This window comes from Choloepus didactylus, chromosome 1, assembly GCF_015220235.1.
Source record: "Choloepus didactylus isolate mChoDid1 chromosome 1, mChoDid1.pri, whole genome shotgun sequence".
NCBI classification, from domain to species: Eukaryota; Metazoa; Chordata; class Mammalia; order Pilosa; family Megalonychidae; genus Choloepus; species Choloepus didactylus.
Genome location: NC_051307.1, coordinates 170,185,433 through 170,473,790, shown reverse-complemented (window position 1 = coordinate 170,473,790; position 288,358 = coordinate 170,185,433). Strand labels below are relative to the sequence as shown.

General features: G+C 37.5%; 1 protein-coding gene and 2 long non-coding RNA genes across 7 annotated transcripts; 1 reads left to right on the top strand and 2 right to left on the bottom strand.

Moving 5' to 3' along the window:
• Positions 1-12,326: 12,326 nt before the first annotated feature.
• Positions 12,327-17,821, bottom strand: LOC119529451. The gene is made up of 3 exons (XR_005215869.1): positions 17,749-17,821; positions 13,733-13,799; positions 12,327-12,336 (listed from the first exon to the last, which is right to left on the bottom strand). It is a non-coding gene; the product is annotated as an uncharacterized LOC119529451 (long non-coding RNA).
• Positions 17,822-146,209: 128,388 nt separating this feature from the next.
• Positions 146,210-173,332, bottom strand: LOC119541550. Of its 2 annotated transcripts, XR_005218304.1 has the most exons (5): positions 172,864-173,332; positions 165,066-165,140; positions 155,983-156,042; positions 150,126-150,177; positions 146,210-148,276 (listed from the first exon to the last, which is right to left on the bottom strand). It is a non-coding gene; the product is annotated as an uncharacterized LOC119541550 (long non-coding RNA). The 2 variants fall into 2 exon arrangements; XR_005218303.1 differs by lacking the exon at positions 150,126-150,177.
• Positions 172,779-269,950, top strand: SATB1 (SATB homeobox 1). Of its 4 annotated transcripts, none has more exons than XM_037845639.1 (11): positions 172,779-172,798; positions 197,198-197,432; positions 201,098-201,274; positions 202,040-202,166; positions 202,907-203,030; positions 220,925-221,036; positions 223,379-223,833; positions 231,229-231,441; positions 239,782-239,937; positions 265,687-265,890; positions 268,230-269,950. In XM_037845639.1, exons 2-11 carry the CDS (start codon positions 197,222-197,224, stop codon positions 268,722-268,724), a joined length of 2,274 nt encoding a protein of 757 aa, XP_037701567.1. In that variant the 5' UTR covers positions 172,779-172,798; positions 197,198-197,221; the 3' UTR covers positions 268,725-269,950. The 4 variants fall into 4 exon arrangements, with proteins under 4 accessions (XP_037701567.1, XP_037701563.1, XP_037701573.1 ...); XM_037845635.1 differs by lacking the exon at positions 172,779-172,798 and adding an exon at positions 173,434-173,675; XM_037845645.1 differs by lacking the exon at positions 172,779-172,798 and adding an exon at positions 194,089-194,579 and having other exon boundaries at positions 268,233-269,950.
• The last annotated feature ends 18,408 nt before the right edge of the window (positions 269,951-288,358 follow it).

Sequence of the window (288,358 nt, the reverse complement as noted above, 5' to 3'; positions counted from 1 at the left end):
CTCAATTTTAGACTGTTTGGAATCCCATCTGCAGGCTTCCCTCCTATCCCTGGATCTTTGGAATATGGGGCATGCAGATTCACATACACAGGATAAAATATTCTTTATGGAGCATCTGCTATGGGCAAACTACTCTCCACCAGATTATGTCACCAGCTTTCATAAAAATAATACCCCATGCTTCCCTAATCTGATTGGGTCCACAAAGTATTACCTGATCATTGTACATGTATGCATGTGTCCTACAGAATTTATGAGTTGGAGAAGAACAATTCTAAGATCTATCTTTCATAAATATCCATTTTCATTGTAAGCTGTTAAGAACAAAAGAGTTACTATGCAGTACTTATAAATGGTATAGAAGGAGAAGTCCCATTTCTCTTGAGGAGGGCTGGATCTGACACATCAGGAAATGAGAGGTTGGCCACTTGGGGAGAATCTGTGGGCTCTTTTGGGATCGGATAATTACACGAACTTGACAATAGCATCTGAATCATAAAGGTGAGATAAAGAAGAAGAGTCTTTGACCAGTATGAAAACCTAAGTCCCTCATTGTGTGTCTTAGAGCAAGTTCCCCAGAAGCAAACTCTGAGAAGAAGATCCTTTTGCAAGCATTCATTAAGGAAATGCTACCAGGGAGTGGAGGAAGCATGAGAGGTAAGGAGAAGAAGACTAACAGTGTGATTTCAAGAGAAGTTCCAGCCTTAGTCTGAAGTCATCGGGGAGTGCTGAAATTTAGCTTACCCAACTCAAGGCAAGGGAGCTGGGCTCTCATAAACCTGTACTAGCCAGTCATTGGCTGAAAGCCTCTGTAGGGTGGAAGAGATGCGGGGAATGGGGGGCCGGTGCAGGACTTAAATCCTAGGCACAGCCAGAAGTCTGTTCATGTGGGCACAGTGGCTTCAGCAACCTGCAGGCAAACTCCGAAAGAGAGTCACAATGCAGTCCATTAGAAGCAAAAGTACATAGAAGGTGGGGGAGGAGCTCCCAGAATCCAGAAAAAGGTCCAAGGAGGTCCAAGAGAAGCGCCTTTGGTGTCCACAATGTCAGCTTTAAGGGGCAAGTACAAGCCTAATGGCAGGGGCCAAAGCCAGAGATGAGGACCCAGGTAAATTCAGAAAGACAATGGTGCCAGAGACTCCATCTTTCAGCCATCTTGTTTACCAGTCGATCCCATTGAGCATGATTGAGTTTGTCTAGGTTATAGGCACAGAATGAGAACAGACTAATTTGGATGACTTCATCTGATTGATTTTATTATATAAATTCCCTAACTTGCCCGGGGATATAAAGCTAGAAAGTAACAGAGCAAGCATACTAACCCAGCTCCTCAGATCCCACTCCAGGTACTCTTAATCCAAGTGGTTCCCTGGATCATATAAACAGTCAAATCACTCACAGCAGTGTAGACACAATTGCTGTATTTTCCTTCCTGCCTCAAAAAGGCTTCTTGGGCTGGTGGAAGAGAAGGTCAAATGAATTTAATGATTTTACTAGCAATTGTGAGAGCAGTGTTACTTTTTATATTAAAACAATTATAAAAACAGAGCAAAAATGAAAAACTCAATTTTTGTGTAGAGAGCACAAAACTAAAAGACTATTCTTCCCCTTTTTTTAAGCACCTTTCCCAAGGTGTAAAAAGACTCAATGATAGGTGTATAATTTTACTGATCCTTTAGAAGCAGCTGAAATGTGGAAAAACCAGAGAGCTGATTTAGAACAGATCCCCTGCCTTAGCTTCAGCTGCCTAAATGTGGTCATTTCAAGACAGCTTCCCAAACTTAATTATGTTTTCCTGTAAAAATGTAGCATTAATTGTAAGTGTAGAGTATTAAAATGGAATGTATAATACACTACTCAGATGGTTTGTTGTATTTTTCCCCAAAATGAGCATACCGCACATGATGTGCCTGTAATGGTATTAATTATTTATCACTCTATATGGAGAAAATATCAATTATAATAAAGTGTAAAAGGGTTATTAGCTTTTCTGAACAATAAATAAAGTGGAAGTTGTGAGATCAATATGATGAATATATTAAGTTAAAATTCCCTTTTGTCCTAACAGTTGATAGGATTTTATGAACCAATCTCAAGAAAGTGCTATAGACATTTAAAAAAGAAATATATTAAATAAAAATAAAATCTATTAAAGATGGTAATTTTAAATATTTAATGATATAATTAAGTCTTATTAATGTAACATTCTTTATTTTTCAGATTAAAAATTCACCGGATTGTCATCCCTTTAATCTTAATCAGACAGCGTGTTTGTTGTAATTATTTGGTATGTATTTTCATTAACATCTGATGAATATTAACTGTTTGAAACAAAACTGCATTTTTTCCTTAGCTCTGAAGACCAACGGGGGCTACTTCACAGCTAGCAGACGGACAGCCAGAAAAGAAATGGAGAGATGTTACCTTAATTCTCTGATGCCACAGCAGGGAGCAATTCAAGAGCTTAGCCTCCTTTTTCCAGCTGTGAAGGATCTACTGGCTTTGCCACACCTGAGAAAGCCCATCATCTGAAAAGCACGAGATTTGGGGTGACGTAGAAATGAATTCAACCAGCATCTAGTAATTCTCTTTTAATTATGAGCAAGTTTCTAAACATCCCTATATTTCCTTATCTGTAAAATGAGAATAACACCTTCCTTGGAGGGTAGCTGTGAGGAATAGAAATAATAAATGTGTAAAGGTTAACTCAGAGGGGATGCTCAATAAAGAAAAAATAATAATTTGATGCACCCCCTTGAGTACTTGAAATGATGGGAAAGAAGGCAGTAGAATGGTTTCCAATTTACTGTAGCTGGAGAAATAAGGAAGTAATATTTATATACAATGGCACAGTTCCTCTCAAAGAGCATGCATCAAAAATTAGTGAGAACTATCAAGCTTAAAAGACGTCCTAGGAAAATTAAAAGACAATCCACAGACTGGAAGAAAATATTTGCAAATCCCATCTCTAAGGATTTGTATTCAGAATATATAAAGAACTCTTACAACTCAATAATAAGATGACAAAAAAAGTCATCAAAAAAATAGGCAAAATGTTTGAGTAGACACTTTGACTACGAAGATATACGAATGGCCAATGAGCACATGAAAACATGCTCAACATCATTAGTCATTAGGAAAATGATGATTAAAAGCACAATGAGTTCTTTACACCCCACTACACACCCGCTAGCATGGCTATAATCAAAAAGAAAGACAATAGCAAGTGTTGGTGAGGATATGGAGAAACTGGATTCCTTATATATTACTGGTGGGGATGTAAAATGATCCGGCCACTTTGAAAGCCAGTTTGGCATTTTCTTAAAAAGTTAAACACAAACCTACCATATGACCCAGCAATTCTACTGCTTAGGAATCTACCCAAGAGAAATAAAAACCTATGTCCATACAGAGACCTGTATATGAATGTTCATAGCAGCATTATTAATATCCAAAACCTAGAAACAATGCAAAGATCTATTAACTAGTAAATGGATAAACAAAATGTGGTATATACATAAAATGGAATGTTGTTCAACAATCAAGAGGAAAGAGCTACCAATATACACTACAATATCAATGAACCTGAAGAATACCATGCTAGGTGAATGAACCCAGAGGCAAAAGATCACATGCTGTATGATTGAGTCCAATTGTATGAAATATCTAGACAAGGCCAATTTCTAGAGACAGAAAGCAGATTAGTGGTTGCCCAGGGCAGCTGTGAAGGCAGAGGGAAAGGGCCTGAGGGAACTTTTTGAGAATGATCAAAATGTTCTTAAACTGGATTGTGGTGATAGTTATACAACTCTGCAGATTTACTGGAAGCATTGTACTGGGCACTTAAAATGGGCGAATTTTATGATATATAAGTTATATTTCAATAAAGCTGTTTAGAAAAAGTCAGTGGGGGGAGAGGCAGGTTTCAGAGTCCACTGGAGAGAATTCAGTTAAATTCCATTCACCTGTCAAGTCATAGCTTTTACCCCCAGAATTGGAGACACACTCTCTCCAGCAGTCCACCTCCAATTCCAGCACTGGTCATTCTACCTTTATCGTTTTACATATATTCACTTCTAAGTTCCTAGAGCCCCAGAGAAAGAGGTTAGAGGAAAATGGGTGGAGGTTTAGTTAATCACAAATAAGAAGACTTCAATAAAGAGATAAGACTCATAGTTTCACACATCAGCTACCTTATTTCCATTTTATTCTCCCTTGATATATCAAATCTATTTGAGGATTAAATTATAGCATTTTCTCCCTTTTTATCCAGTGGAAACAATGTCCCAACCCAAAGAAAGAAAATGGAAACTTCCTTGATAGTATTTAATCAACATTTATGGAACACCATGCTTCTACATAGAGCTAAATAAGCTAGTAAGTCTTCCTTCAAAGAGCTACCAGTCTAAAGGTATGAAAACTCACCATCTATCTAACTGCATGCTTAATCTTTGGACAAAAATCCACGTTTAAGCGATAGTGATCTCAATTCTTTAGACTCTCATAAATGCCCATCGTATATAATTCCTTACCAACAAAAATGGTATAAATAAAGTTATTTAATTACCTGGAGCTTTAGTTTACTCATTAAGGAAAACAAAAAGCACATGCCAGCAACTTTAATGTTCAGCCTTGGCTCTTTGGGGTTTGCCACTGGAAATGTCAATTTTCTTTTATGGGGTTTGGGAGGTTATAGACTTAACACCCTTGCACCACATTTATCACAGCTTTCCAAGAAATTTCACACTGAATCAAATTTTCAACAGAGCCCCCCAAACAAAAGTTTAATTCAGGGGACTTATGAGAGAGTGAGGGACTGAGTGAGGAGCTGATGCTTTCTGATACCAGTAAAGATGGGGTACCCAGGGAGTACAGAAGGTGATAAATGCTAGCTAGATAAAAAAAAGAAATGTTAAGTTTGCCTGCTTCATCTTCGGAATGCTGCAGCCATGTAATCCTCTATGTGTGAGCACAATTCTACCAATAGTTACGTATCACAAGGTATTTCTACACCCTCCACCCAGAGAAGCTGTCAAAGACCTCATGGGAAGAAAGCGTAAAGATGGGGTGAGGGAGAGGCAGAACACAAACAGACCCTGAAGCAGGCAAACAGATCTCCACCCCACCAATATTGTTTACACAAAACACAGTGGCATTGGATCATTTTTTAAAGACTCGGTTTTGTATCCCTTTTAATTATGAAGGATAAAATAAAATTGAGTGACTGAGAGGAATAAATAGATAACGAAGTATCAAGGGTTTTTTATATAGAAGCTCCTTATTAAAATGACTGTCTCCTTCAACAGTTTAATCTAATTTCTGCGAGGCAGCTTTTCACTTGTTCTGCTTATATAAATGCACAGGTATTAGAGGTATTATTAAAACACAATGTAGTTCACACCCAGAGCTTGAAGAACTATGTTAACCTTTTAAATGCTGAGTGAATCTCTGCTAATGGCCTCTCCTTTCCTCCCCTTTCCATTTCCTCCCCTCCATGGAAATTTACGACATCTGTCCAACTACTGGAATGTGTTTTAACATTGTATTTTAGGCCCATTTGTCATCTTTTCTATAAAGTATATGATACCAACAAAGCAGATCTGTATTTAGCACCTTCTCTAACTAAGGTATGGGGCTAGGTGTCGTGGAATACAAGAAAGTTGATTCATAATTTCTGTCTTTAGGAAGCTTTGAGCCATAGGTCTATGATGAGAAAATTCATCCCACCCAGGTCCTCTATAGGTCAAATGACCATACAATTTATTGCCCAAACAGGACATTTTTGAGAATGAAAGAAGGCACTTTCAACAATTACCCAAAGGCAGCATGCATAAATGTGGAGTGTCCTGGGCAAACCTATTTATAGACATACAGACCATAAAAGCTATACAAGTGTAGAGGATGGAGATTTTCCCATTATCTGGATGGAAGCCTCATTTCCAATCTTGAGGTCTTTATTACATATGACTGCTGATGCATAAAGTGTCAATACAGTGTCCCCAGTTCAAAAAACACAGATCACAAGTGGGGTTAAATATTTTGTAGGGGACCATCACGAGAGAACAGGTACACAGGTCAAGTATGGAGCTCAAACAAACCGCTTTCACCTTCGCTCTCAGCTGTGGATCTGTCCTAGTTTTCTGGGCTCATCTGCCATGATTCTCCTCTCATCTTACTCTGCTCTAGGCATGCTGGACTGATCACTGTTTTCCATGAGTGCTTTGTTCTCCCTCACCTCCTGTTGTCCCTCTTGTAGGTATGTCTCTCCCTGACATTTTCTTCAAGGTCCAAAGCAGATGCTCCCTCCCACACAAAACATTCACTGTTTGCTGCTATAACCACCCTCCCTCATCCAGTGCTGAATAGCTGAATATGTATCTCTATTTGATAGTCTTCTCCCTTAGCGTCTTTGGGCACAGTTATTTTTTAATTGACATATCACTCCTTCTAAATTTCAGGTCCCATGATATGGTAGCCAGCCTCCAAGATGGCCCCAAAGGTCCTCGCCTCCTGGTAGTCACATGCCTGTCTAGTTTTCCCACCCCCACCAGACATGCAACAAATAGGGCCAACTTGTGTATCCAGTAAGATGTTGCAGAAATGAACAAGAGTGATGCTAAGGTTAGGTCACAAATGCATTGCGGGTTCTACCATGCTCTCTCTTGGATCACCCACCCTGGGAGAAGCCAGCCACCACGTCACGAGGACAATCAGGCATCTCTAGGAAAGGCTCGAGTGAGATGGAACTGAGGTCTCCTGCCAACAATCACCACTAATTGCCAAGGGAAGTAGTGAGCACCCTAGGAAGTGGGGCTTCCAACCTCATTAGCCTTTGGGTGACTGAAGTCCTGGCAGTCAGTCTGACTGCAAACTCATGAGAGATTTCCAGCAATAAGCACCCAATGAAGCTGCACCTGAATTCCTGACCCACAAAAACTATGAGATAAGAAATGTTTATTTAAGCCACTGGGTGAGGGGTAATATTTTATGAGGCAATAGACGACTAATACAATATTTAGATATTTGCCCATCATGTAGCATGGTCTCCAACATAGATGGGCACTCTGTAAATACTTGCTGAATTGAATTGAGTTGAATTATGTACAGTGCTGGGCACTGAGTTTACACATAACAATGCCTCTTAGGAGCCCCGGTGCACTCCTGACCTTCCAGGCCATGGGTAAACTTTCAGGAGCAACCCACTCACGTAGGGGCAAGTAACAATAATTAACAACAGCTATGATTTTTTAAACATTTGCTAAATGCAAAGCATTGTGCTTTACATATATTGATCTCACTTCATCTGCATAAAGCTCTATGCAGCAGATATTATTGCCCCTGTTTTAAAGACAAGGAAACAGATACAGTAAGTTTGGCATCTGCCCTACAATCATCTATCCTAGTAAATAGTGGCACTGGGAGTTCACCTTGGGCAACTTGATTCCAGAAATCACACTCTTAACCACTACCTCATCTTGACTATCAGGAAAAAATAAATCAGACCTTCGGAGTGTTCCAGGAGCCCGAAGATACCAACAGGCTCCTAGACTGTTCCAATTTCAGAAGGATGTTTCTTTACTTTTGGGGAGGTATTGCCAAACCAAACCTCCAGACCAGTTGTTCCCAAACTGTGGACCCCAGAGCAGCAGCAGCAGCCTCTGCAGCCCACCCCAGACACACTGAATCACAAACTCTGGGGTGGGACCCAGAATTCTGTGTCAACAAGCCCTCCGTGTGATTCTGATACACACTCAAGTTTGAGAACCACTCTAGACAACCGGCATTTCAAGGACTGCTTCATCAGTAACAGAAAAGAGATAGCCAGCTGCTGAGCCTGCCCTTTTCATTCTGACTCTCCTGCTTCTCCAACTAGATATCAGCTACCTGAGTCAATCATTTAACTCATAACAAGCTGAGTAACTGTATGCTCAAGACGTGTGCAACTCAGGCAGGTTGACAGGATGCCACTGAGAAAGATATGCAAATAGGGGGTTTGTGTGGGCTTTGATGACGGTCTCAGTATTCCTTGTTGAATTAGCAGGGCCTTTGAGTGCATAAGGGACAGTCCCCAACCCTGAGAATTCCCCATAAGAGATTTCTGCCTTGGATAACCCAAGTCTGAGTGAAGCTAGTGGAGTTCCTGAAGAGTTTATTCACAAGGTTTGGTAGAAAGGAGACATTTACAAACACAGACACATGGCTAAAGACCAACCCAACCAGGATAGAAATTCTAACTAACCTTTGACTTCACAGTGATATTGTTCTTTTTCTTTAAATAATGACAATGATTTATATTATATTATATTATGTTATATTATATTATATTATTATTAACAGGCATACCTAGTTTAATGGACTGTCACCTGAAACTCTTGGTTTAACTTATGTGTGTTACATGGAAAACAATTATGTTGAATACTTTAAAAAGTCCTGATTAAAATTAGGTAAGCTTTGTTTGTATCTCTTTCCACATTTCACATAGCTGTGGTTTTCTGCTTTCCTTCTCCAGTTATTATGAATAACACACTCTCCTGACTCTTTCTCTTTATAAATGAGAAAGAAAAAAAAAAAAGGAAAAGAAAGTTAAATGAAAAACACTTCCATATGCAATTTAAAGGTTGGAAACCTAACAACACAAATTCTAGGAAATTCAAGTTTTCGCCTACACTGCACACCCACGTGTTATTCTTTTGTTACTATTTAAATCCTTAAACGTAAAATAGAAGCCTAAAATAGCTCAGACATGACAATGTTTCAGTAATAAACACCTCATCAGGACGCCACTGAGAAACTTCACCAAAAGGCCCATGTCAGTTGCTTTGCTTTGATTTGTACTAAGCAAAATCAAAGAGGGCAAACTCAGGTCAGTATGTAAATTCGGTGGATATTCATCGAGAAATATCCCACCTAGGAAGGAGAGTGAGGCTACCACTTGAGGTGCTGGAGTATTAGGTGCGAAAGAGCACCTAGGAATGTTCCCTAACCCAGTGCTTCTATCACTTTAAAATGCACAGGAATTGCCTGGGGGTCTGGTGAAAATGAGATCCTGATTCATCAGATCTTGCGTTGGACCTGAGACTTTGCATCTCTAACCAGCTCCTGGTGATGCCGATGCTCTCGTCCCTGGACCACACTTTTAGTAGGAAGACGCTGCTCCTGCTCTCCAATTGCAGTCTCTTCCCCAGGACAAACCTGATCAGCAGAAGGACCACTGCTGAAGTTACTTTGTAACTAATTCTTAAAAGCCATTGTTATAAAAGAGTTGCTATGCTGTCTTCCTTCCCTGAGTGAAGAGCCCCAGAGGTGCACTCGGGCTTATTTTCTGTATAATCTTGGATAAGATCCTTATCTCGTAGCACTTCATCCTTTTGACTCCTACCAGGTGCCAGGTGCAGTGCTATGTTCTGGAGGCAAAAATGATGGACACAAAATCTGGAGAGGCACACGAAGAGGGGCAGGTGATTTCAGAGCTTATAATGAAGGCTATAATAAGAGGCTCAAGATGTCATGGGATCCCCAAAAGGGACCCCTTATCTAGACTAGGGTTAATTCCAAAGAAGGAGGTGGCATACAAACTGAGACCCAGAAGCCAAACACGAATTAGCCAAGTGAGGAGTGAGACCATTCCAGATGTGGCTATGATTATAGTAGCAGCCCCCAAGAAATCATGAGTCTCTGTGCCCCTTGCAAGGTGATGCTGTCACTCTTCTTATCAACAATGATATCATTTTTCTTTTGGGCTGCCCTTGTGACTTGTTCTGACCAATAAAAAGTAGAGGATACATCATTGTGGAAATTCTGGCACTTAGACCTTAAAAGGCCTTGCAGCCTCCATTCCCACCTTCTTGGAATGTGGCCACCATATACAAAGGCTTCGGTTAGACAACTGAACAATGAAGGACGGGTGGAAAGGGAGGACCCAGCCTTTCCAAGGTCTCGGATATGTGGGTGAAACCATCATGAGCCCTCCAGCTCCAGCTGGCCCATCAGATGAAGGCAACCACATGAGTGTGCGCAGACGTGATGGGCAGAAGAGCCCTCCAGCTAACCCAGAATATCGTGAAAGAGAATACATCACTGCTATTTTAAGCACTAAATGTTGGAGTGGTTTGTTACACAGTCATAGATAACTGAAACACCAGCCAAGTAAGAGACTGAGAAAAAAAAAGGGAGAGGGTATGGCATATGGAGAAATTTAAGTCATTCAATATGTTTGGGCATGGTGGTATGAAAGGGCAGTGGTAAGAGTTAGAGCTTGTGAGAAAGGCAAGGATCAAGTCTGCAAAGGGATTTGTAGGGATTTTAAACTTTATTTAGAGTCAATAGGGAGCCATAGGAGGGTTTTAAGTAGGGGGGATGACATCATTAGATTCCTCACTTGGAAAATGGGATGCTAATACTATGACTTACTCCTTCTAGGCCTTTACAGTCTAGTGAGAATTAAATGGGAAATAATTGTGGAAGGTACTATTAAGGGAGGAGCCATGATTTCCAGAGCTGGTAAACCCTTGGCCCTGCTTCTTTTTCTTTCCTGACTCTCCCATGTCCTTTGCTAACTCTGTGACTCCCACCCTCTCAGGGACTTTGCTGAAGGGGGTAATGTCTCTGCCAAGGAATGTAAAAGTGCCAAAGCAGTGGACCTCAAAGATCTTACCTGGATGCTTGCCAGTGACACGATGTTTTTGTCTTCTCTTTTCTCGTGATGTGATTTTTCTAGAAGAGCAGCCCACAACATGAAAGATCACATATCTTGATTCTTGGTGACTAATCCCAGGTTTGCAATCAATAAATTTATCTTTAAGGGCAATGACTTGGTCCTGGAGAATTTAAACTACTTCCACAGGGAAGAAATATGTTCTCAGGCTGTTCTCCATTTACTAATGCATAGGAGATGTGGAAAACTCAAGACAGCTCAGATATCAGAACTCTGTGACATTTGGGAGCCTTCAAAAATCCCTAGCGGTGTTGCTGCACCACAAACTCAATAATTAATACCAAGAAGCTTGGTACAAAATATAAACAAAGTCATTTACAGAATGTCTTCAGGATTTGGGGAACGTATGGAGATGAATGGAACTGAAAGTCAGTTTATAACCATTCTTCACTCATTAGTACATAATTCATTCCCTATCCAAAAGATACCATGTAAGACAGTTATACTATTGGTTTCTGATACCCAGGGACACCCCATCACTGCCTTTCAGAAGAGTCTGATTTACTCTAGAGACTATTTTACCACCTCCATGCCACCTGGCCAACCCTCAAGGAAACTTCACCTTTCCCAACTCACCTGGAAGAAGACACCACAGAAAGTGTCCCCAGAGTATGTTCTCTGAATTCTTCTAAGGGCATGTAAAATGCAGGTCATGGATTTAATTAGAATTACCTCAGATAAAAATCTCATTTCTCCTGCCAACAAGAAACATTAAGTGGGGTCAGTGATGTTCAAATGTGAAACTCAGAAGGAGAATCCTCTGCAATCTGGAACATTTTGTGTAGATAGACTTGTTCTTTGGGGAAAATGCTTGGCCTGGAGCTTTTGGGGGGGGGGGTGCTTGACACATCTATAGGCAGAAGACACATGGACAAAATGAAAAAAAGAGATTTGTGAAAGGAAAATGAAGTCATGAAAGGGTTCCACAGATTTGGTGGAGGAAGTCTTTGTTTTAGGGTGATAGAGAAGAGTAACTATATTTTGAAGTGTGAAGCCTTTTATTGGATGGATTTATGAACAAACGCATGAAGCTCCTTCTCCTAGAACTGGAAGAATTATCTCCTTCTTTCCTCAGTAGCTTTCTGTTCAAGCCCAGTGTGCTCAACTCAGAGTGACGACATACTAAAATGTTGCATGACTGTGAGGTATTAATGTTATTTAAAGTATGGAAATGTGAGGTTGGTTGGTCTTTTAAAATACATATATATTAGAGTGGATTCAAGTCAAGGGAATATACTGCTATGCCTGTGCATTACATCAGAAAAAGGTTAGGAAAGTTTTGCCTAGTTCTAATAGATCCAATCTACCTACTTCTGGCTCCCCATCTTTAGGTGCTAATCAGTTGATTCTCTTCCTAGTGTAGGTATACATTCCTTCGAGCCTTCAAAAATCCCTAGAGGTATCGCTGCACCACAAACTCAATAATTAATACCAGTAAGTGCAGAGGGTGAAGCATAGGGAAAAATTAATAATGCCAGTAGCTGCAGTAGATAAACTCCACAAATCTCCAAAGTTGATTTCTCATTCACACAATACTCCAAGGTGGTAGTTCAGTTGGCCTTCCAAACAGTGATTCAGAGATCCAGGTCTCTTCCATCTTGGGACTCCGTTGACTTCATGTCCTACAGAAGGGGAAACAGGAAGTGAAGAAGGCACACCCCTCCTTAACCACATCAGTCCACAAGTGACACGTTATTTCCATTTTTATTCCATTGATGAGAAATTGTCACATGACCACACTGAGATATAAGTTGGGCTCATAAATACAGACCTTGGCCCAGAGGCCATCTGAAACAATTCTACACCATGGATGAGAGACACAAATATTTGGGAACGTCTCCCTAGCTCTGCCATATAAGAAGAGTAGTCACTGAACACTAAAGAAAGTGATAAAGCTCCTTTACCCAGCTCTCCTGTGTGCCATGGGACCATGGTTCAGATTAAGTCAGTCAGAGGGACCCAAGCAGATTTTGAATCTGAAGCTACCAGATCAAGGAAACAGGGACAGGGGAGAATTATTTCTGGCTCCAGTGGCCATGACAGCAACACACAGGGTGCCAATGGCAGCAGCCAGCGTCCATTGCTGACAGTGTCAGAAGCAGGTGCCATGGCACCCCACACTCAGTTGTGATACCAGATGTGCTTTCACAACACTGGGTCATGGGCAGTATTTGGACTGTGTTTCTAACTGTATGATTGCCTTTGGTTTTTGCCAGTTTAAAAAGCCCTGTTCTCCAGTCATCCCAGAGATTCTATGAGATACCTGTTTTTTTACCCAATAAATTCCTTATTACATTTACATTAGTCAGAGTCAGTTTCTGTTGCTTGCAACAAAAAACTCTGACTGATATGATGAACACTGCTCTTCTGGGTGGTTGCAGTATGAGGAGATAGAATATTAAAATAATGTTATTGGTTTTGTTACGCATCTTTTGAGATGGCAGTAAGTAACAATACAATTAAAAGAAGCTCCAAAAATGTTTCAAGAAATTGGCAGCCTTGTTAGGGCAACTACCAAAGTCCTCCAAGGTGACTATATTAAGGGGGAGATGTTGGTTGGATATATATATAAAAGGAGGCACTTGGTGATAATTTTTTAAAAACCGTGTGTAGATTTTACTGACGGAAATCTTAGCCTGCACAAATGAGGCCTATTAGACTAATGGTTTATGAATGCACAGCAAATGTATCCTATATATGTATAGATGGCTTTATAGATGTTCAGGTTTATATTTTATCGCTCTTTCCTATACTGTACATCTTGTCTTTACAGATAACTATTTAAGGTTACATGTTTGTAAAAAAAAAAGTGCATATTACTCCCAGAATGGTATCCAATGTTTTTCATTTTTACCTATGTGCAAGAGGTAAATCATCAGCTGACAATGAGATAAAGGGCCATCTCTTCCATGAAGCTTTCTTTTACTTACAACCTCATTGACGTACTGCTATTTTTTTAAAACATATACTTAATGGTTAGGAGGTTAAAACCTGTATTTGAAATCATCATTACTTTACCTGCTGTTGAACTTGGATGAGTCACTTATCCTTTCTGATTTCAGATTTCCCCTCCAACAAGGACAAGCTGGGGGATGCATTATGGGACAGGCAAATGATTAGATATTTAGGCCATTGTCAAGGTTCAGCTTTTACTTTGTTTTATGCTTATGCAAGTGATGATTACATATTTTAAATAATTAATTAACTAACTGTATAAATAAATAAAATCGGGTCATACATGGACCAGTTGTAAGAATGAAACATGAACTACTAAGGATATGATTTATAAAAATTTTGTGTCCCTGAACCCTCCCCATCCAAAAAAAGAAAACTAACAAGCCAATTCAAAATGCTATGAAGTAACCAAATTGAATCAGTGACCAGTATTCCTAGAAATCCTGAAGAATAATTAGCTTAGAAAATGAATTCACTAGACAGAGTTTCCACTTTTGATATTTATACTGATGTCTATGGAACACATTTTCTACTCTAGACCTAAAGAGATCAACTGAGCACAAAGGTAGTGACTTCAAATTTGCCTGCTCAATTCAGAAATGCAACATCCATTGCAAAGCAAGCATTATCCAGAGGCTTCAATTTACTATTTGAAATGAAAATAGAATGGATGGTGTTAATTGAAGTATCTGAGTTGTCATTTTATGAATATTTTAGTTCCATTATAAATTACTCACTTGTTCAGATATGTCAGCTTTCTCACCCCCTCCCCCTTCCATGCCCTAAAACATCTCTACTCTAGTGAATAATTAAAGGGTATCAGAAAAAGTCAAAAGGAATTTGGCATCAGGGTATCTCATGATGGATTGTGTTAAAGTTAGAGACACAGATAACAGGTGACTCTTAATTAACTACTGCTAGAGGAATTAGCTACCAGGTCCTGTCAGTGAGGACTCAAATCTCAAATACGTCTCCACTCATAATGTCTTGGTGTGGTCAGAGCCACCTAATTATAATTCTCAAGCAACAGACGCGGGCTCTGTCTGAAAGGCCGCTTGCTCAGACGGTGTGGTTCATTGGACTTCCACCCTCACACGCTCTCAAGCCTGACCCCAAAGACAAGGCCAGAAATAATATTAACCCAGCTAATCCAGTTTGCCACTTGGGTCCTGCCCTCTAGGCCATCTGAGCTAAAACAAGCAAACATACCAACAACTAAATAAAGACTATTCCTGATGTCAACAAAGATGGTAAAGGATAGAAAGGGACATCAAGGGGCAGAAATTCAGCCAACGGGAAAAGAATGCTGAGAAAGGAAACAAAGCATGTTTGGGAGAACTCAGTGGGGAGCTATCCTATGCTCCTCACTGTGTCTCACCATTAATAAAAGCAACTGGGTTGGAGAGAATACTTTGTCAACTCCGACATCAGGCTACCAGATGGACTGAATTATTGTGCTAAAAGAGATTTCTTAATAAGATGCCCATTGGTTTGGTTGCTGTGCTATTGAAAAGTAGCATGGCCAATAGTCGTGCATATATCACATCAATATAAGCCCATAGTTTATCAACTCTTTTAATAGCACCACATGTTTAGTGGCAGTGTTAAAAGAGAAGAAATTAAAGCAATAGTGTAGATGAGAACTTCTTATCTATCATTAACCAGTAGAAGAAGACAAACCACATAATGTCTATCGCCCTGCCTCATGGAAAATCCCCTAAGAATACACTGAGCCATAATCAGAACTATTTGTTGAACATATTGCAACTATTCTATGCAACCAACCATGGTTTCAGATTGAGAAGCCGTTTCCCCCTCTATTTCAAACACATAAACTCAGACTTTAGAAAAACATAATCTGTGGGAAAATTGATGTAAGCCAAAATTTAAAGAATTTTATACCCAGACATTATTATTGCAAGGTATAATCGTTTTATTGCAAGCAGAAAAAAGTTGTTATACATTGTTTAGAGTTTATGTTACTACTTCTAATGGCAATTTCAGATTTTTCCTTAATTTTCTTCTTTGAATTTTGTATTTAAATATCTATGTTTAACTTTCTTATGGGATTTCAGTGACATGAATCACAAGGGAAATCTGAGTCAGCAGCAATACCTGAGTGCAAATAGATTAAAAGCACCTATATCTTTATCCAGTGGACTTTTCTGGGTCCTCTACTCTTTGTTCATCATGTCCTAGAAGTCAAGTTTTGTGGGGGCTTTACTCCAGTGCTCTGCAGTCACATTCCCATTCAAAGGCAAACAGCATAGCAAATGGCACAGAGAAAATAGTATTAATGTTCTTTTCCCCTGTGCTTGGTCCAATTAGACAATATTACTCCAAACAATAAATGCTCATAAAAATAAGAAACATATTAGATAGGAAGGTTATTATTGCCCCATAGCCTAGAAATTGGATTGGTTCACATATGTTTCCAATAGAATCTTTAATTAAGATGCCTTTCCTATCCCTGGGCTTCAGCAATTATCTGTATTGATGATGGGCTGTTACTTTCCTGGCAAGGTAATAGAGAACCTCACAGGGATATCTTAACTGGTCACTTCTAGAATACTTTCTGCCTTTTGAAATCTTTTTTCCTGTGGCTAATTTACCTAAATGATCTGGTATATGTATCAACTCCTTTTTCAGTTGAGGTTGAATTAGAGTGTATACTTAAACAATATTCAAGGATAAACTTATTTGGGCTAGAGACTTCTACTCCATAAGAACTCAGTAGACTGATCTATTCATTCATCATTCGGTAAATAGATAACAAGGGTCTAATAAGTATCAATAACTGATGGAATTGATGATGAATAGGATGATTTGTCTGCTCATGTTGGATCTCACAGTTGAGATGGTGAATAAGGGCCTGTTTGCATGGGACCCAGAATGAGACCCCATCCCCCCAAATTTTATTATTTTTAATGGACCAATAAGCAGTGTTGTGTATTTTGTTTGGCATGTCCTGTTTGCCTTTGTTAAGGAGCCACCCTAGGACGATGCACTGAGTAAGATTTGCATTAAGGAAATGCCTTCCACACATCTAACTTTCAAGAATGTCACTTCTCATATCTTGACCTCAATAGGCCCACACCTGACTACCTAAATTATTCTTAGACTCCCTTCCCTCCCAGCTTTGCTTCCTCTTATTGATCTGTGCTAGTCTCTTTCTTCCTTGGTATATAATCCAACCTCTCTCATCTCTGACCTTGCCTTCCCTCCCATTTCCTTTCTTCATTCAGCACATTCCAAGATGGCCCTAAGTAAACCCTAAAATCTCTTCTTCCCATTCACTGCCCTGTGGAACTCCCCTAATCCTATAAATACCTACTGTTGTTGCTCCTCTCCCAATCTAATGATGTGTTTTCCCTTTAATCATTGCTTAAAGCTTTCAGCCCCCTCTTGCTCTCTTCTTTTACCAGTGTGATCTCAGGTAATAATCTGGGTTGAATACAATTTTCAACAGGTATATTTGAAAAATCTCCCTATCTACGATCGGATAGATTGATTAGGAAATTTCCATCTCCCCCCTCTCCACAATTCTCCCACACCTTGTCCACCATTAAAACTCAAGCTTGGAAGTGGAGATAGAGAAAAGTGCAAGGTAGGGAAAGGACTAGATAGAAAAAGGGGAAAATAAAAGTGAATCTTGCTCCTCAAAGACATGGTGATGGGGGTGGGGGGTGAAGGGCAAGTTATGGAGAGAAACAAGAATGCAGAAACAGCATGGAATTTAAAGGACTACTTCCTGGTTGTCTATCCAGGAGGGTGAATGGGTGGGAGTTGGTGCTGGGTCATGGGGAAGGCACTGGATGGGACCCAGACGTAATTACCAGTGTCTGAAGGAACAAGAATGTCAGTTAAGGCTCTGACTGAGTTACGATTGCAGGGAAAAAGGGAAACAGGGACTTACAGCTGAGTACTACAAGGCAGATAGACGTCTTTGCCTAAAGTAAGGCAGTTATGGTTCTCCCTTAGAAGTGTTCACAGCACTAGGGAGTATCTAGATGGTGCCAAACCAAGAAGAGAAGACCACAGCACTCTGAGGAAACCAAGAAAGAAACACTAAAGCCTACCTGGTGTATCCTTCAGCAGAATGCCCAGGTATAAACCAGCAGAATATCCAAGACCAGTCACACCTCCGATCACTATTCCAGAAAGAAGCATACCATTACTAAACAAAGATCTGAGATTCTATTTTCTCATCACCATGAGAAGATAATAAACCCAGATGTTTTGGGGGGTGGGGGGATGGTTTGGAGTCCTTGGGTTGGAGAAGAGATTGAAAAAACACATTATTTCCATGAAACCAAGTTACCTAAAAAGAATGTCCAAATTAGGGATCAGTTAAAGATAACCCAAATGAACTGATATTTATTAGGTGGGAGATCATGGAGATTTACTAAGTAATAGGGAAATGTAAAAAATTGAATTTTCTTTGCATACTCAAGATGAAGATAGGTGTTAGTAATTTTGTGACCCAGCTTCCTTTCCCTTTTTGTCCCCAGCAATTGTAAATTCAAATCCCTATTGGCTTGAGAACTGGTAGAGGAAAGCAGGATACCTGATACCCATTGCCTTTGGGGCAGCCAAATAGGGAGGTCCAGCTCTGCTTAATTGCAAAGCCTCTTCCACAACTTATTTACATTCTTTTTTATTCTTAAAATCAGCATGTACATTTTGAAGGTTGCTGCCTGGTGCAGAACCAACTGAAAGTGTTTTTAAATATTGCCTCTTGCCCCCATTCACACCACCCCCCACCCCTTGGGACTGTAGAATCTTTTTTCTGACATTTGAAAGCATTAAAACAGCTCCAGGGCTGAAGAAAACATTTTCCCTGTAATCTTTGAAAAGTTTAGTTGTCAAGGAGACAGAAGCGTTAGTAACCAGGAAAAAGCCTCTGCAGCGTCTTCACATGGTTAGGCAGTGAAGGAGCAGGAAAGCAGGGGAGGGGTGGAAGGAAGGAATGCTGGGGTTTCCCAGCCTGGGACACCTCCAGTCTCTTTTATTATGTAATAGCAGGGAAACCCAATCTCACCCTTTTCAAAATCGTACTGTTTTTCGAAAAGATTGTATTTGAGACTCCATGGCACTTTGATTTGTTATCACGGGATTGAGATGCACTCTGTAAACACCATCCTCAGAACAGCTACTTTCTAGGGAGGAAATAGTCCAAGGAGCACGTTTTAAGTGATGGCAGGGTAAATGACAGCTACCCAACAGTACACTCTACTTTCAAGGGAGGGCACAAAAATCATCTCTCTGTGGGGTAGTGTTCTAGTTTGCTAATGCTGCCAGAATGCAAAACACCAGAGATGGACTGGCTTTTATAAAAGGGGGTTTATTTGGTTACACAGTTACGGTCTTAAGGCCATAAAGTGTCCAAGGTAACACATCAGCATTCGGGTACCTTCACTGGAGGATGGCCAATGGTGTCCGGGAAACCTCTGTTAGCTGGGAAGGCATGTGGCTGGCATCTGCTGCAAAGTTCTGGTTTCAAAACGGCTTTCTCCCAGGACGTTCCTCTCTAGCTGCAGTTCCTCAAAAATGTCATTTAGTTGCACTTGGGGTATTTGTCCTCTCTTAGCTTTTCCAGAGCAGAAGTCTGCTTTTCAATGGCTGTCTTCAACTGTCTCTCATCTGCAGCTTCTGTGCTTTCTTCAAAGTGTCCCTCTTGGCTGCAGCTCCTCTTCAAAACATCACTCACAGCTGCACTGAGTTCCTTCTGTTATGTCAGCTCATTTATATGGCTCCACTGATCAACTTAGACCCACCCTGAATGGGTGGAGCAACACCTCCATGGAAATTATCCAGTCAGAGTCATCACCCACAGCTGGGTGGGGCGCATTCCAAAGAAACACTCAAAGAATTACAAACTAATCAACACTTGATAACATCTGTCCACACAAGATTACATCAAAGATAATGGCATTTGGGGGACACAATATATTCAAACTGGCACAGGTAGCTAGGAAAGAAGTGAAGAAAGTACAATTGTTGAGAAAGAAAGAGAGGTTAATGAATGGAAGGAATAAAAATATAAAAATGGATCAAGGCTTACTAAGTTTCTCAGTCAAATCTTACTTGTAAATTCTGTAGCTTTTTGCTTGTCTGTGTTGTTTTCAAAATAGGGTCAAAGAGGTGGTCAGAGTCTATGAAAACTCATGAAATCTCCTAGAATGCACCACAAACAGTTTCCTTAGGGGACCGTTTTCTTTGGCATCAGAGGGAGAAAAAGAAGGGATGCGAAAGAGCTGGGAAAGGATGCTCTACTGGACAACATTCTCAATTAGTGTGAAGTTTTGCTTACTATAATATGGGATGAAAACAGAATCTTTTATCTAACACATTCTAACATGTGGTACTGAAATAAATATCATTTTAGGCATTCTAACAGGTTGTTTCCTATGTCAACCATTAACCATGCCCTGCTGCTCTCCTAAAAGACTAATTCAGGACATAGAGTTTTGAGGATAGGAGCAACTCTTCCTCTTTGCTGGCCTGCCTGACATGCTCTATCAAGATAGTGAGTACTTTGAATTCAAGAAAATCAAAATGCCAAACTCATCAGGAAGGAGAATTCTAACCTTTGGCCACAAATCCAGGCTAAAAATGGTTGTCTCTATAAACATGACTTTTTACCCATTTCTTTTCTTTTCACTCCAATTTTCTTAAATGATTAGCAAACAACCATTCTAATAAACTGGATCAGAAGATGTCATGTCCTGCACTTATCAGAAGAGAATGAATTATACGATTTGAACAAGATTTATTGCACATTAGTTTTAGTCTCTTTTTAAGACCAAACTTCTGCCACAATTTGCAGGTTCATCTTTATTATTAAAGAAAACTGCCAAGCAGTAGAACCCATGGTTAATGTAATATATATTTTCTTGTCTGTATTGCCTGCAAGACTCTTTATTTAAGCAGACTTCTGAAGGACATGATTTTTTGGGTTCCAATGCAATAAAGTTTCAGATCTAAGTTGGCTTTCCTGAAAATCTGTGTTCACAAGGGCATTATGAGTCCAGTGGACATGAGGAGACCCCTGCATTTCTCTAGTCATAATGGAAGAAGCAGCAGTAGGAAGTAAGATGCTGAAAATAGTAAACACTAAATAGTCAATTAAATAATGAGTAATTGATAAAGGTGTATGGGGACAGTGCAATTTTTTTCTGACCATATAATTCTTAGAAATGATATACAAGGATGTTTTGGAAACTTTAAAATGTATTTTTTCAAATTACATCTTATATCATCAGCATGGAGATGTATCATCATGCTTTCTACATTGAACAAATAAATACTAATGACATTTTTCAGGAAGATCTAAACTAAGAAGATAGGCCTGTTTACTCCAATTTATGGTTAAAGGGTCAAAAGAAGGAAGTAAAATAGCCCAGAAAAGAATGTAAAATGATTAAAATGGTACCAGTATTTCCTACTTTTTACTAGGAATTAATATGGTAGAAGATTTTTCTGACAGAATAATTCTGGTAGAATGCTATTCAAGCAAAAGTTTTTAGTTAAGTGGGTACCTGGAACAATTTTTAATATTTTGGCTTCTGATCTTCCCACCTATTGGAGGCGTCTATGGTCATTAAAATTTAAACTTTTATTGTCCAAGCTGCTGATCTTATACTAGTCCTCCCATAAGAAGTCAGGATTCCTTTTCACACACCATTCTATTTCCCTCACATAGATCAGAATTTTTCAATTAAACTCCTATTTAATTTTTCTCCTCCCTTTAGAATACTAAAAGGGATATTGTTTTCTGATTCTTCTTAATTGTTCTCCTTTTTCTGATCCAAATCAATTGAAACATCATAACAGCTTCAAAATTAATTACACGATTTCCCCTCTGCTTGGGTAGATATATACACATCTCAGAATGTGAGGGCTGCATTCACATCACTAATTACTTATGGAGCCCTTTGATGGTTGTGTGCCTGCACTGGCCCAAGTCAAAGAGACCACCTTTAATTGCAAGTTTCTTTGTTTAAAAAGCACGATGAAAGGGCACTGAGGATTTTGATTTTTCTGGAACTAAACAGAGACTACTAGGCCTTTTGCCTAACTGGCTCAATTTGTGCTTTTATTTATTTATTTTCATCTAATTTGCATAAAGAGAAGCCAAATATTTGCTGGGAAGGGGGTAATTTTTGTTGGAAGGGAGGACTGAACAGTTCCCATCCAATCAGGGAGTCAGGAAGATAAGAGCTGCCTCTTAATAGCCCTGAAAATCTATGATGATAAGCTAGGGTCACTAAAAATCACTCAAATGAGTGGTAAAGAAAACCTTTCTTTGTTGTTTCACTTTCTCCCCTAATGAAGTGCTTAATTAATGAAAACTGAACTTTAAGGAGAAAATATTTTAGAGTATTTGGACCAATTTGGAATTCTTTGTTGAAGGAATGTGGTTACCATATTAACAGAGGAGGAAAAATATCTTGGGGAGTATTTTGCTACAAAAAAAATTTTTTTTTTCATTGTTCCTAAAGTAAGTATCACAGAGCTGCCTCAGAAGTCTGGGTGGGTTGGACACTACAAAACTCCAGGGGGCCCACTGTGTACAGAGGTCCCCATGCAAAAGACCCCCATGGGGTTGAGTGATATGGTGTCCAGTTATTTGTCCTAATGGGAAGCTTTATTTTTAATCTTTTTCTTACATGAGGAATTCATTATTTGAAGGCAAATCCCAAAAGACTAGGCTTCTCCCCCTCAAAGGGGAAAAAAATTCTTTGTACCCACCACAGTTCCAGGTAAGTTCATAAGTATTTGTTGAAAGAATAAATGAATGAGCAAAAAGCTAGCTCTCCTTAGCCTTTTTCCTGCTTTTGCAACCGTTTTCTAATGTAACACCTGAACCCACAGTATAGTGGGAGAAAATGGCAAAATTAGAAGGCATTTTTGCAAGGTATAATGTAGTATGACCCCTTTTCATGTTGAAAATCTGAATTATCCTTTTCAAGTTTAAGGGTTTTTTTTTGGGGGGGTGCTTAGGGGGAGAAGAGTCTTTGGCAAACTGGAACACATGGTATTGATCAGTTGTTAGCTAATTATAAAGCTAGTTGCATCCCAAAGAACTTCCAAGCCAACCAGAAGGGCTATTTCAGTCTTCAAATAAATCCATGCTTCAAATAAAGCATAGCCTTGTGCTGCAACCAGAATCTCTATAATAGCCTTTTGCTTGAATCTGAATCTCTATAATGTTACTCTGGCACTATTAACTCATTAACATCTAAACTCGCAATATCTGGGACATCATTTTCCAATCCACAATTAAAATAAGGCTTTAAATGTAAATATGCCTGGGAAAAGTAACATTGATTTATATTATGCTTCCAATAGCTGATACTAGATTACTCCCTAAGAATCTTGCATAAAAGATGGGAGTATTATAAGGCAATAGGTACCTGATATAAGAGGATGGATGAAGAGAAGAAAGAAGCATTTCAGAAAAAAAATGAGTTGGGGACATTAAAAATAGCTTTTCCTTGCAGAGTTTAGATTTTTTCCACATTTAGTCTTTGCATCTCAGAAAGAACTCAAATTTGAAATAAGGCTACACACACACATAATAAAATAAACAAATTTCATTAGAATTGAACCATTGGTATTCTACTTCTGCCAACAATTTGGGTGGCTTCCTATAGGACACAGATGTATCATTGCTACAAAATATCTAAGTGTGGAAGAACCCTACCATTATGCTTCCCACAATCGTACACTCCTTTAAAATTCTCCCAAAGATGGGCATATGTATACTTTGGGCATGCTGACCTTCTAGTTCATCATCAGAGCTATAAACACATCCTTCAACCCTCGAAACAAACCTTTTTGCTTACTCTTGAAACTTACTGAGCAAAGTGGAATAATTAATTAAAGCTAGTTCAATAGATGCACATTATTCTTAATTGTCAATTAACAATATGGCTTGTAAGTTTGGGATAGAAAATCTATTTGTAACAACAAATGACTGAGTTATAAAACTTTGCTGTTGTTGTCTTAAACCTATATTTTGGATAAATAATGATTGAGGAAAGTATCAAAACTAGCTCTAATTTAAAGCCCTTACCTTCTCAGAAGGATTCATAAGTTTTGCATACACATTTATTTGAAATAACTATCTTATTGGTCATGCTACAAATAACAGGGGTTTGATACCCATCAGAACCTCTGATTATTTTTCTGGGCCATTCAACCTTAAGAACACATTATTTCTGGGGGAAAATGTGGAGATATTAAACTTCCCCACCTGGGGAATTCCTGATACTCTTGCAAGCATTGGGGACTACCAATTTAATAGGCCAACTCCTCAATCTTGAGGTTTGCCCTTATGAAACTTATTCCTGCAAAGGAGAAGCTAAGCCTACTTATAATTATACCTAAGAGTCACCCTCAGAAAACCTCTTTTGTTGCTAAGATGTGGCCTCTCTCTCTAAGTCATCTCTGCAAGTAAATCCACTGCCCTCCCCACTACAAGGGACATGACTCCAGGGGTGTAAATCTCTATAGCAACAAGGGACATGACTCCCGGGAATGAGGCTGGCCTTGGCATCGTGGGATTGAGAAAGGCTTCTTGGACCAAAAAGGGAAGGAGAAATGAAACAAAATGGAGTTTCAGTAGCTGAGGGATTTCAAATACAGTTGAGAAGTCATTCTAGAGGTTATTCTTATGCATTATATAGATATCCCTTTTTAGTTTTTAGTGTAATAGAACAGCTAGAAGGTAATACCTGAAACTGTTGAACTGTAATCCAGTAGCCTTGATTCTTAAAGACAATTGTATAACTATATAGCTTTTACAGTGTGTCTGTGTAACTGTGAAAATTTTGCAACTGACACTCCCTTTATCAAGTGTATGAACAGATGAGTAAGAAAAAAAAGAGACAAAAAATAAATAAATAATAGGAGGGATAAGGGGTATGGGATGTTTTGGGTGTTTTTTTATTTTTGTTTTTATTATTTTTTACTTTTTATTTTTTGGAGTAATGAAAATGTTCAAAAATTGATTGTGGTGATGAATACACAACTATATAATACAGATTGTGCACTTTGGATGATTATCTGGTATGTGAATATATCTCAATAAAATTGCATTTTTTAAAAAAAAGAACATGTTATTTGAATACATACCCTAATGACACAATGTCCTGGTTCATTCCTACTCAAGTGTGGTCTGAACCAGCAACCTCTGCATCACCTAGAAGCTTGTTAGAAATGCAGACTCCTCGGGCCACACCCCATTGTTAGGCAATCTAGATTTTATTAAGAGGATTGGCAAGAACTAAGGGTTAGAGGCTAAAGTTACGTGCAAGAGGGGAGGAGAGAAACAGCTGTCAGCCACTGGGGATAGGGATATGCAAAAGCCGAGGTTGAAAATTTTCAAATCTCAAATCCATAGGATAAATCTGAAAACCTTCCTCAACGTGGCGAGCTTTATAGAGGCCTACCACAGGAAACTGAAGAAGATGAGAAGATAAGAATTTTTCTGTTGTTGGTTAAGTGCTATGATGCAAATTGAACAGAGTTTTATTAGAATATTCAGGGAACACAGGAGATGCTCAATAAATAGTCTCTAATATTCTACTAGCCCGCAATAATATCATGCTTCCTGAAAGTAAGGGGACTAATACAAATGTTTCCATATTTTTGAGTGCCTACTATGTGCCAAACTTTGTCTTGGTCATTATTAACTATTTTCAAAAGTTCTATTTATTTCTAGGAATTTGCCACATTCAATTTTCTTGCCTGTTTGAGACTCTACTGCATTGCCTGTTGCATTCCTCTGACAATACTGAGGAAGTTAAACTTCTCTGTGGGGTACCTGGCATGCCTGCTCCTCAGCTTTGTCCTGATTAATATAGCTGCTGTATCTTCCAAGTTTATCTAATCTCTTATCCATAACACTTCCCACTTCTAGTGCTAGCCATGTGCATTAAAATAAAATAGCAAATGTGCTGAGTGAAGTGCACACTACAAAATGATAGTTGTAATATCAAGCACTTTGGAAAGTGTATAATATTTCCATCAGGTCATCAAATATATTCCCTGCTGCAAAAGAATGCTTTTGTTCTCTGCTCTCCTCTAGCTCATTTCATCTCTCACAAGTGAAAATATCCTTATCTCTACTAAACCATTCTTACATAATCTTCAACTTGCATCTGTTTCTATTCATGAGGGAAAAAGCATCATTTTATATAAAAAGAAATAAATCCTAAGCAAAATATATTACGAAAGCATTGGCCTCTACAGTGTTCCCTCTTAGCATGTTAGGTACAAGCCTTGAAATTCCTTCATTGTTTGTAAGTCCAAAACTAGGATTTCTTCTAGAATCTGGATGCTCAAAACTGCAAATTAAAAGACATGCTCTAAGTGTAGCTGGATACTTTCCACCATGCTACTTTAAAGAATATATTAAAGAGAGGGTGAAGGCAGGTGGTACAGTTTTAACTGGCAGCTGAACATTTGCTTGGCTGAAAGCCAAATGAAATAACATTATCCTAACTGACTGGTACACTTCCCCCTGGTGCCTTTGAATTCCTCTTTTTCAAATTCTTTATGACATTTAAATATTCTTGGAATTAATCAATATTATAAAACAATGAGTTGGTTATAAATGAAGACAGTTAGTAGCAAAATTCATAATAAAATAGCTTTTACTGAGTACTTAGATACTTTGACTTTATATTGATCATCAATTCCCACAAAAACTCTGTAGGAGATACAGTACCACTCCCATTTCATAGATGAAAAAACTGAGGCTGAAAGAAATGAAGTAACTTGCCTAAAGCTCCAGAGACAACTAGAGGAAAGGCGAGATTCTGTTTTGCTCCTAAGCCCACGTTCTCTTCCAGGTAGTCCCCAATAAACGTGCTGTCTGGATTCCCTCCCCTTGACCCCCTACCTTTATCCCTGAGAGCTTCCTACAGCATCTCCAGGTTTTCTTGCTGGCTCCAAAGAGAAGCCACTAGGAAGTGACTGTTTCCAACTCTTCTGTTCCCAGAATGGCTCCCACGTGGCTGGTGCTCAATCAATGTTAAATAATAACAGTTCAAACCCAGTAATGATAAAGCAGGAAGCGCCTCCCTCTTTATACTTTTAATGACTTCATAGGGTTCTTTTTTGTTAATTGCTTAATCACAAATTTCAGTTATTGCTATTTACATGCTCTTTTTCAACTTTTGAATACAGTCTTATTTCTATTTTGCCAAGCTTTTGGAAACACCAAATTAGAAACAAGCCTATTGTCTTTCACACAATTTCTGCACTGTGAAGAATGAAAAACACCACTAGAGTGCCTGCGTGCCTAAGAGGGAAAAAAGAAAGGAAAAGAATCAATTGTAAGTTGTCTAAGGAATGCCACCTTTAGATCAAGGCCTTTAAAGACAGACAGTCACTCTTTCCACAAAGGAAAATGCCCCCCATGACACCTTAATAACACTAACGGACAAACCAAGCAGGCATAGCTTTATACAGGTGGAAAATACAATGGAATCAAAGAGGCAATTGAATGAATGTAAAACTGATAACCTTTTGTGCTAGGATGAGTGACTAACTTGCTCTTCAAAGGAATAGATTTAGTCACTCGCTTGGTCAGTAAAATTAGAGACTTAAAAAGTTTCACCTTCTCTGGAGAATTAAAAGAAGCATAAGTATACTGTTTGAGCCTGGCAGTGTCACTGTTTAATACAAAGTACCTTTACAAATGATATCACCCTAACCATTAGACTTGTCTCCATGCCCTAAAACATTTTCACTTGATGTTCATCCCCAAAAAGTTGAACTCTTAAACTGTCACCCAAACTGAGAAATTCATTTCCCTGTAACAAAACCTTTCTGAGATTTTGTGAGATGACAGGAATCATTAGCTCTAATAATTACTAATTGTATAGAGTTTGCTACTGTTACACACCAGCTTGAAAACTAACATCAGCATACATACTAGAGGTGTGAAAAGCCTTCAGAGAAGGCTTGGGGAAATCCAACAGAAAGCCTTGAATATATATTGCCAAAAGTGATTACATTTATTTCTGAGGGATGTCTTTGTGCTCCTAAACCTAGCAGCATCTAGGAGGGAGTAAAGGGATCATTGGTTGAGTAAGAAGAGAGGACAAGATATGAATCAGAGGATTCCAGCTGGCCAAGCCCCCAGATAGATTTTTTTTTGGGGGGGTTAGAGCATCTTAACATTTGTTTTTTGTTTTGGGGTTGTTGGGGATTTTTTGTTTGTTTGCTTTTTGTTTGGGCCCACACTTAAAATTTGTAGAATTCTACATAAAACTTGAATTCTTAGGTTTTCTTTAAATCTCAAAAGATCTGGAAAAGGGAGCACCTAATTCTACAGGGTACTAAGCAACTAAGGCTGAGAATGGCTGCCTGTTGCCACTCCCCTTAGAAAGGGCCTGTGCTCAGTTGCCACACCTCACTGCTGCTGACACCCCCCACCTGCCTAATTCATTTCCAGGATCTGCATGGCAACTATGAGGGGCTCCTGTAAGCATCGGTAAGAGTGTTGCAAGCACAGTATATCTGAGGATTCTTCCAACCTAAAGGTTTTAGAAGATTTATTTGTAAATATGAAAACAGTGATATAGGAAACATCTACTATCTTCAGGGTTAAATGGTATGACTTTGATTCCATGTCTACTTTTGATTAGCTGGGAGATTTGAAACAAATTATTGTAACCTATTGCACTTATTTCTGTGCCATGCATCTGGCACAATACCTGGCACTTGCTAAGTATTTCTTCTTTAGTGAAACAAAGGTATCATATTATGTTACCTCTAAGATCCCTTCCAGCTCTAGAAGTCTGTGCCTTTCACGTGGCTAAGCCATTTGATCCAGGTAGTCAAACTGATGTCCCAGAATGAGGAAGACAGTGGGGGGAATGTACTAACGACACCTTGTATCATGATGAAGAAAGGTGATTTTAATCTCTTCTAAATAGTAAAATTCTAAGAGAAGGGAGTAGGGAAGTCCATGGTTCTTCTGTAATACCACAGAAAAATGAGAGCTTTAATTCAATATTATTCAAATGAGAATTTAATGTAAAAAATAATAATTCTGCATGACAGAGATTCACCTCATATCTATTTCTTCCAGCTAACTAGAGACATGCATTATTCCCGGAAAAGGAAAGACCCAGGACAGAATGGAAATAGCATCTTTGTGACCTCTGCACAGACATGATCTCCTTCAATTGCTATATCTATGAACAAGGGTTGGCACATAACTCTTAACTAACACTTCCAAACCTTGAAGCTTCCTACACTAGGTCCTGCATAATTGGCAGGACACAGTGCAAAGTGGAAATGCAAGGCCCTCGTTCGAAAATAGTTAAGAATTTCAAGATGATGGAGGCAGAGCATAAAAGCAAGTGTGGGGCCCTGTGTAACTGCATGGTTTGCATTGCCTGCCCATGAAGCCAACCTTGACAGGATCCCACCAAATGTTTGAGAAAGCACTAATGTCTTCACTCACCTTTCTTTGCTGTGTAATTCTGGAATGTATCTTGTCTCTTTGTAGAGCATTATTGACTTACTCACAGTTGTTCAGCCCAAGTGTTCTAGCCACTTTTTGTCACTCATTTGCTAAGTGTAGTGAATCCATTCAGTGCCTCTGCCATCATGCTGGCTACTGAAAAAGTCATGTAGAACCTGTTCTGAAATTGTGAATAGTGTAGTAGAGGAGATGACACAGGCAGTGACAACTATAACCTAAAAATATGTGATAGGTGAGATAAAGGAGACGTAAACATTGTACTCTAGACATTTGAAGAGGAAGACTTTGCTTCCAAACAGGTTTCTCTTAGAAGAGGTAATATTTGGGTTGATCCTTAAGAGGGTTGATTCCGTTTTATTAGGCATTTATGAAGAATACAATACAGGTAGAAGGAATAGTATATGCAAAAGCATGAAGATGGTAAGCAAGAAGCATTTCTAGACACATGAACACTTTAGTTTGGTGGAAACTTATGGAAATATTTGGGAATAAGCCTGGAAAAAGATAGGGCAGGGGTAGATGGAGAGGCCTTTTCCTGGTGAGGGTGATGGTGCAAGAGAGCTGGCTTAATTATATTGAATAGCCAAAAATAAGCAATAAAAATGAGACTAACTTAACTTCAAATTAATTTGGTAGCTGACAATAGATGGCACCATCCTTGCAGATGTATGTAAATCTATCTTGCTAAACATCTCTGAGCATTAATAACTATTTCATTTTTTTGAGGAAAATCTTTGAAGAAAATCCAGGGTCCATCTGAGCAGAGGAAATCCCACCCACCTTTTAGCCCCCTAACAAACTGGTGCCCACCTTTATAATGAGACATATCTTGTTGGATTGCAACTATTTGTTTTCTAGTCCATCTTTCCCACCAGACTATGAGTTCTTCAAAGACAGGGACTGTGTCTTGCACTTATTTCTAGTCCACGCACCTGGCACAATACCTGGTACTTGCTAAGTATTCAGTAAACATTTTTTAAATGACTAAGTAGAGATTGTACCTATATATGGTTGCGTCCATCTAAATATTTCCTTACTAGCTATTCACAAATGGGAGCTATTAAATAAGAAATTGGAATATCAGAGACTTCCATCCTGTTCTAGTTATCAAGAATAGCTACTAGAGAAACTAAGATATATAATCCAGAGTTTGCCCCCAGGAAAAGCTAAGAGAGAAGATAAGAAGAGCCCAGAGACGTTTTGGAGAAAGCCATGGAAACCAGAAGCCAAACCTGGGAGAGGACCAGAAGAGTCTGGCCATGTGCTTTCCCATGTGGCAGAGGAACCCCAGATGCCATTGGCCTTTCTTCAGAAAAGGACATGAAGTAGACCACAGGAATGAGATATGACAGCTCTGGTTGCTACTACCTGATGGGCCAGCTCATGAGCAATGATTTTGGTAACCAGTTTCCTATCCACCACTAAAGAGGTATTATTGTCATACGGAAGTGTCTCTTCTCAAATGGCTAAGTGCATTAAATTAAACACATGATGTGACTCAACTGCAAATGTCTTATTCAGTGAACATCAAAAAGCAAAATTTAACAACTCAACAATAAAGAGACCAAAAATCCAATTTAAAAATGGGCAAAAGTCCTGAACAGACATTTTTCCAAAGAGGAAATATAAATGGTCAAAAACACATGAAAAGAAGCTCATCTTCACTAGCTATTAGAAAAATGCAAATCAAAACCACAATGAAATATCATTTTATACCTACTACGATGGCTACTATTAAAACAAACAGGACAACTCAACAACAAAAAGACAAACACCCCAATTTTTAAATGAGCAGAAGAAATAAAGAAACACTTTTCCAAAGAGGAAATACAAATGGCTCAAAACCATATGAAAATGCGGGGATGAATCTGGACCTGGCATCATGGGATTGAGAATATCTTCATGACCAAAAGGGGGATGCAAAATGAGATGAAATACTTTCAGTGGCTGAGAGATTTCAAGTGGAGTCAAGAGGTCACTCTGGTGGACATTCTTATGCACTATATAGATAACACCTCTTAGGTTTTAATGTATTGGAATAGCTAGAAGTAAATACCTGAAACTACCAATCTCCAACCTAGTAGTCTGGACTCCTGAAGATGATTGTATAATAATGTAGATTACAAGAGGTAACAGTGTGATTGTGAAGTCCTTGTGGATCACACTCCCTCTGTCTAGTGTGTGGATGGATAGGTAAAAAAGTGGGGACAAAAACTAAATGACAAATAGGGTGGGACGGTTTGGGTGTTTTTTTTACTTTTATTTTTTAGTCTTATTCTGATTCTTTCTAATGTAAGGAAAATGTTCAGAAATAGATTGTGGTGATGAATGCATAACTATATGATCATACTGTGAACAGTTGATTGTATACCACGGATGACTGTATGGTATGTGAATATATTTCAATAAAACTGAATTTAAAAAAAAAAGCATATGAAAAGATGCTGAACTTCACTACCTATTGGGGAAACGCAAATCAAAACCACAATGAGATATCATCTCACACCTACTAGAATGACCATTATCTAAAACACAGAAAACTACAAGAGCTGGAGAGGATGTAGAGAAATAGGTACACTTACTCACTGTTGATGGGAATGTGGAATGGTGCACCTGCTCTGGAAGGCAGTTTGGTGGTTCCTCAGGAAGCCAAATAGAGAATCGCCATATGACCCAGCAATCCCTTTACTAGGTATATACTTGGAAGAACTGAAAGCACAGACACGAACAGACACTTGCACACTGATGTTTATAGCAGCATTATTCACAATTGCCAGTAAATGAAAACAGTAAAAATGTCCAACAACTGAAAAGTGGATAAACGTACTGTGATATATACATACAATGGAATATTATGCAGCTGTCAGATGGAATAAAGTCATGACACATGCAACAATGTGGATGAAACTTGAAGACATTATGTTGAGCGAACCAAGCCCAAAACAAAAGGACAAATACTGTATGGTCTCACTAATACGAAAACTATAATGAGCAAACTCTGAGAGTTAAAGCTGAGAACCCAGGTTATCAGGAGATAGAAAGAGGGTAGAGATTGGGCATTTGATGTTGAAGGAGCATAGAATGTTTAACAAAATTGATTGTAAAGATTCAGAATTGGATAGCACAAGTATAATGAACAAAGCTGAGTGTGAATATGGTTGAAAGAGGAAGGCTGGGGGCATGTATGACAACAGAAGGAAAGATAAAGGATAAAAACTGGGATTGTATAACTAGTGAAACCTAGAGTGGACAATGATGGTGATTAAATGTACAAACATAAGAAGGTTTTTACATGAGGGAGAACAAATGAAATGTCACCATTGCAAGGTGTTGAAAATGGGATGGTATATGGAAAAAATACAGTAAGTCTAAACTAGGTTCTATAGTCAACAGTAACACTGTAATATTCTGTAATATTCTTTCAATAAGTGTAACAAAGGCAGTACATCATAGCTAAATGTCAATAAGAGGGGATATTAGGGATGGGTATGGGATTTTTGTTGTTGTTTCTCCTTTTATTATTATTATTTTTTTCTTTTTCCACTTACTTTTTTGTGGAAGAAATGGAAATGGTCATATAGAGACTGTGGTGATGAATGCATAACTATGTGATTATACCAGGAGCCATTGATTGTACACTTAGGATGGACTGAATGGTGTGTGATTAAAACTGCTTAAAAAATAAATGGAAAGATATAAGTAAAAAAAAAAAAAAAAAAAAAAATAATAGCTACTTACCCCACTTTCAACAACATTCTGTTTCTCAAATCCAAGATGCTTTACCTGCAGGTCTGGTACCATTATCCCTCAATGTCCTTGGCCTTGTAGTACCTGATTGCCAAGTGACATGTCACCTCTGTTTTCTCACACTTGGCTATGGGCTGGCTCTTTTTCCAGCAGGATCATCCTTACAGAAGTGAATACAAGGGATCTCAGGTATGTTTAACTAGATCAACGACAGCAATTGCAGAGAAATGACAGCACTTTCCTGTGCAAAATGGCCCCCTGAACTTCAATTCAAAGGCTTTTTCCGAAAATGGTAGGCTTGAAAGGCAACATGCAGCAGAGGTGATCCGATCCTTAACCCACCACCTCAGGAAACTTCTCTGTCAGTTAACTCTGAAAAGTACTTTCAAGGTTTCCTCATGCCATTCTGTCTTGTTTGTGGTGCCTTTATTTATTTTTCTGAGAAAGCATTTGATGGTGCTTTTACCTCAGAGCTCACTGCAGAGTGGGAAAGTAGGAAGAAAACTCCTCTGCTGGATGGCTTTGTTGTTTGGTGTTTGAAAGGAAGGCCCTGTGAAATAAATAGTATTACCTGTTTATATTTATAAAAAACTGCCTGCCACAGCCAGCTGGTAGGTGGGGAGGTTTCAGATGGAATCATAAGGTGAAATACTAGGCAAACTGCTTACCATGACATCCAGGTACCCAGTGATGTTCCTACAGCTACATCCTAGGCATCATGGCAGTTACAAAGAACGATTTTAAATCACTTTGATTTCAAAGCGATTTAAAATCAGGGTGAGCATCAGCACACAGTTTCATCATTTAAAAATAAATGAATCGTGGTGTAGCCCTTGAGTTTGGGAATAGCTGCAGGAAAATATACGTCTTTGTAAAGTTCCTGAGGCAGACAAAACAGGAGCTGAGAGCATAATCTCAGGCTTGCAGGATCCAGATCCTAGCAAGATGCATTTTTACCGTCCAGGGTTCAGCTCCCCCAGATATAAAATGAAGATAATAAAAATAAAACTACCTCACAGCTTGTTGGCAGATGAAACAGAATAACACTCAATAAATTAGCAGAGTCTATAGAACATAGTGATTACTCAAAATTACTATTATTATTAGCCCAGATTACAGAGCCAGGCATTTAAGTGGTTTGAATCCTATTTTGCTCACTATCTACTAACCACCTGACCTCAGTTATAACCTCACTCTTTGCCTCAGTTTCCACATCAATAAAATTGAATAAAATGTCCTTGAAGGACTAGTGTGAGTATGAGAAGAGAGGCTATGCACATAAAATATTTGGTGGAGATCCTGCCACACGATAAGTACTCAGTAAGTAGCTATTGCCGTTGCTCCTAAAATTATTCAAAGGGCAGAGTTGATGTTCTGGGGCATGGGGGGTGGGGAAGCCCCTTGTAGCTTTCTCAAGACCTAGAAGCAAAGAGCTGAAAATTAAGTGATACCAAAAGTGCAAAACTTCATGAAAATACTTTGTTTCTTTTTTGTTGGCTTTATTTTTTTAATTTTGAAATAAGTTTAGACATTCAGAAGAGTTGCAAGGATGATTTACAGACTGTCTAGATGCCTTCTGTCCATCTTCCACTAATGTTAACATCTTACCATGTACAATGATCAAAAATAAAAAGCAGCATTGGCACAATAGCATTGTCGTATTGTTAAGTTGTAGTATTGAACTGTAATTTTGTACCGTGATATTATTATACCAATACCAATACAGACTGCCTTCAGATTTCACCAATTTTTCCACTAGTGTTGTCATCCAGGATCCAGTTCCAGGCCCCAGATTACATTTAGTCGTCATGTCTCCTTAGTCTCCCCCAATCTGTGACAGTTGCTCAATCTTTCATTATCTTTCATTACCTTGACCTTTTGAAGAAAGAGTACAGGTTCAGTTTGGATTTGTCTGATGTTTCCTCATGATTAGACTGAGTTTGTGAAATTTGAGGGGCATACCACAGAGGTGAGTAGTGAACTGTATCAGGAGTTACCTGTTATCAAATGCCTTATCACCTGTGACGTTAACAATGATGACTTAGTTCTTAGTTAAGGTGGTTTTCTGCCAGGTATCTCCACTATGAAGTTATCATTTTTCCCTTTCTCTACTCAATTTATTGGAAGTGAGTCACTAACGTCCAGCTCTCACTCAAGGGAAGAAGAAAGAAGCTCCATGTCCTTGAGGAAGATGTAGCAAACAACTCATAGAAATATGATTATAACCATGAACAAATAATGGATATTTTGGGAGAGATACATTGTGGCTCTGCTAAAGTTTCTCCTTAAACTTTTGCCTGCTAATCTTAGCATTCATCATTGGATCTTGCCTGCAACAATTGTTACTATGGTGTGCTAATGTTAACTTCCCATTTCCCTCATTCCTCCTATATTAACTGGAATTCCACTGTAAGGAAGAGCCTTATCTCCCTCATTTATTTATTTGATCATTTATTCACATAAATATGGGCTCAGGGATATTTATTCTATTTTTTGGGTTATAACCCAAAACCAAGTTCTGAGTACACTGTTAGTGGAGTGTCACTGCTACTGGGCTCACTCAGGGAATTTATGTATGTTTACTAACCTGTGAATCTATCTGTATCTACCTATCTCATACATATTAAAGTAAACATGAGCACATACTAATATTCACTTCAGTCTAGAACATCAGGGTTCTGTCTAGCCTTTCCTCTTGCTTATTTGTAACTTCTCTTCCTGGCAGTGAGAAATCTGGCACTTGCTATCTACAATGTATTTACTTTATTTGTTCTATCCTAGTATACATGTAAAGTAGTTTCAGAATTTCTAACCCATGCCCCTGTGGGAAACAAATTTACCAACTAGAACAAAGAGTTTGTGTAGAGTCCTCTGTGCACTGGCCTAACATCATCTAGTTGGAACACTGTTTTCCAAAGTTACACGGGTCAGTTCCTTTCCATCTCACCGTTTTTAGTGATTATGTCATACATTGGTAATATATTTAGATTCATTTGCAGCAGTCTATATTCCCTTTTGGTTTCCCCTGACAGCCTGTTTTGCTTTGTTTTGTTTTAATTTGCATAGGTAAAATTTAATCTCTGTGACATCAGCTCGCATCCAATACACCAAAGCAACAGTTTTTGTTTCTCTCCTCTTGGAGGTTGTCCTTTGTTCTTTAAGGATGATTCTGGAAAGAGCTTCTGTAGTGGCTGCTGTTCATATATCCACCACCACAGTTCCATATGGAACATCACCCCTAACAACTCCCTCGTGCTGCCCCTTTGCGGTCAAGCCCCACTCCACTCCCAGCTCTGGCAACTACAGATCTGTTGCCTATTCCTCAAGTTTTGCCTTTTCCAGAACATCATATGAATGGAACCAAACAATATGTAGGTGTCTGTGTCTGGCTTCTTTCACTTAAGAAAGTGCATTTAAAATTCATCCATGTTGTTGCATGTATCAACAGTTTGTTCCTTTTTATTGCTGTGTAATATTCCAGTTTATTGATGCTTATCATTTTCTTGTTGAGGGACATCTGTGTTCTTTCCAGTTTGGGGCTAATCTATAGAAAACTACTATTATTATTTGATGTTTGTTAGCCTGGTGTTGAGCGGCATAGGAGGAAGGACGCTTTCAGATGCTCTGATTAAGCCTCAGCTCTGGGCAGGCATGTGTCCTTGGGCCCGGGCAGGGAGGCCGACTGGGGCACGGGGAGAGCCCACCAGTGCTCCTGCTTCTCTCCTTGGCTGTATGCTGGGCCCAGAGGTAGAGATTATTTTTTCTGTTGCCTTTCCTCAGCTGCAATGGGTTTCTCCAGTGCACCAAACCAACAGTTTTTGTTTCCCTGCCCTTGCAGGTTGTCCTTTGTTCTTTAAGGGTGGTTCTGGAAAGAGCTTCTGTAGTAGCTGCTGTTCTCTCCCAGACCACACCATGAAGGCAGCTTTGAGCAATAAGAGCAAGGAGAACAATGTGAAGGTTTTAAACAGAAGATCAATGGCAAGGTCTGGTTCATAGTTTTTAGAATGTGTGGAGACTGGTTTGAACCATGTGAGAAGACCGGTGACAAAGTTCTTGCTGTCATCTGGTACAGCAGAGTAAAAGAAAAATCTATTAATCTTGAGAGCTGGCAACAGAATTCTGCACAGAGAAGGAACTGTCTTTATTTAGGAAAATCTCTTGATGGATCATTTAAAGTGAAAAGAGAGATCACACGAAGGAGAGAAAAGGACAGGACAGAAGATCAGCTACATTTTTCACTGGAATAAAGTGAAACAAATTTGAACTTGTTTTGCTGAGACTGATGAGAGGGGAAAAGGGGGGCTGAAAAACAGATTAACACTGTTATTAGGGAGGTGTGATAAGTGTGTGCCAGTGAAATATCCTGGAGGAGGTGTGGGAAGGTGTGCTCTGCAAAACGTCCTAGGGGAGGTGGAAATCTAAGGCACTTTTATTTCTAAGGGTGCCTAAAATTCAAATTATAAATTGACTGTGTTTCTGTGATGTAAATCCCGTCTATTGCCCCAGATAGACTCAATAAAGTCAGCCACACACAACAAAGGGGGTGTTTTAAGGATTTGTTATTTGAGTGGAGTATGATCAGGCTTGGAAGCCAGGGCAGAGGCTGAGTTCCACGTCTGGATCAATTAAGTGCAGAAAAACAGTAGCATGAAAGAGAGAGCAGGAGGATCCATTAACATGAACAGACTCGGGAATTAAGAATTCTGAACCTGATGCAAACATAACAATTGCAGCTCCCCTCGGCAGCACTGGACTTCTCACAAGTCAAAGACTCAGGTATTGGGACCTGCATGATCTCAGCTACCCCTTCAGTTCCTAGTCAAGAGGTGATAAAAATGTGGGCTCTGTAGCCACCAATAGGGTGATGCTCAGGGATGGAGCATAGTCTCAGGATATCTGTTGAGCACATTATTTAATTTTTAAAAAATTATACTTTGTTAAAGGCACAGCACACTGTATCAAAATAAGCTGCTTTTTTCTCTAACTTACGTCATCAAAAGAAAGCAATCATATTTAGGTTAACTTATCAAACTACTTGGAATTCCTTTAAAAAGTAATTATATAACTAAAAAATACAAGAAAAAATATTATTGAGGTTAATGTCATTAAAGATTGCTCTGGGAAAAGATAATATGTAACTTATAAATTGTTATGTTCAAAGTGTACTCCAGAAGGAAAATTGGGCATTTTCCTAGTGACCAGGGAGAAATTTGAGATGGGAAATGAAAGGCCTTCCCTCAAGGGGCCTGGAATCATGGAAATGCACTGAACCACAGCTCCAAAACTCTGTCCTACAAAGACACTCAGTCTCAGTGCACCTAGCATATCGTTTGCTAAAGGCAAATTGGGTATAAAATGCCAATTATTTTACACCTGAGACAGAAAAGCAAGACATATTACAAACAAGTGTATTTTGGGAGATTCTTTCAAAACAGTTAATCACTAACTTTGGCTCATAGTCTGTTGTATGAACTTCAGTACCAAACAAGAGGCAGTTGGAATTACTGTCAACAACAGAAGCACTGCAAAAGAAAGTCAAAAATTTTAAGGAAAACCTCCTGTACATTTATATTGTAAGAATACATCTTATAAACAAGGGAGAAAATGTCACTAAAAACTGAAGGGATTATTCTTGGAAATATTCATGTTCATGTTGTATGGTGAGTTTTTTTTTGTTGTTGTTGTTGTTTTGTTTTTGTCTCCAAAATAACTCATGCCCTTTACTTAAACTAACATGGGGAAATTACATTCTTCTTAGTTCCTTTGATTCTGGTCCATAAGAGGGAAATAACCCAGTGTCAATATAGTATATTTGGAAGTTAGAATTATAAAAAAATTAATCCTGGATTAAGTATATAATTATATAGACTTAATACCCTTTAATGGCTGTCTTGGTTTGGTTCCCCCAGAAGCAGACTCTGAGATAAGGTTTTGTGCCCAAGAAGAATATTTGGGGCAGGATCCCAGGAAACTCTGGTAAAGGAATGGAGAAGTGAGATAAATTGGTGATAAAAGCCAATAGAGGATGCACTATGGGTGACTGAGACTCAAGCTCCCTGGGGAGCTGTAGGAGCTAGTGTAGAACCCACCTCAGAGTTATCTCAACTGAGGCACCATGGCGGTCAGGCCCTAGGTGCCTGCTGAGAGCTACTTCTAGGGGCATGTACTCTTCAGCTTTCCCAGTGGCATGGACCACCCATGCTCCAGGGACGCAAAGAAAAGCCCTCTGGAGAAAGCTGAAAGGGCCTGTGTGAGTAGCTTTGGGAGCAAGTCAAGGAGAATGCTGAGGGGCCATGGGCAGAAATGAAAGAGCCAACATAATGCCCAAGAAGTCCTTTCTGTAGGCAGCAGTTCTGATACATTCTACCTGTTACCATCCTCTGGGCTTTTTCAGTAAGCACTGTCAGTTCTTTCTAGAAGGGAAAAAAGCAAGAATTGTAAATGTGTTGTTGGTCCTGGCTGAGCCTAATGTGGAATCTTGTGTTGTATCCTATGAAATGGGGGTGATGATGAGATATATCTATTCCCCAGCCTAGCCCCCTGGACTCATGCCATGCTCTGTGTCCCACAGGAAGAGACTGAAGAGTTCTTGGAGACCACGAAGAGAAGAAGCTCCTTTCGGTGGTATGTGAGGAACCATGACATCATGAGGAGGGGTGTCTTCCTGCTTTTCTATGCAGAGCACATGTGGCCTCAAACCTGGGAGGACCACAGGGAACCAGCACCATCTTGACGGTCTGAGGGAGGGCTGGCAGGTGTGGGAGCACGGGAGGCAGCACCACAGTGTGGGCATCAGTGATCTTAGGGTGGGTACCAGCACCTGTGCGGGTGGCTTCACCAGTGACTGGTATCACTGAAGAGGGAGAAGTTTGAGTTTAAATATGGGTGAAGTATTCATGGGTGCCCTTAGATGCTGTTGAAGATTCTTGGAAATAACTGGAGGAACCTTGGGGAGGGGAGGGGTTAAAGTTGAAGTTTGGTAGAGAAATGGGCAGGACATCAGTGATGGAGTGAGGAATGGGATGTGGGTCAAGTGGTTGAGGAATATGGTGGAACTCTGGGATGGATGAGGGCTGGAGGGCAGTTCATGGGTAAGAAGAGAATCAGCACATGCGTAAGAGACCAAGGCGGGCTCCGGGATGTATAAGGAGCAAGGACTCATTCCTTTAATAATTGTTGACTGAGCAATCGATACACGTCAGGCTTTATTCTAGTCATGGAGTCCAAGTGAAAGAGCAAGATAGAGAAAGTTCCTACTCTTAAGGAGTTTATAGTTTAATGCAATGATAACGTTATGTGTGCATGATAGATCATTTTTTCCACTCTTTAAACCTTGCTTTATTGTCAAATAATTTTCTTTTAAATTGAAAATTATCCTCTTAAGATCAGGAAATGACAATGGTGCATACAAAAATATCTCCAAGATGAAAACTGTTGTGTCAAAATGTAATATGCCCAATATTTCGATTAGTCTAAGCTCTTCTTAATAATTCCATTCCTCTGGTCTTCTGGCAGGTAACTGTCTAAGGCAATGTTATGTGACGCAACCCTGGCCAATGAAACTTAAAGGGAAGTCTGCTAAGGAGCTTCTGAAAAAATATTTTTTTCCTTTGTGATAAAAAAGAGACATTTAACAAGAATTTTTCTCTTTTCTGGCCTTTCCCCCTGGCATGAGAGGACATGGGACTCAAGACCACAGCAGCCACCCTGTGTTCATGAGGAAACAACGGAGGGAAAATGCCAACAAACTGGGTGCGAGAATGGAAAGATGGAAAGGATCTGGGTCATTAGTATCACCTCTGTGCCTCTGAATTAATAAATCCTGGAACTATCCACTTTCCAATGTTCCTGTCTTGTGAGAGCATATGTTCTTCTCATTGTTTAGTCCAGTTTTAACAGAATCATCTGTCACTTGTAGCCAAAAGCATGCTATCTGATGTACCCAGTAAGTTCATCAAATAACCAATCAAGAACCCCATGAAATGTTCAAAATTGCCTGGGTTATATCACTAAGACCAAAAGTATTATTTCTTCGCCTGAAGTAGTTCTTTTTAGACTGGTTTTGCTTGCCTAATTTTCATTCCTGTTGGAACAGGAGTCTTCTATTTTTCTCCATACACATAAAAATATATGTATATAGTACATTCAATAAATGAAATATGCCAACTGATATATTTTCAAAAGCATCAAACAATAAAATAATTCAAGCCCCAATATTATAGTAAACAGTTATCAGAAATGCTTTTGAAGAATTTGCCTTTTGTGGTAATTTGTTCAGCAGCCAGGACCCTTCTTCCTTTATCTCACACTTCCAGGGTGCAGAGAAGAGCCATTACATGGACCTGCCACACTTCTCCTTCAGCACCTCTTCCTCCGACCGACTGCCCTGCTAGCCACTTACACCGTGGAAGAAATTATCTGCTAAAGCCACTTAACGTAGGAAGCATCATGAGACAGTAAGAAAATTCCCAATTATACTGTGACCTTGCTTCCCTTAAAATGTGTTTGTTGTTGCATAAATCAAAACAGGTAAATTATTAATACCACCTTTGAAAATTTATATCAAAAGAGAGAGAGGGGGAAAAAAAAAAAGACGAGTTTTCCCTGTCAGATTTACTGTCACATTGTGAAGACCTTTCAAGACTCTTCCAATATAAACCATGTCAGGAGGAATCTCAAAATATATCATATGATCTGAATTGCGGATGACAAATGGCCTGGGTTTCCCATCATCCCAATGTTGTCAATTTGGCCTTCCTCCTCATTGACTCAGGACAGACAGTGGGACTCCAGACTCAGCCCTGCATTAAGTATCACATCCAGTAAATGAATTTATTTCTTTTACCAATATCATTGCATCAGGGAGACTTGGGGGGAACACTGGCTTGGAAGAACATTCCTGGTAGCTGCAGATAGTTCTATTTCCTTCCTGTAGTCTCAATAAGGAAGACCAATAATAAGAAGAATAAAATAAAGATGGAAGGAATATAATTTCATCTCAGTTTTAGAATTCCCCTCTACGTTTCATACACTTCCACCGCGTGATAAAATCCAACACTTGCTCCAAAGAGTGGGACAGTGTGGAGCCGATGAGTCTTGACCTCCACCTGTACACCCTTCTCAGAACCACAAATTCACAGGAGATATGACTGGATGGGTCTCTGATGCTGGCTGCCAAAGCCCCAGAACTGATTTATTCCCTCTCTGAAAGCTTCCTTCCTTACATGTGGCAATCACACCTCCTCACCTTCCTCCTCCAAGAGCATTGTTAACTTTTCTGATTTGTTTTACCCTGTTAAATAATCCAAAATCTGCTACTGCATAATACCTCATAGAAGAACAGATGCAGTTGGGCACACCTGGGGACAGCTGCGGTCTGGACTCCGAGACCCCGTCAATTATCACCCCTGTTACACTCACCCTTCCCACCAACACGTTACCACCTGTGCTTCATGTGTTCCTGAGATTCCTTGGGAAAAAAAAAAATGCAATGAGTGGCACACAGGAGTCTCTCCGAAAACCGCATCATGTGTTGTCCTCCCTTCCACCTCTTTTTCAATGAGCTAATTGTAAATGCAGATACAAAGAAACACCTCCAGAAAGCACAGACTACAAGCTCAACTGTGACAAAGGTGTAGCAGCTGCAGGAACTCAAAACATGATCTGATTTCAGTCTGAGGCACTGCTTTGAAATTATTGCAGGCTCACAATTCCCTTGTCTTCAAGGGCAGAATTGGGCCCAAGCAGGAGGCAAGCACTGTGAGTCTGAGGGCCACCCAACAGTGTGAGGTTTTTCAAAATATTACAATTATAAAAGCACCTGTGCTAAATAACCTGATCCAGTGTGAAGTGCTCCTGAATCTCTGAAATTACTCATTTCTTAAAAAGGCTGGCTTATTGATAGCATTTTGTTCAGGCACTAGAAATGGGGGGAAAGCCAGGTTGAAAACCTCTCGAAGTACTTTCTCATGTGTGTTGCAAGGCATGATGCATCTGCTTCAAAACTCCTCAGTCTGTTATCCTCTTACAACTGTAGTGAAAACCAACCCAGATTTAAATGGCACAAGTGAGGCAACCATGAGTGGCCTGAAAAAGCCAGCTCAAGGATGGAAAGATGATATTTATTGCGATTAAGAGTGGAGTAGAGGGAGTCTTTCATGCTAACATGAAATGCTCTGATGACAGACAATATAGGAGTGAGCCATGCTGAAATGACGGAAATACAGTTTTAAGGGAATACAATTCCTCCTGACGTACTGAGTTCCCGTGTCATATGCTTCATCTATTTTAAAGCAGCTGGTCACTTAAATAAAAAATCACACAGATGGACAAAAGTTCTCACAGGATCAAAAAAAAATGTCTTTAAAATACCCACGGCCACATGGGCTCTATGGCCACTGGCAAGGCTAGGACTCACAGCTCTTTGCCCGCAAGACCATAGACTCCTTCAAAGCCAATTTCTTCTTGGCCAAGGTTTTCTTTCCTAAACAGCAGGACTAATTCAGGTATGGGCAAGTGATACCGGGCTGATGGAAGGAAGGTTTACCCAGGCTCTTAGGAAATCCAATTCTTATGTAATCTCTGAAATCTAATATGAAAAAGCTTTGAGTTCTCCTCATCCAAAGGTTCTGCTGGGAGGCTGGTAAGGTTCTGAGACCAGCTGGAGCTGTACCCACAGTTGAACTTGTCAAGCTTCTCTAGACTAATGAGCACATCAGACCAAGCGAGACTGAGTCCATAAATACAATTCTTGACTCATCGCCACCAATGTAACCTAGGAAGATGCAACTGGATGTTCTCAATGCTTTTGAAAATACTGTCTGTATTAGTTAGGGTTCTCTAGTGAAACAGAATCAACAAGAGATATCTATAAATATAAGATTTATAAAAGTGTCTCACGCAACTGTGGGTATGCATGAGTCCCAATTCTGTAGGGCAGGCAGCAAACTGTCAACTCCAAGGAATATGTCCGATGAACTCCTCAGGAAATGAATTGGCAACTTCGATGAACTCCTCAGGAAATGCTTCACTGGTTAGCTGAAGAAGAAGTGAAGGTCCTCTATCTGTCTCGCTTATAAGTCTTCAACTGATTGGATTAAATCCAGCTGATTGAATTCTCTCATTGTGGAAGACACACTCTTCATTGATGTAACCAGACACAGCTGCAGCCAATTGACTGATGATTTAATAAACCAGCCTGTTGGTTTATTAACCAGCCACGAATGTCCTCGCAGCAATGGTTAGGCCAGTGCTTGCTTGACCAGACACCTGGATACCATCACCTGGCCAAGGTGACACATGAACCTAACCATCACACTGTCCCTTGCACCCTCTAACATTTCAGGAATGTTTTCTCTGTTCCAGGCACTGTGCTAAAGAATTTTATATAAAATATCTCATTTACTCCTCACAGCGAGCTGTTGTAGTAGGTGCTATTGTTTTCTTCATTTTATTAAAAAAAGAAGCCAAAATATAGGGTGTTCTTTACTAACCAAAGCCACAAAGTTAGTAAATACCAGAATCAGAAGTAGACCCACATATGCTGATTCCAAAGCCTATAGTGCCCAATTCATCAACAAGAAAAATAAATGGTCACTACACAAAAGAAAACTGTTTAACCTCAAGAAAAATATTAGAAATGTGAAAGACAATAACAACAAGATACCCTTTTCTTTGTCAAACTGGTAAATATTTGCAATGACAACATCTGGCCTTGGTAATGGGAGCAGGAATACAGGCTCTCACTGCCACCAGGGGTATAAATTGGTCCAAATTTTCTGGAGGGCAATCTGGCAATTAATATCAAATAGCTAGCGATTTCATCTCCTCTTCCAACAGCAAATTCATTCCCAAGGATTTATCCTAAGGAAATAATCTAGACTGGGATGAAAAGGTAAACACACAACGATTTCAACATAGCATTGTTTACAGTAGTAATGAATGGCTAATAACCGAAATGCCCAGTAACAGGGAATTGGCTAAACAAACTGGTAAATTCATATATTGGAACACTAAGCAGTTAGTCAAAATTGTGATTTAAATGTGTATTAAATGACATGGAAATATGCTATAGACATACTATTAAATAAAAATACACAAAGCCATATGGATAACACAATCCTGTTTTTGCAAAAATTTACATACATTTGGAACTTCAATATAAAAAGCATTTCTCATCACCATTATTTTAATTCTGATTATCTTTGGTGGGTAGAATGGTGTGCAAGTGTTTTAAATGTATTTTCTATTTTCTCTAGATTAACAATGTATTACTTGTGTAATCAGATTTGTTTGTAAAAAGCTTTTGATAATTGTGATAATAAGAATAAATTGATTCCTATAGATCAGCAAGTCTCAGCTACATTGTATAGGCAGAGGTAGAGCTGGGACTCAGTTGTGAGAAGTCAAAATTTTCTTATTACACATAATACTGAACTAAACTTAGCAAATGTTTTGTGAATTCAAAGTTCTCCCTTTAACAATGCCTGTTTTACTCCCTTGGGTTCCAACGTGTTCTCAAAAGTAGAGGTGGGTAGAAGGGGTTGGGATTCCCACTAGCCAGGGAAAGTGCATACTCATCCACAGCCGAAGTTGTGGCAGCTGGGGCAGCCCATTACTCACAGAAGATCACCAGTTGGGTGAAGGCAAATTACTATCGTACATCTCCATCCTACAAATCAATGCTGGAAGGTGGACAAGGATTTGCAATGATAACTTCTGGCCTTGGCGAGGGACCAGACTGGCTAAAGTCTGCATGTGAATGATTATTAGTCACGTGGCCTCTGCAGACACTAAACGTTGAGAGCAAAAACCTCAGACTCCTCAGACTATTTCCAAACTAGAAGGTTTGAAGTCCAACACTGACCAAAACACTTCAGAGCCTCCATGTTGAACTCTACCCCAGTTCTTAACATTTTAAGCTATAGTCACAAACCAGAGGATTCTGACTGATTCCTTCCCACCTTTTGCCTCTTTCTTCAGCCTCCACTGTTACGTGGCTTTCCAGAGATTAACCCACAATGCTCCTGAGGCCAAGGATGCAGGTCCAAGCCCTTGATGTCAACCAGCCTGGCTTGTGTCCAGACTAACTCCTGTCAGTCTTCTCCAAAAATTTGTACAGTTTGGCCAAGGGAGCCCAGATGAAATTGTTTAGCTGAATTTTTTACCAGTCTGGCAAAATCAAAGCATATGCTCTCTAAAAGTAGGTCATTACCTGTTTCTGGACTGCAGAATAAGTATAATGTGGCATTAAATCATCCTGCAACCAGCAGACTTTTGCTGTCGGCTTATTTCTTTATCTGACAAATGTGTTAACCGATAGTCAAAGGCAACCTCTTTGACAAGATCAAATACACTGACAATATGAGAGCTCAAATGAGTAACTGCTTCCACTACTTACAATAAAATTAGGCATTTGTCGGATAAGAAAAGTACTATAGTTCAAATGGAAGCATGGGTTACAACTCAATACAAAATATTTGGAAAATGTGTCCATATCAGAGTAACATATCTGATAAACATCTCAGTCTATTTCCATGCCATGATATCAATTTTATCTCTATGGAAATCACAAGCTTCTGTTTTTAAACTGTGTGCAGATATAAATATTTACGTTTGTTTGGGTATAAATAACTATATGTGTATATGTGTTCTGTGAGTGGATTTGAGTGTATGTAAGGGTATATATCATAATGTGCTATAATTCACACCAAAGTTAAGCCTGAAGTGGTTTTGCATACCAAACCATATTTTATCACTTCAATAAAAACATGTAGTGAACTTTTATCACTTCACTAAAAATATTTAGTGAACACCTAGTATGTGCAAGGATTTGTGCTAAGTGCTAGCAATGGATATAAAGATGAATAATAAATTCAATATTCATGCTCTCAAGGAGCTTACGATTTGTCTGTTAGTTGCAATGACAAGTAAACAAACAACTGTTAGGTAAACTTAGCCAAGTGACAATGATAGAGTTGTAAATAAGTGTTACGGGTATTTCAAAAATTATGTATATATGCAGATGTAAAGATAGATATAGGTCAGGGGTTGGCAAACTTTATATAAAGGGCCAGATAAATAAATCAGGCATTGTGGGTCATACTTGATTCTGCCTTGTTCCCTTTTAAAAACATCCATAGGCAATATGCAAATGAATGGGTATGACTGTGTGCCAATAAGACTTTAGTTATGGGCATTGAAATTTAAATGTCATATAATTTTCACATGTCACAAAATATCATTCTTCTTTTGATTATTTTTCTAACCATTTAAAAATGTAGCAACAATCCTTCACTCATAAGCAGTACAAAAACAGGAGCAGGGCTGGAAAGGGTGGAAAGGGTTATGAAGGGGAAAGCACATTCCAGAGAAAAAGCATAAAAAATGCAGAAAATAATAGGGTATATCTGGGGAGCAGCAAATAGTTCATTTTGAGCAAAAGGAGTCTAAATACATTAGGGAAAGAAGCCTGGAAAAGTAATTTGAGAATACTGGAATGCCAGGTCAAGGAGTTTGGCATTGGCCTTGAGGAAGGCCAGGCAAGGCAAGGTGGGAGGGTTTGGAGAGGAGAGGGACTGGAGCTATTACAATCATCCAGCTGAATTATGATCAGAGCTTGACCTGTCAAAATGGCCACGGGTCTGAGAATGGAAGGAGGTATTCAGGAGACAACGATGAAACCAGCAGGACCTGGTAAAAGAAAGAACATGGAGCATGAGAGAGAGGAAGGAAGCAAAGCTGACTCTGAAGTCAATCTGGGGGGTGTAAAAAAAAGTGATGTCATGAGCAGAGATGAGAGACTGAAGAGATTCTTTTAAGGAGATTTCAGGAGGAATGATGAAAGTTGGGGAGCAGGTCGAGTCAGGAGGTACAAGCACATAAAGGGTTTGATGTTCTGCTGGTTCTGTAAATAGTTTTTCACGTACAGCCATCATTTCTACATTGCAGGCCATTGCTATCATAACATGAATAGTTGCAGTGATGGCCAATCTCTGAACTATATTACCTCTGTGTGCCTGTTCAGATGTTTTATGTCCCAAAAAACTCCATGTTGTTTGATGCAATCTTGTGGGGACAGATGTATTAGTGGATAAGGTAGGAATCTTTTGATTATTTCCATGGAGATGTGACTAGTAACACCTTTGATTAGGGTGTGACCTGTTGATGGGATTGTTTCCATGGAGGTGTGGCCCCACCCATTCAGCTTGGGCCTTGATTAGTTCACTGGAGTCCTGTAAAAAGAGCTCATAAACAGAGGGACCTCAGAATAACTGAGAGTGACATTTTGGAGAAGAGCTGCAGCAGAGGCAGACATTTTGAAGATGGCCATTGAAAGTGGATATTTTGGAGAATGCCATTTTGAAACGCAACCTGGGAGCAAGCAGATGCCGGCCACGTGCCTTCCCAGCTAACAGAGGTTTTCCGGTCGCCAGTGACCATCCTTTAGTGAAGGTACCCTATTGTTGATGCCTTACCTTGGACACTTTATGGCCTTAAGACTGTAACTGTGTAACCGAATAAACCCCCTTTATAAAAGCCAATCCATTTCTGGTATTTTGCATAACGGCAACATTAGCAAACCGGAACACTCTGTCTTAGTTTCCTAGGGCTGCAGGAACAAATTACCACACACTGGGTAGCTTAAAACAATGGCAGTTTATTCTCTCAGTTCAGGGGGCCAGAAGTACCAAAGCAAGGGGTCTGCAGGGCTGGCCTGCTGGGGGCCCTGGGGGAGAGATCACCTCCTGCCCCTCTCCTAGCTTCTGCTATCGCCTGGAATCCTTGGTGCTCTTTGGCTCATAGACGAGTCTCTCTGTTCTCTGCCTCCATCTTCCCATGACCTTTGTCTCCGTGTTTTTTGGTTTGTCCTTTCTGTCTCATATAAGGACTCTCTCCTTGGATTTAGGACCCACCCTAATCCAATATGAATGAAGTCAGCCTGATCCTCACCTTGAGTACATCTGCAAAAATCCTATTTCTAAAAAAGGTCACTTTCTGAGCTTCCAGGTAGGCATGAATTTTGGGGGGACACCATTCAGTCCACTACAGCATCCCTGCAAATTTTAAGGGCTACCGATATCTGGGTTTCAAACCGTTGTTACTCATCTCTTGTTTGCTCTCTTGGCAGAGAACAGGTTATAAGCCACTGCTCCCAGCTACTTCCAAATCAGAGTTTAATGTCTCACATTAGCCAAAACTATTGAATAGCTGAATGCTACACTTTTATTCCCACCTTATTCCTCTAACTGCCTGCTGACTGTAAGCCTGGACCTCAGAAGGGGGGTAAATGCTGCACATTCAATTTGGGGCTCAGCAGTATGTAGAGCAGCACCATCCAATAGAACTTTCTGGGACAATGGAAATGTTCTCTCTCTGTGCTGTCCAATAAGGTAATCCCTCGTCACATGTGGCTAGGGACACTGGAAAGGTGGCCAGTGTGACTAAGGGAGCTGAATTTAATTTTATTTGACTTCAATCCATTTGAATTTAAGTAACTTCATGTGGCTAGTGGCTACACTATTGAGCAGCACAGGTACAGATGATAAAGGCAGTGAGGGAGTGGGGAAATAATCCAGAAAGTAACAGGAAGAGCACATACAGAATCCCCAGGGCAGGTAGCATGAAGGGCAGCCTGAAAGCAGGCAGCTGAAAACAACCTAAAGTATAACTTTATGAAAGCTAAGGAGGGAAAAGGTTTTAGGAAGGAAGAGTGGTCGACAGTTCCAGCAGAGATGTAACGTGAGAAAACACAGACAAGGACATTTCTATGCACTGTGGATATTCGGTGAACACTGGTGACTTTGATACTTCAGGGAGTGTGGTGGGGACAGAATCCCAACTACAATGGATTTAGGAGTGAACTGGTAACAGAAACTAAAATAACAACAGCATTATGCGCTGGAACTACTTCAAAAAAGAAAATAAATTAAAAGCCATCGTTTTCAAAATCATGGGTGGCCTGACTACCTCAAAATTATCAAAAAGGACATTGAAAATTACTGTATTTCCTGGATTCTAAGATGCCTTCAATTATAGGATGCACCGTCAGTTTAGTAACCGCTTTTGGGGGAGGGCAAAGGGATAAACTACCGCTTTCCTTGCACATACCAAATCAAATACCCTTGCTTTCTAGACTCAAGAGAATGCAGAATATACAAAGGTGAAGTGCCTTCCTTTAAAATGTGTGCATCTTGTCTATTGGAGTAGGAAAGTTTAACTAGGTGGATTCTTATGTAATTCTGGCTAAACATTCTTGCATGCAAATGGGGGCTGGAGTAAAAGACTAATGAATGTTGCCAAAAGAGGCAATACTTTTAGAAGGACAAAGAGCAGAACAGAGAGGATAGGTTGACTTGGGTTCCAAGGAGAGTGGAGACATATTTTATGCTGTTGTTACTGGCCTCAATTACAGAGAAGGGACCAGCATAAGGAAGTGAAAACACCTGAATACATGTGCTTGTGAAAGTTCACATATGCTTAGGTTAACTCTGGCTTCAGGTAATGCCGCTTCGGAGTGCCGGTGCCAACATAGTGGGAGCTGGCAAACGGACAGTTAGAGGAGACACGAGCCATTTTCATCTCTCTTCCTCCCTTCCCCCCTTCCCCACTCCTCCTGTATCTTCATCTGTGCGATTACCATCAGCATTGCAACCAGCTCACATCTTCAGTCTTTATATGCACACTGAGAAATGTTTACTTTTATTAAAGAGCACAGAACCACAGGAAGAAAAAAACATCATGAATTACCCCCACTCAGGCGCCTGTCTGAAATACCTCCAAACAGGTATTTGTTTAACCTACCCCAAAAAATGATTATTTCCTTCCTGAAGATCCCTAGGGACAGAGATGTGACATTCTGCCTTGTTTGTTTGCTGCAGCATTTTAACCAGATGTTGCTGATCCTGAACAGAGACCTGTATATTCTTGGCAAGATGCACCAACCCTGATGCCGGAGCCTTTGTTCAAATGTGTACTGTATTTGAATACACATTTCGGGGTCACTAAGTTCTCCCTAACAAATGTGTTAACATTTTCTTGTTTCTTTTTCCCATTTGTTCAATTCATCTCAAAAATAATAATCATTGTTCTTTGCCCTTTTGTCCAGTTTGTGTCTGGTGTTGTTTCTTTTTTTTTTTTTAATTAGAGAAATTTCGTGCAACATGTTATACATCCAATTTTAAATGTCAACAGTATAGTTATCCAAACTCATGATTTCCATGGCAAATGTAAACGCAGTCTCATTGCCGAGTCACAGAGACACAGGCATTAACGTTTTATACTGTATGACAAAATACTGCACTTTTGGAAAAGACCTGAATTAATGTTACTGCAACAACTCCAAATTTCTGACTTTTATGCATGTAAAATTTCAAGGATATGGGTTGCACTATAACACAAGGTTGTTTATAAGATTTCACCTGAACACTAAGATATTTATTACAAGTTCTCACTAAGACCAATAGAAAGCATCACCTCCCCTCCCAACCACACACACATACCAATACACATCAGTAAAATAGATGGTAGTGTATATGTGGTGGCAAAATATTATAAAATCGATTAAAATCTTATTTCTTTTCACAGCTGCTATACTTACAAACACACATACAGTATGCAGCACTGGATATAAATACAAATAAAACATAAAGAGAAAACATATAAAACCTCATAAATATACAGTATCCTGCCTTATCAATATTCATTTATGCATATCTCTGCACTCACACATTAATAAAAGCACATATATTGGATTTGAATGTGTGAGGGACGGGTAGGAAAGCTGTAATCAAGATATTCAAGCTCTCCTCTTCACGGAGAAGTATTACATTATCTCTCCCAGATATTATGTTTTCTGAAATTTCCAAATGTATGTTTTGGCCTCTTCAACTTTAGTCTTTTGCATTTAAGTAATGAGAAAGTTAAGTGCAATAAATGGATCACTCAAGGGCATTACAAAGAATGTTTTGATCTATTTAGAGCCTTTAACTTCAGAGCAAAGGGCTGGTTTAGTGTGACCTGAGTGAATTCAAACTGTTTTGTTTCACTAATAAGTGAAGCATATATTTCTATAGAATTAATGTATGACTGGCTTCTCAAAAAGACTACATTTCAGGGGGTTGGAGGACCTGATCTCTAAACTCTCTCAGATATATATTTTTTAAGAAAACATTGCAGTATATGAGCTATTGATTAAAATTTGAGAAGTATATGGCCTTGCACATCTTATTTTATTTGCGCTATTAACTAGTGGTACAAATAGAGTTTTCTTCAAAAACTCAAAGTGCTGGGACTATTTGCGGAGAAATCTTGACTTTTTCTCAATAGAATCTTCCTGTATTCCCCACGGGATTTAGGAGTATGGGGCCACATGTTCTCTTCTTATTTGGTCACTGTTAATATTGAGGCCCCAACCAAGCTCTGAGCTAACATCATTTACTCTTGTCTGGGTCTTCGTATCCCTTATTTGTCTTCTCTTCCTATTTTTGGGGGGTTTTGTTTTTTTGTTTTTTTGTTGTTGCTCTTCCTTTGGCAGCCATAAATAATGTACTAACATCCTTTCTAAAGACCAGTTGTTTGATGGACCCAGGATGGATAATTAGCAAACTAATTCATTAGAGTTACCCTCCTATTATTGAGCTAATCATCTGTAAAAGCAAGATGTCCTTTGTTTAGTAAAGACATTTATGCCTATGAGTGAATAACTGTGAGTCTTGTTTTTTTCCTTTCCAGAATGAGTTTAGACCGCCATTTCCACGGGCCTTCTCATATCTCCTTAGGAAACAACTGGAATAATGTAGTGGGGGCCAGAGGCAGCTCAAGGCACAAGGAGCTACAGGGTCTAACACAGGACCTACATCAAGCCGCAGAACAGAGCCTCACCAAAAACAAAGTGCTATTTGAAGGGTGGTATTTACCTGTTGTAATCCTCACAGTGACTCCATAAGGGTAAGTAGTGTGGCTGAGGCAATGATGCAACAAAGGGCTAAGTCACTTACCTAAGTTCACACAACTAGGAATTAACGGAACCGGGATTTGAACCCTGGCACCCTGGCTCCAGATCACGCTAGACTGCTTCTGTTGATTTCATTTTGTCAGCCCTCTGAAATAGATTCAGGGTTTTAGGTATAAGTTAGAGGCCTTCTTGAGGCAACCCTGCTATCATCCACCATTCTGAGAATCCATAGGTCTTTCACATGAGTGAAAGCTTCAAAGCAGTTTCACTTACTTCAGGCAACTTTGCCTCCTACACGTCTGATATTCAAAACATATCACTTGTAAATCGAGAGAAAAGATGACCAAACTTAAGCTTTATTATGCTTATGTCTTAAATTTTTCCTTTATAATTTTATAGGCTTGTCCCCTCATTATTATTAAAAGTAGTGATCTCTTAAGTTAAAAATTTGTAAAACACCAAAGCAATCACTCCTAATAGCTATACCAGGGTACCTAGCACTTTAGCCTATTGCTTTCTTGTCTTATTTCTCTATGCACAGTTTCCATATTTTAGATAATACAATTAATAATAGTATTTAATGCCCATGAACAATTAATAATATGTCAAGGACTATTCAAATTATAATATTCATCTTACTTATTTACTTAACATTAAGTCATATATCTTATGCCATTTATATTATTACCAGCTCAGTGACTTTATGATATTTTATCATGTGTAATATCTAATATGCTTACTTTTGAACAATTGTTTTTCCCATTGTTTTACTATTACAGATAATACTGAAAAAGGAACATCTTTATGTGTTTCAGATTATTTTCCTAAGATAGACGTCTAGACATGGAATTACTAGGTCAACAATCTGAACTTCTATAAGTTCTTCTTTGTAGTTATTGCCAAATTGCTTCACAGCATTTGCTATGCAATTCTTGCTGGCTTGGAACATTAAGTGAAGCAACTGTTGCTTGGAGAATTTAAGAGATGTGCCATCCTTGTTATCAATTTAATCACCAGAAAACTCCATGTTTGAAACTCATTTTTACATGAGCGTCTCAGAAATGCCTTCCCAAAGTCACTCATCAAGAGTATGACCCTGGCTTTCATCAAGGACAATTAAAACCAGATCCATGGGAACAAAACCACAGCTGAAAATATTGTTTATAGTGTTAAGCAGTATCCCTTAATTTAAGGCAAACAAATTTTGTCACCTGATTAAGAGGCATATCTCCATCTTTTGCCAACAGAAAAATTATAATTCCATTTTTGCCTTGACAGTCAGGAAATCCAGCACTAAAACTTCATTCAATATCCTGCAATAGCTTGTAAAATGAGATACAAAACTTTTATTGGAAAAATCGCCTGCCCACCCTTTTGTGCCAAACTAACATTCCAATTGCATCTCTTCTTATTGAGGTAAGTAAATGCTCTGTCCTAGCCATTTTTAAGTCCCACTTTTTTGGTAACTCTTCGTTGTCTTCAGCATCCTCATTACATGCACAGTGCCTTGTCTGATCTCCTTATTTGAGTTTTACATGGTTAGCCTTTTTATGTTCAATTTGGTGACTAGGTCATAAATCCCCAGATTGCCTCCCTCATGTTTAAATACGTATAGGAGAGGATCTCTTATGTTGGTTGATATATCCATTGTGTATTCCCCAAGGAAATAGAGTGAGGCAGGAAAAGCCAATTATTACCCCCCTTATAATGTTTGAGGACTTGAAATCCCTTTATATCATATTACTCTCTAAAAAAGACATAGTCACTTAAGATAGCAAGTCATTCTTCTTCTGTCCAATAGACATAAACTGCTAAGCAGTTTCCGCTTTCATTATTAGGACAATAGTTTAATATGAACTCAGTTAGCATTTACTGAGTGGTTAGCAAAAAACAAATGTTGACTTAGTTCTCATTGTATATACCTAACCTCTCTCAGAGAGAAGAGGACATTTCTGAAAATCCCTTTTCAGTTTGGTTCAGGTTTAGAAAGTTTTTCTATGACCCTCCACCAGGAAACACTTCTCAGCATCACTACTTCTACAAGAACAAGCATGTTTTGTAGAAACATCTTTTGGAAAGTGCTTGTGTTCTACGTAAGGCCTTTTTTTGTTGTTGTTCAATGTGGAAGCTCAACAAACAAGCTAGCATGTGCTCTCTTATATTCCCTAATCATTCCCTCTCAAGTTTCCAGAATTACTTGAGGAGAAGTATTCATTTTGTGGACCTCTCTTTTAAAGTAACAGTTTGACCTGCATGCCTCAGTCAAGAGTAGAGTAGTAAAATGTGGCTAAACAAGGCACTTGAGGAAAAAAATATCAGGGTCAGTGTTCAAGTCATCCTGGCAAAGGAATGAATTCACTGAGTGAAGTCATCAGGTAATAAGTAGGACGGAGGCAATTGAATTTTATCTCTGGAGAAGTTTTAAACTCTTGGGAGGGCTGAGGAAAGAAAACAGACTTGTTGATCTAAGAGCTCTTAAAATGTCTCATGTCTTAAGTATGGAAATGTCCAAAACTAGCCATTGAGATAAGACCAGGCAGCTTCAAAGCAGGCAGTGACAGCTTCCTCTAATTCCATCAAAAAGCGGCAACAAAGAAAATGCAGAAACCACCACCCATATTCTGGAAACCAGGAAAGAACTAATGGAGCAATATATTCATCATATTGATTGGTCCATTGATTTTTTTCCCCCTCTTTAAAGGCCGTTTTCTTGGTCTTGTGCCAGAGATGCTTTAAAGAGCCTAAACAAAACTTACACCAAATCTTGCCAATGGCCCCCAGGGAACCTACAAACTAACTTTTCCATTGTCACAAGTACTGCTGCTCGAGTTCTGGATCCAAAAAGCTGCTAAGCCTACCTAGTTAAGAATTCCAACTGGGAAAGGATGTAAGGAAAAACCTAAGTGGTAAGCCTGGATGTTTGGGTCTAAAGGAATGAAGAAAGAGACATTTGCTCAGGTATCTCAGCTAGTAAAAGCCTAGAGATTCTTACATCCACACCAAGAACACTAATGGAATATTTACTTTCCCAGGATCAATCACAGAAATTCTGGCACCATCAATTCCTTAATCCTTTAGTCCTCAAACTCTACTGTGTTTAAAAATAATTTGGGGCATTGTCAAAAATGCAGATTACTGGATTTTCTTCAGAGATTCTAATTCAATAGGGAATGGGGTTTTGGAATCTGCCTTGTAACAAGCAGATTCCTAGATGAAGGTAGTTCAAGTCATACTGTTTCTGGGTTTTCCTTCTACTTCAAATCTTTTCTCCCTAAACACAAGTATGTATTCCATACACTATCCCATAACAGGTGATGCAACATATAGCTTTATACCAAGGAATCAAGGGTCCATAGATTGTCCTTTCTTAAAAGGAAAACAAAAAAAGATGGACAGGATTTGGGCTCAGCACAGGGCCAGCTCAAGGCAAAATTGTCAAATGAATGAAAAGTGTCTTTGATTCCTCTTATCTTCTTTTTCCAAACCTTTTGCACCCCACCTATATCTATATGCTCAATTCCCCATGCTCTCCAATTGGCAGAGTACCTCTTACTCTTACTTATTCCAGGGGAGGAGATGGCCACGATAAATCTAAAGACACCGGTTTGAGTGACAGAACATTATTTCATTTGCCCTGAAGGAATGTCCCTTTCCTGAGGCACTGGGCTTGTGCTTTATTCCTTGTGCTAGGATTCTGGTGACTCTCACATTTGAGCAGCAAAGCAAATCAAAATGGACAGAGTATGATCAGGAGTCCTGATCTCAAAGGCAGATATATATTCTCGGATATGTTTTTTGGCACTTCATGACCTATTTGCCTGTATCAGGAGATTTTTCTGTTTTTAAATATTTAAACGGGGTGAAAAAGTTCATTTCAGCCTCAGCGACGGGCAAATCCCACGGTACCCTTCCACCGCCTGAACAGAATTTTCTTTCTGAACAGATTCATCCTCCAAAGGTTGAGAGTGGGGGCAGGAGGAGAAGGGGCTTTTGATCACAACTTTGCAAACCTTCCCATTCTTTACAAACTCCTTCATCTATTGCTCGAGGGCCCTTTCACCTATCCAGTTGTTCTCAACTGGCAGCTTGTTGTTGTAGAATGTGTGTGTATGTGTGTGTGTGTGCATGTTGTTTTTTTAATCAAGCCACAAACTTCTGTGCTTGAAATTGTGTAATCTCTTTCTGGATTTAATTTGTGAACTTAAAGAATTACTAGTAAGTATCTGATCTCTTGAGGCTAAGCGTGCATATAAAGACTCCCATTGGAAATTTGAGCCCAGCTTCAAATGAATCTCCCTTTTAGTCTAGTGAGTACAATTTGAAGCATTCAGCAGAGGTGTGGCTCTTCATTCTCTAATATGGGGATGAGCTAGTGCCAGTGAAATCTGATAGGACAAGGAAATAGCAATTTGTTCCCTCACCTCTTAAATCCTCTGGGAATTCACTCTCAGAGGGAGGATCATTCTACACCGAGCCACCCTGTGGTGTGTGTGGTGAACAACAGCCAGAAGCAAAAGCCATTTTATTCCTTGGTCAGAGGAACAATATGTTTTGGATTGGGCATCCAGTGGCATCCATACTCTTTGGAGTAGAAGTGGTGATGATTCTGCGAGACTCCTTAAGAGAATGAAGTAATTGGACAGCAGATCTTATTTCTGCTACTCAGCTTGCCCTGTGTAGCTGAACTCTTCGAGTGAATGGTGTTACTGTAGTGATGTGGAGGGAAAGATTTGGAGACAGACATGAGTTCAAATACTGACTCCACCAGTTACTGGCCACATAATCTTGAACAGGTTATTCGGCCTCTCCAGCTGCTCCAGCCTCAGAAAAATGGGGATGATAATAGTACATTTCTCAAACAGTGGTTGTGAGAATTAAAGGAGATAATATGTGAGGAGAGACTGACGAAGAATCTGGCAAAAAGAATGGGCTAAACATTTTTTAAATGGATAATAAATGGAAACATTGCTCTCCGACTTCTTTGGAGGAATCTCACAATTTCTTCTTTGAAATCAGAGCTGTGACTTTCTTGCATGGTCAAAGATCTGATGGTGGAATTGTATTTTCAGAAAAGAGGCAGACTCTTTTAAAAAGTGCTAGTAAGTCAGTGTATTAATTTTATGGTTATTAAATTCCATTAGTGAAGTAGAAGCTATTTTCAGTTTTCCTCCATTTATGAATGAAGAGGATGTCACCTTGTAGTCAAGGTGGATTTTGAAAATTGCCTTTCCTCTTTTGTCTACATTGTGCCATGCTTGTTCAAACTGACAAGCAAACAACTCACAAGCTTCAATTTTGAGCAAATTTTTGTTTTCCCGGGTAATATCTCAACATGAATAGCTAAATAAGAGAATCATTAAGTGTGAAATCTTGCATCATTAGTGGAAGGCACCAGTTCTTAGAGAGATACATCTCACTATTTCATCTTGCCTCAGGAAGATGGATCCAATGCTACTTTCAGCATTCGATAGCCAGGGTCTCAGGTAATGGGGTAAGCTTTTTTTTTCCTTATCCATTTGGAATATAATTTAGATGGAAAGCCAAATCGAGGAAGCAAAAGAATATCCAAGTGCCAGGACATCAATATTTTAAGTCGTAATGACAGAACATATGTTATTTGACCCTCTTCCTTTGTACTACTGAATATAAGGTAATAGGAATTGGGGAACTGTTCATTGGTTTTCGATGTACTTTGTTGATTGCATTTAATTTTGAGGGGGGCTATATGAACGGGAATTATGTTTAAGATCATTGTAGCTTATCATTGCATAGTACTTCACAGTTTAAAAATTCCTTTAAAGTAGTTTGTTTGGTTCGATCTGCACAACAATGAAATGAGTTCCATGGCTCAGTTATGAGAATTTACACATGACAAATGAGGTCCCACAAGATTAAGTGATGTGTTCAAGTACACTGTGCTAGTAAATGTTCATGCTGGGATAAAAAGATGGTATTGTTAGGGGCTTAAATGGGATGCCACAGAAATTTATGGACCTTCCTCCCTTGAGGATCTTTGAGAAACAAAATCTATTCTCTTCTTAGTAAAGTGTTTTGATATGTGGTCCTGACTAAAGGTAAGGAGAGAGATCAGAAAACCACATCAGTATTCTGCTAGCCCAGTTAACTGGGGGCAGTCTCTTTCTCTCTATGGCAGGGCAGCGATGATAACAATTAAGCTTTCGGCTTCCGTACTTCCTTTCATCTGAGTTCATTAGCCAGACAGGAAGAAACCTCCCGCTTTGCATGGAATAGCCCTCACTTTAAACTTCTCCATGTCCATTAACTTTCTAGACTGGGTTCTCTGATAAAGCCAAACATCTTAAGGAAACTTCAGGAATTTGCATTGCCAAACGGGTAGTCAAATTTACTTTTCCTAGAGTAGGTTTATAAAACTTTCTAACAACAAAGTTACAGTTCTTAAACATAATAACTATGAAGTTAAGGAACCATCAGAGCCTCTAGTCAGCAACATCTGCAAGGTTAGTGGAGAGAGTCTGAAGGCAGAGAACAGAAAGAAATGTGAACGCTCCTTCATTCTGTCCCCGCCTCCTTCCAGCCTCCCACCTGCAATAGACTGTATTCATATCTCCCAGAGGAAATATGCTATTACTGATAATATGATCACTGAAACACTGGGAGTGGTTAGATACAGAGCCCTGGCAGTGGGTTAATAAAAGACCTAATGAAGAACAAAAAATCCTGCCAGTCGCTGTAAAAAAATATTGCCCTCGGGAAATTATAAATCAGACACCATGGTGGGAAGTTAAAAATATATATACTGCATTGGCTCACTGATAAATGCAGGAGTGGGCAGACTGGTGACGAAACACATATGTCACTGGATGTCCTTGAAGTTTCAGTCCACCTCAGCATGATGCAGTTAAACGCCCCAGCAGTGCAAAGCCAAAACCACATTTGCTCTGCGACAGCCTTGTCAGATCTCACACTGCACCATGTGGCAGAAACAGGATGCCTGGTCCACAAATTAGTTGCAATTCCCAGAGCCCCACTTGCCTTTTCTCTTTTTATTTTTTATCTTTTTTTATTTGTTTTTTTGCCCAATTCCACAGCGTTGCTCTCAATAGACTCATAAATGCTGCCCCTGGATAGAGACCTGTGTTTAGGGTTTTCTGAATACATCCGCATTGAGCTTGTCTGGAAAGAACCTAGTGGAAATTAGTTTTATGGGCAGCCTCAATGCAATTCCATCTGACCCATATAGGAAATGTAATGAACAAAACAGGCCAAAGGCCCTGCCGGATGGCCTCGCCCTACCTTTTAGCTAAATTGTCTCTAGTCTAGGAAAGAAGGAGCTGAACTTTCTAAGAGTAGAAACATTCGCACAACTTGATGAATGAGCGGGTGGCTGCCCAATAAATATTCATTAAGGAGCTGTAGTTCATCTCCTTAGCTTCACCCGTCACTGAGTCACTGCTTCCCCATGACCTTTCTCCTTTTACCCCTTGACCTCCAACAGGTCAATTCTTCCCCCAGGGGTCGCTTCTGCCAGCTTTTACGGGTTGATTGTATGCCAACTGTTGAGGACACATCTGAGATAGGGCCCCAGGAGCCTTGAAGAAGTGGTGAAGCAGTCAATGGGATCAGTGCCAGGGAGGACCCCCACACCCCCAATGACACCTGCTTCACACACTACCTGCTGAAGCTCCTTGCTTTCAGGGCATCCTGCAAAGAAGTGGGGATAGGCTGGAATGTTTCAGGACTGCTTTTAATTTTTCCAGGAATGGGGATAGGCTGGGTATCTAGGGTACTCCTTTCTATTTCTCAGGGACCCCAAAAAGGCAATTCCAGGAATATGGCGAAGCTCCATTAGGGAATCCTCTACCTCCCTTAGAGAAATTGAATCCCAAACCTCCAATACGCTGGACAACCTGGAATTCTGTTCCTTTGGGATTTACCCATTCCTGGAGGATCTTCAAAACATTATTACAACTACCACCACCTTGGTTTAGAGGGCCTGTTGGCTTTTCTTTTTATACTGAGGTAAGGTGATAATTTGTAAACCAGATTTTACCAAGGATTCAAGAATGGGAAACAATAGGAGAATAAATGGTAAAGGAATATACAATTAACTAATCTGATACACATTACAGATTTATAAAGCTGTTGATGGGGCATTGATTTCCATATGCCAGAGCAAATCTGTGATGGAGTTTCCACTAGTGCACAGAGCAACAAAATGCAAAGAAATAAAATATAGTGAGATTTTCATGTTATACATAATACATCTATTTATATAGTAAATTGTATTGTTTTATTTATTCTGAGATTATGCCTTCATTCTTTTCATGGTCACAAAAGCTCTTTTCTTTTATTGGGTAATCTAATGAAGATGGCACTTGTTTTTTTAGTGTCCTTCTTTGGTAAAATAAAAAGTCATTCTGTCCTACTTACGTTTTTTTTTTTTTTTTAATTTTACCCAAGATCCAAGAATCACTACAACTTCCTGCCTTATTTCCAGCCTGATTCAACATGACAGAGGCCTTCTTTCCCCATCACTATGGAACAAGTCACATTGAACATATCCAGAGTCCTTAAAATATGGGCCCAAGACAACAAGCTTCTCCCAAAATATGGGAGGTCTCTTTTACTCCAAACTCAAAGCACCAAGTTCAAATTTTTTTATTCTGTGGCTCCTCTTCTCTTGGATCTATCTTTAACAGAGAATTAGTTTATAGTGGGTGCTCCTAGATGATAGCTACCACACGGAGACAAAAATGAGGTCAGTGGCTCTCTAGTGTTTGGCACTGCTACTCTCTTAAGCCAAATCAGAGACTTCCTTTCCTTCCATGTACACTTAACAGTGGAATTTTATCTGTTTGGTTGGGTGTATTATCAGAGGGAGCTTTGCAACGCAGCCAAATGTTGTGTGGCCACCAGTCTAATTCAATAAATTCCAGTTATTTAGCCATTTTAGTTCATAAATACCAAGTAACTCAATAGATTATTTACATTAAGTTCTTGATCAAATGTACAAATGAAAGTCTATGAAATGGCTGGAGGTTCACCTCTAAGAACTTATGTTTGGGGATCAGTTTCTGTCCAAAAGAGAACGTTATGGCAAACTGTGCGACCACAGATCATTGTTTTAAGAATCAAAATTTGGAAACCCTGAGCTGCAGAAGAATGGGCCATGCCTTGTAGACCAGAATATTGGGTTGCTTGATTCTTTCTGTGAGTATGCCCTTTTGTTATTCCTGAGCCCCTATTAAGTCTGTTTACATGTTCCTCTTGTGCTGAGAGATCTTAAAGGAGGAACCTCAAGTCCGCATCTGAATTAGGAGTTCTAGAAAAGGAGGAGCAGGAGCCCTGTGCTTGTATGTGGTCACTTGGAGCTTTCCAAGGGAAAATGCATTTTAGGATTAGCGAGACAAGTCTATAGGCACAACTGCCCCTCTCTCATTTGCTAATGTGTATGGGTATCGTTGTAGGTAGGTAGGTAGGTTTGGATCACCAATTTTGGTGATGGAAAAAATGAGGGAGTGCTCATCTTATGGTTTCTATTTTCACAATGACACAAAGTTACCAGCCAAAATGAGGGAGAAAGAGGTGAGATTAGAAGAGAGTGAAACAGGGTGCTTAACTGAAAAGCAAGTAGGATTGTTGGGTAGGGTTGAAAAGCCATTTAAGATCTGATGTATTGATTTTTTCCTTAACTATATTCAGCTTCTTCATGCACAGTTATGGAAAATGCAAGAAAAGTTGAACCAAGTTTGGAATTTTGCAAAGCATGCACAACAGAGGGAGAGAAAGCAAGAGCATCGAGAATATTTGCAAGGGAGGAATTATAATAATGCATCATGAAATCTAGGCAAAAAAAAGGGGAAGTGATGGCAGAAATGGGCTGAAGGATGATACACGCAAGCAATGGGATCCACAGATTGAATATCATGATGTGGGAAGTATGAGAATAATGGAAAGTTGTGATCAGAAAGAGGGATATATATTTGAGATTTGGGAGTGGGCAGAGAGGAAAAATCCCTGCAAATGAGAAGTCAAGGAAGAGATGACAAGAACGTGGAAAGAAATGAAGATACAAAGATCAAAATGTAAAGAAAAAAGGAAGAGGCCAGGAGATCTGTAGTTAATGGTCATGGGAAGAAGAAAATCTATCTAGAAGCCTGCCGCCGCAAAGATGCAGGGGTTTTGGAATAAGAAGGGGAATGCGGGTCTAAAAGCAGTGAGGAGGTCACTTAGGTCTTCTCCCAGCCCTGAGGGGCAGAGTGTGTTAGAGAAAAAAACTCTGCAAAAGAGGGCTGCTGAGTAGTGCCGTCCTCAGGGGATAGCCAGGTTTTGGTCTCAATGGTAAAGTGGACATTTGCCAGAGACTTTGAGGCTCTAGGGGAGTTACCTCCCAAGCAGAGAGGGTCAAGGTTTGAGAATGAGGGAAAGATGGTGGGCTGAGCCGGAGCTGACAATATGCAGAGTTGTGCAGGGTTCAGAGTTCAAAGAATCAGGAGAAGAGGAGAAGCAGAATCGTAAAACTGCTTTTTCCATAAACACAGTCACAATTATGTGTATTATTGAGTATCCATAATGCATGAGGTAGGCATTTTGCCTGCATATCTCATTTAATCTTCACAACAACTTATGAAGCAAGTTGACCCATTGTCCATTTTACAAAAGATGAAACTGGGATTTAGAGAGGACAGGTAGCTTTGCCCCCAAACACACAGCTTTTAAACAACAGAACTTAATCACTATTCTATATTGCCTATCATTTAGTAACAGATGTATTACTGAATGAGTTGACTATAATCTGAATTTTCTTAAATCAAGCCATAGCTGTAATTCACTAGAGGAGTTGAATGTTCCGAGGAATAATATTGTGGATCCTTTGTCAATGCAAAAACAACTTCCCCAAATGGACACCTCAGTAATCTGTTGGGCCAATCCAGTTTTTATTGAAGCATGATTAATTTTTATTGAAAGGTGTTGTTACCTAGCACTCTAGGTTGGAAATTATCAAAGCATGTTACAGACAGTAAGTTGTCTCTGTGATTTAAAAAAAAAAAAATGACCCAATAAGGTCAGTAGCAAAAGCAAGAATTAAACCAAGGTATTATGACACTACTCATTATAAAACATTGCAATTTCTTACTCATTAGAACAGCTTTATTTTCCATGGGATGTATTTCAAATGAGGATATGCTATAAGTAGAAAACAATGCATACGGGTTCATTAGTCTTGCTCTTTTAAAGATAAATGTTGTATGTGGGATAAATGCTGTGAGCAAGGAATTATAAGCAGGTTCCCATATGCTAGATATCTATTTCCACAGCTCCTATCATCATGGTTTCTGGGCACTTTGACAGATAGATGAGGCTAATTCAGGCAATGCAGTACATTCAGAAGAGTAAGTGAAAATTTTTCTCCTTACCTCCCTGTCTTAGAAAACAATGATTCATTGAAAAATAAAAAGGATAAAAGATTTTCTAGGAAGAAAAGGTAAGAGAAAGGTCGGTAGAAGGGGCAAGTTTTAATTTTTTGGTTACAAGTAATAGTGCTAACTGAATTGACCTTTGATCAAGGTGTTTGGGAATCTATCCTAAGTAAAGAATCCTCACTGGGAAAAAAAAGTGGTAAGCTAATTGTCATAGCATTAGATAAAGACAAAAATTCAATAGCAGGCAAGAAAGAAAAGTATTCAAAAGTAAGAGATAGCTTTATGTTAAATAATTTATAGTATATATTTCTCTGAATATTATGCAACTGTTAAATCGTATTTGTAAAAACTTTGAAATTATTCAGGGAAAGACAAAATAGAATGTTAACTGATGAAAATAGGCTACAAATTTATTTGAGGGGTATGAATACAACTGTGACAAAATACAAAGCACAGAAAAAAGTTGGGTTTGGTGTTGAGACAAGGCATGCTTTTTTTTCTTTTTGATTCTTTTTACTTTTCTGCATTTTTCAAATTTCTCGTTAAGGAAAATGTCTTATATTAAAATAAAAATGATAATGTCAGAATCCTATTGATTTAAAAGCTGGATATTCTACCAATAATCACATTTATGTAATCAGTCAGTATGGTTTCCAGTAAATATTTACATCATCATAGGCTAACTTGTGATATTTCTAAATCATCTTTCAACCAAATTGTAATCAAAATTTCCAATTTTCCTGATTTTATATACATTAAAATGAATTAAAATATGAACATTCTGATGAATTTTGATGAAGGTACACTCCCATATAACTGTGCCACAAACAAAATATAGGACATTTCCATCATTCCAAAAAGTTTTCTTTTGTCCTTTCCCAGTCAAATCCTCCCACATCTCTAGTGCCAAGCAACCACTGATCTGTTTTCTGTCACTATAGATTAATTTTTCCTCTTTTAGAATTTCATATAAATGGAATCATACAGTGTATCTGGCTTCTTTTGCTTAACATAATGTTTTGAAGTTAATCCATGTTGTTTCACCTATCAATAATTAGCTCCCTTATTGCTGTGAAGGATTCCATTGTGTATAAACCAAACATTGTTTTTAATTCACTCACCTGTTGGTGGCCATTTGGACTGTTTCCATTTGGGGGATATTATGAATAAAGATGTAACAGACATTTGTGTTCAAATCTTTCTGTAGCTACATATTTTCATTACTCTTGGGAAAGTACCTATAAGCAGAATTTCCAGGTTGTATGGTGTGAGTTTGTTTACCTTTAATGAACCTTCCAAAGAGTTTTCCAATGTAGTTTTAGCTGTAAAACTTCAAAGATAATATACTTGTGACTTTGGAATAGGCAAAATTTTCTTAGAACACAAAAAACACAAACTATTAAAAAAAAAAATGTATACATTACTTCACCAAAATTTAAAACTTCTGTTCTTCTAAAGATAGCACCAAGAAAATAAAAAGGCATGCAACAGACTGGAAGGAAATATTTACAGTGCATGTATGTGAAAAAAGACTTACATCTGAATATATAAATAACTTTTACAACTCAGTGATAAGAACTCAAACACCCGATAAAAACATGGGCAAAAGATTTGAACAGGCTCCAAAGAGGATAAACAGACGGCATAACCAGCACATGAAAAATGCTCAACACCACTAGTCATCAGGGAAATGCAAATTAAAACCATAAAAAGATGCCACTATACTTTTACTAGAATGTCTAAAATTTAAAAGACTGACAATACCAAATGTTGGTGAGGATGTAGAGCAACTGGAATACTCAATTCTCTCTCAAATCCAGGGTCTGAAATTTTATTAATAGTTACACTTGTTGCCTGTCTCATTGTGCCCAGAGATTGTGCAAATTTCCATGACTGTATTATTGCATACAGTATGGCTAAATAGCAAATACTCCCTATATCAGGAAAGAAACAAGTACTATTATAGTATCTCATCTCTTAAACATTACCAGTTCTTACATTCACTCTCTCATTCCTTCTTGGTTCTATTTAGACGTTCATACATAATTTTAGAGACCATACAATATGTCCTTCTTACCATGTAAGTTTTCTAATGCATTTGGCCAAAGAGAACACAATTCAGACCAGAAACAATTAGCAAATTCATGAGTTATCTTTCTGTTTATAAATAAATTGTAAAAGATAAATTTTGCTTTGATTTTATGTAATCAATCAGAATGTGAACTCTGCTAGTTTAGGAGGCTTGAACAGTGAAACTGGGAAAATTCAAATGTATATGTCAAACCCAAGTATAGGTTCATTTATTCTAGACTTTTAATTTCCTCCAATACTCACACAATCTATGATAAGGCAGTTCAGTGATATATCTGAAGTGAGCAGAGTGTCGCTCATAAGTGTTACTGATTGTACTTCCCTACAAGCCTTATTTTCTCTGTTTTTGTGGTATCCTGATTTTCCAAACCCAACATCAGATATTTTAGGTGTAGCTGAGAGAACAACAATCTGAGATGTATTGTTTGGATGCCAGAATAATGAAATTTCCAGGATTTTTTATGATTTACAGAGGTAATGACATAATATTTTTAATCCAATTTATCCTAGATCCTTAGATCATACTGGAGCTATAGCCATAACAAATGTTATCATCATACTATAGCAAAAAAGTGCTTTGATGATGTACCATTGAGACCTCCAAGTTTAGATGTCACATATACTCAATGTTTTTCTAAATTTTCTGTGGATTCTGCCCTACATCAACTTACAGTCCAGTTTTCATGTGCTTTGCTTCACTGTTCACTTCTTACCAAATTTCTTTAAAGTGTAGACACATACAGATTAAATCAGATGGCAGAATTATTCAAGTTATAGTCTATATCTTCTTGGAGAAACATATTTAATTAATTAAGAAAAATAATAGCATTCTGCAAGAAAAGCAAAAAAAGCAAGATCAAAACTCCAGCTAGATTCTTTAACCCATTATGACTGACCTCTAAACCACAAATAATGCTAAAATTCTTGGGAAAACTTTGCTCAATTGGCACTCACGATGCATATTAACTCAGAGGCACTACTCTGCCAAAAATGTAAACTAGTCACTGTTTGTAATCATGAAAAGAAAATTAGCACATTAGCAAAAGGAAAAACACACCTTTGGTGTCAACCTCTCTGTGAACTTCTCGACGGCAATTACATTTGTGTTTGCTGGTTTTTGCAGAGCTGTGATGGACAGAGAGAAAGGGGTGAATGGTGCAGCTGTTTGGAGTTAAAGCCTGCAGCTATGTCAGGTGCAACTGCATTCATTGGTTTGTGATTCCTGATTTACAGACCCTCTTAAAATCATAGCAAAAGGAGCAAGTCTTATAGTGATCCCCAACTGTGGCTGCACATTAAACTCACTAGGGTGTTTCCAAACTCTTGACTGCCTGAGCCCTTCTCCCAGGCCACTAAATAAGAATCTCTGGGGGGCATGGACCTCTGGTGAGTTACTAACCCCTGGTGATTCTGATGCATAGTTAGGTCTGAAAATCTCTGTGTTGAAGCCACCTTTAGCAGTTGTTTCTAATCCATGGTGGTAAGATGATTGTAGATATAGAGGCAGGATTGAAGGTCCCAGAACTATTTCTGCATTAACAAAAGCCGAAGAGAAACCACACACATAGGCTACAACATCTACTGTTTTTTGTGTTTTGTTTATAATTATATTGGCTCTATATTGTTTCAAAAAAGAGGATTAATTCTTTTGATGAACAGAAAATAGAGAAATGAATTATTACATTAAAAAACAATGTTTTAGTAGACAAAATTGCTTCGACCATGGAGTTCATTTGGGAACAACTAAAGAGGATCTCTAATGGATAGATTTTTTTTGGGGGTGGGGCTGCACAGCATCCATTACCCCTTCTTTTAGAAACAAGATTCCAACTTTTATTGGGGAAGGATCCCTCCCCCCAGCACCAATGTGTGTCTAACTGAGCTCACCACTTTTCCAGGGGGACCTATGACCCAGGTCTGGACAATGCACATCCCCTTGGCCACAAAAATTGTTTCAGATCCAGAAGATGATCCCAGCCAGGTCACCAGAGCCATCAAGGATCAGCCCTGGGACTTTTCTAAAGTGGTAGGAAGGAAACCTGAGCCACCAGGACCACCATTAAGAAAAAATATCTATGTGAGCATGAAGGCACTGCAGATAAAAGCAGAGGCTAGCAAAGAAGTCAGCTGGAACTGGTCCAGTTGTCATCATTGGTTCCTTTGGATACCACAGTGCATAAACCAGCAAACTAAAATTGCCAGTTACGTGGTTGAATAAATGCACAATTGTTAAATTCATCCATTCCTTCATTCATTCATTTTGTGAAAGCTGATTTGAATAGGGTTTCTATCACTGGCACCCAAGCAAGTTCTGATGACTGTAAGATCTTTGTGCTGGTGAAATGTAAGAACCGTTAAGAAATTTAGAGATGCTTTCCTCTTATATAAGCTCTGCTTAGTTTGTTTGTTCTCTTAGACAAACCTAAGTTTCAATTTTCTAGAACTGGAACCTTAAGGAAATTTCTAGCTAATCACCCAGTCCATCAAGTATTTAACGAGTTCACCATCTGGGCCCATCACTCTACAAAGCATAGTAGGAGAATGAAAATAAGTACAAGGCCTGGCCCCTGCCCTCAGTAAGCTTACAATCTAGTCAGAGACAAAGCAAACACATAAAAATAACTCTGGCGAGGAAACATGAATAAGACTCAGTGGAAAGAAATATTAGTTAGTGTATGTTAGGTGCTTGCTGTGAGCTGGATATCAATGAATGTTGTAGGATACCAAGAAATAAATGGTACAACCACTGCCCTCAAGGAGCACGTAGTCAAGGACATAAAATGCAGATAGCAGAGATGATTTAAATCAATTACAAATCAACATGCCATTATATAATAAAAAATATATATATACCTCAGTACTAAGGACCTGATTAGAAGCATGGCAATTGCTTTTCTAATTTACTTTAAAAGCTCAGAGGACTCTTTTCCCATGGCCTCCAAGAGCTAACAGCTTTAATATCGGATGTTGGTGTTCACTCCTAAAGATTGAATCTGTGGAGTTGGGGTCTTCTCCCAACTCTACCACAAATCTCATTACTTTCCTGTTGAAATATATTATCCTCTAAAAAGTAAAACAATTAATGCTCTATCTTCCTCCATCCATCCATCTACTTCATTCTCTAACTCTCCAACAACCCTCCCACCCTCCAAACTGTTTGCAGTTCACCAGATTCTTATACTAAAGACCAAGAACGAGGAGATGGAAAGATGGTCACGGGAGAATAGAATTCAGACATATGTTGACACAAATATTCTTTTGTTTTCCTTTTTCTTCCTGTTTTCTTCTTCCTTTTGACCTCTAAATCAAAACAACTTTGAAAATAGACTACTATTGAATTAAGAGTTGTTTTTGCACTCCAAAAGAGGAGCTTGTTAATCCAAATGACTCCCAGCATATGTGTGCCTGGTGTCTACATGTACATGTATATATGTACTTGTATATGTATGTGTGTGTGCGTGTTGAGAGTTGAGGTTTTGGACCTTTGGAAGGGGGTAAGCCAGTAGCGATTAAAAATGAGATTTGTCAAATGGGCATCTTTATTTACTGCAAATACTAGCATCTCAATGACTTAAGGCAAAACCCAAGAATTAAAGGTTCCCTATATTTCATTTGATTTGCTTCCTCTTGGATGCTCTTTTGCTTTTTGTTTGTTTTCTCTGTTCTGCTACCTAAATTTTCCCCTTGAATACTTATTAATATCTCTGTTAATGTGTGGATAGGGAAGCATGAGGCATGGATATGAAAATCACATGATTTGGCTACTTATAACATATATTATTAAATAAAAAGTTGATATTCAGTTGAGCTATGGAAAAATAATGTTAAATATTAGCCTGCATGAACCCCATCCATGCACCCTTAGTGGTATCTTACCAAGTTTTTTTGTTTTTTGTTTTTTGTTTTTCATATTTAACAGTTTTTTTAATGTGATTTTATTGAGATATAGTTACATACCATACAGGTCATCCAAAGTATACAAAGACTGACTCACAGTATCATCACATAGTTGTGCATATATCCTCATGATCCATATTTTTTACTTACTCACTTTTCACTCTGCCAGGCTGTTCCTAATTGCTTCAGAGAAGGGATGTGACAGCAGAAAACAGAAAAAGAAGTAGTGTCTTGGCTTTTACATTCAAAAGCCCAAACATTCAGGCAGAGTAATTAGAAAAGAGTCATAATATAGCAAAAGATTTAGGATAAAATATCCTGATGAAGATCACATCTTTCCCCAGCTTCCCATAGCCAATGTAGGAAACAGTGTTCCTTGCTTGTTGATGGAAGGAGAAGCAAAGGAAATGTGAGACAAGTGCAGACTTCAGTCTATTCCCAAGGGAGTGTAGCTCTACACCCTCCTAGGCCAAGTCAAGAGGGGGCAAAACCCTGAGAATCCTGTGGAATCTTGTGGAAACTGCAGGAGGAGGCAAAACCTAAGAGAAAAAGTGACTACTAAGTGGGATTAGGCAAATGGAGCTTTAGAAAAGCAGAAAAATTTCCACTTTGCACTATGGCAGAGAGAAGGAAGATGACTGACAATGCTCAAGGGTGGCTCGGGGACAGCACAGACAACCACTGGACTGGAAACGATTGTGCAGACTCCATGGTGACCTGAGTCAACTGACAGCTGAGGACCAGAGGAGATAAAGAATGTCACAGTCAATGTGGACAGAGATCAGTGAGGACAATTTAAGGCAATGGGTATCTTCAAAGATGCTCATATGGGCAAATGACTTTGAGGACCAGATTTGTCTACTTCTCACCTCTGCCCATGCATAGTCACCCATAATGCAAGATTTTTAACATTAAATAATTTATAAATGCAGATGAAATATATGTTAAGCTCACTTAAAATGATGTATTTAGTAATCAAAACCCATTATCCAGCTGAATAATCATGTTCAAGTAACTTTCTAACACAAAAACTGCTCTCTTTCACATTGACTATTGCAAATTTCCTTGAGTAATCTCTTACTAAAATGAAGCTGATCAAAATTTTACAGCCAACAAATATAATCAACAGTCATCACATAACCTTAGAGTAATAAAAGCTGAAACAGTCACACTTCACCCTCTTGACAACAGAAACATGACTGAAATATTTGCAAGCCAACAAGTACCAGAACTATGGCTTCAAACAATGCTCAATAATAGTGCTGGTTTTCCTGATCCCAGAGCAATGAGTGGGTGACTTAACACCAGAGCAGAGTAAACATCTAAGCTTTTATGCTGGGGGTAAATTAAAGAATATTTAAAATGTCACTCATTTGATGCCTCCATACTCATGTACCATTTATATCATATTATAGTATGCTGCTTTAAAATGTCTTTTAAATTTCCAGGGTCTATGCTTTGTGCCCTAAACAAAAATTGCTTGAGGACAGGGATTGGGCCAAATGCAAAGTTTGTCTCTTCATTTTATTAGAACTTTCTTCAGTTTTGACATTATTGCCCACTTACTCTTTCTTAAAGCTTTCTATGTAACTATGCTTCTTGACATGAAATATTTGATCATTCAATGAATACTGACCAATTGTCATGACACAGGTCTTTCTAAGGCTCTGGTAATATTCCTCTAAACAAGAAAGACAAAGTTTTTGCTTTCATTGAGTCTACATTACAAGGCAGAAAAACAGGCAATAAAAAAGAAAAGAATTTATCAACCATCTAACTTCAGACTGTGATGATGCTATGAAGAAAATAAAGGGAGTATGTTAATAGAGTGTGCTAGTTTGGAACTGTTATGTACGCCAGAAAACACCATGTTCTTTTAATCCGGTCTTGTGGGTATAGACCTATTGTGGCTGGGAACTTTTGGTTAGGCTGTTTCAATTGGGATTTGACCCACCCAATTCAAGGTCTTAATCCTTTACTGGAGCCCTTCCTGAGGAGATAAAAGGCAGAAACACACAGAGAGAGGGCAGAGGGAGAAATGCCCAGAGAGGCAAGAAGGACCCACAGGAGCTGAGAGAGCGCCACTGAAACCAGAACCCAGGAAAGAAGGATCAGCAGACAATGCCATGCGCCTTCCCATGTGACACAGGAATCCTAGATGCCAGCAGCCTTCCCTCAGAGTGGTATCTTCCTCTTGATGCCTTAATCTGGACATTTTCATTGCCTTAGAACTGTGAATTAATAAGCTTATAAGACCCCACTGAAAAAGCCAACCTATTTCTGGTATATTGCATTGCAGCAGCTTTAGCAAACTGAAACATAGGGTGACACAGAAAGGCTTTTTTATTTAGGGTCATCAGGAAAGGTTTCTCTGAAGAGGAGACTTGGGAGCTGAGACTTGAATGATTGAGATGGATCAGGCTTGCAAAGGTCTGGGAGAAAAGGGACTAGCAAATGCAAAGGATCAGAGGCAGGATCAAATCATGCCTTAAGGCAAGAAGACCAGTGAGCTGAAGCTGAGTGAGCCACAGGCATCTGAAGATGCAGGCAGGGGCCAGCTCTGGCGGGGCCATGTAGGCCATGTCTGGGCTCCCTCCTGACTCTCCGCTTCTCTCTCTGACCATGCCATCTTAACCTCCTTCATGAACTCTTCCTGATCTACCTGTATCTCAAACGTTGATGTTCTCCAGATTTCAATCTTGCCTCTGTTCTTCCCTCTCTAGGCTTTCCCTGTAGAGTCACAATTACCAACCATTTGCTGAAGACTCCATAACAGTTATGTCCAGTTGAATGATGACTCCTAAGCCCCAGAAATGGCCACAGAACCATATCAGTATCAACATATGAGAGTTGTCTAATTTGCTTATGGATATAACCTACAGCCAGGTAAGTGGTGGTAGCAGAGACAACTATATGTGGTGATTATATCTAGGATCAACCTATAAGAATTGTATATAGTGCATCATAGCAAGGCTAGGATAATATCACCTACAGAGGAACCAATCACACAAAAAAGAAATTTCTTAATACGGAGCGGTTATACCTCCATGGCATTTCTCTAATGGCAGAGTGTACACTGTCCTCTTCTCTTCTAACTTGCTTGATGGTCCAACTTCCAGGGACAGGAAAAGCATCCATTTCTCCAGTGGCACCCACCCAGTGGGGTGGTAATGTGTCTTTATATCACTACTCCAAAGGAGTATGAAATTTTAGTTTAAATAGATGGGATAATTTTGTAATGTTTGAAATATTTTTGTAATGTTGAATAAACACATAATAAATATAAGCAATTTGAAAAGGCCTCTGCTGGTCATTTGAACCTATTGAATCAAAGCCAGTGTACTGAAGCACGCTGTAAGTCTTAGACCCACCAACCTTGAACTCTTCCTTGAGCTTTAGATTCATATACCCAATTTTCCTTCTGGATCTTTCATATAGCTAGAAAATGCAAACGCAACAGATCCAAAACTGAACCCATTACTGTCTTCCACAAGCCTATCCATTTCTAAATTTCAATTTATTTTAATGCTATTTTATTTAATGCTGTGATTATGACTTCAGTAACCCACACCAGAACCTAGGAGCCAATTTAGACTCTTCCATGTATCTCACCCCACACATCCAATTGAGTAGTGGATAGTACCAGTTTTATATCTCTTAAGTATTTTCCAAATATATTCCTTTCTCCATATTTTCATGACCTCTATTACAGGTTGGTCCCTGTTGGCTTTCACTGGATCATTATGTTAACCTTCTAACTTCTTTACTTCCAGTTTTTTTGTCCCTGAATATCATCTCCACACTAATGTCAGAGAGACCCACTGAAAACCAGTATCTGCACACACCATTACCTTACTGAAACCATTTCAGTGATGCCTTCTTTCCAACAAAATAGCCTAGTATGCCCTAGGAGAATCGACTATTGCATACTAGGCTTTCAGGGAATGGCCTCTGTCTATTTTACTCTGCTTTACCCTTTCTGTTCTACTAACAACAGGTTTCTTTCATTTTCTTACATGCAATGCTGTTTTTTTATCTCCTTGGAATTATCCTTGACACTTTTATTAATTTTGTACCACCCACATTCAATCCATCAGGAAATCCTGTCAGCTTCATCTTTGCAATTTATCCAGAATCCTACCACTTTGCACCATCTTCACAGAAATTACTGTGTTCCAGAAGTTCATTATCTTTCATATAGACTATTGTGATTGCCTACTAATTGGAGCCCTGCTTCCACCCTTGTTTCCTGTAGTCTATGCTCCCTCAAGAATCCAGAGTAATACCTGTTAAATGTTGGTTATATCATGCCTTCCATCCAATGGTTTCCCATAGTTAAATATAATCCAAATTTTTTATAGTGGTCCATAAGATACTACATGATCCGCTACCCTGACTTCATTACCTTTCAGACCTTAACTGCTCTTGGTTTCCTTTTGCCCCCTCTGCTGTAGCCACACTGGCCTCCCCGCTCTTCCTTGAGCATGCCAGTCATACTCAAGCTCATGACCTTCTCACATGCGTTTTCATCTTTCCTGAGGGCTCTTCTCCTAGATATCCACTTGGCTTCCTCCCTAACTTCCTTCAGAGCCTTTACGAAAGAGTCCCTCTGTGGAAACCCTACATAAAATAGAAAACCACCCTCCCCAATTATTGATACAGTTTTTAAATTATTACTATCTCTATGAGGACAGGAATTATTTTCTGTCTTGTTCAGCTTCTCTGCATCTACAGCAGTGCTTGGCACATTACAGTTATTAAGTAACTATTTCTTGAATGAATTAATAAAGCTCCATGATCTGCATAAGTTATTTTTCTGCCTGGCATATTTCCCTTTTTTCTTCTGTTCACTCAAATTCATCTTTTAAGCCTTAGCAGGGACATCATCCCCTCTAAAAATCCTTTCCAGAAACTTCAGTTTGGGCTGATTATCCCTCTTATCCACACCCAGAGAATGACTGTGTCATCACCCAGCAATTACCTGTATATTAAAATGACATGACTCTGTGCCTACCTTTGCACTAGACTTAAATATCCATCATATGAGGGAATCTGTTCCTTATTCTACACATTCAGTAAATATTTGTCGAGCATCTAGAGCTAGGTACCGAGGATACAACATTGAGAAGACAGGGAAGACCCTCATACTTACACACTTGCCGTAGAATGTCTTACTCTTCAATGTACTCCCCAGGCTTAGCACTTTAATTGGCACATCTGGGATCACTAATGAGTGTCTCTATGTTCTAGTTTGCTAATGCTGCCAGAATGTAAAACACCAGAGATGGATTGGCTTCTATAAAAGGGGGTTTATTTGGTTACACAGTTACAGTCTTAAGGCCATAAAGTGTCCAAGATAAACACATCAGCAATTGGGTACCTTCACTGGAGGATGGCCAATGGTGTCCGGAAAACCTCTGTTAGCTGGGAAGGCATGTGGCTGGTGTCTGCTCCAAAGTTCTGGTTTCGAAATGGCTTTCTCTCAGGACATTCCTCTCTAGGCTGAAATTCCTCAAAAATGTCACTTTTAGTTGCACTTGGGAAATTTTCCTCTCTTAGCTTCTCTGGAGCAAGAGTCTGCTTTCAATGGCCATCTTCAAACTGTCTCTCATCTCCTGTGCTTTCTACAAAGTGTCCCTCTTGGCTGTAGCTCCTCTTCAAAAGGTCACTCACAGCTGCACTGAGTTCCTTCTGTTTGTCAGCTCATTTATATGGCTCTACTGATCAAGGCCCAACCTGAATGGGTTGGGCCATGCCTCCAAGGAAATTATCTCATCAGAGTTATCACCCACAGTTGGGTGGGGCACATTTCCACAGGAACAACCTAATCCAAACGTTCCAATTTACTCCCCACTAATATGTCTGCCCCCACAGGATTGTATCAAAGAACATGGCTTTTTCTGGGGACATAATATATACAAACCAGTACACTCTATTTGGACCTGTTTGCAAAATGGTATCTATTCATAATAAATACTTCTACCTTTCATCAGAATAAAGGAGACATTAACCCAGGTCTTCCCGTGTAGGTTCTTTAATCTTCCTCCGCGTCTCTTAAGTTAAAGGTATTCATGTATTTTTCCCAAGAAAGGGGGATCACAAGAGTCCAAAAAGAATAAAAGAAGTCAGTTGCTATTCTGTTTATTTTTAAATCAACTTGTGTGTTATAGACACATAATTTACATAAAATAAAATTTTTAAGTGTACATTTCAATGAGTTTTGACTATTAACCCATACAACCACCATCATGATGAAGACAGACAACATTTCCATCACCACAGAAAGCTCCCTTGCCCCTCTTCTCAGCCAGCCCTTTCAAAACCCCCAGTCCCAAGCAAATTTGGTCTGCTTTCTGCAGTTTAAATTAGATATATCATTTCTAAGTTTATATAAAGGAATCATTCAATATGTAGTCTTTTAGGTCTGGCTAAATTTTCTTAGCATGAAGATTTTGAGATTCATTCACACTGTTGCTTGAATCAATATTTTATTCCTCTTTATTGCTGAGTAGCATTCCTTAGATGGATGTGTCTTCGTTGGTGGATGGATATGTGGGTTATTTCCAATTTTGGTTGATTTTGAATAAAGTCACCGTGAACATTTGTGTACAATCCTTTGGTGGATAACTGTTTTCACTTCTCTTGGACAAATACCTAGGTGTGGAAATGCTGGGTCATTTGGTAAGTATATGTTTAACTTAATAAGAAACTGCCAAATGGTTTTCCAAAGTTATGAATCATTTTTGCTTCCCTACCAGCAAAGTATGAGAATTCTGGTTGGTTTGCATCCTCACCAGCACTTGCTATTGTCATTCTTCTTTATTTAACTAATTTATTTCTGACAGATTTCAGAGCAGACCAGAGTCTTGATAGCTAGGGCAGAGCCCAAGGAATCCTTGAGCCTTGCAGAATAACATGAACTGATCTGAAAATGAGTTCTCATAGGCAACTCACTGCATCCCTGTACAGTCAAGCCTAGTGCAGAAAGTATTGCTAAGAAAGTGTCACAGAAAGTGAGCCCCAAGAGCTGAAAGTGGGCCACAAACCTGAAAGGACTCTGAGGTTGAGAGGAAAAGGATGCAAATAATAATGATGTAACCAGAGATCACTGATGGTTGGACCTCAAACTTTAGCAGTGAACACTGGCACCTAAATATATGGAGCTAATGATCTGGTTTACGACTCAGAAGAGGTCACGGATGACAGAAGAGAACAGAGAAGCAAAAGTCTCCTCCAGTTTGATACCATGTCCTTGCAGAAGTTAGAATAAGCCTTAGGAGAAGGGGACCCTAAGAAAAAGATATTTTCCTTAAATTGACAGAGCTTAAATCCTAAATCCACAAAGTATGTATCCTGAAGTGACTGGGTTTACTTATGGGTAGCAATATCAAGCTGTTGTCCAATAAGCAGTTTGTAGGTAAAAACAGAAATTAAGGCTGTTTGCTAAAAAGAAACTTCATTTTTGCATACTTGAGTTTTCTGAATGTGAAAATTCATCTAAAAAATAACAGCATGTGTCTACCTATTTATACTGTTTATATTAAGCTGTCCATGTTTGATTTCATATGTATTTTGGTGGTGGTGGTGGTGATAATTTAGAAAATCTTATAATGAGATAATTTATTTCAATTAAGGCTTTAAAAACAACTTGGCTATAGTTTTCTGATTTAAAAACTATCCTTCTTCAATGGAAATGTTTAAAGGTTTATAAAAGTAATAAAACATAAGCCTGAAGTCTGTAGTTTAAAAATATAAAAACATAAAGACTTTTATTTAATGTCAAGTGTGTCCATAAATATATCTAAAATAAGATATCTTAGTAAATACATATATTAATATACATACGTATATAAATATATGTATATAAACATAATAAAAGTGCATAGCAAGCTCCCTAAAAACATCAGTATTGCTGAGAATAACTTTGGAAATAATTAGCTCTCTGTGGATACTCAATATGTATTGAATAATCAGTAATTTTTAATTCAGCATTAGTAGATCAAAGGAATTTAGCCAAAGCCCTGTTTCTTTCCAAAGCTGTTAATAAAATAATTTATAAATAATCATTTAACCCCAGATTAGACTAGATACCTCACATAAGTGGGCATTTACCTTTGTGAAACCATAACTTTACTCAAAATACTAATATCCTGGAATTCAAATATCAGTCGCCTTATTGCAACAGATCCTGAGTGCCAGGCTTAGAAAGCTTGGAGTTGGATCTTTGTGACCATTCCTTAAGGAATCTTGGCATTTAGGTCTAGGTGAGCTTTCATGAAGTCATACTAATTAGCACCCCAATTTTCCCTTTCCCTTTCTAACCCATCCCCAACCCTTTCTAAAAGGAGCCTATATATTACATATTTTAGATAAATTATAGACTCTTATCCCAAGTGAAAATTGGTCTTCCTATAGCCTCAATTATTTTTTTTTTCTTATTGACTCAGGGAAGATGTATAGTAATTGGTTATTCATTCACTTATATTTAAAAGTCATTTAAGAAATGGTGATTGAGTGGCTGTTAGGCCCTAGTTTGCCATCATGCTCTGTGTGGGAGCCATCATCTACTTACATGCTATCCAGCCAGCACTCTGCTAGGTCTGGTGATGTTGATTCACATTTCCCAACCTTTCAGTCATCATCCACGTCTCTGTCCTTTTACCTTCTTTCTTATTCTCCAAGTCTGCTTTTGGTTCAATAGCCCAGAGCCAAAACCATTAAATATCTGACTTACTGAAGGTAAAAACCAAACACCACCAACTGACTTACTGAAGGTAAAAACCAACCACCACCAACAACAAAATGACAAAGGGAGTATAATTTCTTCTAATTATAAAACTGATTGTTTGTATTGCCCCCAAATACTTGAAATAGTTGGAAAGCTACAAGAAAGATAATAACCCTCTTTGCAATTTGTTGTATTTGTCTCTCAGGCATATTGTTTAAATAGTTTATATTGACAATTTATGCACTTCCTTGCATTTTTCCACTACCCTGTTATTTAAACAATTTATAAATATCATAATATGACAATAATTTTTATAAATGACATCATAATTTATTTAATCATTCTCATGCTGATAGACAAAAAGATTCTTTACAATTAAATAACATTTCAAAGGATTAGCTTGCTACTCAAGTGAAACCTTGGTCATTTGTTGCCATGGTTGAATATGGCCTGTTACTTTTGATTGGTATACACACTGTTAAGTTTATTCTTGGGGAATATAATATCCTGTGTTTTTTTGACTTCCACTTGTGCTTACCAAGGTCGCTTCAAATGTATTCCTATCAAAGGTATGAATTTAGCAATGGAACTTTCAGTGAATACATCATAAATAAGCGACACTTGAATAGAAAACATAGATATAGAAGTATTTTCCATGCCATAAACAAAACAACAAAAATATTCTTATACAAATAATGTTAGAATAATGCCAAAAATGAGCAGGGAGCTTACATATGCTAGAGTTCAAATTAGGCACTAAGTATAACAACATACTCTGCCTAGGGCAGTCCATTTCACAATAAAGTATATATTTTACATTATGAATGATAAATAAAAAAATGTTAGAGCTCTCATTTCTCAGGGCCTGTAAAATAGGATCCCCTTTTCCAAATGTTTGTAATTTTAAATCTGACAACTATTTTCACCACTTAATATTTATTAAGCTCCCTACTTACCCCAGGGAATATGGTTGTATACCAATTCACATTGTATTTTCTGAAAATGGCAATTAAAACGTTGAGACTTTTTATTTTAGAGAAAATTATTAACCCACTGCTAATTGGTAAAAGGTGATGTCTTTATATCCCTAAGGTGAAGAAATAGATAGAACCTGAAGTATGATTGTATAAGAGTAGTGTAATTCTCTTGCAAAGTAATTATATGCTTATATGCTAAGAACAGAAGTAAGAAAAAAGCTAAGTGGTAGTTTAGCTATGGGTGGTCTCTGTCTCTCTCCATCTCTGTGTGTCTGTCACTCTCTCTCCCTTAATTGTGGGAATGGGATAAGAAGAAAGTATTTTTAGAAGCATTTTATGACAAAGGGATTATGATACAGGCATAAAAAATAGGCCTCAAGAGAATGGAGACTAAATTGGAGTGTTGAAAAATATGTAAATTTGGGTGATATTACATGGATGTAAATCCATGTAATACCACAGAACATGCACTTAGTAAAAATTAATTCCCTGCCTCCTTGAAGTGAGATTGGCCATGTAACTTGCATGGACAATGAAACAAGAGGAGACGTGCTATATGTTACTTCCGGAAGCAGGTTGAAGACTCACTGTCCAACTCTTTATGACCTCTTTTCCTTCTGCTGTGATCATGGATGCTCATTTTGAGATGGAGTCTGCAACTGCCTGGGTCTCTGAACGGCTGTAATGAACAGAGTCCCCCTGATAATTTGCTTTGGAAATGCAGAGTGCACAAGAAATAAAATGTTATTCTTTTAACCACTGAGATTTGGGAGTTGTTTGTTACTGTAGCATAAACCTAACTTATCTTGACCGATAACACTTGTGAAAAAATCTCCAGCAACAAACTGTATTAGTTTTCCAGGGCTGCTATGACAAACAGCACACAATGAGTTGACTTAAACCGCAGAATACATTGTCTCTCGATCTTGGAGGGTAAAAGTCCAAAATCAAAGTCTTGACAGACCGTGTTTTCTCCCACAGTTTGTAGTATTCTGATTCTGGCTTGTTGCAATCCTTGGGGCTCCTTAGCTTGTAGATGCATCTCTACCTCTATGACATGGTGATCTGTTCATTTTCTGGCTTCTTCTGACTTCCAGATTCTTCTGACCAACTGTGTCCAAATTTCCTTTTCTTTTAAGTACTCCAATGATAGTGATTAAGACCCAGCCTGATTCAATTTGACCTCATCTAAGTAGAATCTTCAAAGATCTATTCAGGAATGAGTCTACACTGTATCTAATAATAGCATTTTCAAAGGATCTCAGTTGAAGACTTGAAAATACCTTTTGTGGGAAACATGATTCAATCCCCCAAATAAACCATTAAATGTTTCTTGCTTTCAGAATAACTTCACCTGCAAGAACCAAGTAAGAACCAACTGTAAGAGGGCTCTTACAGCATTTGCTTCAAAAGACCCAGAGGGCTTGTTGAATGTTCCTTGTTTTATGAGGTAAAATCTTAATTAACTTTTTTTTCCTTTTTCATATTCATTCTTTCCTCAAACACTTTTATATGTTGCCTAATACGAGCAAAGTGATCTGGAGAATTCAAAGATGTCATGAACCTCACACTTGAGGACTTTATCACCTAAGGATAGGTAGTGTATAAAATAAGATATGAATGTCCCACCATAATCACCATACTTTAGAAATAATTACTTAATGAGGTATATAGCTTTCAAGATGTTAAAGCACATAAAAATGGTGTGTATGTTTTTACATAAATGGAAATGCACTCTACATGGCTTTCTAAGACCTCTTTTTTGTTTTCCACTCTTGGGGCGCCTTTCTATATGAATACACATAGATTAATATTATTTTTTAAACAGTTGTTTTACATTACATTTAGAAATACCTCAATTTCTATAAGTAAGCACCCATTAGACATATATTTTTAATATATGACTATAAAGTGGAGTCTTTTTATTTGTAAAATACTTTTTTATTACAAAAGTGATATATATTTATACAAGCTGAATATAATGATATTAAAGGAAAGGAAAAAGAACCCTTCTCATATAGGTCTTAATTCAAAGTTGCTTAAGGAATAAAGGGGGTTTATTTTATTTATTTTAGCTATCGGCCTGTTTGTTCATTACTTTTTGTATTGAACTAAGATTCTTTGTTGCATTGTTTCATCTCTATTTTTAGATGCTGCAGCAGTTCCACCATACATTCTTCCAGATTCATATAAAGAAGAAAAATGTGCTATCTTCCCAAGAGCTTACAAACCAGTCCCAAGATTCACTCTGATTGGAGCAACTTTCAATTCATAACATCTCTGAACCAAACACTGTGGCTGGTGGAATTGGATGGGCTGTTTGACAAGCTTGGGTCTTATGCTCCCCCTCTAAATTCGATCTGATGAAGCAGCCCCCTCAAAGCATGTTATGAAACAAAGGAAGACTGAGTGCTAATGGCCAAAAATTAATGTTTGCTAAAGCTCCTTTCTACCTCCCTGAATCCCTACCTGCCCTCCCTGTAGGTTACCGCTCTGAACAATTTCTCATGTACTCTTCCAGAGATTTTCTATTTATATTCCAGGCACACATCAATAGGATCACACTATAGATATTTTTGCTATTGATTTTTCGTTAGCACTCCACCCCTGACTTTCCATATCAGCCCACAGCCTTCTACCTCATTTTTTTTCAATGGCTGCATAATATTCCATTAAAAGTATTACTATCATTCATTTAACTAATTCCCTATTTATGGACTGCTTTTCTTTTGGGTGGGGTGTATTTCAATGGACATCCTTGTATGTAAATCCTGATGCATTCATTCAAGTTTGTCTTTAATTGAGTTCCTAGACTTAAGTTACTGGATCAAAGAGGATACACATTTATAATCTCAACAGATATGTTCAAAAATGCAAATAAAATTAGAGGTTGAACCTCTTTGTATTCCCATTCACAGTATGTGAGAATGCCTGAGTCTCATTAAAACTTTGCCTCTTTGCTCAAGTGATGGGTGAAAGGCAGTGTGCTGGTTTGAAAATATTATGTCCCCCAGAAAAAGCCATATTCTTTGATGCAATCTTGTGGGGCAGACACGTTAGTGGGAATTAAGTTGGAACGTTTGGATTAGGTTGTTTCCATGGAAATCCGACCCACCCAACTGTAGGCGATAACTTTGATGAGATAATTTCCTTGGAGGTGTGGCCCCACCCATTCAGGTGGGCCTTGTTCAGTGGAGCCATATAAATGAGCTGACAAACAGAAGGAACTCAGTGCAGCTGTGAGTGACATTTTGTAGAGGAGCTACAGCCAAGAGGGACACTTTGAAGAAAGCACAGGAGCTGCAAATGAGAGACAGTTTGAAGATGGCCGTTGAAAGCAGACTCTTGCTCCAGAGAAGCTGAGAGAGGACAAATATCCCAAGTGCAACTAAGAGTGACATTTTTGAGGAACTGCAGCCTAGAGAGGAACATCTTGGGAGAAAGCCATTTTGAAACCAGAACTTTGGAACAGACGCCGGCCACGTGCCTTCCCAGCTAACAGAGGTTTTCCAGACACCATTGGCCATCCTCCAATGAAGGTATCCGATTGCTGATGTGTTACCTTGGACACTTTATGGCCTTAAGACTGTAACTGTGTAACCAAATAAACCCCCTTTTATAAAAGCCAATCCATCTCTGGTGTTTTGCATTCCTGCAGCATTAGCAAACTAGAACAGGCAGTATTTCTTTCTTTCTTTCTTTCTTTTTGTCATGTCATATGTTTAATGGCCAATTGAACGCCACCATCTGTGAATTGCCTATTTCCTTGTTCATTTTTCTTCTGGGTACTAACATTGAGTTCTTAGTATATTAAGAAAATTAAGTTCTACTCTACTATGCTAACAGTGTTTTTTTTAGACCTCCTTTTGGCTTTTACTTTCTGCTGGCATTTTTGTCAAATTTTTAAAAAGTTTATGCATTTGAATTTTCCAATCTCTTTCCTATGCAGTTGCTGGGTTTTGTATAATACTTAGAAAGACATCACTTCAAAATTACATAAAACTCACTCATGTTTTCTTCAGTTCTTTTTGTGGCCCCCTTTCTATTTAAGTGTTTGATCTATTTGAAATTAATATTAGTCTTAGGATGTGGTAGTCATTAGTCACTTCTATTTCTCTCTTCTTCCAGGTACATAGTAGATGACATGCATGACCCTAGGGGTTAGATGGGGCCATATAAACAGATCTGGCTAATCAGTTGTGAGTACAGGTTGCACAGGGCACTTACAGTTCAGACTGTTAATTGCCAACGCAAGACCTCACTTTTCCCTCTGGTCCATCGTCAGACAACGTTTGAGATGATAACCATTCCATTGGCCTGCGTCTTTGAGTAAGTACAATGCACAGAAGTCCCTAGATAACCGTGCATGAAAAATAAACTTTTGTGGTATTAAACAGTAGTACTTGGTCGCTTTTTAACCACAGCACAACCAAACTTATCCCAACTGATTTTACGAGCATTGTTTCCGCTTTTGTTTGTCATAGACACTTGTTCATCCTGAATGTTCCACCTTTTCTCTTGGTCACAGTTCTGTAGCAGATGGTGTCAGTTCCCCTCCCATATTACCTTCCCCTTAGCACTTGTTTGCACTTATCCAAACTTTCAGCTCCCAGCACCAGCAGTTCTTTGTTGAGGGCATCCTCTCGTTACCAGAAATCACTTTGCACCCATTCAACAGGTTAAAAGTTCCTGGAATCAATGACCCTAGCAGTTACCCTCAAACAATATCTGAGAAGTGCTGGCATATAAATACCGTAGCTTCCTTACTTCTTGAGTGGGATAACTCTAAAGTGGAATAATTTACACAGGCATCCAGAGTTTCCCCAGTGGGATTATACTCCAGTTGCTCCCTGCAACTGGAAACGGGTTTGATAACATGCTCTTTGAGGGCTATCACTTCCCCATTCTCCTCCCAGCACCTGTCAAAAACACTACTTGAACTTAAACTCTAATCTCATTTTTCATCACCCCAAAGAGAAACTGTACCCATTGAGAAATCATTCTCCATTCCTACCCACCCACAGCTCTCGGTAATCTGTAATCCACCCTCTGTCTCTATGTATTTGCTTATTCTGGGTATTTCACGTAAATGGAACCATATCATAATTTGTCCTTTTGTATCTGGTGTATTTTACTTAGCATGGTGTTTTCCAAGTTCATCCATGTTGGGATATGTCTCATAACTTCATTCCTTCCAATGGCTGAATAATGTTACATTGTGTCTATGAGCCATGTTTTGTTTGTCCATTCGTCTATTGGCAGACACTTGGGTTGTTTCCACCTTTTGACTACTGTGAATGATGCTGCAATGAAATTGGTGTACAAGTAAAAAAAAATCTTATCTCAGTGTCTGCTTCTGGTGTAACCCAAAGTAAGTCAAATTTCAACAACAAAATTTGGGACAGAGAATGGCAGATGACAGTCAGGCATGAGAATAGGTTTTAAGGTAGAAAAACAGACAAAGCATCAGAGGAATACCAAGTAGTTTGGTTTGTTTGGATTAAACAATATGCAAGAAAAATTATATGAATTGAAGCTGGAAAAAATAGATTGGGCAAGATCACATATGATCTTGAATGATAAAGTGTTTGGGGATATAAACATATGGATATAAACTATTCTGGTGTTGATCCTTCCTTTCATTGCCTCATATCTTCTGCCATATTTTTTTTTATCTCTCCCCTCTCCATCATTTCATAGAATATACAGAGTAAAGAGCAAAGACTGTGTCTCAGATGAATACAGCAAAGCAAAGAGAAGCATTAGGCAATTTTCTTGATAATTCAATCATTTGATAATAACAAACTAAACAAGAATTGTACTATAACAGCTTTGTATTTCTAACCTACAAAACAAGACTGTATCATCATCTCCCTTTTCAGCTGGGCAAGTACAGAAGGCATTGTTCCTTAGAAGCAGCATGAATAGAATTTCATACTCAAAAAAAATCTGATTTAAGACTTGAGAGGCACATGGCTATTACCCATCCATTAGGATAAGCAAGCACAAACTCAAGAAAAACACACCACAAGAATTCTTGAGTTTGATGCATCAAAGAGCTGAAATCACCTCATTCTGGAGCTCACAGACCTTAGAAAAGAAGCATGTGGTAATGGTAAGAGCATTGGATAGAATTCAAGGGGCACGGGATTCTAGTTTCTGTGTGATCTTAACCAAGTTACTTATACTCTTTGTATCTGAGTGTTTATATATCTAAAGTTATACAGTAGTACTAGAGAAACACCTAGGAAATTTTCTTCCTCAAACATTCGAGGATTCCAGGTAGGTAGGTTTTGTATATGCTTTATAAGTAAGTAGAACAGACACATCAAAACATTCCTACAGCTTTACCTGGCTCAGCAATTCCAGATTTTTGTGGCAGCTATATGCTTACTGCTTCTTCTGTCTCAACTCCCCTTCCACTTCTCTGTTTGCCTTTCTGTCTCTTATACTCCTAAAAAGATGGTGTGTAAATATTTCCCCTAACCTCTAGGAAGTTTTTTGAGGATTAAGCTGTTCCTGCCCTCAAGAAAATGGAAGTTAAATTGTGATTTACTGAAAAACAGTGTCTTAATAAGCCCACAGAGTTCTATTAAGAAAGGACAAGAGGATAACAGTTTTGAGAAGAGAGAAAACATTTCTCAGGGAGCTGAATGAGGCAAGGGATTGCGAAATGAAACTACAGGGGTTTAGAAGTTGCCAACAAGGCTGAGGGTCTTTTAGCCCAAGAAGAATTCGATAAAAAGATCTGGCAAATTTGCATTGTTTGGGTGCGGAGAGGTCCCATGGGATGGGAGGGGTCCCTTTTTCAGGGACAGCAGCTTTAGGTCTTCCCAAGTAAGGAGACAAAAACTCCTCTGGTCAATCTTTAGCACTTCAGGCATTGACTGCCCAGTGGGAGGGACATTTGACCACACTTTGCTATAATACCTTGCTCAGTATTTATCTGATTACAACATTGGTGACCCCCTCCTCACAGCAACCCAGGATACTTATACCCCAAAAGAGATGTGGAGGAGGGAAAATGACATTAGCCATTGGACTTTATTGTGAATTAAATCCTAGAAGCTTTAAGTCTCAGATGATAGAATTGATTTCCAAAAATATAAGATGCCATTCTAATTTTCCCATGCTTATTCATATTTAATGTTCATATCTATCCTTTTTTGTTAAATTTATTTGAAATTCTCTTCTAACAAGAATCTCTCAATTTTAAACGGAATGGCTACAATTTTTTAAATGCTGTATTTATACAAATTGAGAACAACTAGTGTAGGTGTGACCAGAAAAGCACTGATACAATTCAGAGATAATATAATAATTCCTGAGGTAATATTAATGGAATTAAACATTTTTATTCATGAATTTAACATCTTTCTTCTTATTTTTATTGGTGAGAAAGTTCAAGTGAGAAGAAATCTTCTCAATGAAAGAGAATGTAGTATTTATTGAATATTTATTGAATTGTATTGAATATTTATTTACTGCAATTAATCCAAAGTCCATCTAATGCCTCCTGCGAGAAGGGCATTTCAGGAATGTAAAGGTCTGATTGTGAAACTCATACTTTTAGCCATGAATTAATCAGCATCCTCAGAGTTGAACAAATCTTAGGTAAGAAATTTCAGGCTTCTCTGACTGAAGGCAGCAAGAAACCAACCAACTAAAGTTCCCATAATCTATTACCAGACTGCAAATCAAAAATCAAAACACTATTTTAACTTATGGTGTTTAGTGTGTTTTATCATGATAAGCCAATATTACTTGTATTGAAGAAAAAAATTCTTGAGGAACTCAGAAAGAATAATCTACTTTTGCAGTTGACATGGGATTATGGCTGTGGGAGAAATTTTTCCACTACCTGCAAAGCCAGGAAAGTCTTTTTTGTTTGTTTGTTTTTTTGTTTTTGCAGGATTTGCAAAAACAATAACTTTAGATCAGCCCTCCTGAACTACCACAGGCTCTGGGTAATTATCCCCAGTAGGTCCCTTTAGTAAGTCAGTTTCTATTTCTTTCTTCAAAAGTAGTTTCTTTTTGACATTTTTATGCAGTCTTTCTGTTTGCTAAAATAACAGAAGTCTCCTATTACAAAATCATCAGCAACTGTCAGGGATTTTGTTTCTCCAGGGCTCAGCTCTCAAGCCTCCTGGCACAGTGGCTAACATGACAATCTGAGTTGTGAATTTCATGCAAATCCCCCCCTTTTTCTTTCCCTAGTAGATTAAGGAAACTGAGACTGGCTCACTGGTTGAAAACCTAGGCCCATACCTGAAATATCTTTTGAGTTCCTAAAAGATTCTTTATTTTTTTAAATTCTGATCTTAAAGAATCTAGTTTAAGCAGAAAAGAAAAATCAAATAATGTGATCTTCTTCTGCCAGTCAAGTTGGAGAAACATAAACTGGATCTACTATCCCACCAGAAACAACCAAAAGATAGACAACATATATGAAGCAATGGTTTTCAAGATGATAGATTATCAGGTGATGAATCATAGTGAACCCTGAGATCTAAGAAACAAATGAAGTGAGCCCTATGATTGCTCCACCTTACTACCTGGAGGGAGTTTACAGCCACAGCACAGGAAAGGAGAATCCAGGTGGAGAGAAGAGACTCCTTGAGTTGAGGAAATGTTGCTGAGAATCTCAGACCAAGGCCACTAGAGTTCACAAGACAGAGTACCAGAGAGGAGAGAGCTGCACACAGAGGGAGAACTCCAGAGACCTCCACAGTGCACACCCTGAGTGTCCAGCTGAATACAAATAAACCCCTTGTGGTAGTTTGAAGCTGTTATGTACCCCAGAAAAGACCATGCTCTCTTACTACAGACTTATTGTGGGTGGGACCTTCTGATTAGGTTATTTCAATTGAGATACGACCCAGCCCATTCAAAGGACTCTCACTGGAGTCCTTTATAAGAGGATAAAACATACACAGAAGCTAAGAGATGAAATTAAGAAAAGCTCATAGAGAAAATCCCCCAGAGAAGCTAAGAGAGGACCCACAGAAGAAGAGAGGAAGCCACTGAAGCCAGAAGCTGAAAGTAATAAAACCTGGGAGACAAGGACCAGCAGATGCCAGTCATGTGCCTTCCCATGTGACACAGGTGTCCTGGATACTGGTAGCCTGTCTTCAGATCCAGGTATCATCCTGTTGATGCTTTGAATTGGGACATTTTCATGGCCTAAGAACTGTAACTTGTAAGCTAATAAATCCCCATTTTAAAAGCCAGCTCATTTCTGGTATATTGCATAAGGGCAGCTTTAAGTTTAGCAAACCAACCATGTATAAGGGGAAATTACCTGAGACCAGAGAAAGAACTGCTCAAAAGGATTAGTGATAACAGAGCCCAGAGAATACACAGGAATGAGAATAGTGCCTGTTTCCACCAGTCAGAATGAAAACCTAAAGATTTACTGGACATGGAGTAGAGTACTCAAAAAGGTCTTGCCTCAGTAAGGGGGAATACTTTTCCTGAGACTGAGTACTACTGTGGTTCTGCCTAACAATTTTTAAAAGCAAGACTGGAAAGGATCAAACTGTGTCCAAGTAACGTAACTGTGTCCCGGAACAGGGCTCAATAATTCTTTTATTTTGTATTCTTATCTTAAAGAATTCAGTGTAAGCAAAAAAAGAAAAAAAAATAAAATAAGGAGAACTTCTCCTTCCAGCCAAGGAAGGTGTGATGGCTAAGTTCATGTATCAAGTTGGCCAGGTTAGGGTGTCCAGTTGTTCAGTCAAGCAAGCACTGGCCTGACTGTTCTTGTGAGGACATTTCATGGACCTAAATCATCAGTAAGTTGATTGCATCTATGGCTAATTATGTCAACAATCAACTGAGGAGACTGCCTTCAACAGTGTGTGAAGTCTCATCTAATCAGCAAAAGGCTTTAGAAGGAGAAGTGATTATTTCAGCATTCAGAAGAAAGTTATAGGAAGCAAGAGGCTAGATATCGATGGATCCCAGAAGAGAAGGGAAAGACTAGGAGATGCTGTCTTGGCCTTGCCATGTGACAGAAGTGTCAAGGATTGCTGGCAGCCAACCCCAGAACACCAGTCTTTGGGGAGAAAGCATCGCCTTGATAACACCTTGATTTGGAATTTATTTTAGCCTCAAAATCATAAACTAATAAATCCACATGGTTTAAGCCAGCTCATTGCATGGTATTTGCCTGAACAGCCTAGGAAGCTAAAACGGGATACAGAAACACAAAAATATCAAGTACCCACCAAGGCATAATTTACAATACATGGCATCCAATCAAAAATCTGCAGATATACAAAGAAGCAGGAAAATATCATCCATAATGAGGAGATAAAACAATCAATTGAAACTGATTAAGAACAACACAGATGTTGGAATTGGAAGAGAAAGACATTAAAATATATTCCATCTGTCCCAAAAGTTAAGCAAAATATGGAATATGTAAAAAAAATCAAAATCAAACTTCCAGAGATGAAAACTATAATGTATGTGATGAAAAAATACAGTTAATGAGATTAATAGCAGATTAGACACTGCAGAAGAAAAGATTGGTGAACTTGAAGACATAGCTATAGAAACGATACAAAATGTAACACAGAACGAAAAGATAATTTTTAAAAGGTGGATAGAGGATCAATGAGCTGTGAGAAAACTTCAAGCAGCCTAATATAAGAAAAATTGGAGTCACAAGGAGAGGCATAAAAATATTTGAAGATATAATGGCTGAAAAATTTCCAAATTTGATTAAAACTATAAACCCAAAGATCCAAGAAGCTCAACAAACCCTACACACAAAACAAAAACAAAATGAACAAACAAACAAACTAAAAAACCATAAGGAAAACTACACTAAGACACAGCACTAAAAAATGATCAAAACCAGTGATAAATACAAAACCCTAAAAGAAGCCAGAGGAAAAAAATTATTTATTACTATAAAGGAAAAAAGGTAAAGATGGTAGCAGATTCCTTATTGCAACCAATGCAATAGAGAAAACAGTGGAGCAACATCTCTAAAGTATTGAAAGAACAGAATACTGTCACCCTAGAATTTTATACATAGTGGAAAAATACCTTAAAAATGAATGCCAATAAAGACATTTTCAGATATACAAACGCTAACAGAATTCATCACTTCTTTGAGAAGATAAAAAGGTGACAAACATCTAGCAAGACTGATCAGGAATAAAAGATACAAATTACTAATATCAGAATTGAGAGACACAATAGTATTACAGATTCCCTAAATATCAAAATAATACTAAGGCAACATTGTACACAACCTTAAGCCAATATACTCTATAACTCAAATACAATGCACAGATTCCTTGAAAGCTACAAACTGCAAAAACTCACTCAAGAAAAGATATAGATAACATGAATAGCCCTATACCTATCAGAGGAATTAAATTTGTAGTTAAAAACCTTCCCACAAAGTAATATCTAGGCCTAATGGCCTCACTGAAGGATTCTGGGAAAGATTTAGAGAAGAAATAATGCCAATTCTATAGAAACACTTCCATAAAATTAAAGGAAGGAATATTCTCTAACTCATTCTATGAGGCCAGAATTACCCTGATATCAAAAACAAATGTACAACACAGTGAGTCCTAAGGTAACCATGGCTATAATTGATAGTAAAAATAAAAAAAATACCTTTTCATCAGTTATAACAAATATACCACACTAAAGCAAGGTGTTATTAATAAGGTAGTACAGGGGAACCTTGTATTTTGTGCTTGATTTTTCTATAAACCCACAACTTCCCTAATTTAAAAAAAAAAACAAAACAACAAATGAACACATTACAAGAAAACTAAACTACAAACTAATATCCCTTATAATCATTTATGAAAATTTTCTGATTAAAATATGAGCAAATCAAATCCAACGATATATAAAAAGATAATACATCATAACCAAGTATGCAAGAAGGTGCAACGTTCATTTAACAATAGAAAATTAATCAAAGTACTTCACCATATTAACAAACAAAAGAAATAAAGAAAAACCATATGATTATCACAGTAGATGAAGAGAAAAGCATTTGACAAACTTCAACATCCATTCTTAATCAAAATCCTCAGAAAACTAGGAATAGAAGGGAACATTCTTAACTTGATAAAAGGCATCCATGAAAAATCTATAACATCAACCTTAATGATGAACCACTAAATACTTTACCCCTAAGATCAAGGGTAAAGCAGCAATGTCCTCTCTCATTACTTCTCTTTAACATTGTAATGGAATTTTTACCTTTGCAAAGAGACAAGAAAAAGAAACGAAAGGCATCCAGTTTGGAAAGAAAGAAGTAAAACATTCACAAATGACATGATTGTTTATGTAAAAAATCCAATCACATCTCCAAGAAGCTACTAGAAATATTAAACGAGTTTAGGCAAGGATGTAGGATAAAAGATCAATATATGAAAATCAACTGTATTTCTATATTTAGCAATGAACAATTAGAAATTGAATTTTTTATTAAAAGACATTAACAGTGACATCAAAAATATCAAATAGAGGTAACTCTGACAAAAGACATTGTCTTGTGCCCTGAATACTACACAACATTGCTGAGAGTAAAGAAGACCTTAATAAATGGTAAAATATACTGTGTTCATTGGTCAGAACACTCAATAATATTGAGATGTTGATTCTCCCCAAAGCGATCTATAGATCTAATAAAATCCCATTGAAAATCCCAGCAGGCTTTTTTTTTTTTTAGGAATTGGCTGACTGATTCTAAAATTCATTTAAAAAATCAAAGGACCTAGAATAGCCAAAACAAATTTGAAAAGGATGAACAAATTTCGAGAGCTAACACTGCCTGATTTCAAAACTTATTATGAAGCTACAATAATCAAAATAGTTTGGTATTGGTATAAAAATAGACAAATAAATGAATGGAACAGAATAGAGTATAGAAACAGACCCACACATATACAAATGATTTTGACAAAGGTTCAAAAGCAATTGAGTGGAAAAAGATTAGTCTTTTCAACAAATAGTGCAATAATAATTGGATATCCAAATGTAGGAAAAAAAAGTGAACTTTGTTTCCTAGCTCACACTCTAAAAACTTAACTTAAAATGAATCATAGATCTCAATGTAATGTTTAGACCTACAAAACATAAGAAATTTTTTTGAGACCTTGGATTAGATATATACTTCTTAAATATGACACCAAACGCACAATCTATGAAGTATTGACAAATTGGATGTCATCTGTGATCATGTTCTTAAAGCTAATCCATTCCTGTGGGTGTAGACCTATTGTGTGTGGGACCTTTTGATTAGGTTATTTCAGTGGAGGTGTACCCAGGTGGGTCTTAATCCTCTTACTGGATTTCATAAGAGAATGAAATTCAGAGAAAGACACAGAAAGAAAGACACAGAAGCTCAGAAAGAAAGCCACAGATAGAGCAGCCAGAAACTGAAAGCAATGAAATGAAACCTGGGAGAGAAGGAAGACAGCAGCAGGCACTGCCATGTACCTTTCCATGTGACAGAGGAGCCCAAGATCCCCGGATCACCAGCTGATGCCTTGATTTGGCATTTTCATGGCCTCAGAACTATAAGCTTGTAAATTAATAAATTTCCATTGTTAAAAGTCAGCCCATTTCTGGTATATTGCATTTTGGCAGGCAAGCAGAATAAAACATCATCAAAATAAAAATGTCTCCTTTTTGAAATACACTGTTAAGAGACTGAAAAAATTAGCTACAGACTGGGAGAAAATATTTGCAAATCACACAACTGATTAAGAATTTGTGTCCAGAACACATAAAAGAACTTCAAATCTCAATAATTAGACAACAAGCAATGGGGAAAAGACTTGAACCCACATTTCACCAAAGAAGAAATATGGATGACAAGTCAACACATAAACAGATCCTCAATGTTACTGAATTAAAACCACAATTAGATAGCACTGCATCCCTATTAGAAGGCTAAAACCAAAAAAGAGTGACCACACTGGGATTAGTGAGAATGAGGAATAATTGGAATTCCCCCTGTTGGGAATGTAAAATGGTCCAACTACTTTGGAAAGCCATTTGACAGTTTCTTAAAAGGTAAAACATATACCTACATATAAACCAGTCAATCAATTTCTAGGGGTTTACCCAAGAAAATGAAAGACTGGTGCACAAATGCTTATAGCAGATTTATCTGTAACAGCCCCAAACTGGAAACAGCTCAGAAGTCCATCAACAGGTGAATGGATAAACTGTGGTATAGCAATACAATGGAGTAGTACTCAGCAATAAAAAGTGAATGAACCATCAATACAAGAAACAACATGGATATATTTCAAAATAATTATGCTGAATGAAAGAAGCCTGACAGAGAGATGGGGGCGGGGGGGAGAACACACTGAAAATTCCATTCATAAAAATTTCTAGAAGATGACAACTAACCTATCATGACAGAACGCAGATCAGTGGTTGCTAGGGATGGGGGAGAGGCAGGAAGGAGATATTATAAAGAGCCCTGAGGAAATTTGGGGGAGTAATGGATATGTTTATTATCTCTATTATGTTGACAATTCCGTAGGTGTAGACATATGTTAAAATTCATCAAATTGTACAGTTTAAATATATACTGTTTGTTTTGTGTCAATTATCACTTAATAAAGCTGATAAAAAATTTAATACGAAATAAAGAGTTAGGATCCTTCCCTTTATTCAAGATCCAGAAGTCCTATAATAAAGACTTGAGTTGATGTCTATGGTGACTCCACAAATGATCATCAGGCAGAAACCTTGGGAAGTCATAGATTCATCTACATCTTGAACTAATTCCTCTTTGGTCTAAAGCCTGAGAAAGACAAGGTCACAGGTATTAGGGGCCTGAAGAATGTTAATTTCAGGAGCCCTCTTTAAGAAAAGAAATAAAAATTACTATGAATTAGGTACAAAAGTGATTATTAATACAAAATAAGTCAGAATATCTTTCAAATTTTAAAAGGCTGGCAAATACCCAAAATGGTAAAAAGAAAAAATCCATAAAATTTAAAGAATTGCTTCATTTATCATCTAATACATGTAATACTTTTGTGCAAACTCTTTGATCACTTTTTCATGTGACAACGATTTTATAATCGTTGGCTATTGAGAAAACAGAACGGTAATTCAGTCTTTCCTTTAAATACTTTAAGAGAAAGTTAATAACGGTTTTTGCAGCATTATTTATTACATTCCTGACAGGAACAAACTTCCCGTTTGACTTGGCATTGATAAGAACTGAATCCTCTGCTGGCAATTTTACATTTATAATGTTTGGAAGAATTTCCCTAGATGAGCTTTTAGCTCTATACATTTCAACCCATGTTTCTCCTAACTATCTGTAAACTTGTAGTTGTGGACACCACAGCACCCATTTATTTTGTGATAAAACCTCTAAACCAGCAGGATCTTGTCACAATGGCAGGTGAGTTCGCACTGTTAACAGAGGGGGCATTTCTAGAAGGCAAATCCTACACAAGGATGGGAAGCACTACTGTAACTAACCGTGGAAGTACCTATCACCCATGTAAATATATCCCACTTTAATTTCATCCCCAATAAAACTTTCCCTTACCCAGATCCTAAGAATAGCTGTAGTCATTCCAGTGCTATCCAACCACAGTAGAAATAGAAGACAGCAGGGGACATTAGAAGTGGAAAAACATGGTAGTCTTAACGATTGCAGTTAAAATAGCTTGCTTTGGAATTTTGGAGAAGCATATTACTGAGAATGCTTTGCTAGAGTCTCTTCTAGACCTTTGGAAGGTCTTCTGCAAGTGAGGGGTCCTGAATCTTAAACTTTGTTAGTTTCTCAGTGAAATGACCTTCAAAATGGGCCATTATTAACTACCATAACACGCCACTTTCCCTGTCCTCTTTGCTTTCTCCCTTCACACCCGTTTCCCAGTTTCTCTCAGTTTCTTAATTTAGGGAATAATGATAGGCATTTCACTTTAAATGTGATCCATCTAGCCCTTGAGAATTATAGCTATGTTTTCTTATCACATATAGGGGAAGAGACTGAAGATACTTTCTGCAAAATGAGGAGCTGTCATGATAAAGAGAAATATAATATATTTTGCTTAAAATATAATAATATATTTAATATATTGCCTCAGATGGAAAATTGATGTGTATAGACATTTTTTTTTTAATTAAGTATATGTTAGTTTGAAATTTTTACCTCTCAGATGTAAACCAAGTCCCTGGATTTTATTATTCCTACTGGAATTAAAACTTCAATTAACTAGAATTATCAGAGAACGGGATATTTAATTAATTTTTTTCTACCTAACTTAAAATCATGAACCAAAACACCTTTGTTTCCATTCCTTATTATTCAGCGTCTTAGAACATTGTGAGTGGACAACTTTTCTCATACGGCAAAGAGAAAAGCCTGCATATAATTTAATTTGATTAATTCTGTTGCTGAATTGTTTCAGGAATGTGATTCTGAAGTCAATTCTCATCACACAAAGGTTTGGAAAATGTAAGGATTCTTAATGAAAGCACTCCCTGGGGAGTGCCTGTGTCAGGTGCAACTCCTTATGCTGAAGGTGGCACAAAACCCACAAAGTAGCTCACACGACAGATAATCATTTGATCAAGTATGCCATTAAGTCCAGAAGCAGCTCTTACTTCAGAGAAGGCTTGATCCAGAAGTTCAAAGTTGTCAGTATGAATCTGGCTTCCCTCTGTCTCTGCCCTCTGACCCAGTGGCTTCAAAGTCACGTTCCATGCAGTGTTTTCTCCAACACAATCAGGCTCTGCCCTAGAAGTAAGAAAGTGCTGCCACAGTTTGAGAACTCACAAACTTACACAACACAGTTAAAGGGAGCTTCTCAGTCCCAGAAAATTAGCAGACATCTCCTTCTGTCTTACTGGTTCTGATTGAGTTACTCACCTGTCTTTGGACCAGCAATATAGCAGCAGGGGGATGGTGGAGAGTAATAGAATACAGTGGTTGGCGCAGCCAATCTGGGCACACTCCTAAGGCAGGTGATGGAGTCCATTCCACACAAAGGAAACGGCTGTGTGGGGAACGGATAGTTAGGACTGAATTTTCCAAAGGAAAGTAATGATACAGATGCAACCAACCAGTAAGTGTCCACCACAATATCCATGAAATTGATTAGGCTTTAGAGTCAGTTGGTCAGGAGCTGACAGCCTGATTCCATTATTTTTTATTTATAGGATTGCAGTCAAGTTAACTCTGTTTAAGTCAATGTTCTCTTCTGTAAAATGGGGACAATAATACCTACATCCCAAGGTTGCGGTGAAGATTACCTAAGATAACAATACAGACGGTGCAGACATAATATCCAGTACATAGTTAGTGCCCAACCATAATAATTGTTAAAATGCCTCAATGCTGTGCATGTCTGCTATTAAAGTGAGAGACTGGGTTTTCTCTTTTATGGAGAACAAATAAATGACCACTCTGCCTAGAGGAAGAGCAGCCCTTGACTTCAGGAAAAGTTGACTTTTGGCTATTGGTTTCACACAACTTACAGAAAATTCCCCTGCAAACCCCCACTGAGAAGGTTTACAAGGTGGAAATACTCCTGGGATTCCAAATCCAAGTTGGAATTCGTTTGTCCAGAGAAGTAATGATCTGAATGGTGACTGAATTCCTAGGCTAACTCAGAAATATCAATCTAGTCCACAGGGTAGCTGAAAAATAGTACCTCCACAGTTAATCCTGGTGCCCAAAATCATAAATCCATCCATGTCAGAGTTTCTAAGGGGAAAATATATTCGTAAGTGACTTCTAAATGAATTTTCAGTACACACTTCATTATAAAATAGTAGGATAGTTTAGTCTGGCTGCAGGACCTAACACAGGCATATAATTGAGTAAATTAAAAATATATATATTTACAAAATCTAAATGAAGATCATCTTACACTTACACACACACACACACACACACACACATATACACACACACACAGAGTCCCCAGGGGCAAGGGCTGTAGGTGAACAGAGAACAGCAAAATGACAGATTATTCAAAGATATGTAACACTTCCCAAGGTAACCTGTCCAAGTCCGTTTCCTCTGCTATTCAAATGGTCATTGGTTCTTTGCCACACAATAACATAAAAAAATATTATTTATCTGTATTTCTCTATAAAATGCTTTTTTACATGTGTGTAATATCATTTGAGAACTTTAGGTCTTTAGGGGAAAAGGGACAAAAGTGAAAAAGGATTCTCTCTGAGAAGTAAACTACCAAACTAAACTAGTATGTATCTCGATCCCCTGGCACAATTAATATGATAATTTCTGGAAGGCCATCAGGTTTCCAAGCATCCTCAACTCCAATGGAGTTTGCAGCCTTTTTTTTTTCCTTCTTTTGTAATTCATGCTCCCCTTCTGTGGAAGGTTGCAGGTGTGAAGCAGCTGTGTTCAAGGTAACATCTCATACATTTGCACAGCGTGGAAGACTGGGCTCGCCTCACATCACTCTCTTTCTCTCTCCCTCTCCCTCTTTCTTTCTAATTTGAGTTTACAGGATTTCACTCTACTGCTCAATAGCTCTTATGGACAGGGAGCACTGCCTTTAATCCAACCTAAAACCCTCGGGCTGTAACAAGGATGTCTCCTTTTCATTCTATTCTGTGGAGATTCAAGCACAGCTGGTCAGTCTTCTCAGTGTTAAAGCCTTTCATGAACTCAAAGTTTATTATTAAATTTCCTCTCAGTTTTTCCTTCTCCTTGCTATGGGATTATCCCCACTCATTTTTTTTTTTTTGAGCAGGAAGTTTTCTTTTATTACACTGTACTTGACAAAGAGGTTGGTACTATCAGCAACAGAAAAAGGTAGAAACAAGTAAGGGTGAGAAGACAAGTTCTACACAGAGATGCTCATGGCAGGATGGTTTTGGAAATGGGTGTCAGCAGATACAGCTCTCCAAGAGGACAGTAACTCCTATGAGGAAAGTTCTTATTTTCTAGATCCTTCTGTGGCCAGTCTATCAGCGTCTTCATTGCCTCTGATGCCGGAATGAGAAGGAACATACTTCCACTGAATATCCATTCCTTGGGAAGCTTGATCAATCCTCTCAAAATCTGCTCTGTTGACAACATCCCTTCCGGAGGCTGTTTTCCATCCATTTTCTTTCCAGTTATCAATCCATTCTGTCATGCCTCTGACGACAAACTTGCTATCAGTTTTAATAGTGAGTTTATCCATGTTGAGGCTCCTTGCTTGTTCAATTGCTCTGTGGGCTGCCTGCAGTTCAGCTCTCTGGTTTGTCTGCCATCCAGAAACCCTCTTGCTTACATTTAGAGGATTGTTAGGTCCCCAGGAGACTCCAAATCCTGCTCGTGCACCATCTCTTCCATTATTTTTGCAGTTGCCATCTATGTAAACAGTTGAAGTGTTGTCGCGGTCCCAGCCAGAAACCTGTCCCCGTCGTCCCCAATAGCTCATGTCGTCCTTTTCCAATAGGATCGCTCAGCGTTGTCCGGGTATTAGCTGTGGGGTGTCTCGGGTCTCCCCCCACTCATTTTTGATAATATTTTCTTATTTACAAATTATTTTACCATTTCTCTGCTTCCTACTTACTCTATCCCAATTTCACCCTGCCCTACCTGAACAGAATCCTCACTTTGGTTGAGAGGCTGGCCAGGAAGGAATACAATAAGAGGAGAATGAAGTAACTCTGGATATTTCATCTTCAGACAGATTGGGACTTGAGTCAGCTCTGTCACTTACCATTTTGGGGCACTCATACAAACTACTTAACATTTCAATTCCTTAATATGTAAAATAGAGAAACTTAGTAGGGGTATTGTGAGAACTAAATGCTAAATGAAATATTATATGGAAAAAAAGCTTTCCTGACACTAGCAAAGACTCAGTAAACATTTATGATGAAGTGACAGATAGTGCAGTGTCCCGACAAGTCCCCTTGAATTCCTTTCCCATTTCTGTGCATTCCTTCACTGGCTCCATGGCTCTTACTTCCAACAGCCTGTTCATAGGACTCTTCTTTGCAGGAGTATCCTAGGGCTACCGGAGCCAGAAGTAGCAAGTTTACTCCCTGGGAGTTTTCATGGCCTCAGGGTGGTCCTTACCAGTGATTGATTTTACAAAAATATGAAAACCCAGCCCCCTCCCACTTGCATTATGGTGATCCACTAATAACTTACACTCACAGTTGCCTTGTAGGATCAGGCTGAAGTTTTCCTCCATGAAACTTGGTATGAATAGCACACTTTACTTGACTTCTTTCCTTTTCTGTTCTTTATTCTCCCACTTCCTTACTGGTTTCTCCTGGACCCATTCTTAAAAAAAAAAAAAAAAAGAAAGAAAGAAAAAGAAAAAAATGACTTATATTACAAATCTCAGGATCTGCTTCTGGGATCCTGATCTAAGACAATCAGTCTCACTTCCTCATAGCGCAAGTTGTTCAAATGCCTTTATTTGAGAGAGATAATATCAATTTTTGCTCAGGTGGACAAATATTCTGAAAAATTCCCAAACAGGACAAGTTTTTAAAAAAACTCATCACACTGTAGACAAACCAGAACATATTGAATTTATTTAGTGAATTGCCAGAAATAAAGGAGGTTGTAAGCAAGTGGCATGGGCATTTGCAAAACAATTCACAATAATACACTCGAGAAATTTCCTTGCCATTTCAGGCCTTGTTTCTAAACTACCAAGCCAACCAGGAATAAAACATTTCCCTGTTGGGCTCCATTCTGTGCTGCATTAAGGAAATGTGATTTCAATATGACTAAACTCTTCTCCTCCCTTGCAAGGGAATTAGCATTAGAGTCAGGGTCCTGAGAAATTGGGACAGGGCCTCTTAACTGCGTCACCCTAGAAAAGGTGACATGAGGATCAAACATCTAAGAGACAAAGCACAAACACATACTGAAGTTGGTGTGGGAAGAGAAGAGTTTGAGGTCTTACAGAGATAGATTCAGGGGAAAGAACAATGAAGAACACTCTAGATGTGTTTGGGGTAATTGCCATCCAGACGCTTGGGTCCTTGCCTCTCTGTTATGGGAGTACTCAGGCCGGCTTAAAGACCCAGAGGCAGGAAATTTAAAGCTAAGGACCACCTCGGTTGGGGTCTATTGTATTCCATATCAAGCCACCACTCCTGAGGTGGACTATTTAAAGAACTTAAAATTAAAAAGTAACTGGTTCCTTTCATGGCCATTCTTATCTTTATTTCTACTCTCCCTACTACACCCCACGCTTAGATTCATCAGAAATAAGTCAGTGAATCTGTGGAGTAACCATGAATCAGGTTTCATGTTCCCCTCTGATCTGCGGGCAGTACCCTCTGTGTCCTATACAACATGAGCTTTGTGACAGCTTTTTCAATAGAGGCATCCAAAACGCCAGCTGTATTTCTGTTACTTGAGTCTGCAAAAAATAAAAAAAATTAAAAATGTAATTCTAAATACATGGGACAGTACCATCATTATTTTTCTTATGTATTTGCTTATTTATTCTTCCCTCACTCTTGCCAAGGTCACAGCATGATAAATACATTGAAAAAGCAAAGCACACACACGCACACAAATTTTTTACAAGGTCTTTTTTCCCCGTTGTCATGGTTTCTATTGAAGCCTATTACCCATGGTAATCCTATTTGGATGATGTTTTGTTTGTTTGTTTGTTTTAAATATCACATCATTTCCACACTTTATAAGATGGTACTGGTCAGGAATTTATAACTCTCATCCTTAATATCTAGTTCTTTCATTCACTTCAGCCTGCTTTGAAAAAGCTGCTTACATTTGAACCCATTTTATTACATAAACTGTAGTGGTTGAGACAGTGTCTTGGATTACTTCGGTCCTTGAGCTTATCAGAAATGAATTCTTCTCAAGGTCGCTGATGACCTTTATATTGTCAAATACAATGTTTAAATCCAATCCGTTGGTCCTCCTCTTATTTGACTTTTCAGCAATGTGTGACAGATCGATCGCTATTTCTGCCTTGAAACAGGTTCTTCACTTGGCTTCTAGGGCATCATGCTCTTTAACTGCTCCTTCTCAGTTTCATCGTCTGGTTTCTCCTCATCTCCCTGAACCCCAGAATTCAGTCCATAAACCTCTTCTTTACGAAGTGATCTGTGTGATCTCACAGAGTGCTTATGACTTTAAATGCCACCTATATGCTGATGACCCTCAAATTCCCATTTCCAACTTGGGCATCTCCCCTCAAATCCAACTGCTTATTTGATAGCTGTGCTTGATAGCTGCTGATATACCTCTCACCATTAACATGTCCAAATATCTCATTCTCCCCAAAATACCACCACCACCCCCCAAAAAACATAAAACAAACTCCTCCAATCTTCTGCATCTCAATTAATTGAATTTCATCCTACCAGTTACTCAGGTCAAATATCCTTGTGGAATCCATAACTCTATTTTTATGCCCAACAGCCATCTGTGAATCCTTTTGAATCTACCTTCAAAATATATTCAGAATTTGGCTGCGTACCACCCCACTACCTCCACCTTGATCCAGCCTTGTCTGGATAATTTCCGTAGACTTCGAACCAAATTCCCTCCATCTGCCCTTGTCACCCTTCCATCTATTCCCAGTCAACATAGCATCCAGAGAGATCCTGTTAAAATGTAATTCTGATTACATCAATCAACTGCACAAAACCCTCCAATATGCTTCCCATGGACTCAGAGCAAAAACCAATGACCTTACTATGAATTATCAGGTCCCAAGTGGTCCGACCTTCCATTACCTCTATGATGTCATCTTCTACAGCTCTCCTGCTCATTTACTCTATTCTAGTAATTTCAGCCTTTTTGCTATTCCCTACACACAAAAAAAAATGCCAGGCATGCCCCTGCCACATGGCCTGTGCATTTGCTGTTCGCTTTATTTGGATTGCTCATCCTTCAGATGTCTGCAAGGCTAGTTCCTCCACTACCTTCAGCCCTACCCAAATCACCTTCTCAGTGAGGCCTCCCTTGGCTACCCTATCTAAAACACTCCCTCTTTCCCTTCCTTATTTCTTTATTATTAGCCCTCATCACTATCTAACATACCATTTACTTTGCTTATATATTTACTTCATTATCTGTCTCACTCACTAGAATATAAGATCTATGAAGGCATGAGGTTTTTTTTTTTTCCCCTATTTCATTTACTACTGAATCCCCAGATCCTAGTGCTTGAAGTAAATGTTTGCTGAATGAATGAATAATGCTCAATAAATAGAGAGATATTTTTATCTAATCCATGTCACTTAACTCAAACTAGGTAGAGTTAAGAGTTGCTCTGGGAATGAATGCAAGGCTGGTCACAAGATGACCATGCCCAGTCATTACTGAAGCAATGCAAGACATCAGACTAGAACCCATGACTTTCCAACCTTCACATTGCCACCATATGCAACAGTCATTGGATGTACCTGGTTGGGAAGAAATGGGTTTCTCCAAAATCATCAAGCAGGTTAGACTGTTAAGAACTTAATTTATGCTAGATTACCTAGTGAGACTTTACCAAGCCCTCACCTTTTTTTCCATGCAGTGGGCTTAGCAGAGTTACCATCTAGTAGTGCTGACTTTATTAGGCATTTTGAGGTGTGTGTGAACATGAAGTTTCTTGGCCTTGGTAAATCAAAAAGAATTATGTGTAGTTTTGTTTAAAAATGGGTTTTTCATGAATTGATGACAAGTTGAGTCCCACAGCTTAGAAATTCAATTCCCTCTGCCTGATTTTGCCTCTCCCTTTGTTTTCCTGTTTTTTATGTCTCCTCTTTGCCAACTCTGTTTTTGCCTTCTCTTTACTTATTACTTTTTTTTTTTTTTTTTTTTTTTTAATTTGGAGGGACATAGCAGGAATCCTACACAGTTCACCTGGAAGCAACAGAAAATTAGTCACGGGGTGAAGAAGTACCTGACATTTTATTACTCAGTAGAGACCAATTTAGATAAGTTTTCAGAATTGTGGCATGTCTTCCAGTTTTGTTTGTTTGTTTTTCTGCTTCCCTGATTCCATCATACCTATGACCAGAAGGGGAGCCTCACTTCCCATATTGAATCACCTATCAGCACAAAGATACCTATAGGTACTTGCATGGGTTTTCTGTTCATTTAGAGATTTGGGATATTCCTATTAGGATATTGAAGATTTGTTTCATACAGGGAGTTATGCAGCAACTTCAGGGGATCTGAGACCTAGAAAACAGCAGTCCTATTCAAGGAAGACCATGTTACCAGGGAGCCCAGTTATCAATCAATGTACCACAAAAATTAAACTGTCTCTTGTAACAGCAGTTGAAGCACTGAGGGCAATGAATTCTTAGGGGGTGGCAAAACAGATGAAATCCAGTCATCACATTTTACAACAGATCTGTTGCTTGATAAAGTACAACTGGAGAGCAGACTGTTAGCAATAAGGCCATTTCTAAGAATAAAATGAGAGTTTGTAAAAGATCCGTTTGAATTATTAACCCCAAAAAGTGGCTGGAGAAGAAAATGGTTGCTGATATCACTGGCTTTTCTCCTCATGTGTATGATTAGAACAAGGGAGGCACAGGAGAGCAGGGGAAAGCAGTGAAAGCAAATTTCCCTCCGACATAAGGAGGCACATTTTCACGCAGTGCCTCATCGGTACATGGAGAGGCCACCTACCAGGTAAAGAAAAACACTGTGGCCATTGTGAAGGCAAGCAGATGCAGGAGTGGGGGAAAATTACACTCATTTTTACCAAATACCATCTCTTTTTTTTGCTCGTAAAAGCACTCCTTTAATACCAAGTGGACATATCTATCTTTTACTATATTCTGAAGCCCATGGATTTCCACTCTGTGCTCCCAGGCACCCCAATTCACATTCAAATTAAAATGAAAATCTTTTGGAGGTCACAAGGAAATAGCAAAGGTGACCACTGATATCTTTCTTCTTGTTGAAAGTTACAGAGAATGAATCAATATGGAGAGATAATGCTAGTGTTTTCCAATTCAATATTTTTCACCACATTAATGATGAGATTTGAAATCTTTCATCTGAAGTGAAGCGGAGAAACATGTTAAACAGGTCTCAGTAGTCAATGCTCTCCTTTGATTTTATGGGCTTGTTTTCTCCGTGTTGTAAGGAGACAAACAGATGCATTTCAACTCTAGAAAATAAAATGCTTACTTACGGAACTGGGTCCACCGGAGGAAAGCAGAGCCATACTATCACTGATATTGAAGATCCTGGGATATGATACAGACTTTTCCTCTGCAGGTAAGTTGCCCTAAGGTCTCAGGACCCTTGCAAGTCTTCCTTTTCAAATTCTTTTCATAAGAAATCCTAAAGTCTTTATCAATGTCAACCACGACATTTCAGAACATTCAGGTCCGTTCAATCATAAATACTGTTAATAAGCAAAGTCAATGTTTTCTGATTACTTTGCTGTTAAAAATGAGACCTTCCTTACATAAAATAATTGAGTGTAAGATGAGTTAAATAATATTTCAGACCCCATAAACTGCCCTTCTCTTTAAAAGAGGAGAGGAGTAGACGTTACATCTCAAATATTGCAGGTCTGATCAGGGTACTTCAAGGAAGACATAGTAAAAGACCCAAGACAAGACCAAAAAAAAGGCACTAAGTACATGCTTAGTCTAAATATCTGGAGAGTGAGGGGCATATGATCAAAGGCTACACAATCACCATGGGTAAACAGACTTCTTCACCAAATTCTGGAATAGCAAGACTAGAGTATTTGAAAGAAGTAGTTTAAGTTGAATTATTATTGCTATTTGTTGTTGGTATTTTAGCTTTCTAAGGTAATTCTTTATAAAACAGATGGAGGCACATTCAGAAAGCCAAGTTCAGGATTTCGGTTAATTTCCTTTGTAATTATTTACTATGTGCTAGTCACCTTTAATAAATGAACTCCTTGGTCCCCACAATGTTCAATAAGGTACATGCTCTTACTATACTCATTTTTCAGATAGAAACTGAGGCTTGTAGAGGTAAGTAACCTGCTAGTGTCTGGCCCCCAGTATCTGTGCTCTTAACCACTCAGTTGGCTTTCATTCTGTGGTGCATTCAAAAAAAGTTTAGTGAGCGCCTATTGGGTGCAAGGAGCTGTGCTGACATAAATTGAGCACTTTCCCTTTTACAAAATGTCTACAGATTAAGAAGAGAAGTAAGACGTGGCACAAATGTTTGCAGCCTAAGGAAGCATGTGACAAGCCTCCTAGCAGAGATGCCTACACTATATGGAGCAACTCCAGAATCCCTAGATGTGCTCCAAGGGGACTGGAAGTGGGAGAAATAGAAAAGGATTTAGGAGGAAGGGACCTACAGACACGATGAGGACAATTATGAAGTAAACCTCCAGTAAATACCATTCAAATTTTAGGGAAAGAGAGCTCTCCATGGGGGAAAATGAATTATTACAAAATGCTAGGGTTTTGACAATTTCAGTGTGCCCTAGACCTAGTGAGGCCGGGTCTCTTTGAGCAAAGTTTGATTCCCCCACTCTCCAGCCCTGACAACAAAGAAACCGATTAAGTATTTGCACATTTTAAAGAATACACTTCAGCTACTAAACACAAGTGAAAATAGCTAAAATAAAAATAAATTAAAATTAAAATTACTGACAATGCCAAGTATTGCTGAGAATAAGGAGCAAATGGAACTCATAAATTGTAGGCAGTAGTGTAAAATGGGTCAATACTTTAGGAAAAAGATTGATTCGTTTCTTGTAAAACTAAATCTACACCTACTGTACGACCCAGCAACTCTACTCCTAGGTATTTACCCAAAAGAAATGAAAACAGTCATTCACAAAAAGATATGTACAAGAATGTCCTTAGCACTAGAATCTCAAATTTCTCAGGTGTCCATCAGCAGGAGAATGGCTAAGCAGTCTGTGTTATATTCTTGCAACAGAATATAACCAGCAAGAAAACGCAACATGGATAAACCTCAAAAACATGCTCAGTGAAAGTAGCCAGACACAAAACACAACATGCTGTATGATCCATTTATATGAAGTTCTAGACTTGGAAAAGGAGTTACATGGTGGAAGTTAATCAGAACAGTGGTTAGCTCTGGGAGGGTCAGTGCAGGGGTTTCTGGGAAGAAGTGGAGGGGACTTCCTGGATGATAGTATGTTTCATATCTTGACAGGAGTTTAGGTAACCCAAATACATGTATTTGTCAAAACTGATTGGTCACAAGATTTGTATATTCCACTGCATATAAATTTTACCTCAAAAGTAAGAAAAGAAGTGTAAAAAACATTAAAGCTAATTAAAGATATACTCAATGTAGTATTTAGGGTTGAAATATCCTCATGGCTGCTACCTTCTTTGAAATGTATTGAAAAATAAAATGAATTGATGAATGGATAGATATGTGATAAAGCAAGTATATTAAAATGTTAATTATGGAACCTGGGTGGTAGATCTAAAAGGGTACACTGTACCATTCTTTCAACTTTTCTACATGTTTGAAAAATTTCATAATAAATGTTGAAAAAATACATCTCAAGGATATATTAATGCATATGTATTACAAGAAAAAGAAGTTTGAAGATTTGGATTTTCTACAATTAAAAGTAACTTGATGTAAGGAAGGCTTAGGTTTTTATTTTTGAAAAGTTTTTCTTCCTTTTTGAAATATGGAAAGGAATAACCAGAGAGGTAACACCACTGCATTTCATGGCCGAACAACCTCAGTTTTATGGCACATGAAATATGTCTTATCTGTACTCTAGAAATAATTTGACCATAGGTTTCAAATGGACTTTTATTTCAAAGAAACTGGAGTGGATAAACCAAGAATATTGGAATATAAATACAGTCTCTGGGAGATACTGGGGTTTTGCTAAAGACATTTTTTGCTTCTTGTGTTCAAAATTTGGAGAAGTCTGTAAGTGCACGGTGAAGAAAGAAGAAACTACACCCACCATTCTACCACCAAAAGAAAATCACCAATAATAGTTTGAGAAATGTATTTCTATCATTTCTTTTTCCACATTTTAACATAGTTAAAATGGTAAATATCAGTATTGTGTAAATATGTTACATATGAGTAAAAAATTTCTCATAAATAATTTCAAGAGCTACGTAATGTTATTTTAAGTGGGCATGTCATATTTTACTAAGGAAATGTGATCATATAGGCTGTTTTTGTTTTATTTTGCTATAATAAATCAAGTTGAAAAGAAACATCTCTGGGCAAAATGCTCTTTACATACCTATTCTCTTTAGGACAAAGAATTTCTGGAAATGTCCATTTAACAGTGTATCTTCACAGGCCTGTGGGTTAAGAAGAGTCCCCACATGCTCTTGACAAAGTGCCCTTATTTCTACAGACAGCTCGATGATAATAAATGTAGGTGTAACCCCATCCCGTGTTTTGTCAGCATTCCAGCAGCCGTGTGGAAAGGATTTGAACCCTGTCTATACCCGGGAAGCATTCAAACACAGACTTTTCCCTTGGACAGGGGATGCGATGGGAGGTGGGAGATGATGAACTCAGTATGAAAGCATCCATTTCTCTCCCAGTCAGGGAGGAATAAAATATAATCTTAAGTGAGGCAGGAGTCTGGCACTGGAAAAAGCACTGAGAAAGAGTAGCTCTTCTCACAGTGAGGGGCTGTGCCACCCAGATTGAGGCACTTGGGGGCCTCTAGGTTTCCCTGGAGAGAGGGGCCTCTGCATTGGAAAAGGAAAAAGAAACTATATCGCATCAACAGGAGAATGGAAAAACTGCTTTTCTGGAGAGCCACTTTAAAGCAGTGGACATAAGAGGATAAGGTGTTTTCACACCACAGTGGAAAAAGGTATGATCCATCAAAAGAACCCTTTGGAAATGGGTCTCTACAGCAAATGAACTTAATTAAACTCAAATAATCCTGCAGGCAAGGGAGCCTTTTGCAAGGTGAAAAAAGATTTGTTTCTCTCTCATTCTCTCCCACAGCAAATGATTCAGATCTACATGTGTACAGGAGCTGGCTGGCACCAGCTCAAGAGAGCTCATTGATGAATATTCAGGAATTCAGCAAACTGGTTTGGTAACTTGAAATTGGCCAAGATGGAAATCAGAAAATGCTACAAATCAGAGCTCTTCTTCTCCTTCTCCTTCTCTTTCTCCTTCTTCTTCTTCTTTTTCTGAAGAGCTAGTTTACCAGCACATCACTGTTCAAATCCAAAGTTCCTTTTCTATTTCTCTCCCAAATTCCAGATTCATTACTGTCATCTACATTCAGGACATCTCTGCTTGTCTCAAATCCATTTTATTCAAAAGAGAATTCATCATATTCTCTGCCAGGAATTATCTGACTAGCATATTCTACATTTTTGTTAACAATATACCATCTTCCCAAACATATTAAAAACCTCACATTCAAGTGGCAATAATTTTTTAACGCTGCTTTATGTCAGGCCTTGTGAATCACATACATTGTCACAATGTCTCTTGAAAGGAGTTATTATCCCAGTTCTGTAGGAGAGAAAACTGAAGCTCTAGGAGGTTATGTTACTTACTCAAGCATTCACAGCTAATAAGTTTCAGAATTATGACTTAAATGTATAAATCATTTAAATCTTCTAACTACAAAATCCATACTTTAACCAATATGTCATATTTTTAACCAATCACTTGATAAATTCTCCCTTCAGCACTTTTTTCATTGTTTTTAATGGAAGTAAAAATACACTAATCTTAAGTGTATCTTCTCTGTGTTGATAAATAACTCACACTTCCTATCAAGATATAGAACATTTCTTCACCTCAGAAAGTTTCCTGTTTCTTATTCCAGTCAATTCCCCATGGAGAGGCAAATACTGCTTTGATAGTTTTCACCACAGATGAGTTTTATCTATCTAGAAGTTTATATATTAACTCAGAATTTTGAGAATAACCCATATTTTTCTGTTTATCAGTAATTTGTCTTTTTACTGTTGACTAATGTTCCACTGTATGAATAAAGCAGTATCTGTTTAACCTCTCCTTTCTTAATAAACATTTGAATAGGGATACTTTGAACATTCTTGTACAAGTCTTTTAGTTAATATATGTCTTTGTTTCTTTTGAGTAAAACCTGCAAGTATAATTTTTTAATCATAAGTTAAATATATGAGAAATTGCCAAACTGACTTCCAAAGTGATTTTGACATTTTACATTCCCACCTGCAGTGTATGATGATTCCAGTTGCTCTGCATCCTAGCCAACACTAAGTATTGTCAGTCTTTTTAATTCCAATTATTCTAATGAATGTATAGTACATTTCCCTAACAACTTATCATACAGACTAAACATAGAAGAAAATACAGGGATATGGCTTCATGACTTTGGAGTGGGCAAAGATTTTTTTGGACAGGATCCAGAAAGCACTTATAAAAGAAAAAATTTACAGTAGAATTCACTAAAAATCTTAAGAAGATGATTAAACAAGTCACAGACTGAAAGAAAATAATTTACATATATATATATACACACACACATATATATCAACACACACACATGCACACATATCACAAGGACTTGCACCCAGAATATATAAACAATTCCTAACTCTTACAGCTCAATTAAACAGAAATACAATGGAAAAATGTAGGCACAAAACTTGAACAGGCACTTCACAAAGGGAGGTATAAATGGCCAAAAAATCACATGAAAAAATATCTCCTAGCACTTTATTTTTACCTTTTTTAGGAGTCAATCACTTTTTACCTTGTATTACAGTTTGTGTAAATAAAACCCTCAACCCAAACTGCAAACAACTTGAAAGTCAAATGAACATTTGAGGTATGTTTGTGCCCCCAGTGAATATATACTAGAGTCAAGATAGGGCCACAAATATTTTTAAATGGTTGACCAAATGAATTAACAAAGTGTATCTTAAGACATTTTAGCAGACCATTAATATTGTAAGACAATAAAGCAGTAAAAATAGAGCAGTGCCTAGAGAGAAAAAGATAACAGATAACAAGAAGAATAAGCTTAAGAGGGGGAAAATACGTAATTCTCATTTTAAGTGTTAGTATAAAATATAAGAGAAAATAGGGCTAGTAGAATAAAAATGACAAAGATAATGTGAAACAAAGCTTTTCAAAAATAAGACACCTACTCTTTTGCATAGGCTACCCATCACCGTGTAGGTGATTTTGCATCTACGAAAGCCCAGGGGAAGCTATCAGAACAAAACAGGAAGCTGTGCATGTGCTTTCAGGCGGAAGTCACCAAGACATGCCTCTTGTGTACACTGATGTGCATCCTGCTTGCCAGAAAACTCAGATCCCTTGTCAGAAATTAGACTCAGAAAATGCACCCAGCATCGTTACTGCATCACAATAGTATTTTCAGATTGGGGTGACATCATCTTGGAATTCCCAGCACACCATAATTTTAACTTCTATAGGGCATTTCATCCCTGAAATAAATATTGTTCATTAAAGCACTTGTGAAAGACTTGTGTGAAACTTGCTCATCTGCATAATACATGCAGTACTGTTTGGTATTTACAGTAACTCTGAAAGGAATGATCTAGAACTAGAGGCTTATCCAGACCATCTTCATAATTACTTAAAAATAATAATGCACTCTTTGTTTCAGATGATGACCTCAGGACCCAGTTCTTTTCAGGAAAAATCAAATATATTCCAATGATCTTATTTCTTTCCCAAATTTCAAATGATTTTGTATAAATCATTCAATTCACATGTTGTTTTCTTTACTGATCAGATATAAAGATGTCAGCACTTTAAAACATGTGGAAATTCTGACCAATTGAAGAAATTTTTGTGACTTTTTCTTTTTGTGAGTCTCAGGAGAAAAGAAAGCAAACTTACCAAATAAATTAAATTACATTTCATGACTAGAGAAGTAAACAAGAGGATTAGAGTAACACTCTGGGTGGGATTCTCATAGGTCCTGGGAAAATAAGAGAAAACGGGAGTAAAAAAAACAGAGGAGAATTAAAAGATTTAGAGGACCCTAAAAAAAGACATTCCAGAGGAGTGTCTTACACTTAATTATAAAACGTGTGTGTGTGTGTGCCTGTGTGTAGAGGGGTTTATGAGTCAGAAAAAAGAAAAACTTAAGAGAAATTTTTGTTGGAAAAACCTTAGAGACCGAATTTTCTTTCATGAAACCAATGTATAAGGCTATTTTGTAAAGAAAAGGTGATGGAGCCAGGCCTCTAATAGGTTTAATTTATACACTCATTCATTCTTAACTCAAGCCCTCAAATGAGAAATAAAGAATGTTCTGAACTTAATCTCCTCTCTTACGCTGCAATCTTTGAAACTCAAATAATATACTTTTTTAGGACAAATTAAAGGCACTTTCTTTGCATAAAAGATATACTTCATTATCCTAAAATGTGGTTGGTAAATTTGGTCAGTGCGTCCCACCCGAAAGTCATGTAGGTGACTCCACCCCACCCTCGGAGTGCCCAAAACTGAATGCTTATTGGGTTTCAGTCAGACTGCCTGGACTTCACCCCAAACTGTCACACTCCTCTTAGCTTCTGGACTCCATGTCTCGTTCCTAATACGGCCCTAAGATCGCCTGAATCTGACGCCCTTGTTTTGATCCCTTAACTCTCAGTATGCTTCCAAAACAATAACATTAACCTTCTGACACCTGGCACCAGGTGAAAGTCAACAGTGATCAACAGTGCTTGCTTGCTCCCATTCAACATTCCCTATAGGGAAAGGACCACGGGCAATGTTCAGAACCACTATGTTTAGTAATTTTGTTATAATTGTTCTTTATTTTCCTGAAATATCTCCTGGAAACTTTACATTGAAGGCAGGAGATGGCATGGCAGTTGCTAAGAGAAGTCATTGAATGTACATTTCAAGTAATTCCTAACTAACTGCTTCAAAATTGAAAACTTGGATGAAGCAGAAACTAAGAATTGGCCACAAACATCTGTTCTGTTACAAAGATAATTTTTCCAGCCATTGCTGACAACTAGAAAGAGTAATCAATCCCAGTACTATACCTTGATAAAGTTGGGAGACAGAAAAGATTTGACACCAACACGAAGAAATGGACCTGATTGGGAAGGTTTGAAATGATGTTTTAGATTTTACAGTGAATGTATAGACAAAAAAAGCTAGGCATAACATCAGGGTGGCTATACATTAAGGATTCATAAGACAATAGCCAACTGTACAAAAATATTGCTTTTCTTGCACATCTTCCTTGATTCGAGTTTCTTATTTTACTCTTAACATTTGGAGCCAACTGTTTTTATTGCCATCTTTTTTGGTGTTAAAATGGAGAATAAATATATTTATACCTACTCAAGCACAACATGCTCAGATAATAAGCAGAACTACTTAAATAATAATACCATTCCCCAGATGCTGCCTCAGAAGAATTATTCTCTAATAGAAGAGAACCATCTACACACACACACACACACACACACACACACACACACACACACACCCTTTTACACCAGAACTGAAAACCTGACACCAAAATAATAGACTTAAGGCAAGGAGAAGATGGAAATGGCCAAATGGAAAAGCACTCAAACATGGTGGGTGCACAAAGCTTACAACATCCAAGGTCCACTTCTTTTTCAAGTTTTCTCACTGAAGAGCTAAAAAAAAGAAAGTGCTTGCAGCCAGGGTTGGGAGAAAAGGAAAAATGGTTCAAAGTTCTAGAATGACATCAAGGTAAAGGCAAATTTATTCCAATTGTCACATCCTTTCCTTCCCTCCTCATGGTGAAAAGACTCTGAGAGCACATACTTGGCACCCCTCTGCTCTCATTGACCTCCCACTCTAAGGGCAACCATGGCCTAGATGTTTCAACAAACCTGATATATTCCTATAAATCTATATGCATAACACTTGTAGACTTTTCAAATTTTAAATGTTCTAGGAAAGCCTATTAATTAAAGGATTCCCCTTAGTTTATATATTTTCTAAGTTCCAATTTTGGCATTTGGGACTTCTTTAAAGTGTGGCGTATCAGAAAAGGATCCTATTTCAGACTCAGTGAGTGCATTTGCTACACCCCAATGCCAGGCTTCAGCCTGCTATTTTATATTTTGTTTGACATCACAATTCAGATCCTTTATGTGAGTAGCTATCCACTTCTAATTTGAGTTTTGCTGGGTAGTTTAAAGCTTGTAAGTCCTTTCTCATCTATGCTTTAAGATGCTTAGTTTAGCATCTTACATTTTCCCCCTAAGGTTTTATTCGTGCATAATTCTTTAGCACCCCAGGCAGCAGGCTCTGAAACAGTTGTTGGGCTTTCTGTGGCCCCCAAACCATCTCAAGGAATATGGGCAACTTGGGAGAGTCCTGGAGGATTTTTGGTGCCTGAGGTAACATGTGCTGTTTGTTTAGTGAATTAGCACCTCAGAAAAAGATCGTAAAGAAGGTGCTCCTGATGGCATAGAGTGCAAAAATAGGAAATTATTCAATCTGTTTCAGCACTATTTGGTGCTTCGTCAGCACTATCCAAATTTTAGACTCTGGTTTAAAATTGATAGGCGAGAAGATGTTTTAACCAGTGTTTACAGTGTTTGAAGATACTACTTAGAAGATGTCAGCTAGAATCCATGATCTTGGAGGAACTTGAAAATAAAGATGTGGTTTATTGGGTCATGGAGGATTCAGATGCCTATTGTGTTACCTTGTGCTCTGTTGTTGGAATGTGGAGCAAATTTTCCAGACACCTCTGTTCTAATGTAGCTTTTTAAAAAAATTTATGTTTTAGCCATAAATCTATAATGACTATTTTAAGATCTAACTAAATAAGTGGAGCCTATAAGTAGTGAAAAGGACACCTGCATTATTATGATAGTAACAGTAAAAGCTAACAGTTTATGTGGTGCTAAGATGCAGTCACAAAACTAAGCTACTTAACACATATCTAATCTTTATAATAATGCTACAATGGAAGTACTATGATCTATATTTTACAAATAAAAAAACTGAACCTTTACATAGCAAAAAAATATGTCTCCTTGCCTCCAAAGCCTACGTTTTTGACCATTACACTGCACTGCCTCTCTCTGTAATGCATCTAAGTGTACTTTGTAAAGGTCTAACACTCTCCAGAAATATCAGGTGTTATCATTATCATGGCTACTGGAAAAGAGTCTTAATTTTGCACTATTCTTATTACTACCATCTGGAGGAAGTGATGCCTTAAAGTGGTTTGAATGATAAAGCTATCCTCGTGAGCCATTTAAGTGAGTGTAGTTGGTATCTTGAGAAATGGGCACAGTTATACTTCAAAACTAGTGTTTTACAATTTCAAGAACTCTAGAACTGGGCAATGTCACCAGAAGCTGCTGCTATCTACTTGTGAGTGCAGAGAAGGAAAAGCCTTGACAAAAATAGCAAACAAAAGCAACTACTTCAAGGTTGATGAAGGCTTGCCTTGGATACCGACATTTTTCTGCTGCCAAGCAAAGAAAATATTTGCATTCCAAGAGCACTTCAAAATTAGTTCGTTTATCTGCTCCTTGGAAGATATGTTAAGGTCTCTAAGGAAAAGAGCTTGTTTTTGTGACACCACAAGTTAAAGACATCTGTTTCCATTATCCATCACTATCATTTTGAAGTGAGATATCGATTGGGGGACAAAAGTCAAGACTCCTGAAGCAGAAAACTCAAATATGTGTTTAGTACTTTCATAGCACTCATCCAGCCTATGTGGATACGACATCTCATAGTTTAAGGGTTATTGTTTTCTGATGTATCTCTATGAAAAAATACTATTTTTCAGTCTTCCCTGAAGTAGAAACACACATCACTGTTGAGACATTAGACTGTTTTTGCTAACAAGTTGATGATTCGGGCAGCAGTAAGCAATTGTGAGTTATCAATAATTGCTTTGTTAAGCAAACAGATTTCAGCAATTTCTCTCTAGTAAAATATTGCTTTCATGACACCAACCCTTTAGCTGAAAAGAGAAATTAATCTGTTGTTGAGGCAACAAAAGTGATCTTAATTATAGCTGTGAATTTGGTCTCATCCATAGATTAGGGAAACTATTTTGTTGATCTCAATGGATTCATGAATTTGCAAGAATGTCTTCTCTTTCTCTCTCTCTTCTGCTTTCTCTCTCTCCCTCGCTCCTTCCCTCCCTCCCTCTTTCTCTCCACCCTCCACCCACCATCCCCAAATTATGCAAGAATCCTCAAGCCTGGGCTGATATAGCAAACTCCTGTTTAGGTATTCAAATTATCTACTCCCTCTATCATCATTAGTAAACACTGCTTTGGAGCAGGCACAACAACAAACAACCTCTGTCAGTTGAGGGGGGGATGTCAAAGCATCCTTCTTGATAAGGTAAGGTACCTGTGATCACACACCTTCAGGAGGGAAGCAGATGGGGTGTGTTGGGGTGAGAAAGGTGAATTAGCAAACTTGGTGACCATCCAAGCCATGAATAGCTTGAGAACTGCCAATAGAACGTGGATCAGAGCTATGGTTCATGACTGATTTCTACCCATTTTAATTTTTTTTAAAAAATTTTATTAAAAAACTGAATGGAAAAACTGTCAATAACATTCCCTTTCAGCATCTTTATTTTGGTCCTCCCTAAGGAAGTCTCATTTATTGTCATGTACAATTCTACCTTATTTTGGGTTATCACTAATTTCTTTTCTTTTCTTTTTTTTTTCCTATTAAAAAAATATTTCTAATTTTATTTATTCATTTTTCTGCTTTTTTCTGGACAGAAAACTTCATAAATGTAAGTGTCCCCTAAGGACAATGTAGTAGAGAATCTATGGTAGGTTTCTGTAACTTCTGTAAGCCTGTGTCTAAATATATACATCACATAGTCCTGTGTAAATTGTTATTCCTGACTTAATGAGGCATGGGCTTTGACCAATTAATACATACTTCACAACCTATAAAACAATGTGGGAGAGCCCTTAAAAGATTTCTGACAGAAATATCTAAAACATAATGTGTGTGTATGTATGTGTGTGTGTGTGTGTGTGTGTGTGTGTGTGTGTGTGTGAAGTGCACATGCGTGTGTGGGTGGGTATCACCTAGGTTTGAATTAGAAGCCAGAATGAGAGGTGAAATATTAAAACTAATAGACGAAGTTTAAGTGTTGCTTTCAGTTTGAATCTTAAAGAAGGGTTTGAGTGGTTCATATTCTATCTAAAATGGCTTGCTCATAAATAATGAATGACAGAAAGACAGCCACCATGCCTAAAGTCCCTTTTCATCCAAAAGGAAATTTATGTCCCTTCAAAATTTTAAAGCATTTCAGATTGTGTAAAAAGAATGCCTTTAGGTATTATTCCTGACCAAAGTTCTTCTCAGGCAACTTGCTAGAATTATATTCTATAAAAGGCAGGGTTACTCACCTCAGCACTGCTGACATTTTGTACCAGATAATTTTTTATTGCTGGGGGCTGCCCTGTGCATTGTAGGATGCTGTGCAGCATCCCTGGCCTCTACCCAAAGAGGCCGAAAGCACCTTCAACCAATCAAAAATGTCTCCAGACAAAGTCAAATGCCCTCTGGGGGAGGTGGGGACAAAACCAACCCTGGTTGAAAACCACCAATATAAGGAATAACTGTGTAGTGTAGGACTCTTTCTAAATAAATCTAACTATAAGAAAATTTCTCCTTTGAGATGGTGTTTGTTGAGGATAAAATCAAGCCCTCCACAAAAACATATATTCAAGCCTTAATCTGCATTACTGAAGGTGTGAAGCCATTAGGAAATAGGGCCTTTGGGGATGCCATCATTAGTTAAAGAGGGACTCATAGGTGAATGGGCATTTCAAAGATTGTATTTAGTTGAGGCCAAATGGAATCAGGGTGCACCTTAATCCATATGACTGAAGCCCTTATAAAACAAAGGAAATTCAGGCACAGTGAGTCAGTAGAAGCCAGAAGTCAGAGGAAATCAGAGGAGCAGACACAAAGAGAGAGAGATTGCCATGGGACAGAGGATTGCCAGAGCGCTACAGACTTTAAGAGAAAGTAAGCTCTACCAATATCTTGTTACTGGACTTTTAGCCTCCAAAACTGTGAGACAATCAATTCTTGTTCTTTAAGCCAATCCATTGTGTGGTATTTGCCATAGCAGCCCTGGCAAACCAAGACAGCATTGTGGATTGAAAATGTGGCTGCAATATCCGGCATCTCCTTTCCAGAAAGGTAGAGTCCAATTCCCTTCCCCTTGAATCTGGCCTTGACTTGTGAGAGCTTTGACCAAAAATATGGCAGATGTGACATTGTGGGACACTGAGGCTAGGACTTAAAAGGACTTGCAGCTTCCAATTCTGTCATCTTCAAGTACTAACCCTAAGACCACCATGTTAAGAAAACCAGTATGGCCTCTTGGAGCATTAAAAGACATGTGGAAGACAAAAATGTGGCCCAACCAACAGCTAACAACCAACTGCAAGACATATGAGTGAGGCCGTCTTGGACTTTCCAGCCCAGATGATCCTCCAGCTGATGCAGCATCATGAGCAAACCCAGGCAAAATCAGCAGAGGAGATACCAGTCAACTTACAGAATCAGGAGAAATAAGGAATTGTGGTTTTAAGCCTCTAAGTGATTGGGTGGTTTGTTATGCAGCAAAGGCTAACAAACAGATGGTTCCTTGGCTTGGATCCAAAATACACTGCTATCAAGAGACTTTTATATGAAATGCAATGGATCAGATCCAGAGAGGTGAATGACTTACTGTTACAGTCATGGAGACTATTTCAGATGGTTCCTTGGTGTCCTCAGAGACTTTACACAGCTTCTTAGGAACACATTTGCAAATGAGTTAGTAACTTTGCAGAATAACATTCAATTTGATTAAGAAAAATGCATTTGTAGAATATCAACAATGTAGAAATTACGAGACTAACCATAGGAGGAAGAGAGGCTACAATTTTCTAACTATTTAAAACAGTTTAAAAGAAAATCCTGGTTATTATTATAAAAATTAATGAAACAAAATGTCGTGGAACAGATAATGATCATGGAAACTTTCCATTGATACCTTGTAAACTTGGCAATGCTAGAAGTTTTAGCCCAGAATCCTCTGCAACTTAAGGTTCCAGATCAGAGATGACCAAGAGAGAAATTCATGTGTGATTTCTGGAAGGTGGCAGTGAAGCTGCAGCCAATGTGCTCTGAAGGTTTTTATGGTTAGAGGCAATGGAACATAGACACAGAGATGCCAATAGATTACTGCTTATCCTTTCTCCTCCACCACTCCAGGAACAGCTGTTCTTCTTCCCAACTGTTAGACCTGCTGATGTACAGCCACATAACCCCACCACCTGATGCAGAAGCAACAGCTTTCTATGGACTTTTCTACCAGCTCTCCTTTGAAGTAGGACTTCAGCAGCTGGTCCTTCTTATCTTCCCAGATTCTCCATCTAAACTCTCTCTGTCTGATAGATAACTATCTCTACCTGAACTATCAGTTGTTCTCTCAAACCAGTGTTTCAGTAGGGCTTCTTGGTCACTATTATCTGATCCTCCAACTCTCCCTTTTGGACTCCTCTCCATATTCTCCCACAATTGTGTGAGGTCTTATAATGAATTCTTTTACCATGATTCTCATAGTGGCTTTGCTTCCCCAGTTGAACTTAGCAGATGCAGTAATACAACAGTTCAGAAAGAAGAGGATCTGATTCTGCTTGGGCAGCCCTGTGCCATCACACTTTGAGAATCCCATATTTGTTAGATTTCCCAGCATCAGTGATGCTGTAAAATGTCGTTACATCCCTCTCATTTTTCACCTCATCATGAAGAAGCAGAGGATGTAAGAAAACATTAAAATCACCCCAGCCCCTTAGTTTCTCCAATTGTGAACCCAAGAAAACTCATGAAGTATTTTTACAAAGTAGCAGGGGCTTAAGACATTGTCTGAAGAGATACAGATCTCATGAGTCAAAAAACCTCAATTATAGAGCAGTAATCAGGGTCTTTTTTTAACAGAAGGAGAGAAAATATAACACTAGACATTTTAGTGGGATAAGAAAATGTTTATGGCATTTGAAGGGAATGGTATCTCAGGAATAATTTAAATGGGTTGCAATGCTGTCATAAATACCAAAATACCAAAAGAAAAATCTGTAGGCAAATATAACCCTGAGAGATATAAGTCAGAAAAGAATAAAGAATTCTCTGTAAAACAAATCAAAATGTGTTGGGGAGAAATAAAAGCCACGAGCTCCATGTTTTTAAAATTGAGCTTTGGACTTCAGAAAGTCTTGTATGTGCAAAAATTTATGATGCACATTGTATATACCATAATAGTTTGAAGGAATTTTTAAATGATAAAAATCAGGATTCAAGACTAGTTTTGAACTGTAGATAATTAAGTTCAACTCATCAAACATATGTTACTGTTTTTCACATACTTTTGGCCCTAAATGGTTGACCCTGGGTCAGATTAGATGTAAGATTTATACCAGAGGTTCTCAAATTCTAGGGTACTTCAGAAATCACCCAGGGCTTTCTAAAAATACTCCATTCTAAGCCCATACCCAGATACCCTGATTCAGTAGATCCTTTAGTGAACCAGGTAATTTTTATTTTTCCTAAATATTCCAGGTGATTCTAACATAGATAGTAAAGGTCACATTTTGGCAAACAGTTATATGAACCCAACAGAAAGAGTTCACAGCTACAGTCTCTGTGTAACAAATGAAAAATCTCTAAATGGATATTTTAAAAGTATAAAAACATCAAGTAGTGTCCAAAATACCCCTCTGATGAAGAAAAGAAAACCCAACCATACCGTCTGCTTTTGCTCCCAAGGAAAAATGCTTGTGAGCTCATTATGTGTGTGTGTGTCTGGGGGTGGTGTCAACATCCTGTACTGATGCCCTGGTTGTTGTTGCCTCAGAAGGCCTGAGGGTCTAAAATTTGCTGTCAGGCCCAGGAAGATGGCTTCAGACCAAAGCAGAATTTTCTCCCTATGTGTGTTGCCAATTCCAAAGAAATGCATAAAGTTGATCGTGTGAGTTTATGGATGCAAGGAAACATCTATATTTCCCTTCTAATAGGACATTTAGGAAAATTAAGGGAAACTGATACCCTATGAAAAGTTTACTTTCCGCAAAAGGGGGAAATGCTTAAACATCCAGTTTTCATAAAAGGCAAAGGAGTATACAATTTGTGTTTAAGGATTTCACAGTAATTCAGATGTGAAATAAGATACCAATCTTTCAAACTTGGCATCTTGATTTTGCTTATTTTTCTGAGTGAAAATGACATATGTGAAATGTCATTGCTTTTAACAGTGATGTGTGTTTCAAATGCTCTCTCTTGCATCCTTACTTTGTAGACTTTGTTCACTTGTCTTAAATGCCTTCCCTATACCTTCTTCTCCTAACTTAATCCTGCTTCTCCCTCATGACTCAGCTCAGCTTCCATCTCTTCCAAAGAGTCTTCTCTGAAATGCCCCCTATCTCCCTTGCCTTCACCCCACTGAATTAGACATTTCTTCCTACACAGTCTCTAGGTATCTGCAGCCCCTTTGCCTCTGCCAATAAACTGTATGTATAGGTCAGAAACTCATCCTACTTGACTCTATATTGCTAGGACTGAGCAAAAAGTAGGTGTTAAAAAATTCACATAATGGGAAGATTAAAAAAAGAAAGAACAGTGTTTACCATATGGCAAACCCTAATAAAGTATAACATTAGTGCTGGAGCATTAGTTGCATGTATACAAAAAGCCAGGAGGTCACTAGTTGTAAGATGGGAAAGTACATCACACACTATGGAGGTAAGCACGTTCAAACATGTTGAGTGGCATGCTATGTTTAAGTACTGCAAAGTTACAAAGTGATTAGAATTTGTTTTCCCCATTACACTGCAAAATCCGCTCAAGGCAAAGAAGGCAATGAAGTTTTCTGAACTTTTTTGTTTGCTCCTCACATCACCTAGCACAGAGCTGAGCAAACACTGATGTTTCTGTTTCCTGTGGTCTTATTAATAGGAACGATCTAGCACTATTCTTTGAGGTAAATGTACAAATTCTTCTAACCCAAAATAAGAACACAAATAAGTACTTGATTTTCAAAGAAAAGGCGTAAACTATTTCCTTTCATTGATTTAGTTCTTTAAAATGCATCTCCCACAGCTTAATTAGTACTGCTTATTTGGGTACGATTTTACATTTGTTTTTACTGCTCCAAACTTTAAAAAAAAAAAAAAAACACTACAGATTGCTTATTTGTTTTGTATTCTTTTGTCCCACTGCAGGTTGAGCTGTGCAATGCCAAGCAAACTGTGATTAAGAAAATGAGTTTTGCTTTTAATCAATTAAATTAAAAAGTTGGCACATGAAGCTCATCGCTCCTTAAAATATTGACTAAATAAGAAGAGATAGTTTAATATTTAGCACAGTGAGACAATAATCAAAAAGTAATAAAAATAGACATCTTTAAATAGATAGAAATGACAAACCTATATAATGCATAGGTTTTATTCCAATAACCTCCAAAATTAATATCTCATGAAAGAGTGACGGCAAATCACTGCATTTGATTCAGTGCAATCAGATTGAAACTGCTGTCTGACTATTAAGCTTTTATTGCAGAGGCATTTATATCATGAGCAAACAAATATTGTTCAGTTAGGAAGGTGAACACACGTGGAAGGGAAAAACATGTACACATTTCAAATGAAAAACTATTTATTGAACTAAAAAAAAATGAATACTTCAAATACTTTGAGCCCTATATTTACTCAAAAATCCCTGTATCTTTTTATATCATTCTTAGAAATCATGAAGCTTTATGATTTCAAGTATAGTAGAGGTTGAAATGTGAATGCAGAGGGATTTAATCTTTTCAGAGGTACAACACTTGGTTTGTTTAATGTATATGAGACTTTTTTTTTCCAAAGAGGGAAACCTTCATCTTGGATCCTTAGATAGACGTGAACTAATATGTTGATATAAATTATTCCAAAAGAAGTAGCTGGACAATTGATGTGGAAAAATCCTCAGTTTATTTTAGATGACATGCTGGGATCATGTGGATTTGGGATTGTGGCTAATCAAAATAGTATGCCAATTTAAGTAGAAGATAAATCCTAATTTCTCCAATGAAAACAAATTTTTCTTTGTATGATTTTTAGGATATAGTCCTATTCTTACCTCCTTCATGTTTTTTGCTAAAATATTTCTTGATCAATGAGGCCCACCCTGAAGAAGTTTTTAAAACTGAAATCTCCCACCACACTCCTGATTCCCTTTATTTTGTTTTATGGATGTCTTTTGTGTTTGTTTGTTTTAGCTCACTTTTTCCATAGCACTTCTTTCCAACTACTTAAGTTATGTTCTCTGTTTATTGCTTACTATCTCTCGCCTCACAGTAGACCGTAAGCTTCACAAGAGAGGGATACTTTATCTGTTTTGCTCACAGTGTATCTGAGAACCCAGGACAGTGGCTGGCACATGGTGGCCATGCAATAAATATTAGTTGACAGGCAACAAATATGCATACTGTTTGAAAAAATAAAAAAAAAATATGTTTTAGTAAAACCTATTTTACCAAATATAGATGCTGAACTTAAGTTACAATGAATACTTATCTGGTATTAATTCATGATACAAATTTCAAGCAATTTTTAAACTGTACTATAATATTCAGAATATAGTTTTCAAATATCTTTTTTGTTAATGTAAATATGCCTGAAACATCTGTATCTTAGACTGTAAAAACTTTTTTTTTGCCAGTTTAGAGACTTAAAGGTTTGTATCCTATGGGAAACTCATTTTTACAAGAATATCTTAACATAACACAGTATCATGAGTCTGATGGTGGTGAAGACATAGTTTTACTTTACAGTCAAAATGTTGGATCCAGAAACTGTCTTAAATCTGGCATTAGGAAACTTGAAAGAAAACAATTGAAAAGCATTTTCATAATTTCTTGTTATACACCCATTTCTTTGGTGATCTCATCCAGCCTCACTACCGGACTACTGCTCTATGCTACTTACTTGTCCATTTAAAATTTCAACACCTGCTCCAGCTCTGACTTGCCAGGATGCATCAATGCTCTGTCATATATAGGACAATGAAAAGAGCAAGCACTTTCATTATTACGCTTTTATTAAAGTTTTCCAGGGCCTACCTTTGTAGTCAAAGAATTGTGACCTTGTCTGTAAATTCTACTACAGTACAAGGTTACCCTTGACCTAAGAATGCCTCTTTTCTTCCAGAGAACACTGCCTTCTTCAACCACCCAGTACACACTTGGGGAGAACTTCGGAATCTACCTCAGAGTTTAAGGATGAAGAGGCACTGCTCTCTATCACACCTGGCTACTTAGGTTCAGAATTTCTAATTGAACGTGATCTCTCCCCTTCCCTGATACTCAGGTACTTAGACAATCCCACTATAATTTCATCTTCTAGCATCACTGTGGTCAATCTATTATGCATGAAATATGTGGCTTGGAATCCATAAATTCTAAGGTCACTGACAGTTCCCTTCCTCATTACTACTCAACAGTGTGGATAAGAAAAAAGCAGCAAAACAAAATACAAAAGGGCGCCATTGTGCTTGTTGGTTAATGATGTAGCTTTTTACATGGGGTCTCATGCCATTTCCAAAAAAAGTGCATAGAGGGCAGGATTGGGCCAGGTGTATCATTCTCCTCCTCCAGTCTCTGATGCCATTGTAAAAGTTCAGGTGATAATCATTCTTCTGCACTATACCAACCACCTCCTAAATGGATTCCCCTTTCCAATCTTTTCTTCTTCCTTTTTATCCTTCATGGATTCACAAAATTATCTTCCTAAAAACTTTTAATCCCCTTATAGCTCCTATTACATATATGATAAAATCCCAACTCCTTAAGAAAGTATACAAAAATGGGCCTTCATGATGTGGCCCCCCACTTACCATTCAGGTCATTCCCCCCACCTTTCTCCATGTGCCTTGTAGTGAAATGCCTGATATTTGAGATGTTCATGATGTTCTACTTGATTGTGAGCTCTTTGTTTGCTTTGTTCATTCAATGAATAACAGAGAACCTCACATACGCTAGGCACCAATAAACAGACTTCAGATTCAAGACGGTTGGCTAAAACTTTATTTTCCCGCCACTCCAAATCACAGGAAAAAAAAGAGGTAAAAAGGTATCCATCACACTGCTGAAAACACAGGAAGGATGCAAACAACAAAGGAATTAGGAATTTTACAAAGGAATTTGAGCAAAATATAAACATTGGCATATAAAATCCAATAGGCCTGAGGAAATTAAGACCCAATATATGTTAAAAAGAAAACACTTGTAAATTGGTTTCATTTCCATTTTATTTAGATTTCAAGTGATGAAAAAAACAGTGAACTGCAATTTAAAGCAAGGCAGTTCTCTCAGAATGCACCAAAAATTATAACGATGTAGAAAGTATGAGGAAACAGTGAAGAAAAATAAAGGCTGGATTCAGAAGTTTCAATTTCTAAATAACAGGGATTCCATAAAGAGGGTACAAAGAAGATGTAAGATTGGAATAATTAAATAATAATAAAGTAAAGTCCCCCTGTACTGAAAAAAAATCAATAGGTGAAAATCTTCAGTTTGCAAAACCATCTACTACCAAGCAGGAATTTTCTCAACTTGGTGGAAATTTAGAGCTTCAAAGATAAGAGACAATCATAAAAATTTTCAAAGAGATATGTCTTAGTTTTCCAGGCTGCTGTAACTAATACCACACAATAAGTTGGCTTGAATGATAGGAATTTATTGGCTCACAGTTTCTGAGGCTAGAAGGTTTGCTTCCTCCCAGAGTCAGTACAGTTCTGGCTGGTGGCAATGTTTGGGTTCCTTGGCTTTCCTATCACATGGCTATGTCCTCTCCTTTCTCTTCCAGTTCTGTTCTTCCAGCTTCCAGCTCCCCTCCATGACTTTTTCTCTCTGTCTGAATTTCTTCTGCTTATAAAGGACTTCAGTAATCCAGATTAAGGCCCATCCTGATTCAGGTGGCCACTTCTTAACTAAAAATAACTTCTTCAAAAGGTTCTATTTATAATGGGTTCCACACACATGAATGCGATTAAGATTAATAACATTTTTTTTTCTGGAGTATGTAACTCAATCTACCATAATATAAAAAGAAGTTAGTTTCAGCTTCAAAGGAATAAAATTAGAATGATAATCTGCAAATCTGAATGCAAGAAGACAAGAAATAATTTCTTCTCAGTTCTGGTATTAAATTATTTTAAACCTAGAACACTATGTGCAGCAAAATTAACAATCAACTATATGGATAAAAGAAAAACATTACTGGACATAAAAAGACTCACAGCTTAAAATACATCAACTCTTCCTATAAGAATTATCAGATGTAATACTCAAACAAGCCAAAAAAATAATGTACACAATAAAGAAAAAAGCATAGGATAAAATATGAAGTAGCAAAAAAAGGAAATAAACTCTTGCTTAAGTTTAAATAATTTTTGTTAATGTGATTGAGGTATTTAAGTCATTTGTATGGTTCTTATACCCCAGAAATAATCAATTAAACAAAACATAGCAAATAAAAAAACATAAAATGAGAGAACATTACATTATATATTGCTTTATGTCAATACATTTACAATCTAGAGGCTAGATTTTGAATCCCAGATTCTATATTCAGGGGGTCCATAATCTTGGATAGCCAAGTAAATTACATTTTTATTTCCACTAACCTCTAAATGAAATATAGCATGACCTTCAATTACAAATGTAGGCAACAAACATAGTGGTACTAGAATATCTGTGATGTTGTCATCAGTACAAATCATGGCAATTTTTATATCACTTTCAGTTGTTGCACATATATGAAAATACCATGTATGATAGTCACCAGATCAGCCTGTAGATTGTACAGTCTCTCGTACTTCTTGCCTATATATACTCCTGCAAATTGCTCTCTAATATTCTATTTTGCTCTCTAATATTCTAATCTACCTTTGTTTGTTCAACTACATGGAAAGAGGTAAATTTTTTCCATTACCTGTTGAAGTTTTGCAAAATTGGACAGTTGAAATGAGAATTTTTAACTCTATTAGAAATCATGGTGTTTAATAATACAGATGATTGAGTGAGCTACAAAGATAAGCCATGCGAGTTCAAGCGAATCACATGGTTGAGATAACTATTGAAGTATTAGTTAAAGTAACTTATTATCACAGATTGTGCCTTGATAGAGGTCATGCATGCTGTAAGTACAGGAGCAGCAGAGGTTCCTTTATTTATTAGATTTTCTCTTCTATTCCCTTTTTGCACAGTGTGTTATGAGGTAAAGGCAAGCACACATTTTATTATGCGTGCATGGTTTGTGCATTTTTATTCCACGAAAGTTCTGAGCACATTGGGAATAATATTGTGAGAAAACCAGAAAAAACAAACAAACAAAAAAAAAACCACATTGTTTGTAGGAAGACACAGAATGTCATGTGACTCCACTCACAATAAGAGTTGAATTCCAGAAAGGAAATTTTTTTTTTTTTTAATGGTGGTAAGAAGAGGTCCATAAACTTCATCAACTGCCAAAGGGTTACATTGCAAAATAAAAGAATCCCTGATCTAGAGGAGTAGATGTTTTCTAAAAAGACAAAAATTACCAAAACTAACTCACAAAGTGGGAGAAAACTGTGATAGACCAATAGTTATAGGAAAAATTGAAGGGCAGTCAAGGATTTAAACACATCATCACTATTACAATTACCAAAGACCTGTGCCAAATGCTGCTACTGAACTTTCAAGGGACAGATCATTATTATGTTATTTAAACACTTTCAGCACATAGAAAAAGGAGGAGGAGGGGGGGTGAAGAAGAGTGCTTCCCAATTCATTCTACATGTCAAGTAGAAAAACCCTGATATCAAGACTAAGTAAATCATCTATATGTAGGAAAACCATTAAAGCAATATTATGTATAAATATACATACAAAATTCCTAAATAAAATATCCACAAAGCAGATAAATCTCCTCCAGTGTAGCAATAGGGAAAAAGAGAAAAAAATAGAGGTTTATAAATTGGTATATAGGAGTTGAAGCTTCAATCTTCTCTTAAACTAGGAGGCACCATCAACTGTTGGGTGGGAATATTAGGGGAGATGGGGAAATCTGACATTTGAGGGGAATTGAGGCAGCTTGGAATGATTGTGGTAGATGGTGGAAGGGTGATTCAACCAGAGAAATTAGTATGATTGCCAAGTAGTGTTGAGAGTCTATTTGAGGTTGGCAATAGCTACCCTACAGCAAGATTTCCTTTAACAGAACTTGTCTGCTTGGCTACAAGGCACTGAGTATTGGGGTTTTGCAGATAGGGGAGAAATAGATACTCTACTGAAATAATACCTATCAAACTGGAAATGGAGAGAAGTAAAGAGTAGAAAGGAAATGAGGGAATGAGAAAAGGAAAATAGGTCAATAAACTAGAGGTACTTCTGTTGGAGCAGAACAGTCAGGGTGTGAGTAGTTGAAAAGGAAGGTTATTATATATTTATATTATAGAATACTATGCAGCAGTTTTTAAAAATGAGGTAGATCTGTATGCACTGGAATGTAAAACTCCCTAAGATATACTGTTAAACAAAAAAAAATAAGACTTTAAGATTTTACGTAAGTATACAGTCTCCCAAATGATGTAATTGCAGGGAGAAGGGCTTACAATTTTTATTTCTTTTTATTTTACTTTTCTATGGTTTGAGATTGCTACACATTGTATGCATTTAATTTTAAAAATACTTTTAAAGTGCTATTTCTAGATTGGAAAAAATGGTGTGCATAATTCAATCATGTGGAAATATCATTCAACATTTCTGTTTGTTTTCACCCCAGATTTTCTTATGAAATATTTTTTTTAAAAAAAGAAAATCACATTGTGTGTACTGTTTTTAGTCAGCCTTTCCTACCTTTTCAAGATGGTAAATATTTCTCTTGTATCATTTTTAATAGCTGAATGAAGCTTCATTGCTAAATACTTGTTTTATTCAGGTTTGGCATCTACCAAAAACACTTCCATAAAATCTAGTAATTATAATTTTGCAAATATCTATGACTGTTTTCTTAGCATGAATCTCCCAAAGTAAAAATGCTGTTTTAAAGGTTTTATGCAAAATTCTAAGGCATTCAATAGATATGGCCAAATTGCCTTCCAGAAAGATTTTTAAAATGTATACTTTCACCAATAGCATATGACAGTGTCTCTTTTTCCACACCACTGTGCCAACACTGAGAATATAATTTTTTCAAAAAATTTTAAAAATCTAGTTTTAAACATCAGGTACCTAAAACTAGATTTATGAAGAAGTTAAAGATTTTTTCAATCTAACTAAAAATTAAATTGTATTTGCAAACTCAAATACTACAGTGATAATGACATGAAAACAGTCAGCTGATTTCTTTGATATAGAAATCAAGAAAATACATATCGGCCTTTCATAGACTTTTTCCTTAGCTAATCTTCTTTGCCAATCAGTTACCCTAAAAGATTGATGGTTTAGGGTTTGAGAGTCTGATTCTAACCACCGCACATGAGTAAAATTATTAAAATTTAAAGATAACTTAAAAAATGGTGCTTTGGACCTTTGTGCCATTGAGAAGGTCAAGTTCAAGCCCCTTATTTAAAAAGACCACTCCCTGAGAGATCAAGAAAAGAAGCGTATTAACATTACATCTTTCCCCTTTCTTTTTTTCTTTGTTCTTTAAAAATGAGGCTAATACTAAATGAAAGCTAAACTTGCAGAAAACAGTCATGGCTTATATATTCTGTGTTGATATGGCATCAAAACTGAGTGTGTTCCCACTTTACCCATTGTACATAATTATTAGTGGAATGCCTTAATGAATTATCCATCTCTGCCTAGTCTGTTTTCTAGACAATACTGGAAAGGGCTCATTAAATGCTGCCAACTTAGGCACTTTGTATTTTTAATTTTCAAACAAGGGATTTAGAGTTTGGTGTGGCTGGAGTTTGGTTACTAAACATTCTGTCATTCTTACAACAGATGAATTTTCAAACATGCATGTGGTTTGAAATGCTTTAACACTAAACTTCAAGGGGGAAATGGTCTAAAAATTTTTTAAGTATTTCTTTGGGAAAGACAAGGAGATACTTGCTTGTTATTGCTACAGTTGTACTATATACATGCAAATAAATAATAATCTACCTAGACAAAAATAAAGATGATGATTGCAAATGGTTTCATTGTGTGGATACAGCCATACTCCTCAAATTAATTACAATAACAGTGTTAACTTTTATTGTTCATTCTCGTATAAAAATTTCAAAATGCTACAATGCTGAGAAAAGAGTAGCTGAGGGAGATCAAAGAGGATCAAAAACAATTGAAACCTCCGCGTCTTAGTTGTTATCAAAGGAAATCACACAGCACTCAAGAGATCCAATACTTATTTATTTCATTACAAAGCACACAGTTGAAGCCAAAAAAAGAAAAAGAAAAAAAAAAAAGAAAGAAAGAAAGAAAGAAAAAAAAAAAAAAACAAGATACCACAGTAAAACATTATTTTTGCTCTGAAATTTCACTGAGGATCTTTTGAAATGTGTAAAGTCTTGCATATCTTATTTTAAAAATAATTACAAAACACTAGAACTAAACTTTTGCTATATCTACTACTTACCTGGTCACCTACTCTTTCTTTCTTTTGTTGCCAAGCTCCAATTATAAAAGGTCCAAATTAACCATGCCTATTTTATTTTTTCCCAACACCACTCTCTGCAAGTTATCAGCCTTATCAAAATATTAAGTTGGTAGTTTCAGTAGAGTTTTCACATTCGAGTAGTGCCACGTAACAAATAAAAGGTGCTAGACCATATGGAAATTTACAGGGGAGGTGTGCTGAAGCTGGTTACAAAATTCCTGGAACCCCTCACTCACTTCAAGGATGGAATAATATCAGGTTTGCTAGATGAAAGAGGAATTTGTGAGGGGGTAATTTAAAGAGAACAACTCTTCAGTTCAGACTCCAAGAGGGATCAGGAAACACTACTACTCCAAATCTGATGAGGATGCTTCAACGGGACCCATTTGGACGCTGCTTGATACGTGTTCCCTCCAGTTGGGGGAACAGGGATGGGGCGTTGCTTGATTCCAATACGGGAAAGCTAAAGCAGCTTCCGTGGCAAGATGGGAGCGGGGGCGGGGGGCGGCATTGCTGATCCAGGAGGTGACTGCTCCCCGCTGACAGCTGGTCAAATGTGCACGAACCCGGAGTAGGTGTGGCAGGTCGGAGTAATTTAAAATCCTCAAGAGGACCCCAACAGAGAGCCTGTAGGAAGCAGACTGCTGGAGACCCAGGGGCTGAGGGGGAGTAGCTGTCAAAGGAGATGCTACCACATCAATGGAGTTTCACTCAGAGAGGCCCAGCGGAGGAAACGCTACAGAATCTACCAAAGTGCCCGAGAGAGAAAGTGTCAGCTTTAAATGTCTGCCAGACATAAGAAAGGATATCACCAACTTAAAATGGGTACCAGTTAAGTAAGAACTTTTCTGCTTCCCTTTTCCCCTTTTATGTCTCTGCTCCAACCCCTGATGGATCATAAACTGCAATCAGCAAGCTAGAGGATGAGGAGTGGGGAAACAGAGCAGAATTAACCTTAAGTCAATTTTGACTAATTCTGGGACTGGATACGCTGATTTCAGAAATGAGATTGTGGCCAAAACTGACCGGAGGACTTTCAAGCTACATACGAATGACCAGAAGAATCATTGAGCCTTCCTGGGTTTTTATTCAGGGGCAAGGAAAGGCTACCACCACAGCAATTTAGAGGGAGTGTGGAAAGCAAACATCAAATTGTGTCTTATTACATCTCCTGAGTCCTAATTGCCCCATTGCTCTTTCGAAACCAGCTTCTCAGAAAGCTCCAATATCCTTTAGAAGGCAATGCAATTCAGTGAGGAAATGCTTGAACTTGTGGTCATGAGTTCTGAGCTCAAATTCTGAATTCACAACTAAATAGCTGAGTGGCCTTACTAAGTCATTTAACCTCTCAGAACCTCAGTTTTTTCATCTATAAATTTAAGAGGCTAGATCAGGTAATCTCTAAAATTCTTTCCTATTCTTACTGCTATTTGTCTTGGCTTGGGTTGCCCACAAGCAGACTCCATACCAGGGATTTTAGTGCAATCTTGGAAAGTGATCCCAAGATACCTAACTAGAGAAGGAGGTAAAGGAGACAGGAAAGAAAGCCAATAAAGGGCCTGTTAACAACCCAGTTGCCACTGCGGGCGATGGGAGCTTGATCCTACTGGGGGATTCTACAAGACTGTAGACCAGCACTGCCCAATAGAAATATAAGGCAGGTCAAACTGGTAGTTTTAAATTTTCTAGTAGCCACATTTTAAAAAGGAAAAAAGGAAACAGGTGAAATTAATTTTAATAATATATTTTATTTAATACAAAATATTAAATCCAAAAATGTAAAAACAATTCAGCCTGCAATCAATATGAAAGTTATTAATGAGATATTTTATATTTTTGACTAAATCTTTGATATCTGGTGTGTGTTTTGCACTTCCAGTACATCTCAGTTTGTGCACTAAAATTTCATCTTGATCTGCTTTTAGATTTCATAAAACTTACAGTTGAAAAAGTAGTCATGTAAACAAGTTTTTCCAAACATACTACTTAAGTTTTCCAATAAATGGCCTGAGTATCATTAGATTAAATCGAATCAAATTAAAAATTCCTCAGTTGCACTAGCCGCAGCCTACATGCTTGATAACCACATGTGGCTAGTGGCTGTAGTAGACAGCACAGATACAGGACGTGCCTCAGAGTTATCCCACCTGAGAGGCAAGGAAGGGGGGTTTTTACTCACCAACTCAAGGACCCTCATTGGTTAACGGCTGTTTCTGGGGCCGTTGACAGCTGTGCACACGACTGAGCTCACTTACCATCAGGACAAAGCTGCATGCTGAGAGGTGCAGGTGTTCACAGCGAGCAGCCTCCTGCAAGAGCAGACAATGCTGAAGGCACGGGGGCAGACTGCTGGCAGCGACTGCTGCACCAGATGACCTCCATTTTGTCATATATTGTCACTTCCGTTAGGTCTCTTCTCCTTGATTTCTTGAGAGCATGTGACAAATCAAGTTTTCTTTCAAGTATCTCTCACAGTTGATTCTTTCCTTCCACTGCCATTGCACTGTGCTGTATATTGGAGGCCCTGGCTTACCTAGTGAGTTTTCCCACATTCACAGCATTGCCCTTTTAGCTATGTGCAGTAATTCAGCCATGAAGGTGGATGCTGTTATATTTTGGGGCTGTGATCTTTATTATGTGGCCACCCCATCTCTAGTCTCTAGAACCAGTTCTGATTTTAGGTAGGAAGAACTTAAGATTCAACTTAATACTCTAGGACCCGGCATTCACACCTGGTTCAGCTCAGAGCTCCATCTGAGATTCCTATACCAGTAAGACCCATTCAAACTTACACCATACAAACCTTGCACTCTTCCTCTGAACCCCACCTTGGCTAATGTCTCTATTTCCGAGTCTTGGGGGAATGCAGCCCAGCCAGCTGAGCTGCCTGGTAACTGTGCCCTATGGGCCAGTCTCATGGGCCTCTAGGTGCCTTCTGCTCCCTCCTCCTTTATTCCTTGGTGTTCCTTGGTTCTTGTTGTCCCTGCTTTCTGGGTTTTGTGAAGCCCAACCCTCTGGACACCACGTCTTCTGCCAGACTGAACTTCCTCCCATCTGCTCCCCATTGGCCTGTGCCTCCTAACTGGGAGGATCTTATTCCAGATCCTGTCTTGTCCACCCTACCCCATCCCATCACACATAACCAGGTCACATAATACTACACCCCCCAAATGTGATAGCAGCCACCTTCAACTCTGAATTAATGCATACAAGCTATTATCTTTCCTCTTCCTTTCTAATCCATTCTACACAATGAAGTCAGATTCATTTCTTAATTTCTGTACTTGCCATGTCACAATTTGCTAAAGGAATAATCCATAACTACCCTTGATGGTGTCAGGTATCAGGAGACAAAAGAAGTGTATGACAATGTTCCTGATTTCAAGTAGTTTTCAAACAAATTTAGGAGGCAAGACTCATGCATGACAGAATCAGCAAATTGTGTAGAACAAGGGTTGGCAAACCTTATCTGCAAAGGGCCAGATCATAAATATTTCAGTCACTGTGGGCCAGATGATCTCTGTCACAACTATTCAAATTCTATCTTTGTAGCACAAAAGCAGCTATAGACAACACATAAATGAATGAGCATGGCTGTGTTACAGTAAAACTTTATTGGATACTGAAATGTGAATTTCATATAATTTTCACATGCTATGAAATATTGTCCTTCTTTGGACTTTTTTTCATGTATTTAAAAATGTAAACACAATTCTTAACTTGAGGGCTGTGATGGTTGATTTCATGTGTCAACTTGGCTAGATAAGAGTGTCCATTTATTTGGTCAAATAAGCACTGGCCTGATTGTTACTGTAAGAGTACTTAATAGATGAATTAGTATCTCTAATCAGTTGACTGCCTCTATGGCTGATTGCATCTACAATCAACAAAGGAGATTATCTTCAGCAATGAAGGGAGTCTGCTCATCCAACCAATTAGAAGTTTTAAAGCAGAATTGAAAAATTCAGCAGAAAAAAAGAATTTCTGTCTCTTCTTCAGCCAGTCAGCTTCTCCTGGGGAATGCAACTTCACTCTCATTGGAGTTTCCAGCTTGCAGCCTGCCCTACAGAATTTGGACATACCAATTGGGTTTGGTCACATGAGCTAATTCCTATAATAAATTTATAGGAGACAGGGGCCATACAAAAATTGGCAATGGTTACGATTTGGTTCGCAGGCTACAGTTTGCTAACCCATGATGGAGAATATAATTAAGTACTTCTTCAGGTGGTTCAGATCCAATGATTAAGAAGTTTAAGGAAGGGAGAGATTATGAGATGCCGTCACAGAGAAGTCAAAATTTAAACTGCATCTTTCTAGATTTACTAGTTTCTGGCAGTAAAAGAATCTGGGTAATTCTGCATTGCTTCTTCGCTCTCTATTCTATCCTTGTAGAATTACTTGTGGAAAAATATTGAACTTTCTTCTGTTCTCTATGACTCTTAGACAACCTTTAATCTTTACAGTTTTTCTTTGGTGTAGTTCTTTGATCTTACTTTAGATGATTATTTCCTCAAATCTGTCTTCTAGTATCTAATTCTGATTCTCAATTGTGTCTAATTTGTTGTCAATACTTTCTAGCATTTCTTTACTTGAAGAGCAAAGAGAGCCGCACTATGCCCCTCAATCTGCCAAAATATCCAGAAGACCCAATGATTTTCATTTTTAAGATGAGGAGATAAAAATGTGTGAGGACTAAAGGTGTGGGGATTTTAAATATGCAAAGGAAGAATGTGAAGATTCTAAAAAGACAGGAAAACAAGATCCCTCCAGAGATACCTGAGGAGTGAGAGTTCTCTGTATATGTTTTGTTCATTAACTTTTTATTCTGACATAAGTTTAGATTTACAGAAGAGTTTCAGAGATATTCAGAGAATTCCTGTATATCTGTCACCCAGCTTTCCCCAATATTAGCATCTTACGTAACCATAGTACAATAGTCAAAAGTAAGAAATTAATATTGGTATAATACTGTTCAACTAAACTATTCAGATTTCCCCAATTTTTCCATTAAGGCTTTTTTTCTTCCAGGATCCAACCCAGGATCCCATATTGTCTTTTCTCCTTAGTTTCCTCCAATATATGTCATTTACTCAGTTTTTCTTTTCTTTCACAACCTTGACACTTTTCTAGTGTACTGGTTGGGTATTCTGAAAAATGTCCCTCAATTTACATCTATTTGATGTTTTCTCATGATGAGATTGAGGTAATGCATTACTGGGAAGGATACCAGAGAGCTGATGAGCCTTTCTCAATGCATTATATCAGAGCGTACCTGGTGTCAATGTGTCTTAGTAGAAATGTTAACCTTGATCACTTGGTTAAGGTGTGTATACTAGGTTGTTTATTTTACTGTAAAGCTACTCTTTTTCTGTTTGTAAATAATAAATATCGGGGCAGATACTTTGAGACTATGCAAATATCCACTTTCTCTTTAAACCTTTTCCCACTAATTTTAGCATTCATTAGTGGATCTTGAGTGCTGCAAGTTTTGCTCGCGTTCTAATGGTGATTTCCTATTGCCTTCTTTCCTTTTACATTTATTAACTGGATTTCTTCTGTAAGGAGGAGTTGTTCTTTCTCTCCCATTATAATTCACTCATTTAGTTACATCAGTTATGGTCTTATGAATATTCATTGTATTCCTTCTGCCATAATCCACCACTTTGCTTGGTTGCTGAAATTGTTCCAGCTTTGGCCACTTCGAGCTCCTTCATGCTGGATCTTGTGTCCTTGCTCCGAGCAAAGGAGACAGGGAAGAAGCTGTCAGAGATGTGGGAGGAAACTCAGAGTATGGTGTCAGAGAAGCCAAGAAAAGGCACTTCCTAGCTTTACTTTCAGGGCCCCCAGAAAGCATCCTACCAGATCCCTGCCACCCTTTCCTCACTTCCTTATTCAGGAAAGCAGGAATCTTCCAGTCAGATGGCCTTACTGTCCTGAGCTAACCAAATCCCTAATTCTTACCTAACTGCTGTAAACACAGCCACAGCTAACCAGTGCAGCCCTGTGGATGTTAGACCTTCATCCCTCAATTTGAAATGTTATCCCCCTCCATTCTCAGACCCAAATTCCTCTTCCCAAAGCCAGGTACTGTCTTACCTTTTCCTTGAAACTTACCATAAACTTCCAGTCTACACTTATCATTTACATTTTATAAATACCACGGTTTTTACCTTTCCAGTCAATTTAGTACTTGGACTAAATAATTTTATTTTATTTTTTTCCATTTGTTTCAAAGTATTTATTCCCTAATAATACTTTAGTTCTTTTAGAAACCATGCCTCATACTCTCTGGTATGCTCAGTAGTTAGTAATATCTAAATTCCTAACAGACATTTAATAAATATATGTCAGTTTAACATTCATACCAGAAAATCAACCACTTCAGTGAGTCATCAAAGAAATAGTTGAGCACTGGGAAGATTCCAGGGGCTATCTTATCTATGCAGGAATGCAAACTGCTTATGGCTTTGGTGGTATTCCAAGGAAATGTAACCATAAACTAGGGAAATTCTTATTTCTCACCAGGAAATAATTAATCAGGATAGTCATGGACTATTTACTAATAAAGTAAATCACTATGTTATTTTACATGAGCCTTTCTTGCTTTGATTTAGAACTACCTGATCTGTTTCCATTTTAAAAATCAACTGCATGTCAGAATTCTTCGTATACAAAACTATCAATTTTCAAAGGAAAATGGAAGAGTATTAATGAATTAATTGATTTTTAAAGAAAAATATCATTTATCTTATTATTATAAACAAAGTACACATTTGTTGAAAAATCAAGAAAATATAAAGAAAATAATCCCAAAATATCCCAACACCCAGTACAGAGTTAATATTTTATGGTGTAACATACCATATCTATATATTAGATGGCTTTATTTATTTTTTTTTTTTTAATCATCATTTTATTGAGATATATTCACATACCACGCAGTCATACAAAACAAATTGTACTTTCGATTGTTTACAGTACCATTACATAGTTGTACATTCATCACCTAAATCAATCCCTGACACCTTCATTAGCACACACACAAAAATAACAAGAATAATAATTAGAGTGAAAAAGAGCAATTGAAGTAAAAAAGAACACTAGGTACCTTTGTCTGTTTGTTTGCTTCCCCTACTTTTCTACACATCCATCCATAAACTAGACAAAGTGGAGTTTGGTCCTTATGGCATTCCCAATCCCACTGTCACCCCTCATAAGCTACATTTTTATACAACTGTCTTCGAGATTCATGGGTTCTGGGTTGTAGTTTAATAGTTTCAGGTATCCACCACCAGCTACCCCAATTCTTTAGAACCTAAAAAAGGTTGTCTAAAGTGTGCGTAAGAGTGCCCACCAGAGTGATCTCTCGGCTCGTTTTGGAATCTCTCTGCCACTGAAGCTTATTTCATTTCCTTTCACATCCCCCTTTTGGTCAAGAAGATGTTCTCCATCCCACGATGCCGGGTCTACATTCCTCCCCGGGAGTCATATTCCACGTTGCCAGGGAGATTCACTTCCCTGGGTGTCTGATCCCACGTAGGGGGGAGGGCAGTGATTTCACCTTTCAAGTTGGCTTAGCCAGAGAGAGAGGGCCACATCTGAGAAACAAAGAGGCATTCAGGAGGAGGCTCTTAGGCACAACCATAGGGAGGCCTAGCCTCTCCTTTGCAGCAACCGTCTTCCCAAGGGTAAAACTTATGGTAGAGGGCTCAACCCATCAAACCACCAGTCCCCTATGTCTGTGGTCATGTTAGCAACCATGGAGGTGGGGTAGGTGAATACCCCTGCATTCTCCACAGGCTCCTCAAGGGGGCACTACATCATTTTTTTTTTGTTTTTTTTTTTCCTTGTTTGTCTTTTTTCTTTTTTTTTTTTTTTTTAACTTTCCCTTCTTTTTTCAAATCAACTGTATGAAAAAAAAAGTTAAAAAGAAAACAAACATACAATAAAAGAACATTTCAAAGAGACCATAGCAAGGGAGTAAGAAAAAGACAACTAACCTAAGATAACTGCTTAACTTCCAACATGTTCCTACTTTACCCCAAGAAAGTTACATACTATAGCAACATTTCAGTGAACTTGTTCCTACTACATCCATCAGAAATTAACAGACCATAGTCATTTCTGGGCATCCCCAGAATGTTAAATAGCTTATCTGTTCTTCTTGGATTATTGTTCCCCCTTCCTTAATTGCTCTCTACTGCTAGTTCCCCTACATTCTACATTATAAACCATTTGTTTTACATTTTTCAAAGTTCACATTAGTGGTAGCATATAATATTTCTCTTTTTGTGCCTGGCTTATTTCGCTCAGCATTATGTCTTCAAGGTTCATCCATGTTGTCATATGTTTCACCAGATCGTTCCTTCTTACTGCCGCGTAGTATTCCATCGTGTGTATATACCACATTTTATTTATCCACTCATCTGTTGATGGACATTTGGGTTGTTTCCATCTCTTGGCAATTGTGAATAATGCTGCTATGAACATTGGCGTGCAGATATCTGTTCGTGTCACTGCTTTCCGATCTTCCGGGTATATCCCGAGAAGTGCAATCGCTGGATCGAATGGTAGCTCTATCTCTAGTTTTCTAAGGAACTGCCAGACTGACTTCCAGAGTGGCTGAACCATTATACAGTCCCACCAACAATGAATAAGAGTTCCAATTTCTCCACATCCCCTCCAGCATTTGTAGTTTCCTGTTTGTTTAATGGCAGCCATTCTAACCGGTGTTAGATGGTATCTCATTGTGGTCTTAATTTGCATCTCTCTAATAGCTAGTGAAGCTGAACATTTTTTCATGTGTTTCTTGGCCATTTGTATTTCCTCTTCAGAGAACTGTCTTTTCATATCTTTTGCCCATTTTATAATTGGGCTGTCTGTACTATTGTCATTGAGTTGTAGGATTTCTTTGTATATGCAAGATATCAGTCTTTTGTCAGATACATGGTTTCCAAAAATTTTTTCCCATTGAGTTGGCTGCCTCTTTACCTTTTTGAGAAATTCCTTTGAGGTGCAGAAACTTCTAAGCTTGAGGAGTTCCCATTTATCTATTTTCTCTTTTGTTGCTTGTGCTTTTGGTGTAAAGTCTAGGAAGTGGCCGCCTAATACAAGGTCTTGAAGATGTTTTCCTACATTATCTTCTAGGAGTTTAATGGTACTTTCTTTTATATTGAGATCTTTGGTCCATTTTGAGTTAATTTTTGTGTAGGGGGTGAGGTAGGGGTCCTCTTTCATTCTTTTGGATATGGATATCCAACTCTCCCAGCCCCATTTGTTGAAAAGACCATTATGGCTCAGTTCGGTGACTTTGGGGGCCTTATCAAAGATCAGTCGGCCATAGATCTGAGGGTCTATCTCTGAATTCTCAATTCGATTCCATTGATCTATATGTCTATCTTTGTGCCAGTACCATGCTGTTTTGGCAACTGTGGCTTTATAATAAGCTTCAAAGTCAGGGAGTGTAAGTCCTCCCACTTCGTTTTTCTTTTTTAAAGTGTCTTTAGCAATTCGAGGCATCTTCCCTTTCCAAATAAATTTGATAACTAGCTTTTCCAAGTCTGCAAAGTAGGTTGTTGGAATTTTGATTGGGATTGCATTGAATCTGTAGATGAGTTTGGGTAGAATTGACATCTTAATGACATTTAGCCTTCCTATCCATGAACATGGAATATTTTTCCATCTTTTAAGGTCCCCTTCTATTTCTTTTAGTAGAGTTATGTAGTTTTCTTTGTATAGGTCTTTTACATCTTTGGTTAAGTTTATTCCTAGGTACTTGATTTTTTTAGTTGCTATTGAAAATGGTATCTTTTTCTTGAGTGTCTCTTCAGTTTGTTCATTTCTAGCGTATAGAAACATTACTGACTTATGTGCATTAATCTTGTATCCCGCTACTTTGCTAAATTTGTTTATTAGCTCTAGTAGGTGTATCGTTGATTTCTCAGGGTTTTCTAGATATAAGATCATATCATCTGCAAACAATGACAGTTTTACTTCTTCTTTTCCAATTTGGATGCCTTTTATTTCTTTGTCTTGCCGGATTGCCCTGGCTAGCACTTCCAGCACAATGTTGAATAACAGTGGTGACAGCGGGCATCCTTGTCTTGTTCCTGATCTTAGAGGGAAGGCTTTCAGTCTCTCACCATTGAGTACTATGCTGGCTGTGGGTTTTTCATATATGCTCTTTATCATGTTGAGGAAGTTTCCTTCAATTCCTACCTTTTGAAGTGTTTTTATCAAAAACGGATGTTGGATTTTGTCAAATGCTTTTTCAGCATCTATTGAGATGATCAATTGATTTTTCCCTTTCGAGTTTTTAATGTGTTGTAATACATTGATTGTTTTTCTTATGTTGAACCATCCTTGCATGCCTGGAATGAACCCCACTTGGTCATGGTGTATGATTTTTTTAATGTGTCTTTGGATTCGATTTGCAAGTATTTTGTTGAGGATTTTTGCATCTATATTCATTAGGGAGATTGGCCAGTAGTTTTCCTTTTTTGTAGCATCTTTGCCTGGTTTTGGTATTAGATTGATGTTAGCTTCATAAAATGAGTTAGGTAGTGTTCCATTTTTTTCAATGTTTTGAAAGAGTTTGAGTAAGATTGGTGTCAGTTCTTTCTGGAAAGTTTGGTAGAATTCCCCTGTGAAGCCATCTGGCCCTGGGCATTTATTTGTGGGAAGATTTTTGATGACTGATTGGATCTCTTTGCTTGTGATGGGTTGGTTGAGGTCTTCTGTTTCTTCTCTGGTCAGTCTAGGTTGTTCATATGTTTCCAGGAAATTGTCCATTTCTTCTACATTATCCAGTTTGTTGCCATACAGTTGTTCATAATATCCTCTTATAATTTTTTTAATTTCTTCAGGATCTGCAGTTATGTCACCTTTTTCATTCATTGTTTTGTTTATATGGGTCTTCTCTCTTTTTGATTTTGTCAGTCTAGCTAGGGGCTTGTCAATCTTGTTGATCTTCTCAAAGAACCAACTTTTGGTGATATTTATCCTCTCTATTGTTTTTTTGTGCTCTATGTCATTTATTTCTGCTTTAATCCTTGTTATTTCTTTTCTTGTACTTGGTTTAGGATTGGTTTGCTGTTCATTTTCTAGCTTCTTCAGTTGATCCATTAGTTCTTTGATTTTGGCTCTTTCTTCCTTTTTAATATATGCGTTTAGTGCTATAAATTTCCCCCTTAGCACTGCTTTTGCTGCATCCCATAGGTTTTGGTATGTTGTGTTCTCATTTTCATTCGTCTCTATATATTTAGCAATTTCTCTTGCTATTTCTTCTTTAACCCACTGATTGTTTAGGAGTGTGTTGTTTAACCTCCAGGTATTTGTGAATTTTCTAAGTCTCTGATGGTTATTGACTTCTAATTGTATTCCATTGTGGTCAGAGAATGTGCTTTGAATAATTTCAATCTTTTTAAATTTATTGAGGCTTGTTTTATGTCCCAGCATATGATCTATTCTGGAGAAGGTTCCGTGAGCACTAGAAAAGTATGTGTATCCTGTTGATTTGGGATGTAATGTCCTGTAGATGTCTGTTAAATCTAATTCATTTATCAGATTGTTTAGGTTTTCAATTTCCTTATTGGTCTTCTGTCTGGTTGATCTATCTATAGGAGAGAGTGATGTGTTGAAGTCTCCCACAATTATTGTGGAAACATCAATTGCTTCCTTTAGTTTTGCCAATGTTTCTCTCATGTATTTTGTGGCACCTTGATTGGGTGCATAGACATTTACGATTGTTATTTCTTCTTGCTGAATTGCCCCTTTTATTAGTATGTAGTGGCCTTCTTTGTCTCTCAAAACATCCCTGCATTTGAAGTCTATTTTATCTGAGATTAATATTGCTACACCTGCTTTCTTTTGGTTGTAGCTTGCATGAAATATTTTTTTCCATCCTTTCACTTTCAGTTTCTTTGTGTCCCTGTGTCTAAGATGAGTCTCTTGTATGCAACATATTGATAGTTCATTTTTTTTGATCCATTCTGCGAATCTATATCTTTTAATTGGGGAGTTTAATCCATTTACATTCAACGTTAAAACCGTGAAGGCATTTCTTGAATCGGCCATCTTATCCTTTGGATTATGTTTGCCATATTTTTCCCTCTCTCTATTAATATCCTTTATTGTACCCATACCGAATCTCTTTAGTACTGAACCTTTCTCCAAGTCTCTCTGTCCTGTCTTTGTTTCTCTGTCTGTAGGGCTCCCTTTAGTATCTCCAGTAGGGCAGGTCTCTTGTTAGCAAATTCTCTCAGCATTTCTTTGTCTGTGAAAAATTTAAGCTCTCCCTCAAATTTGAAGGAGAGCTTTGCTGGATAAAGTATTCTTGGCTGGAAATTCCTCTCACTCAGAATTTTAAATATATCGTGCCACTGCCTTCTCGCCTCCATGGTGGCTGCTGAGTAGTCACTACTTAGTCTTATGCTGTTTCCTTTGTATGTGGTGAATTGCTTTTCTCTTGCTGCTTTCAGAACTTGCTCCTTCTCTTCTATGTTTGACAGTGTGATCAGTATATGTCTCGGAGTGGGTTTTTTTGGATTTATTCTATTTGGAGTTCGCTGAGCATTTATGATTTGTGTATTTATGTTGTTTAGAAGATTTGGGAAGTTTTCCCCAACAATTTCTTTGAATACTCTTCCTAGACCTTTACCCTTTTCTTCCCCTTCTGGGACACCAATGAGTCTTATATTCGGACGTTTCATATTATCTATCATATCCCTGAGGTCCATTTCGAGTTTTTCAATTTTTTTCCCCATTCTTTCTTTTATGTTTTCATTTTCCATTCTGTCATCTTCCAGGTCACTGATTCGTTGTTCAACTTCCTCTAGTCTTGTACTATGAGTGTCCAGAATCTTTTTAATTTGGTCAACAGTTTCTTTAATTTCCATAAGATCATCCATTTTTTTATTTAGTCTTGCAATGTCTTCTTTATGCTCTTCTAGGGTCTTCTTGATTTCCTTCATATCCCGTACTAGGGTCTCATTGTTCATCTTTAGTTCTTTGAGTAGCTGCTCTAGGTGTGTCTCTTCTGGTCTTTTGATTTGGGTGCTTGGGCTTGGGTTATCCATATCGTCTGGTTTTTTCATATGCTTTATAATTTTCTGTTGTTTTTGGCCTCGTGGCATTTGCTGACCTTGATAGGGTTCTTTTAGGGTTTGTAGACCAGTTGAAGTCCTTATCTCTAATTTATCAGATCTACAGCTTCGTGGAGTACACTTTCTCTAACTAACCAGCAGGTGGCGTCCACGAGCCACCTGTTCTCCACAAGCCAGATCTCCCCTGCTTAGCCTTTTTGGTGAGTGGGGGAGTGAGTCTTGTGGGGCCCAATTGGTGTCCCAAGCTTGCGTGTGTAGTTGGTGTTGCCTGCCCTGTATGTGGGGCGTGTTTCTGGGCAGTCGGGGAGGGGGGTGGCCCTAACAATCAAATCTCCCTGATGATCCTAGAGTTTTAAAGCTACTGCAATAGTCTAATCCTTCAGTTCAGTCCTGCCACAGTTTGTCTCTGCCACTGACCCACAAGTCTTTGGTATTGGCGTATGGCTCCTGAGACTTGCAAGTGGGCCCCTCTTCCAGGCTGTGCACCCCGGGTCCTCTGTTGAGGGATGACTGTGCTATGTCGCAGGTGAGTGCCGTCCCCCCAGGGCAGTTCTGGGCTGCTGGGCTGTGTTGGGAGGCTCCCAGTCTGCTCAAATGATGGCTGAATGGGGCTCTGTTAATTCACACTGCTCCCCCTTCCCAGCTCTGGGACATTCAGCTGAGATTGCAGGGAAGGCTAATGTCCACGCCCAGTTTTGTGGTGTGTGCCTGTTATTTGAAGCACTTCCGTCACACTGGGTTGTCTGGGGCAGCTCTGGGCTATGGGGCTGGCGATGGGCAGGAGTGTTTCCTGTCCACCAGGATGGTGGCTGTGAGCGGACACCCCCCTTTTCTTGGGAAGTTGTGTTGTTTAGTGAATTTTCTCAGCCACTGGATTATTGCCTTTTGTCTCAGAGCTCTCTTAGTTCTGCTCTTGACTTGACGTGCCCAAATTTCAATTCTTTGAAGCTTTCTGTATTGAGCTTCTTAGAGTAATTGTTTTAGAAAAAGCAAAAAGGATTAAAAAAAAAAAAAACGGCCCTCCTCAGAGATCTAATGGGTTATTGAAATGCTAATAGACAAAGCAACCAGGGCCATTAAGGAAAGGTGCCCAGGGCAGAGAGATCAGCCTTGCTTCGGGATTTGCATATGCGCCTCAAGGCCTGATCTCCGCCCTTCCCCTTTCTGTGTTCACCAGAACTCCAAAAATCCTCTGCTTTTATTTTGGAGTTTTTCGTGTTGTTTTTTTTCTATGCCTGTCTCCTCTCTGCTGGGCTGGCTGCTCTCAGAGTCTCTGGTGTCTGGCCTCAGTCTATCTATGGTTGGAGTTTGAATCAGTAGAATGAGTTTCCCGTAAGAGCAGCCACTGCAATTCTCCCTTCTCCTTCCTGGAGCTGACAGCCCCTCCTCCCCCGGGACTGAGCCTGGCAGGGAGGGGCGCGGGTCCCCTGGCCGCAAAAACTTACAGATTTCGCTGATCTCAGCAGTTCCACGTTTTCATGAGTGTTGTATGAAGTATGCCCAAAGACAGATTGCTCTGTGGTGTCCAGTCCACGCAGTTCCTGGCTTTTTACCTACTTTCCTGGAGGAGTAACTAAAACATACAGCTCACCAGTCTGCCATCTTGCCCCGCCTCCATATTAGATGGCTTTATACAAAATATTTTGTAATCTACTTTTTTCACTTAATGTTTTATAAATGCTTTCTCACATTATTAAATATTTCATACATTATCTCTTTGTGATTGTGAATGGAATTTCATAAATTGAATGTATCATAATTTTTTAAACTAGTCTCTATGTTTGGACATTTGGAGGTTCCCAGTTTTCCTCTTATATATGTAATGCTTGTAATGACCACTCTCAAGCTTAACTGTGAACACATCCATAATTATTTCTTTAGCATACATTTATAAAAGTGAATGCCTCTGTATACATGACTACACACAGGTTTTAAGGGGTTTTTTGTTTGTTTTTGTTTTCTTCTAAAGGTTATTGACAAACTGCCCACCAGAAAAGTGCCAATTTACCATCCCAGCCAGCAGTAAAGCAACTTTCAATTTATGTTTGTATTTTTAAAGCAACCATGCTCTCCTATAAAGACTCTCTAAAAAAGATGATGAAATAAAGCTACATTTTCTTTTTTCTATTATGAGAGTACCATTTTCCCTGAAACTTTGATTAATTTTGTTTCTTGATATGAAAAAGGCAAAACAACACTCATTATTTAGTGTAAGTTGCAAAGAAAGTACAAGGTCATCTGAAGTAATAAAGTCCAAGGTTACATGGCTGCAGCTAAGAAACAGCAATAATGAAATTTATTAATTAGCTTCCTATTAATAATCTCTTGTCAAGAAAAATTATTTTTTAAGTATGTTTCCCTGCTTTTTTTTTTTTTTGGTAGTACTAGTGTATTTGATAATTTACACTTACATTTGAGATTCATCGGTTTTTCTTATAAAAAAAGAATCAGGCTAAGCCAACTCTTGCATATGCACAAACCAATAATCAAATGATAGTTGTCTCATTTAAAATAAAAAATAATGATGCTTCCCAGTAGAAATGTGATCATTAATTATTTATTTGTATTTATTTATACATGCACTTCTGCACAAAGAATTTGGGACAGCATACTTATAATTTAAATGACAGAATAACAAAGAAAATATAATTGAAATTAAAAACACAGCAATAGGACCAAGAAATAGGGAAATACAAATATCAATATAATTGCTTTGCTTGAACTTCAGATTTGGTTTCATTAATTGTTCTTTCTTATTTGAGACATGTCTTTGTTGCTAATCCACATATTAGATTTATTTCATGTGAAAATTAAGATGATTTAATAATTTTCAATTATGAACATTTATTTCAAGATAAAAAATTAACACAAGTACATAATGAAACAAGTAGGTGATATATGCACTTTCGCATCTATAGATAAAATATCAGAAAAGAAGTGTAGTATAAGATTATTTTCAAAGAGCTTTACAAACAATTGATCAGGCTATGTTTGTTTTAAACAACCCCACTTTTCCTTCAAAGATCTGAAAGGCAGAGAATGAAATCAACCTACATTTTTTTTCTACTTGCCCAACATCAATCATGGGTGACGGAATCTCTACGAGGTTGCTTTACATTGAAGTGTTTTAAACTAATACTGTACTCTTAAAGGGAGTTGAAGTTGCCATCTAAGAAAAAAAGAGACACTTTATTGATCCCTGAAGAGACGTTAAGAAAGCCAAAGATGGCATTCGCAGTCTGTTTGGCAGTGGCAAGAGCACAAGGAAAAGCTATTACTAAACATGGCTGTGCCCACCAGGATGCAATGAGTTGTACACATGATCTCATTTTGCTATTCCTGATACTATTCTTATTTACCATAAATCGCATAATATATGTTGGTAAGACAAGCAATGTTGCTTCTTAAAACAAAGAAATACTGGGTAAAAGAACTGATAAGTAATTAGCAAAGTAAGGTCACCTCTGGTCAAGTACATCACAATATTTATAAATCATGATGCCAAAGTGCTTACACGACCACTGAGCAAGACTCACACTTCTCAAAAAAAATGCCCCACAGTTTAAATGCTGAAGAGAGGCCCTGTAAATGCACACTACACCTTGGAAGCGCCTCATAATGTGGGATAATGCACATGCGTGTGCACACACACACATAACACATTGACAGCACTTTATTCTCTTCTTGCTTTATCGTTTGAAATTCTAAAAAGCAGGTTTTTTGACTGATAAGATTTCTTCTATGCCAGAAGCAAATTACCTGCTCTTCTAGCTTAAAGTTTGGAAGAGTTTTTTGTAGATTAAGAATATACATTGATAAAATGATATAGTATTTTCCAAGACCACAATCATTTGAAATTTTTAGAGGAGGGAATAGATTCATGTACATTATCACTGAGCAAGTCACTAAGTCTGAGAGCTTTAGTTGTGCCTTAATGGAAAATGTTGAATTTTTCCTCTCTAGTGAAAGGCTATGACTAGATGTCATGACTCTTATTTGGGACTTAAAATTAACTTCAAAAACAGCTTTACTTAAATCTGGTGAATGGCTGGGTAGTCCATCCTTTATCTCAATGTGTGCAATAATGTAATATCTTGATGAAAGTGTTTCTTCTGGTTAGCTTGTTTATTTTGTTTCTGGTCTAACAGAGACACTGCATTTCCTGTGTCTTTTGGGCTTCAGACCAAGAAATGCTTTCTTTATGCTGACTGTATGAAGGTGAGAGGAGATGTTTCAGAACAGGCCCTAGATTCTTGCTACTCAAAGCTGGGCATCACCACTGAGATAACAGGAATATTAAATCCCCACTCCAAATCTACTGAATCAGAACCTGTATCATGGCAAGATCCCCAACTGATGCAAATGCAAATTAAAGTTTAGAAATATTGCCATGGAGTACCTTCACTCTTCCCCATTCAAGTATATTCTTCCTGGCAGTTCCATTTAGAAAGAGATGTAGCTATGTGAACACTGGCCCACTTTCCAAAAGACATGAAGTAAAGCTAGTATTTTTAAATGATACTATTCTACTTCCTACGTACACGAACTTCTTTGTTCTGTGGAGACATCCACTTTCAGGGTCGGGGTGTTAGGATTGCTACAACAAGACTGTAAAGACAAAGGGAAAGAATTAATGCTCGGTCTCCAACATTCAAAAGAGAATATTTTATTCTGCAAAAAAATATAAAAGACTTGAATGCAAACCTTTATTAAGAGAAAAATATTTTCTACAATCCCTATCTTTCCCTCTTTTATCCTATCAGGAAGCAAGTGGATGCAGACCGTAAGTTTTTCCCATAGTGTAGAGAAGATACCCATCTCACCTACAATCTATTTATTTCATTAGTTTTATTTTGAAATAATTTTATACTTACAGAATAGTTGCAAAGATAGTTGCAACAATTCCCATATATTCTTCACCCCACTTCTTCTAATGTTGATATCTTACATAACCATCGTACAATGATCAAAACTAAGCAATTAACTTAGTACAATATATCAGGCGATTCACATTTCTCCACTTTTTCTACTAATGTCCTTTATCTTTTCCAGGATCTGACCTGTGATACCATGCGGCATTTAGTCATTGTATCCCCTTAGTTTCCTCCAGTCTATGACAGTTTCTTGGTCTTTCCTTGTCTTTCATGACCGTGACAGCTTTGAAGAAAATTGATCAGGGATTTCTGTAGAAAATCCATTAATTTGAGTTTGTCTTATGTTTTCTCACAATTAGACTTAAGTTTATGGATTTTGGGGAAGAATACCAGAGACGAGATATTAGGCCATGAATATGTATCCTTAATGTATGAAAGTTAAGCTGTGGAAATAAAAATCTAAAGGGTATTAGGGAGAGAAGGGAGATAAAAGTCGGACAAGTAGATGAGATGATAGGGTTCTAGGTTTTTGATGTCTCCTCCACGCACACTGGTTTTGGCAGAAACTCTGGGGAAGGGCAACTTTGTTACATATCAATAGGTATAAGATGACCAAGGTTATTGGGTTATCTGGCTCACTTCCCCAGATGTAGGCTCTAGGCAGTGGTATACTGGTAAAGTTTTAACAACAGACTCTTGGAAAGAGGTGGAGCCCTGATTTGCAGAGTTTGCTGATTTTCATTGTGTAAATACTCCCACCATGACTGATTTCAAGCTAAAAACATGATGTCACTGACCACAGAGTTGGAAAGAGCTGTGCGGTAATACACCATTAACTAGTATTTCCACAAAATCATTCAATAAACATAGATAATAGTAAAAACAGTAATATTAAAAAAAAGGATTTTTGAAGATTAATTTTTTAAAAAACATATTTTAACAGTATATTTATATAATTTAATTTTTAATAATGGCTGTTTTTAGCAACTGAGTTGAAAAATTCCTGCATGTTTAATAATCAGCTCAAATACTAGTGGCCTCAAGCATACCACTGATTCTAGGAGACTCGGACCTTTTGGCTTAGCCCCACACCCCATGTGGCTCAGGTGCAATGGTACAGAGGAGGCAGAAGAAGTTGGGCAGATAGAGAGGACTCATGGCCTTTGGGTGGGAAATTCTGGGGGACTCCAGAATTTCTCACTTCCCCAGTGAGAATGGCTGGTGGCCTGGCAGAGATCTTGGAGCAGGGAAATGGTGGTGGTGGTGGGGCTGGAACTTTGATAAGAGGGGAAATATACAGGACTATGGAAGCAGTGGTGAGGGTCAGCATGTTGTCCCAAAAAATCAGATGGGACCTAGTGGCACTCCAGCAGTCACAATCCCAGAGAGAAAATGAATCAAGCTCCTCTACAGAAGAGACCAATGAATATCCAGAAGACAGTGCATGATCCAAGGGTTCCACACAGATACATTAAGATCCCCCTCATACCCCCAGATGCTATCTTGATAAAGTTAAGAAAGAGGGAGTTGCAGAATCTGAGAAACACTGGGCATTTTCCTAAAAGAGACTGAGTCATCCATACCAGTGATCCTCTAGGTGCAGTCCAATGGCCAATGCCAGTCCAGAAACTGTTACTGGTCCAGAGGGAGATAAATAGAGATTGAGAATTCGTGTTTAGAAACGTTTATTGCAAGTTGATGTTGTCATGACATCCTAGCATATAATCAGTGGACTCATGTTATTGAACAGGCTATAGACTAGTTTACGTGTGTTGACCTGGAGGGTGAGTTGCTTGTGGCACACACACCATACTAGTCATACACACTAGACCCACATATTTGGTCCATGATCAAGTTGAAAAAGTGGCTAGATATTCTGAGAAGACTTTTAGATTATATAAGCCTTTTTAAACCATGATCTTTGGATGAGAATTAAACTCTGAAGAGTTTCAATCTGAGGTTCTCAAAGTGTGGTCCCTGGACCAAAAACATCAGCATCATCTGAGATCTTGTTAGAAATGCAGATTCTTGGGCCCCACCCCAGACTTACTGAATCAGAAACTCCCTGGGGTAGGGCCCAGCAATCTGTGTTTTAAAAAGTCCTCCTGGTTATTCTGGTGCATGCTCCAGTTTAAGAACCACTGGTTTCATGTTTAAAGTGAAAGAATGGCTTTTAAGCTGGAAGAGAATGAAACACTATTAATTAAGACACACTGTCCCTGCTAGAGTACAGGGATGGAAGAAGATCAGACCAAGGAGAAGAAAATACAGAAAATGAAACTATCTTTGCATATTTGAGTAAACACTGAGTGAAATATTCTGACTCTGTAATAGATATTTAGGCTAAGATGCTAAAGCTGAATACTTTTAGTGGTTGATCATTTTTAATTTTTCTCTACAAGCTTACCTATACTACTTGTGGCTCCACATTTCCAAGCATAACCCATTTCCCAGCCCACATCAGCGAAGAGTCACAGTAACAGTCATAGAAGAGTATATCTCTAGTTTTACTCCATCACACAATTCCTGGATTTCTGGCTTCCCTCACTTTCCCTCCAACTACAATTAACAGTTCAGGAGGCTCCTTCTTGGCTACCATGTGTCATCCATCATTTTCCCTTTCTGCCTGGGTTGCTCTCTACCCCCATCACTCTCATATGTAATTTTCTCTGATGCTTGTTTTCCTTCCTGGGTGTTTTAGTTTCCTAGGCTTCTCAAAGCAAATACTATGAAATGGGGTGGCTTTAACAATGGGAATTTATTAACCTAGAGTTTTGGAGGTCACAAAAATGTCCAAATCAAGGCATCATCAAGGCAATACTTTCTTCCTGAAGACTGGCTGCCTATGATCCTTGGCTCCACTGACACATGGCAAGGCACATGGCAGCATCTGCTGGTCTCTCTCTTCTCTTCTGAGTTTCATTGCTTTCAGCTTCTTGATTCTGTGACTTTTCTTCTCTTTCTTTGAATTTCATTCTCTTACAAAGTGCTCCAGTTATAGAATTAAGACCCATCCTGAATGAGGTGGGTCACACCTTAACTGATGTAGCCTCATCAAAAGGTCCTACTTTCAATGGATCCATACCCACAGGAATAGATCCTTCTTAAACAAGTTTAAGAACATGTTTTTTCTGGGGTACATACAGCTTCAAACCTCCAAACTCCACCCTCTGGACCCCAAAAAGACATATTCTTTCTATTTGCAAAATACATTCATTCCATCGCAATATCCCAAAAGCTTTAACTCATTTCAAAAACAAAGTCTCATCAAAATCGGTTATAGGTGTGGTCTGTCCTGGGGCATAATTCCCTCTGTCCGTGGACCTGTGATACTCAGCGAACAAGTTATCTGCTTCCAGTATGCAATGGAGGAACAGAAATAGGATACACATTCCCATTCCCAGAAGGAGAAATTGGAGGGAAAAAAAGGGGTCACAGGTCCCAAACAATTCCAAAATCCTGTAAGGCATACTCCATTAGATTTTAAGGTCTAAGTCTTCTATAGAACAAAGTTTTGTCCTCCAGGCCTGATGGTGCAGCAGTCCCACCCTTTACAAGTGCTTGCACAGTGGCCATGCTCTCTCTGAATACCGGATAAAGGCTCCATACTCTTCAAGTATCAGGATGGTGGCCAGGCTCTTCTGGTATACTGCGGCACAGGTTCCAGCCTCTAGCAACGGTAGGATGGCAGCACTCTTCCTAAACAATGGGGTGGAAGGCCCTTCCTCTCCAAGTGCTGGGGCAGTCTCACCTTTCCACTCATATGGGTGGGCCTGCTCTCTTGGTCCGAGAAGATGTCTTTGGTCCAGAATTCAGCTTCCATGGTTTTGCCCTTGCAGTGGTTTTTTCTTCAATATGCCCCTTTTCTGTCCCTTTTAGTCCAGGCTGGCAGTGATTCCATTCATACAAATCTCACAAAATCTTGTTGGTTTTGCATGTAGTACTCAAGGGTCCAAACCATCATACACTAGGACTTTCCACAGATCCTTCCTAGATAACTGCATTTCCAATTCTGACTTGCACTGAAATGGCTGATTGAGTTCATGTTCAATAATGCTCCTGACATGGAGCATTACTGTCTGGGGACTTGCTTTCCAGAAGCTCAGAATTTTCCAAACCATCAATTTCTGGTTTCTTTGTGCTCAGGACTGCAGTTTTCTGCTTATACCTCTCCTCTCACATTTTACTATAAGCTGCAAAGGGAAACCAGGCTGCATTTTCCACCTTTAGCATGGAAATCTCAGCTAAATGTCCAAGCTCATCGCTTTCAAATTCTGCCTTCCAACCGACATCAGAATTCAACTTTGCCAAGTTCTCCGCCACTTTAAAACAAGGATCACCTTTCTTCCAGTTTCCAATAACGCATTCATCATTTTCTTCTAAGGTTTCATCAGAAGTACCTTTAGCATCCATATTTCTACCAACAGTCTCTTCAAAGCAATCTGGGCTTTTTCTATCAAGCACCTCACAATTCTTCCAGTCTCTACCCACTATCCAATTCCAAAGCTGTTGCTATGTTTCGGTATTTGCAATAGCAGCATGACACATTTCTGGTACCAAAATCTGTTTTAGTTTTCTAGGCTGCTCAAAGCAAATACCATGAAATGGGTTGGATTTAACAATGGGAATTTATTAGCTTATAGTTCTGAGGCCATGGAAATGTCTAAAGCGAGGTACCATCAAGGCAAGGTTTTCTTCCTGAAGACCGGCTGCCAGTGATCCTTGGCTTCTCTGCCACATGGCAAGGCACATGGAGGTGTCCGCTTGTCTCTCCTTTCTCTTCCAGGTTTCACTGCTTTCAGTTTCTTGCTTCTGTGGCTTTTTTCCCTCTTTGAATTTCATTCTCTTACAAAGGACTCCGGTAATAGGATTAAGACTCATTGTGAATGAGGTGGGTCACATCTTAGCTGACATAGTCTCATCAAAAGATCCTACCTACGCTGGAACCCCACCACAGGAAATGATTAAGTTTAAGAACATGTTTTTCTGGGGTACATACAGCTTCAAAACACCACAGCAGGTAAGGTCGGTGTGGTTTAGGCTTAGGATTTGGCTGACCTGGACATCAGCCATGTCAAAGTTTAGAAGAAATTCTCCTCACCATACATGCTGTATTACCTTATGGGGGTGGGGGATAGGTGTTACCTGAAGGCTTACCATATCTTTTAGGGCAGTCCTTCTCAATCTTTAATGGGCATACAGATTACTGAGGATCTGGCTGAAACGCACATTCTCGACTAGCGGTAAGGGGTGGGCCCGAGGCCCTGCATTTCTAACAAGCTCCCAGGTGATGTTGCTGCTGCCAGTCTGTGGACCACACTTTAAGAAGCAAGGTTCTAGAGCAGTGTTCATTCTTCTTTCACTATGGCTTCTCTCCAGCTCTTGAACATGGGTGAGGTTGGAGAGTCTTACAGTGACCATTTGTTCTGGTTTGCAAGGGACTGTCTCTGTTTTAGAACTGTGAGTTCTGTGTCTCAGGAAACCCCCTCTGTCCCAGGCACACACAGATGACTGATCATCCTACCAGTCCCAAAACCACTTTGAAAAGCTCACATCCTACTTCTTCCTCTTCCCCTTCCCCAAATGGACTCATTGTGCCTTTATGTCTTGGGTCTTTCTTCCCTTAAGATAAATACTACCCCAGGAGTCTCATCATTTCTCTTCTACAGAATGCCCTCTCTTCTGGCAGAACCTGTCTTCACCAGCCCTGAAGATAGAGTTGGGTTTGCAGCCAGTGCAGCTGGCCCAGTCTTGGTGTAGAAGGTTCCATTAATGTTTCCTCACAGTTGGTCAGGACTAAGAGGCCTACTTACTCCCCTCTGTGTTGAGAGGGTGCGGTCATGTTTGAGAATTTGTTAGCATAATTTCACAAAACCATTCTCATACCACCTGATCTCTGCAGACCAAGTGGGTTTTTCCTAGGAACAATGCTTGCTCTGCTCTGGCTTTCATATGGTTATACAGACATTACCTGGAATTAGGCAAAATTGAAACCTTCATCTCTGGACTTCGCAAAATACAGTGTTTTCCAATATTTCCTATTGCCCTTTCTCTGTGGAAGCCATAAACTCTTTTAGGTACAATGACATGCCTCATCATCCAAGAATATGTCTGTCTACAGCTGAAAATTATGTCCACCCACAGCTAAAAACCTTTATTAACACTGAATTTCCAGCAGAATAATCTTCAAACTCCCCACTTTAGCACAAGGTAGTGACCCTCAAACTTTAGCATGCATCACTTTGGGGGCTCACTAAAAACAGAGTCCTGGGCTCTCCCTTAGCCCACAGAATTTCTGATCCAGTACCTGGAGGTGAGGCCAGAGAATGTGCATTTCTAATAAATACCCTGGTGATACCAAAGCTACTTGTCCACAGATCACAGTTGGAGAACCACTGGCCTAGTGGACCCATTCCATCCACCCATGGTTTACATTTCCAACACCCAGTTCTATTTCATGCTTCCTTATTCCTTATTTATAGCCTGTTTTCATTCATTTATTCACTCAATAATGACTCACTAATGGATTCATTCATTCAATCAATCAATGGTTCATTATTTCACCAAACATTTTTAAAGACCAATGTGACAGGCCCTGTTAAGTGCCCTCATGGAATGTATGGCACAAGGGAAGACAGAAAACAATTTACCCTTTTCATTTACAGAGTGCTTCGTGGTTTCCAAAGAGCTTCCACATATAAGCTCTCATTTGATCTTCTCCATAGCTCTGAAAGAATGACAGCACAGGAGCTTTTTTATACATTTCACAGGTGAGGAAATTTAAGGTCAAGCAGGAGAGGTAGCTCATCCAAGGTAGCCCAGCCCATGTCTTTCTATTCCTAGGCCAGCGTTTTTTACCCAATCATGCTACTTCAGCCTTGGATCACTGTATTCCTTCTCTTTGAAATGACCTTCCTGTCCAAATTGAACCTTTTCTTTAGGTCCCAAACACTATTTCCTTCATGAAGCCTTCCCTGGAAAACCCAGTTAAAGTAATTTCTCCTGCTTATAAACTAACAGAATATTTTATTTGCTCTCTGTACTGCCTTTTTTTTTTTTTTTTTTTTGTAATATAACCTCCCCTTCTGACTCCATTTTATCTCCCACAGGACCCAGTTCTTTGCTCATAGTAGACACTCAGGAAAGTGCTGATATATGACCTGATTGCCCATTAGAAAAGAGAATGCAGAAGGTTTTGAATAAATCCTGGAACTAATTACGGGGTGGGAGATAAACCTAGAAATGCCTCCATGACTAACCCCAAAAGGAATAACTTTAGCAAAAATGGAAGATTCAGACATTAAAGAAATTTGTTAGGCATCTGCCATATTGTAGAGCTAAGGATTATTAGGAAGTTTTACCAAAGGACATTGCCAATGAATGTCACATAAATTGAACAGCAGCAGTTAACAGATAGCTTTAGGGAAAAGGCAGACTCACCAAGGATTCACGTGTGGGTTCTACAGCTGAAGTCTTATAAGAACAGAAGCCTGTGACATTCTAGAAACCAAATAGACACATCAAAGGTGATTATTCTTACATATGTATGAAATAACAATCTGTATCCTTTCCTTATAAAGGTACTGCAATATCCCACCTGGTAAACACCTATCAGTTTAATTGCCAGGGGTTATTATAAGGTCTTATCATTTCATTAGACACTAAGATAACTGACAGTAAATCTTGAAATTTTAACAGAATTTTCTTTCTTTTTTTTTTTTTTTTTTAACAATTTCAATGAAATTGTTTCAAGTAAAGAGGAAATCTAACCAACACTTCCAAACGTTTTGGATCTTCCAGGTGGAAAAAAAGGTGAAAAACACATTTTCAGGCCTTCTGTTGCATTCAATTCCGAAAAATCAATTTGCTACAAATATATTTCTTAAACAGCTTTCTATTGTTACTCAGCCTGTCAAACAGGGGAGCTGGTAAAAAGTCATGCATCTAGAGAAGGGTAAAAATTAGGGAAGGAGATAAATATGTTCTCTGATTCAGTACTGATAATGTTAATGCAATACTGGCCTCAATGGGTAGTCACTCATGTACAAACAGGGAGCCTGAGCTTCTTAAAAAGACAAAGCACAACAGATACATGATTTCTGTCACTGTTTCTTGAGGTATCAGTATTAACCAATGGCAAGAACATTCCTAGAAACCTCTGTATTGGGTAATTCATAGTAAGAACAAATTAAGATCCATATATAAAAACAAAATTTATTGCTAATGGGTGTGCTTCTCTGAAGACTGGCTGGAGGGAACTGTCATTTGCCTGGACACTCAGAGGCTATAAAACAATGAAGTTTGTTTTTTAAAAAATAAAAATAACAACAATAACAATAACAGCTCATGCTTGCATATTTTCTAAGTACCAGACACTATTCTAATATGGATCAATTTATAAGCATATTTAATCCTCACACTCACCCTATGTGGTAGGTACTATAATTATCCTCATTTTACAGTAAAACTTAAAAACTTGGACTAAGTGTTCAATAACTTGCCCACACCACACACTGAGTAAGTGGTGACCCAGGCAGTCTGGTTCCAGAGCCAATGCTCTTACCTAATATACTGTACTGTTTTTTAATGGAGAGAGAGATCTATTTCTTCAATATAACACACATTACTAAAATTTTGAGAACTTGAGAAATGGAAGAAATGCACATAAAGTATTACTAACCTAACTGCTTTTATCCTTTTGAGATATTTGCTTTCAGTCATTTTTAGGGGTATATTTTTAGATTCAATGTTGTTCTATGATTTTGTTTTTTTTTTCTCTTCATTTTATATCTGAAGCACTTCCCATATTGTTAAACATGATTATCATTTTAATGCCTGCATGATATTACACAGACTGGGCATTCTGTACTGATTTAGTAAGACACAGGTAATTAGCTATGCAAGTTGCTTGTAATAGCTCAGGTTCAGGCTGTGGAGACAGAAAGTCTGGATTCAAATCCTTGCTCCTCTACTAACTAGCTATAAAATCTTGAGCAAGTTACTTGATCTCTCAGGGCTTCAGTTTTCTCATCTGTAAAATGGGATATTAATAGTAACTACCTTCTTGGGTTGTTGTGAGGATTAACTGTGTTAACTGAAGTAAAGAACTTAAAACATTGTTTGCAAACAGTTATTACTATCATAAATAAGACTGCAGTGAGCATCTTCATACATGAGGCAATTCATATTTTAAACCTTATTTCCTTCTGGGTCAAAAGATATAAATGTTTTTTGTTCTAATGCCTGATTTATGTTGCCAAAGTATTTCCAAAAGTGTTATATGGATTTATATGCCACCAGTTACACAAGAAAAAAAGTTTTTTTCAATGCACTTTCAGACTTTGGGTATTAGCATTCATTTTCCAAATGCTTTGTCTTCCAGCTCACCAATCTGTTTTCAACTGTGTCTAATCTGTTCTTAAACCCATCTATTTGATTTTTGTCAGTTTATTTTTCAGGTCTGGAATTTACATTCTATTCTTTATCATACTTTCCAGTAGTCTGCTAAAATCCTCTACCTTCTCATAATAATCTCTTTAACATATTAATCATGGATATTTTAAATCTGTTAATCCTATATATGGATCTTCAATGCCTGTTGTGGTCGTTTTACCTTACCTGCTGGTATGCCTGGTAATTTTTATTGAATCCTATACATTGTGTATGAAAATTTGTGGAGATTACTTGAGCTTCTGGATGAGTATACATTCAAAGCCCCAGTGATGCTTTACTTTCTGACAAGCAGTTAGAGTAGGTGAGAACTTTCTTGGGTTCCTTCTCTCTGGGCTCTTGGCCTCTCAAGCTTACTCCAGCTAGCAGCTCGGCAATGCCTTCAAACAAATGTTTGCTAGACTTTATCCAGCTTTTCTACTTATCCTTGGAGAACGAGTTGAGATAAATCAAAATAATCCGTAATAGCTGGGAGTATAAGTCCTTGACATTAATTTAAAAACAATTTATTAAACCTAAAGTACAACTTGGCTTTTCTTAGAGTATATTCATTTGATTATTAGTGAGGCTGAATGTTTTTATATATTTGCAAATTTGTTGTATTTAATCTTTTGTGAAATGTGATTCTATTCTTATCTCTTGTATTGGTTCCCAGTAGGGTTTTATTATGAGTTTGCATGAGCTTTTCGTATAATAAATGGTATTAACCCTTTCTATTATTATATTCAAATAATCGTATCAGGGCTACTGTTTGCTCATCTTATTGCTATTCTAATATAATCAAATCTATTTTATCTTTCACTTTGCAATTAGTTACAGCATTCTAAGGCTACAAAGCTATTTTCCCTTTAGACCTCCTATGGTTTGAATTTTGGCAATTTGTTATATGTGTATGATCACTGTATGCATTGTTTTTCCAAACTGTTAATCCCATGGTCCTTGTATGCAAAATGCTTTCCTTCTCCACTGATTTGTGCTGTTACCATTATCAAATATTTAATTCTTTTATATAATATAATTTATTTTCACCAATGTTTTTCCTCATTAATCAATCTATTTTAGTGCCAGTATCACATGGTTTTAATTATTATAACTTTTAATATATTTTAATATTTTATGACTAGTCTTTTGTCATATTATTCTTTCTCAAAATGAGTTTTTTCTATTCTTGCCTGACTTTTCTTCCAGATTTATGTCAAAATCAAGCTCCCCTTCACCACCACCTCAAAACGTGAAAAACAAAACAGAGTTTTAATTAGTTTTGCATTAAATATATACTTTGGGAAGAATTAGCACTTTAAAAATATTTTATCTTTTTAACCAGAAACATACATCTTTCAATTAAATTAAGATTTTTCTAGCTTTCAAAAATTTTATTTAGTTAGTTCTCATATTTCTGGTTAAAGTCAATCATAGAAATTAATTTAATCTGAGGATTTAATCTGAGGATCTTTCCATTTCAATAGGTAAATTTCATCATATATACTTCTCATAGTTTTTACGCTTCATTGGATTTTTTTTATCTTATTTTATGCTTTCTTCTTTTCAATAGTTCTTCTTTGTTTCCTTTACATTTTTTGTTCAAGTGGACTTTTTTTTTAACTTTTATCTTCTACAATTACTTACAAATATTGTTTTTAATCCAGTTAGTGTCTCCATTAAACTCAACTCTCCATAAACATATTCTTATCTAATGACTAGAAAATAAAGCAACAACTTCTAGTGCTTTTGTTTTCTCCTTCTCCTCTTTCCTTATTATGATCAGTAGAGACAGACCATTCTTTAAAAAAAAAAAAAAAATCCTCCTTTCAGGATTATTTTATTGAAAACTTTGCTTCTTTCATAACAAATATCTAGTCATTGCATCAATTCTTAATTCACTACAATTTTCTAAACAAATATTTTATTCATTTAGTTTACTTTATAATGCTTGGTTAGCACTAATAATTTTTTTTGAAATTCTCCATTCTTGAGACTTTATATTGCCTCACCTGTAAGTGGAATGGAAGATAACTCTGCAATTTTTGCAGAAAAAATCTCTTGGTTTTTATATTTTCTGACACCTTCCAGATTTGGAAATGTTGTTCTATTGCTTTTACACATAAACTGAACATTGTTTGGCAGAAAACTTGCAGAATCAAACTTGTTCCTCTTAAAATTATGTAGAAATTTACATGTGGTCATTAAAAATTTCTCTTTCTATGTTGGACTTCCCCACCTGGGTTATTGCTGATTTTCTCAAGCTTTGAGTGAAGACTGCCAATTTGGTGGGTTGAGCCCTTGATCTGGGAGCTTTCTCTTATGAGGCTTGTTGCTGCAAAGGAGAGGCTAAACCTACTTAACAATTGTGCCTAAGAGTCTCCCCCAGAGAGCCTCTTTGTTGCTTAGATGTGGCCCCCTCTCTCTCTAAACCCACTGGGCAGGTGAACTCATTAACCTTTCCGCTACGTGGAACATGACTCCCAAGGGTGTGAACCTCCCTGGCAACATGGGAAATGACTCCTGGGATGAGCCTGGACCCAGCACTGTGGGATTGAGAAAATCTTTTTGACCAAAAGGGGGAAGAGAGATGAAATAAAATAAGGTTTCAGTGGCTGAGAGATTTCAAATGGAGTCGAGAGGTCACTCTGGAGGGTATTCTTATTTGCTATATAGATATCACTTTTTAGTTTTTGGTGTGTTGGTATGAATAGAGGGAAATACCTGCAGCTGTCAAACTGCAACCCAGTGACCTTGATTCTTGAAGATGATTGTATAACTATGTTGCTTGCACAGTGTGACTGTGTGTGAAAACCTTGTGGCTTGCACTCCCTTTGTCCAGTGTATGGACAGATAAGTGGAAAAATGGGGACAAAAATTAGATGGAGAATAGGGTGGGATGAAGGGTATGGAAAGTTTTGAGTGCTCTTTTTTTGCTTTTATTTTTATTTTGGAGTAAGGAAAAGGTTCAAAGATTGATTCTGGTGATGAATGCACAACTGTATGATGGTGCTATGAATAACTGTACACTGTGGATGACTGCAGTGTGTATGAATATATCTCAATAAAACTATTTAAAAAGTAAATGAAAAATGGGGGGAGAAGGGGAATAGGATGCTTTGGATGTTCTTTTTTACTTTAATTTTTATTTTATTCTTTGGAGTAATGAAAATGTTCAAAGAATGACTGTGGTGATGAATGCACAACTGTGTGATGACACTGTGAACAACTGATTGTACTTTGGAGGACTGTATGTTATGTGAATATATCTCAATAAAATTGCATTAAAAATTACACAGAGAAAATGTAAAGAAATAAACATGTTGAAGAAAAAATTCTCTTTCTATATAAGAAATAGGAGGGCAATTTACAAAAGTATATATGGTTTTCTTCTTAGCTGGTTATAGGAATTTTCTTTGTTGTATAAATTTAAAAATTACCATTCTTTGTCTGGGTATTGATCTCTATTCCTTAATTTTGCTCAAAAAGAACCTTTCAATGTCAGCACAACTTTTATATAGAGAAAGTTTTCTTCTGTTGTAACTTTTATTTTTTACTTCTGATCCATCTGTAGTATTTTCAAGGGAACATCCATTATTTTATTCACATATTCAAGAAATATTAATTTAAAACTAATAGTATACTCTATGTGTTAAGTCCTCTCTTAGGGGTAGGGTAACAAGAAGATATTTCTCCCCCCACAAGGAGCTTACATTTAAATTAGATCTCCATAGTTTGTCTATCCAATTTCCTCTTATCCTTTTAAATCTTTTTTCATTTCCTTCGAATATGAGGAATATGAGATGAATATTTCCTTTATTTTCCCTTGGATGCTTGAACTATTTCTCAAGTTTTTCCTCTATATCCCTGATTTCTCTTTCTGCAAAGCAGAAATTTCACCAACTGCATTGGGTCACACTCTATTTTTATTATACCTTACTCTGGTTTAATTGAAAAAACAATGGTCTATCCTGCCATGTGGTTACAGTTGCATTTCTAAGAAACCTGATACTATCAAAAGGTTATAAAAACAAGTATTTCAAGGAGGAAAAAGGGTTAGGGGCTAAGAAGTTTCAAATGCACAATAATAAGATAAATTTTTCTACAGTAATTTCAATAATGTGTTTTTATAGCTCTAAGTGTTTTTAACACAGAGTTCTTTTTAGTTCTAAGTGTTTTAAATTTTTAGCTTCTACATTTAGATCTCTAATCCAATGCAAATGAATTTTTTATATGGTGGGAGGTATGGATCAAGGTTTATTTTTTTCCACATGGATATCCAGTTATTCCAGCACCATTCGTTGAAAATACTTTCTTTTGCACATTAAATTAAATTTGCAAATTAAAAGCAATAAATTGGTCTACCAAAACCAGTTAATATGATCCTAAACATTACTGATCAAGTCCTTTACAATGTAGTATCAGCTCATAGACAAGGAGTTTCTAGGACCATAAAATAAATTACATATCAGTTTCTGATTTTCCATGGTAAAGTAAAGACTATAACACCAATTGAACAGCCAGCCATTCAAACACATCTATTCCAAATTTGTTTATGGAACAACTTCATTTCTACATGTAGAGCCCTAGTCCTAAATATGCGATCATACAATACCAATAATAGCCAAAGCAATGAGAAAGAAGTACCTTAATGTATCACTGCTGTTATCTCTAATTCCATCTACAAAAACCTCAGTAAGTAGGAGAAATAATTAAGCTCTTGTATGGAGATGACCAGTTACTGGTAAATTTTGGGTGTTTGTGTATGTTTATTGCTCCACCTCCAAAACTTGCAAGGAAACCCAACTAAGTGGGATCCCAGGAGGTAAAGACCCAGTGCACCAGGCATTGTTAACCAGAGAGGGAAGGAGAAAATAAAGAACAAAGGAGAACATTTTTGTGATGCTCGTGTATTTCAGATCACCAGTGCACAAGGCCTAAGAAGGCACCAGAGGAAAGCCTATTGTGCTTGACATTTAGAAATGCAGTTCTGATCAGGGGCAATTTTTACTCTCCTAGCATAAGAAGCTCCTAAGATGTGTGAGGTCCAGCAACACAAAAGGCCAGAGAGGGGTGAGAAGCAAATCTGAATTGATGAAGCAGACCTTTCATTACTTCCAAAATCTGGAATATGCTTATTTCTTACATTTTAATTAACAATGCATGGAAAGTTCTTTCTTTTTCAGATGATTCCAAAGCTTTTTAAAAAGGAATTCGTTGGAGGAGTGCTCACATACTGCCGCTCATTTGGTGTCCTCCCAGAAGCCCCCCAAATTGGAATTTTAAAATATGCACATTGGAATGAAAAGCTGGTTAAAAACAGTTTTGTTAAATAAGTCTGTTTTTTAACTCAATGAATGATTTTAAAAATTAGCTTCATTGTTTTTTAATTTACCATCTGCTAACTCAATAAATATGAGTTCTTAAAGTTAACCTAATTGTCTTGGAATTTGCTGCTTTTGAAGTTGATTAAAGTTATTTACATTAATTTTATTGTACATTCAGATTAGAACAAAGCATTCTGCATTTGGATAGATCTCAGCTAATAATTTACAAATAAATGTCCCTATTTATAAAATGGACCATTTTTGTTTATAGGCCTTAATACATATATATATATATATATATATATATATATATATATATATATCAGTCAATATGTAGAGATGCAGAGATGCTGATATTAGATAATCAAAGATATAGTATATCAATACGCCAAAGCTTATGGCCATTAAAAATTGTGACCAAGTACAAAATTCTCATCAACGCTGTGCCTAATGATATCTAATTTTTATGTCTAATGAAGAGGAAATGTAGAAAGGACATCAACTGAAATGCAGTCTCTTTTCACCCTATATTTACATAAATGCAAGGAGCTGCTGTTTCTTCAAATATTGTCCTGCCTCTGACAACAGTTTTTTGGACCCAAGTGGACCAATCAGACTTTTCCCAGGATTGTCAAAGACAGAGGGATGGGTTTTTCTTTGGGTGGCTCAACTGGAACACCCATGGCTCAAGAACAACTAGCAACCACGATCTGCCATGTGAACCGAGGAGAGTTGGATGGCCATGAGGAATAGACTAAGATGAGAAACGGAGAAAGAGGATTTACTGGATTCCTTACAGGACTTCAATGCTTTTCCTGTTCCTAGGGCCAGTTGCATCCCTAACTTTGGATATGATAAAAAGCCCCAATGTGCTTCCATGAAATTCCCCTTTTCACCTAAACTGCAGAGTCAGCTTCTATCACTTACAAATCAAAATAACTTGACCTAATACACAAGAGAGGAAATTCCCGTAGTGGTAATGATTGTTAATCAGGGATTTCCAGGCTTCACTCCTCATCCTGCTTTCCTTCAGATATGCATACGTTTTTAATTTTTACATCTAATAGACAAATTAGATAAATTTTTCTTTTGTGGTTATTGTTTTCTAGGAATTGTCTAAAACCTTTGTCTATCCCCAAGTTTTGTTACACATTTTTTTATTCTAAAAGCTTTATAGTTTCAGCTTCTATATTTAGATCTATAATCTATCACAAACGGATTTTTTGTGTATGGTGGTAAGGTCAAGGTTTATTTTTTCCACGTGGATAGTCAGCTATTCCAGCAGCATTTGTTGAAAATACATTCCTTTGCACATTGGATTGCTTTGATGGACGTGAAAGTGGGAGGTGTGGAGAGGCCATCTGAGACTAAATTAATGACAATGCTAAGATGAAGAGGTAGAGCTGGGAATGATTTTATTAATGAGTTTAAAAAGAAGATAGTAGCTTCTTCATTTAACAAAATGGGTTAATCATTCATTAATAATTCATTCATCAGAATTAACTTTTTCCATGAACTCACATGTAAGGCATCTAAGACATATCTATCGACTAATGATCAACTCAGATTTCTGTCCCATGCTGTTCCCTGCTTCCCCTTTCCATTGTCTGTATAAAGTGCATCCGTTTATGCTATCAGCATTAAACGCAGCCAGGTATGTTGAGAACAAGGCTGAAACAGGCTATGTTGGCCCAAGATTATTAAATAAAACCAAACCGATAATATTCAAAGTAGGATTCAACTGCTGGTCCTGTTTGTCAGTCTTACCTTTTTGCACCCCAACTGGATGGAGCTTTTGCTGTCAAATGCACAAACCAGCTTCCAGGTTATCTCACGAAGACCCTGGAGTAATAATATTGTATATTTGAGATGACCTCAAAGTGTGAGTGATTTTCAAAACGCAGGCTCAAAGTCCAGTAATTCTCAAAGTTTAGGTCACAGATCACCTGCACATGAACCACTCAGGTTACTACTTCCCAACCTTCATGGTGCACATAGGAAATATTCAGTATTTGTCTAAAAACACTGGGGTAAATGGATGAGGCAAGTTGCTCAGGAGTTCTGACAACTGAGACCCTAGCTATGCCCTCCTGGTCACCTTAATATCTTGGCACACTGGTCACTCTTTGGGGACATAGCAATTGGATCATTCTCATCTAAGCTCTTCCAAAAAATTCACAGCAGTGGATGGCAATCTATAGTTTTGGCTAATAAGCATGCATTTTCTGTTTTTCTGGAAAAATAACCTCCAATTTATCTTGGATAATGATCCTTCCCAGATTGCCAGGATTTGTGTGGGGTGGTTGCACACCCAAATCCAAGGGTAGGCATCTGACCCCAAGTTAGTCAGTTCAAGAACCACGGGCACGAGACCATGACGATGAGTGCAGGTATGATAAAATTTGATCCAGTGGCATTCAGACCTAGTTCTTTTGCTGGAAATGTTGAGAAAGAGGCAGGCTGTTTGTGCTGGGGTTTTCATGCTGAAGAAGGGAAGCCTAGAGGGATTGGTAGCTCTTATTATAGTGAAGAGAAAGCTAGACTGAGAAGAAGTTAAAACAGAAGTTAAAACAAACATGAGACAGAAGAACGCAGAACCAAGGGATGGTTGGGGACATTATTTACACAACAAATCCAAGTATGCCTGAAACAGTCCTTATTGTGTATTTTCCAATTTATATGGTAATGGGGTCTCCAAAATGGAAAAAACAAACAAATAAACACCAAAATCCAAAAACCTTCCAATCCCAGCTTGTTTCTACCAACTCTGAATTTCTGGGTAAGAAGCCATGAAATCTGCAATTTTAATAAGCACTCCATTTAATTTCTATACCTACCAAAGTCTGACAACTACTGATCTATCCCCCTTATTTTATAGCTGAGGAAACTGAGGTTTATGAAGCCTAAGTACCTTTCCCAAGAGTGTTCAACAATGTGTATCTATACTACATGCCTGCCACTATTATAGATGTGTGGGAATCATCAGTGAAAAAAAAAACAACAACAAAGAGCCCTACCCTTGTGGATATAAACAAACTACTGGATTCGAAACAGAACCAGAACTAGAGTTCAGCTCAGCTCTTTTCCTTCTGGTGGCTTGATTTCCCTAAGGTCATGCTCTAATACTTTTCCTTCCTTACTCCAATTGGTTTTTGTTCTAAAATTGAACATTTACTAAGTGGCAAAGGTTCTACATTTGGGCACAGGCACTACACACAAAATTAGGAGGTGCTTTCACAATTCTAATGTAAAGATTTCTGGGATAGATGGTCTGGTATTTTGCCATCATTTCCACCAAAGTAACAGAGGAGAGAAATCAGCAGAAGGAAGTGACCACAGTATTTATCCTTCCTCTCAAAGTCTCGAGCAGCCAAAAGATCTTAGAAGACTCCGTTTTTGTTAAAAATTCTCACAAAATGTTGCATTCAATTTCATTATATGTGTATTTCTTTTAATAGAAAAGTAATTTCTTCTGAAATATTTACATTAAAAAATTAATATTCCAGAAATAGAGGCCATAATTATTCTTTAGCTTTGTGCACGCCTTGCATACCATTGAGTCACCCAGGAGGTATTTATACATATCCCAGTCAATTCATTTTTCTATTCTTGTTTATACCCCTGGATTTCTCTTCTATTACAATAAAAATGACAAAAATAAAATTAACTGCAACGGAAACAATGGTTAATCTTTATTGTGTCCTGACAATGTTGAATCACTGTGCATCTTTTAGCTTGAGGAGGTGCATTCTATTATTATCCCCAACATACAGATAAGAAAATTGAGGCAGAAAGGAATTAGAAGACTTGCTCAATGGCAAGCAAGTAGTAACTAGTTGAACCAAGAGTAGAATCCAGGCAGTTGGACACCTAAGGCTGCTTTAGCTGCACACATTTATTTATTCTGAAGTTCACTTAAAAATATTGTAATTTGCTCATGCTGCCTCTTTGTATTCAAAATTCATTGAACTCATAAAGTAGTGAATTTTATTGTATATAAATCATACCTGAACAAAGTTGAATTAAAAAATTATAACTTGTAGAACTGAGTTATAAAGACTTTAAAGACCAGATTGTCTGATGAATTGAGTGGCTTTAAAAATATGGATGTGCCCATGGAACTATACCCTGCTAGAAATCTATCACCAAGCCTTATGAAAGGAGAACTAGTGTTTTTAACACTTGAAAGTTTATGGGAGAGTGTGGAGTGTTTTTGCAGGATTCTGACTGTTGAGTGAGAGGCAAGTATGGTTTCAAAGTAAGAGACGAGCCAGAAAGAATGAGTTAGTGGATTCAATTTTTAAAGCAACAAATTAAACATCCTCAAGACATTCTTGGACACAAAGCTACAGGATGGACTGAGCTATAATATACTCTGGAGGGCAGTAATAAAGGGTGTAGGGTTTTACAGAGTCTGAGAGGACAGGGTTTTCGGACCTAGTACAAGCCTCATCTGTTTAGCCAGCATTTATAATGTGGGATGATCAGTGAGCTTAGTCACAGACAACAGATATTCTGATGCATTGCTGATCTCTCTTTGTGTTCTGCACTCAACGCTTTATGCATTTTTAAAAACCAACAGCACTTATCATATAGGGATAGAGAAAAATTTTATATGATCAATGTAGGATTATAGTGCTCTTGAAAAATAAGCAGTCTAACAAAGGAAGTACATGGCCTTAGAAGAAACACTCAAAAAGTATATTCTCTTTCTAAAACTTCAGCATAAAGTTTTATGTCCTTTCATTCATTAACTCTGCAAATACTTATTTGGACCCTTTTATCTACATGGAAAGTTGGGTTCTATAAAATGGGCACAGTGTTATAAAGTGCTTTGTATATCTCTCAAGTGATTACAGAGCATCAACTACAGCCTCCTAGGCTCCAGACACTTCCTGTCTACCTTGCCACCAGATTGAGCTTTCTAAAGAGATCTGATGGTGTTATTCCCACCCTCACAAACCTTTAATGACTCCCTGTCCCATAGAGCAAGAAACATTCACTGGTGGCCTTTAGGCTGGCTTTGACTTGACGACATTATTTTCCCCAACATGTGTACTTTAAAATGTAGATAAGTTGTCAACATTTAATACTTTGTTCATATAGATCCAATTTTCAGCTTTTCTTTAAAAACGAGAAGATCAGACAATTGGCATCATTGACACTGGTGCTATCCCACTCAGAGAATGTATTCTCCAGATTTCCACAGTCTGCACTTATATCCACGCCTGTCCCAAAGAAGACATAGGAATTTACAAATCCCCGTTGTACTGATGAAGTCCAAACTCCAGACTTTGTCTGAAGGCCTGTCACAATTTGGTGCTCTTTGCTTTCATCTTTCACAAAGAATCCAAGTTCCAGTTACACCGAATTCCTTGTAAATTCCTCAACACCAAGCTGTGCCATCCTCAGTGCCTTTGTGCGCACTGGTCTCCCTGCTCAGAGTATCCTCCCTCCATTTTCCTTTTCTGCCTAGAGGAGTCTCTCTCTCAAGACTTAGTTCAAGTGTCAATTCCTCTATGGAGCTTTCCTAAATCCTGCCAGACAGCTTTTTGCTTCTTCTCAAGTGTTCCCACGGCTCTCTGAGCCCTTAGCACTGTAATGCGTTTTCACATCTATCTGCCCAATAGGAAAGTGTGTTCCTTGAAGAGGAGGACTTTTAGCTACCTCAATGTCCCCAGTGGTAAACAGAGTGCCTGGCACCTGGTAGGTACACAGTCAACACTTACCGAATGAATAAATAGATGGATAAATGAACGAATGAATACTTCTAAGAGAATTTTTTATTTGTGTCGCAAGATTATATAAAGCATTTGACATTTAAAAATAAGGGAATGACTCAAGACCAAATTTCAAATTTTTATAATGATCATGACATCTTCAGATACCAGTTGTTAAAAGTTCCTGTTTATTGTGTCCTTGCCAGGAAGACAAATCTTGAGAAACTAAAATGTATATAATATTAGCAAATATATAAAGAATGATTTAAAATTGATACAGCACCACAATGGGGGGGGGTTGCTCTATGCTGCATTCAAAGAGTGAGTAGGTGGTGAAAGAAGTTACACCCTGTCTTCCGGTATTACCGTTGGAAACAGTGGCAGGAGTGGATTGCGTAGCTGGTAAGCCATCAGGTGGACAAAATTACTTTGGGAACAATAGTCTTTAGAGCTGTGTACCACAGCACTCTACACTGGGGCACAAGCTAGGCTGCACTATCTGGCCCCCTTGTGGTGGTTCTGTGGAGCCAGGCAACTAGTTCTGACCAATTAGTTTATGATGTGTGCCACTTGAGGATCATAGCATTTAAAAGACAGCATGAGACCTTCCAGAATAGAGTGATCTTTCTTTTTGCCATAACAACATGAAGCATTCAAGATGGTGGCTGTCCCACCAGCTTAGGACCCAGAGTGAGGAGACATCGAACAGTCCAGATCACCTGTAATGGACTCAGCACAACCAAGAAAACAAATTTTGCTGCTATGTGTCACTAACAGTTGGAATTGCTTGTTACTCCAGCATAATATAGCCCATCCCGACATAGCAGATTTGGTCTGTTTTGCTGTTGTGCAACTAAGACTTCCAGTTGGAAGCTTCAGGAAAACCAACTCTATGCAATAAAAGAAAAAAATTAATGAAATGTTTAAAGATGGAATGAACTTTTGCAGCAATTATTCATTCATCCACCCAATATATATCAAACTCTACAGATAAAATCCTGGCCTTATAGTGGCAAGTGGTGAATTCCTGGTCACATAAGATATCTTCACTGTATGGTCCCTAAAGGATTGACTGGACAAATTAGTTTTTAAAACACCTTCCAACCCAGAGATTCCACTTTTGGTCTAAAAAGAAAAAAATCTATTTTCTCTAGGATTCCTTGAATTCAAATGTACTGATTCATTGAATTTCTTTTCACATTTTAAATGTCATTTTCCTCAAATATGTTCCTTGAGGGTCAATATTGTTTTATCCTTCTTGCATCTTTCTCATACTATTTAGTAGGCAATACTTTATTGCATAAAATTTTATTTTATTTTTATTGTCTATTCTCCTAGGAAAATAATCGGTGTATCTTTTTGACCTTATTGACCACATGCTGTTTTTCAGAGTTACTTCTCTTTCAACTATTTACGTTAGGCCTGGATTTGTTAAAAAATCTAGTAGTATAATTACATCTGGATTTGTTTAAAAATCTAGTACTATAAATGTATTATTCTAATTACTTTCAGGACAAAACGACTTTTTCTTCTGAAGAAGGCCTTAGCCCTATGCTATTGAATTTGTTGGCAATTACAATATTTCATTAATACCTCCATTTTGTAAGTTTTTAATGAATTCCTAAAATGTGCCAGGAGTAAGGGTTTACATAAGTTTATCAGAATATATTACTTAATTCACTGCATCCAACATTTCATAATTCTATATTATAATATATCCTATGATCTCTGTATAAGGCCCTTTGTTGTTGGTGGTGGGGGTTGGGGGCCAAATGTTCCCTTGGTTTAACTCATGAGAGCATGTCACAGCTTAAATTCTGTGGGCATATTTGATAATCTGGGGAAGTGCTTGAATATGCAAGAGTATGTAAGGAAGAAAAAAACCTTTTTTTGTATCTCAATTTCTGTTAAGCTTCATTTTGGGCTTTCAGAATTGGAGAATCAGCTGCTTGCTATAAGAAATTGCTAATAAGCAATAATTAAAGACTGAGAATTTATTCTTTCCATTTCAAACCTGATGTCATTCCCAGATGGAGATATCCATGCTGGTTAGACAAGTTAGCATTTTGGTAAATTAAGGCAGGAGATTTGGTGTCTCGTGGGATGTGTGGAAGCAGAAAGTGGTCTAGATAGGAAAACTTGTTTTTTATTTTTGCCCATTGCAATCATTTATACCTTCCTGCTTTACAAAACTAGGAGTTGAGGTGAACACTCATATAATACAAAATAAGGGCTAGTTCTCTAAAAGAACACTATAATTCCTAACTTTCTGTACTCTTATGTCTTCACAATTGCTGTCTCTGCACAAAATGACGAAGTGAAAAAGAGGGATGAATTCCAGTGAATTCAATACCCATCGACAGAAAAGAACTGGCACATGAGAAAGCAGTATGAGTACATGCGCTATTCTCCTTTATTTAGAAAAACCACACAAAAACACAGCACAGTATATGTGTTTGTTCCCAGGGCTTTAACCTGGAATCAACCACTGTGTAAAAAGATAAAATAAGACTGCACGGATATCGGGATTTTCCCAGAGTGCTTTATTCATAGGCATCTGACAGAAGAGGACCTAACCGAGCTTTCAGGAAAATCTGAATTCTCAGCCCACAGTCACTTTCCAGGAACTTCACTGCTAACAGTACTCTGCGCTGGGGCGATGGAGATTTTAGCAATCTCTTTCCTGCTTCCATAGTTTCCTTCTCTCTAAATACAATTATTTATGGAGACTTAATGAGAGAGCAAGCCTTGTGTGAAAGGAACTCAAGAAAGCGCAGCTTCTAAAAATACTCTGAGGCAGCTCTACAGTCCTTATTGTTACAAACTGACATTTTGCAGTTCATGCCATTGAACCTCACAACTCCACTCTTGCCAAACACAGATACACTCACACACAAGCGCACAGAGAGAAAAAGTAAAGGCTGGTGTTTTTCTTTAACCTTGAGTAAACAGTAGTAATTTTCTGTTGTCATACTCAATGCAAATTTCCTAGTCAACGACAACACAGTGCAAAACAAAAGACTTGTTAGCTTCCTTAGAGGTGGGTGGGGAGGAATGGCAGGAAAGGAGGGGGTAAAGTTAATTGAGTTTCATTTAGCCTGAGGTCCTGAGCCTGTTGTCATCCTGATCTTAACGGAGGCTGGTTTAGGGGTTTCTGTCCCATACTGGAAGGCTCCCTCGTCCCTTCTCCTCTCTTGAGTCCTATATGAAATCTTCATTTCTTGCCCTCCTTGCTCCCAGTTTTTTGGGGGAAACTGGACATCAGATTATGCGTCCCTTTCCAGTAAGATGAAAAAGACAGCTGCTGACGGGAAGATAAATATTGAAATAAACGGCCTGGGGCGCATCGTGGGAGGTCTGCAAGAGAAACACCTGCCTACCCCTCTTAACGCTACCTGCTCAATTGGGGTGCAGCGCTCCCGGATGAGGGGCCCGGAGAGGCAAGGGTGGAGTGCAGACAGATGGACAGAGCAGGCAGTAAGGAAGGAGGCCCTCTAGGAAAGATCGTCTCGACCAAACATTGGCAAGAAAAAAAAACTGGCCCACATCACATGCCCCTAGTGGGGAGCGATAAACCCCACGCAGGCTGGGTTTAGGGGTGGGTAAGTTGGGGCCTCTCACCTGACTTCCTCCTCCGTTGGCACACCCGGAGCGCGCACACTCGCTTCAGTCACCCCTTCCTCCGCAGCCCCCCCCCCCAATAACCCGTAAAACAACGAACAACAAGAGGAAGCCGCAGGCGGCAGGAGGAAGGGTGCGCGTGGTGGGGGCCCCGAAGAGGTGAGGGGGGCAGGGTTGGCGGGCGTCGAGACCCGCGCCGCGCACCCCCAAGCGCCAACACTTACCCCTGGCGGCCGAGGGTCGGGTCTTCAGCACCAACTCTATTGCGCGCCGCCTCGCCCACCCTCACCCCTCGGGCCTGTGACCCCCCCACACCCCGGCCAGCGAGCTGAGAGGAAGCCTGGGAGCGGTTTGCGGTGCTCGGGTTCGGCTCGGCTCGGGCTCCCCTAGTGCGCCAAAAGCTGCCGGCGGCCGCCGAAGGTCCACCGCCAGGGGGAGAAGCTTGGGCAGGCGCTGGGGAGGCGGGCCGGGCCCTGGGTGCCCGACCGGCCGGCCGGCGCGCGCCGCACACGCTCGGAATCGGCAGCAGCGCGGGGTCCGCCAAGTCCTCGTACGTAGCTTGCCGGGTCAGAGGCGCCGCGGCTGGATGCGCGCTCTGGCTGGCTGCGGGCTCCCGCGGGGGGCGCCCCGGCAGCTCCGGTGCGCCTCCGGACTGCAGGCACCGCGACCGCGGAGCGGAGAGCAGCTCCCACTGGCCCCTTCCCCCTCCCGCCCCCGCCGCCACCCCACCCCTCCCACCCCGTTAACATCTCCTCCCCCCCTCCCTCCCGCCTTCCTTCCCTCGGCCCCGCGCACTCGCTCACTAGCTAGCTCCTCGCCCCGCTCTCCCCTTTAAACGCCCACTTCGGATGGGGAAAGAAGACAACTTGAAGTCAAGTTGCAATTAACTTCCGCGGCAGCCGCAGCTCCGGCGGCAGCGGCAGCAGAAGCAGAAGCCGCCGCCTCGGGAGTCTGACTCCCGCGCGCCCGCGCGGGGAGTCGTTCCCGGTCTCGGGCCCGCACTCGACAGCCACCGCCGCCCCCTACCCATGCCTGAGTGAGTTCTGCTCCTTTGCCTCCTTCCCTCCCCCCTCCCCCACTTTTGCTCTTTTATCTCTCTCTCCCTTTTTTCCGGAATCGATCCAAACTTCTCTGTAGCACCCACCCACGTCGCCCCTTGTTGCGGCGGCTCAGCTCCCACTCTCGTGGGCGCCTGGCTGCAGGAGTCTCCCAAGCCCCTACTCTTTCGCGCAACTGTATCCCGAAGGTGTGGGCCGGTAGAGTGAGGCAGAGCAGCCGGGATGGGAGACTTGAAGATGCCATTCGTTCTCTCTCAGGGTGTGGACACACTAACACACCTGCCCGTCAGACCGGGGCTGAACAAACCCCTACAGAACATCGGTTTGGCCCCTTTGGAAGAGAAAAAGGGAGTCGAAAAGACCGAAGGAAGCAAACGGGGAATGGGGGAGATTCTCTGTGCGTCCCCGGAGCTGGCCAGGCAGAAGGGTGCCTGGTGGAGTGGGCCGTGGGAGTGGAAGCGTTCCCCCGCCGGATGGAAGTCAGCTCAGCATCCTTCTCGGGTCCATCTCCACCTTCCTTGGGCCCCTGCCGGGGCACCTGGTTGTGAGTGGCGGCGGAGAAGGGCCTGGGAAGTTTGTGGCAACTTCTCCATCCCGGGAGCCACTCGGGCGCCGGGGCGCTCAAGTTGGAGCCGGGAGTTTGCAAGCCGCGGCACTCCGCCTTCAAGCCTTCGCCGACTGTAGCGAGGTCGGTCCTGGAGGGGCTGCCGTTATGCTTGCGGGTTTGGAGTTGGGCTGGAGACTGGAGAAGGTGCTGCACTCCTAGCAGGGACCGGGACATTTCAGGTGTGGTCTCGAGGTCCGCACCGTGTACCCATCCTGCGGTCGGGGCTCGAGCGCGGCGGTCTTCTCTTAGCGCTCGATTGTCGAGGCTTCCGGGGCGGCGGAGCGTGAGTTTAGGAGACCTCACTGAGAGGGACGAAGCAGGCAGGTGGCAGGTCCGGGGAAAGACGCGCATCCCGGGGAAACATACTGAGCGGGACCCTCCTGGGAAGGCCACAGTAGACTGAGAGGGGAGAGGGGCGTAGGGTTCTTGCTGGAAGTTTTGGCCCCAGCTTCCATCAGGGCGTTGCAAATTTCACTTACGAGTGTCAACCACAGGGTCACCTCTCAAAGTGCCCTCATTGGCAACTTTGACCTCTGCGCCCTTCCCTCGGCGAACTTTCTCAGCGGCATTCCGCTGAGACAAATGTTCTAAGACTTGGAGTCCACATGGTTGTAAAAGAGAGGGAAAAACAGAAAGGCTCCGTCTTCCCAGAAGAGAGCCTTTTTGTCCGTACTGGCTGGGGTTCCATTCCAGCATCCTTGGAGGCCGAGGGGACCTGACTTTTTCAAGAGGACAGTGGAAGGGGGTAAGAATGAGAAAATCGCGACCGCTCAGTGTCAAGTTTTGTCCTAAGCAGTTCCTGAAATATACAGTGTTTGTGAGTCTGATGGAGTAGCTCATAATATTGAAACTTTATTGACATTTATACCCTCTTTAAAAGTGAATTTTTCTTGAGATTTCAGGAATGTGAAATTTTTTCTGTACAGTAAAAAAAGTAGCTGCAAAACCAAAACGAACAGAAACCATACTTTAATACTGGGTGGGTGGGTCGGGGAGCCAAGTTTGAGATATTTGCTCTAAAAATCTTTAATCTGTTGTATAGTGCGAGTGCTAAGATTTAACTAAGTAGTCCTTTTTTTCTATTGCATATTATTTTAGTAGAACAGTAGTACATTCATATACTGGCTGCTCCAGTCTGCTGGCAAACATTAGCATTCAAGCTTACATTTTTGACAAATGTGCAGACAGGAATAGCATGAATAGGCATCTTAAATATTAACAGCCTAAGCATCTGTTGTGAAACAAATTTAATATATTTACACTGTTTTTCTCACATTGTTAGAAAAGGTTATAATAAGTGCATAATTTCAACTTTAGTTAGCAGAAGTAACTGGCTGCATCTTTCACTACCTCTCCAAGTGTTCAACACAATCACCAGACATAAATACATTAACTTGGTTAGGTACATTATTAAATATACTTTAAACAATGCACATACTATATAAAACATAACAGTAGCAAGATATATGTTTTCTATTTGTGCACATTTTAAATGATTATGCATTTTATAAATATAACAAACATGTTTTTTCTTCATCTCCATTTGACACTTATTACTTCATATTTTTTCTAATGGAAACAATCTTTTAAATGTAGAGTTATCTAGTCATATGTAATACATAATAAGTAAGCAGTAGCTGTAAAATACAAAGCATTGTTAAATTTGAATAGGGATAGATGTAACAAAATTATACAAGGGAAATAAAACCACTGTTCAATTTTGTATTCCCTTCTGAATAATGAATACAAATGATGGATGAAAAAGGAACAAATAGGGATTTCCCTCCTAAAGTACTAATGCCTTAAAATGTGGGGGTGGGGAGGAGGAGAGGGAAGAAAAGAGATAAAGAAGACCTAAAGAACTTCCAGAAGTCTGAATAGTTATTTCCAGAATCAATGCATTCCTCATTTTCCCACTAGCTGAAATATGTAATAAATAATAGTTCTTTGTATGTAAAAGTATTCAAAAGGAATGCCTTTTGTTCAGTTGTTTTAATAAATTAATATATTCTTTGGTTGATAATCTACAAAAGTAGCTCTTTTGTCTCCTGGCATCTGAAACAAGAGCAACAACAAAATGAATATTGGGTTATTTCTGCAAAAATGTCTGTTGCCAGCTATATGAACTTGTGGTATCATATGCTGAGTGATGGCTGAGAAAGACTACATTAAATTAGCAAAGACCGAAATATCTGGAGGAGATGTTCAGTTATTTTTTTCATGTGACAGGTTGTGGATTGTAAATTAGGCCTAAAAGGTCAGGTGACAGGCACCTGTTCCTCATTATTGTAAAAATCTTTTGGTTACAAACACTATTAAGCTAAACACAACATGGATATACAGTAGGGACATTATAAAGCACTCTAGTGGTTTTTCATCTGCTCTGTAAATTTCCAAAAGAGCCATCATAGATAGATACGCCCTTTACACAAACTCATCATTTCTTCCATACATGTTGTCTTGGATGACTGTAATTTATATTACATTAGTACTTGGAATTGATGAAGTATATAAAATAAATGCATATGACTGAATCAATTTTCAGACTATGTCTACACATGTGCAGGCAAATCCCAAATATTCTTTTTTAAACCTCCTCTTTTTTTCTTACATTCCATTAATTAATTACTAGTTTTTGTTCATGTTTTAAATAGAATCCTCCCCAAATTGTCTTTTATACCTTTAGAAAAAAGGAGTTCCCCTTTTCAATGATGCCATGAAATATTTTGCTTGGTATGTGTATACAAGGAGAAAATTAGTTGCTATATGCCATCATAGCTTTGTTGCTTCTCTAAAATGGGAAGAAAACCATATTTTGCCTGAGTGCTCTCAGGAAGGGGTCATCATTTGATCTTCACAGTTGCCACTTGAGAGAATTCAGTAGTATTTCTGTTGAAATTAGGAAGTGTGATATGAGTTTTATGAATAGTTTACCTTTAGATATTTCAGAGAGCAGAATAAGCATATGTATTGAGCAGACCAAAATGGCACAAGGTTGCAAAATATTAAAGGTACCAGTGTGCCTTTAATTACCAAAGGAGGATTTTGAGTAAATTCGATAACTCAGGTTATTAAATTCTCTGTTATTTAAATATGTTCTTTGTCTTTTTTTGGTTTTGTATAGTTTATGCTTATTATATTAAGTATTCATTTTTAGCTTTTGTGATCAAATTACAGAACAGTTATTACTCCTGTTTTTCAGATTGATTTGGGTTGCAAACTCCAAAACTCTGGGATGATTTTTACAAATTAGTTTACATTTTGACAGAACAGAGGTTCTGTAATTAATAGATCAGGCTCGAAAAATCATCCACATTAAAGTATATTTTCTGGTAAAATGAAAGTTATGTTTCAGCATGATGAGCATCAGGCTTCAGTAATCTGTTCCTCTTGTGGAATGAACACTTCCTACTTTGAGCTAGCAGGCACCTACTGTTTATTTACGCTGCATTAAACTGACAGCTCAGCAATCAGAGGGAAAATATTACTTACCTTCCTGAAGTAAATACCAGTTTATAGGTTAGTGCACATATTTATATTCCTGTCACCACTAAATAACGGCTCTGTCTCCATTTTAATATTTACCTATGCTATAATCCAGGGCTTCAGACTCTTCCTGGTTAGGGGTAAGGGTCGGGTGGAGTTTTTCTTATCATTTCCCAGTGGCAAAGCTTTAAAGAAAATCAATTTAATCTTCTCATTTCTGTCGTGTGAGAACCAGTTGAAAGAAATGTTCTGCACTTTTGCATTGTATAACATCTCTATAACATCAAACCCCCCAAAGAATCCACATGCCACTTAAAGTAGTCATCTTGGAGCAACCTCAGAACATATACGTTCAAATATATTTTAGTGTGTGTTTGCTAAATGAACTTTCTACAGAGTTCTAAATAGAATACTTAAACTATTTGATTCCTTAGATAATAACTTTGATAGAGAATCCTCTCTTCCAAGTCTTAAATAGAATGTTTTGGTTTTTAATGGTGCACTGCAAATATGAGAACAAAGTGGGGCTCATTGATTGATTGATTGATGCTGTTAGCTTTCCCCTGAAAATATTCTTGCGGACTTTATTGTTCTTGTTAATCTACCAACCTTAAAATGAGGGAGATTTCTACATGCTTATAATATTAAATGTATATTTTGTTGTTTTTAAATTAAAAGCCATTTCTCTTTCTCTTTTAACATCAAAATGCTGTTAAAGTTGAATTTCAAAGTTCATACTTTTGAGAAAATGCTTATTTTCACTTACATTCTGTAAGTAGCTCTTACACTCATCTACCCATAGTTGTAAGTCTCGAATCACATATTCCATAGACATCATAGCAGAATGTGGTCTTAATACAGCATATAAATTAGATCTGTTACACAGGGTTCTTCTCTTTCACTATACCAAAGAAAAAATGTCTCCTATGGTAATTTATATATCGTTCCTAAGTGCTGTTCTCAATGGTAAGTCTATTTAAACTTGATGTCTTCATAGAGTGTGATCAACACATTAGCACAGATTATTTAGTACTTTTGAACTTATGCCAACTGTACCTTTTGCTGTTTATTTTTTTTAAGTCTTTTTTAAGATCAGATATTTCATTTCAGAGTAAATAGATACAGATTGTGTGTATATATATTCAGGGTGAGATTTAGTAGTGTAGCATTTATCCAGCATATTGGCCTATTTTTATTCTTTCAAGTTATTCTGTATCATTTCCACAGTTTTTGCTGTCTGAAGGTTTGTAATAGAAATTCTAATCACTTCTTTCAATGGACTTTCAAGGATGTAATTCAGTTTATACGGTGATATAGTTTAGTTGTAAGAGATGAAAATTAGTTAACTGATACCCCAGTGTTTTTGTCCCTAGTTACTGTTGAAATTTGTCCAGTACAGATATTTAAATTTTGGTAAAGGTCTCTGTCTTGTAGTAAGAAATTAAGAGTTGGTTCAGTTTCCAGTGGAGGAAAGATCTTGCCAGGTAATACATTTAACTGAAAGTTTTTATTACATTCATCAATTACTTTAGAGCCCACTTATTGTTACACGCGTTTTTGAGTACTGAGAGGTGCGGGTCCCCCAAATGCGGCTGAAATGCTTGCAGAGGAAGCAGATGTCAGGCAGCACCGGGTTGTGCCTCTACTAGAATATCTGGAGCTGTGCTGGTCCCCCTCCTCTCTACCTCTCCCCCCACCCAGGTGTGCAGGAAGTAGAGGGCGTTATATTGGGTGAAGTGGGTGGACTCTACCCAGAGCTATGACCTGATTTGTGACGCACCCTCACAACTGCAGTAATGGTCCAGCTGCTTCACAGGCAACTGGTAACCACTTCATTTGGGGGATGCGTCTGCTTTGTTAACAGTGCCAGAGAGAACTTCGTTATTGTCACCTCATCAAAGACTACTTTTTGAGAGCTCTCCTGTAGGGCTAGATTCAGAGAGCAGCTTCTGATATTTGGAGGGTAAGTGCCAGGAAAGTTCCTACAATCAATTCCATGTGGAGAACCAGGGTCTCAGCCACAGTGCAAGAAAGGCATTTGGTGGTGGGGGAGGTCTTTGTTTTGGGATGTTGCTTTTTCTCCAATGTAGAAGATTTGGGACCAGATAACAAGAAAAATTCTTCAGTGGGCATTCTTTTTTTGGGGGGTGGTGAGATATCATAGCAAGCTCCCAGGAGAAATTATTAGATCTTCTTTCCTTGAGATATTGAAAGAAAAAGGTAGTCAGTAATCTGAGTGAGGGGGAATTTTTTAGATACATTTTTCCTGGAAACAAGGCATATAGTGGAGTTGATTGCTAGAGGTTCCTTTCTAAGTCTTGCTCAATGGTTTCTGATACGCTGTTAAGAGCATATAAATGACAATTTGGCCTTTTAATGTTTATAATGTTAAGGTAAAAGTTTTATGTTATAAATATTTTATTATAATAATTACAATAAATTAAATAGAACCTAGTGTATGTAGGTATCTTTTGAAATGGAGAGAGTCTTGAATATAGCATATCCATAAGTAGCTGTTTGATGTTGAATGCAATTGAGTTTTTCTGTTTCAGTGAACCAGACAATGGAAATCATTTGGGATTAACAAACAGGGCTATGTGATTCTTGATGTAGCAGACCTTTTTTTTCCCCAGAAAGTATTTTATCAGTGAGTGAAGTACTAAATTTGAATGCTTACAGTTTCAAATTTTAAAGGAATCTGCAGAATTGGTAAAATAATCCAAGTGTTTCCCATTGTACTTTCACCAACAGAAATGCATATTTAGATGTCCTGTTTAGTATTAGATTTCTCCAGATTGTGGGAGGAAAGGATCATATTTTAATAACTATGCTTTAAAAAAAAATCTTAGAAGTGGGCTACCTTTTAGGTGGTTTAAGAGGTCTCAAAAACAATTTAGAATATTATCTTAAAAGTTTTAAAATGACAGTCTCAGTTTGTATGGAGTCATTGTATTTTAATAATACTGTATGCTTATTAGTGTTATTAGAGCAGTAGACAGTTAATTACAGTCTTTTCTGAGACATGTTAACTGTATATTAACAATCATGTAAAAAAAAAGAATGATGTATACTCTTACATACAAGCTGCTGCTTGCTTGTCTTAAAAAAATCCTTTCAGAATGTATGGAGTCAGGTTTTTGGTCTATTATTATCAAAGGTTTTCTACTAAAACAACTTAATCTTTAAAACCTGAATGAGATGTACTCCTCCGGGTTTTGTTTTGTTTTTTCCTTTCTTTGTAATTAGTTAGTTTTGGCTTGGTAGCTTTTGCAGTGGCATTAGAAATTGTTGTCCCTCAGCGGTTTTTGCTTTCCCACAATATATTTTGAGTCGCCCACATTTTCTTGTTTCTGATGACTTCCGCCAACTACACCAAAGAACTCTCATTGAGGTGCTTTAGCATCTCAGTACTTCTTTTTTGTACCATTTGTCAGTGTTTCTTTATCCAAGTTATATTTCTTTACATTTCTTTATAACCTAATATTTAAGATACATTTGAGTAGTTGATCACAGCAGTCGTTCTAAGACTATTTCATTGTCCAAATCACAAACTATGGATTTTGCTTTGTCTTCTAACTTGGCAAAACAATGGGTAACTAAAATTAAAGAGGTTTAAAGCCGGACTTAACCTTAGACAATTCTATCAAATTTGTGAACTATTTGAATTCCACTGACTCATTTGGATTTGTAGATCCTCTAACCTTGTGGCATAGCACTTAATAATACACAAGTATGCCTGGTGCCTTTATGAAGTTTATAGATGCTGCTTGTTATTTATTTCAATGAATTATTAAACTACAATACAAGAACTTAAATGTAAGGTGCATGTCTGTGGTATGTAAAATAGGAGAAATGTCCCAGTTAACATTCTGTACCTTGCATGTATTAAGACTCAAAGAACTGCTAAATTAATAAAATAGTGAATTTAGCTTGTGCTGATAAGGATTTATTGGGGAAAGGGACTGTGTTCTGTCACTGGATTATCTGAAAGCAATCTACATATGCCCTAGTTTTTTTTGATAACTGAATGCTTTTCTTCTTTAACTTTGTGTTCTGTATCATTTTTTCTCTGGTAACCCTGGAGTTTTCTGTCTTATTCTCATTGTTTGACCTCTGGAATTAGACTGAGCATCTCTGTTCAGGTTGATGGTCCTTTGGTGTTTGGTTGTGGTGACAAACTATTCTAGAGTCAACACAGAGCACTTCCCTGAAGTCCTTGAGTTTGGCCACCGTGTAATGGTTTTCCTGATATTCCAGAACCAAAATTATTATGGATTAGTGCCAAGTCTGATTGGTCTCTATTTGTTTTTCCCTATAATAATGATTTTTCCCCCAATACCTTATTGAATAAATGTCAGCTGTGGTTATTGGATAAAAAGACATTTTTCATCATAGCTATATAATAATTTTACAATTAAAAAAATGCTCCAAGATTTAGTGTATTTATATTAGTGAGGATTTTACACCCTTCCTTAAAATTAATATTAGAGTTGCAAGAGGGTTGTGTTAGCTGCATCTAAGATAATCTGAGAAGTTCTGGGCATTCTATGAAAGTTATCCCCAAAAGACACTTCTTTTTAAAATGTCTTTTCTATTTAGTTGACATAAAGGAAAGTATCTCTTAAGTGATCCACTGCTGTGTGACCTATTACATTATCATGCACATTCTGTCTCTTTAAATGTACATTCTCCTCTATTTGCCCTATTAATTGTTGATATGTTGCCATCCAGGAGACAAAAATTAGAGCTGTAATTAAATAATCATGTGATGCTCCTTAGTGCCAGTGAGAGCAAACTCATTTTTCCAGGCCCTGATGGTCACTGATTATTGTATTACTACTGGCTTGCTTTATATTTTTAATGATTCTCTATCTACAGATTCCCTAACCACTGTCCTGCTTTTCAAAATGAAAGAAAGTAGAGAACATTCAGCCAGTCAATTGACTAGAAGTCCTCAGGGATGCAAGGTAGACATACCTCTTTTGCTTTTGGTTACCTGGCAGGTTCTTTGGGGAGGCTACATCAGTGGTGTGGTTGCCTGCCATTTAATTTACACTGGTGTTTTGGCTGGGATGAAGGCATATGGGGAATGCCAGGAGAATTACAAAGGGAGCCGGGTATTAAAATTCAGAAATGATTAAAATTGAAATAAAAGGATGCTGCTTCTTTGCCAGTACTCTGGCAGTCATAATGACACATAGAGATTAGTTTCCACCTTCATCTTTTCCTTCTTTCTCATTTCCTCTTGTTTATTGTTGACACATTTTCCTTATGTCTGTCTCCAGTCTCTGTATCTTTTTGCACCATTGTGCATTCCTACTTTGCCCTCTTTCCTTAAGCATAGAGAAGCCTACTTAACCTTATTATAACAATAACAGAATAGGTTATTAATATTTAATATGCACATATTAAAATTTCTCTCTCTTAAACATAGGTCAGCTGTATTATTATTAACTGGCATGTAATTTTTCATTTAAAATATTCTTATTCTGCTCCTTGCTGTTTCTGAAATGTAGTCTACTTTAGTAGTGATTTAATACATAATGTTTAGAAAACTGTGGTCGGCTAGTGAGAAAAGAACTTACCAGTCATGGATAATCAATTATGCATGAATTCAAATGTAACAGATGGAATCTGGTGAGTTAAAAGTTTCTCTTTGCCTTAGTGGTTTTTGTTTTGTTTGTCTGTTTGTTTGTTTGACACCTGTTTCTTATATATAGATAAACATTTAAAGTAGCAGGCAAGAAATTTCTATGTATCATTATTTTTTTCGTTAAAGTCAACTTGATTTTTTAAAGGTAAATTTAGGGGCAGAGAATTCATGAGGTCTTAGAGATTATCAGATTTACTCTGTCATTTTATAGATACAGAACTGATCCTGCTTTGCTTATGAAGGGTCATTCAGCTAACTAGTAGAGGAAGAAGCAAGACCCAAATTTAGTGCCGTATCTTTTCTCCACTACGTTTTCTTCTATGTTATTTATCCTTTCTTATGTGGGAGTTGCTTAATAATAGGGGTGTTACAGTATTTCTACGTCTTAAAGGATTTCTGATGATAACTGTGGTAAACTAGTTTTGAATTTTGTAATGCTCTCACGTATGACAGGCAAATGTGTCCATATATCTGTTATGCTTTATGTGTTTTATATATATACATATTCATACTCTTGGATGTTGGCCAAACAATTGGGTTTCCCAAATCTGTTGAGAATGTCACAAGATTTGGTTTATATTCCAAACTGCAGCATATTCTAGCTGAGAAGATGCCTTTATCCTTGCTTGCAGTGTTGCAAATTTTTAGTGACAAGACCCCTTTGTGAAAGGAGAATTAAAAAGTTGTTTTTGAGAGCTTTGTTATCACCAAAGACAGATGAAAAGTTTACTTTTCATTAAACGTAATGTGAATATTTAGTGTTTTTTCACTTGTAGAAGCACTAAAAGAACAGTGAGTATTGTCCATCTTTAAATCAATAGAATCAAAACACTTACACGCTGGTTCCCATCAAAAAATTTCATAAGTATGCTGTTTGTTTCTCTCTCAAGTGTATTTATATATATGTAGAAAACAGATGAAAATAGTTTTTACAGCATAAATAAAAATAAATGATTAAAAAATAGCCTCAAGGCTTACTAGTTCTTTATTTAAAGTTATACTGTAGCATTATTTATCAACTTTTTGCTTCATATCAGCTGCAAATTTGCATGTATATTTATAGTCTATGTTGGTTATCTAATAAATTAAATTGCACAATAAACACACTAATAAGGAAATAGGCACCTGCAACATAGATAACTAGGTATGCTCTAGCTACAGCTATACTGTGAAACTATTTTTTTAAGTACTTTATTTAATGCTACTGCACATAAAAAGTATGTATCTTAAATTTTTAATTTGGTTTCACTATGTATTCACATTCCTTAGTAATGCATCAGAAAAAATATAATACATGTTTGTAGGTACAAATTTCAATAGAATGTAATTTATACATGAATTTCCAATTTATTAGAAACTCCATTATTAATATTAAAGTCCCTAAAATAAAATCAGCAAGATAAGTGATAGGAAACAGAATATAGGAAAATATTATAGAAAAGTTATTGCAAATTATTACATGTAGAAGTAAATAATCATTACTATCACAAAAAAGTGAATGACAAAATTAAATTTGAAAGCCTTTTGGTGTTTTGTTTTTTTTTAAAATGGAAAATTTCTTTTCCTTTATTTAAAAAAATAGTATCTAAAGTCCCTATATATGGGCATTGTATAAGTCATTATGGAGAGGATAGTTATACAATTGTTACACAGCTATGACACTGCTACATGTAAGTATGATACTCTAAGCACTGTTTAATTGTAAGGGCCTGCTATTTCTTGAATATATTACATTTTTACTGTTTTGAAAAACATCTAAAAAGAATTTTGGGGCTTAAAGTACTCTTGTTTGTTTTTGTCTATGCTTCTTTCTCTTCTTTTGCTAAGATGTTGTAGGAAATTAAGCCTGGAAAGAGATCCATTTTCTTGCATCTGCGGGCCCTCAAATTAACTACTTTGGGTGGGATCTTGGTCTCTAATTACCGATTCATGTTAATTATCCTCAGGTCAGGTATTCATCATATGAATTAATTATCCAACATAGATAGACTGGACTGTGGCTGTTAGCAGGTAAGGACAAAGCAATGGAAGGCTGAGGGATGGGGAGGAAAGGGGTGGTTGTTCAATGTGTTGTAGCTCATTGTTTCTGTGAAGCTTGGCTTGACGTTTTAATGGTAATATATATCTGCCCATCTTAGAAATAGATGAAAGATTGCTGTGCTTTAGTTTGGTATTAAACTTCTAATTTGTTTCAATAAATTTCAAGCATTACAGTGGTATTTAATCTTTGCCCAAATGTGATGCATTTGTTTCTGCTGGTGGCTTTCCTTCCGGATGGACAATCCCTGGTCCAATGCCTGGGAGTGATGGATATGGCAATACGATATCAGATATTGCCTTTGGCTGATGCTCCCCTCGGAATAACCTAGTCTGGGATTCGGGCCCATTGTAACCTTAAATGGTTTGCCCTCTACCTCTTATTAAGCCAGGAAAGGTTAGCAATAATATTAACATCGCTAAGAAAAATTTGTTGGTAGGTTTTGGCTAAAGGGTGATTGGGAATGGTTGCTCCTTAACTTCATTGGAATTAAAATCCTCTGAGCTTCCTGCGAGTGTTAAAAGCAAAGCAGTGAGGGCTGGGATGTCATGAACAATCTGAAAATTTTGGTTCTGCTCAAAAGCAATGACATAGGAAATAAGTTGAACTGTTTTCAGGGAGGAGAAGCCCACTCAAGGTTGAAAAGTTTTCTGGAAGAGAAATCACGCCAAACTATGTTGAAAAACAACAGAGAAAACTGGGGTGTTTCTGAAGTCTCCAGTAAATAATAGACTGGTTTTAGAACTCTACTTCCATGTGTAATTTTGCGGTTAGTAGCTTATGTTTGTGATGATAAACCATATACCTACACAGGATTTCTGGCACCCCAGTAAATCTCAATCAAGTGCCCAATTACTACTTTATCATGGTTCTTCAAACAGTACACCTTTATTCACCAAATGAATGATCTAATTGCTTGTCCCAACCTCCCCCCCCACCCCCCATTTTAAAAATCTTCAATTACTTTGAAATAAATGATAACCTGTGCATAGATTCCTAAACATTTTGGGTCACTGCTGTTTCCTAGAACAGCCTTAACTTTTCCAGATGACCCCTTAGGGGTATCCTACCAGGCATATTTGATTACCTATCTCAAAAATATTACCTAACAGTGGATGCCAAACCTGACTGCACATTGGAGTCAATGTGGAATTAAAAAACAAACAAACAAAAAACTGTCTGCTCTCACCCTCAACCATTCTGATTTTATTGCTGTAGGGTGCAACCTCGGCATTGGGATTGTTGGACGCTCCCAAGTAATTCTAATATTCAGCACATTTTGTGAGCCATTGAGCTAACCTTTGATTCTAGCACCTGGGATCAACCTAAGATATTTTTCAAGTAGCATTTTTAGAAGCAGTCACTCAAACAGTTCTTGAATTCCTTCCCTGTGGTAGCAGGCACTGTGAGACCAGGAATATAAGCATCAGTAAGCACTCGAGATGCTTGCAGTCTTGCAGTTTGGAGGGGCAGACCCATAAACATGGAATGCACATAGCAGGACAGGTGGAGTCATGGAGCATTGAGGAAATAACAGCTGGAGAAGGCTTTGTATAGAGGAGGTGAAATCCAGCTGAGTGTTAAAGGAGATGGCAGAAGGGAGATTCCAAGGTGAAAAGGGACAGCAGGAGCACTCCAGGTGGCAAGGAGCCATGGGAAAAAACTGGGCTTCCGGAAACTGTAATTACTTTGTTGGTGCCATCTACACTGGAGGACTGAACAGTGTTTGCAGGACTACGTCCCTTTCCCTGCTCAATTCTGGATCTAGGTCTAGATAGAAATACCAATTTCAGTGGAATTATTACCATTGTACCTTATCAAGGTATTGATCCATACAGACATCTACGGGAGGAAATGTAGCTTTTAAAAATTTTGTTCAGTAAATTCTTGTTAATAAAAAAGTAGTATCTCTGGGTAAAAAGCCCAGATATTCTGTTGGATCCTAAATGCCAACTGGAATGGCAGCTCATTTCCCTTATCTAGTGCTCTCAAAACTAGCTTTGACATTGCCTTTTCTTTGCTCAGCTCTAATGATGACCACAAATTACTAGTGGGTATTTACATTCACCTCAAAATGATTAGGAAATAACTTGGATCACTATCATTCTAGCTTTAACTGAAACCCTGCTTATTAGGAAAAACAAAAACAAAAACCCTTAAGCTAATATTTAAGAGTATGTTATCATTACTCCTTTATCTCTTCCGTGAAATTGTCAAGCCTGTTGCCATTATTTTCTACAGTACACCATTGTTTGTTTGGTATCTGGATGCCCTCCCAGTTTGGGTAGGTATCTTTACTAAAGCTTCCCAAAGAGTCATTTCTAAGGGCAGCCATACTTATTTAATGTAAGGGGTGGGGCAGGGGTGGCTCAGTGGTTTTAACCTTCATCTATGAGGAATTTAAATGCTAATGAAAACAGCATATGGGGTAAACACATATTATTTCAAATGTATTAAAGGATACTTTCAAATACAGACATATCTAGAAAGTTATCTTAAATTAGTGTCCAGTGAAACAGTCTTATTCCATGCAATTTTATAGATTTATGGGCTAATTCTAAAATGGAAAATGGTTTCAATTTTGACATCATTAGAATGTCTGAGAACCATTAAGCACCTCTTAAGACTCCTCCTGGCCAGGTCCTGGATACACTGAGTCATCTTATATAGGAGTTCTCTAGAACAGCACTGACCACCAGAACTTTCTGCAATGGTGGAAGTCTTCTATAATCTACACTGTCCAGTACAATGGCCACTAGCCACATTGGGCTATTGAGCACTTGATATGTTGCCTGGAAACTAAATTTCTAATTTTATTTCATTTTGATAAATTTAAATTTAAATGATATAGTTACCTTCTTCACTGTTCCTTTCTCCTCACTTCTGCAGTGTCTAAAAGGAACTGATATTGTAATAAACTGTGGAAGTTGATTGCAAATAACACCATGAAGTTTTGCTCCCACTTATTCATTCACATAAACATATTACCAGGACTGCATGAAATCTGGTAACATGGCAGTGAGCAAGGCAAATACAGTCTCTGCTCTCTCATGGGGCTTATAGTCTAACCTGGGAGACATCTGTTAAACCAATAATGACCCAAATTGTGAAAAGACTGTAATGATTGTTACGAAGGAGGAACTGAAGAGGCTTTGAGTATCTAACGGGAGTCATACCTTCTTGTAGGTTTAGTCGAAGAGTTTGTAATCAGAGTTCCATTACTCGCTAAACAAGGAAAGCATGAGCAGGTTCCTTTCCCAAATTGGAGGCTGGGTCAGATTGGCTGCAGGAGCCAGCACTCTTGGGATCCAGGACTCTCAGAGTATGGCAGCTGGAGCGTGCCATGCCATAACCCCCGAAGTCGTGGGAATCTGTCTGATTAAGCTGCAGGCGCATGCATACTGCAGACTTCTGAACCTGATGGAGTAGACTAACTCCTAAACCATATGCAGTTGTGATGATGTTGGTCACATATAAGATGTGAGAAGAAGGGTGCAAATGTTTACAGGATATTGCATTTCCTCTCCAACATATGTTTTGACAAAGTTCTTTAGGCTCCAGCCCCGGCTCTTTCCTCCCTGCTCTTAGAAAGTGATATTTGGTCCATTCAAGAAACGATGTGGAAATCAGTCCTGACATCTCAGAAAGACAAAATGAGACACATGACGACAAAACATATGGCCCAAGTAGACATCCTTATATGGCCAACACAGACCGTATTCCCAGAAATTCATGTGCAGAAAACACCACCTGCAGCTAAAGCCAAAAGACAAAGAGTTGTCACGACAAAAAGAGCAATATGCTACATAAATTGTGCTGCTTTAAGAGTGTAGAGAGATAGCCAACTGCATTTGAATAAAAAAAGAAAAAAAAAATGTCCTTAGAAAGTCCTGTGGTGGTAAGCATTGCTTTGCTAACACAGTCACTGGCAGAGTTGCCATATCTTAAAAGCGTTCGAGTTCTAAATGCTTTCTCTGTTTATTACAAATGTATGTGCTATTCAGAACTCTGAATGTGTTTTAATGCTTTCGGATATCTGCCTGCATATTTATCTTAATACATTGCCATCTGAAACATGCAGTAGTCCTTTCATTATTAAGTTTTCAAAATCTTGTATATCTGTTACGGTATTTTATCTTTGCTACCTTTGTGTAGCCAGTATGAATGCATTCTCATGTGATAAAAAAATCGATACACTCTTTTAACCGTATATCCACATGTTAAATAAATAGTTCATGTATTTGAGTTGTAATATTTCATGTTCCTGAGGTTTTCTATTTTGATAGCAAAATAGTTTATTTTGTTTGAACTTTTCAATGCTTGTTTGCATCTTTATTGCTAAATATAAAGACACCTGTATAGAATTAGATGATTTTTTTTTCCACCCCAGAATGATAGTTTATGCTCACATATGCCTAGGAAGGTGTTATTTTCTTAATTATCTTTCTTCTTTATTTCTTTATTTTAATCTGGGTTCACACTAGCCAATACTTAATGGCTGTAATGAATGTTCTTTGAGGGTAGAAGATACATAATAATTAAGTTTGTCAATATAGTATACCACTTGGAGGACATAAACCTGTGTGCCATTTGACTTATGTCATATCTTATAACCATATATTTCAGGAATAAAGAATGTGCTTGGGAGAAATTAGTATGTGTTTGCAATTAATAGAGTTATGTTATACTGTGTTGGGTATTCTTCATCATAAAGTCATTATTAGATGCCATTAATAGAGTCTTATTTATTCTGTTTATCATTTTCCAAGGCCATGCCTATCCTTATTACATACTTTTATGTTTTGTGTTTATGCATCAGTTTGTGATCAGTTTGTATAAAAGGTACTATCAGATTTAAAGATTTTTATTTCAGTTCCCACATTACATTAGAATTGAGCGGGTCATTAGGAGGCTAAGCCAATCAGAAAGCTTCGTGTCTTATTTATTTGTTTAAATGATGGAATAAATATATTTGCACTATTGTATTCCAATTTGTTTTGATTGAGATTTTCTGTAACCATTTTTTAGTGTTCTTTTCTTTTTGCTCAAATTTTTACCTAAAGCCTTTTTTTTTTTCCTTTTTGTTTTTAACATTCAATGTGAGGTGAAGTTGCATGGGCAAATTGTTTTTTTGTAGTCTACTTAATTTTTCTTTATTTTCTTCTTTTTTGCTATTATGTGAAAGTTTGCACAGAATGATACTAGAATGCATTGACCCTACTAAAAATAAGGTATGTTTCAGTGAAACATGTCAGACAGTACCAGTCTGAAGCAACTATTAAAATATCCACCTAAGAAATTCCAAGTTTAACCTATTATATTGCAAAAATGATTGTTAGAGATAATTGTTAATCTGTTTTTTCTTTAGCATATCAAATATCTTTTTTCTCTAAGTTTAAGTACCCCCATCTACAATACCAACTCTGACAGAAGTGCCATATTTGCCATATTTGTATATTTACTTATTGAATATATTCTTATACTTTCATTAAAATATCCTCCTTGATATGTCGCACATTTCAACTTCTAAAAATGTAGTATCATTTGGGCTTTTAGTAAAGATTGCCTTATATTTAGTTTCTTGTCTTTTATGTTGTGTTTTTGTTTTTTACTATCACAAGTTCTTTCTTTTGCTTAAGGCTTGGGTTTATGTGTGCTAAGATTCATGGTTGCTTTCCTCAATTTTGACTAACCTTTCTGGTTTGTGGGTGAATCTTGGTTGCCATTAGAGTGACATATTTTCATTGTGTTTCTCTTGAACTTGTCGTCCCCACGGGACCCTCATTTTCCTATACTTTATCTTCTGCTTTTCTTAGATTTCTAATGTAAACAATGGGTCTGAGTGTATTGGTAGCTTTAAAGAGCTTAATTTGCATTTTCCTTGTCTCAGTACTTAACTTGTTGCTTTTCTATGTGTAACAATATTCATCTGACTGATTTTCTCTTTTCCCTATTAGTGTATTATGAAAAATAATTCTTATTACATTTTGTTCTTGTTGAAGGATTAACTGCCTTCAGGGTGCAAGATGGAAGTACTAAAACCTAAGCCATAAATGCTGCCTCTCTATTTTGGGCGAGATTGTAATGTTCTTCATTTTCATGTGAACCTTAGTTAACAGATGAACTAAAGAACAGGATCAATCTTATGTGCTACTATTTATCTGGGCAATTTACCTTAAATACAGCAGTTGTATTTATTGCCACAACAGATCTGTTTACCAACGCAAACTTTTTGGTCTTTCACCCGATAAAATTATTTTAAGAATAGTGGCATCTTTTCCTTTGTAATAACAAGTCAGATCTCTTTGAAGTGACCCAAATTTTGTTTAAGTCGGTCACTATGGGCTCCGTGTTTCTTCCATCAAAGTGTTCTGTGGTTCAGAAGTGAGAGAGTTTTGAACCTACCTCTGACTAGTACAAAAAGCTGTTACTTAGTTCTTTTTTAAATTTTCGCTCTTAGTTTAGGGACAACTCTTCTTTGAGGATGAATATTCCTGAGAGCGTTTCACGGCTCCTGGACTTAACTCCTCTGAAAACGTTTCAGCAGCCTCTGCCCTTCTCCAGAGAGATCTACCTCTTGACTCCCCCCTCAGCCACTTCCTGCAGTCCCCTTACCCCAGTCCTCGGCTCCAGTCACCTGCATGCCGGGCCCCTCTCCCGCGGGGCCGGTGCGCCCTCCCTGCCTCGCCTGTCCTTCGGGTGCACGCCTGCAACGCTCCTGGCGTAATCCTTTTTGTGGCTTTTGCGGCGGGTGGGTGGTTGGTTAGTTTTCCCCCTGGACCTCGCCCCCTCCTTCCCATCACTTTCATCCCCCGCCAGTCCTGCCCCTCCTCCCTACCCGCTCACGCTAGCACACCTGCCCCGGCCGCCTGCGCACCGCGCGCTCCTCTCCCAGCTCCGGAGGACGCTGCCAGGGAAGCCCCCTCTCCGCCCCTCTGCTTCCCCCACCGCAGCCCCCACGGCGCGCCTAGCGGCGGCCGGCCCCAACCCTCACACAGCGCCCAGTTATTCTGGGTATTGTGTGTAATAAATGTCAGGCCGCCTCACTCTAATCAAGCTCATTACAAATTCTTGCGCGCCCGGGGCCGGAAATCGTGCGCTTCCCCCTCCCCCCTTTCCCTCACTCATTCACTAGTTACTTGTCTTTCTGCTTTTTAACTCGCCGCCCCCGCCCCCGCCCCCAATCCCGGCCCTCCTGCCCGGGTTTTAATCCCCATCCCTTTTCCGTCTTCTCCTCGCACCCTGCCCACCCCCCCGCCGCCTTCCTCCTCCGCTCCTCACCCCCTTCCTCCTCCTCCTCCTCCTCTCCCTCCCCCTCCTCCGCCGCCGCCGCCGCCGCCACTTTCTCGCTCGCTCCCGCTCCCCGGACGCGGCGGATGAGGCGGCCCCGCTGGGGAAGGGCTCGGGGCGGCGGCGGGCGGCCGGGAGGAGGCTGCGTGCTCGGGGCTGGGGCTGCGAGCGGGGTGATTTTGTATTAAAATGAGGAGGAGGAAGAAGAGGCAGCCACAGCGGCGGCGGCGGCAGCAGCGGCGGCAGCAGGAGCAGTGGCGTGGAGGGCTGCAGCCCGGGCGGACGCGCGGAGCCGAGCTGGGCACGGCGGCGGTGGCGACAGCGGCCGGGATGAGTCAACTAATAATTTAATGGGGGCAGAGACGGCAGCGAGGGGGAGAGCTAGAGAGAGAGAGAGAGAAACGGCCCCGGCCGGGGACTTGCGCTCACACGCACGCACACGCACACAGACACACACACACACCTCTCCCTGTGCCACCCAGCAACAGCCGGCCTCGTCACAACAACAACAGCAACAGCCGCCCTCTAGCTTGCCCGGGGACCGAGCATAAAGCCAGGGCGACTCCAGAGGACGCTCCTCCCCCCCTTCCCCCTTTCATTTCAGAAAACTCCTGATCAGTTTTGTTAGGGTTTCTGGGTTCCTTTTTCCCCCAAGTCCTAGTGCCATTGTGGTGCTCGCTGTTCACCTCGGACTCTGGCTGAGTGAGAGCCTGGCGACTTTTTGGGGGGGGAGGGGAACGGGGAGTTTGTTGCTGCTGAGGCTGTGGTGGTGGCTGGGGGTGCCTTCTGATTCTCTTCCTCCTCCCCCTTATCCCCAAACCCTCTTTCTCTCTCCACTCACTCGGCTCCCCAGACGCACGACAGCCCCGCGTCAATGGGCAGGGAGAGGGTCCTCGAGGCTGTTGTCAGCGAGGGCAGAATCAAAAGTGGCATTTTTGTGCCTTCCCGGGGCTTTTTTCGCGACCCTCTGCCCCTCATTCTCGCTATCCCCTGGTAGATGCCCGCGTTGGGGGTGCGAGACTGTGGGAAGAAAGTTTAAGGTTTGTTAATATCAGTCTCATTTGCTGGGGAGGGGGGGTGAGGGCGATCGGAAGTGGGGGGGGCGAGGTGGCCTTTCCCTCACTGCGTTCTCCGGGGTTGTTGAAGAATAATATTGCAACTGACAGCAAGAAGTAGACTTTCTGTCCTCACACCGAATAATCCGAGCGAGCAGGAGGGAGGGAAGGAATCGAGAGGATCTTTTATTCCTTTCTGGAGACCTTACCCGCAGTGGGTTTTTTTTTTTTTTTTTTTTCCTTCCCTTTTAAAGCGAATCCTCAGTCACCACCTCGCCTCCCCAGCACCACCACAGTGTACAGCTCATAACGGGTTTTGCTTTGTTTTTACAAACTCCCCCCCCCCCCCCCAACGAATCACTTGTCAGATCAATTTTATCTTCTCCTTCCTCTTTACTTCCCACTCTCCCCTCCTCCCCCGTTGAAAACCCCATTCTCTGAGGTTAGGCATTTTACAAACCATAATATGTTGTTTTTCGAATTGTGATTTTTTTTTTTTTAACCCCCATCTCCCATGGCTACTCTTTTAGACGTTTATTTCTGCCCTTCCCCCGCTTAGGGGGCGGGGGTAAGGGGAGAGAAAATAATACAATTTCAGGGGAAGTCGCCTTCAGGTCTGCTGCTTTTTTTTTTTTTTTAATTAAAAAAAAAAGGACATAGAAAACATCAGTCTTGAACTTCTCTTCAAGAACCCGGGCTGCAAAGGAAATCTCCTTTGTTTTTGTTATTTATATGCTGTCAAGTTTTGAAGTGGTGAGTTTCAGGTCGGTTTGGCTAATTTCACTCAGTAAAACTGCCGTGTTTCTGTTTCTAGATAGTACTTTGCTTCTTTGTCTCTTTAAAAGGTCACAGTGAAAGCTTGGCCTGGATCGCACCGGCCATATGGAATGGATAAGGGCACAATCTCTTAAATGTGATTGTGGGGTTCTGTTGGGCCGTGGGAGGCGATACAGCAAGGAACTCATTGAAAAGTATCCTATGTTGCAAAAAAATAGGTTCCTGAAACCGGAATTTCGTGCATTTCTTTCTTTTTAAAGGAAATAATTGCTGTAACTCGGTTCACTGTTTTATTCAGTAATTATCATATATGGACTTAGTTTATGAGCAGGGAAATGGGATTTTGAGAAAGTGGCCCTCTTTCTGTGTGCCAGCCAGATGTTACACTAAAATTGATTTTAAAATGGGTAACTCAAAAGAAACTCTTCAGTCTGTCATCTGTTGAGACCATAGTTACTTCCCGCTGCTGTCAGTCCTCGTAGGCCTGATGGAGGTTGCTCCTTGCAATTCCAAACTATGGTTTGGTGAACTTTAGCCTTGGGCAATAGAGTTTAAATGAGTAAATTGTGTGTTTGTGTGTGTGTGTGTGTGTGCATGTAATTTTGCTTTGTAACGTACGGCTTTTTACAAGATGACTGTTTACTAGATGCTTGTAAGTGGGAATCGTAAGGACAATTTTGCATGACCTATATGATGTTTTGATCATCAATACATTAACTAAATTATCATCTATCATTTCCGTTTGCTGTACAGTTTGTAGTGCTGTTAAGCCTCATGACTTCTTAATATGTTTTGTAGCATTAACTTTGATGCTATGGTCTACTTTTTATTCCTCTTAAATTGCCCTGAGGGTTAAGGATTTTCTTTTCAAATCATGTGTTTTAAAATTCATCTTCTGCTCTAGGGTAAGGCAACCAATTTCAGAAAAAGCAGCTCTGTATTATAATCCATATGAAACATAAGAGTGTTTTGAATAAGTTAATAATCATCACTCTAATTTTGGCTTTAAACTGCAGTTTAATATAATGGAAAAGAGTAATCTTGATAAAAAGTGGTTAAAAGAGGCACATTTATTGTTAATGAACCTCATAACCAAAAACAGATGGGACCTCTATCAATGATAAACCTTTAGTTCTCAGTGTGCCACCCTGGAATAAATAGCCATTATTTCCCAAACTTTATAATCCTTCAGTTGGCCTTCTTAAGGTTGCTTTTAAACCTCCAGATTAACATTGCCCCCCATTCACCCCTTTTCTTGATTATATGGGAGAAAGTATGGTTAAAAAGAGGGAAAAGATATTTATAGAAAGGCTATTGTAATGCAAACTACCTTTGAACAAATCCAGATCTAAATAGCTTGTAGACACTTTTTTTTTTTAAGTACAGGGTTTATGTTGAATTACTAGACAGTTGAAGGGAAGTGGTCATATCATATTCTCTCTGGTTGTCCTAAATATGATTGCCTTAGTATTTGTACTTCAAGTACCATGAGATTTCATAAAATAATTCTGCTCACCTGTTCTTGTCAACTCTAGTTGAAAAGTGTATTTTGAGAGTTTGCCATTGTAATAATAAGTGCTTTGTTGTAAACAGTATGAAAAATTATGTATAATATAACTGAAAATAATTATGTTAATGTTTTCCTGAAGTTGATTAAGATGTTCACTTCACTGCATACTGAGATTATTTTTGACAACTAGAGATTGTATTTTACTAATATCAAGATTTTTAAAAAGTGAGCTTGGCACTTCAACCTAATATGTATGTATCAAAGTATTTTCATGCTTTTTACTATTTAAGTTGCTTGCTAGCAACATTCTTTACTAACGTATGCCTGAATTTTAATTAAAACAAACATGTTGTAATGCTTCAGTAGCTGGGATATTTGAAGAAACCCTCCACTTCTTCCTGTTTGCTTAGGAGTGAAATGATCCAGTCACATGTTTGACCCAAGCCTTGTCTAGATCTCTAACAGGTCAGATAACTCTTGAAACTTTGATAGGAGAAAACTTTTCTATATGTTAACATGTAAAGCGAATGAGGAATTTAAAAGGCAGTTACAAGTTTACAACTTTCTTTGGAGATTCTATTAATATATTTTTTCCCATACAAATTAAAATGTTTGTAAAAAAAATGTAAACATATACTTTAGATTTAATATTTTGGACTGTGATAAGCTTTCTGTTCTTGATTAAAGTGTTGCTGTTGTATTCTGTTGTGTTTCTAATTTTTAAAAATTGGGACTATATAAATACAATGTATTTCTTTTTAGCTATACTTGTGATAATTCTTGTTCTAAAAGTAAATCCCTCCCTCCTCACACTTAGTTTTGTTTGTAGGTGACAAGTTACATTTTTACTTGTGTGTTGGTAGTTTCCATAAATTATTCTGTTAATTTGAATGAAAAGATAATGCTGTTATTAAGAAATATGGTAACATGTGCCTTGTATTTTTTCTATGTAAGCAACTTTATGAATATGTTATATTTGTGAAGAGAGATATCTGGGGATAAAACATTTGCGTAGGATACACACACACGTACACACAGTTACCCCCACCCAATTATAACATGTCTTCTTTTTAAATTCTGGCAGGTGATCTTTAGAGGGTAACTGAGTATGGATCATTTGAACGAGGCAACTCAGGGGAAAGAACATTCAGAAATGTCTAACAATGTGAGCGATCCGAAGGGTCCACCAGCCAAGATTGCCCGCCTGGAACAGAACGGGAGCCCGCTAGGAAGAGGAAGGCTTGGGAGTACAGGTGCAAAAATGCAGGGAGTGCCTTTAAAACACTCGGGCCATCTGATGAAAACCAACCTTAGGAAAGGTAAATACTTTGGAGCCAAATCATGGAATGCTGCAAGCCCTCGTGTCTACCAAAGGCCACTTTCTGTGGGGGTGGAGAGGCAGAACATGTCTTTGTACATTCTTTCCCTTGATTTTCTTTCTGATCTGAAATTAGTTACATTCCTGGCTGCAGTGTCAATCACATTTGGAAAATGCAGGCTCTGTGCTTGCAGGGAGCATCTAACTCCATTACAGACTGGAATTGTTGGACGTTCTGGATGGTCAAGACTGAATTAAATATAATCGTCTTCTACTAGGTTTCCATTGATAAGGTATTATTGTAGAAGAGGATATATAGGTGGCTGTTTCTTAAACCAATTAAGAATAAGACATTTAGGTTGTTTGAGTGTACTGCCCTAGCTTTTTCAAGAGATTACTAGTTGTAAGGCAGGTTCAGAGATAATGGAAATCGTATGTGATCTGATACAAAAGTTTTGTGATGTCAGTTTTCGTTGTTTATTCTCCTAAGAGCAAATTCATTATTTAGCAGTGAAAAACCTGATGATTCCATTTTTTTTTTGGCTGTGATTGTGTGTTTTGGATAAAGGAAGGGCAAATTTAGGCCAGTTTATAAGGGGAGGATGTGTAACTGTATGACGCCTTTTTACCAATTTTATAATAAATTGATGAAGTTTAACAACTTTGACATTGTATAAATCAGTGCCTATACTGAATAGAGTGTGTGCCATATAATCTTGTTTTGTCTCTAAAAAATGTTTATAGGAGTCACGTTTTCCTTACATTTGCTAAGCAAAGGATAAAAATGCCATCTTTTAGCAACCAAGAATATTAAATAAAGTTAGAAGGCAGAGGAATTTCATTGTGTTTGATGCATAACATTTATCATACAATCATTTATTTTTTTCCTTGGTTTGGCGAAAACAAAGAATATATTGATCCTGAAATGAACAGACACAGCAGTCCGTATTGTTAGATCTTTATCTATTAAAAATGGAAAAACAGCACTTCAGCAAATTCTTTGGCCTCTGCTCATGATTACCCTATTTATTGATTGTTTGCCAAGAATGTATGCATCTTAAGAAAGCCAGGGGTAAGAGCATTAAAAATATAATTTATTACGGCTTTTCAAACAGAGTGCATTAATATTGTGCTGTGAAGCACTGGGGCTCTATAAAAAAGACTTTCTGACGCCTGCAAAGATATAAGTTCCATAAATTCCTAAATAGGAGATTTCAGCTGTCTCTGGTATTATGTGATATTTGCACAGCAAACTTTAATGCCAGGACAGTTTTAGACAAGGATTCTACAGACTTCACTGCTCCTTATGGCAGACGTGCTGTTTACACAGGCTCATAAACCTTCAGCAAAAGCTTCTAAGACTGCCTTCAGGTTTAAATCATGTGGTATTTTTAGCATTCAGCAGTGACCAGTGCACTCCCTTTTAATGCTGGAGGGTTATGAAGTTGCTGTAGTTGGAAGCCTCACCAAACACTAGCATGAATAATCAGATGGTTCAGAGAAGGCTCCTGTTCAGCATTACTCCCAGTAACAGGAAAGCAAACGTGACAGTTTGCTAGAAGATTTAGCAGCTAGATTTGTCACTTTATCAATTGCTTTTATTATCTTTAAGGTACCTGTAAATTTGACTAATAAATTCTAAAATAAATCCAATATATATCATTGAATTTGAAAAATCTACAATTATTCCCTAGTTATAACGAGAAGTGTGAAGTAGAACACGTCTGTTTCATCCTATAAGGGGAAAAAAATCAATGCATTTATTTTCATTTTACTAATGCAACTCTTTGAAGACATCAGGATGAGGGGGCAGGAGAAACCAACATACAGTAATTTCACTTCCTGCTCAAATGTTTTTTAAAATATTGCATTCTTAATGACTTATTTTTTAAATGCAGTTAAATTGTATACGGTTCTCTCTGCATTCTCCAACAAAATTACTAAAGCCTTTTGCTGTTTTTTCCCCCATATTATTTTTCATGTGCATGATTCCTGTTTGACAGGTGTAGTTAAAAATTATGGCTGAGATGAGAAAGCACCTCTAAGAAAAAGGGGTCGAATGTTTTTGTTTATGAAATTTTGTGACAGTACCTTCAAGACAAGGAAGACATCTCCAGTTTGCATACTGCTATTTTTGCTGTGGTCTCCCCAAATCTTTTTCTGATCCTTGATGGGTTCTCTCTGTGGTGTAAAACAGATGAATGAATGACGAGAATATTGGCAAGCTCTGTGGCTTGTTTTTCATGCCTAGCCTGTTGGGTGCCTCCGAATGAGTTTGTGAGCTTTTCTAAGTAAACCTAATGGGGTTTATTTGTCAGAGCTAGAATCTCTTGTGAACAGTTTACTAAAGTGTTGGTGAAGATGCACATGTAGAAAAATGTAGCTGCTTTATTGTCAGCTTTTGTTCGGCAGAAACAAGCAAATAGAGAATTTTTAAAGGGCATCTCTGGTGTCAGTAGAAAATCCTGATTTTAGCTATGCTTGGTATGTTCTTCAGAAGTTGGTAGGATTCTGTGAGTCCAGAGGGCAGAGCTTATAGAGGCTTTAATGTTGTAGTACTAATTGGGGATCCTGGGTGCCCTGTTAAAGTAACCCTTGTCATCATTAATGCTAAAGATGATACCCTTCTGGCAGTTTGCCATAGTACAGTTCAGATGCATCTGCTGTTAACCCTTTTCCTTTTATCATTGGAGGTCTGACAGTGTGCTTCGTAAACACCTTGAATGCCACTGCATTCCATGATTTCGGTTACTAGAAGGAGCCTCTTTTTCTAAGAGTGGTGTGGCCTGTGCTTATTAATCATCTCACTATTGAGTTATTTTGTTGGGTTGAAGTAAATAAAGAGACAAAGCATCATATATATGCAGATTCCTTTATCCTAATATGTCCCGATAAAGCCAGTTACCTTTTTTCTCTCTCATTTTTATCCCATTTACTATAATGAAGATTGTACAGTTTAAAGACCTATGGTTATGGTGATACCTTTTTAGTCAGGTAGATTAAATGAATAGCCATAAAAATAAATCTTATTTATCTACATTATGCATATATTGGAGTTATTTTTATTAGCCTCATCTTGGTTAAGTTTTACATTTCTTTTGTGGAACCAGTAGAGTAAATATCTAAAAGAAGAAGAAAATGATTTAAAAAAATTGCATAATCAGAAGTAATTTGAGAATTGGACACAAACAGGAAAAGTTTAATTTTAACAAAATTGTGTAGGAAGCACTAAGATGGCTTCCTCTGAAGACAACTATAGTGTGTTATATTTGCACATTGTGTACCATGCACAGCAAATCAGACAAGACACACATTTCTCTTTTGTCAGCATTATTACTTGATCAAAAACGTAATTCTGCCTTCACTGATTTTGGAAAATGCACTGTTACTTACAATTAGAGCAGAACCCAAGTTACTTTAGGACCAAGTTCATATTCTATTTAAATATTTCTTATAGCTTTTTTTTAAAAAAAAGGTTGTATATATTTGCGTGTGTGGACCTGTATTTCTGTGTCCTGCTTTCCTTGGAAGCATAGGCTCCCTTTCCCTCTTTCTCTTGCCGTTATGAAGATTTGTTTTCATGGGTTAGTTTTTCCTCACTTTCCATTCCCACTCCCAAGACTGAAGATTGTTGGTTTGTGTCTCTTTTCTCCATCTTTGTAATAGGAACTATGCTACCGGTTTTCTGTGTAGTGGAACATTATGAAAACGCCATTGAATATGATTGCAAGGAGGAGCATGCAGAATTTGTGTTGGTGAGAAAGGATATGCTTTTCAACCAGCTGATAGAAATGGCATTACTGTCTCTGGGATATTCGCATAGCTCTGCTGCCCAGGCTAAAGGTAAATAATGCATATGTGAGGTTGGAAAAAATTGCTTGGCATCTTTATTTACCTTGCAGAGAAAGCACTGAATATTTTTATTCAAAGAGTGGTAGCCCGTGTATTACGTTGGTTCCTTATAGACTGTGGCTTTAAAAAATTGGCTTAATTCAGTTTGGTTTAGTTAACACACATTTTGCTCATGTGGAATGTCGAGGTAGATTTTTTTTTAAAATTACTTCAGCTGAATCATTAGTATGCTTATTGACCTTAATAATCTGTTCCACTGAGGACCCACAAGGAAGTGAGGAGTGTATTTGAGCAGATGGACTGTTGAGAGTCAATTTGCATTTATGACTGAATATCTAGTTCTGTTTCTTTTATTCTGTTTCTGATGGTTTTATGGACTGTAAAGTATTTTTCAATGCTGATTCCCACTGCAATAGAGAATCTTATCTAAATCATAAAGACATTTAGAACTGGTTCAGCTATGTCTTATTAGGAGTTCTTGTAAGTTAGAAAATGCGACCTTATGCATAGGTTTTATTGATGGGGTTTTATTTCCAAAATAATAAACAACCCCTACAGCCATTTACATATTTTCACAATTTGGAAAGCTAAGCTGTGAATATTCTCATTGACCTGCCTTTTAGGGAGAAGGAAATCATTCAAACAGAAATAACAATATTGTTTGTGGTGGGGGCCTTGGAAAAAAAAAGACTTTTTATTAGATACATTATCTGAAGAATAAAATATTTAGTGACATATTCTGTTTATCTCAAATAGGGCTAATCCAGGTTGGAAAGTGGAATCCAGTTCCACTGTCTTATGTGACAGATGCCCCTGATGCCACAGTGGCAGATATGCTTCAGGATGTGTATCATGTGGTCACTTTGAAAATTCAGCTACACAGGTGAGTTCTAGGGTGAAAAGTTTTACTTACCTGGCTTTTTGAAATAAAGCTTTTCTGGCCAATTTAAAATTCTTATTTATCTTATGTTTCAGAAAGCTTAATCCACATTGATTTTGTTACCTTGATTCTATTTTTTTCTGAATTTCAGTGTGTAATTTGAAAGTAACCCTTTCCCCCGAAATTTGTGGGTTTTTGCAGGCTATCCTAAGACAAGACTTTACATTTAGTCAATTAAATGATGCATTACAAGAAGGCATTTTACATAAAGTTTACTTAAGAGAAAAATATTTTTGCATATCATGAACAGTGCCATCTGTGTACATTTTGTGAAAGACTGCTTTATTCATGATTGCTGCGATCTTTCTTATTTATATATTTCTTTAACATTTTGATTCGTATGAACAGAGTAATGAACGGAAAACGGTTAATACGTTAACGCTTTTCACTATGGATTGTGAGAAAGCAGCACACCTTAAATTGTCTTCCCAAGCGCATCAGAGCAGGAAGGTAGAAGTAACATGAAAAAATAGCCACCACAGGCAGCTGATGTATAATTCATGCATCGATACAGCAGATGTGTTGTATAAAGTAATTAACTAATCGGAACAATCAGGAGACCGAGAGCAATCTCCAGATGCATCTGTTTGATGCGCAAAATGAAATCTGTCTGTCTTAAAGGAATGTTCTGCAGCGGGATGCAATCTTGTAATAATCCCTTTTCTAATCTGTGTCTCAAATAGTTGCCCCAAACTAGAAGACTTGCCTCCCGAACAGTGGTCGCACACCACAGTAAGGAATGCGCTGAAGGACTTACTGAAAGATATGAATCAGAGTTCATTGGCCAAGGAGTGCCCCCTTTCACAGGTACTTAGCATAGCATGTAATAAATAATGAAATATTGTAGGCAACCCCGATTTGAAGTTTAGTGGGGTGCCACAGTCTAAAGCAACTGGTATCTGAAGCAAGAATCTGCCTAAAATGCAAAGTGACTTGACCACTGGTGACCTTTTAAAATATGCCTGATTCATTCTGAACAGAACCTTTAAGCATTTTCTCCTTTGGGGGAAAGAGGGAAGGACTATTTACAGGAGAAACAGTTCAGCAGAAGACTACTCTAGTTAGTTTTTAGATTCTTCTGGGTACACTGAGCATGGTAGCTACCTTGTCTTGGGCGCTCTTAATTAAGGAACAGTTAAAGTGGTATTCTGCAAAGATGCGGTGAATGGGACTGGCAATGTGAGTGTTAATGTATGAGACTTTGCAATGCTGTCTGAATAAAAGAAGAGTACAGGTCTATCTAGGATACTGTGTTCATTACCAACCAAAAACAAAAAAACAAAAAGAAAAAACAAAAAAAGAAAGTGTTTAGTAAAAATAAGTATAAAGGTGAGAATAGAAATCTGTTACCTGTACCCAAATATTGACTGGTTACTATTTGTTAGGGTTTTGTAACCAGTATTGTGGCATTAGTTTACTTTCTTTTTTTAGTGGAATCTTACTCTTCCTCTGAGATGTTTGTTATGCCATCAGTGATTTTTTAAAAGGAGACATAAATATGTTACTGTATTTGATTTTTTAGAATGAATTTTGGTGAAGGGCAGTCAAAACTCTAGGTAGACACTGTTTCTATTTCTAAATTTAAATCCAGACATTGTTTTTGATACTGCTCAGCTGATTTCAAATAAAAAAAGAAAGGAAAAGGATGCTGTGAACCTGCTCTTAATGGGCTGCTGTGTGGTCACCATGTAAATGTGCTATGATGCCATCCCTCGGTGCCCAAACCCAATTTTAACATATTCCATTATATAATATAGTAAAGTGCTAGTCTAACTAGATTTTCACTGAATTTTTTTTTTGTGCATTTTTCTTTTAATTCAAGTTTAAAATATAATTCTGAATTATTAGTCTGGAAGTCATTTGAACTTAAACTGTATGACTGCTGTAAACATTTCTGCAATTGAGATAAGGCCCTATTCTCAAAGTGAATTTTTAACATGATGCTTATTAAAATAATTGAGTACTTTTGGAAAGAAGTTCATGGGCTTTTGCACTATTTCATGGAAACTCCATGCATTTAAGGTTTGCTGCATTGTAGTCCAGCTTTGTTTTGGTATGTGCTAGCAGTTTTCAGAATGAAACAAGTGAATTAAATTTAGAATTAATGATTGCATTCTATATTCTCCTGAAGTAAGCTACAGCCACAAGTAAAATGTCTTCTGTATTAAGTATCTATTTCTTGAAATTCAGAACTGACTACTTTTGTTATTTCAATTATGCCTTCAGCTAATTTCCTTCCGTCCTTCCTCTCAACTTTGGAGTAGAGGATGTGAATTTATAACCACTGAATAAAAGTAATTTAAATTAATTAAATGCAGTTAAATCAACAGGGTGATATAATGAAACAGGGTTACTTTTACATCTGGGACCTTGAGTTTTGCAGACAATTCCAGATAAAATATGTTACTTGGTTACTAGCATTTAAACATTTGAAATGTCCTGGAAATAAGCTATTTTTTTTTGAGTCAGTGTTGAAACATATGTAAATATCTAATATAGTAATCTTGTAAATCTTTATGTTACTAAATAGCCCATTGAGAAGTAAATTCAGGCAAAGACTTAAGGCATTTACTGTGAGCTGGAGAAGAGGATCCTAGTACAAATATTTATTGATATAAGCAGTGAGAACTAATTGTTGAATGACATCAGCATTCAGCCAATATACTACAACTCTCTGTAGCTTGTAAATATAATTGTGAATTTACTTAATGTTATCATGGGAAATGAATTGAATACAATTATAACATTAAACAGAATGACAAAATGAAATCCACGACTTGGTTTTGGAGTCATACATTGGTGTATTTCTGTAGAGAGACCTTCAGAAGAACACATTGGCAATGTATAGCTGGAGACCCTACCGTGATTATTAAGTGATGGAATTGGGCATAACCTCAATTATGCACAGTCCATCCTGTGTCTAAGTACACTCCCTTTACATACTAGAAAGAGGTAGGAGAACTACTTGAATAGGAAGCCACCAGGCATTTGCAAGGGGCATTTGGCAAACCTTGTCTCCAATGCCCGTAAGAAAATTCGGGCATTTAGTCTCAAAGTAAATGTATATATTTAACAGAAAGTATTTGTAGTTTAGCAGTGGCAGCAATTATTTAAAATTAATATAATATTTAATATTATGAGAAAAAGTTCACCTTTTCCACCTGAGGGATTTATTTTGTATTTGCTGCATTATGTCGTTCTATTACTTTCTCTAGAATGAATTTGTGACTCACACACTCAGCGCAGAGTGTTTTAATTATGAAGCATTGCTTCTTTATTATTTTTTGTTCCCTCTAAAGTTATTAAAGGTGAGAGACTCAGGCTCCCTAAAGTCTAAGCCTCAAACATATGCTGAGCATGACAAAACCACTCTTTTCATTCACCTGTGATTGAGATTTGGTGATTACCATGTTTTGGTGAAAATTGCCTAGCAGATAAAATGCTGCATAGGATACAGGACCTAACACCAAGAAATGCTAAGTGTTAAGGCTTTTTTCCCTGTCATGTGGAGTTTTGATTCACTCACATGAGAACAATTAGCATACTATTCACATATACATTTTGCTGCTCAATAAAGGTTGTGTTTTGTTTAATATGATAAAACACCACAATAGTAAATATGGCCCTAGGGCTCCAACATGTTTTGCTTAGCAGAAAGTCCATCCTGTCTATAAGTAGACTCCCTTTACATACTAGAAAGAGGCAGGAGCACTGCTTGAAAATGAAGCCACCAGGCATTTGCAGGGGACGTTTGGCAAACTTGCCTCCAATGCCTGTAAGAAAATTCTCCAACACTTGCTAAGCAAATATCCAGCTGGACTTGAGAAGGGATTATCCTTCCCAGACCCCTCATTTGACAGATAAATGCACCAATGTCCCTAGCATTAAAGTAAAAAATGCTGGTTAGTGACAGATCCGGAAGTCCTAATTTGCTAAGCCTATGTCCTTTCCCAGTGATGAGTTTTAAAGTTAAGTGTTGATTTAAGATGAATACTTATTTTTTGGTGCAATAATGTTTTCTTTGATAATATTTGCAAGGTTTCCTCCAGCTGCAGAAAATTCCATAAGTAGGCATGTGGTTTGATTTACAACTCATACCTTTATTTCTGTTATTGCTTTCCTATCATAAATCTGCCCAAATAGACCAACACACATTTATTAAGTTCTTTGTACCACATATTTATTTTTGTAAAATGTCCTAAGACATAAGAAACACTTAGCTCATTATAGATTGGATGTTAGGCATTTTGTTGTTATTTTTGCTTTTTTCGGTGGATGTGGTTAGATGAGTTGGATGTTGAATTCTGAACTGCAATTGAATAGGAGAGAATAAAGCCTGACTTGGGGACAAGAAAGCCTGAGTCATAAAAACTTTGGGAGTATGGATTTGGGAAATAAATTGGGAGTTAAAAAAATAAACATTTTGGCTTACTCCCATAGTAAAACATTTCATTTTTATCCTGAGATTCTCCTGAAGTTTTAGAGATTGAATTTAAACACTGGATAAATATATATACCGTCTGATTCAGAGATGGATTCATTTTCTTAGAAGTAGCATAAGCAAAATGTCAGTTTGTGCTTCTATCGGCCTGATATCTTCTTCTAAAAATGTTCAGTGCAGATATTCTTGAGAGATTTTAATCTCATATGTGCATTTTTATGACTCCCTCCCCACCACATGTGTACATACGTGTACTAGTGCAACACACACACACACACCTCCATAACATACCCTTCACATTTTTAAGGCAGTGGATCATTTTCTGTTTCATTTCACACATGGGAAAAAAGTATCTCCAAGTCCATTTAGTTTTAAGCATTCCATTTAGAAGTAAGATTGAGAAAAATGATTTTTCATTTTTCCTTTTCCTGATAGCATTTGAGCATCTAATATTGTCACATTTCTTATTATTTTCTGTAAAGCAAATGAAAAAAGAAACTGCCCCTGCCCTCATGAAGCTTAGTATTTAATCATGCTGATTTTCTGAAACTTGACCAGTCTTTTCCATAGGCATTTATTAAACCTATATGTTCAGCGGATTTTCAATCTGTATTATAAATAGCACTGGAGCAACAATTAAAAAATCCCTATCAGTTATGCTATAGACATACATGTTTTAAAACTGCCACTTTGTGTTTTTTTTCCATAATTTTTTTGGACTGAAATGACATGTTTCTTGAAATTTTTAATAAGCATTAATAGTCACATTCCTTCAAGATAATAGCCAATACCAGTGTTCATATTTTTCATGTGAAAGCCTTTGTGAAATTTTTTCCCATATTCCTGTATTTATTCACTCAAAAATATGAATTTACAGTCTACTGTGTGTCAGGCATCCTGTTTCCTGTGTTGTAATAAGGATGACACATCTTAATATTTGAAATAATAATAGTTAACTTTCATTTAATACTTTCGATGTACCAAGAATTTTTCAATCACCTTAGGTGGTAAATAGTTTTTAAATCCTCATTTTCAAATGAGGAGCCTGAGACAAAGAATGGTTATGATTGCCCATGGTTACATAGTTGGAAATGTAGAGCCTGGGAGCTTAAGCCAGTATCCCCCTTGATCGTATATAGACATAGATAAAGGAAGTGGTGAGACAGAGCCTTTCATCAATTGATTTGATGCATTTTATGAAATAAATACTTTGATTCCTCTGAAGTACTGATATCTACTTGTAGTTTTCCACTTGCATTTTTTCTTCCTACTGGAATTTTTCTTTAACATGTGTTATGTTTCCTTTAGCATTTTCATTTTGTGTCTTTGATTTTGCTGTTTTTTTTACACTGAGTTGTTCAAAATTACCATTGTTTCATGTCACTAATTGAGGATGTGGGAGGGTGCTTTAGACCACCAGGACTGACTTTAGAGATAATCTTTCACTTGGGTGATCTAAAAGATTTAAATGGACAGCCCTGTGGTAGTCACCTTCCTCCCCCAAATAAAATTAGTAAGGGCTAACAGCCCTTAGTTTTGAAACCCAAGAAAATATTAGGCATTTTCATTGGGAACAGTGGGCAGTTGAATTTCTTGGTTTACTTGAAAGTGTAGAGCTTAGTCATTGGGCCAGCTAGATCTGATGGGTAAGGATAAAACTACCAGCTCCATTTAAAAATAGCCAGTTTCTTATTTGGGATGTGCTTATATGATTTTGTACTGGTCCCTTCCCAATTTAAGATTATGAATCTTGTTGAACATCATATATTCTTAGAAAAAGCTCCATGTAGGATCTTTTCTTTCCTTTTTAAAATTACAAAACTTTGTCCAGTTCTTATCCCACCAACCATGGGAATCAGAGGCTATGAATATTAGCTCTGCCAGGCACTCAAATACTTGATGATAATTATGTATTATTACCACTTTCAGCAATTTTATTAATGGTAAAATCCATAAAGGAAATGGTAAACCTGATTTACAGGCAGTTGTGTGAAGTGCTAAACTTCCACCAAATATTTTTCTGTCCCCTTTTTTTGAACCAGTTGTAATGACATCATTCTAGCACCTCTTTCAGTTTGGGCAGAGATATCTTTGTTCTGTGTTAATATTTAATTATATTATCTACAATAGAAGTGTCCTCAAGATTGTAAGTTTTCCTTTTTTGTATCTAGTATTACAGGCTAATTTTTAGTCAATTTAGATACATAAGGATTTTACTGTGGCTTGATGTTAGCTCTCTGTAACCTCTCAAATATATTAATCAGAAAAGCCAAACTTAATACAGCATCTAACTTAAAATGGATTGATCTCAAATATTTTATAGCTGCTATCTTTTCACAGTAGTAAAACATAAAAGAGTTTAAACCATGCCAATTTAGAGAGTGCTTAACATTGTGTAAGTACTTCATTTTCACTTAATAGATTTTTACCTATGCTTTGCTTTAGATCTGAACAGGTTTCCTTTGACCTCAAAATCACTAATGCAAGGAAAATTACCATATCATGAGAGCATTTCCCCTTCCTTTTTTTTTTTTCCTGATGCACAGAATAATAAATACTGCCAAGGCTAGAAGTAGACGTGGCCTGAAAGAAAGCCTGATAAATGCTATTTTCTAATTGTTCCAAAAAAGTCAACCAAATCATGCTAAGCAAATTGATTTTCTTGCTAAAACACATACAGTTTAAGAGTGCTTTCTGAGGATCTTTTTCTGTGATTACTACTTAAATTTTAGGTTGAGCTCTATCTGGATTTGCTTTTTAAACCTGCTTTATTTCGTGGCAAATTTGGGCCCCAAACAAACAAAAAAACTACAAATGGAATAATCAGAACAAATAGATACACGCACCCATTTTTTCCCTCTTTCAGTGGAAACTGGTTGATTAGAATGTGCTCTGAGTGTAAAGAACATAAGAGAGCCTTTAACATAACAGGAGAGAGCCTTCAGCCGCTTTACTTCCTGGCTCTGCAGCTCATTGCCAATTGAAGTAAGGAACGCTCTGGCTGTTGGGACTTTTAAATCTAGACTTAAAAGTTATTTGTTCTGTTTAGCATTTTTAAAATGATTCTATTAGGAATTGTATGTGCTTCAGTTTTAATTTTAACTCATAATGATTGTAAAGCACCCTGGGATGCTTGCACGAAGGGCGCTACTGAAATATAAGATTGTATTGTATTCTAATATGCGGTATTATTACGGGGTGCTGGAATTTCATCATGGGCAATTCATAAGGTTACAGAATTCCTCATTGTAGTGAAGGTGGCTGACTTCCTTTAATAGTTTTTTTTTTTCTTTCTCTTGTTCTTACTGTAACACTTTATCCTCTTTAGTCATCCTCTCCTTTTTCTTTACTCTCCTCTTTTTTAAGAATGTTGACTATCATGCTTTTCTGGCATCACAGTTATTTTCCCATTGAAATGCTAACCTAATTTATTTACTCAGGGGTTTAAAGGTGTAAACCAAATGATACATTGAAAGTTAAGAAAAGATTAAAGCTTTAATTGATGGCACCATGAGAGATCCCTTTCTTATCTGGATAGCAAGAGATGATACTTCATTTTTGGGTACCACAGATTGCCACAAGGCTTATCCCATATTATTGGCATTCCCACATTATTTTTCAACGCAGTTCAAAAATGAGGGGCTAAATGGAAACAAAGGATTAACTTTAGGAAACTCCTGGTTGTGTTAACATATGACTGAGCTTGATTTCTTTCTCTTTTTATCTTTTAATGGGATTCCTCGAAGTAAGTATTTCTTCAACAACTTCGTCCTGTCAATTTTTCTTTGCTTCGTTGCTCTTTACCCATCATTGTACTAGTATTAGTAAGGTGGCAGCTTTGCACAGGAGAATGTGAGCTCTGTCATTACCAGCTTCATGCGCATGGACAAGTGACCTTTCGTGCCTCAGTTTGCTCATGTATAAAGTGGGATGATGATAGTACCATTTTCTCAGGATTGTTATGAGAATTAAATGAGTGAATACTTGTAAAACATTTAGAACTTAGTGTCCAGTTCTAAAGTGTACAATAACTTTAACTTTTTCAAAAACATGGGACTTGAGAGTGTGAAATTGCACTTGTGGGTGCTACAGGGTCTGAGAAATCTTTCTGCAACATGGAAGATTTTGATGCAAGTTTCACCTTTTATGGAAACAGCTGAGAACTTATTATTTGTGAAAAAATTGAAGAGCCATATTATAATTCGTTTTCATTTTTAAGGGACACTTTTAACACATTCCTAAGAATTATTATGAAGTCCCAATGTGTTTTAAAATGCAAGTGGGGGAAGACTCAAGCTTTGTGCTTTAAAAAAGCCAGTTTGCAAGGTCAGCAAATATGACATCATAGACTAGACAATGTCAGTGAGGGCAAGATTGCCTCATAGGACTGACATCAGGATGTGAGCTAGTGTCCTTTCCTCTAACTACCCTTACTAACACTCCCCAGCTCCCAAGACTCTGTCCTCCCTTTATAAGTCCATCATAACACTTTGTTCCAAAATTATCCATAGCTAATTAGGCTATCTGTGTGAACTGTAATTGATGTTTTATTCATCTTCACAGTCATGGATCCTGACACACAGTAGGATCATAAGAATATTCGTCAAACTGAAACAGCCTCATAGGATTTGTGCCATGTTTATTTCATGAACCAGTAAACTATGTCACTAGTTTTATTAGTAGTATTTTATAGATGCTCTAGTTTGTAACATCCTACCTTACAAAATATTTCTTCCTATTGTAGTTATTCTGAATTTTGTCTTTTCCTAACCAGGAGTAAATTACTTCTGAATATTTTTTCTAAGAAAACCTTCCAGTACTTCAAGCTACCTCATATTTTTGCATGCACTGTAATGATCTTAAATATAGGTACAAAAATTATATGATTGTAAGCAGAACAGTAGTCTTAGAGGTACTAGGGATCTGAGATCTAAAAAATGCTAAAACAGAACTAATTCTGTGTCACCATTAGGCTCAAGCTTTGACAACATATTTTTAGCATTTGTATGCACATTTAAAACTTTTCTTCCACAATTGAACGTTTATTTTAGCTTGGCTAATAAGTGTCATCTTGTCTCAGTTGTGTTATATTTGAGACCCACACTTCTACTATCACTTCCATTTGTTTACTTCTTCTCGTATTTAAAAATATTATAATAATATTATAAAAATAAAGAGGAAAAATTTAACCAACAGAGTAAAATGATTTATAGACCAAGATGTTGATGCTGCCAAATTGCAAGTAGTAACAGTCCATACCACCCCATAATAATAGTTCACAGTGTCCACTCCTGGATTGAAGTTCTGAAGTCTACACTTGGTATAGGACCCTCTGTTTGGGGCTATAAACATATAATGTTTTAAAGTGAAATGTGTAAAGGTCCAGAATCACCTGAATTTAGGGAAAGCTGCAAGTGTAGATTACTGTTCAGTTTTTCCAAAATGGGCCTTAGGGACTTGGTTTGTCCACCCTTCTGCACAAATACCCACTCAGCCTGTGAGCACACACCTCCACTGAGGGGCTCATTATCTCATGATGTACAGCCCACCCCAGCACATTTTTACAGTTTCATCCCAACTCCTAAAGAAGTGATTACCGGTGTGTGTCATTTTGCTGAACTGTGAAGGATTTTCATAATGTTGATAATTAGAGATGAAACCAGATAATTTGATTTTTCTCTATGACCTAATCCAGAGGTGGCATTTGATTTATGTTGTCAAGTAGACATGGGAAGCCTTGGCCAACAGCTGACAAAGGGCTAAACCACCACGGAGCTCAAGGTTTTCTGTGGAGTTCTGCATCAGATCTGAGAGGAGCCCATGGACCCTGCAAGGGCTTCTGAGAGATTGTGCAGCTCCTGCAATTAGAAGCTGATTTTGGTAGTATAATTACGGAGAAATTCCATAGTGTTCATGAGCTTCCCAAAGAAGGTTCTGTGGCCCCCATAAAAGCCTAGATTGTCTCCCATCTCTACCCCACTCCCGATTTTTAGGCAATCTGAGTTAAAATCTAATGACATTCATATAAAGAAGGAATGCAATGAGGGAATGCAAAATCTCCTGCGAAGAGTTATAGAGTCTAATTCTAGTATCTACTTTTGGAATAATGACTTGTTCAAACTATGCTGGTTCTTGTTTTCACTCAAAGATTTCAAGTTTTTTTCCAAACGGAACCTTTGGCACTTAAAGACAAATTTGGAATCTTTTTTCCTTCTATTTCTAAGCACAAATACTAGAAATTTTAATTTCATTAGAGGATGGGAGATTCACTCATACCAGAGCCTCAGCAAGAGAATAAATAAGCATCACTCAGATGTACAAGTTTGTACAGAGTACCTAATACAGAATTAAGAAAATTTTTGCTTATACAAATGAAATTTAATGATTCACATTTTTCTAATGGAAAACTTTTGATAATTCTATTTAGATTAGCCTAATGCTTAACTTAGTAATGGTAAGTATAATTTTAATAATCATATTCATATTATAAGCAAGAGGCCAAGGACTTTAACCTTCCTAAAAAGAAAACTCTAGTTGAAGGTGTTTGCTTAGTGAGTGTTTGAAAATGAATGATGTGTATTACAAATTAATCTTCTTTAGCCATTAAAGAAGACCCTGTAGCACCTTTTTTGGGATGACATAGATTTCATAGAATCTTAAAGCTGTTAAGAGGGACCTTAGAGATTGTCTACTTCAATTCCCTTCATATTGCAGGTGAACAAACATTGACCTCTATGTGTAGTTAATTTGAAATATTACATATTCTTAGTCATAATATACCTTTTAAGAAATATTTTATAATTTAAGCATTTTACTAACATATTGGCTTGTATAAGAAGATTTTGGTATCATAAGAAATCTCTAAATAGGTACTTATATAAAAGGAAAGATTATCTGGTCCATATGAAAATTATTTTAAATATATGGAAAAGTCGGATGAACTATGGACCAACATTTTCTTTAAAATTTATGACTTGGATATTTAAATAAGTAAAATCCATGTGCTTTGAAACGATCACATTTTCATCTTTAGGAAGTGTTGTAAGAAAATTAAAACAGAATCATATATTTTCTCTTTGTGCTTCCTTTATCTTCTGGCACTTTGTACTAAGTTTCCATTTTTAGTGCTATGCCAGGGTTACTTTGTGTGAAAATGCCATTTTTAGGCACTGGGATTGATTAAGATGGCAAGAGCTGTAATTGACAATTGAAGTTAAAGTAAAATTTAGAAGTGATTAGTCTCTTCCCAACAAATTGAGATTCCGAATATGCCCCAGTTGTATCTCCCGAGAGAATAGCTTAGAAAGCAATAGAGGATCCAGAGGGAAAGATTTGGAGAACATAAGCTAACAAGTACAAACAGAAGACTACATTTAGAAATCCTGCCATTCGCTTCTTATGAATTGAAGCCCATTTGCCTTCCTTACTACCCCTAATAACAGATGGGGACTACCTGTTAATTTTCAACAAATTTGTTTCATGTCATTATCTCATATGATGCCATTTAGAGCTTGTTTGTGGTGTTTGATGTCCTTGGGGATTAAAAGAAAACCCCGTTGACTGAGAATCTCTATTAAAATTGTATTTAAATGTAGAGTTGATTCAGACTGATCTAAAATTGAAGTTTGACCTTTGAGTTTTCCACATGCATTTAAGAAATGGTTGTAAAAAATTCAGGCCATTGGTAGACAAGGACACGGAGAAAGAGGAGAGAGATGAGAGTGTATGAACCTGCACTCCTCAAAAAAAAAAAAAAAAAAAAAAAATAGAGAGCCAGTAGTTTGACAGATTGTTCAGTAAATGCTCACTTTATTGAAAATTATAAAAAGGTACTTAATGCCTGTGTACCATTAATATAATACATAAAAGGGTTGCTGTCAAGATTTGTGTTCCAGTCCTGAAAATTAACTGTAGGACTAGTTTATACATTACTCTGCATAGACTGAGAAGGTAAAGGTTTCTGTATATACATATAGCATGTGCAGACATTGATTTCAGAAAACAGTTGTTTTAGACTTTATGCCAAAGACATTAGCAAAGATGTGCTCTCAATTAAAACATGGATACAGCAGATATATATTTTGGACAAGGTAGAACTGTGAAAATAGCCTTACAGAATTAAACCCATGCAGGGTTATTTCCCTTGCCATCTCTCTAGAGTATTCCAATTGAAAACATACATTCCTTCCTACAGAAAAAGATACTCAGATTCCTTAGTAGAAATTAATTAGCATTCAGAAACCAGATAGCGTGTTTTTGGGTATTCATGAGATCTCTGTTTGAAAAAAATGTTTTTAACTTGTAGAAATGTGTTGCAACACACAGATGGGAAGAAAAAGAAAAAAAAAATCTCTTTAGCAAGCACTGTGTGTAAAAGGAATATTACATTTTGCACACTCCTGATTGCTCTGTGTAAACAGTTTTTGACATCTGTCTTTATAGTTTTTGAGGAGAGGAAGACTTTGTTAAAAGAATCATTTTTATACAGCAGCCACCATTTCAGTCTTGCTTTACCTGTATTATGAAAGCAGATGGTCTGCATGTCTTTTGAATATTTATAACTATCAAAAACAATCTCTTGCTATTCACCCTTAGGCTTATGAGATGTCAGGACTGTTCTGGTTGAAAAAAATCATCTTGGGTGTTTACAGAAAGAGGATTACATTAAGCTGAAATGACTATACATTTTCCAGTTTAATATTTGTCCATCAGCTGTTTAATCGTATTTAGATAATTGTGTAAATAAGATGTTGTAGCCCTTGCCCTCTCTACTGATGGAGCTTGAAAGCTTTAAACATGGGTGAACCACCATTTTGTAGATGCTCTTGCTACCTCTTCCCACTTCACTTAAACAATCAGCAAGTCCTTCGTGAGTTTTGATCATGATATCACAGTGCTGTTAAAAAAAATGCACAAAAAGCCAGTGTGGAGATCATATGAAATGCTAGGGAGCTGCTGGCTTCCGGTACAGGCTGTTTAGTTTATTAGAGTATATTGTAATATGCAAATAAGGTGCAGTACTCCAGTTACCCTTTAAAGATGCCGTGGCTCTCTATTCTCTATGATCATGTAGAGCTTTGAGGGTATTTTGGAAAACTTTTGGTATAGTGGGGGTTAACTGTTTTTTGACTGGAAGCTGAGCAATCGGAGATAACAGATTTTGCTGTGGTTGGTTGATTTGGCAGAAAAGCATGAACAGTTTTGGTTTAAATGATTGAATAACCTGATTAGCATTGTTTTGGGGTGGGTTTTTTTGTTGTTGTTAAAGGCACAGCAAAGCAATTTTAAGAGTAATCAGATCACTGCCTTTCCCCACCTGATGGACCTTTTTTTTTTTTTTGAGGTCTCACCTCTCCCCAAAACCTCTTCTTCCGCAACTAAGATGACCAAGTGCAAACCATCTTCCTTCAGTTTCTAAATATGTTACAAATACATGCCTACAGTGTATGATATTCTAGCAGAGAGTTGGAAGAATATAATATTTTGAAAAATTGTGTAACCTCAACCAATTCCTTGTTTTGTTTTTTCAAACTCATAGACCTCAGTATTTTGGATCAAAGGTTCAGAATGTTCTAACTGTATCTAAGTCAGGCTTGAGAAAAATTCCTCCCTTACCTTTTCACAATTAGAAAGGTTATAAATAATGTATTTGGCTGAAAAGGAAGCTCAGCCTGTGGCAGATGGTATCATTCTAGAGAACTGGGGTTTCTGTGAAGATGGCATTCTTTCAGATCGGAACTTCGGCAGACTCTCGGAAAGAACCGAAGCTCCTCATAGGGAGTAGACATGTGCTTTATGGATCTTAGAAAAGCTTACAACTTGGCTCCTAGGATGAGAATATTGTGTCACACTGGGGTTATAAGACCCACAGCCAATTTCTGCCGACTTTGACATTCTATTTCCCAACACTGGAGTGCTGTGCCTATTTATTGATCAGTGTGCTGTGTACTGTTAGAACGGAGTTTTGTCAGCCAGATTATTTTATTACCTGAATATTGATGTTTTACACAAACTGGCCATTGAATAGGAAAATTTGCAATACAAGTTCTGCCTTTTTCAAAGTGCTTTGGAGAATACATATAAATAGACACTGAGAGAACTGGAATAACATAACCACCGAGTGCTGCAACTTCCGAGACATCTGTGTTGGATGTATTTTGAAAAACCTGGGAAGGGATCTCTTGCAAATTAATGAACACAGGTTCTTCAGACTATGATTTCTTTCATGACAACCAGAAGTGATGTATTTAAAAGATTCATATGACAATTAAGCTGCCATTACCTTTGATCTTTAAGAAAAAATAAATTAAAAGGTTTCTCTGGTGGTCTGTAGTGATGACAATTCAGTGACCTTTTATCGAACACCTAATATACACCCAGCTATGTGCTGAATCTAGGTAATATTGAGGTAAAACCCAAGGCTCACCATCCAGTAGAAAATAAACAGCATGGCAAGTGCTATGGTACTACTACATGCGGGATGTTTGGGAAGTCTAGGAAAGGACTTGCAGAAGTGAGAATATCTGAAATACATCCTGAAGGTGACTGTCTGTTAGCTAGAAATGGGAGAAGGCATGGGTTGGGCATCTAAGTCAGAGAAGGGGTGTGTGTCTTTCTCTTCTTAGCTACCAGTTACCTGCCAACTTTTGAAATATGGAAACAAATGGAAGAACTCTTTACCTTGGTGTTATCCTTTGTGTCCCTTTACCTGATTTGTAACTTAATTATTTCACTCTTTGTTCTTTGTAAGAAGATTTATTTGACTTAAAACACATCATTTGAAATTATATCTGATACACTTCTAATATTTAAAGCATTGTCTTTTGACTGATCTGAAATGTGAACGTATGATAAAAGCCCAAGAAGGAGTAGGAGGCAGAGAGGAATCGTAGTCATTAACATCTCTTGATTCCATACTTGGTGTGCTTCAGGCTCTTTGCTGATTGCATTACATGCATTATTTTATTTGTGGTCTGTCTCTCCCATCCCAGTGGAATATAAACCCCTTGAGGATAGAGAGTATGTTTCTTCAAGTCATTGCTTTCCTAGTGACAAGCTCTGTGCTTGGCACATAGTAGGCATTCCATAAATACATGCTGAATAAATGTTAAAAATACCTAAATGAATGGGTCCTTAGAATTAGCTCATGAGGTGAGTGCTACTTTTATTCCCATTTAACAAAGGGAATTGGGGCAGAGTGGTCAATTAATCTGCTCAGGGTCACACCATCAGTGTATGACACATCTTGGACTTGAATGCAGATTAGGCTGATTCTGTTCCATCAAATGAACATTAACTGTGTATTTAATATATGCCAGACATTGGGCTGAAAATAATATGGAGCCCCAGACCTGCATGAACTCACAGCCTAGGGCAATCTTTTTAAACTACTGCCTCATTTTGATTGTCATAATAATTCCAAACTTCTCTCTTTAAGAGCAGGGGACTTAGTCTCCCCTCTGCAGATCCCCACCCTCCTTGGAAAACTTCGGCAGACTTTACTTTCTGTTGTTTGCTTTATCAGAATAATAGGTGTTTCTTTCTGATTTTCCAAATTTAAGATTACAATACTGAACATGATCTTTGACATGCCACGTGTCCCCCACAAGATTCTGAAATTTCTCTTCCTTTGAAACTCACTAGTGTGCTCAGATATCATCATGCCTGAGTCTTCAGTAAGCATTTCACCACAAGAAGAAAAAAGCCCCACACAGTGGCTTTATGAGCAATTTATTACAGATTACTTCAGATTGTTCCAATAAAAAGAGGTGACCCTAAGTTACTTGAATTATGGAATATTTCCCAGCCCCTCAAAAGTACAGAAAGATAGGGAATCCAAGAAGTCATTTTGGCATGAATCATAACCTGTGGAGTAGCCTTTTGATTTGTTTCTTGCTTGGCTAATTTTTACATTAATCAGAGTTCCCTAAGCACACAGAAAGCATCCAGAAAGTCACTTAAGGACAGAAACCTACTATTTAGGTTTAAACAAGGGCAGGGTGACGCTCTGCTGATCATTCACATATGGACATTATTTTCCACATAATGGATAATAATGGACTACATAGCACTATTATATATGAGCTCTAGTTTTAAAAAAATATTTCAGCCTTATTTTTTTCTCACATATTATGGATTCCACCCCCCCCTCCCATATATTTTCTGTTCTTGGTGCTCTAAATCATAGTAAATTGGAATTATCTGTATACAAATCTGTCTTCCTAAAAGATGGTAAGCTTCTGTAGGAAGAAGCTGTGTCTTATTTATCTTTGTTCCTCCAGTACCAGTCAGACACATAGTAGGTGGGCAGCAAAGAGCATTCATGTGTAGAACTATGGGCAAAACTGAAGTAGACTGCATGTTTGTCAAAATCTTCAAAAAAAATTTAGATATTCCGTACATTTCTGAAAATTGAGATATAAATTGCATCTAAAATTTATGTGTACCATTATATTAGCATTTAAGAAATTGCCAAAATGTATAGATATAAGAATAATAATTTTTAAAAATGGACCAAAGTGGAAGAGTATCACCTGCCATCCATTTGCAGAATTACCATTATCCATCAGCGATTTCAATAGTTTATTATTAGTGTCCGATTTATTGATCCATTATTCCAATAGAGTAAGTGTGATTGAAGCTGGCGGATTGTTAACTGGATCAGGTAATCTTCTGGCTCAGATTTTGGCAACCTTGCTAAGTATCTTTCTGCACTATGGGCTGTGGGAGGCTCTTAGTGAAATTGCAATCTATTGGATTAATGGCAGAGATCATGAGCACTTTAAGAATGTCTTTTCAGAGAAATAAAATGCGTAAATGACAAAGTATAACGTGTCAAATGAAAATGAAATCATCACAGTGCCTCTCTGAAACGATAGCCTTGTTTTACGTAAATCATGCATACCCTTCACTGAAAGTTCTTAGAAGATCCCCCAGGTTTACATAGTCCTGAAATGTGTGCATGTTACAAAACTAATTCTGATAATGGATGTCAGCAGGATCAATAACCAAAAGAGTTTAAATTAGAAGTAGCTAAAAGAAATTATAAAACTGCTTTTGTCTCCAAACTGGCTTTTCTGGGTGTTGAGTGCCTCCCAAACAATGCTGCCTTCTGTAAACCCTTTCACTAGAGACCAGCTAGGTCTAAAATGTAAGTTCTTGTTTTTCTACACATAGGAGTGGGGGGTGGATTGATGCTCCAAACACAAATTATTCCAAAGACTCAATAGGAAACTTATTTAGCTGCTGTAGAGAATACAGACCTTATGGTTAAAAAGAAACATGAGTTAAGTCACTGAAATTACCGCAACCAAAATATTCTGGGAAAAAATACTTTTCTTTATTAAAAATGATTTTTAAAATCCTTAACATACTGAAATCATTATCTTTTTGTATATTTTTAAATATAGACTATTTTTGTTTATAGGACTTCTGTTAATAGCAGGATGAAGTAAAGTGACAAAATAGGTCATTTTCTTTCTCTTGGTATCCTTGAGAAATTTAGGAAGCATGAAATGTATATATTTTAACTTGTTATGGTCAGTTTGTAAGTCAGAATTCAAGGTAGTACAGATGAGGCTAGGAATGAAATTACAGAACTGGTTTTCCTATAACAGAGACTCTCTTTGAGTAGTTTGTTTCTTCTTACATTTGGTTAGTCAACCTTTGAACAGTGTTAATGCACCTCCAGTTCATATCCAGATAAAAGGAGTGCAAAGTGTAAGCTGTGTTTCTGAAATTTTAGTATGCTAGGGAATCTTGGTAAAATACAGGTCCTGAATGAATAGGTCTGGATTAGGGCCCATGATTCTGCATTTCTAACAACCTTCCAGATGATTCCAATATTGCAGGTTCCTGGACCAGCCATTGAGTGGCAAAGATTTAAAGTCCCTAAACTTGGAAGTAGCATTTATTTATGAATTGCAATCATAAAGTCACCTTTGTTTAGATTTATAGGGATCAGTAGAAGAATATCAGTCTAGGAATAGATGGCATCGAAAAAGATCCTATAAATGTTGGAGGAAAGTCTCTGAGTTGATAGCTTTATGCTGGTCTCAGTGGGCTGTTGCTTTCTACTTAAATAAGCATTTGATCTACTTAATGAATTTTAAGAAGTTGAGGCTTTAGGCAAAAAAGTGTGAAGCAAAAATGTATTGGTTCTCGGTTGATTTAAAAAAATGCGGTTTCCACAATTGAAATAATGTCTGTGTTCCATCTTGTGCTGCTCTGTGTTACAAATGTTCCCCCCCTCTTCATGCAGAGTATGATTTCTTCCATTGTGAACAGCACTTACTATGCAAATGTCTCAGCAGCAAAATGTCAAGAATTTGGAAGGTGGTACAAACATTTCAAGAAGACAAAAGATATGATGGGTAAGCAAAAAACCATTGCAGCAGTGGCTACATACCATTACATGTCATTTGGAGGTTTATCAAAGTCACATCTAAAGCCAGGTCTTTTGATTGCCCAATTAGAGATCAATTTAGAATGTTTCTTTGAGGGTGGGGGGTGGGTATGACTATAATGAGATAATTAAATTCAATAAATGTTTGTGTTTAAATCAGCCCAACTGACTTGGTTGTCAGACATGCAGGAAATCGAGGCGTGAGGAGGGGAGCTGTCATTTTTTTAACATCTCAGTAAAGACCTAACCAGGCCTTGAATAACTAATATTAGCTGTGATTTCTCTCAGAGGTAAATCATGCTTTTAAGTTTTTTGCTTTTTGGGTTTTTTTTTTTAATACCCAATTTTAAGGAAAAAATACGGTTTCCACATTGATGTCATGTAATTTTTATATCTGTAATCTCCACTTCCCCACCCCCGTACATATGCACCTTTTTGAGCATACCTTTTTACCGTGCATACCAGAAAAATCATTGACTTATTTCTAAACTTTTAATCCCAATATTGTCTCCCTATACATTCCATCTTAACATGTAATTTTTGGTTAATATTTGTAACATAGAAAATACTTTAAAATAATCTGCAGTATAAGATAGCAGTAAAAGTTGGGTGTTGTACTTAAGCATTTAGATTATGGCATTTTCTCCCTAGTGAATTTGTTAGTGTTTACAAAAGCAGGCACTGTAGTTAAGGTTAGTGTTTTAATTTCTATCAATGTTTTCTTTCATATACTTGTACCTTCCAAATAGTATCTTTTAAAATAATACAGAAATGGGATGTTTAATATGCATAACATTGTGCCGTTTTAAATCTTTTTCTGTTTACTTCCATTATATTCATTTAATAATAACAATAGTAATAACTTTTCCTAAAGATTTTAAGAGACAAGAGAACCCGAATTTTGAGCATGTTTTAGCTTTTAATATTTGAAGAAAAAATATCCATCTACCAAAACAGATTCCCTGCCTTTTATAGCTTAAGGCTGTAATGAAGACAATGCATCATTTTTGGAATAATTACTTGAATTACTATTCTCTGTGAATGGTTCTCTGTGAATGGCCCACTTGGGCTGATATCACTGATAGAAATTGAAGGTTTCTTCCCTCAATTCTTGGTTGTATTATGCATGTATCAGTGACTTTAGCAATATGATAAGTTCCTCTAAATATAAAACCTGAATATTTAATGAAAGGAGAAACGATGATTAAAACTGAGCCAGGTTCTATACATGGGAAATGTGCTATGCTATTTGTAAAGGGTTACCTGTTTACGTATGGCTCCATGCTTAGCCTTTGCGATCAGGAGCATCAAACCAGTTTCCTCCTTGCAGCAGCAAAGCATTTGACATACTTAGAGCTGACTCTCAGCCAACTGACATGCGAGCTCTTGCCAGGGAAGCAGCATTCATCCTGGGTAGGTGGGAATAAATCACAAAGGCGTGACAGCATCACCACTGTACCAAAACCATTCCATGCCCCTTCTCAAGATTGTCTTCAGCATCTGGAGTTACCCAAAGCTTCTTGAAAAAAACCATTTGGGTCTTGGTGACATTGGTTATGCTGGCTTGCCATGCAATAAATCATTTGCTTCTTTCTAAGTAATATCTATAAATATACCTTCCACCCATGGTAGTTAAAATTAAATGAAAAAAAGCCATGTAAAATGCTTAGCCCAGTGCTCAGTATACACTCTGTTATTACTTATGGCCATTTTTATTATTTATTATATTGACTACTACTTTATAGTCACTGCCAGGTAAATATTAAACAAAATAATATTTTATGTCATCTTTTTTCTTCTAAACCTTTTGCCTAGAGTTAATTCATACCATGAGAAAATATTTATAAATTGATCTTTTCTTTAGTTGCATATTATATCTTTTTTTAGCTCACCTTACTGTTTCTCATTGCCATCATGCAAACAGCATTCTTCTAGGAGCTATTTCTTTAAAATAAGCGTCATTACTTTTAAGTCTGCATTAGGGTGATCAGTGAGAGTGATTAACATTCACTTCAGTTTGAACCAAAACCATTCACATAGGATTTGAAAATTATTCATGTTATACCTTAAACCTCAGCCACATTAAAAATTAGATCAGGAGGGTTTTTCCATTTTCAAAGTGGGTATGATTGTGAGGAAGAGGAAAGCAAAAATATAGCCTCTGGTGAGTTCCACTTGGAATTTTCTTGGTTTAGTTGGACCTTGTTGCGCTTGTGCATACGGTGTCTTTTTATCTGGGAAATGCTAAGAAATACTAAATAATGCTTATTATTGTTGGTTTAATATGGTTTTACTTTTTGCCCTCTTTAGTTGAAATGGATAGTCTTTCTGAACTCTCCCAGCAAGGTGCCAACCATGTCAACTTTGGCCAGCAGCCAGTCCCAGGGAACACAGCCGAACAGCCTCCGTCCCCAGCGCAGCTCTCCCACAGCAGCCAGCCCTCTGTCCGGACCCCTCTTCCGAACCTGCACCCTGGGCTTGTATCAACGCCCATCAGTCCTCAGTTGGTCAACCAGCAGCTGGTGATGGCTCAGCTGCTGAACCAGCAGTATGCAGTGAATAGACTTTTAGCCCAGCAGTCCTTAAACCAACAATACTTGAACCACCCACCCCCTGTCAGTAGATCGATGAATAAGCCTTTAGAGCAACAGGTGTCGACCAACACAGAGGTGTCTTCTGAAATCTACCAGTGGGTACGCGATGAACTGAAACGAGCAGGAATCTCCCAGGCAGTATTTGCACGTGTGGCTTTTAACAGAACTCAGGTCAGTTTTGTCCCAAATACTTTTACTTTTTCTCCCTTTCTCTCTCTTCTTCTTTCTTCAGTTTATTCTTTTATCCTGTACTTACATATTATCTTACTCTTCATGTAGTCATATTGCCAGTTCCTGGTGGTCCTTAAATTTTGTCACTCCTGCCCCAGCAGGCACCTCATCTACCAAGGGAAAACTGTACAGGTTGATCGAGATTCAGGGACCTGAAAGGACAAATTAATATAAATATTTCAGACTGGCATTACCTATGCTTTGTGTCATGAAAACGTAGAGCGTTAGTAGTAGAAGGCTGAAAAAAGTTTCCAGACTTAATCAAGTTGGTTGGTTGGATTCCTTTCCATGTTACCACCCATATCAAACATAAGTGTATAAATGTGCCCCTTTGATGTTCTTCTGCAGCTTTTGAATCAAAACATCTTGGAGCTCAGTAGCGATTTCTGGCACTTAATTCTGAGCAGCCGTCTTGAGAAAAAAAGATGGCTATTAACATAAAATGCTTCTTAGCTTTGTCTTTTCTCCTCTTCATGTTATTATTAATGTTCTTCCAAATCTCGTTCTCTAGGCCAGGGGTGAGCAAACTTTTTCTATAATGGGCCAGTTATGAAATATTTCTTATGGCTTTGAGAGCCATAAGATCTGTCATAACTACTCATGTCTGCCCTTATAGAGTGTAAGCAGCCATAGCCAGTATGTAAATAAGTGGGTGTGGGGGTATTTCAGTAAAACTATTTACAAAACAGATGTTCCCTGGAGTTGGCCTGCAGGCCTTAGTTTGCAGACCCCTCTTCTAGACTTTTCACTGAGATCTGTATTCCCTGGCCCCTGGCGTTCACACTCTTGTCCTCTAGGGCAAATTCCTGTGAAGATCTTATCAGCATAGAAGATGTTTTAGAGGGGCATGGAGAAAAGATGATATATAATATGAGGACTCATAAGGATATTTACGAAACTGGAAACAAATTTTGATTCTGTTAAATAGTGAATGAGAGAATTATTTTTTTTTTAAATTCTGTTTGGAAATTAGTATGATACATATGGTGTTTATTTTTGGCCCAGGCACACTAACAAACCAAAAGAACAGGTAACTCAGATTAGAATGAGGACATTATGTCCTTTCAACTTTCTTGTTTTACCACTGTTCTTTCTGTTGTCAATTTTTTTCTTCCTGACTCATGTTTTCCTCTCTTATTTAAGTTATTTTGTTTGTTACATGATTATAAGAATAAAATCCTGGTACAAAAATAATCTAGTATTAATTCCATGTTGACAGAATTTCCATACCTCGGAGAATCCCAGCTGCGACTTATTTTTGGCTTGCCTAATGTAGATTGGGAGTTAGGAGACCTGACACAGTCCTTAACTCAGTGTCGTTTTCAGTTTCTTCATCTGTTTCTTACGCTGTCTGCTTTTGAAGGGGTGATTTTAGCAAAATATGTCTCAAGTTAAAATTCTATGGTTCTAACCTAGTTCATATTTTTACAACTTAAAAATGTATTCATTATCAGCTGGAAAACATTATTAGTTGGTAAACAGAGGATAATTATTTTAAAAATATTGAATGAAGGAATGATGACTAAAACATCAACCCTCTAGATATTCTTTATTTCTTATTTATTTCTGGTAGCATTTTTTTTTTTTTTTTTTTTTTTTTTTTTGGTTTTCTTTTTCTTTTTTGTAAATAGCACTACCTACCAGTAGTTCTCAATACTGGCAAAAAAAAAAAAAAAAAGAAAGAAAGAAAAGAAATAGACAGTCCTCCTTGAAAGGTCAGTAAATGTCCATGGACAAAGACAACATTGACATAGACACAAATGACATAAGCATTTTAATAATTTAGCAAATAGTTATTTCTTAAAGCACTGAGGAAAGTTTATTTTTATGGTGGAGAATGACAGGAGAGTCAAGCTGAAGTTAGGTTCAAGTTGCCACTTATCAGTAGTACAGTTTTCTTTCGGGTTATGATGTTACAAACATTATTACGAAGAGTGGACCTTTTGTTCTGCTTTCAATTCTCACACTGACAAAATCTGCAAATATCCATAGAATCTGTTACTAGAAGAAAGGCAGAATTCTCTGTGTTTTTATACTGTACTAATCTCTTTGAAAAGATAAACATCTTTGTGGTTAATGTCAAAAAGACTGACTTTATTTTTCGTTGGTGAAGAGTAGAATGAAAACCTGGTACAGCTTGATACAATTTAGAAAAAATCATTAACCAAAAATTATTTGGGGCTCTGAGTGATAAAGGGGTCTAGTTTTAAACTTTAATGTTTGTGTTTGATGCTCCTCAGTAAAAGTAGATGTTGGGCCATAAATAAGTGTAATTTTCTATGTGTATTTAAGTGTTCACATTTTAAGAACTAGTTTTTGCACATGCAAGCATGCATGTGTTTTGGGTGGTCATACTTTAAACCCCCCGCCACACACAGCTGGATTTATTTTAATGATTATACTTTCATATGAATGCATATAGTGTGTTTATTTCAAAGTGTATGCATTTCAATAAAAGCAGGTGCAGAATGAGTGTATGGTGTGAGTGTAGAGTACGAAAATACACATGCTAATGCATATGTATAGACAAGGAGCTCTGCAGAGTTAAATCGCACATCACACATTTGTGTGCACTTATTACAGTGTGCAATTCCAACTCCAAGTTTAAAAATTTAATGTAAAATATGTACATACAGGTGTAAAATTATATGATCAGGTAAAAGCATTGTACCCTATAAACAGTATGTTAAAACATTAATAAGTAATACTAATCTGAGTTGAGAGTACTTAGTCATTGGCAGCTCTGTATAGCTTTTACATTTTGGATTTCATGTTTTAACTCTTAATTGGAGAATTTTCTCATCATCTTAATAGGGTCTCCTAAATTAAAATATAACCTTCTCTTAAGACCTTTACATATGACTATTTTTTTAGTCTACCTTTTCTGAGAATTTATGGTGAAATTTATTTAACTACTTGGTTTAAGGAATTTTTCCCCTTCTGAATTGATGGGTATATGTTCTTTAATTGCAATTGAAGACACCAGCTTTTAGCATATGTCATTCATTCAGTTATGCCTATTTGATGTCTTTTTAATGGAAACCTATGACTAAAAATAATTGTCAAAGCTTCTAGATTTATATGTTTCATTCACCTCTCTCTGTTACTGCTATTTAAAGGTTGTGATATCCTTTAGTACCTTTTTTTTTCTTTAATAAAACCCTGAGTTTAACTCTGATCCCATTCTGTGGCTTCTTCCTTTTTTCTCCCCCTCCTCTTGTCTTTGGCATACTTTATTTTCCAGTAAAATGAAGAATGAAGATGGATTATTCAAAACTGATAACAGTAATGGACCATCATGTAATGTTTTATTGAATTTGAGTTCTGTAAATTATGTGGTGGAGAGAAATTTGCCTGCTTAAGTATAACAGAAATTGCTACTGTGTTCCTATAATTCTTCACAGTGTAATTTAAGAAAAGTCCACTATCCATATCACTATTAAATAAAAGGTAAAAAGGTGCTATTACCCCATCGTGACAGCTCTCGTTTAGCTTACCAAACGGCAAAGATAAATGCGTCTGCTTATATAACTTAATTGGCATGAGTCCAAGGCAGTAGGTAGAGTTTGAGAATAGTGTTCTACCTGGACAAGTGATTAAAAATTTACCAAACCTAGGCAGGTAGCCTTGAAGAATATTGTGTGTATTTTCTTTTTAGGGGGGAGGTTTCATCAACTCATATTTTCCTTCAGAGGGCTTTGAAGTTCCACAAAGCTGATAAAATCTATTTGAATCAGTGATTATGTTCAAAGAGGAGACGAAACGGGAGGCCAGACAGGCTTTTTGTTCAGATTGGCAGTCTCTTTCGCTTATCTGCTGTTTTAAAGAATTCATAATTAGCTTTTGTAAGTACTGATAATATTTATTGAAGGTTTTTTTCTTTCTTTTACAATTACTAATGAATTTTGCTTGCAGTAACTTGTAAACTCTCTTTGGAATGTAAAAAGGGTTTAGGAATTCATCAGGAAATTCATTCTTTAATTGAAAAAAAATTAGAATTTTCACTTAACCACCATGTAACTATAATGTAGAACTATAATGCAACTTCTCATTTCCAATAAAATTAATATTCATGAGGTGCTGGTAACTTCCTACACAACATACGAATTCTCCAGTTTTATTCCCAGAAACAAGAATGACTGATTAGTTTTGTTTAATTTAGTTCAGCAAATTTATTGAGCACCTATGATGCAAAATATTGATTATATATTTTAATGCTGGTATTTCAGCATCTTCTGAGACAACAAGGAAGGTATATGATGACCTTGGTATACTACTTTTTAGCATGAAGAAGAATTTTAAAAGGTCCTTCTTATTATCTATACATGGATGATTGCTACAAATGACCTTGACCTAACTTGGTATGTCTGTACTGTATTTTCAACTATAGGAGATGGGGAACAGAGGCTGCATACATCTTGAATCCATAAATGCAGCTATTCAACTAACAACAACCTGAGCAGACTGAAACATGGGGCCCCATATCCACATTCTGATAGCAGTCATTTTGTATCCAATATTATTCTAAAGTGACATGAAAAAAATTTTTTGGTCATTAACACACTCTAATCAGAATGCTTTCTAACAATATTTCCAAGCATTTCCACCAGGGGGCACTCCCCTCATTTAAAGCTCTGGGCCAAAAAGCCCCAAAGGTTTCTAGAACACCTGAGATTGTCTACACTGGCTAAATTATAGCTCTTTGAGTGTTTCCAAGTTTGAAACATCACTTTAGACCTTCTACATATTCCAGGCAGAAAAACTGCACTTGCTCCATTAGAATAATTAATTTAAGTGGAAACATAATGCTTTGCCCCTGAAACACGTATTCTGAAATGGGGAGCCATGTCAATACCTAAATGAGTAGAGAGATTTCTAAATCCTCTACACAGTGACTTGCTATCTTCTACAGCAAGCCATACAAAGATGCCTTAGACTCATGTTACCAAGACTTGAGAGAGAATAATAAAAGTATTTTTTCATGTATTTGCTTTTCTCTCTATAGTTCTCTGCTGCCTCAGGGAAAATTTTTAATAGAAATATGTTATATTACTTTCTTATTTAAGATTTGTAGATGTCTAATTTCACATTTCCCAAATATAATAATAGCCTAAATATTTATAGGATCTCTTTTGACCTATTTTTTTAAATTGCTGAACAATTATTGTAGATAAAAATATTTTTTTAAAAAACCACAGAACTTGTCACTGAAGGCCTACCCTGAATACCATGAGAATTTACCTGTGGATAGCATATTGTGTTCTTAAGTTTCTATCATCCATTTGCATTTTTTCTCTTTGTGTTCTGTATACATATAATTAATCCATATAATAGATATTTACCAAACACTTATATGGTAAGCATGGTGCTGAGATGACAGAAATGAATGTTACATTATTATACTAAAGGAATTTACAACATTGTATTTGTGTATACTGCATGTCTGCATCTCTCCCTCTCTCTCTGTGTTGTTAATATATTCTCCTTTGCCAAGCACATTTTTTACCCATAAAATCTGGAGAGCATGGGGTGGAGAGTAAGGGCTATTTCATTCCACCTATCTGCAAACATTTTTTTGAAACATATACTTTTTAGTTTCAAGTATCACATATCAAAAACAGTCAATCTAGTTAGTTGGCTTTGTGTAAATTAAATAACTGGATGATTGACTGTTGGCTTGAATTTTAGTTAAATTGACTGGATGTTTTGCTATTGTGTAGACACGGTTGCAACATGACTTGTCAGTATCATGAATGAAAGGACATGTGTCCCTCATTCTCAGTCAAATTTCTTATGATGAAACAAAGTTCAGGCCTAGTTTCTATTTTTTTAGTTGCAAAAGACAGAAAGACTCTAAAATATACTCTTAAACTCCCTAAGCCTTTTGGAAGTTCTTTTTTAATAACAGCCTATGAATCATTTTTAAAGTGGACAGTGCTTTTATACTGCCTGCACCTAACAGTTATATTCGGGCAATATTGTATCTTATTACTGAGGAATTGCATATAAAACTAGGTTTACACTTCTAGGAAACCACAAAATATTTTAACATTGGACTTTGATTGTTTTTACATTCACCCTTTATCCTCCCAAAATATACCCTTTAACCTCTAGCTTTAAGGCAGGGGATATTGGAAAGTACAATATATAATTATAGAAATCTTGATGATAAATTTTTGTTAGCTAATTTGTGATAAGATTTTATTCTTGCTAAGTGTAGAAAGAAAGTATGTGTGTCATGGTGTCCCAAGCATTATTTGGTTTACAAGATTGAAGAGACGAGGATTGTTTTGCCCTTATAAAATTAAAAACAAAACAAAACAAAACAAAAACACAATTCTAATCCTTCTGTTTATATAGTCTCTTAAACAAATAGGGGCAAACCATCCAGTTTTGAAAGCATTCTTCCAAATGTTAAAAAAAAAAAAAATTGTAAATTAATGTTCTGTGAGGTGGGGAGAAAGATGCCATAAATGAATTTTCTAATGGTTTGTAAATTCCTTCTATCATGAGTTATTTTTCTTATTCCCTAAATTAATATGATTTTTCAGAACCAAGAAGTTTGATAACAGGAAAATTGGATAAATACTCTTTTCCTTGGCATGCTGTGATGGACTTTTGTAGTTTGGGAAAGTGATTACATATTTCAGATTTTGTCTATGGTTTCTGAAGTTCAAAATTTCAATCTGTGTATGTAGCAAGGTAGTATTTAAAATTATTTGGGGTAGTTAGTGTGGTTCGCTTTTAATGGTAAATTGAGAGGGTCACTTCATGTCATTGACTTAATAATTTGATGATGAAGCAATACCTTAAATTATTACCTGTGAAAAAATATAACATACACCTTAGGTGGTGCCTTGCTGATATATATTTTTTAATATGTTACAGTGCATTTTTCAGCATTTTCTTTGCAAATTTTACTTACTTCTCTAGCAATGCCTTTGTATCTTTCTATATTGGGCTGTTGGCATTCTGCTGCCTTTGTCTAGGAAGCTTGAGAACTATACAGTTCAGTGCTGTTATAGTATGAGGATTTCGTTTATTCTGTCCATCGTCTCTGTGTGAAAGATTTCATGGCAAGTTAACTGCTCAAAGGAAGGAGACCAATTAGACAGTTCCAGTTTATGTTATATGTAAAGCAGATGCTTAATAAAATTAAGAATACAATTGAGGCTCTCTTCACCACCACTTCAATTGTAACTAATATATTCCTATGCAAAATCAACACCTCTGACTGTTCATTTTCTAAACAGAGGTGGAAAAGAAAAGGAAGGATCCCCGATGGCTTGGTAAATCATGGGAACAGGCTCACCCTGTGCCTTTCTTTCCCTGCAGGGCTTGCTTTCAGAAATCCTCCGCAAAGAGGAGGACCCCAAGACTGCATCCCAGTCTTTGCTGGTAAACCTTCGGGCTATGCAGAACTTCTTACAATTACCAGAAGCTGAAAGAGACCGAATTTACCAGGATGAAAGGGAAAGGAGCTTGAATGCTGCCTCAGCTATGGGCCCTGCCCCACTGATAAGCACCCCACCCAGCCGCCCTCCACAGGTGAGGTCTCCTTTTCCTCCTCGCCTTTGTTTGCCCTTCTTTTTGCTATTTTGTTTTTAAGTTTCAGCAAGAATCTCAACAGAAAAAATTAGATGGATGGATATTGATGGAGATTTTTAAAAAATAATAATTCAGAGTTGCTTGAGGAGACTTGGGTCCCTAATCACTAATTCTGATATAAAACCAATAAGCTACTAATTAGAGGAAAGAAAATTGCATAATGTTTCTTCATTTTTTTGGGTTCTTTGGGAGAAAAAAAGAAGTCTTTAAATGGGATATTTGTCTCTACTTCTGTTATTAAATAAAGAAATAGTTTAAACTCTGTAGGAAAAAAAGGTAATAAAGCTAATTTTACTCCTGCCAGTTTAGAACCATCATTTGAATAGTAAGTAAATAAATAAATAAATGTATACTCTTCAATATGAACTGCAGCTGGTACTGATTACATATCATCTTGTTCATAATCTTTCATAACTAACTTTAATACAATCCTTGAAGGCAGCTTTAAATGGGCTGATAAGGAATTCTATCCATATTCCCAGAAATGGGCAGATTTTCTGTTTCTCCAAATTTTTGCACTTTTTGTGGAGGAAAAATGTCATGTTCAGTTACTTTATGTTTGTACATTTCAATTATTATTTTTTCAATCTAAGTTTTAAATGTAATCTTATAACTATTATAAGAATTCAAGAAATTAATTTTCAGCAAAACTGTTAGATAATTGTTTGATAATGGGTTAGATTGAGAGCCACAAGCAAATGTATTTCTTACACATTTAATTTTTGGTGTCTACTACTCTTAAAAGTAAGGTCACCTAAAACCAGATACAAATTGAAGATGGAACACAAATTCAAAGCATTCATATAGCATGTGTCTTAATGAAATCGTATCTCGATGTTAATTTCTTTACATTAATAGGAAAGAAAAAATAATCATGCATTGCCACGTTTGGAAATACAGAAAAAGCTCATTTAACACTGTAGAATGAAACTGCTGCAAATACTCCATAAATAAGGAATAGACCTAATATTCATCCACTTGTTGAGGGTTTTAAACTACTTATTGTAAATGTTCTGAAGCCATTTGTCTTATAGGAATGTCACAAAAATCCATTTTCTCCATTTTTTTTAAATGAAAGTCAATCTGGTCTTAATGCCTATAGGAGCAGACTGTAAGGAAGTCATAGCTCTAATTATAAATAAGAAAGTTATGTTTCTGTAGCAGTAAAGAATGGCTTCTATATATATATATTCATACGTACCCACCTGCCTACATGCACAGTTATTGAGTCTGATCCATAAAGCCTTCTATGAAATATCTCTTAAGGTGAAAAATAAGGTACTCTTTATGTGTGCCTGCGTGATTAAATTAAAAAGGAAATAAAACTTCTCTACTTGGGGCTTGGTTTAACACTATTGCAGCATGGGTAGTTTAGAGTTAATACATATACTGGGTAACTCTGCCCCTCTAGTCGTCACTGTAGGGCCTCTGAGCAGAGAATTATTTTACTCCTCACTTAATCTGCAATACTAACAAAAGTATGGCTTATTTAAGACCAATGTGAACTTTAGTGTTGAGCTGCTTGTTTTAGCTATACAACTACTTGCCATAGTGGTTCCTTAGTATAGCTTTTGTTTTGTAATTTTTCCAAGATTTTAATGCTTTTTGTTTTCCAACGTGACTCGGCTGTCCTTATTCATGAAGTTTTTCTTTGCCTAAAGTTACATTAATTCTTATTAAGTGATAATTCCTTCTATATACTGTTAAGATACTATTGAGTAGCTTTCATATACGTATGTATTGTGTGTGAGGGTTTAAAGGCCACATGTGCTGAAAAGTTGGTATAGATCATATATATAATTTATTTTGACCTGAATTATTGATGAACTGGTTGAGCCACCCTTAACTGTATTTGTTGGTTCTCAAGAGGGCTTGAGATCAAACCCTTAGCTGGGGTGATTAGTCAATGATGAACATATAAGGTATGTAGATATTCTTAGTGAAACCCTTGCAAAGAAAAAAATGTTTCTGTTAATGCAATATCATTGGCCATCTAACTAAATTCTGAAATGATTATCTGATATATATTTGTGTATGTGTGTATAATTTTATTTCATTGCTCCAACATAAATCTTTAAGATGCCTTGTTTGCCTCTCTGAGAATTCCCTCTCATTGCTTAATATTAGTATAATGGAGCTCACTACCAATGCAATCACATTTTACTCTTTAATAAAATGATATCATGCATTAAATTATAAGAAATTCTTAATGTATTAAAAGTATCATCAGTGCAAAATAAGCACTTTAGAGTTGGAAAAACATGTTATAGAGCAGTTGAATTAAAATGGTTTTGTAGCAGTTGAAACTGAATATTTTAAAATTGGAGCTAATACACCTCACATAAGTTTTTAATATGCTTATGACAAATGACTAAAATGGAAGAAAAAAATGGAGGAAACCACAGATATAGAAACAGCTTAATTGTGAAATTCTATATTTTTCAGTTTTATATTTTGACAGTAAGACGGTAGGCTATGTGGAATTGTGCATTTCAGTTCTTCCAAAATAAAGTTATTTGAAACATATTTTAAAATAATCTCAGGCTAGGATTGGACCTGAACCCTGATTTCTTTATAAAGTGCTGCATGTTGGAGGCAGGGGTTCTCAGTGGCTTGCAGAAGACCCAGATCACCTTTAGGCCTGGGATACTGGATTTTCTTCCAGCTCATCCCCTGGTTTGATTTGGATTGCCCTGGGGCTATTAGACAAGGACCTAAACTATCGAGGGACTCAAGATTCTAAGTCCATCTTTCAGAAGGAACTAATATGGCTTTGGCAGAACCCATGCATAGTTCCTAGGAATATCTTACAGAGGGAAACATAGACTAGCCCCCAGCATTCCCAAAGCGCTTGTCTCTACTGCCCAGGTAAGATGCCTCCCGTGCCGACACGTCCCTTGTGCTCCAGTGGGGGCAGCCCTGCCATGTGCCTTGTCTTCTGGCTGGGGCAGCAGGTTCTGTGCCAAATCTGTTTGCTGAAAGCATATTTGCACAACGTACATATTCTCATTCTAGAAATAAGAATACCTTGCATTTGATAATGATTCACAGTTTTGTAAGCACCTTCATATACATTAATTCATTGAATCCTCATACCAACCATTTGTTATAAGAAAAACGAGTCTAAGTTTTAGTCAAAGTTTTCAATTCCTCCATTTAAGTCTGTTCTTTTTTCTACATCCAGCCACCTCCAAAAAGTACAAGCTTATTTTAGAGTTGGGAAAATGAGACTCAGCAGCCTTTTCTGTTTGTCGTAGAGATGGGATGTTTCATTGTTAAATTAGGGAAAGGAACATGAACATTTGTGCACATTCTCCTGAGAGAATACAATAAATGTTTGATAAATATCAATGTTGGAAGCCTTGGGACAATTGACACTTCTGGGATTGTGGAGAAAACAGCCCCTTCCACACTTTAGTTGTGTGAAAATATCTGGATAAACCCAATCCCTGCAAAGTTCCCTAATCTTTAAGGTTTCTTATCTGACTCTACTTGGCAAATTTTCCAGATGAGTTTATGAAGAATTTTATTAATAATAATTGATGATTTTCTGGGAATTATTTTTTCTACAAACCAGATAAGTTTTAAATTGATGATTTCTAGCTGAAGTGTTTTATTCTAGTTTCGTTTGTGTGTTTTAATGTGTGTGACTTTGGAGATAAATTAAGCAATTTCTGACATTTTTATAAGGCCAGTTGGAAAGCCTGTAATTATCAGGTTATCACTTTTATATGAAATTATATATTTTTTTCTTTGATTATTTTGAATCTCTTTACATAATTCCTTAGTTTTTTTAAAGTACGGTGCAATATTTTATAGAATGCTTTAGAAAACATAAAATTCATATAAGAATATGCCATTAACTTACTGTCTTAGTTTGCTAATGCTGCAGAACGCAAAACACCAGAGATGGATTGGCTTTTATAAAACGGGGATTTATTTCGCTACACAGTTACAGTCTTAAGGCCACAAAGCGTCCAAGGCAACACATCAGCAATCGGGTACCCTCACCGGAGGATGGCCAATGGCCTCCGGAAAACCTCTGTTAGCTAGGAAGGCAGCTGGCATCTGCTCCAAAGCTCCGGCCTCAAAACGGCTTTCTCCCAGGACGTTCCTCTCTAGCAAGCTTGCTCCTCTTCAAAACATCACTCCCAGCTGCACTCTCTTCCTCCCCCCAGTCAGCTCATTTATGTAACTCCACTGATCAAGGCCCACCCCGAATGGGTGGGGCCACGCCTCCATGAGAACATCTCATCAGAATCATTGCCCACAGCTGGGTGGGGCACATTCCAAGCAAATCCAACCATCACCAAAACGCCTGCCCCACACAAAACCACAAAGATAATGGCATTTGGGGGACACAATACACTCAAACCGGCACACTTACTATGATAACTGCAATCTTCTTTCTCTTTACAAGAAATTCTTCTATAATATGGTGAAACATTGGTTCATCTTGATTTCAGATTCAGTTACATGCAGGAACTCAACACTTGATAAAAGTTTTATTTGTTCTCTGGATCCCTTGTTGATAAAAGTTTTATTTGTTCTCTGGATCCCTTGAATGACTTTATTTTATGATGTCACTTATGTGCTTACAAAATGTTTTCTATTAATGGTCATCTTTTAAAGCTTAGAGGGCCTTTAAAATCCAGACTTGGAAAATAATATTATTCCTACAAATGGAAGAAAAGTTCAAAAAGAAAGAGCCATAGTACTCAAGACAGTGTTAATATATAAAAATTTGAAAGTAAGACTATTTCTCATCACCAATTAGATTGCCTGAGATTAGCACATTTGTTACATAGCATTATTAAGAAAACATTTGTAGTTTGCATATCTTGAAAAATAAATTCAGTGGATTTGTAATATTAGTGATACGTTAGCTGCAAAAAAATCAGACATTCGTAAGCTAGATTTAGCAAAGAGACATGAAAAAGCATGTCCAGCATGTCTTAAAAAATATAAATTTTTTTCAAAATAAAGAAGGCTGACATAATTGACATAACCCCATTGTGGTGTAGTATAGTGATTTCAAAGATAAAAATTAGCAGTATGCTTAAGTTAAGATCTCAGCATTTCCCTTTAAACAAATTACTTAACCTCTTTACGTTAAGAGAGTTTTCCCAATTTTAAAATGGGGTAATAGTAGTACCTACTTAGGGCTCTTGCACAGATTAAAGAATTAGTATATCAAAGATAGCTAAATGCCCGGCACAAAATAAACAACTAATAAATGTCAGCCTTTATTATTGTAATCATTATTAAAATAAAACTTTTATTTTTGTCTGTGAATGATATGCTTGTGAACAGTTCTCCCTGTATCAAGCATAGCACAGTCATCAGTCAAGACCATGGTAGGGTCAATTTTGTGGAACTTAAAAGTATGATATGGTTGGATGCATTCAACAATCCAGGAAGACGCAAAATAGAATTTTCATGGAACATCTGTGTTCTTCTCCACAATTTTAGTGAAATAGAAAGCAGACCCTAGTGCTGCACCCTATCCCCAAGTGGAAGGACAAATAGTAGAAACTACAATTCTTAACTACTTCCCGGCGCTGCTGTAATAATGGAGTAAACCCTACCTTGATAAGAGCTATTTGGAAAGCAACTGCATTTATTTTACCCCCTGTGCTATTTGTGGAGAAAAGCTGAAGAGTAGTTTGTTTTGCCTGGAATAAACTACTGTATGAATTTTAATGTGGGATATAATATTAAAAGCTAAACCAGGATTAAAGAAGATTTTTTTTGTACTAAGCTAAAATAGTACTTAGTTGAGTGAGGTATAAAAGATTTTTGTTTCCATTTTTACCTGGGGAAAAATTCAGCTTTCATGGTTTTGAAAAGCTGTCCAAGTCAGTTCCCCTTAAGCAATAGCATGTGTTTAAGGAAAAATGTGATTCCAGAATTCTAATGCTTATCTATGATAAGATGCGCACCTGGGCCAAAAAAGATAGTAGAGAACTTTTCTAAATATTTTTTAAATGACTGATGCATTCAGAAATTTTCTTTATATTTTTAAAAAGTTGTTCTTGCATTCTTTTTGTTTGTTTGTTTCGGGTGTACTGGGTTTCCACTTTTGTTTTGATTGTGTTGACTACTAAGAAAGGATTACTAGATCTTTTTATGATTTAAAAATCTTGCTTTTTTGGTTAAAGTCATAATTGCTTTATAGAAAAATTAAACCAAATAAATTTTCAGAAACAAAATCATAGGGTTGAAACAAATGATTACAGCCTACCTCGAAGATAAGTTCTTAACCATAATTTTTGCAAAAGAATGAAAATTATTTTAAAATCATGCCAAAAATACCAGTCTTCAAAACCTGCTCTCCTAAATATTGCTATGCAGATTGCTACCAAGGAACTATTTCTTCCAATGCTCTGGACTTCATGCCTCCATTTCCATAACACTCAATTTTCAAAGTGATTGAAATGGCTTTTCTTTTCCCTTTCATTTAAGCAGTGAGAAAAATAGGTATTAAAAGGGACCCCATGGGGTGATCAGATCTATCCCTCTGCCTCAAAGCAAGACCACCCCAGAGCAAAGTTGTGAATCTCACCAAAGCAACTTTGTAGGCAGTTTATGGTAATGTATTAACTCCTCTGGCTCTGAAGTGGTGTTGAGCAGATTATTGCTTCAAAGCCCTGTGTGCGTTTTTAGGGTCCTCTAGGCATTATACCTCTGTGCGTGCCCCTGCCTCCTAGAGTCGCAGGGCTGGAAGGGGAGCTTGGGAGTTCTTCTGGTCTAGACTTTTGCCATTCTGTCTCCGTGTGATGGTTTAGGAGAGGCAGTTGAGGCCCAGGAAATTTGTCACTTGTCCAGCCCTACCTGCTGTGTCCTGACTGCAGGCTTGTGGTCCAGCCATGTCACAGCATTATCTTTTTAGGACCCAGGTAGTTCCGGGTTGGAAGAATCTACCTACCTCTTTAAGACAAGCCAAGTGCCAAATTATTTTGGTAACTCGCTAGAACAGTAAGGATTCAGAAGGTCATTTTGCAAGGATCTCATATTTACTCTCTAAATACTGGGGGAGGAGGGTATGTCATTTAGTGCCAATAATCACTCACTTTTCCTAAAACACAGTTTATTGTCTATCATGTTCATTTTATATGTGAGAAATTGTCTAGGATGGTAAGTTTCTAGAGGACAAAAGCTGGGTTTGGAAAATAAGAATTGGGGTCCTTATTGGATCACTTTACTGGTAGAAGTGTGGTCCTGCAACTGTAGTAATTTTTCATTTTCATTTTCATCACTTTCCTGGTAAAAAAAAAAAAGGCAGCTGCATAGTTCATACGTAAATTTTCCATGCTAGTTCATATAAATGCATAAAGAAAATTAAACTTGAAGTTTTAAAGGTTAATGATAGTATCAGTAAATTTTGAGACTGAGATTTGGTATTCCTCCTAAAATTTTGTGGCATTTTCCTGATGATAATCTGCTTGTCATTATTACCAAAATTATTGATACTGATTTTTCACTCAAGGTTATTACACATTTTGAATCTATTTGTAAAATCACTGATTATATTTTTGTGTAACTTACAGTAATGTTCTAAGAAATATTGTGAAATATTTTCTTCTTGTCTGGTTCCCCAAGTCAAAAGGAAATAGTTATATACAGGGGTGCCAGGAAAAGATGAAATAATTATACAGAACAGCTTGGACATGCACGTGTAAAATGCACGTGTAAAATTAACCAAGGCACTCTACCTGTTTCATGGATGGGTAGAAGACTTAAATATGCAGCTCTGCAAATGGCTTTGTTATGGAAGATTTTAAAAATGAAACATAAGAGGAAAAGGCATAAAAAAAGAGTCTAAAATTAAAAAGGCCATAGTATGTAATAGCTATTAGTGATGCAATTGTCTGTATTAGGCACAGGGCACTCAGTGAAGATACAACACTGTGCATTATGATTTTAATTGTGAATTTCCTTTGTTAGGATTGCAATTGAAGGTAATTGGGAAACAATTAGTTTAGGGTTTTCAAGTCTTTGAAACTATTCCGTTTTCCAGAAAACTTACTTTATGGCAATATAATTCCTGGTTGTCAGCTGGCAGTTGCTGTCATATTACAGATGTAATCACCTGTGACAATGTGACTTCCTTAACTTAAGCAATCTGATCTCAGAGTAATAACTAATGTTGAATGACTGCACTGTTGGTCACCTTGCTCATAAAAGGAGCAACAGTGTCCAGTTTGGATGCTGAGCCTGAGAAGCTTCAGAACAATTTGGCCAATGAAAAATGACAGTCATGTTCAAAATGTTTTGTAGGTGAAAACAGCTACTATTGCCACTGAGAGGAATGGGAAACCAGAGAACAATACCATGAACATTAATGCTTCCATTTATGATGAGATTCAGCAGGAAATGAAGCGCGCTAAAGTGTCCCAAGCACTGTTTGCAAAGGTTGCAGCAACCAAAAGCCAGGTAAGAGTCTCTGTTAGGTGTTAAGAATGTTTATCTGCGCTGCCTATGGAATTTTCATTAAAATGGGTGTCTACTTTGAATTTGAACTTGCTTCACTGAGAGGTTACAAGCTCCAGGATTATTTACAGAGCCGTAAGATGCAATAGAATGTTCCAATTCAGGTAATAGATTCTTGGTTTTGTTCCCTCCAACAGCCGTTCCCTGAATCAGTGATTTCTTGGTAAATCTCTGAGTCTCTGCCAGTTAATGATTGTTTTCACCAGAAGAATATAGTAATGTATAGGAAGTTTCTCAATATGGTCTATTGTTTCATTATCACTTAGATGGCCTTGATTTCCATCCTAAAATACTACAAACATTATACAGTTTCTTCTGTTCCAACTTGGGCCTATGCAACTATTATGTACACATATTAAAACAAACTCATACACACACATACACATGCACATATCTTTGCATATTAATGATTTTAGCTTTTCTGTAGATGTGTTATGAATTACAATGGAAAAAGTTACAAATCCCTACAAAACAAGATAAAAACTCAACATGGGATAATGTGTTTTTTTTTAATCAGTATAATTGCCATATTGATAATTTATGTTCATCAAAAACAGAATCATGTATATTAATAAAGCTAACAGTTTTTCATAAACCCTTCTCCAAAGCGACAGATACTTTTTAAAAGCCCAGAAGAGTATTGACCTCTCTTCCCCTTGGCAAAAACATTTGATAGCACTATCAGTGTGAGATTTAGAGGCAATCAGGGGCTTGAGGTGGGATTTTAACAACTTGGAATTTTAAGCATATATATCATCATTAATTAACTCTCCTTTATAAAACAGCCTGTCTGTTGTCAACTTCTGATAAAAATATACAACCCTCTGAGTATTTATAATATGATATTACAATATAAATTTTCAGCTTTTCCTAAAATTTTACTCTGTCAGCATTAATAGTGGTACTTGATGGGAGTTTTGCTTTTGAAAAAGGTTGTTCTTGTTTAACTTATAGGCTGGATGAAATACTTAAGGGATATCTTGGAAATGTTATATAAAAATGATTAAACTCAAGCTGTGGACTGTAAAAATTATAGCTTTATAGGCCACATGCCTGCCTACCCTTCAATCACTGTCAAAGTGATAATTTCTACAATAATATGTTTCTTTTATTGTGAGATTCTAAACATCAAGTGCTGTTTAAACATTAAACTGAATTGTTTATGTTAGTGCTGTACTCAGTGTGTCATACATCAGGCCACTGTAATCTCTCATGGAATGTAAAATTCTGTCATGAATCATGGCTTGTATATCAGAAATTACTGTAATTTTGATTGGAAATTACAGGGCTCTTGAAATGTTTCTAATTATGATAGAATGTTAGAGCCGCTTCAAACCTGTGTGCTTCTTCAGATGTCTTCATTTACATGCCAAGACTATGCATTAAGGAGAAATGTCCTGTTCTCACTTTACCCCTCACCCACCCACCCCACATATTCTTGTTTTGGCTATTTAGTCTAATGATGATGAGTATCTCATATTTAAATATATAGTATTTTGCCTTTCCTTATGATCCTGCATCTTCTTTTCTGCCCTACACAATTAAGTTTTCGAGAATAACAGACTATATTTCTGCAAGAGCCACTTTCCCCAAATCTCCGAAACTGATAAGCAGAGAAGCTAGACGTGTATTATTGTTATAAGGATAAGTCTTAACACAAAATAATACAATTAGTGTGGAAATTTTTAGATAACTGTCATTTAATTGTTATCTTTAAAAAACCAAACCCCCCAACCCCTTTTCCTTTCCGCCCGTAGCCCTGCTCCCTATGGCTAACAGTACCTTCGCTACCATTCACTTCATGCCTTCCTTTAAATGATACCCCAGGGGCTGAGTACTGATTTTGAAATTATTCAGACAGTAGCAGCAGCTGGTTGACAATGTCATGTGAGTGATGTCTGTGGAGTTTTTATAAGCACCCTTGCTCTCGGTACTCCTATCCTACACGGCTCCCCTTGAGTTTCTATCTCAACAGTGTCGCCATGATGTGTTTCCTGAAACCCCCGAAGGATTCATCTCGGCTTATCTCCTCAACACTGATTGGTAGAGAATCCAAGGGGCCAACTGTAGGCTTCTTTAGGGGTCAAGGCAAATTGTTAGCTTCTATTGTTTTCAGATAGTTATTCTTAAGTAGTTTACTCTGACTTTCTAGCCGAACAGTTTTGAAGTTTTCTCTTAGTTCAGTTTAGGTGTTAGTGCTCCCTCTTTACGAAAATACATACAAAATGGATGAACACTTAGAAGTGAGACAATCCCAAAACTGTACGAAATCACTGTGAGAGAAAATCTGACTTAACAAGAAAAGGTATTTACTTAATTTCTTTTTTCCGGCCATGATGTTTTGTGAAGGAAACAGAGAAATCCATAAACAGATCCGCACCCCCCCCCCAAAAAAAAATCTTCATATCAGCCTGACCCTTCTCATGGTCAAAATTCTTAACTTCCAAAATAGATATTTATGCCTCAGGTATGTGTTCCAAGGATTCTTAAAATGAGACAGAGGTCCCCCAAAATGAAGTGCACTTGAAGAGGGAAGAACCAGTGTCACTGGTATCTTAGCCCGTCTGCCTCCGTCTGATTCTCCAGGTTGGCTTAACATTTATCACCTTTGTGTTAGACCCCATCTTACATTATATAGTATCTACATTTTATTTTCAGAGAAACCCTGTGAGCTAGCATTATTTTCTGCATTTTAGAGATGAGGTTCACACAACAATAAATAGTAGAGCAAGCCCCACACTAGTCTCTGACTCTCCACACTATTTCAGCATTTCCCGAGAGTTACCAAATAGCAGATTCAAGACAGCATCAGAACTGAAATTATTCCCAGCTCCAGGAAAGAGGAATTAGGAATGTTGGGCTGATTGATAGTGAACAGAGTGAGTGCTTTCCTTTCTCCATTGATAACACTCCTGGAACACAGATTGCACTAGCACAAGCTCCTCGGCAGCCAGGCATTTTTCTTGCCTGATGGAGGTGAGGGTGTAGATCATGATGGAGGAGTCTAAGAGGCTCTCTCTGGTCCAGGCTGTGTCACTAGTCCTACGATACTGGGAAATTATTTAACCTTTTGAATCCAAGATTCTCTTAACATAGGAGGAGGTCACATGCTATGATGTATGCAAAATGTCTTTGTAAACCATACAGCACTTGACACAAATGGCTGAGGTATTACAGCGTGCCACCCAATAGACTTAGTCCCCCGCACAGATAAGAGTGACTGATTTATCATTTATTTATGTACCTTCAATATATTTCATTTTAAAAGGTGTAATTCTTTGGGTGGGTATCCTGAATGGCATCCAGTATAAGGTTTTAAAAATTACTACAGTCGCAGAATGTTATGGAACCAGATGTATCACAATTTTGATATGCAGTGACTAATGTACAAAGCATTTTTAGTAAAAGAAACGAACTCATATAGATTCTACCATTTCACATGCATTATATTATCTCTCCTCAGTGAGTAGTAGAAATGAGATAGTTTTTAACCCCAACAGAAATCTCTGAATAAAATATGCAAGTAAATACTGAAGGTAGGCTACTTTTTGTGCTTGGGTAGGAAAGCAGGCTAATGCAAACTTTAAAAAGATGGTATGCTTTAAACATAATGTGAATAGCTACAAATGAATACACTTTATATTCTGGGTATTCAAATAAGCAGCAGTTTTTCCAAGTGAATCATATTGGAATTTTATCAGACATTTAGTCTGATAACATTGAAATAATTATGAGAGCAGAATTTGCTAATTTTACTGTTAAAAAAATAGTTGATTTGGGTAATAACCATTATGGTATCAAGGTTCAGTTACTGTTCATTGGTTATAGTGTTTTCATATGGGAGATAGAAATGGAATTTTTTCCTTAATGATGGCAGATGTTGGAATCTAATTTTATTCCACAGCAAACCCCTTGAGAGCTCTGAGACTTAAGGTGTATGTCCAGCAAGGGGACATTAGCAGCGCTGTAGGCCTTGCCTTTTACATTGAATTGTTACATTGATTTCATGTTTGCAGAGGTGGAGCTCACAGATACAGTAGTGCAGTAAGAAAGTAAAGGGTTTTTACTGAGCAGCACTGCATCACCACTTGTGTTTAGAAAATTCTCTCTAGTGTTTTATTGAACAGGGTATTTCTTTTAGGTAAAGAAACTTTATGGAAATTCTGTCTGACTGAACATGCTTTCAGTGTAATCTTTTGCAGTCTCTACCTATGAGTTCTTAGAGTTATAGGAATCTTTGGCTGTTACAACTTTGGTTGGTTGGTAGGTATGTTTTAAAATGCTAAAAAAGAGAATTTCTGCTTCTGTGAAAATGGCACAACCAGTAGGAGAGACCATGTAATTTAAAGCCTTTCTCTTTCTTCTGTCTGCTTTTCAAACACTTGTCACTGAAATTCAAGGCTTCTCTTATGAGAGAGAAAGGAGTGAGGTGGGGGGGGGGGTAGAAAGAGAGAAAAAGAATATGTTAGTGCTCCTTTGTTTCTTAGATGGGAAAAAAAAAGCATCATTCTGATCTTTGGATTGGGAAATTCTTAGATGGTAATCAAAAGGTCTCAAATCAAGTAAGAAACGATATGTCACAAATCATTGTGGCTAGAAATAGGGCTAAAAAAAGTAATTTTCATTGCTGGGAATAGGGATCTGTAATGACAAAATTCAGGGATGAAATGAAACTAGTGACATTGCATCCTGTATTCTAGCATGGTAGTGAGGACATCTTTTATTTTGTTGGAATTAACTTACATTTCACAGCAGCTCCACTTTGAGGCTCTGTGCTGATTCATTCTTTTGGAATGTTCATGTAACAGAATTTGCTGCAACATGATTTCACCTGTTGTGTAGCCTCCTATTTAAGACAAAAAGGAGACCCCTACAGATTTGAGAATCATGGGCTCTGATATTCCTGGTGCCACTTCCTTCTTTAGGAGTCTATAAGATCTTTGTATTTTTCCCTCCATTGCCCCTTCTCTTGTGCAAATAGAATTTTTTGCAGCCAGAGTATGAGCAGAGAAGTGCCCCTTTACATTCTCCTTCTAGTGCCTTATTTATTTATTTATTTTTCTACTATGTGTGGGAGACCCTGTGGCAGTAGAGCTCAGGTTTTCCCGGATTCACGTGACTGGAGGAAGATGGAGCCAGAGGAGTACTTTCGGGGTGTGTGGAGAGAGAAGTAAGACAACACGGTACTGTGGCCCCTCAACTCAGCCAGCTGCCCATGTTCAGTTTAACGCACGTTTTTGAGGCTCCTGTGCTGTATTCTTGAGTAAGGAGGGTATGGGATTTGGTGTTAGTAGAAACCTCCAAAAATATTTTGTATCTAAATATAATTGAGAATTCATTTTGGAATCAGTTCTCTAAAATGTTGACCTGTCATATTTCTAGCTAACTGGTAATCAGGACTTTTGAAATGAATGGCTTTTCAAAATAAATATTGATATACTCCCACAATTTGGAGATACATGATTGTATGTTATATGACTTTTTAAGAACTACTTAAATTTGTGGATCTGAATATGACACCTTTTCAGATTTATGTATTCTAGAAGCAAGCATATGTTTTAGTAAATCTTGAGTTTGATTAAGGATGTTCCGGGTTATCCCCAGATAGAACACTTTACTTTATTGGCTAACAAGTCATGTAAAGGGGTGTTTGTCCTCTAGACACTTGATGACCTTCTTTAAAAATTTGAACAGAAGATCTTCCATTGTCCTATTGCAACTTTTGAATAGCATAAAATTTTCACTTTTTTCCCCACATTTAAAATTAATTAACTGAAAGTCATGTGAATACATTTTCCCCATCAACCCACTTAATATGTTTAACTGTTAGAGATATAAGTCATACTCGTTAAGGCCAGTTTCCCAATCTTTAGAAAATGCCATAAGAAAATTTTTAGGTACAATTTGACATGAATTAATTTGTGAATATTGGGCCAACTCTTTGAACAGGATCATCTTACGTGTGGAAGTAAAAGGAAGTTCACTGCAGGAGCAGCTGACTTTAAAGCATGTCAGCATATGCTTTCTGAAACATGGGGTAAACCAGTTATATGTTTGTAGAATATGCCTTAATCAGAGGCCACCTTTTGTCCTGAAAAGTTACTGTGAGTTCAAAAGGGTGGACTAAAAGGATTCTTTGAAAGTTCCTCTTTTTGGAAGCTTTTCTATAATGAGCTTTGACAATTGAAGAGTTAGTTCTTCAGGATGGGAGCAGATGTCTACAAAAATGAAAGTAAGGAAGAGAGCAAACCAACGGGGCTTAACTCTTGATAGAAATTACTCTTAAAACTGAGTGTCACTCAATTAAATGTAGCACATAACTGTAATGCTGATGTAATCCTTTAACAAACCTACCAAGTTGAAAGGCTGTTTGCAGAAGTCTCAGCAGTTTTCTTACATGTTTTGGGTACTGACTGTGGTAGGTTTTATTTTAGTGTTATCTTCTTTTACCTCATATGAGAAATGAAAATAAAGGCCCTGTGAAATGAGTGAACTATGAAAATGCATTTATGCAAAATGACAATAGAAAAATAGCTCTGGAAGAAACTGCACCATTAAAATTTCACATCAATGAATTTTAGTAAGGGAAGGATGAAAGAATTTATGTTGATAATATGAATCTAATGTAGCTTTTTCCTGCCCTAGTGAAAGAGTACTACCTTCAGTATCTTAAAAATAACCTTAGAGATTACTCATTTTTAATAATAAGCATAGTTCTTAATGCTTTTATACATGCAATTATTTTACATGACAAAATGATAACCAAGCTATAGACCACAGATTTTAAATATGGTTAAAAAAATTTACTGGAAATACTACTATTCTATAATTTTTTATCAAGAACCTTGTAAAAATACAAGCTCCAGAGCACTTCTGGAGTTGACATGAAATTGTCAAATGGATGAAGTTGTCCTTTTTTTGTAAATCTTAATCTACTTCTGTTGTATGTTAATAGAAAATATAGTCTCCTTTGGTTTCTTGATTTTACAATTCCAGTTACTTCTGTGTATTTCCTTAACAACTCCCTTTTTAACCAGTATGCTTTTAGGAATTGGGTTTACACATACTGTTTCATAAACTGCCAGCCTCCTCGGCCGCCTCAGTGCCTCTGATTCCGTAAATCAGATCATAGGCAGCATGCTGTCATATAATAAGGTGTCTGATCCTTATTACCAGTTTGTTGATGCACAGACTCCTTCAAATTGACCATTGCAACACATGGTTTCCCCTGAAACTAGCTGTGATAATTAGCGTGGTTCTAATGAGACAGAATGTCACTGATCTTGTGCTGAACTGTCGAGTACCGACGCTACGGATGGGAACTGTCAGAGCCTGCCATCTGTGACAGCGCTTGGCATATTCCAGTGGCAAGGTAGAGCATGCTCAATAGAGTGTTTTCAAACAAATGGCCCTTTTCTTGACGAGGGCTCTGTGTTCTGTTCAACTAGAAGTATGTTTGCCCCAACTTTTTCCTACACTAAAACCATTTTGAGATTCAAATGGGAATAAATATTTAAAGCTCTGTTGTATGTTACATAAGAGAGGAATCTTTTGTTTAGCAGGTGAATTTTAAGTGGCATTCTCCCTCCCCACCTTTTTTTTTTTGTCTCTCCCAATTGTCCCATATTGTCAGTTAACAATAAAGCAGTCATTTAAGAGACTTTTCCCCAATTTTAAAATTGCCTTGTTTAAAGAGATTTGTTGGGGAGCTGAGGATGGCTTCTAGTGATAAAGCAGCCTGATTTAAAAGAGGGAAACAAATAATTCAGAGTGTGAACAGGAATACACAAGTTGAATAGAAGAATTAAAATGGACAATACAGTTATACCTGTAGACTCCAGAGAAAAGTCAAGATTTTTTGCTGGAGTGAAAGTCCAGCGCTGCTTATCATTCCAAAATATGCTTTGTTGCTTTTTATTTCCTCCTCTCTGGCAGACCACACAGGGCTTGTTCTGAAGAACATTTTCACTAATCTGATCAGGCAGCCAAATACGCCGGGAAAACTGCTTTAATGATCCCACTAATTACCTCAAGTCAATATGAACTGTATTATTAGACTGAGGGAAAATATTCCATTAGGTCTCCCCCTTGGGAGTTTCTCCGCTTTGTGATGTCACTGAAGCCTTCACCCTCTCGCTTGTAATTAATTTTATTTACACACGCAGGCACGCACAAGGTCACACCTGCACAACCGGCGCTGGCCAGGGAGCTTGTGGCACTCTGGCTTAATCAGATCTGTCATAATTACCATTCTGCATGTTTCTGACACATGCTGTGAAATATTTCAATTTAACTGCCGCTACCAGCACAACCAGATGTAGTGCGAGTGTGGCTACATTGGAAATATTATTCCTCAGGATAAACTCTCTCCTCCTCCTTTTTCTTCCCAACCACCCCCCTTCCCCCCCTTACAGCTAATGTGGCACAGAAGCTGATGTATCCTGTAAATCTTGAATGCAGCGCTAGATTGATAACAGGCGATTAGACAGTTTAACCACAAACAGCTTGTTCATTTTTCACAAATGAAAACCACATGTGGTGTAACTAAAATTTCAGACCCTTTTCTAAGGGTTGGGGGTATGTGTGTGTGTGTGGTGTTTAAGATGTGCTTAAATAAAAATAAAATGCAATCAAAAGAAGTTAAATGTCTAGAAAAAATGGGGAATTTGTCTGGTTATTTCCAGGTTATTTTATCTAAGCTTTCATCATATTCCATCCTTCTGCTTTCACAAAAACTCAAATGGGGAAAACATTGTGTTTTCTTTTGGTCTTTCCATTTTTTCCTGCAAGATTTCATTTGTGGGGGGGTGGGGTGGGGGGATGGGTAGATAATATCCCTTTGGCCTATGTGTTTTTATTTTTCCAGTGTTAAACTTTTTATTTAAACATAAATCCTGAAAGAATTTCCAAGATTGGGTATATGCAGTTTTCTCAAGGGCATTTTTCCTTATTAATTTTTTTTAATGAAAAGTTGTTACTGTAAGCTTTATGGTCAGATCCTAAGCAATCAACACCAAAAATGGTCCCAATCAGGAAGTTTATTTCAATAGAGATGTTTATTGATTAGTGGAATCATTTTGAAAGGCAGAGTTTTGAAAACCAGTGAATTCTCTTTGTTTAGAAATGTTGGAGATGCCTGGCAAATGATGAGGCACAATAGGTACCACATAAGTCCAACATTAATACCAGTCTCAAAAGATTCCAGCCATAAAAAATTGAAGTATTGGTGCTATAAGAAGGCAAATAAGCTGGTGGAAAACTAAAGCTAAAAGAGGGGGGAAAAATAGGATCGGTGGTGATTTAGAATCTTACTTCTGGAGAAGGTGCACAATAAACCACTTTAGAGAATACTTGAAACATAGGTATAGCCTAGTGAAATGTCTTTTAATGCCGAATAAAATATACCTTTTTTCTTTTTATCTTCCTGCTTTACTACCTCAGTTATGAACCTAGCTTAGAGTCTTTCTAGAATCTTGTGGTAACTTCTAACTCATGAGAGGTACCATTTCCCAGAATAATGCAGGTTTTTCCCCTCTTTGTTCCCTTACTGTATTCATTTTCTCTCCCTTATTTTCTCACTTTTTAAAAATCTTGGCTTCCCAGTTTTTCGCTGGTACTTTCTTAAAGAGAAAAAAGTATTTGCCTTTTAGTTAGAATCCCTCTTCTGTCTTAGCAGCTAAGAACTTCACAGAACTAATTCCAAATCATTGGGTCAGCTTCTTTGCAAAATGTTTATCTACCTTTGTACCCACGTTGCAAGATTCAGTTAATGGGGAGATTTGATTGAATGCCTGTATCACCGGCCTGTTACAACACTATTCCCTGCTGAGCACAGAAATAGCCTCAGCATCCTTCTCAACACAGAGGTGAAGGACCCATTGTTAATCACTAAGATGACCCACCCCTGCTGCAGTCACTTTTATTTTATGATTCCCAAGTAGTTTGCTATCCGTGCCATAGTTGTGTAAGTATGAGTCCAAGAAATAAGGAGAATGGAGATAAAGACATTACAGCCTATGAACCTTGTTTTAATAACCTTGATGTTTTTGCACAGCCACTTCAAGATGTGTTAGGGAGAAATTAGCATGCATTTAGAGCCACATTTTACAACTGATAGAGGTCACCATTTAAAGGAACTTTGAGTCATTCCTTTGCAAATGAAAGATTCCACTCACAACCTGAAAGAGCATCCCCTAATATTTTGTTTGCAAACTTTATTTTTTGTTTATGATCATTTCTTTGAGCCCAGCACACTCATTGATACAAAAGAAAACAAGAAAGAAGGCTTTAAAAGACGCTAATATGTAGGGATGCTGTGTTATGTATAGAGTTGGAGAATATTCAATTTTTGGAACACAAGAGAAGAAAATGTTTTTCCATTAAATTTGATTAGACCACAAGAATCCCACTGTTCAAAGAAAATATTGTAATACTCTGAACTGCTCCTGCTAGGTCTTTGTGTAATAAAAGGATCGTTTCCGTGTATCTGTTAGCAGTTACAGATGAAGATTCAATAAAATTTAGTCTGAAAACTTTACCCTGCCCCAGATCTAACAGTTCACCATCCTTAACTAATCTGTAACTGCTGTTCTCCGACGCTCTCAGATGCTCACGAAGATGCGAAGGAAGGAGAATTGGTTTCTTTTAATACTCTTTGACATTGTCTTTTGGAACCCACTGCCTGCATGTTTTCATCATCATTGTTGAAATCAATTGTCATTTACAGTGTAACTCACTTTTTTATTCTGAGCTGAAAGGAATTAGGGGACATAGATCCTGATTATCTGCGCAACCAGAAATAGACTAATGGTACCTAAATTGCAAACTGATAGATGGTTTACTCAAAATCTTGTACGTGAACTTCATCTCTCTGAGACTGCGTTGAGAAAAATGCAAAGAGTAGTGGTCTCATTCCACCACTAAACATGCTGTATAGCCCCAGGCAAGTCACTTATCTTTTCAGGCCTTGAGCTTCCCCTTTAGGAAAGTAAAATAGGTTGGGCCATATTATATCTAGTGTCCCTTGCAGTTCCAGAGCTCTGTGAATTTGGGACTCAGACAGGTGCACAAGTGTGAAAGAGGATGCTATTCTGATTGAAGGTACTGCTGACAGGTGTCTTAGTCCTGGAATGAGTCACAGGAAGTAATGTTTTGAATAATGGAAGGGCTTAATTTGTGGGAGAAAGGTGCTATTCACTAGTCTATAGCCCAAAAGGAATCCAGAGTATGAACTCAATGTTACATAGTGTGAGATAAGCTCAAGATTGATGCAAGACTTGTTAACAGATGCATGGAAGAATCTTCCTCTTATTATACAGGGCCTGGCAGAGTCAGTACAGTATAGAGTATGAGGTGAGCTCAGTCTGGTTTGGGAGTGGGCTAGGCTTAATGCGTAGATAGAGCAGAGATTGCCTACCATGTGTGGTTTGAAGGCTGCAAAAGAGTCTCCTCTTTAAACATGCCTTTTTAAAAATTTTAACTGAGGCCTGAAGGTTCACCTTTATTCTTTTTTGGAAGGGGATTGATACAAGTTCTGGGAAGGACAGCACGTTAAAGAGGAAAAATTAGAGAAGTGTGAGAATACTAGTCTGTTGAGAAAGTATAGGTTGGGAAGATGTTAGTGAAATAGGGAGTAAACACACACAGAAAAGGAGACGGGGTACCAGCTCATTTGAGGGACTATCTTGAAATCTGAATTTACAAGTTTGTAAATTGGTACATGTAGCATTTAATAGCTACTGAAAAATTCTCATCCTCAAAAGTCTCCTTTAAATATTTACCCTTCTTACTTATGGTTCCAATACAAGTGCTACTTGTTAGGGGTGCTACTTGGCTGGTCCATTACTGGAGTATTTGCTAGTTTCAATGAAATGCAGACAGTAAATAAAATATATATTCACAAAGACAAATGCTGTTAGGAAATCCAGCGCCGTCCAAGCCAGGCTGTTACTGTCTAAATTGCCTTCTTTCTTCCTGGCTTGCAATTAATTTTTGTTTGTATGTTTGGAGATTGGGGGAAGGGTAATAACCTAATGGGTAATGATTTTATTTTAGTATTTTGATTAAAGAGACTAAATAACTTGGACCCTGGATAGCCATAAGAACTAAAGCCTCATCCGTCAAGCTAAATTTTTAGAGCTTTTCTACTTCTGGATAAATTTAGCATTGAGCGCCTCATAAGGTTGTGAAATGACTCTCTGTGCCTCCCCTTCCCCACCATCTTTTCTACTTACTTTTTCTTTCTTTCATCCTCTGCCCTGTCCTCAAGTCTGCCAGGCAAATACTTTAAACCATTTGCTCTTTGAGAAGCAGTGTGAGGGTATGGACAAGTAGTTGAGTGCTACAGTTTCCTTTCATTTGCATAGCCAGCCTCCACCCCATGCCCATTGCCTGCCCATCCCTCTGTTCTGTTCCTCACCCTGCCTCCCTCCTGTGTCTGCATGCTACCTTTTCCTCTTCTATTTGGGAACCCAAGTTGCTCTGGAAAATCTTGTTGGTGTTCCTCTCCTGACAAACATTTCTTAAAGGACACTCTGATAATCTTGTTTACCTTTGTAATTAGTTGCTTGGTATGAAGTTAACTAAGGCAGAACAAGGCTGCTTTTTCAGAGATTGTAAACCCATTCTCTGAGTTTGTAACAGGACCAGAAAAAAATGTTGAGCTGTGTATGTGGTAATTTCTGTGCTTTGCCCACAGTGATCAATCAGAACTTTTAAAGCAGTGAAGCCATTGTTTCGTGAATGAAATCGCATCCAGAATAGAGTACATAGATCAGTTAATCACCTTCCCCCATTTTGATTGACTTGAGGATTGTATGTGGGCATAGACCTTCCCTTCAGCCTCCCAACCTGGGTGCACGCACGCACGCACACACACTAAAGGTACTGCTAAAACACCTCACATAGAAGCCTAGGGCTCCTCAGAACACAGTCTGAGAACAGTTGTACTCATGATTAACTGTTTTTCTCCAACTCTTCTCTATGAGGCCTGATCCTTTAATGGCCAAAAAAAAAAGGAAAAAGAAATTTGTTTCACAAATCCAGTAAACACCAAAATTTTATAATCTACTTGGAGGTTACATAAGATGGTCTGGAAAAAATATGTGTTTAAACTCTGTATGTATACATGCATGTATTTATGTATGTTATGCGTATATATACACACACGTGGGGGCATCCTATTCAGGGATTCTTAAGCAGTGTCCCACTGTCCCCCAAGGAATCCATGACCTTAGATGGAAAAAAAAATGCATCTTTATTTTTACTAGCCTCTTACTGAAATTTGGCATTTTATTTATCAATAAAGACAACAAATCACTGTAGTGTTAGCAATACCTGTGACTTTGTCACCAATAAAAATCACAGATATTTTCATATCACATTAACTTGTTGCAGATATTTCAAAATAACATTTTTGCTCATCACTACAAAATTGCAATTGTTATTAGATCTGTTGCTAGATCTTGTTTAGTGTGTTAATAAAGAAGCACATATATTACTACATCACAAAATGTTGAGAGCGTATTTCAGTGTAATTGCTTTTCTTTGTAATCTTATGTATTTTATTTCAGGCATATAAACATTATTGTGAAAAAGCATCCATGGGTTTCACCAGACTGCCATAAGGGTCCATGGCACAAAAGAGATGAGCTCAATGATTAGATAAGTTGTACATTTTAAAAAATCTTATTTTTAATACATTAGCTACAGAACTCTGGAATTTACCCAGGGTTACAATAATTGCAATGATGTTTAAAATAACAACAAAAACAATGGCCCTCAAGGACTATCTTTTATCCAACAATCTCCTCCCCACATAGAGTGCTAGAATTTGTAATAAACCAAAGCAGCCAAGAGTGCCTTTGCCCCTAAAGAAATTCTTTGCCAATTGACCTATACCTGAAACTTTAATATCAACTTAAAGCTGAAGCTTAAGGGTTTCTTAGCTCACAGGCAATATGTGATTATGAGAATTGATTCGTCATCATCCCTCCATCTCTTCTTTCCCTGCAGAGTAGCAGGCACATAGATGGCACTCCATAATAACCTGTGAAAGTATGGAATGACTCAGAAGTCAGTTTCATCTGTTCACAATTTTGCCCTCACAAAAGCCAGCGTATTCCTAAGAAAGTCATTGTGGGACAGTGGAAGGAGGATCCAATGGGCGCAGAAGAACAGAATGAGATCAGAGTCCCCCCCTGCCTTCTTTCCCAGGAGCCCTTCCTGGCCTTGCTTTCCACAGGTGTAAAATGGGAGCCGTGCTTGTGAGGAGTCACTGAGATGACCTGTGCAGAGAGCTTCAGCCCCTCCTCTCTCCTTTCATTGGCAAAATCTTTGCAGGGCCGTTGTCAAGGGCAACTCACCCTTCCCACTGGGGAGCCCCCTGATAATTCTAGAAATATTTATGCTTTCTTTTTTTTAATGCCTACTTGAATCTCTCAAATTAAGCCAACTTCTGATTAGTAGGTTCACATAATGGACAATATGATGTGGTTTTGGCCACAAAATGAGTGTTACTTATCAGCAAATTCATAAGCAAGTTGGAAGCTCATTATGACCCTGCGCACTTGATTGTTCCTCTTAGGATATGTTTCTCATAATCTTTACAATCCCACATTGCATTCCCCTGGTTTTAAAAAACTCTTTGTTATCTCTCCTAGAACATCATAGGAGGAAGATTTAAATTTTTAATTCCCAGCTCCTAAATATGCATAATGGGGAGTATATCTCATTTTAGGAGATATCTGCAGTGTTGAATAATTTTATGTAAATCAGTTAAAAATGAAGTAGCAGAAATATTTATTTAAAACAACCTGTTGGTAAATTATTTTTGTAAAGCACAGAAATCTTACCCCGTAAGGTACATAGTCATCTAAAAATTGTTCGTTATAGGAATTCACATTTTATGGGTGTTTTGCACATGGCATATGCTAATATTCAGTAACATTTTTTCTTTAATGATCTTCATAATTTTGAGTAGGAAAATAAATATTGTAATTTTAAGGGTGATTTTAGGACGCACATGATAAGAAATTTCCTACATGACGTTATAGTATAATAAATTTCTCACCTTAAGCATCTTCTTTAACAGTCAAATGTTTTATATTAGCCTTTGACAGAACCTTTGATGGTGCTTCCCTGCCTCCTTAAACCCAGTCATCTGAGCTCAGTTTAGCCTTATTTTTTATTTATTTATTTTTTTTACAGCACAGCAACATCATTAGAAACTTAGATTATTGGACTTTGCTACTGTACATAATGCCTTCAGAAATTACAGAGGTGTATAGTTTTTTGCCACTAAGTGGCCCTGATTTTTACCATTTTTATTATCTTCTCTTTCTGTCCTCCCAATTTACTGCCACTTTAGTGTGGTGCAGGGAATCTTTTGCCTGGTTTTACACTCATTCATGTAGGTCTGAGCCTCAGGGTGTCTACAGGCACCTCTGGTGAAGAAAGTGAAGAGTTTGCCACTCCAAGGAAATTTGTGTTGATACTTGTTTGTGGTTAATGTAACTCAGCAGAGTGGGAGGTGCACTGGAATAAAGGAACACATTAACATTAGTTCATGGAAGAAATGCTAAGGGCATGAACCATAGCAGTGGGAATGGAAAAGAAGGAACAAATTCAGGAGATGTTCGGGGTGGGGGTGGGGGTGGGTTGAATTGATAGAAATTTGATTGTTTGATAAAGGAGGCAATGGACATGAAAAGTCAGATTTTTTAATAAAAAAGTTTGCCGTGACATATATATTTTTTTTATTACAAAAGCAGTGCATGGCCATTGTAGAAAAATCAGAATACTCATAATCCCAGTCACCTGGAAATAGCACTTCTAATACCCTGATTGATTCTCTTTATATATAAACGAACACCCATATCTATATGGGTTATGAATCTATGTGCTTATGTGTGTGTATATCTTAACGTGTGTGTATATCATTTGTTAACTCCTTTTTTTCCATTTAATATACAACTTTTCAAGTAAAAAAAAAAAAAAATTCTGCAACCACATTTTCCAGAATACTCCATAACTCAATGTCTCATAGTTTCAGGTTTGCTAAAGTAATTCCCTATTGAAGTATATTTAGGTTATATTAAATGTTTGCTATCACAAATGATACTAATGTGAACATTCTTATAGTTAAATTGTAGTTAAATATTTGAACACATCTTTAATTATTATTTCCTTAGGGTAGATTCTCAGAAATGGAATTATTGGCTCAAAAAAGATGTATATTTTAAAGACTATTGCTAGAAGAGGCACATTGCCCTTCAGTAAGATTATTCCAATTTATACTTCGATTAACAGCCTTTCTGCCCAGGTGACAGGGTAGGAGTGATGCTGTTCAATGAGATAAATTACCATTGGTGAGAGCTTATTTAGGGAGAAGGCACAGGGTTCGTATTGGGATGTGATGGCAGTTACTTCCATTACTCCCTAGATACTCAGATTCCCTTCAGGATGGAGAAGGCACAGGGTTCATATTGGGATGTGATGGCAGTTACTTCCATTACTCCCTAGATACTCAGATTCCCTTCAGGATGAACCAAATGTGATAATGGCAATAATAAAAATAAATTTTAATAACTGACACTCATTGTATTGCTACTGTGTGCCAATGAATTATCTCACTTAATTCTCACAACCCTATGAATTAGGTCATAAAATTACCTCCATTTTGCGGAGGAGAAAACTGAGGTCTAAGAGAACTTGAATGACTTGCGCAGGTTCTCATAGCTGGTAAGTGGTGGGATAAGGATTTGAATTAAATTCCAAGCTTTCTCAACAAATAGATCTTATAAGTATAGTGTATATAGTAGATAAAGGTCATAGAAACTGGCTGTGTTTGCAAGAAAGTATAGCAGAGAGATAGCTATAAGCAAAATAGCTTGACAGCAATGGTTCTGTTTTTCCAGCACATGGCCAAGTCATCATGATTTATTTTTCAGTCTTCTTTCTACTCTTTTGAATATTGTCCATTCTTCAAAACCAAGCCAATATTGTTCTCCTTCTGTGACTATTTCCTTGACCACCTCAACCTATCTCTCCTTTCTTTTCTGTTGGATCCTACTTAATGTTTGCATATCACTGACCTCATTATTGCATGCTCTCTCACACTGATTGTTTTTGAGTGCTAGGTCTCCCCAGATATATTATGAGCCATTTAAGGCAAGAGCTTTCAGGTAATTTAATGAAACATTTTTGTAGATATCATGGATCAGGCACTGGGCTTAGTATATACAATGTCATTTGATCCAGCCACAATTCTGTGAGATAAGTACCATGATTATCTGCATTTTGTAAAGGAAGAATTAGAGGCTAAGAAATAAGAAAGGTAATTTGCATGAAGTTCACATAGATAAATGTCCATATAGGGTATAAGCCTTTACTGGTATACAGAGGTTCTTAAGCATGGCTTGAAGTAGAAGTTGTATTTAGATGGGCAGAAAAGAAGAGAAGGTGCCATCAGAGGGAACACAGTGAGTCACCAGGAACAGAATGTGGGAATGTTTTGGGCAGCAGCTGATAGTTCAGCAGGACTGTGAATTAGGACGTGAGTGTGCCTGGAGGGGCGGGGGGGGGGGGGGGGGTGGCCTTAAATGTAGCCCAAGGAGTGTGAATTTTTCTCTCTTGAGAAGCCAGTGAAGGCCACATTAAGCAGTAAAACAACTATGGGCAGTTTGAAGGTAGAAAAGATGATGGCTTTTCATCCTTGGATCCTGTTCCCAGGGACATCTCAAAGATGGTGAAGGGGATTCAAGAAGGCGTGATGAAAATTCTAAATTTACCTATCATGAAATTGCGGAGGCTGAACTAGACATCAGATTAATTCACTTTAATAGGAATCACATCCACTCTCTGTGGTGAAACTGGTTCTCTCATTCTTGATCAAAGCTCTAGTTATCATATATATATACTTTGCCATCTAACTTAAGACAGGAAAAGGAATGATTACTTAAAAGCTTTTTTGTACAAAAATCAAAATAAATGTCCATTAGAAGTAAATGAAAGGGTGGCACATAAGAGCTTGGGGAACGAGAGAGTCAGGAGCTGTAATTCAGGGAAGGGATGCTGTGGCCCTGACAAAGGCAGTGGTGGGAAGAATGGAAAAGAAGAGGCGATTTCCTTGTGATAGGAGCAGAGGCTGAAGCTGGTAACTATTATATTATGAACATTGGGACCATTGAGCATTCCGTTTTTAAATGACACTGTGAATAATGAGGAGAAAATTTAAGAAAATAAGATTTGAGGTCTGGGTGCATAAATGTTAAACGGAAGCCAGAACATGTCACTGCAATTTATGTAATGTTGAAAATAGGCCAAGAGGAAAAAAATCAAGAAAGAAATTTAGTTTCAGAGTCTGTAGTCAAGCATCAGGCATATAAACCAGATTTTTATTTGTTTTGTTTCAGTTTTGAAGGAACTATTCTGGAAGCAGGTTTGAAGTTGATGTGAAAATTAAACTTTAAAAAATTAGAAATCTTCCAAATATAAAACTTTATTTTAAAAATAAAATTCAGGCTTTCTTTGGAAATTTTCTGTCAGTAAAATCAAGAGATTATCTCCCTGCCGGCTAGTTTAACAGGTTTGTCTAGCATTTCATACTTTATCTTTATTCCTCCTTTTTTTTTTTCCCATAAGTTCTCCCTTCTGAAAATCTTTAAGTCTGAGGTCTGGCCTGAGAAACTTTTTAAGTGAGAACCTATTTTATCTAGTTTGACCAAATTGTCATCTGATAATTTTGTTGTTGGCCAGACAATCTACAGCAAAGGAAAAACCACCGTATTTGTGTGTGTGCCCTAAAGTCTGTGGCTTGAAAAGGTAGAAAAGAGGCGAACATAAAAATCTTAGAAAACAAATGAATTTTCCTTTTTACTGGATTAAATAGTAAGCAAAATTGAAAAGTAAAGATCATTTACCAATGATTCTGAGTATTCCTCCAAAATTCACTAAGTTTTAATGGATGTTTTTCCCCAGCTTCTGTAAACATTATTTCTTTATGCTAATAACAGACCTCCACAAACTCTGCTTAAGGTGTTTATCTTCTTAATGACAAAGTGGCAAAAAATTACTCAAGTGAGAAATTTCTCAATAGTCATTGTATATCCCATTATTACCATAATGTGGACCCACAGATTTTTTTGCTAAGATGTTGAGTCCTGTAAATAAATTGTAGGATCTGGAGAAAGTTTAAAAACAGTAACCATTTAGAAGATTATTATGAGTTTTTTTTTTTTTTTCTGTCAACAAGAACAAGTATCAGAAACCACATCTATATTTGGTGATTTTATGTACACATGCACATACGCATACATACCTCATTTACACAGGTATAGATATGTATGCCATGTAAAATATATTTCTTTTTGAAGTCCCTCATTTTTAAAAGTGGATGTATTATATTACTTTTAGCATGGAACTTGCCTTTACTGACACATCTGTGTTCAAATTTATTTCCCTTTTTTTTTTTTATAAGACCAATTTAACTTAGCAGGAAAAGTTACTCAAAGTACCTGCTAAGAATCTGTTCACTCCACACAAAGCTGATATTATTAAACTGGGGAGAAAGATTAATGCATTTCCTACTAATTCCATAGAGGAGAACATGTATCTTTATTAATGTTAATGATGGGAGCCTCTCATTATGTTGTAGAATAATCTGCTTTAGGAAAGGTTTTTCTTCTAAAGGACTTCATAGCATTTAAAGGTTAATATGTTAGGTAAAAAACAATATCTTAAGACAAGTGTTTTTATTACAGGACATGATGGGATGGTTTTTATTAAATTATATGATGATTTGAAGGGGAAGAAGAAAAAGTACATCGCTTCTTGCCCTCAACTTTAATGCCTTTAATCAAATAATGACCTTCTGGAAAATAGTTAATTTTAAGCTTTCGAAAAGATCAATACCACTTTGCCACCAAAAAATGGCCTATATGATGAAATTTGATGTATTTAAAGTATCATTTCACCCTTTTAACCTAGTAAATAATTTAAACTGCTTTCAGTATTGCTTTGCCACTGTTTTGTTTCTCACTGTTTAAAGTGTTATGATTCTTCACGATAAAAAGGTTGGATGTTGGTGTATGGAGCGTACATGTCTCACACATAGAGGTAGAGTCAGACCTCTGTTAGGTTTTGTGTCTGTCTGTTAGGGCCCCCAAAGAAGTAATATGTTTTAATGCTGCATTTGAGGCATAGTGTCTATAAAGCGTAAAAGGCATGAAAATGGAACCCTTCTAGAATGTTAAAGGGATGCTTTAAATTATTATTAGTCACTTTGAATCTTTTCTGCTATCTTTAAACTAAATGCTAAAGGTGAAGGATTCAGGAGCTCTGACAATTAGAACCCATTTTCCCCAGGCTTATGGAACAGTGGTATGAAATTACCCTTGAGTGCCGACAGCTTTGTAAACAAAATAAAAATTGCCCTCTATTAGCATGTTTGTGGGCAGATTAAAAACTGTCTTTATTAGCATAAGTAACACTTATAGATTCTTTTAAAAGTAGAAAATTATTTGCTGAATGATAAATTGCTAGCTCTATAGTTGTTGAAAATGTACTCACTCAAAATGCCTGGTGTAGTTTAGTCTACAATACTGAATTTTTTGTTAGAAGTACTGTTTAATGGATTATGTACTTAATCCTTGTTCCTACCTAGTTGCTAAAATGTAATTCATGCTTTCCACTAAAATGTTTGTATCAAATACCTTCCTATTTAGATTGATTTCTTTTAATATCATATATTATTAGACTATATGCCCCAGAGATTAGAACAAAATACTCCTGCAAATAACACATAAAAGATGAGGGGGAGGGGTAATAACATACAGACTATAAAATGTTTTGCTTTTTAGAATTCAAATTACTTTTCTATTTTTTTAATGTTTTTTTTCCCTTCTTAGTTGCTGCAGGAATTATTTGTCATTTCCCATCTCTTTTTATAGCTTTTGATTTAAAAATGTATATGTATGTACCAACAATATGTACATATATGTATATTGCATTAAATGACTATTTTATCAGAGATTATTGAAATCTTTTTTCCCTGAAAAACTATTTGTGTTACGTGCATTTGGCATAGTTAGTGACAGACCAGGCCTTGTAAGGGTTCTCTTTTTTTATATGTGTATAGCTTTGTGGGTAGAATAAATTCATTCATGGAAGGAGGTTACTTTCCTAACTCAATTAAAATCATTGTGTGCCCCTTATCTCTAAAATTTTACAAGTGAATTGACTTGAATTAGCTGTTCTTAAAAAGAGTGGAGTGGAAATCAGAGATTCAGAGATTGAGTTTGGTTGAAAATTAGCAGCTGAGAGATGAAGGTGCCAGGATTTTTATTTAAATGTGGCACAACAAGATTCTGTCAGTAAAGCACATCATTAGAATATTGAGTTTAGAACTGCTAATTTTTCCTTTAAAATGAGCATACAGTCATGTGTTTCATGGACCATAATAAATTGCCATTGTTTTGTCATTGAGTTTGTTTTGCTTTTTTTTGGCAGTCATTCTGCGTTTTCTCTCTTCCTTTTTTTTTTTTTTTAATCGTACATTTCTTTAATAAATCCCTAACCCAAACCAGTCAAAAGAATTTTATCTATTCTGTATAGTCTTAGGTTTAGCATCTTTTGCACCGTTTTCTTGCTTACGGTAGCAAGACATTTGCAGATGGTTCTTGGTTACTATAAAGTACATAACAGTATTTCCTTTGTGGCAGATGGATTTAGACTTTTAGTTCTCAATAAATGTAGGTTTACAATACATAACTTTACAGGATTTGTGTTGTATATAACAGGTTTGAACATATTATCTCAGAATTCATCTGCATGGCATTTTCAGCTTATTCAGGGTCCATGCCAGTTTTTTTTTTAAGTAATAGGGGGAGCGTTGTGATTGATAGCAACAGCTCAAGGCGTGATTTTGAATAGAAACAAAGAGTTTAGAACAGAAGGTGTCAAATTAAACTTTGTCAGTTTGAAAAGTAGTAACATCCTGAAAGTTTTACTAATTTATTTACATGTGGCTACTGTTTATATTTTGCCCTCTTTATATGCAGTGTAATGTTGGTTGGCAAATTTACTATGTTTAAAGTTTAGGTTGCTCTTTGTACCATTTTAGTTTCCTGGGAATGGATCCGTCTCATTATTTTAAGACTATTAGTTTCCTCTCTTTACCACAGCGCAGAACAGTTGTGATCTAATTTAATTTTGAGGGTAGCTTCTTGCTCCCTAGGTATGGTCTTTTATAATATTTCAAGTCCCAGAGACCTCTCCTAAAAACCGTAATTATGTTCACATCTTGCAACAAAGTCCTGTATTTCACTCCTTGTCTCTCCTCTCCCAAATAAATCTATACTTTTATTATTGTAAAACCAGTACCATACTTAGGAGATCATTATTGTTGTTTATCAAATATTGCAAATATTCTGACATGTTCATTGTCTTCCCAAGTTTGTTTGCTCTATTACTTATGGAAAACTGACCTAGGAAAAGGTATTGGGGAATTAGAAAGCATTTGGTTTCTTTAGTTGCTTTTTGCAAAACATACGTTGGATTACTGTCATCATTAATAAAATCTCAATAGATAGAATTTGAAGTAGTCAAAATATTCCAGGGTATTTAAATAGTGTTATAATAAATCAACCTTATTTTTGCCATTGTAAATTGGGAATGAGCCAATTTATTTCTCTACTGACAAAGAGCTAATGTGTCAAAATGTCTGCTTTCCATTATTCTTTAAGAGTTACACACATTGAGAAAAGCACACACACCCCCTTTCTGTTTTTTTTGGAATACCCTTGTAGAACTAACAGTTCCCAGCTGCACCATTAAATATTTTTTTAAGAAGCATCTGATTTCAGTCTCGTAGAATCATTGCGTCTCTTGAAAGGCTAGCGGAGACATGCTTCAACTTATAATTCATCAAATTATTTTTAGATAAGGAATTAGAAGTATTATTTAAGGGCAGAGGTTAATGGCAAACTACTGGAAATGTTATGTTAGTCATGGGCAATTAATAAAAATAAGGATCCGTCTCGTTAAGTATAGAGACACAGAAGTGACAATATGAGCAAAATATTTGTTGAATGAGTCAGGGCTCTTTTTCTGAAATATTTGTTAAACCAGCATGAGTGTGATTGTTTAGGAATTAGCTATCATTATTAGCTGTTTTAAAAGAACTAATGATTTTCTTTTCCAAAGAACATCTGTGATCCACATGTTTTTTCACATATATCCAAGTGCTAACTGATCTCTGCATTACTTCAGAAAGTTTTTAAAGGATTTGAAAAATCATGGAGTTTTTCAGCTCTCTCTAAGAAGCTTTTCTTATATGAGTTGTTCTTAATTTAACTCATAGCAACTTTTGGTCACAAGCAATTATTTCTAAAAAAAAAAAAGAAATTCTTAGATGTTCAATATTTTAGCTCTTATTGCAATAGCAGAATACTAGCTAACTTAAAAAAAAATTCTATTCTTTATGAACCTCCTAACTTGTTTTGAAAGGTAAATAAAATTGTAGTGATTTGCTGTGTTCAGGCATAGGGAGCCTGTCAGTTGCCATAGCTGAAGATTGGAGACAAGAGGAAAGTAATCTTAACCACAGTTAATATTCAAGCCTACAGGAAGATAGAGATCTAAAACCTACACAGCAACACAACTTAGAGGTAAAATTTAAAGAAATAACTTTAGATGTAGGGAAATATATTTTAATGGCTTAACCATATAGCAAATATTTACCAGTAGGAACCATATAGACATCTCCAGAGCACCCATATGCGAGCAGGTTTCAAATACTTTCCTGAAGTCCAGTTTTGTAGTTAATATTATATTCACATAAATGGACTAACATAGGCTATATAGTCATATTCTGGAAATAAGCATAGAGTTGCCAAGGTTAAAAGAGAAGCATGTTCAGTGATGTTGTGGTAACAATTTTTTTATTTTTATTTAATTAATAGTTTTTCAGGTAAATCTTGAGTTTACTGCCTATTCTCTTAGCCTTGAATTTTGCATTCAGTGGCATCACATGCATGATTGTATGACCATCCCCATGTATATATTTGATTAAAGGATCTATTGGGTAGAAAATTAAAACACTTAGAGAAATTAGCAGATCTCATGAGATGTAGCAGCAGGAACCCTTGACTACTTAGTAGGAGGGCCTTGAAAAGCTAATGTATCAGTTCTTCACTCTTTTCTTTTGAAATCTCTCCAACATGCCATTTTGGAGAGATGGAGACTTGCTTCTTTTCACTGTATATTGCAGTTGGAAGGAGAATTTTATCCCTGATGAGAAGAAGGGAAGGAAAGTCATGCCACCCTCTAACCTCAACCCAAAGCTAACATAAAAAACTCTTCCTTGGCTAGTTCTGAAAAAAATAGTTAAGAAACGGAACTCCATTCTCATCTGACTAATTTACTGGGGAATTTCTGAGAAACCCCTTTGTCTTAGGCAGGCCCTAAAAGCAGAGCCTACAATAGGGAGTCAGGTGCTCACGAGGTTCTGGAAGAGAGTGAGGGAAGATAAGTAAGGGGAAGGGGTCCAGAAAGAATGTGGTCTTGAGTGAAATCTAGCCCTGGACTGATAGGGTAGGGAGTGGGGGGTGAGGTCAAGGAAGGTAGGGAGAGCAGTCTCTAGAGAGTAAATTAAAGATTAGAGTTGTCCACTTTGAGACAATAGGGCAGGAATTGTGTACCACTGAGTCAGCCAGTTGCTGTCCGTCCCAGGGTGAGCGTGGAGTGACCTCCCAGCATCTTCAGGTGTGATGGCTCCAAGGCGCTTCTCCAGACAAGAGTACTCCTGTGAGCTTTTACCATGCAACACAGCAGCTGAGGGAGGGGTGCCTTGGCTGGTGAAGGGCATCTAGAGACAACCAGGTTTGAGGTGATGATTAGAAAAGATAATACCTGTTGGATCACTCAGTTCTTGATACATAATCCCAGGATCAAAACCCGGGCCTCAGGAGGAGCCAGGGACGTTAAGGTTGTAGCATCCACCAGGCATGGCCTTTTCTCTAAGCCCAGGAAACCTGAAATTCTTTCCTGACAAATCATTAAGTGCATACTGCGGTTGGCAGAGAACAGGACTCTGAAGTTTCAGGGTCTTTCTTGGACAAGTCTCCTTATGTCCATTCTGATCATTATGTATTTCTTCACATAGTTGCATATGCCCTTCCTCTCCCTTTCTCTTTTACGTGCTCTGTCATACACACACACACACACACACACACAAATATTCAAACATATTTTCCTTTCTAATACAAGAGTTATAAGCTTGGGGTATCCTTTTAGAAAAAAAATTCCCAAATCTGTCCTATCCCTTCTTAAATACCTTCAGTATACTCACATGGCCACTTATCAGAAAAGAAAGTTGGGCAAGTCTAGAAGCACATGGAGGTTTGCTTGTCTCCTATTTCAGTATTACAAAATATCTAATAAATGCTCTCTTGCACTTGGAGTCTGAAAAATGTATCCCTCCTTTAAGATGTAAATCTGAGCCTTTTTTAGAAATAGAGTCTTCCTCCTTGGCAGCCACAGTTGTCTTCTTTTAACAGGTTAAAAAAAAAATATTTTGAGCTTATGAAAACAGTTAATTTCATAGGGTCTTTCCTCTTTGACCCCCTAATAGAAAATGTCAGACTCCTCTCCCCTCACATGCATGAACTGACCTGTTACACCCTCGTCTCTTAGGGATGGTTATGTGAACTGTTACGCTGGAAGGAAGATCCTTCTCCAGAAAACAGGACTCTGTGGGAGAACCTCTCCATGATCCGAAGGTTCCTCAGTCTTCCTCAGCCAGAACGCGATGCCATTTATGAACAGGAGAGCAATGCGGTGCATCACCATGGCGACAGGCCACCCCACATCATCCATGTTCCAGCAGAACAGATTCAGGTTCGTTTACCTTGGCCAATTCAGTAAAGTACTAAGTAAATAAAGCTTTAAACTTAGCAGAGGAATTAGTGGTTCTCTTCTTCCTGCCAATCTAAACATAGACTTTTTTAGCAAAGAGATAACAATACACTGCCATCTTGCTCAGGGGGATAAAAGGAAAATTAACACACTTTCCCAACTGTGTACTGAGTTCCTCTTCCCACATCTCCCCACCCTCAAAGTGACAGGAACCCTTTCTTTTTACACTTTTTGTTTGGCAAGTGTGTCTTTGTTAGAATTGGGTTTTTTTTGTGTGTGTAAGAGCTTAAATTTTGTTTGTTTTTAAATCAGAATTTAAACACCACCTATTTTTAAATTAATACCACACTGCACCAAGGACAGGAAATACTGTTTCTGTAGAAGTTTGCAGGATCACATGCTCTATACTGAGGGTTCTATCCAAACCGAGGAGGGGAGGGAACCGAACTGAAATCTTGCTTCCTGGTCCTTGGCCTTTCACCTTGTTCTGTCTCCCCAAACCCTCAGAGAACACAGGTTAGGGGTGAGTCATGTCTGTTTGTCTTTCCTTTAGAGTCCCTCTCCCACCACCCTTGGGAAAGGAGAGTCTAGAGGCATTTTCTTACCAGGCCTGCCGACCCCTGCACCGTGGCTGGGTGCTGCTCCTCAGGTGAGCGGGCACAGTTAGCTGTGCCAGGAAGAGAGGGAGACAGAGAGGGGGTGGCTTAGAGACCTGCTCCCTCACTCAGGATTTTCAGACGTACAATGGACCTACTAACTAGCCATGCCTGTGACCAGAGCCCACTGTGCCCCCAAGTTCAGCCTTGTGCTTAGAGTGTCATATGGTTTGTTTCCATTCCATCCACTAAGGACCCACTCCCCACCCCCCGCATTTAGTTTGGAAAGTCCTGGGATCAGGTATTTTTTTGGTGCTTAGGACCTTGATTGCTTAGGGAAGTGTGTTGCAATTGAACTTGAGCTCTTTAACTTATTTCTGTTAGGTCTACATGGATGTTTTTAGCTTTCTCCTTTAAGAGAAAATGCCATTGCCTTCCAGAATCCTAAAAGTATGCTCGCTTTGTTGAATCACCTGCAGTATAGTATTTCTTGATATTGCTATGGGGAAAAAATATATATAAATAATATACGTATATAAAGTTAAAAACAATAATAGTTATCCATCCACCAGGAAAAAAAAATCCTTGAGTGTATATTAAAGATAAAACCAATTGAAAAAGCGAATCCCTTAGGATATCAAGCCCTAAAATAATCGTGAAAGCCTGAAAAACTTACTGTTTAGTAGAAACAGAAAAGAAAGATATATGTTAAGTAATAAAAATAGTATTTGTTTGAAAATGTAAATTGGTTTTAATAAAATTGCTTCTTAGGAGAATAAAAAGAAATGCTTAAGCACGGTATAAACGTTCTAATATTTTGCCACATACTTTGCTTGATTTGCTGATAAAAATTATGGATATAGAGTGTACTGTATTGTATGTGTCACACATTTGTTATGTATAGTTGTGTATGGAAATTACAGCACATATACAAATACTAATTATGAAAAGGTATCTGTATACACTAAATCCTAATCATATCTGAGTTTACTATAGACAAAACCATTCACTTGCTATGGTATGGTGGGTTGAACCTCTATTTTTTGGTAAGGAAATCTCTTGCAGTGTCAGCCTACTGCAGTTTGTTAAGAAATTGTGTGTGTATTAAATGGCTGTCTGGTAGGAAATTCATAAAACTGAGAATCTCAAAAATCCTTTGGACTCTTGAGGGAGAATGCTGAAGAAGAGCAGATACTCGTTCATTTTATTTGGAATTTAAATATGTCTTTCTGTTCTTGCTCCATGTTGTAGCCATCAGATGAAATGGGGCAAAACACAAATTTCTTTCCCCACAGCTCTGTAGCTCACCTTTCTAAAATGCCTTTGAAATCCGTACTTCTCAGTCTTTACTTTAAATCTTTGTTAATTATTTACATTATAATTTGTTTTGCTGTCTTCGCCTTTGATGCATATCCTTCTGGTGAATTTATGGCTCACTTTTTCTGTGAGTCAGACTGAAAATCAAGGGCAGAGAGGCTCCAGTGATCTCTGATAACTAAGAACAGTGGCCCCCAAAAGATGTATTAGTTTGTACTTTTCTAGTTCATATGCTTTTGATTCTCTTTTTTTCTAATGCTCTAGACCATGTAGCTGGACAACTGTTTGTTCTGAATCTTTGTCCCTATAAAAGAAGTGGGATTCATAGCTTCATGTTTCCTAATTCTAGTCAGCTTTGTGTAGAACCATAAGAAAGCAGAGCTCTGAGCGTCTCCTTGTGTTTTTTAGCAGCAGCAGCAGCAGCAGCAGCAGGTGCCGCCACCTCCGCAGCCCCAGCCCCAGCAGCAGGCAGGCCCTCGGCTCCCCCCTCGGCAACCCACCGTGGCCTCGCCCGCCGAATCGGAGGAGGAGAATCGGCAGAAGACCCGACCACGAACAAAAATTTCAGTGGAGGCCCTGGGAATCCTCCAGAGTTTCATTCAAGACGTTGGCCTGTACCCGGACGAAGAGGCCATCCAGACTCTGTCTGCCCAACTGGATCTTCCCAAGTACACCATCATCAAGTTCTTTCAGAACCAGCGGTATTATCTCAAGCACCACGGGAAACTGAAGGACAATTCCGGTTTAGAGGTGGATGTTGCAGAATATAAAGAAGAGGAGCTGCTTAAGGATTTAGAAGAGAGTGTCCAAGATAAAAATGCTAACACCCTTTTTTCAGTGAAACTAGAAGAAGAGCTGTCAGTGGAAGGAAACACAGACATGAATGCAGACTTGAAAGACTGAGATAGAAGTATTATTTTCATTCACAGTGCCACTGGTATTTACTAACAAAATGAAAAGGCCACCTTGTATTTGCTCAGAAAATCTTTGTTGTTCATTGTTTGGCCAATAAATCTTCAGAAACTTGCACAAACAGGAAAGTTGGGGAAGGATAATACAGACTGCACTAAATGTTTTACTCTGTTTTACAAACTGCTCAGCAGCCCCAGGTGAAGCATCAAGGATTGTTTGGTATTAAAGTTTATGTTCACAGGATGCACTGAGACATGTATCCTGTAAGCATGATACCAGTGATTTTTTTTTTTTTTATTCTGGAGCATTCAAACAAGCATTATAACTTCTGTGATTTATCATTTCCTTTCCTTTAATTATTTCTGTAACACTCCACACTGATCTTTGGAAACTTGCCCCGTATTTTAAAAAAAAAGAAAAAAAAAGAGTTTGTTACTCTGTTGTATGTTACAAAAGAACTATAGACTGTGGAATGCAGTTTAAAGATGACATATGCCAACAAATGCCTTGTATTATATGGCACTGCCGTAATTCAAATTTGTTTTTATTTTGGAAATAAAAGTTCACTCTAGGTTTTTTTTTTTCGTTCTCGTTACATGAATTTTTAAAAAAATGAAAAGAAAATGTGAAACACAATTTAGTCCTCATTATTTATTTGTAGATCCTGCAGCATCACGTTGTAATTAATTTTTTGGAAGTTTCCGTTAAATGTAATATTGCTTCTCTTGTTACCACACTGATTCTTTTCTATTTATAAATGTATTTTGATGGGCAGTAAAACAAAGTGTCTTAAAAGTTTTAAATAGAGAAAATGTGCTTTACACAGTTGCCTATAAAAAGTGCTCTATGTTATCCAAGCAATTCATACTATAAGCTTCACTCTTATTGTTGTATGCAATTTTTACTATCATGCAAATAAGCTTAGGTAAATAAAACTAATAGATCACCTTAGAAAATTATGCAATTAATGTGAAAATAATTGTTGTTTGCAATGTGTCTTCCTTTGGTTTACAATCAATTTTAAAGCTACACCTATATAAAATTTCTGTATAAAGGTGTATTTCTTTTTTATGAGTTTATGGCTATGAAAACACCAGCTATTTTGTTACAGCTGGCTGTTTTTATAAGTGTATCACAATTTTCTTTATGCAGAAATATTCTGATTAGGAGTGGTTATTGACTGTAACTACACAATTAAAATTGTTTGTATGGTATGACATGGTAGGGTTTGTCTGCTTATGTGAAGTAACTTTAAAGAAGTTTTCAAAGGATGGCCCTCTCATTTAGGTGCATGTTAATACTTACTTGACGATATTTTACTGGTTTTTAAAAGAACAATTAAAGTCACCTTGAAACGGCTGTAAATTTAGATCACAAACACATGCTCATTTTTTAAGTTTAACAGTGAAGATGATGACCTGTTTTGGGTTAACACTTCCCTTAATGAACCAGAGATAGCAGGGTAGTCAGAAGATTCTCCAACAACCAATAAAAATATAAGCCAGTCTCTGGCAGCAATGCATTTAGAATAGACACATCTGCTTTCATTTAACAATACTTCAATTATGGAAACACTTTACCTTAAATTAATGTATAAATATTTTTAAAGGCCACTAACAGTAACATAAAATAAGTAGGATAAATAATAGACCTGTATAAAAATCCCTCAGTAAGCAGTGTTTTTTTTTTAACAAGTTTTAAATGGAATATTAGTTAATAACTCTGAGCTCATTTGTTTGTGTATGTCATAACTAGAAGAACATATGAAGAGTATAACAACACACCTGGAATTTAAACACAGTTAATCTTCAAAAGGTAATAGCTAATCTTTGCAGCATAAAACTTAATAAACCCCAAGATAAAAACGTATGCCGATGGTCACTTAAGGATTGAAACCAGTGTTGCAGTTTTGTTTTTCTTGGGTTTTTTGTTTGTTTTTTGTGGGTTTTTTTTTTTTTTTTTTTTAATTTTGTTTACTTTATATTTTGACTGGATGTTGTTTTTAATAGGGGTATCTCAGTTCTTTGAAATGTGTTTCTGTGATTGCCGATTTTCGTTCTGCCTACCATTCCTCCAAGCCCCAGTGAGCTCCCTGGGCAACTGGTCTGCTTTAATGTTGAACTTTTACTTAAGAAACAGCAGTGGGAGCATTAAAACCTCCCAGTTCAGCTTTAAAGTACCATTTACTTTTGAAGCACAGCTGAGCTGCTCTGAAGGCAGCTGTTTAGCTGCAAACCTAAAACTATATTGAAAAGTTTCCAAGTCATTTTATTAAATGAGGAAACAACTTTTAAACATTCTTACTAGAGTTCAGGAAGGTAATAATTTGAGCAAAATGAATTTGAATTAAGAAAATAGAAGCTAAATCTCATGTATTAAACAGATAAACAGAGTAAGCCATGAAGTTAAAATACATAAATCTTCCTTCTACCTTCTATTCCCCAGGTTGAAAATTCTAGAACACAGAGTAGAATTGATGTCTTTTTTTTTTTCTTTCCAACCAGCCTGACACTTAAGGTATCAGATAGGAAGTTTAATCTTTTCTCTTTTTTTGAAGACGTTGACCTGCAGTTAGTATCTTCCCATTCCCAATAATTTCCTAACTTCTTTTGAAATAACATTTTCAATGAATTGATGAATGTGTATTAGAAATCAATGTAACAATACTAACAAAATTCTCAGACCCTTTAAGTCAGTATGGTTTTACTAATCTAATACTTCAAATCAAATAACAAAAAGCACATTAATAAACAATTGTGATGATGATGGAGTGAGCAAAACTTACTTTCAGGGAAGAGGGCACATTTCAGAAAGATTTGTCCAGGTGATCTTCCACTAGGCTCCCCCAAAGTCATTTACTGTTTATGTCATCCTCCTCTTGTTGCCAATGGCTATGGTAAAACTCCTTTTAGCAAGCTTCAATGTGTCCAAGTATTTCAGAGACTTTTAAAAGCTGGGCATGATGTAGCGCTTTGTGCTGTTAAGACCTTAGCAGAGTCAGGTAGTTTACGGGTAATGTTCAACCTTGTACATCTGAATCTGTCATGGATTCCTTCACTCAGCACTTTGCCACAAATTTATATCACACTCTGCAGCCATATAAAACTTGCACATTATGAAAAAATAATGTTGATAGTATCTCCTTGGCACATAATATGCAGAGTTGACACATCACCTTTGAAAGCCAAGGTAACTAATATGTGTGCCCTAGTTGTGTGGCACTTGGTTACAAAGTCTGTACATATTATGTATGAAATGTTTATTGGTTAACATTTAGTACTACAGAATTGTGAGCTTAAAAGAATTCTTTTTACAATAGTGATATCTATAACTGCATATCTAAAATGCATAGCCTGAATAGAAAACATTTTCAAATGGTTCAAGATGAGTAAAAATGTGAATCCCATAATCATATTATTCAGTTCTGCCCTATGCCCTATTGTTAACATCTGGCTGATATTAAGGTCCTTGATTGTCACATAGTAATATTTTCAATAAATAAGGTATTCTGAACTGCCTGGTGATATTTTCAAAAAGAACATTTAAAATGTGTATACACTATAATATATCTGATAGAGATAGGACTATTATGTTAAAGCAATCCAAATTTGCATGATAGTGTGGAAACCAATGGAGGTCCAAAAACATTTACAATATCAAAAATACCAGAAAAATATCAATACTGTAGTCTACCTTTCAAATAAATATTTTTGACTTTTTAACGGGTAATATTATGGACTCAGTGTTTCTTCTGAGGCAAGACTTCTAATGTGAATACTAAATACTTGCATGTCTTTTGACAAAGATAAAGTACAATCTATTAACATGCACATTTTTGATAAAATGTCAAGTACCCTCATTAAAGAAATGTGGTGGAAGGTGTATGTCCAGAGTTCTATACCTGTTTAACAATATCAGATATTAAATAAAAATAGTTTGGAATTAATGTTTAAAAGAGCAACATTTTTAAGCCTTTCTTACCCTACCCTATTTATGTGGGTCACTTATATCTCCAAATTTAATTTTATCAAAAGAACTCCACCAAATTGAATTATGACTTCTTGCCTTCTACCAAAGTTGTGTGTTATTCTGTCGACCATTTTCAGCGGCTAATATTCCTGCTGTAATCAAAGGCACATGACTTGGGCCCTGTTCTCTCTGATAATGGTTGATGTGGTGGTTGATGAGGGATGCAGGAGAGCAGTGCATTACATTTGTTGCCTTGCCCATAGAAACTAAAGTGGCATATTTTGCACCAAGTTAAATGTTAAACATTATTTATTTATCCTCAGGTGAATCAGAAATACTTGCTTTTTTGAGATATAAAAATAAGTTTTCAGTATTAGGATGAAGCATTAAGTCCTGCCTTTATCCCTCCCCAACCCCCCAAATGAAATGACATCCTATGTGCTGCTCTGATTTGCCACTCTTAGTAAAACCAACAGTGCCTGTTAGAAAGTGTTGAGAAGGTTCAAATATTTAAAAGTGTCCATTAATTCGTTGAGGCTGTGGCTATGTGATGCTAAGTGAGCCTTTTCCAGAGTACAAACCTGTAGTGCAACATCTTAATGTGGGAACAGGATTCACCTCTGTCACCTTTGTTTCCAATTGTGATTTCCAGATATTTGTTTTTCAAAATCTAGTAGGACTGCAAAGTCTTCATACCTTCCCAAAGCTCCCTGCCTAGCATTGTTCTCAAGCATATTTAAAATTATAATAGCAAGAACATTTGTAGAGTGATTCATTTTACAAGGCACCACCACAGTTAGTGTCTTATTTGAACCTCTCAATTCCATTATTAGGTGCCTTAGGAAGGCATTGAAATTTCCTTTTCAAAGCAAGGAAAGAGAAACTCTAATAGAGTAACCAATTTGTTCAGTTGTCAAATGGCCACATTGGTTTCAAATGCAAGTCTTCTGTCTTTCAATTTCTATCTTTTATTTTCTCCTTCATAAAAGTTTCCGCAAATGCAGAAAAAAATAATTGCAATTTAAAAATCTCATAAATGTAAGGGTTATTTTGCTAGTATGAAAATATTGATCACTAAATAATTAAAATTAAATGTATGGACTATTCCATCATGAAATATTCACCCAAAACTCTGCAAAATCTTGGTGTAAGAGCTATACACAGCAAATGCTTAAAAAAAAAAACCACACACACACACACACACACACACACACACACACACAAACTTTATTATGGCAAGTTTCAAGCACATAAAAAGAGTAGAGAGTAGCACGATGAACCCTCATGTACTCATCACCCAGCTTCACCAATTGTAATACTGTATTTTTTTCATTAATAAATGCTCTGTGAAAATCATTAAAAATATCATGAAACCTCTACCAAACTACTCTCATTGTTCAATGGTTTCTGCCCATCATGATATGACATCAGCTTACTTTTCTGCAAAATAATGAATTTTGTGATTTCTAGGGAAAACATTAAAATGCAAACAGTTTTTCTCTGAGCTCTTTGTGAATTTTCAAAAAGCCAAGTTTTAGAAGGAGAAACTGAGAGAATTCCACAAATATTTGTAGCATAAAAAAAGAGAGACAAACCAGCCTCTCTCTATTTATAAACAATACATGCTTTCATATCATTGTTGAAACTAAAGTACATAATTTTCAGTTATGCATAATAAAATATGTAATTAAGCAACATTCCATGGTGGATTAAAGAATTAAAAGCTTCAGGTGCAGAAAATAATTTGTTGGCATTTTCTTTTTCAAGGTGGTATTTTGAGGTGTTACTTTTCATTTTCCTTTGACATCTTATACACAAATAAATAGACAGAAGCAGGTGAGAAACAGACAATAGACCTGTAAAACATAGTGAGGAAGAATATTTGCAACATGTCCATGAAGGCTGAATTAAAAAGGACAGAAATCATCTTAGCCTGGAGAGAAAAAGCTCTAAACAGAGACATGTGCTTCAAGAGATAGAAGTAATAACTAAAAATTTAACAGTATTTGGTATTTCCTATACTTCAAACTACATTAAATTACTTCACACTCCAGTTAGTACACTCCAGTGAACTATCCTTAAATAAAACACTAAATTTAATTAATATTTCTGTGATATAAATACTGATGTTCATTTGGCATTTATCCTATTTATTAAAATGGTTGGAATAAACCAAACCACACAAATGTCAGTAAGATTCTAAAAGAAACTGTTCTTCTGGACATCTAAGAAGAAAATAAAGCTATAAAAAGGAAATTTTACATCTAACTTCAATCAGAGTATCTAGTGTCCACAATTTTTCAGCTGATGTTTAAACTAGAGTTTAAATCAAGCATTTAAGACCAGCTAAATTCAATATGTATTGATTACTCAAATTCTAGCATGGAAATATGTGTTTGATGAATGAATGAATGAAAGAATGAATGAGATCTGACAATTTAGAAGAAATATTAGGTATATGGCACAGAACGAGAGAGAGGTTATCGCCTTTAAAAGACAGCCCTCTTAGAAAAGGAGAAGGAAACTGTGCCCTTTCCAGCCAGCTTCCCAGTATACTGGCGACACTCCTGCCCAGGGCCAGACCTACAGCCCAGAGCCACGCCAGGAAACCCAGTCTGACAGGGAGTGTATCCCACAGCACCACATGCCACAATATTGGCCTTGGACAGTGGCCTTGGGTGCAACCACAGCTAGTTGTCCCAGAGCTGGGAAGGCAGAGCTGTGCAAAAAGGGGGGGGGGGGGGGAGGGTTGAGACACCCCATTCAGCCATTTTTGCATCAGGCTGGGAGCACCCCTGCACAGTCCAGTGGCCCGGGGCTTCCCTTGAGGGACAGCACACACTTGTGATGTAGCACAGCATTCCCTCAGCAGAGGTCCTGGAGGATCACAGCTATCAAGCAAAGCAAATGCCAAGAGGCCAAAAACAACAGAAAATCTTAAAGCATTTGATAAAACCAGATGATATGGAGAACCCAGTCCAAAACACCCAAATCAAATGATCAGAAGAGACACAGTACTTGGCGCAATTAATCAAAGGACTATAGTCAACGAATGAGAGCATGGCACAGGATATAAAGGACATGAAGAAGAATATGGTACAGGATATAAAGAACATCAAGAAGACCCTAGAAAAGCATAAAGAAGAAATTGCAAGAGTAAATAAAAAATTAAAAGATCTTATGGAAAAAAAAGAAACTGTTGGCCAAATTAAAAAGACTGTGGATACTCATAATACAAGATTAGAGGAAGTTGAACAACAACTCAGCATCCTAGATGACCACAGAACGGAAAATGAAAGAACAAAAGAAAGAATGGAGAAAAAAACTGAAAAAATCAAAATGGATTTCAGGGATACGATAGATAAAAGAAAGCATCCAAATTTAAGACTCATTGGTGTCCCAGAAGGGGAATAGAAGGGTAAAGGTCTAGAAAGAGTATTCAAAGAAACTGTTGGGGAAAACTTCCCAAACCTTCTACACAATATAAATACACAAAGCATAAATGCCCAGCTAACTCCAAATAGACTAAATCCAAATAAACCCACTCTGAGACATATTCTGATCAGACTGTCAAATACTGAAGAGAAGGAGCAAGTTCTGAAAGCAGCAAGAGAAAAGCAACTCACTACATACAAAGGAAACAACATAAGACTAAGCAGTGACTACTCAGCAGCCACCATGGAGGCGAGAAGGCAGTGGCATGACATACATAAAATTCTCAGAGAGAAAAATTTCCAACCAAGAATACTTTATTCAGCAAAACTCTCCTTCAAATTTGAGGGAGAGCTTAAATTTTTCACAGACAAACAAATGCTGAGAGATTTTGCCAATAAAAGACCTGGTCTACTTCAGGTACTAAAGGGAGCCCTACAGACAGAGAAACAAAGAAACGAGAGAGAGAGAGAGAGAGAGAGAGAGAGAGAATTTTAACAGATATATATAGAACCTTACATCCCAAATCACCAGGACACACATTTTTTCTCTAGTGATCATGGATCTTTCTCCAGAATAGACCATATGCTGGGACATAAAACAAGCCTCAATAAATTAAAAAAAACAAAAATTGAATATATTCAAAGCACATTTTCTGACCACAATGGAATACAAATAGAAGTCAATAACTTTTGATTTGTAACTCCACTATTTACTTCCTACAGGATATAAAATACATAAACTCTAATGACAAATCAGTGGTTTTGGACTCAATGTAAAATAGGTAATCATTGACAAGAACTATATAAAGGTGGGGGAGTGGAGGAGTGGAGGAACATAGCTTATGGGTCCTATTGAAGTTAAGTTGGTATCAAAGAAAATCAAGATTGTTATGGATTTAAGAGGTTAAATTTAAGCCCCACGGTAAACACAAAGCAATTATCGGATAATATGACCATAGAGATGAAAAGTAGAGTATGGGTTATGAGAAGTGGGGGAAGGGGCAATGGGGAGTTAAGCAATGAGTTGCTGTTTGAAGTGAAGGGAAATTTCTAGTAATGGATGGTGGGTAGGTGATAGCATTTTAACATTCTAAATGTGATTAATCCCACTAATGGAATGCTAGGAAGGGGGTGGAATGGGAAGGTTTAGGCTGTACATATGTTTCCACAATAGAAAAAAAAAAAAAAAAGACAGTCTAAATAGATGACAATTTAATGCCAAGGACTATCCTGGATGGGATCTGAAGATGGAGGAGAAGAGGCTCAAAGGGACACAGTTGAGACATAAGAAAAAAAAAAAGGAAATACAGAATGTAAGCTTTGTATCAATGTTGAATTTCTTGAACTTCTTAGCTGCACTTAATGGGATTGCATAAAAGAATGTTCTTGTTCATGGGAATTGTGTATGTGAATTATAGTGTATGTTCAAGGATGTGTGCAGCTTGCTCTCTTATGTTCAGAAGTGTTGGGGACGATTAAGGTAGCATGTATAAAATCCACCCTCAGCGATGCCGGAGATATGCAACATGACCGCTAGGGCTGATGCAATAGCGGCTTAAGTTGCCCTCAGCCTTCTACGGAAGTGATAGCCGTTCGCGCCTAAGATTCGCGCCTAGAGTGCTAGCTTTACTACTTGCCTTCTACCCCAGCAACAGTAGCCACCAATCCTAGACCGCCACCCGCCTTTGCAGCCACCAATCGTAGGCCGCCACCCGTTCGTACTAGCCACTCCCTCTACCTTAGAGTATATACACCCTGCCTCTTCAATAAAGTTTTGCAGCTTGATCAGAAACCTGTCTTGCTGTCGTCCTTCGTGTCTCTTGTCCCATACCATTCTTCCCTCGCAGGAGCTGGAGCCTCGGTTGATCGTCCCGCGGGCCGGGACACAGAAGACAGAGCAATAGATGATGGATGATAGGGAGGGAGGGAGGGAAAGAAAGAAATGGCGGTGTGACAGCATGTTAAAATTGATGGATCGGGGTATCGGGGGAGGGGCTCAGGGTATGCTGTGTATGGGGTTTGTATTGTTTTTGCAACTGTTCATGTAACTTTGAATTTAGTTAAAAAAAAAAAGACAATCCTCTTAGTGTTGTGTTTTGAATTGAAACATGTAAGGAGGCTTTTGTTAATATTTAAACATCACATCTCATGGTCCTGTTGAAAATATGTTATTGTTGTATTTATATATGTGTGGTTTTTTTTAACCACACCTTATTATAAACAGAATTCACTAGAACATTCATGTGTACTTCAATAAAATAAGACAAAAAAATTAGGATAAATGCAAAATTTGAATAGAAAAGAACGCAAGTTCAATTTATCAATTTTATTCTTTTAAAGATCTTTTAAGATCTTGAAAGTTAAGGTTGACACATAGAAATGCTTATCATGAGATCCTATACAATGTATTAAAATAGGCTACAAAAATTTTAACAGCTTTATTGAGGTATAATTGATATACAATAATCGTACATATTTACAGTGTACAATTTGATAAGTTTTGACACACGTATACACATACACAAACACACACACAACGGGGAACTTAATAAACATATCCATCACTCTAAACATTTCCTTGTGCCCTTTTTTAATCCATCCTTCCACCCCTCTATCCTCATCTACCACCGTCCCCACAGAATGATTGAGCTGGTTTCTTTCACTATAGATTAGTTCACATTTTCTAGAATTTTATATAAATGGAGTAATTCAGAATGTACTCAGTTTTGCTTGGCTTCTTCCACTCATCATAATTATTTTAAGATTCATCCATGTCCATTCTTTTTTATTGTCGAGTAGCTGTCCCTTTTGTAGATATAATGCAATGTGTTAATCCATTAACCTATTGATGGCTATTTGGGTTGTTTCCAGATTGAGGCTGTTACAAATAAAGATACAATATATAAGTTTTTGTATGGACACATGCTTTCATTTCTCTTGGGTAACTTCCTAGGAGTAAAATGACTTTTCATATCATAGGAATATGTTTAACTTTTTAAGAAAGGGCCAAACTCTGTTTTCCAAAGTTATTGTACATCTTACATTGCCACAAGCAGTGTATAGGAATTCCTGTCAACAACCTCAACAACACTTTGTATGGTCAGTCTTTTTAAATTTTAGGCGTTCTTCTAGGTGTGTAGTGGTAGCTCATCATGATCTTAATTTGCATATCCCTACTAAATTGCATGTCCCTAATTAAATATCTTTTCTTGTGCTTATTTGCTATCTTTTTATCTTTGGTGAAGTGTCTGCTCAAGTCTGCCCATTGATTATTATGTTGTTTGCTTTCTCATTATTGAGTTTTGAGTGTCCCTTATATAGTCTGGGTACAAGACTTTTATCAGATTTGCAAGTATTTCCTGCTAGACTATGGCTTGTCTTTTCTCTCTCTTAGCATTGTCCTTTGGAGAGAAGTTCTTAATTTTGACGAAGTCCAATTTATAAATTTTATTCTTTTAAAGATCTTGCTTTCAGTGTTTTTTATAAGTAGTGTTTGCCTAACCCAAGGTCACAAAGATTTTCTCCCATGTTTTCTTTAAGACAGTGTATAGTTTTAGTATTTACATTTAGGTCTATGATACATTTTGAGTTATATAAGGTACATGGCATAGATCAAAATTCCTCTGCTTTCTTTTTTTTTTTCTTTTTTCACAAATATATTTTCAATTGTTCTAGTACCATTTGTTTAAAAGACTATTATTTATCCACTGAATTATCTTTGAACCTTTGTCCGGAATTAATTGATCATATATGTGTGTGTCTTTTCTGAATTCTCTATTTTGTTCCTTGATCTTTGTCTATCTTTCCACCAAATCTATACTATCTTAATTACTTTAGCTTTTTAATAAATCTTGAATCAGGTAATTTAAGTCTTTCAAACTTATTATTCTTTTTCAAAATTGTTTTGGTTACTCTAGGTTTTTTCATTTCCCTAGGGATTTTAGATTCAGCTTGTCAATTTAAAAGTCTGCTGGATTTTGACTGGGATTGCTTTAACTCTATACATAATTTTGGGAGAGAATTAACATGTTAACAATATTGAGTTTTCTGATCTGTAAAGGTTGTCGAAAACTTCTGTCAACTTCTGCAGATTCTGACACCAACTACAAATACTGCTGTGGTTCAGTCAATTCAATTCTGACTAACTACCCAGAGTTAAACCAGACCCCGCAGATTAAGGGCGAGCCTCTACAGTTTTCGGGTACCAATTGTGAGTTCTGGGGCCTTAGGCTACCAACTGCACTTCTGATCAATCAGCTACAAATTTGGAGATCCCCCCCACCCCCATGTGTTACAATATTCCCTAGAGCTACTCACAGAATTCACTGAAAGCATTATACTTACAATTATAGTTTTATTATAGTAAAAAGATACAAATAAGACCAAAAGAAGAGATGCATAGGGTGAGGTCTAGGAGGGTCTCAAACGCAATCTTCCCTATCCTCTCCACGTGGATTCAGAACAAGTCAGCCTCCCAGCACCGCAACCATGTATTCTCCCAATCATTGAAGCTCATCGTGGCTTCAAGTGTCCAGGGTATTATTACGCAGGAATGAGACAGAATCAATGCTCACGTGGTTAAGCTCAATCTGCAATCACACTCCCCTCCCAGAGGTGGGGCAGGTGTGCTAATATGATGTGATTTAAAGCCCCAACCTCCTAATCACATGGTTGGTCTTATTACCCTAAGACTGCAGGTGTAGTTGGCTCCCCCTTGCCGTCTCATTAGTATATGAAGTCTGGGCCTACCACGGAGAACAAAAGATGCTCCTATCACAAAAAATTCCAAAGATTCAGAGGTTGCTTCCCCAGGAACTGAGGACCAAGGCTGGCAAATTTTTTCCATTAGTACAACATGATCATTATACTGCATATGTACTGGTTTGGATGTATTTTGACTCCCAAAACGCCATGTTCTTTAATGCAGTCTTGTCGTGGCCAACTTATTAGTGCTGAATAGGTTGGAATCTTTGGATTAGGCTGTTTCCATGGACATGTGACCCACCCAACGGTGGATAGTACCTCTGATTAGATTATTTCCATAGAGGTGTGGCCCCGCCCATTCATTACTGGAGCCCTGTAAAAGCTCACAAACAGAAGGACCTCAGAGCAGCTGCAGCTAAGAGAGACATTTTGGAGAACACCATTTTTAAAATGCAACCTGGGAGCAAGCAGACGCCAGCCACGTGTGCCTTCCGAGCTAACAGAGGTTTTCTGGATGCCATTGGTACTCTTCAGTGAAGGTGCCCTATTGTAGATGCCTTCCTTTGGACACCTTTATGAGCTTAGGACTATAACTTTGTAACCAAATAAACCCCCCTTATTAAAGCCAATCCGTTTCTGGTGTTTTGCGTAATGGCAGCATTAGGAAACCAGAATAGCATATCTATCCATTGTTTAGGTCTTCTTTAATTTTTCTCAACAATGTTTTATGGTTTTCAGTATAGAGTTCCCACACATGTTTCATCATAGTTATCCCTAGATTATTTCATAATTTTTGTTCCATTGAAAACAGTATTTTTAAAAATTTCTATTTCCAATTGTCTGTTACTAGTACGTTGAAACACAGTTGAGTTTTTTGTATATTGATCTTTTATCCTGGAACCTAGCCTAACCCATTTAACAGTTCCAGTAGCTTTTTTATAGAGTCCATCAGATTTTCTACATAGATAGCCATGTCATCTACAGATAAAGACATTTCTTCTTTCCAATCTAAGTGATTTATTATCTCTCTCCTCCCCTTCCCTCCCCTCCCTTCCCCTCCTCTCCTCTCCTCTTCTTCTCTTTTATAGAACCTCCAGTACAATATTTAATAGAAGTGGTGATAGTAGATATCTTTACCTTGTTCCTGCATTTCAGTTCTCTAGACTTTCATCATGAAGCATGATGTTTGCTGTGAGTACAGATGCCCTTCATCATGCTGAAGAAATCCTCTTCTATTCCTAGTTTACACATAGTTTTTATCAGGAATGGATATTAGTGAGGTACAACTTTATTTTGACTTTTGTAGAGACCAGAACCAATGTTAGTAAGACAAACGTACATAGTGTTTACTATGTCCCAGCACTCTTCCAACCTTTTACAAATACAAATTCACTTAATTTATATGAAAACCATATAAAGGAGATAGATTATCATCATCATATTTTTGATGATTAAATTGAAACACAGAGAGGTTATATAACTTGTCTCCAGTGGATACATCTAACAACTCTTTCACCTCTCGAAATGCGTCTGTAGTTTTTGCCTTGGTACTCAACGATCAAATCCCCATTTGCCACAGGGGGCATAACTAACACCCAACTCCTGATTACATTGTCAAGCTAATCACAAAAGGCTATTTGACCAAGGACTGAGTTGAAATATGGAAACAGGGCTAGATGGAGGATTGTGTGAAAGAATGAAATTGAGGGAAGAAAAGAGAGCTAGGAAAAGGAAGAAGAACAAGGGAAAAGAAGGATGGAGGACAGTGTTGGAGAGGAACTCTGAAAACTTTGGCTGGCAATGGAGATGACTGAAAAGGGAAGGACACCTCCTGTGTATTTCTGTCTTATAAGTAAAATAAATTTCTGGGAACCACCCAGCAAACTGACCTTATTGAAAGATTTTAGAAATACTGCCTATTTGTAAGTCTGGAGCTTCAAAAAAATGCCTTAATTTTGGAAAAATAAAGTAATTCTATATATAATGTTAGAGGAGACTGAATGCTAATCTCAATGCCCTAGATCAAGGAACAGTAAATTATGGTCTGTGGGCCAAACCTTACCTGCTGCCTGTTTTGTAAGTAAAGTTTTACTGGGACACAGTCACAGTCATTTATTTGCGTATTCTTGTGTCTGCTTTTGTACAGCACAGTTGAGACATTTTGAAGGAGACCACAGGGCCTACAAAACCGAAAATATTTACTTTCTGGTCCTTTACAGAAAATGTTTGTCAACCTCTGCCCTAGATCATTGAGCTGTATCTAGATTTGCAAAGTTAGAGAATTAAAGCAATTTTCTGGATAATGGTATAAAACAAAATAATCACTTCAGCATCTTTCAGACAAAACAGAGCATATATTAAATAGAAAACTCTTTCGTTCTTGAGTCCATGTTTCACTTGACATGTCTGAAGAAACTAACTCTTAAGTTTCTGCTAATTACCTCTTTGGCTTACATAAGAGCTCAAGACCAGAGATCCTATACCCTGTTGCCCACCAGCCTACAGTCCATAAATTTAGAAAATTATTGACTATAGTAACTTCACCCCTTCCTGATAAACTCTAGAAGTGCTAATATTCTTGACAAAATTGTTTTTGCACTAATTGCAGTATCCATCTGCTCTGTGAGATTGATTAGACTGTGAGAGCATTTGCTCTCTTCTGCAATCAATGCTTCCTGGCCCAGCTGAAAACTAGATCTGTCTTATTTCCATCCTAAGAAGGACGTGTCACTGACAACTGTAGGCTTTTCCTCTGAGGATTTGAGATTAAATTGGCACTTGACTTGATGGCCCTTTGGGGAATGATTCAGTCTAGAGAGAGATATCTTGAAGTAAACCAAGACCGAGGAGATTTAAATGATTCGTTCTTATGCAGAGAACCCCTCTATTTCAGAAAGTCCATTTCTGTAGACCCAGTGATTGGGTGCCATGTCCTGGAGAAATGGTCTGTTGACCACTGGAGAAGCAAAGAGCTCTGTCCTCATCTCTCTTAACTCTTCACCTCAAACTGCAGAGGCTGAGTAATGTTGTCAGTGTGTCTGGGGAAAAGCAGCTGCAGAGCCTAATTCAGTCTTGATTGGATCCAATATTTATTTTATTTTTTTTATTTGCTAAAAATTCACCTATCACAACAGCCTAAGGGTTTAAAAAAATGGGGAAAAATATAATGAAGAGGGACTTATGGGAAAAAGTATCCAAAAATAGCAACAAACTTCCTCCATTACAGTCTTCCTCATAGACCTTTATTCCCAGACCATCTTGGACAATCGTCTCAGAACCTGGATGTGTGTGGTGCCGCGTCCTACACGGAACAAACACCTTGATTTGACAGATGAGTGTGAAACGTCACCTTTCTCTGAAAGCACCACAAAATTAATCTAGAGAACATTTTATTAAACAAAATTGTATACTCTCCTTACTATGGGGCTTTTCCACAAATGTAAACTAGAGCAGGAGTTCCTACATGCTAGTCTCTTCATCAGTGCCCACAGGAAAGAGGAGTTTTCACTGGAGCAGAGTGAAGTGAAAAAAAAAAAAAAAAAAAAAAAAGACAATGGAGTAAAACATTTATTTTAAGCTAAATTTGCACATTTTAAAGGACTGCAATTTCTTTTGAGAGTTTGTTTTCTTATTTTAAGTAGTAAAAGACCTGTTTTGTTAAAAGAAGTTGATAAATTATGGGGGGGAGGAATCTTTATTGTGTTTTCTGTCTTTATGTGGTGCAACTATTAGAAAGCAAACTTACTGAGACCACTTTTTAATTTTTTCATTTTATTTTACATATTTATGAAACCCCAAATTTTAAAACTATAGAATTTAACCAGCAATTCTCAAAACTTTTTGTTTCAGGAGTTTTTGCATTCTTAAAATTATTAAGATTTCCACTTCCAGGAAAATGGAATAAATGTACTTTTTCCTATTCCACCTACTAAAGACAACTAAAAACCCTGGCCATTACATGTAAAGCAAACATTAAAAGAGCTGAAGTTGGAGAGAAGAAGGCTGACTGGCTAAGGAGCTCAGCACCCAAGGAATGACATGGTGGTTAGTTCCCTGAGTTTAACTTTTGCCTAATACCTGAAGAAGCCAGCAACCCAGAAATGACCATGAGCACAGACAAAAGAAGTCCCCCAAATCCTGCTCTCTCTAGCCGAAAGACCGGGAAAGGGACAGCCTAGCAAAACAGAAAGCTTTTAGACAATAAAACTCCCTATTCCAGAGAAACACCACAGACAAAACTGTGGCCTCACCCCCACCTACACCAGCAAAGGCTAAGTGTGAAGTCTAGATTTCCACCTTGGAGGATGTAACAAAGTGCCCCCGCCTCCCCAGGTGTCAGAGGAAGCCTACTGTACAGTAAAGATTTTTGTCACTGCCCAGTGGTGACAAGGCCACCATTTCCCTCTCCATGGCATCAGTGGAAGCCATATAAGGAGCAGTAGCAAGGCATCTTATTTCTCCCAGCCAGAGTTATGTTAGTGGAGTCCAAGTGGGGAGCCGGAACTCCTACCCTCACCCAATAGTAATGTGGAGAAACCCCAGGTGGTAAACCAGGACTACTACTTACACCTGGAAGTAACAAGGGGCACTTTAACTTCCCCTGCTGGAGTGGTGTCAGAGAAGGTAGCAAAAACATATGATTTAAAGAAGATCCATAGTCTCATAACCTAATACCTAAAGAACCTCATTTTCAATAAAAGTCACTAATTATATAAAAATCTATGAAGATTGCATACTGAATTTTTAAAAGGCAATCAGTAGATACAAACACTGAGATGACAGAGATGTTAGATTTAGATTTTAAAGCAGCCATCACAAAAAGCATCAATGAGCAGTTACAGACTTTGAAACAAATGAGAAAAAATAAAATAAAAAGGAAGTCTCATCAAAGAAGTAAAAAATCTCAGAAAATAAATAGAAGATATGAAGAGAAACCAAATGAAAATTTTAGAACTGAAAACACAATAAATTTTGAAGAAACCTCAGTGGGTTGGCTCAATAGTAGAATGAAGGAAACAGAGGGAAAAATCAGTGAACTGGAAGAAAGAACCATAGAAGTTTCCTAATTCCAAAATACTGGAAAAATAAATGAACAGAGCTTCAGGAAATTGTTGGACTATAACAAAAGATCTAATATTCATGTCATCTGAGTCTTAAAAATAAAAGAGAAAGAAGGTAAAGTTGAAAAAGTAGTCAAAGAAATAATGGCTGAAAACTTGCCAAATTTAGGAAAAGGCAGAAACCTACAGATCCAATAAGCTGAGTGAACTCCAAACAGGATAAACCTAAAGAAATCTGTACCAAGACACATCATAGTCAAACTTGTGAAAACTCAAGTCAGTCTTTAAAATAGCAAGAAAGTAACAACACTCTGGGTGAAAAGACAATTAGAATGACAGCAGATTTCTTCTCAAAAAACTGTGGAGGCCAGAAAGAAGTGGCACAACATTTTTAAAGTATAGAAAGAAAAGAACTGTCAATGCAAAATCCTATATCCAGTTAAAACATACTTCAAGAATAAAAAGGAAAAAGAGACATTCTCAGTTAAGGAAAAGTAAGAGAATTTGTCACTAGCAGACCAGCACTAAAGAAATGGCTAAAATAATTTCTCTAAACAGAAAGGAAATAATATAAAAAGAAACCTTGGAACACCAGGAAGGAAAAAAGAACACAATCAGCAAACTATAGGTAAAACAACAGATTTTACTTCTCGTGAGTTTTCTATATGTTTGATTGTTGAAGCAAAAATTATAACACTGTCTGATGTGGTCCTTCAAACTATGAAAAAAATGTTTTTAAACTACATACCCAACAAAGGAATAGTATTTAGAATATATAAAAAACTTTCAAAGCTCAAGAAGAAAATATCAAACATCAATTAGAAAATAGACTAAAGACATGAAGAGACACTTTACCAAAGAGGATATACAGAGGCAAATAAGCACATGAAGATGTTGGGTATCATTATCCATTGGCAAATATAAGTTAAAACCACAATGAGATATCACTGAACATCTATCAATATGACTAAAATAAGAAACAGTGACAACACCAATGCTAGCAAAAATGCAAAGACACTTGATCCCTCATATGTTTGCTGGTAGGAATGAAAAATGTACAGCCACTCTAGAAATTAGTTTGTGAGGTTAAAAAAAAACCAAAACTAGACAAGCAACTACTATACACTCCAGCAATTGCACACTTGGGCATTTATCCCAGAGAAATGAATATTTTTGTTTACACAAAAACCTGTCACAAATGTTTATAGCAGCTTTATCTGTAGTAATTAAAAACTTAAAACAACCCAGATGCTCTTCGATGGTTAAATGATTAAATAAGTTATGGTATCTACATACCAGGGAACACTACTCATCAATAAAAAGGAACAAACTATTGATCCATGCAACAACCTGGATGGGTCTCCAGAGAATTATACTGAGGGAACAAAGCCAATCCTAAAGATTACATACTCTGTGATCCCATTTATATAACATTCTTTAAATGACAAAATTATAAAAATGAACAGATTAGTGGTTGCCAGAAATTAAAGAAGGGGCGGAACTACGACAGAAGTAGATGTGATTATAAAAGGGCAATATGAGGGATCCCTGCAGTGATGAAAATGTTCTGTATATTGATTGTATCAATATCAATAACCTCTTTGTGATATTGTGCTATAGTTTTACATATGTTACAATCAGGGGAAATTGGATTTTTCTATATTATTTCTTAAAACTGCATATGAATCTATAATAATCTCAAAATAAAACATTTAATTAAAAATAAATAATTGAGGGCCCCCAAAAGCTTTTGCTTATATAGATTATATTTAATAATATTTATCATATTTGATAATAAAACTGAGAAATTTTAAAAATCTTCATTAATTCATTAAAACTAACAATAATATATTTTTATGAATAACTGCTATGCATTGTAAAATAATTAGTGATAATAGTGGCATTATTTTACATTCTGAGAATCTCGTTAATATCTGTCTCTCCAGAAGCCAGCTGGATTATCCTAACTGCTTCTGCACTCAATTTTCAGAAGAGAACTAGATTTTCTTACCTGCTTCTACAGGTTTCATATGCTGTGGAAAACTGCATTGTACACTCATGAGAGAATAAGAGTAAGAAGTCAAATAATAGCTCATTATTATTATGAACATAGTTTTGACCTTGCAGACCCCTAAAAGAATCTCAGAGACCACCACCCCCCCAGGTTCCTATACCATGCTTTAAAAAGCACTAAATGTTACTTTATCATCACCCCAAAACAGCCAGAGTTTTGTAGTAGGTTATCAGTCACAATTCCTCACTGCATATGGTAGCATTTATATCCATATCCTTGCCTGGCTAGTACTTCATAATTAAAACAGACACGTTATACCCCATTATCCAATTATTGACCTCAAAAATCAGGGGTCAGGATTTGCTATGGGCATTTAACTTTTATACACAAGAGACTAGCACATACACAGGTATTCTGAACTCTTTCTTTTTTGCAGTATTCATT

Bases quoted from the DNA above. Each gene is read 5' to 3' on its own strand.
- SATB1 (XM_037845639.1), top strand. From the start codon at position 197,222: ATGGATCATTTGAACGAGGCAACTCAGGGGAAAGAACATTCAGAAATG. The intron at 197,433-201,097 runs GTAAATACTTTG...TCTTTGTAATAG, and splicing joins GAAAACCAACCTTAGGAAAG to GAACTATGCTACCGGTTTTC. The intron at 203,031-220,924 runs GTACTTAGCATA...CTCTTCATGCAG, and splicing joins AGGAGTGCCCCCTTTCACAG to AGTATGATTTCTTCCATTGT.